General features: G+C 40.6%; 4 protein-coding genes, 1 long non-coding RNA gene and 1 pseudogene across 11 annotated transcripts; 4 read left to right on the plus strand and 2 right to left on the minus strand.

Annotated features, from left to right (window-relative positions):
* Positions 1–3,211: 3,211 nt before the first annotated feature.
* Positions 3,212–3,534, minus strand: LOC106833827 (prothymosin alpha-like; annotated as a pseudogene).
* Positions 3,535–10,549: 7,015 nt separating this feature from the next.
* SELE (selectin E) lies at positions 10,550–21,082 on the plus strand. Of its 2 annotated transcripts, none has more exons than XM_014845154.3 (14): positions 10,550–10,661; positions 11,003–11,086; positions 11,659–12,039; positions 12,607–12,714; positions 13,148–13,333; positions 14,132–14,317; positions 14,423–14,611; positions 15,561–15,749; positions 15,877–16,065; positions 16,276–16,452; positions 16,998–17,108; positions 17,845–17,866; positions 17,970–18,042; positions 18,956–21,082. In XM_014845154.3, the coding sequence occupies exons 2-13, from the start codon at positions 11,029–11,031 to the stop codon at positions 18,025–18,027; spliced, it is 1,854 nt and encodes a 617-aa protein (XP_014700640.1). In that variant the 5' UTR covers positions 10,550–10,661; positions 11,003–11,028; the 3' UTR covers positions 18,028–18,042; positions 18,956–21,082. The 2 variants fall into 2 exon arrangements, with proteins under 2 accessions (XP_014700640.1, XP_014700641.1); XM_014845155.3 differs by having other exon boundaries at positions 17,973–18,042.
* A 7,528-nt stretch (positions 21,083–28,610) lies between these two features.
* On the plus strand, positions 28,611–55,645 carry SELL (selectin L). 2 transcript variants are annotated; one of them, XM_014845151.3, is made up of 11 exons: positions 28,611–28,875; positions 29,713–29,794; positions 31,603–31,989; positions 32,997–33,104; positions 36,263–36,448; positions 37,906–38,091; positions 42,423–42,608; positions 43,781–43,966; positions 45,434–45,562; positions 49,568–49,586; positions 54,093–55,645. In XM_014845151.3, the coding sequence occupies exons 1-11, from the start codon at positions 28,873–28,875 to the stop codon at positions 54,109–54,111; spliced, it is 1,491 nt and encodes a 496-aa protein (XP_014700637.2). In that variant the 5' UTR covers positions 28,611–28,872; the 3' UTR covers positions 54,112–55,645. The 2 variants fall into 2 exon arrangements, with proteins under 2 accessions (XP_014700637.2, XP_070354108.1); XM_070498007.1 differs by having other exon boundaries at positions 28,716–28,875; positions 30,874–31,989.
* Positions 55,646–61,381: 5,736 nt separating this feature from the next.
* On the minus strand, positions 61,382–79,746 carry LOC139042095 (uncharacterized). Of its 3 annotated transcripts, XR_011498333.1 has the most exons (5): positions 79,247–79,746; positions 66,818–67,071; positions 65,046–65,181; positions 63,283–63,651; positions 61,382–62,777 (listed from the first exon to the last, which is right to left on the minus strand). It is a non-coding gene; the product is annotated as an uncharacterized lncRNA (long non-coding RNA). The 3 variants fall into 3 exon arrangements; XR_011498334.1 differs by lacking the exons at positions 65,046–65,181; positions 66,818–67,071 and having other exon boundaries at positions 79,247–79,473; XR_011498335.1 differs by lacking the exons at positions 65,046–65,181; positions 79,247–79,746.
* SELP (selectin P) lies at positions 78,138–124,664 on the plus strand. Of its 3 annotated transcripts, none has more exons than XM_014845147.3 (17): positions 78,138–78,423; positions 94,887–94,977; positions 96,925–97,311; positions 100,724–100,831; positions 101,295–101,480; positions 102,004–102,189; positions 102,773–102,958; positions 104,497–104,682; positions 106,966–107,148; positions 110,637–110,822; positions 116,461–116,646; positions 117,499–117,708; positions 118,731–118,916; positions 119,753–119,872; positions 122,227–122,257; positions 123,309–123,364; positions 123,951–124,664. In XM_014845147.3, the coding sequence occupies exons 1-16, from the start codon at positions 78,421–78,423 to the stop codon at positions 123,361–123,363; spliced, it is 2,490 nt and encodes an 829-aa protein (XP_014700633.3). In that variant the 5' UTR covers positions 78,138–78,420; the 3' UTR covers position 123,364; positions 123,951–124,664. The 3 variants fall into 3 exon arrangements, with proteins under 3 accessions (XP_014700633.3, XP_070354107.1, XP_014700634.3); XM_070498006.1 differs by having other exon boundaries at positions 78,260–78,423; positions 119,756–119,872; XM_014845148.3 differs by lacking the exon at positions 118,731–118,916 and having other exon boundaries at positions 78,260–78,423.
* A 1,799-nt stretch (positions 124,665–126,463) lies between these two features.
* On the plus strand, positions 126,464–206,794 carry F5 (coagulation factor V). Its single transcript, XM_014845145.3, has 25 exons — positions 126,464–126,780; positions 131,348–131,439; positions 138,307–138,429; positions 150,792–151,004; positions 154,043–154,186; positions 156,845–157,066; positions 158,354–158,519; positions 167,210–167,387; positions 168,876–168,975; positions 170,376–170,587; positions 171,693–171,843; positions 173,750–173,962; positions 175,405–178,336; positions 181,121–181,286; positions 188,278–188,514; positions 189,653–189,863; positions 192,403–192,582; positions 194,429–194,545; positions 195,413–195,484; positions 196,435–196,538; positions 196,997–197,152; positions 199,419–199,563; positions 201,561–201,712; positions 204,449–204,631; positions 206,347–206,794. Exons 1-25 carry the CDS (start codon positions 126,623–126,625, stop codon positions 206,491–206,493), a joined length of 6,774 nt encoding a protein of 2,257 aa, XP_014700631.3. The 5' UTR covers positions 126,464–126,622; the 3' UTR covers positions 206,494–206,794.
* Positions 206,795–207,561: the final 767 nt, after the last annotated feature.

Below are 207,561 nucleotides of genomic sequence, written 5' to 3' on the forward strand. Positions count from 1 at the left end.
AAATAGTTTGTCCTCGTATGATCTCTATTCTCCTTCCTCCCACATCCTATAATTTTTATAACTTTTTTTCCTTGTCAGGACTTTCTTTGATTCTGTTAAGTCTCCAAAAATAGCACAGGCTAGGAAAATGTCATATTTACCTTGGAATTTTTACGTTTCCAACATTTTGAGGGAAGCTGCTCATTTGTAGCCAGTCTGTCCTAAGACAGGAAGGTTCTGCTTCAGATTCCCAGAACACTCAAACAAACAAAAACAGTTCTAAAGATGATGAGCTATGAAAAATTCACACAATATCAGGTTGGACTTTGTAAAAGCAAAGTCAAATCTCTTCGTGGACCAGTTACTCAGCAAAACAAATCTCAAAACAAGTTTTTCCTACCTTGAATTTTTATGTGACAATGTGTCCAAGCCAGCACCAAAGGTTGTAAGGTAGATGGAAAAAATAATTGAAAAACCTCTTACATTTCTGCTTATGTGGGTAGGAGGCCGAGAGACCCTTTCTCTTGTACAAAATGTTTTCCTTATTTTTATCAAAGGACTATTTTGTTAGAGGAGAACCAACACTTATAGAAACACGTGTCTGTACAGCAGGCCCTTGGCTTGCAAAGACGATATTTGCAGCCCTGAGTATTGAATGGACACAACATTTGGTAATTTGTAATTTTGCTGAGACTGACTGGAATTTGAGAGGTCCACACAGCACACAGAAAGACAAGCATATATTGGTTAGAATGTTCCTTAGCTGGTGAGTGAATCATTTTCTCTAGGGTTCTGTAAATCTCGGTTATATACACATAGTTTATGGAGAAAAGGTAAATGCTGTGCATTTAAATTTAGATTGTTCCCAATATTTTGCTATTGAAAATTGTGCCATAATGAATAACTTTGTGCATATCTCTTTTTCGTACTGTTAGAAGTATATCAGAGAATGGTGTTGTAGAGGAAAAAGTATCTGTAATCAAGTAGATTGGGAAAATTTTGAGTTAGACCGATGTGGAACACATTTCCACCTTGAAGGACTTCTCAGAGCCTTTAACATGCTAACGTGCATTAAAAGTCTTCAGGAAGGGAACTATATCATGCAGTGTTTCCAAACTTATTCGGCTATGATCTTCTTTTCACATCTTGGAAAATAGTGTTTCATGGAACATATTTTGTAAACCATTGCTGTGGTGGCATTTATACAACTGGGGACTCTGAAAGGTCTTGGTACCCATTTCACGGAAAGATCAACTGTCTTATCTACTTTATCTTCCAGGATTCAATCCATCCTCTCCAGAGCCTCTAAAGGGCCTTGTTGCCCTGCCTTGGCAGCATTTCCCCTTTCTTTTCCTTCACTCAATCCAGGATCTGTTTCTCAAGGAATGGGCTTCACAACACTAGCCTGGAAATTTCCTATCTGCCCAGGCTGATAGTCTCTTTTTTAAGACTGAGGCATTGCTAACAATTATTTATTCCTGTTGTAAAGGCCAGGCAAATTCTGAGTGGCTGTCTGGCATAGCCAGCATTGGCTGATCATCTCTGAACAGCTAAGTCTAAAATTAGCATTTCTAATAGTATTTTACACCAAGTGCCCTATTCATATTATCTCATCAATTTTTACCTTTTTTAAAAATCACAGCATTATGATGTAGAAAGAATTCCCATTTTACGGATACCATAGTATTTCACAGATGATGAACCTGAAGTTCACATGGGTTTAATACGTTGTTCAAGTTTACACAGCCAGTTTGTGGTACTACCCAGAATTTCTTGTTTGTTTTGCTGATTTGCAGAACTACAATGACCAGGCTTTTCTTCTATTCCATGCTACTTTCCAGTAATTCAGTGAAGTGGAGACCTTAGTCAATTATCTATTAGACAAAGAGAACCCCCCCAAAGTATACTTTTTCTTCAATTTTCTGAATATTTCAAGGAGGGAAAGTGACTCATTTCCGACCGCTCCAGTTGATCACCTTATTTCTCCTGAGTGTTTTATGAGTGAGGATTATGTCCCGCTCATATCGGAGAAAGGGTTTCATTTCCCTGAGTCAGATAAGGCTCTCTTAATTAAGGGAAACATTCCACTTGTTAGAATCATAGATAAAGACGCTCCCATGTTGATTACCTTAGCCAGACTGACTGGAGGCATCTTTTTATGAGATCAAGCGACAAAATGAGCTTCTTATAAAGGTATTGTTCATCTCTTCCTCTCTTCCTATCTGCTGAAAGCAGAGATGAAACCTTGCTGGTTTCGTAAAACTGCCTTCTGTATTCCGGTAACATTCCCCAGAGAATGACCTGCGGGTTTTCAGCTCTGTTTTGTCGCCAAAATCAACACTGTCGAACAAGGAAAGGAACCCCTAACCATCAAAGGCCAAGGAAGCCAACACCCAGAGAGCAAGGAAATTCCGTTTTGAAAGTCAGCCCAAAATCTTCCTCCACAGTCCTCTTTCCGGACAATGCATGCATGCTCCTCGTTGTCAGATTTATCATTTCATTATCCTGGATGCTCTGCTCCGCGTAAACATCAACTTCTCAACCTATACATTGGCAAACAAGGTGAAAAGGATGTGGCTGACCACCCTCACTCCTATAGCACAGACGGCCATTGTCCATGGACAAGACACACACACAGGCAGTGCCAGCATGGCCACAAGCCGGCCCCATATCTTCAGCCTTCTTAACCACTTTCTACAAGGCAACTGTTTATAGTACACCTAAGTATAAATACACAAAAAAGTAAGTGGAATGCTCAGAATAAGATTTTTTGTGTTTTTTCCTTTTTTTACAAGTTTCTTTCCTCCTTCAAGATTATAATGAACATGATCCTACCACAAGGAAAGTCAGAGGTAGGACAGAAAACACTGTGAAGGTGGATTTGGTCATCTGAGATAATTAAAAATGGCTGACACTTAACAATATGTACAAAAATATGAAATGTAAATAAAAATTACAAATTTTCCTTTTTAAAGTAATTTTAGGAAAAAATGCAGGGCCATGGAAATTTTGGTTCTTTTTTCCTCCCCTGTTTCAAATTCACATTGTGGTTTTGGTTGGGTGGTGGAGAATGCATGTCATCTGTGGGTGGCGCTGCCCAAGGTGGGCTGGCTGCAGGACTGTCTACTCAGAGTTGACCACGTTTAGAGTCTGAGATGGGGAGTGGATGGTAACTAGATCACGGTGGCTTTTCTTTTCTTTTCTTTATTTTCTTTCTTTCTTTATTTTTTGTTTAACTTTTCCTTTTCTGCTCCTCACCAGTCTTTTGCTTCTTCGTGTCAGCAGCATCATCCTCACCATCTTCGGCTGTCCTTTTGCTACCCTAGCCTCCTTGTCTTCCTCTCTATCCTATTCCTCACCACTGCCTTATTCCTCCTCCTTTTCCCTGTCACTTGCTTCCCCTTCTTTGTCTACATCCTGCTCTCCATGTCCCTCACTGGTGTTCCCTCTAGCAGGTGTGTCTCCTCCATTCTCTGCCTCCTCCACAACTTCCTTCTTCTCCTTTAAGTCCATGGTGGTGATCTTAGAGCTGGTGTCCACAGCTGCATATGACATAGTGTGGCACACGAGTGATCCCAAGCAGTGGATTAAAAAGAATGCAACGGTTTTGTTATTTATAGCAGAGGCAGTATGGTAGCCAAGAACATCGACTTTGAAGCTAGATAGACCTAAGTGTGGGTCCTAGTTCTACCACTTACAGGCTATGAGATCTTAGGCAAGTTATTTAAACTCTCTAAGCCTCAGTGTCCTCATCTGTAATATAGGGATAGTAAAACCTATTTCTTAATGATGTTATGGTAATCAAATGACATGATATGTTCAAAGTTCTTTGTATTGCCTCTGGTGTGAAGTGGCCAATCAAGGGTAGCTGCTAGATTAATAATCATAATTATTATTCAAGTAAGTGAAGTCTCCATGTATGCGGTATCAGTTTAAAGAGTGAAGGAACAAGTGTGATATAAAAACTAAAGAAACTGGATTATTCAGGAAAGATGAGTGCCAAGGGGAACTGGGTGGGGAACTACAATGTCTGCTATACTTTGTATATTTAATTCCCACTTAGAAGTCCAGACTATCCCTGGATTCAGGGAATTAGTCCCACTTCTAAGCAGAGGAGGTATAATAAACACCAAGTCAGAAACCACATCACCACAGAATTGGCCTTAGCATACCAGCACTAATTTAGACTAGCTATTCACCTAGCACCTGGATTGACTCTCTTTGACTAACTCCCTACTGCCTACATGTTCTTCTCCCACCCACCAAGACCCCAACTCCTTGGTTTGCCAATCAAACACTAATCTATGTACTGCTGGGAAGGGATTTTGCAGATGGAATTCGGGTTGCTAATCAACTGACCTTAAGATAGGAAGATTATCCTGGATTATCTGGGTGAGCCCTATGTAATTGCATGAGACTTTAATAGTAGAAGAGGAAGTAGCAGTCAGGCAGAGAGATGAGGCAGAAGGGGAAGTTGGAAAGATTCAAAGAGAGGGACTCTACCTGCCCTTATTTGTTTGGAAGGTCAAGGGGGCCATCAGCCAGGGAATGCAGGAGGCCTCTAGCAGCTGAGAATGACTCCTGACCAGCAGCTGGCAAGAAAACAAGGACCTCAGTCCTACAACCACTAGGAACTTGATTCTGCCAACAATCTGAATGAATTTGGAAGTGAATTCTTTCCAGACTCTCCCAAGAAGAGCCCAACTGGCTGACATCTTGATTTTGGCAATGTGAAACCCAAAACAGAGAAACCAGTTGAGCCAACCTGTACTTCTGACCTACAGAAACTATGAAATAATAAATTTGGGTTGTTTTCAGCCATCAAATTTGTAGTAATTTGTTATGACAGCAATAGAAAATAAACATGCCTATCTTGTCCCAACACAGTATACAGATCATCCTTTTAAAACCTGAGTTGGGTCATGTCATTTCCAACCACAAGCACCTGCAAATCTTTGTGGAGGGCTTTCATTGGCCTCAGGAATCAATTTGGAAGTGCAAGGGAATTAACCACACCCTCCCAGGATCAGCCCTCAGCCAATGATTGACTGGAGTCGGTGGTGTCAACTTAAAAAGCAAATATGCCTATTTTATCTCAAAATGAGTTTATTTCAGAATAGCCAAAAGAATTACAATTCAAGATGTGCTATGGCAAACCATAGGCAAATCTAGAAAAGAAAGGAAGAGAGCTGCTTTTAGAGAGAAAAAGGGGAATAGGGAGGACTGTTCTAAATGGAAGTCCATTGGAGGAAAGTAACAGTTCACAGCAGAAACGGCTCCTCATTGGCTGGGCTGTTGCCAGGTGGGGAGAGAAATCTTCCTTCAGTAGTAAAGTAGTTTTAATTCTAGTCCAAGATGCAAGTGTCCATCTCTTCCTGTTTGGTATAATTGACCATGTGTGATGGGGAGTGAGAACTCCCCCTACAGGTTTTTCTGACTCCAATTTAGTTAAGGTTTGTTTTATTAATTTCCACAGTGGATATATCCCCCAGCACCATATATCCCCTTGCCCCATCCTTGGGGATTCACTGTGATGTCTCCCAGAGTTCTCTAGTGGGGCTGAGTCCTGGTTCCCACAGTGGTAACATGATTATTGGCATACTCTTTACTAGATTCCTTTCTTTCCTTGTCTCACTTCCTCTCTCCCCTACTGTTTCTTCCTGGGATCACCTCCCAGATAAACGACTTGCACACATGTGCTTGTCTCAAGGTCTGCTTCAGAAGGGACCCAACCTAAGACACTGAAGTTACAGAGCCCGGTAGGGGAACAGGAAGTCAAAGAGGTTGCTATAACATTTTCATGAAAAAACTAAGGTATATTTCAATCTGAGCAGACAGGAAGTCAACACAAAAAACATGGGCTTTAGAATAACTCAGACACAGATTTGAATTCCTGCTCGATCATTTATTAATTGAAAAAACAGGCAAGTTAACCTCTCTAGGTCTGTGTTTCATCCTCTGTAAAAGGAAATAATAATGTCTACCTTTCATTTTGTTAAATTTGTATGAAGAAATGTATGTAAAGTGCTTGGCACACAGTAGGCACGTTATATATGGAATCATCATTAATTATTAGCTAAAAACTTCCCAGCAAGGAAAAATAATGAACACTTGGATTTAAATTACTGTCTTTTCCTATATTTAACATGTCATAACATATTACAGCTGGTAGGGACTGTAGTCAAGTACCTTTGGTTCTTAGATGGGAAATCTGGAACTTAATTAAAGAGGCAAAGAAGCTTGCTCCAAGTCACAGGTCTAATTAATGTAAGACAGCAATCTCTCGTTGTTCAACAAGTGACCAGGCTAGAATTTTTCTGGTGTGAGGCACTGAAAGCAAAGCTAATAATAGCCCTTTAGGAAACTTCTGTCTTACAAAACAAGCAGCACAGTGGCCAAAGAAAACAAGCAGGGGGCTTTTCTAAAATCCAGGGGCATTTTCTCCTTCTGTTAACAACTGCCAGCTCAGTCAGGAACAGCTCTGTTCATTCCCAAGTCCACTTGAACTTCTTTCCTCCGCCTTGGGAAATCTCCGGAGTTGGCTCATTTTGGAGCTATTCCCATTAGTTAGTTCTTAGAGCCCAAAACAGAAAAACGGAAGGTTCAAGATAAGGTGTTGCCAAATAGGAAGCAAAGAAACTCATTAAAATTATAAATCTCAGAATCGTCTAGGAAGTTCAGAAAGGGGAATTAGAGGATCTTTTTGAATCAGAGGAGAAAAGAGATTAACTTAAAATACATAGTTATGTTACTTCTTTAGAACTTTCTCTTTGTTTGGTTAAAAACCACTTACTTTCTGTGTACGAGGAATTCAAAATGCAGACGCATCCTAGATATTCCTCAGATTTGCCCCACTGTTACAAATGACGTCTGTGGTCTTCCAGTAGAGAGGGTGTCAGGATTAGCTCCAATGATATTTTGGTCAAAATTCTACGTCTAGTTGAGCACCTGCAGTGGGTCCTCTTGATATTATCTCCCATATTAGGTGGCCCTGGACCAGCATATTTCAGAGTGTGGGGTGATTTGGGCATCTGTATTAGAATCACCTGAGCTACTCATTGAACGTGGAGCTTCCCGGGCCCACCCCAGACCTATTGAGTCAGAGTCTCTGAGTGTTGGACCTGAAGACACGTGTTTTAAATGATCTGCCCAGGTGAGTCTTCATATGACAGAAGTCTGAGAACCGCACTCTTCCCCCTGTGTGCGGGAGCACAAACCGAGAGAAAGCCCAAGGCTCCTACCTGATCTTCTAAGATGTCTACAAATCCCAAATTGAACGAACATGCCTTCCTGGGGAATGAATTTAGAGGGAACCAGACCAATTTTCCATCAAATATGCTTATGCTTTGATCAAATAAGAAATGCCATTCTATACGATGATGATACATTGGTATTAATTTTATTTCATGATTTGGGGTGTGAAGAAATAGCACATCTGTGTTCTGCAAATAGGACTGAATCTTTATTGGGATTTCTTCTCCCTACCTTAGACTCTGCAGAAGTACCTTAGATGTTAGCAGACTAGATTTTGGGGAAAAGGTACCAAGGCTTTAAAAAAATAAGTGCCCAGCACTGTGCCCACAGGTAAGGGAAACTAGAGCCTCAGCAAGGCCACTCCCCATGCTTGCAGCTCCCTTCAGCAGTGAGAAACCAAAGCTAAATTCATACCTTGACAGATGGTCTTGCCACATGTGGTTATAGCCGGTCCTACTTTCCATTAAACATTATAATCTCCTGTCTATAGCTTTTATCTGTCCCTAGCTTATTGACCGTGTACAGGATGGCCTTGGATAAAATTGTAACGTTTGTCTTGGGAAACCCAAAATCCTTTTTTCTGCCTCTCTCTCACTCCATCAGGGATGCCCCTTTGCCATAAAGGTGAGAATGAGTTGGCCTGGGCACAGAAACAAAAGTGCGTATAGCCCTTGATGTCCCATTAAAGTATGTAGAGGAGAGAGCAAGGACCTTCCAGGAAAGGCGATGATGAGGCCGGGAAGCGTGGCGCCTCAGAGATGAAATAGGCCCGGTGGAGCCTGGGGTGTGCCCATGTTTGCACCGGCTTCTTTCCTTTTCTCTTTGGCTGTCTCAAGATGGAGATTGTAAAAGGGTTCAAATGAAACCAGAGTTGAAAACTGAGCAGCCCCAAGTCAGCAGGCTACATCCTCAAAGCTTGGGAGATTCGGTGGAGTCTTGAGGCACCTCTAGCAGCCTGTTATTTGGGGAAATTAGGTTTATTTGGGGAGCGGGAAATAATATTCAACATCCCCTGCTATTCAACTCTCATTCAATTTCCTCTTCAAATCATTCCTCCATCTCCAACAAGTGGGTGCCCCTCGTCAGATCCTGACAGGAAAAAGCAGGTGAAGGGGCGACAGTCCAGCTGTCATCCCACTCCTGCCCCTCACTGTGCTGGGGTCTCTCTATGAGAGGCAAACTGGGTTTGTCTATGGCTTCTTCATCAATCTTGGAGCCTGAAGAAAGCCCCTCAGCTCCCAGTATCCTGGGACCTAATTTTCAACCTCAGGGGCAGGGACATAGAGAATATTCTGAGAGAATGCAGATTGGCTGTCAGGGTGAGTGGTTTGGAATATCACACCTCTGCTGCTAACAATAATAAATTACCTTTGCTTACAAATCTCTTCCGCTCTTTATTTCTCTTATTTGGGCTCCTGTTATCGGGTTCCCTCCCTGAAGTTCTGTCAATGTAAATTTAAAATAATCATTTTGCCCTCTAGCCGTAGAGAGAATTTGCTTTTGAATCAGGATCTCCTGGAAGTGTGGTGTAGGCCTTGACAGCTTTTCCCAGGTATAGCTCAGCCTGCCTTGCTTGTTTCTTTGTCCACTTGATCCCTGTATGCTGAGGACCCAGGGTCCATTCTCATTGCATCTTTTGTCTACTGCTCACTGCCTCCAGGGTCCCTTTCTGCTTTCATGTCTCGGAATCCAGGACACAGCCCTCCAGCGGAGAGCTGGGATGATCAAGTTGCTCTTGGGAAGAAAAGGGCAAGGACTGGAGACTTGGGCAGAATGGAAGACTTGGGTAGAACAGAGAGGCTCATGGTGGCCTTAACAAGAGAAACCATGGTGGCAGCTAAGGGAGTCAGCCCTGGAGATTGCCTGGGTTTCAATGCCTTAGCTCTGCACCTCTGATGAGTCAGGTAAAATCCTGGGTTCTTAATTTCCTCATCTGTAAAACGAGGATAATAAAAGTGCTCATTTCATAGGCTGTTATGAGGATTAGGTAATTAAATAGAAGAACATGCAAAATACCCAATGGATATTTAATGGGGCATCAAGGATTTTAACTGCTTTCTCTGGGTTAGGTCTTGACTGTTTTTGTGTATGTAGAAAGAGCCAGGGCTAACGAGTAGTAAGAAAACTAAGCCTGTTACCCACCCAACTATCCATTCTTGTCTGCCGAGACACAGTTTTAGATCTCCTATTTTAAAAAGCTGTAATTATGGAATATTGGCTTCACTTGATCTCTGAAACCCTACAGATTATGGAAATTAAAATGATGCCCATTTACTGTCTCTATTACTTAAATTAGACAAGGTACAGAGATGGGGAATGGATATACAATTACCCAAAAGAAATGTCAACATGAAGAGGAGGAATAAATAATATTTTTTATATATATATGTATATATATATATCCCCTTCAGTGGCATTTGGACACAGGATTCTTTAAACTGTGTTATTTTTACCATAAAAGTAATAGAAGCCTATTCCAAAAGTTGGAAAATGCTGAAAGTAATCTTGAAGGATATAAGAATTACCCCAAATCCTAACATCCAGAGATAGCCACTGTTAACATTTTGGTACAGTTTTTATTCTTTGCACATTCATATTTTAAAACTTTTGAACAAAATTTGGGTCAATTAAATATGAGTATATATAGCTTTCATCTTTATTTTTTCACTGAACAAATCATGAGTGTTTTCTAGACATAAACACCTAAGCCTGTTTCCCGTTTTTGTTATTTTTAAGAAACAGGGTATTATTTCAAACATTTAAGTGACAGACAGCATTGCGAGTAATTTTGCCATAACTATGCACAGAATCTGAGAATGAACCTTGTGATTCATTCCTCTGTGAGACAGTACTTACAACAGGTTGAATTGGTAGGGGAGAGAGAGAAAAAAAGTGAGCGGTAAGCCGTTATTGCCAGCTGTGGATGAGAAAATTGAGGAGAGTGGTCCATAGACGACAAAACTATTCTTAGTTCACTTACGTTTATGAAATTCTAATTCCTACCACAATTACAGGAGAGATATTGCTAATAAGCAATTGTTAAAAAACTTTTTAAAGACATATCTTTTATGTTATTAGAATTAAAAACCACACATTTGTGTCATATTAACAGAATTCATGTAAAATAAGGAGGCATGAACCAAGGAGAATTAGTTCTAAGGTTTAGAGTTTCTGAGATCATTGTAATTTTTAGCGTTACGGATAGTCCCAGGAATTTTTTGGATGCAGCTGGGGAATTCCTCTTTACTAGGGATGGACATATCCTCCAATTATTCACAGGAAGCGAGCCTGCCTATAAAAGGGCTCCAGCAGGAGCAGTGCTCCACAATTCTTGGCTGACTTCACATCAGCACTGCAAGAGAGGAACGAGACAGCAGCAGCGGTGACACACGAGGAATCCGACGCCGAAACAAGCTCTTCACAAAACAGTAAGTGCAAGAAATCTTTACTAGAGCAGCCTTGGCAATAAAACATAGACTATCAATATGAATAGATATGCAGAATATCTTCTGATAAAAGACCTGGGCAAGCTCTTATTGTACTCAGACTAGTTAAAACCTGGCTTTTCTCTTTGACCTAAGTGATGAAAATCTTAAATTTTGTATGTATTTATTCAAGTTACCTTCTTTGAAATGAACAAAGATTGTGGCCCCAGAATCCTTTACCTACAATCTTATGATGCTGCCATAAACCTCACTGTGAAGTGATGTGAGTAACTGGCTACTCAGGATTTCTTTCTATAATTAATTTTGTACTTTTCCTCCCCCAGAAAAGCATTTCAAGTCTAATCTTTTGATGAGAAGGACTCTTGAAGTCATGATTGCTTCACAGTTTCTCTCTGCTCTCACTCTTGGTAAGTCAACGTCATTAGTTACACTAGGGTTTCTTCTCCTCAGCACTATTGAAATTTTGGACCGGATAATTCTTCCTCGTGGGGCTTGCACATTGTAGGATGTGTAGCAGCATCCCTGGCCTCTCCCCGCAATGTGTTATGCCTGGGACTGGGGGCAATTTACTTTATCTTTGTGCGTCTCAGCTTCCTTATGTGTAAAGTGTTGTTCAGAAATAATCTATTTCCCAGAGGCATTGCGAGAATTCAGTATCATGGTTCATGTAAAGTGCTCAGATGATGCTCAATAAGGTGTAGTTATCCTGATAATTATTCTACTGTGAAGTGGGTATTCTGATAGGTTATGGTGGGTTAGTCTAGGTAAAGCACCAAGTGGAGGGTCAATCACAAAATAGATGCACAATAAATGGCAGTTCCCCCGTCTATACCCCTTCTTACTTTGGAAAAGGTGAAAAACATTTGAGTCATCCCAAAAGACACTGTATGCCAGAAATAAGACAGTAAAAACCCTAGTCAACAGAGTCAAACGACGGCAGGACTAAACTTTCTCTTTCCTTTCACGTTTTCCTCCTTAGTGCTTCTGATTAAGGAGAGCGGCGCCTGGTCTTACAGTGCCTCCACAACAAACATGACTTTTGACGAGGCCAGTGCTTATTGTCAGCAAAGGTACACGCATCTGGTTGCGATTCAAAACCAGGAAGAAATTAAATATCTCAACTCCATATTCAACCATTCACCAAGTTACTACTGGATTGGAATCAGAAAGGTCAACGATAAGTGGGTCTGGATAGGGACCCAGAAGCCTCTGACTGAAGAAGCCAAGAACTGGGCTCCAGGTGAACCGAACAATAAGCAAAATGAGGACTGTGTGGAGATCTACATCAAGAGATACAAGGATGCGGGCAAGTGGAATGATGAGAATTGCAATAAAAAGAAGCTTGCCTTGTGCTACACAGGTAGGGAGCAGGACGCCGTCAGGGGAGGTCGTTTCACTGGGTGGGCATCTTGACAATTTGTTGACAGTATGCAAAAATTGGTCTCTATTGTGATAATTTTATGTTTTAAAAGATATGATTTTAAAACATTCTGCTTGACTAATAGAGTATCTCTTTTTGCTTTTTTGTGCAAATGTAGGCAAGAATGCATTTATATGTATATATGCATACGTGCGTGCGTATAGGTCTATACATATATAAAGTGTGTACAGACACATACAATACTTATTTTAGTTACTTGTTTTTATTTATGGTAGAGGAGATATCTTCAGAGTTTGTGATAAAGCGAATTTTCTATTCTTGGTGCCAGCGACAGCTATACCCCTGACATCCGTACATTAACATCAAGGTTTAAAATAGTTGAGCCTAAAACTCATCTTTGGCATTGTGTAAAGCACTTCAGTTAAAATCTCTGGCACTCCGTATCTTTGGTGATGTGTTTGTTGCACCTTGTTGACCCTAAATTCAAAGGAACGGCATTATAAGCACAAGAACAATCCTCCTCCTCATGGATTGTATTTTCTGCAGCTGCCTGTACCCACACATCCTGCAGCGGCCACGGTGAATGTGTGGAGACCATCAACAACTACACTTGCCAGTGCCACCCTGGCTTTACTGGACTCAGGTGTGAGCAAGGTAAGTCTTGGTTTCGCCCACTCCTTCCCTTGAGATGCTGGCACCATCTTGTGTCCTAGCTGGCTTTGCAGTCAGGTCTTCATGTCTTCCCTTCCCTGGGGCATATGCTGTCATATGGTTGGTGGTTAAGAGCTGAGGCTATGAAGTCAGACCTTCCTGGGTTCAAATCCCAGATTTACCACTTATTAGTTATGGCACCTGGAGAAGGTAGTTAAACTCTCTAAGTCCCAGCTTTCTCATTGCAAAATGGGGATAATCGTAGTACCAACTTCACAGGCTTGTGGTTAGGATTATATGAACAAATACAGGTATAATGTTTTCATGGTGCTTGGCTCATAGGAAACATTCAGGAGACAGTAGTTATGGTTTTCAGTGTTCTTCTCTCCTACACAAGGTGAGAGAGGTGCAGAACTGATCTGATTTGCCTTTTCAGTTGTGACCTGTCAAGCACAGGAAGCTCCTGAGCACGGACGCCTTGTTTGCACCCACCCTTTGGGGAACTTCAGCTACAATTCTTCCTGCTCGGTCAGCTGTGAAGAGGGCTACCTCCCAAGCAGAACAGAGGCCATGCAGTGCACTTCCTCCGGAGAGTGGAGCGCTCCTCCTCCAGCCTGCCATGGTAAATCTCTCTCAGAACGCACAGAACGTTCTCTAACTCATCTCTCATTGTCTTAGTTTTTATCCAACTTATAACATTTCAAAACTCCGGAGAAAACTCTTTTTGTGGTTGTTTTTAATTAAACTTGTTCTCTCAGCCAATATATATATATAGCCAATGTGGTACCTGCTTGGTTTGAGGAAGTTTTTATGCTATGTTTGAAATGGGTATTTCTGAGGCTCTGGTAATTTTTAAGGGAATGTATAAAACAGTGGCACCACGCTCTAGAAATCTTAATGACTTTCTCATCTTCTTTCCCTGTTTAACTTCTCTCGTACAATGGACTAATTGAAGACCATGATAATCAAGCAGTCTCAATATCTCTTTTTCTCTCTCAGTCTTCTTTTAGGACAGGCATAAGAAACTCTTTCCTCCAGGTCCTCCTCCTGGGCTCAAATAAATGAACGTCCTGCATATGTCACTGTTTCTATCACTACTACTCATAAATCCTGAGCTAGAAGGGCTTTTTCTTCACTTTTGTCCTATGTAAAATAGATCAGAGACCTGATGAGAGAGATGATAAAATAGATGAGAGGTCACTCAGCATAGTCAAAGTAAAAATCAATCAGAGAAGATGAAAACATGAATATAAAAAGCATAAAAGCTTTATTGTAGGTGTGCGTGTCCCCACGAATTAACATAGGGCTTTGGCATCTGCCCTTTGAAGGCAGCTCCCTCACTCTGCTATAAACTCCAGTTCAACAGGAAGTGAACATATCATTCTTCTGTGAAATTCATGATGCTCTTTCAAATCCCCAGTGGTTGAGTGTGATGCTTTGACGAATCCTGCCAATGGAGTTATGCAATGTTCCCAAAGCCCTGGAAGCTTCCCATGGAACACAACCTGCACATTTGACTGTCAGGAAGGGTTTGAACTAACGGGACCCCAGCACCTCCAGTGTACCTCATCTGGGAATTGGGACAACGAGAAGCCGACGTGTAAAGGTAGAGCTGCTCCCTGTCAAGAGTTACTGTAAACATTTTTTTCTCAACCTCTACTTGAAATGGGCAAGCCAGACCTGCTAATGTAAATGGGCATATGTGTTACAGCTGTGACGTGTGGTGCCGTCGGCCATCCTCAGAACGGCTTTGTGAGCTGTAGCCACTCCTCTGCTGGAGAGTTCACCTTCAACTCATCTTGCAACTTCACCTGTGAGGAAGGCTTCGTGCTGCAGGGGCCAGCCCAGGTTGAATGCACTGCACAAGGGCAATGGACACAGCAGGTTCCGGTTTGTAAAGGTAAGCCTGGAAGTCTCTCCTTTACACCTTCCTTTTCTTAAAGAGCAGCAACCTTGAAACTTGGGCAGCTAAAATGCAACCAGATGCCTGCTTTAACTATAGCAATCACATTTGACGGGCAACATTTATCTTATATCTTTGAGACTCATATAGAGGAACCAATGCTTGTCCAGGGAAAGGATTGTATGTAGATGCTTTGCTGGTTTCTTAACTGTTGTGTGCTAAACTAACTTTATAGACATAGGCATGGAGCAGGCAGAAATCTTAATCTAAGGGTAAACCACATGAGAAAATTTTAAAAATAGTGTTTTGACGACACAATGATTCTAAAACTCTTGTCATACCTTTCTTCTGAAATTGCTCATAATTAGCAGCGATGAGAATGTTTCAAGTGTGGTGTCACATATAGAGAGATCCTAAGGCATACATAAGCACTAAAATTTAATTCACTTTAAAGCAAGAACAAGGATATTGAAAACAAGCAGTTTTCACCATCAGGTACCAGCATTCTCGTAGCTAAATACAGCACAGAACAATTTCCAGTGGCAAAGGCCACAAGACCAAAACCAAACTGCAAAGCAGACAAATTTTATGTGGCTGCCTTCTTCCCTTCCTTTCTTTTTGGCATCACCCATAAGCATCCAGGACCCATAAGTTGCTCTCTGACTACATAAAATCTTTCTCTTAACTCTAATTTTTTTCGCATCTCAGAACAGTGCTGAGGAACCACCAGTCCTGTTAAAAGCTGTCCTTTAATTAGTGCCATTGTCAATGGGGGGATTGGAATTCAAAGAAAGCGCAGCCATTTTCCCAGTTGTCCAGGGAGGGATGAAGAGTCTTGAGCTCTCTGAGCACTGCTTAGTCAAAAATGAACTGGATTCACTCCTCAAATGCCAAGTGCTCTCCAATTCCACCACAATATTTTCTGACTATCATTTTGGTGTCTCAGCTTTACAGTGCAAAGCCCTGTCCAGACCAGAGAGAGGCTACATGAGTTGTCGTCCTAGCACTTCTGGAAGTTTCCAAAGTGGGTCCAGCTGTGAATTCTCCTGTGAGCAAGGATTTGTGTTGAAGGGATCCAAAAAGCTCCGGTGTGGCCCCACAGGGGAGTGGGACAGTGAGAAGCCCACATGTGAAGGTACAGTTTTTGTTTCTATTTTCTTTTAAGATAAAAACTGTTGAAGTGATAGGGACATGGTTACCTGGAGTAACCCATTGCTGCCTGACACAAATACACTTCTAACGTGTTTGCTCATGTCTTCCAGCTGTGAGATGTGATGCTGTCCGTCAGCCCCAGGGTGGTTTGGTGAGGTGTACCCATTCTGCTGCGGGAGAGTTCACCTACAAGTCCTCCTGTGCCTTCAGCTGTGAGGAAGGCTTTGAATTACGTGGGTCAGCTCAATTGGAGTGCACATCGCAGGGACAATGGACACAGGAGGTCCCGTCCTGCCAAGGTAGGACGGAATTCAGACTTTAAGGAGTATAGATCAAGTACCTCATACCTTGCTGAACATAGATGGCCTCAGAGGGCTTGCTCCTAATTTCCTACATAGTGAAAACCAAGTAGTGCTTATAGGTTATGTGTATTGGTGGCTTTTCAGCCAGTTTTAGAAGTTTTCCAGTAGATTTTTCTTAACCTCTACCCATGTGCCTATCACTTGCAGTGGTACAATGTGCAAGCCTGGCAGTTCCCGGAAAGGTCAACATGAGCTGCAGTGGGGAGCCTGTGTTTGGTGCTGTGTGTACATTTGCATGTCCTGAAGGATGGATGCTCAATGGCTCTGCAGCTCTGACATGTGGTGCCACAGGACACTGGTCTGGGATGCTGCCTACCTGTGAAGGTGAAGCACTGATTGATGGTGGTTGCCTGGGGGACTAGAGAGAAGAGGGGGAATTATCTGGCTACAATAATGAACTATCCATTATGTCCAAACCAGAAAGGTCAGAAGGGTTACCCTGGTTAACAAACTAGTGAATATTTAATTTTATGAGAATAGAGAGAAAACAGAAGAGGTGACCTGTTGACGGCATGGGTAGAATTCTGACAACTGGGAAAAAGGAGAGCTAGAAGGAAAAGTAGAGGGAAAAGTAAAACGAGTGAGGGAAATTGAGAGAGAGAGCATGCAGTACTAACCAGGGCATAGTGTGGTCTGTGAAAGGGCTTGGCACGTTAGAGTTTGGTCTGGCAGTGGTGGGAGACAAGCTTGCAAAGGTGGTTTGGGGCAGATCTCAAAGGCCCTTAATACCATGCCTCTTCCTCACATATTGCACTAGACAGCTCTTCTGCTTCGTACATTGTAATCAATGTACAGAGAAAAGAGCAAATGGATAGAAAGACCTTAAGTTCAATTCCTTCTCATGACCGTCTTCTGCTCTGTTTCTTTAGCTACCGCCAAATCCAACATTCCCTTGACAGTTGGACTCTCTGCTGCTGGAACCTCCCTCTTGACATTAGCATCATTTCTCTTCTGGCTTCTGAAACGACTTCGGAGGAAAGGTGAGGGAGTTTACCAGTGTACCCCAAAAATGTTTTTGAAAAATCTTTTCTTCACATCGATGGGTCATCTTCTCTCTTGCGGATATTAAATAGTAATTAGAATCTAGTTACTAGACAAACACTAACAAACTGCAACATAATTAAGCAGAAGCCTTAGGGAAAGGGTTTACAGTAGAGCTCAAAGTGGAAAGAGTCTCAGGAAATATAAACATTTGTTGTGTTAATATTGTACAACTCCAGGGAATGCCATTCACATTGAATTCTAGGGTTCCCTTTGGAGTTGTTCAATGAGGCTGCCATGATTAGTGCTCCCAGGAAAATGGATAAAATGTATCCAAAAAACTTATTTGGAATACAGGCTTAAATTTGGGAGTATCTCATAGGGAAGATGCAAACACATCTAGCCACACTCATGGTTTGTTTGGCCTACAGAATATTTTAAAATTTTCGAATTGAGTTCTGACATTTACAAAATAGGAAATTTCACATAAAATCCAGATTTAGAACTTCTTGTGAAAAATCAGAAGACAAACCTGGCAAGCTGAGCCTATAGCTATTTGCTGGCATGGGAATCTGTGGTGCCCTTGCCTCCAAGCCCTGTCTGTGCTCCCATTATTTCTGGGGCCCTGAAGGCATTGAGTTTGCAACCACTAAGGGATAGAGTCATGTTGTCTCTGGATTTGATATGTCCTTAAAAGTCATTTAGTCCAAATTGATGGTTTTCTTTCTCTTGCAGCAAAGAAATTTGTTCCTGCCAGGTAAGTCGCATTCTTGTACAAAGCATGCCATTGCACATTCCACACAGTTTTCTCTTCATGTCGGAAAGCAGTGCTTGACTTAGTGCTCTCATGTGTTTCACAGCAGCTACCAAAGCCTTCAGTCTGATGGATCCTACCAAATGCCTTCTGAGTCAGCATAAGTCCCAAGGAATCAGGTAAGACTGCATCTGTGACAACTGCATCTGGTTTTGAGAGAAGATATCCTCTCTACATGCACAGTTGCTCCTGAACCCTCCAAACCTGCCCCTTTCTGGGGCCAGGGGAATCATTATCTTCACGGCATTTTATGGAAAGCTGTTTTCTTTCTTTGTAGAAGGAGAGGAAAAGAACAAAGCTCTGGGCTTTATTGAGCCATTTCATTTATGAAAGTTAATAATAATAATGACAGCTAACACACGGCACTTGCTATGCTCTGGAACTGTTCTAAGCTAGGAATTCTGTGAGCTAGGGACTATTACCGTTTTTCTTATTACACACATGAAGAAAATGAGGCACAGAGAAGTTAAGTAAGTTGCCTAAAATCTCAAAGATAGTAAGTGGTGTAGCCAGGATTCAAACCCAAGCAGTCTGGTTCTAGAATCTGCATTCTTAACCACTCTGCTCTGCTTTGCAAGAATTTGAAAGGGTCAAGTCGCCTCTGAATAGATTTATTTTTAATTAATAGGCTTTATTTTTGTGCAGTTTTAGATTTACAGAAAAAGTGAGCAGAGAACACAGAGTTCCAACAAACTCCCGCCCTTCAATTTCCTCTATTATTCACATCTTGCATTAGTATGGTATTTTGTTACGATTGATGAGCTAATATTGATACATTGTTATTAACTAAAGCTCACAGTTTACTTTAGGGTTCCCTCTTGGTTATGCATATTCCATGAGTTTTGACAAATGTGTAATGACATATGCACCACTACACAATTATGCAGAATACTTTCACTGCTCTAATAGGATTTTGATGCTCATATTTGGACTACCCAGTGAGAGTGTGTGTAGTGATCTGTGTTAGCAGGTGTATTTTGTTGCTCCAATTAGTAAGCAGATTCTGTCTCCTGATGGCGTGCATCCTTATAGTTGCAGGAACACAGTGCCTTCCGGGAACTAGAGCGATACCCTGAAGACAGCAGAGACGGGTCTCTGGCCCTTCTCACCTTCTGCACCCGCCACCCTCACAGCTGGGAAGGCGGCACCCATGAGGACTTCAACAGACCAAAATCCAGTGGGCAAGGCCAGCTTGCCACCAAAAAGACTCAGTTTTCTCTTTCATAGTCTCAGGATCTGGAAAGTGCTGGCCACTGGAGGGAAAGGATATTCTCTTCCAAGCAAAAGTGAAGAGACCAAGGCTCTGGAATCTCAGAATTCCTTTTCTAATTCTCCCTTGCTCACTGTGAAATCTCGGTGGAGAAACACAAGATGCTGTGGCATTGTTTCTTTCTTTTGTCCCTCACAGTGTTTCAACTGCTGATTACACTGTTGCTGTCATGGGGATGAATAATAACTGTCAAGAGTTTAGAGGAAACAAATTGGCCAAAGATATTCTATTACTGACTTGGAAAAAACACAATTTTTTCATACTTACAGGTGACTCATGAGAAAGGTTGTTAATGGTGCAAATCCTACTGAATACTCTGCGAGGATTGCTAAGCAGTCTTAATCACTTTTATCCCTGTGGGATTCAGTGCTTTTTAAAGTGTTCTTAGAGATTGTGTTCTTTTTACTTGCATTGAAAATAATATGAATTCTATAATTCTTAATTCAGTACAAGTGTGGTAAGGACTTTAAAATATGTAAATGTTAGGACTATGTTAGGGTAAAATTACTTATCCTAGATCTTTGTTTATTAACAAATTCTCAAGCTACATCTGTAGTAAATTTATTTCAAGAAAAGGCAAATACTGTCCCCTAGCAACGTACAATGTTAACCAGTGTAAAGTTCTAAATGTTTTATGGTCGATTTAAAAACATGAGTAGTATCAGGAAAGTAAAACCTGAATGGCACACACTTGCACACTGTCAGGGATTTTTTTCAGAAATAAGTGGTTTCCATGATGAAAAACTTCCATGAGGCCAAATGTTCTGATTTGATAAAAGCATAAGTGCAAACAAATGAGGGTACAATTTTGTGAATGTCTTTGTTGAAAAAAATGTAGATGTGCTTTGCCTTCCTACCAAGATTCTGTTAGGCGTGGTGTGTCAGTGTTTAATTCTTGTATATTACCTAAGATTTAAATCCATGATAGAAACTCACTGTGTAAAGGATTTTTCCAGAGGATTTTTAAAACGTGAAGCTGTCTAATAATTATTCCCTAATTACTTCATTCTGTTTGTTAGGGTGTTCTTGAAGAGAGGAATGCTCGTATGAGCAAGTATTCATATTTATTTATAAGGAAGTTTAAAATTCTTAGGAAATCTCTTGTTATCAGTTGGTCATTGGCAATGAGAAGTTCTTGATCAGGAATTGTCAAAGCTGCTTCAGCCTTGCAGGATGACGTGAGAATCAAATCTCTCCCACACTGCCATTAACTTAGCACGTGTTGAAAAAGCAAAGTTTCAGAGAAGTGCTGGCTACATATTGGCAAAGGCAAAGACAAAAATAAGCCGGGAGGTTTGATAGGGATCACAACAGCAGAGGTTTTTTTTTCTTCTTCTTCTAAGATTGGCGCCTGAGCTAACAAATGTTGCCAATTTTTTTTTCTCCCCAAATCCCCCCAGTATATAGTTGTATATTTTAGTTGTGGGTCCTCCTAGTTGTGGCATGTGGGACACCACCTCAACATGGCCTGATGAGTGGTGCCATGTCTGCGCTAGGGATCTGAACTGGCAACCCTGGGCCGCCGAAGTGGAGCGTGTGAACTTAACCACTCAGCCACGGGGCCCACCCCAGAATGGCAGAGGTTTATAAGGGGCAAAAGAAATCTGGGAAATGAAGGAGATAAAAAACAAACAACTATTGCGATCAGGCTCCATATGGAACGAATTCTTATTTTCTCTGAAATTGTATAAATGTTGTAAATATTTATATATACTGTATTGGAAATAGCTGTGTGAAATATAAATGTGCTATGTGTTTGGGTTTTATAAAATATTTTAAATTATGATTTAAAATATTTTGTAGTTTTTTAAGTATGTATTTATTTAAGCTTATGTCATACTATCGTATTTGACATGGCACTGTTTGATAAACAAACATGTTTATATTTAGCTCTGTGTGTGGGCTCTTTCATAAAATTCTATTTAGATGTAACTCACATACCATAAAATTTAGCCTTTTTAAGTGTACAATCCAATAGTTTTTCTTATATTCACAAGATCATGCAACCATCACCACTATCTAACTAACTCCAGCACATTTCTATCATCCCCAAAAAAGAAGCCCAGTACCCATTAGTAGTCACTCTCCAACATCCCTCCCCCAGCCCCTGGTAACCATTAATCTACTTATTGCATCTGTGGATTTTGCTATTCAGGACATTTCATATAAATAGAATCCCACAATACTTGCCCTTTTGTGTCTGGTTTCTCTCACTTAGCATAATGTTTTCAAGATTCATCCCGTTTGTAGCATGGATCACTACTTCGTTCTTATGGCTGAATAATACTCTATTGTATGGATATGCCACATTTTCTTCTTCCACTCATCAATTGATGGATATTCAGGTTGCTTCCACTTTTTGGCTGTTGTGAATAATGCTGCTATGAACGTTCATGTACAAGATTTTGAGTAGACTTATGGTTTCAGTTCTCTTGGGCGTACACCTAGAAGTGCAATTATTGGGTCATGTGAAAATGAAACTCCATGTTTCATGTTTTGAGGAACCGTCAACTGTTTTCCAAAAGGACTGCACCATTTTACAATCCAACAAGCAACACATGTGGATTCTAATTTCTCCACATTTTGTCCAATACTTGTCTATCCTTTTGATTATCACCATCCTAGTGGTGGGAAGTCTATACAGATAGGCTATTGCATCAATACTGTACAGTTAACTGAAAAAATGTTAATAATCTAAAAAAAAGTCATCAACATCAATGAAACAGAGTCCTTATCCTGGAGTCTTTGCCTCATGCCAGTCTCAATTCTAGGTTGCTCAAGTTAACCAACTCACTTTCGTTTACTCTTCAGACTCAGTTACTCTTCAGACTTGGAGCCGGATTAGTTTTTTCCCCTATCCAAAATATGTGTCTTCTCTCTTCTGGAGTAGTGTCAATCCACAAGGCCTGGTGTGAACCAAGCTAAAAACCACCTCAAGAATCTCATTGTTATCAAAGAATCAGAATATCTGAATTTCTAAGAAAACATGATTTAATGTTTAACCAAAAATTAAAAATTAAAAAATTTTGGTTACCCAGACTAAAAAGATTGTGGCTCTAACACTGTCATAGGCTGAAGTTAGTTTTACTTTGATTTTATACTTCATCTTAGCTCAAAGGTAATAATTAATAAAAAATTAAAGAAAAAAATGGAAAACAAAGATAGATTCTGTTAATTAGGGCTGTTTCCAGGTAGGACTGAAGTGGGCACACGCTTGAGACATCAGCTTGAAATGCAGAAAGAGTATGCACAGAGAGTTAGATTTCTCAGGTCTAAAAGGAGAGAATAAATGGAACAAATTAAATTTATTCAGAAGAAAGACAGATGCCAAGTCAAATGGACATTGGTAAGATGCCCAAGTCAATGGACACAGAAGTGAGAAGTGGAACCATTCTTGGTGTTAGTACCATAGGATTAGAAGAGAGCTTTTTACAGAAGAAAACAAAAATTTACCTAAACAGCAAGAGCTTCTGGTTCTGTTTCAGTTAGAAATAATAAGTATCAATTCCACCTCAAAATTTTGTCTACACTTTTCCAACATTCTAAGCCAAGACAAGTTAAAATATCTTTCTTTTCATATATGCATGTATATAGTCATTCTGCTGGTTTATAAAATCATTTTACTGCAAAGGGGTATGTAGTGGTAAGACAGTCCCCTGTCTTTGTCAAAAAAACAAAAACAAAAACAAAAAAAACCCAGAATAAAACCACAGTAGAGTTTTGGCTTTAAGAAGGAGGTTTTTTCTTCTCCCTGATCTGCCAATGGTATCAAATCCTATCAATAGTTCTTTTAATAACTCTCATCAGCTGTGTTCCATTCCCACTGACTAATGTCAGAACGGACCCCTATCATTGCCTCTCCATTACATGATAAAATCCCCATAAACTCATTAGTTTCCAGGTTCTTAGGATGCTATTGGGATATGCTGTGATGTGGTTCTAAGTCATTGGCGCAGCCCACAAGCCATACAAAACCTAATCCTTGCTACCTCTGCCAACCTCATTTGACACCATGCCCCTTCAGGCAGTGCACTCCAGCCCCTGTGGAGAGCTGTTGCTGCCCACTTTGGTGCCTTTGAATGTGCTGGCTTCTTTTGCCTAGAGTTGCCTCCGCCACATGTAGGAGCCTCCCACTCTTTGCCTGCTTGCCTTCTACTCATCTTTCAGGTTCTTTGCTAATGGGGACAATGGATCCATTAGACTAAGTCACTTCTTTAATGCTCCCACAGCCCATACTTTTCTCCCTTCCTTTAATTGTAATTAAATAATTATTTATATACTTGTTTAGTATTTGTCTTCCCTACTAGTCTCTAAGTTCCTTAGGCACAGGGACAAATTACCTTATTCATTGTTGTGTTGACACGTAGTAGACGCTCAGGAAATATTTATTGAATGAATAAATCAACAAATGAATGAACGAATGCAGATTTAGGCTCATCATAAGTAGCAGGACTGCTTTTCACAAATGGAATGAGTTGTCTCAGAAGGCAAAAGTTTAAAATCCAGTTAGGGAGACAAGATATGTTTGGGAACAGTGCAGAATATAGTGGAAACAAAGAAGGAGAAAGCTGGTGGTTAGAAATAAAGGAACAGTTATGGCCTGGAGGCTCAGTAAGGTAGGATCAACAAGCGTTGCAACAAGGTACTTGTGCAATAAACCTGCAGGAATAGGAGACTGTGACTAAAGAGTGGGATGCTTACCTGTGTGATTTTATCATTGAGACAGTTTTGGGTGACATCAAGGTTGAGGCTGTGTCTAGGTTAGAAGGTAGCTTAGTGGAGGAGAATGTTATTGGAGAACTGAGAATCCAGGCTGTGGGATGGGTTGTGCACCTGATGGTGGAGTCACATGGGATTACAGGAGGTGCTTAAAGGGAGAGGAAGACCAGGAGTGAGGTGCCAAAGTCATCAGCGCCTGAGGGGATGGTAGGTCACTGCAATGAAGACAGCGAGAAGATGGTATATCTCAGGGTCACGAGCTTCAAAGAAGTAGGGTTACTTTATATCTTCTTTTCAATTTCTCTACAAGAGGCTGGAAGAACAAAGGTCAGTAAGAGGAGCTCATCATAAAGGAGGCCACCACTCTGCCTTCCGACCCTGAGGTGTGTGGAGCGTAAGAGAATAAACACTGTCATCTTGAGCGATCTGCAGGGGAAGTGATGTTCTCAGGAGGCCAGGCTGCTGGTAAAGCAAGGAGGCAGAAGAAAGTTTTGGAGAGGAAACTGGAGCATATGAAGGGTTTGTTGATTGTGAAGCAGGAATTCCAGAGGATGGCAAGGAAGAGTTGGGAAAAAAGCAAGGTTGGGTAAGGAGACGGCAACTTGGGTGAACTGTCTAGGAGATGAAAGGTGATCAGAGGGGCTTATGCTCCAGGTGTAAGAAAAACAAGCAGTCACTGTGGATTTGGTCTTGATAGGGTCATGGAGGTGGATGGACATTTAGGTCTAACTCTGGCCTGGTTGTTGTGTGGGACTGTGCATTCCTTCCACTCACAATAAACTGCTGTTGGCAATTGCAGTGAATGCAGCCTTGCTTGGCAGGTGTGAACAAGTTAAACTTGTGGTCATGTGTGACGGGTTGTGGGCTGGGGAAGGGTTGGTCAGTGGTCCTTTTTATGGACTTAGGGCTGCTGCTGTCAATAACATTCAATGACCTTTCCCTCAACCATCTCATAGTGGGCAAATGGTCCTCCAGCATTGGTTCCAATCTCTCTGATTTTGTAATGGTTTTATAAAACTTGCCTATTAATCTAGTTCTACCCTTTGGAGACCACAGAATAGCCTAATGACCACTCTTCCCCTGACCACCCTTCAAGTGGCTGCTAACGTGTCCCTGTGTCCTTTTCTATCCCAAATCTTCTCTTTAGGCTGAATGTACATTAATCTTTATTTTTTTTTATTGAGGTGAAATTTACACAACACAAAAGCAACCATCTAAAAGTGTACAATTCAGTGGTATTTAGTGCACTCACAACGTTGCACAACCACCACCTCTATCTAGCTGAAAATATTTTCATCAGAAGAAAACCCTGTACTTACTAAGCAATTAGTTCCCATCCCCCCTCCCCACAGCACCTGGCGATCACCAGTTTGCTTTCTGTCTCTATCGATTTACCTTTTCTAGATATTTCATCTGAATGGAATCACAGAATATCTGACCTTTTGTGTCTGGCTTCTTTCTTTTAGCATAAGGTTCATCCATATTATAGCATGTAACAATCTTTCATTCCTTTTTATGGCTAAATCACATACCATAGTGTAGACGAATGTGCACTAAATTCACGCCAAATTTTTCACTGTATTCTCGAGAAAAATGTTTGCAACAAACACAAGAGCTATCTCTACGATTCAAAAGTATCCATATGAAAAATGCTTTGATAAAAGCCAAAAATCATAGCATTGATGGACTCAGTGAGAGGAATTAAGCAAAGGGCTAAGTTGATGTGGTCCAATTAGATTCCAGAAATCTAATTTGATATAAGAGCAGAATTTAAAATGTATAGAAAAGTGAATAGATTGCACGGACATTTGACAATGTTCACTAAATATCCTTCTCCCAGCCCCCCAAACCCATTTTGCATGGGACCTGAGGTCCCTGTCACTCCTTCTCTCTGACAAGCGCGGAAGTGCTGGTATACTGTGTGGAGATGATGCAACCCTGGGGCTGGAACACAATTTTGGCTGGGTTCCAGAACACTTCAACTGGCTTCCTGGAGAAAATCCTGGATTTGTCTATAGTTTAAAGAAAAACAGAAATGTCCAGCCAAGTGATAGAATAACAAAGATATCAGGTAAAATAGTAAGACTGAAAAAACGAAAAAGGGAAAACCTTCTCTTAAAAAAAAATGACATTTGTAGTTTATGAGCAAAGAGAGGTTTGATTATTCGTTGATCCATCCATTTGTTTAACTGACATTTACTGAACGCTGGACCTTCTGCTTCTGAAAATGTAGAGGATTAATATTCCGAAATCCCTACCACTGTAATATTTTGAAATGCTAGGTGAATTACAATAGCTTGCTGTAAATGAATAGCTGAGCTTACAGAAAAGAATGGCGCTCTCAGAGGACAAAGCTGACTAGGGAGCAGGGGCCTGCTCGTGGAAGACTGTCACTCAACATGAGGACTTTAGATTTTACTCTGAGTGGGGGTGAGAAGCCATTGGAGGGTTTTTAGCAGAGGAGTCACGTGGTCTGACTTGTGTCCTTTTGTGCTTGTTATCTTCTCTCCTCTTCCACCTTCACCTGCCTACCATCCCTTCTCACTCTTCCCTGCTCATCCCAGGAGGCTGACTCCTGCAGGCTGCACCACCCAGTCATTGGTGTGCTGGTTTCCCATCAGTTTGATTAATAAGGGGCCCCTAAAGGAAATCAGAGAGTTAGAAGAGAGAGGCTTCAGAGCGTTTCTTGCCCACTCTTTCCCTGCGTTAGTGCTATTTCTGGAAGCAGCTGCACCTCTCCTCTACCACAGTTCCTAATGGGTGACTTCTCCCCTAGAGTCACAGTTCACATTGGGTTCTCACTATCTCCTCCCCTTGAATCTTCAGTCCTGAGGATGCAACTGCTTCCTGCCATTGCCAGTCGCTGGATTCCTCCTTTTCTCTTGTTTGTTCTCTTAACTTTGTTGTTAATCTGTTGTAAGTGGCCCCTCCATTAAAGGCTCTGCAGTGAGTGAAGAATTCACCCATCTGGAGTAAATTCTGTTTCTAGCTGGGCCCCTGAATGACACACATTTTAACAGAATCACTTAAGTTGTTTTGTTGAAAATAGGCCTTAAGAGGAAAAAGGAAGAGACGTGGAGTCCAGACAGGAGGCCTTTGCAATCAAATAGGTGAGAGACAGTGGTAGTTTGGGTGCATAATAGAATGGAAGTGATAGGATGCTGAAAATACTTTGATGGTAAAGCCAACAAAATTTCCTGTTATATTGGATATGAGTTGTGAGAGGAAGAGAGGAGTCTTTGTCTTAAGTAACTTGAGGATGGAGTTATAATTTCCTGAAATGGGAAAGGCTATGGGAAGAGTTCTCCAGGTTTGGAGGAGAACTTCAGAAGTTCAATTTGGTACATGTAAAATTTGAGAGGCTTATTAAACAACTAGATGGAGATATCGGGTAGGCATTTGGCTGGGAAGAGGGCACATTCCCAGGGCAGGGGAATGGTCCTGGCTGAAAATATAAATTTGGGGGTCACCAGCATTTAGATGGTAATCAAAATTAAGAGACTGGATTGGGTCATCAAGTCAGTGAAGGCGGATAAGAAGAGAAAAGCAGTGAGCACTGAAGCACTCCACGGGTTTGGTGGTTGGAGAGATGAGAGAGAATCAACACGAGAAACGGAGAAGGAATAGTCAGGGAAGCAGAAGGAAAACCAGCAGCTGATTGGTCAAACAAGAGGAGGACAGAGGATTGGTTATTGACTTTAGCGAAGTGGAGGACTTTGGTGAGAGCAATCTCAGGGAATGGCTGTGGTTGAAAGCCTGATTAGACATGAGTCAAGAGAGAACTGAAGGAGAGGACTTAGAAATACAAGTCTAGACACTTCTTTGGGGTATAGTAGGAGCACTGGCACTTCATGGGTATCTTTGGCTCCAGGTTTGTTCCCACTTCAACATGTCTTCCAAGCTCCTTCCAGAAGACGTGCAGCTTAATAATCAAGAGCACTGGCTTCAGAACTGACTCGCCTAGGTTCAAAACCGTAAATGTGTTTCTTACTAGCTTTGTCACTAACACAACTTTCTTAATCTTTCCAAGACTTTTTAAAATGGGGATATTGATAGTACCTATTGGGGAGTAGTAGTATTTAATCTTTATAAAGATTAAATAAGGTAATAAATATGGAGTGTTGAACTCTATAGCTATTGTTGTTATTATAAACTTTTTAAAAATGCAAATCTGATTGTGTCAGTGACTTCCCCTTTCCACTGCCCTCCATGATACAGGTCCTAATTTCATAAGCAGTCTGTCTCCTTCACATTTCACACTCCAGAAAAATAAAGGTATTAGTAGTTCCCCCCAACCCCCTAGGGCAAAAAGCTAGAGCCCCTCTGCTCTCTCAGGGCTTTACTTTAGGAGGTGCCATTGACAAGGACCTCCACTAGAGGGGGAGCAAGGAAGGAGGGAGGGGAGGAACTGAAATAATCAAGTCTGTCCAGCTCTACGTAGGTTTAACAGACATTGTAAATTTGTCCGAAATACTGTTTTGATTGCCTGGTGTTTGCAATTATCAGGGGTCCTCTACCATAAATAGCCAACAGTCAGCCTAGTGTTTGTAAAAAAGAAAGGAGAGAGAGAAACAGAGAAGGAGAAAGAGAGGAAGAGGAGGAGGACAAAAGGATAGGAGAATGGAAGGAAGGATAGAAAGAGGAAAGGAGGTAAGGGGAGACGGAAGAGAGAATCAAGCAACAATACTCTTGGTCAGTGCTCTTTTCTCAGGGGAAGTGGCAGAAACCAGACTAGGAGAGGGGTGTGGAAAGAGGAGCTAGCAGAGGAGGGGTAAGGGGAGGGAGAAGGAAGGAGGAGGATGTGAGACTGGGTTAGAGAAATGAAAGAAGCAAGCCTTTGACACCCCGCTCAGTCTCCCTGCAGCGCAGCAGTCTAGGCTTGGACAAGGACCTGGAGAGCCCTGGGGCTGAGCTGAGAGGCTGAAGCTACCGAAGAACAAGAGAAGGACCTGGCAGAGCCATGGTGAGCTTTTCAGCCTAAAAGATTTCCAGATGCTCAGATAGAACCTCTTCTTGGGATTGCAGAGGCAGGTGGCAAAGGACAAGAAGCAACGCATTTTATTTTTGGTTTTAAAAAAGGCAAAAACTAAAAATGCGGAGTCTAAAAAAGTGTTCTTAGAATTTCTCCTCTCAGATGTGCTGTTTTCTTCTCCTTGACTTGCCTCAAGTGAGATTCTTGAAGAAGAATTGGTGCCTGTTGAAATTAGTGCTTTTGCAACGAAACACTTGGGGTTACATGAGAAGTGAGAACACTTCAGAAAATGTGATTTTAAGGTGTGCAGAAAATTTGCGGTCTTCTCATTTGATCAAAATATATTTCTTTTCAGTTGGAAAAAATGAACTGGTTTTCTTTACTGGTGTCTGTTTGGCTATCTAATTCTTTCAGGTATTGGAAGCATTGACCCATTATAATCAAGTGTGAGATCTTAATATTAGATCTGGACATCAACAGTTTACTAAGTACCAAAGAACACCTTAAAGTAATACGTACTAAATATCAAATAGTTTCATCTAACAGCTCAGCGGGAAATTAGGTACAAAAATTTACTGAAATTAGAGCAGTAATGATCAGCAACTTGAGGCTAAGAGATGAAAAAAGAAAAGAAGTATGCATCAATTTTGAGGGAAATTTAATGCTACTCTTTCACCTGTGTCTGAGAAATGTATTACCTTAGACAGGGTTAGTAAGCATATGTATTTTGTTTTGAACTTTAAGAAAGTTGTAGGTGCCTTCCCAAGGTGCTGTAAACTTGTGATTTAAGAGTATGAATCTAAGCATAACTTTATATTTTATTTTCAGATATTTCCCTGGAAATGTCAGAGAGCTCAGAGGGGCTTATGGAATGTCTTCAAGTTATGGGTCTGGACAGTGCTCTGTTGTGGTACGTTATGGTGTTTGTATATTGCTAAGCCTTTTTTACTTACGGTCGTTTTTCTTAAATATCCACTGGGCGTACACAGTTGCAGGGAAAATTATTAAGTAGACAGCTATTAATTTGACTCTTTCTGTGAACATCTGTTTTCTTCCTCTCACCATTAGCAGTTGCCCAGAAACCTCCTCAACTTGCCACACCCTTTGCTGGACAGTCCAAATCCTGACAATCCCACAGAGATCTTACTTATGAAGGAATAAGGTCAACCAAGAAACATCTAATAGGAACCTTACAATCTTTACCACATATTTAGCACTGCACTTTCTACTTTTATCAATAGTTTAGTGCACAACAATGCCATTGCTACAATTAAGGTGTGAGCTCTTTAAGGGCAGCCCCTTTATGTATTTCTTTTGATCCTTCTCCCATGGATGTGACAAGTTTTATGTCTGATTCTTGAAAATTCTCCGGCAATTATTTTGAACTTTCCCTTTTCCTAAGTAAGGTAATGTTTTCCAACTCCCTAGCTTGGATTTTCAGTTCTGGTCAAGCAAACATGCTTTCCTCTGCCCCTCACGCATTCTTTATACCATGTCTGCCTCGTGCCACCTGGAAACCCAGTGCTCTTTTTATTCAACAAGTGTTTTCTGAGCCTCTGCAATGTGCCAATCACTGAAGATACAGCAGTGAACTAAACAGTTTCTTCCCTCTCAGAACTTACATCCTAGTGGAACGCTCCTTTAACACTCTGTTCCAAATGTTTATTTTACAACATTCTTTACTCATTAATCATATCTGTTTCCCAGTTCTCTGTCCATTTCTGATATTTTTAATTTGATAAAAATTAATTATGTTTTCTTTGCATCTGTTATTCCTTGTTCAGAGCCCTTAGGAGACTGTGAAAATTAGATCTATGTTTTCTTTGGTATTTCTCCATGGTATTTGCCATACACAGGGAAAACTCAATAAATGTTGATGGCTGTGAAAATTTGCACCTTGTGGTGTAATATTGTTTCACACAGGTCATACCATTCTTAGAATGGCATATATTCTTATGGGGTCATTGTGTAATTATGTTTTTATTGCAGTTTCTCCGAAGCCCTCGTATTTGAAGCACTCATTTGATGATTAAACACCGTCCGTTGAGTATCTTTGTGTACAGACCACGACCCAAATCAATTTCATAATCCTACATTTCTTGGTTTTGTAAATTATTATTTTTTTTTTACTATGTAGCTAGATATATAAGGCTTGGGCTGTATAGTGAGGCTTTCCTGGAAGCAGCTCTTCCAAGGGGAAATGGTATCTTTTTGATATGAAAGAGATTACTCAAAAGGTATGTTGTTATTCCTGTCCTTATTTTACTTCTCACTTAGAAACATAAATGTTGGCCATTAGGAAATCATCCCAGGTTAAAAAAGTGGACAGTAAATTTTAGAGTTATATGATACTGTACTTAAACTAGTTTTAAATGATGGACAGCCACTAAGAAAAAGAAATACGAATTTCTAAAATATGTTGGTTAAAGTTCACTCGAAAGAATTTTGAGAAAAAATATTTTGTGAAAGTAAATCCGGACAGCCACAAAATTTGTCTAAAATAGAGCTATGAGCAAAAGTATTCTATAATATGGTGAAAAATTATTAGGACCAGAAGGTCTGGGTTCTACTTCCAATCTGCAAATGACTCATGCTGTGACCCCAAGCAGCTCACACTCATCTTCCTCATCTCTGAGGGCCAGGCCCAGCCTGGATTACTTCTAGGTTCTTATCAGCTGTTAACTGTAAGTCTGTATAATTCATGCTGATGTCTTTCAGATTTCTTCACACACCATGGAACCAATTGCTGGACTTACCATTATTCTGAAAAACCCATGAATTGGTCAGGAGCTAGAAAGTTCTGCCAAGAAAATTACACAGATTTAGTTGCCATACAAAACAAGGGGGAAATTGAGTACCTGAATGAGGTGCTTCCTTTCAATCGTAATTATTACTGGATAGGAATCCGGAAGGTAGGAACAACATGGACGTGGGTGGGAACCAACAAGCCTCTCACTGAAGAAGCAGAGAACTGGGGAGATGGGGAGCCCAACAACAAGAAGAGTAAAGAGGACTGCGTGGAGATCTACATCAAGAGGTTCAGAGACGCAGGGAAATGGAATGATGACGCCTGCCACAAAAAAAAGACAGCCCTCTGTTACACAGGTAGGGAGTGACCAGACTGCCACACTGCTCAGGGCCAAAGTGAAGACAATAACTGGATGAACCACATGGAAATGCTGGAGGAAAACAGCAGTTGCTAGCACATTCTAAAATATGTCCAATTCTCTGCATAAGCTTGAATCTTGTCACTTCTGAGCATTTTTAGTGTGTGTGGCTGGTCCTTACGTATGAAAACTATACCCCTAAATCAATTTCCATGTGGGAAGTAAGGAGGGAGAATTAGACAACTAGCATCCCTGATAATCACGCAGGGATGCGGAAGCAGAGTGATGGGCCCGGTCAAGGGCTTAGGCTCCATCACCTCAGTTTCCTCGTTGTACACTGGGAGCTTGATGCTACATGTTTCCTTCTTGTCCTCATCTTACGTAATTCCATATAATGAAACATTATGGTGTGTCATTATCTGTGGCAAATAAAAATTTCCATAAAGACTATTACAACAGTTCCAAAGTAGTCAACATTTTTCCAAGTCATTTTTTAACAGTGAAACATAGTTAATTTGATCTTTTGTAAGCTGGACTCTTTACTAATTTAGCAGGTTTGGACTTTTTAAATCTTTCTATAGTATTTTCTATAAAGGAAGAGATTGCCAAGAACACTGCAGAAATAACTGGGGTCTGGTCATCATTTAATGTACTTATTACATTAAAAACAAAGTAATTTCAAGAGTTTCAATGTATGTCACCAAATTTCCCCAAAATTTTACAGAGTATTAGCATTGGTGAATTCATTCTAAAAACAAATGTCTGTGGCTATATGGCCAAATGTCTACGTCTATATGGCCAAATGTCTATGGCTATATGGCCAGTATATTACACAAATAAAAATTTCAGCATATGATTTTTGTGCAAAAAATGCTGTGGGGTACAAATAAACCTTCCCTTTTTATTAAAATAATCTCGGCTAAAAATTTACCTGTGTCTAAAGAAATGACTATGAGTAATAAAAAGTAATTACATTAAAATAATTTATTTCTGACCCCCTTAAAGCTTCTTGTAAGCCTTGGTCATGCAGCGGCCATGGAGAATGTGTGGAAACCATCAATAATAACACCTGCACCTGTGATGTGGGGTACTATGGGCCGCAGTGTCAGTTCGGTAAGCCCCTTTCCTTTCCTTGTTTCTTCCTGTGTAAAGTTATAGGGGTTATTGTAGTTATGGAGGTTGGTTGGGACAAAATGATACTAGCCATTCTGAGAAATGAGAAGTTTTGATCAGAAGGCTATGCTTGCACAATGTTGTTACCTTTCCGTAAAGATTTCATAAGTCAGCATGAAGTTTCAGTTCACTTCTAGACATGTCTTATCGAGTGCCACAAAGAAGACAGCACTGTGATAAAAGCTGAAAGGATTACAATAATGAACCAGGCATGGTGGGTTCCCACTCTTAAGAAACTCATAAACTAGTGAACTTGCTGGATTCGTTAGAACTCTAAAGTCTGGAAAAACCTATACCATTTATTGTTAGGGAGTAAGTTATCCAGAAGGTAAACTTGCTTTTTATGTAATCCTCAAAGTCATGACAGGGCAAAGCCAAAAAGAAAAGTTCACATAATTTTATGCAGTATATGTCAGAGATATACAATAATAAATAGGACACATTTATTTGGGCTGAGTATTTCAGGGGATGCAAAGACAAATCCAGTATAGTTTTTTTCCCTTAAAAGATTTACAACAAACTAGTGGATATTATATATTCTCATAATTTAATGGATAGAAAGTAAAGTATGCTGGGGTGAGCTTGTGGCGACGGAAATTGCCTAATGAAGGAATCTGACCTTTATTTGACAATGGGAAGCCACATAGTAGCTAAACACTTGTATTTAGGGCATTTATCCTAGAAGCAGTGCATACGATGGAGAGCAAAAAGAGAAGATGGAGAGAATCATTAGGAGTCTATTGAAATCATTCAGAGTCATGGTGGTACGAACAGAAAGGAAAGAATACATAGATTCAAAGATAAGGAGTCTTTGATCCAGTCAACTCACTATTGAAAGAAACATCAAATCCTTTGATTGATATTGTCTGAGTTTCAAAACTATGTTTGCAGTATCTGATGCATAAAATAGAACATTTTAAGGAAAAAACCCACCAATGTTTGCAATGAATGGATAAAGAATTACAACCAAAATAAATTTAAATCTCAACCAGCTGGAATAGATCAAACTCATTTCACTCGATTACTGACCGTGACTCCTTCCCAATACTTTACCCTCACTCCATTCCTAAAGTTTATTTTCTAAATTCTGATATCCTTGGCATGCTCATTTCACTCCTTGTGAACATTTCACTCTTTTTGTCTTGGCTTCCATCTTAACACTCTTTCCTGCTATTCTTTTTCCTGTGATCAATTCTCCTCTGGTTTCCTCATAGGCACTTATCCAAGCCCAGAAACTATTGTCAGTTCTCACCTTCTATCTTCCGTTCATTGCTCTTTGGACTCTACACGGCCCCTCTGATCAAATGTACAAATTTTGTGGATTCATAAACCTATGTGAGCTTTGGACTGACAAATCTGCTTCCAACCCTGTACTCCAAATATGCCAAGCATATCCTTTGGGATGCCCAAAAGACTGTAAAATCAGTTGTCCCCAGCCCACTTTCCTCTTTTATTCCTTATTTCAGTATGTTGTACCACCACTTATATGGGTACTCTGGTATGAAATTCTCTCATCTCCCCTTGCATTTATGCAAAGTAACACACTACTCATGTTTGTAACTTACTATTTCCCCAATTTGTCTCCTACTTGTCAACATTGTCCTCATTATCTTCCTCCCAGATTATTGCCGTAGTTTCTTAGCTGAGCTTCATGACTTTAAATTAGCTCCCTGAAATATGTTATTCGTACCACAGGTCTGCTCATCAATTAAAAACTATTAAAAAAATCACATCCTTTATTTCTACCTATCATTTGTCCTATAGGATAAAACTGTCCAAGTCCTAGAGTAATGCTTGATATATAGTTGGCACTCATTAAATCAATGAAAAAAGATAAGAGCATTTTGTCTTAGCTCCTATCTTTCTCCCTAATCTCATCTCACATCATCCCCTGACTCTTCTTTCCTTCTAGTAACATAAAAATGCTTGGAGTTGTCCACTTACCGTCTGTGCTTTGTATCTCATTGGCTTGCTCATGGCATCCTCTCTCAGTTTGCACATGGCTATCACATCTGTTCATTTTTAAGACATAGTTCAGGGACTATTACTTTCAGGAGGCTTTCTTTAGACCCCAAGACAGCCTAAGTGTCCCTATTCTTTGTTTCAGTAGCTCCACATATTTTTTTCTTATTTATTCCACATTCTTTGAACTTGTCTACTTACTTGTCTGTATCTTCTGGTAGACTGACAGCAAGTTGAGATCAGTAGGTATCTTATTTATTATTGCATCTGTAAGATTGAGACCATGCTTGGAATATACTAGGTACTTGCTTGTGGGTATGAATTGAATTAGACAAAATAATTTACTGTAATTTGGACTTATATTCTATATGGAGAATCTGAAAATTCTTAAACTTCCTTGAGTCCATTCTTCAATGAATTCAAAGAGCAGGTAACAAGAATGACTCAAATTTGATAAGGAATAAGACATGAGAGGTGCAATACGTGCTCAAATGGCATGGCAAGGGCTGAAATGTGAAGATGGATTTCCAAGTTTCAGGTACATCTACTACACCACCAATTAGAGGAAGGAAATAGATACAGTTTTTGGAGATGGTTGCCAAATCATAAGAACTAAAGTTCTGGAACTGAGCCAGACAGTGTGAAGACAGAATTGAGGGCAATATGCTTCCCAAGCTTTTATCTTCTCTTCTGGTAAAGAAGACTAATTATGGACACCCACTCTTTCTCCAATCTCCTACTTCCAACACTTTAGTATGCTCAGCTGTTCTGATGTGACAGTTATTTCTAAACTGAGCAGGTCATTCCCACTTAACCTAGCCAGATGTAAAAATTCTCTCCCAAGATAACACTAAAGATAAGAAGAAGACTAGCTGATGTTTAATTAGGACTTCCTATGAGCCAGGCTATGTTCTAAGTCCTTGACTTGCATTAAATCATTCAATTCCCACACCAACTGTAGGAAGTCAATGCAATTATCATTTTTCCTCTTTTAGAGACGAAAGAACTGAAGCTGGAGGGGTTAAGTCACCTTGCTTAGAGGCTCTTGGTTATCAAGTGGCAGAGCTAAGACTCACCCCCAGTCAGCACGTCTTGCTAACACTAAGTACCCAGGGCTGTTTCTTTTCTTCTTGAAGTGATTCAGTGTGAGCCTTTGCAGGCCCCAGAGCTGGGTACCATGGCCTGTGTTCATCCTCTGGGAAACTTCAGCTTTAGCTCACAGTGTGTCTTCAACTGCTCTGAGGGAAGAGAGATCATCGGGATTGAAGAAACCACTTGTGGGCCATCTGGAAAATGGTCATCTCCAGAACCAACCTGTCAAGGTGAGTGACTGTCCCGACTGGAGGCTCTGTCACGGCAGTCCTCGGCTTGCAAACAGAAAATGCAGCAGAGTCTCGCTAAGAAGTCTGGATCTTCTTTTGGAGCCTAATTGAACCTAACTTAGATTATACCGTGATGCTTTTCAAAGGCGTTATTGTTACTAAAATAGGAAAAAACCCACAAACAAAAATAACAACCGAATACCTCTGAAGCCATTTTACAGTATACACATAATTTTCAGCACAACAGCCTGGTTATGCTGTGTTTCTTTTTCTCATTCCCGTGGCATAAATAATCAGGTTTGCTGACCTTCAGGTGCATTTTGGTTGTTCTCTCTTCTTGGTAACACCTATTTTATGTGGTGTTCTGCTTAACACCAACCAGTTTCCTTCTCGGGGCTACAGGTCTTTTTTGATTGTTTTATCTTGTTTATTCTTGAATCATTTTTTACTTTTCCTCTCTAAGAACTCTCAGACTAATAACAACTACTGTAAACACTAAAACACAATCTCTTGGTCTTTTTGTTTGTCTGAAATATGCTGGGTTTCTCTTTTAACTGTCAAGAAGGCTATCTCTATACGAGAGAAAACTTGTGGTGTCTGAACCTGTGAGGTTTTGGTTACGTGTTCTATATTTATGCTTCTGACTCGCTAGTTTAAGTGGTTTAATTCTCAAAAGAACTATCAAAAATCGTTTATTGAAATCACAGAAGTAAATTGACCAATCTGCTGAATTTTACAAAAGTTGAATGACTTGCCTCAGAAGATTGGGAAGTCTTTCAAAACTGCTTAGGCAGGGGCCCGCTCCACGGCCGAGTGGTTAAGTTCACGTGCTCCGCTGCGGCGGCCCAGGGTTCGGATCCTGGGCGCAGACATGGCACCGTTCGTCAGGCCACATTGAGGCAGCGTCCCACATCCCACAACTAGAAGGACCTGCAACTAAGATATACAACTGTGCACAGGGGGGGTGGGAGATAAAGCAGAAAAACAAAGATTGGCAACAGTTGTTAGCCCAGACGCCAATCTTTAAAAAAACAAAACAAAACAAAACAAAACTGCTTAGGCAGACTTTAGAACAGGTAAAGGTGGAAATTCTCTCCATTTACTGAGAATATTCCATAAGAGCTCTTGAGGCAAAGACCACGTGGCATGGCACTCCTGGCAGAGTTGGGGAGTTACCAGGGCTGGGGCAGCAGCCTGGAGCAGCCAACCCTTCCCTTGTCCCCTCCCTTCCACCCCAAGGACTCTCAGTGCTCTGCTGGCTTCACCCCTGACTCACTGCTCTCCACCATTCTCCAGGAAATAAAGTCTGCGAGCATTAGCCGAGGGAATTTTTGAAATTGGAAATATCTAGACTCATGTGGATGGTTCCACAGTTGAATCAGGCCACTTTGGCTAAAACCTGTTGGTGAAGGGAGGGTCTCTGCTCAGAAATACTGTTTTTTTTCTTTTTCTTGAAGTGATTCGGTGTGAGCCTCTAACAGCACCTGATTTGGGGACCATGGACTGCAGTCACCCCCTGGCTGACTTCAGCTTTACCTCCACATGCACCTTCAACTGCTCAGAAGGAACTGAGTTAATTGGAGAGAGGAAAACTATTTGTGGATCATCAGGAATCTGGTCCAGCACTAGTCCAAAGTGTCAAGGTGAGTAAGTTTTAAAGATAGAGCTGATGGACGAGCAGATGGTGGGGAAAGATTTGGCTAAATGTATGTGGCTTAAAACTATGTTTTTATACATTAATTTACTATAATGTCCTTGGTTATTCTTGCCTCTTCCTTCAATGACAGCTATTTCTTTTGTCCAGTCACTTCTCAACTCCTCCCTTTACATCTAAACTCACTCCTCCTGTAAGGTCTAGTCTCTTAACATCTAAACTCACTGTCTCTATTGACTTATTTCTCATCCTTTCTTTTGTTCCACTACGATCTCACTTCTCTGTTAGTGCATTAAAGTTTCTCTACAAAGGTCGCCAATGACCACCTGATTCCCAAAGTAGAGGAAACTGTCAATAAATACAACTGCAGGGGCCCGCCCACGTGGCTGAGTGGTTATGTTTGCATGCTCTACCTTGGTGGCCCAGGGTTTGACAGTTCAGATCCTGGGCGTGGACCTACATATTGCTCATCAAGCCATGCTGTGGCAGCATCCCACATAGAAGAACTAGAATGGCGTACAACTAGGATATACAACTATGCACTGGGGCTGTGGGTAAAAAAAAAAGAGGAAGATTGGCAACAGATATTAGCTCAAGGCCAATCAACTTCAAAAAGGAAAAAATAATAATTACATCTGCATCTGTGACGTGGGGTACTGTGGGCCTCTGTGTCAGTTTGGTGAGTCCCTTTTCTTTCCTTTTTTCTTCCTACACAAAGTTACAGGGCTTATTGTAGCTTATGGAGGTCAGCTGGGGCAAAATGATAACAGCCATTCTGAGAAATGAGAAGTTTTGATCAGAAGGCTACGCTTGCACAATGTTGTTACTTTTCCGTAAAGATTTCATAAGTCAGCATGAAGTTTCAATTCACTTCTAGACATGTCTTATCGAGTGCCACAAAGAAGACAGCACTGAGATAAAAGCTTTAAGGATTACAATAATGAACCAGGCATGGTGGGTTCCCACTCTTAAGAAACTCATAATCTAATGAGCTTGATGGATTCATTAGAATTCTAAAGTCTGGAAGAACTATACAGTTTATTGTTGGGGGGTGAATTACCAAGAAAGTAATCTTTCTTTTTATGTAATCCTCAAAGGGATTACAGGGCAAGGCCAAAAAGAAAAGTTCACATAATAATACACAGTATATGTCAGAGATATATAATAATAAATCCAACACATTTATTTGGGTTGGGTATTTCAGGGGAAACAAAGACAAATCTAGTATAGATTCTGCCCTTAAAGGATTTACAACTAACTAGTGGAAATTATATATTCTCATAATTTAGTTTGATGGAAAGCAAGGTATGCTGGGGTGAACTTGTGGAGACCGGAAATTGCTTAACAAAGCAATCTGACCTTTAATTGACAAGGGGAGGCCACGTGGTATCTTGACACTTGTATTTAGGGCAGTGCATAAGATGGATTGGAGAGCAAAGAGAGAAGATGGAGAGAATCATCGGGAGTCTATTGAAATCGTTCAGAGTCATGGTGGTATGAACAGAAAGGAAAGAATACATAGATTCAAAGACAAGGAGTCTTTGACCCAGTCAACTCACTGCTGAAAGAAATGTCAAATCCTTTGAGTAATATTGTTTGAGTTTCAGAACTCTGTTTGAAGTATCTCATGCATAAAATAGAACATTATAAGAAGAAAAAGAAAGCAACGTTGTAATGAATAGATGGAGAATTACAGCCAAAATAAATTTAAATGTTAACCAACTGGAATAGATCTAACTCATTTCACTTGATTCCTGACCATGATTCCTCCCCAATACTTAACCCTCGCTCCATTCCTAAATTGTATTTTATTTATTTATTTTTTGGTAGGGAAGATTATCCCTGAGCTAACGTCTGTGCCCATATTCCTAATTTTGTACGTGCAATGCCACCACTGCATGGCTTGATGAGTGGGGTAGGTCTGGGCTCGGATCCAAACCCACGAACTCCAGGCTGCCAGTGCTGAGAGCACTGAACTTAACCACTATACCACCGGTCTGGCCCTCTCATTCGTAAATTTTATTTTTAAATTCCTCTATCTTTGGCATGCTCACTTCACTCCTTTTGAACATTTTACTCTTTTTGTCTTGGCTTCCATCTTATCACTCTTTCCTGCTATTCTTTCTCCTGTGATCAATTCTCCTCTGGTTTCCTCATAGGCACTTATCCAAGCCCAGAAACTATTGTCAGTTCTCACCTTCTATCTTCCGTTCATTGCTCTTCGGACTCTACACGGCCCCTCTGATCAAATGTACAAATTTTTGTGGATTCATAAACCTATGTGAGCTTTGGACTGACAAATCTGCTTCCAATCCTGTACTCCAAATATGCCAAGCATATCCTTTGGGATGCCCAAAAGACTGTAAAATCAGTTGTCCCCAGCCCACTTTCCTTTTTTATTCCTTATTTCAGTATGTTGTAACACTACTCATATGGGTACTCTGGTATGAAATTCTCTCATCTCCCCCTGCATTTACGTAAAGTAACACACTACTCATGTTTGCAACTTACTATCTCCCCAATTTGTCTCCTACTTGTCAACTCTATTACCATTGCCCTTATTATCTTTCTCCCAGATTATTGCAGCAATTTCTTAGCTGAGCTCCATGACTTTAAATTAGCTCCCTTCAAATGTATTGTTCATACTACAGGCAGGCTGATCAATCAAAAACTATCAAGCAAACATCACACTCTTTTCTTTCTACCCATCATTTGCCCTAAAGGATGAAATTTAATCTCCTCAAGTCCTAGAGTAATGCTTGATATATAGTTGGCACTCATTAAATCAATGAAAAAAAATAAAAGCATTTTATCTTAGCTCCTTTCTCCCTAATCTCATCTCACATCATCCCCTGCCTCTTCTTTCCTTCTAGTAACATAAAAACGCTTGGAGTTTTTACCATCTGTGCTTTGTATCCCATTAACTTGCTCATGGCTCTCTCTCAGTTTGCACATGGTTATCACACCTGTTCATTTTTAAGACATAGTTCAGGGACTATTACTTTCAGGAGGCTTTCTTTGGACCCCAAGACAGGCTAAGTGTCCCTATTCTCTGTTCCAATAGCTCCACATAGTTCTTTATTTATTCCACATTCGTTGAAGTCATCTACTTACTTGCCTGTATCTTCTGGTAACTGACAGTAGTTTGAGATCAGTAAGTATCTTATCTATTATTGCATCTGTAAGATTGAGACTATGCCTGGAATATATTAGGCACTTGCTTGTCGGTGTGGATTAAATTAGACAAAATAATTTACTGTAATTTGGACTTATACTGTGTATGTAAATATGAAAATTCTTCTAGTCCCATCAGTCCATTCTACATTGAAATCCCATGATAAGATCACAACAATGGCTCAAATGTGGTAAGGAATAAGACTTGAGAGTTGCAATATTTGCTAAAATGGCATGGCTGGGCTTAAAATGTGAAGACTGATTTCCAAGAATTTTCTAGGTTTTTTGTTTGGTGAGGAAGATTCACCCTCAGCTAACATCTATTGCCAACCCTCCTCTCTTTTTGCTTGAGGAAGATCAGCACTGAGCTAATATTTGTGCTCATCTTCCTCTATTTTTTGTATGTGGGACGCCTCTAGAGCATGGCTGATGAGTGGAGTAGGCCCATGCCTGGGACCGCAACTCTGGAAGCCAGGCCGCCGCAGCAGAGCACGCAGAACGTTAAGCACTCAGCCATGGGGCATGCCTCTGATTTACAAGTTTTAATTTCATCTACTACATTAGCATTTAGAGCAGGGAAATAGATACAGTTTTTGGAGAGGGCTGCCAAAATCAAAAGAACTGAAATTCTGGAACTGAGCCAGACAGTGTGAAGACAGAATTGAGGCTAAGGTGTTTCCCGAAGGTTTTATCTTCTCTTCTGGTAAAGAAGACTAATTATGGACACCCACTCTTTCTCCAATCTCCTACTTCCAACACTTTAGTATGCTCAGCTGTTCTGATGTGACAGTTATTTCTAAACTGAGCAGGTCATTCCCACTTAACCTAGCCAGATGTAAAAATTCTCTCCCAAGATAACACTAAAGATAAGAAGAAGACTAGCTGATGTTTAATTAGGACTTCCTATGAGCCAGGCTATGTTCTAAGTCCTTGACTTGCATTAAATCATTCAATTCCCACACCAACTGTAGGAAGTCAATGCAATTATCATTTTTCCTCTTTTAGAGACGAAAGAACTGAAGCTGGAGGGGTTAAGTCACCTTGCTTAGAGGCTCTTGGTTATCAAGTGGCAGAGCTAAGACTCACCCCCAGTCAGCACGTCTTGCTAACACTAAGTACCCAGGGCTGTTTCTTTTCTTCTTGAAGTGATTCAGTGTGAGCCTTTGCAGGCCCCAGAGCTGGGTACCATGGCCTGTGTTCATCCTCTGGGAAACTTCAGCTTTAGCTCACAGTGTGTCTTCAACTGCTCTGAGGGAAGAGAGATCATCGGGATTGAAGAAACCACTTGTGGGCCATCTGGAAAATGGTCATCTCCAGAACCAACCTGTCAAGGTGAGTGACTGTCCCGACTGGAGGCTCTGTCACGGCAGTCCTCGGCTTGCAAACAGAAAATGCAGCAGAGTCTCGCTAAGAAGTCTGGATCTTCTTTTGGAGCCTAATTGAACCTAACTTAGATTATACCGTGATGCTTTTCAAAGGCGTTATTGTTACTAAAATAGGAAAAAACCCACAAACAAAAATAACAACCGAATACCTCTGAAGCCATTTTACAGTATACACATAATTTTCAGCACAACAGCCTGGTTATGCTGTGTTTCTTTTTCTCATTCCCGTGGCATAAATAATCAGGTTTGCTGACCTTCAGGTGCATTTTGGTTGTTCTCTCTTCTTGGTAACACCTATTTTATGTGGTGTTCTGCTTAACACCAACCAGTTTCCTTCTCGGGGCTACAGGTCTTTTTTGATTGTTTTATCTTGTTTATTCTTGAATCATTTTTTACTTTTCCTCTCTAAGAACTCTCAGACTAATAACAACTACTGTAAACACTAAAACACAATCTCTTGGTCTTTTTGTTCGTCTGAAATATGCTGGGTTTCTCTTTTAACTGTCAAGAAGGCTATCTCTATACGAGAGAAAACTTGTGGTGTCTGAACCTGTGAGGTTTTGGTTACGTGTTCTATATTTATGCTTCTGACTCACTAGTTTAAGTGGTTTAATTCTCAAAAGAACTATCAAAAATCGTTTATTGAAATCACAGAAGTAAATTGACCAATCGGCTGAATTTTACAAAAGTTGAATGACTTGCCTCAGAAAATTGGGATGTCTTTGAAAACTGCTTAGGTAGACTTCAGAACAGGTAAGGGTGGAAATTCTCTCCATTCACTGAGAATATTCCATAAGAGCTCTTGAGGCAAAGACCACGTGGCATGGCACTCCCGGCAGAGTTGGGGAGTTACCAGGGCTGGGGCAGCAGCCTGGAGCAGCCAACCCTTCCCTTGTCCCCTCCCTACCACCCCAAGGACTCTCAGTGCTCTGCTGGCTTCACCCTTGACTCACTGCTCTCCACCACTCTCCAGGAAATAAAGTCTGCGAGCATTAGCCGAGGGAATTTTTGAAATTGGAAATATCTAGACTCATGTGGACGGTTCCACAGTTGAGTCAGGCTGCTTTGGCTAAAAACCTGTTGGTGAAGGGAGGGTCTCTGCTTTTCTTTTTCTTGAAGTGATTCAGTGTGAGCCTCTAACAGCACCTGATTTGGGGACCATGGACTGCAGTCACCCCCTGGAAGACTTCAGCTTTACCTCCACGTGCACCTTCAACTGCTCAGAAGGAACTGAGTTAATTGGAGAGAGGAAAACCACTTGTGGATCATCAGGAATCTGGTCCAGCACTAGTCCAATGTGTCAAAGTGAGTAATTTTGCCCCAATTTACTGAAGATTTAAAGGTGGAGCTGATGGATGAGCAGATACTGGAGAAAGATATACTGAACTTTTAAATTTCATTTGGCTAAATGTATGTGGCTTAAAAATAAATTTGTACACATTAATTTACTATAAAATCCTTGGTTGTTTTTGCCTCTTCCTTCAGTGACAGCTAGTTCTTTTTTCAGGCAATTCTCAACTCCTCCTTGACATCTAAACTCACTCCCCCTTGACTCATTCCTCCCTTAACAGCTAGTCTCTTAATGTCTAAACTCACTGTGTTTACTGACTTATTTCTTATCTATTCTGTGTGTGAGATGGACCATGTCTTCCTCATCTCTTTATACCCTCCACCTGACACAGTGCCTGGCAGTAGGTGCTAAATAAAGGAACCTTAATTTAGCATGCAAAAGAATAGCTACCCACGTCTGCCAAGAGACCACCTGTACCAATGGCAAAAGACTTTAAATGGTTGGATCTGTAGATGGTTCAGAGAAGTTGGTGTTTGTGTGGCCCAGGAACAGGCAGCAGGGTAGAGGATCAGGGAGGAGGCACGGAGCCTTTAGGGGAGGGTTGTATATCAGGCTTATGGGACTTCCTTTCAAGGCTGGGCTAGTGTCCATTTCCTCATCCTCATGCCGCCAATAGGTGTCCTCTGTTTGGATCCTCTGGGAAGTTAAGCCTGCTTTCCAGTATATATTTGAGTGTGGGGATGGAAGGACTTGAAAGGGTTCAACAAAGCAATGTGAAGAATAAGGGTCACAGTCAGACCCTGTGCCAATACGCAAAAGAAAGTTTCTTCAGTTGGTGGTATCAGAAGATAGATTTTTTCACATCAGTATTTTTTCAATAAAAGTCTCCAAATGAACTTAGTTCACACTTACAAGAGGATGTATAGATGTATCCTTTTACTTATTTGTGAAGGAAGTAGAGGGAAATGATAGCACCACGTCATTTGAGAGACAGATTAGTGCAGGTCCTTGGCTTGTAAACAACAAGTGCACGTGTTTGTACAACTGCTTCAAAGTGAAAGCATTAATAGTTCCCTTTAATTGATAAGTTACCTGGTTCAGATCACTGGCTTCTATTTTTCCTGAAGTCATAATAGACTTTTTAGTATTTCAGAGTCCCGACTATTGAACGAGGCTATGGAGATAAATACAATGATGATCACGTCTTGCCAAGATTTTTAGGTACATCTCCCAGGAATTCCAAGAGTCACAAGTCTGGGGATTGCAAATCTATAGGCACTGGGCTGGAAAAGCTGGTCTAGTCTTTGCCTCTGCCGTAGACTCATCATGGGCCTTCCCATGCTGGTTCCTCATCTGTCAAATAGCATCAAACGGGCTATTACTGGGAAATGTAGGAGGAAAGAAGTCTAATATCATGAGATGGCACTAAGGAAATAATGCTTGTGGCCTCATGCTTTGTGCTGTGCTGACTTCTCTTTCAGAGTTGGACAGGAGTTTCACGGCGATCAAGGAAGGTGACTACAACCCCCTCTTCATCCCTGTGGCAGTCATGGTTACTGCATTATCTGGGTTGGCATTTATCATTTGGCTGGCAAGGAGATTAAAAAAAGGTATGTGAGTTCACCTTCATATGAAAATAATATAACTTTAAAGTGGAAAAACTATAGAAACCCACAGGAAATTAAATATGATAGATCCAGCTGAAGCAGGATACCAAGCTCTATGTTTTATAGACATCAGTCCCTGGAGATGTGTGAAGCAGCCCAGTACATACTTTCATTAAAACAATTTGGCTGATTTTTGCTTTTTATCTAATAAACCTCTAAAAAATGCCTACTGTCTTCAAGGTACCTTGCTAGGGTGACAACAGACAAATGAGATATTTTAATGGTTCTTTCTCTTATTTAACTCTGAAAGAAGGATGAGTAATCTCTGTCCTCTAAGAGCCTCCATGCCTTTGATTTCAGTGCTACAGTTCCACTAGGAAGTGAGTCTAACATCCGATAACATTTCCAAGGCACTGTTCTCAAATATCTGACTTCATCATGAGTCACATACTTGTCTGGCTCCTGACACGAGGGAGTTGCATTATCCCTAGGAGAAATCCCCACATTTTCTCCCTAATGTCTATGCACCAAGGTCAGAGCTCTAACTAAATGCACTCCATACTCATGCTTCCCTTCCACCCTGGACCGGAGAAGAAAAGGGAATAACGAGGACTGCCTTGAGAAGCTAATATCTGCTTCCTGGAATAGTAGATGGAACATCACTAGAAAAGAACAACAGCATCCCCAACGCCCAACCTCCCTTTTAAGTGTGTCCAACCTCTAAAGTGGGACCAACCTGCCCGTTACAGGTCCACAGTCTGTGGCAGGCCTTGGATGTGTGCTGCCACATTTGGCAAAACTCTTCTGGCAGAAACATTCCAGACTATGAAATTCATGGACATTAGGCAGCTTTTAAGACATCTCTGCTTCAAATTCAGGGGCCATCAACAACCTCAAAACAACTGCTAACCGACTGCTGTGTCTTGCCTTTCTATGGGGTCAGTTAATTGCCACTTTAATTTTACTTCCATCAAATTAATTAGTATTCTGGTCACTGAATACGGTAGGTAAAGGTTGCCCCCACTCCCACCATCCTCACCAAAAATTGCAGGAATATTATCTACCAACCCCTAATGCCCTTCCACAATGATCTGATCTTCCATCCCAAATTTAAGAATAAAGGAACTAGATTAGTTTCCTAACCAACCCAGAAAGACAATGGAGGTGCACACTGTCAATGTGCAAGAACTTCATTAACTGTAACCTGACAGCACTGAGCAGTTAAAATGTCTCTGCTCCTGCTATTAGAAATTCTGCTAAGATTGGGTCCCTTATAGTACTATACCATTTTATAGTACTATACTATATACTTGAGTGTTGCACTAAGGCAAAAGAAGAATGACGTGCTTCTCCTACCATCGATTATCCTTTCCATCAAATCCCAGTAGTCCTTTCCTCCTACCTTGGGTAAAGACGGCAAAGCTGAGAGGGTAGAGAATAGAGTGGGTAATTGCACACCGCCCTCTGGGATAAAGGGGGCTATGATTTAAATAAACTTTTAAGGACTTTGGGGCTGCGAGTCCCCTTACTAAGGAAGATATTTCCAAATTCTAAAATATTTTAATAAATGTTAGTAGAATCAAAAGAATAGAATTGAAGTCATGTTTATTTAGTTGGGGGCGGGGCTGGTTAGCTGGCTCAGGCTGTTTTATGGGCAGTGATGAGAAAAGCAGTGGGGTTGTTTTCAAATTTTTTAGCTTGGAGTCATTTCTGTACAAGATCTCAAGCCGATAACTTGAACATTGCATGCCCCTGCTGTGGGAATCAGTGTGGGGCAAACAGGAAACAGATAAGAGGCAGTTAGACGAGTTACAGTTATGCCAACAGAGAGAATAGACGCCCCAAAAGATCACTGAAGTTGTAGGAAAATCAGGGTATCTTTAAAGCAACATTTAAATGATCTTCATTTGTGAAACATCTTCTGATATTTCCAACTTTTAAGGGACTCTGTTTTCTAAAAATTTTAGCTGTTAGTTCTTTGAAACATGAAGACTATTTTTCCCGTAGAGGCAATGTTAGACATGATGGGTAGGTTCCCAGGCTAACCCCCCAGATCTTTCGTAACACAATGTAGCTGATGCATATACAAGAATAAAAGTCAAAACCCCTCAATCTGCATATATACAGTATTCACCAACTCTAAGAATTTTGTAGGCTTTGGGGTTCAGAAAGCTGAGAAAGGGCACAGGTGAATATTTAGATCCTAGAAGCCAATGCAAAGACCAGAATTTGACCACTATTCTTCTGTCCTCAGGTGGATCTTATGAATTTGCACTCGGCCTCTGCGTTAGTTGTCTTGATATCTAGATTTTAGCTCCTTTCTCCTGAGGAAGTCATAGGGCAGGCTCCAGAAACATACTCCCCTGTGCATGAGCTCATCCAGGAGCAATTTCCCCCAGCATCATCATTCTCTAATAAGTTATTATCATTGGCCCTGTCTGGTAAATGAGAAACTGAGGCAATGATGTTTTAGGACAAATCTCTAAAGTCCCGCATCAGCAGAGGCCCACCTAGAAATCAGACATCCATCTAAATATGCCCCCTAAAATCAACCACTGGTCTTAAGATTAATGGGGCTCTATTTTTTTCCTCGGTTGGAAGAATTTTCCACCTGAGCCAACTCACCTGGTTAGAACAGGGCATGAAAATGAACCCATGCCCCGTTAGTTCCCTTTTTTTTAAAAAAGAAACTCTCTCAGTAGGAACAGATTCTTGCTTGTGTATTGTTACCCATTTCATTGTTCCTAAAAGAAAAATATGTTTATATGAAGATAAAGGAATGAATCTGAAGTGAACTCAGATTTAATTCTCCCTGCTCAAGTGTTTTTGGTCCATGTCATCAGCAGGCTGAATTCTGGAAAAAATATTTAAAATAGTAATTTCTAACATTTTAAAGGTTTAAAACAGTAATTGAGCACTGTTTAAACTCCGGGCCCTGGACTAAATCTTTGATTACATTTTATTTTATCAATGCAAGGAGAAAGACATAATTATTATGCCTCTTTCAGAGATGAAGAAATTGTGGCTTAGAGAGGATAAGTAGCTCTTCAAAGACACAGTGCAGGTGGCAAAATATGACTTATGCCCGGATTGTATGATTCTAGAGCTCCACTGTATAGCCACTGAAATATATTGCTTCCCAGCGGTTTTTTACTCCTCAAAAAGCTTTTTTTGCTTTTATTTCCTCTGGAGCTCAACTCTACAGTTCATTCATTTATCTACCTATTTGTACTCTGCTTTTTTCAAAAGTAATGTAAGATAGTTTACAAAATGCATTCAACATAGCAAGTTAAAATTAATTTAAAAGTAGGTAAGAAAAGGTCAAAAGTTAGGGTATGACAATAAGTTGGAGCCAGGGGTGAAGTTGGGACAGAAAAATGTGTGTCACAAAGTCCTACCCACTTGATAGAAGAGGGTCTTAGATCTGGTTCTGTTTCCTTGTGGCCAGTTAAAGAAGGAAGCACGACCAGTCACGACGTTCACTGTGTTTGTAAGATAAAAACACATTGCTTACTCAGACAAAGCATGTAATTCCTACCACTAGACCTGAGTGAAATGTCTCCTGTGGTTTCTCACAGAGAAGGTGGTGTGAGATGTAGTGACACATATTCTTGCAGTATTAGCAGGTAAGTTTCTTAGGAGAGAATCTGCAAGTAGGAGGAGATGGCAGGTCGGGAAGGGATAAACACGTGAATGGGGGTATTGGGCCTGACTATCAGGCAATTCAGGTTAGACTTTTGTCTTTTGGAGGAGCACAGAGGATGGAGTGGAACTCTGAGAAGCATCTGCCTCAATGCGTCTGTTCTGTCTGAATATCCACCACTGTTTGAATTTGAATGTTAAGCCAGTACCTCAAATCCCTTTAGACACAGATGGGACCCACGTAACAAATGCATAATTCACTTCAAAAGACAATTTTGAGAGTTGGAATCTCCCTTCTCTCTTACTTTAAAATATTGAAATTGTCTAGTTTTGCTGATGTCATTTTTCTATTTCTTTTATTTTTAGGCAAGAAGTCTCAGAAAAGGTAAGTTTTATGAGTGAGGAGTTTCTACATCTGTTGATCTCTTCTCTACCTTTCTTAAGATACTTCCTGTTACAGCTAGACACATTAACTCCTTAGTAGTTATTTACATGGGCTCTCATCCAAATGAAGTTTCCAGTTAAAATGATTGATCTGCTAGCCTCCTTAAAAGCTGTGGGTTTTTTTAGTGCTAGTAGAGCTGAAGGAATGAATAAACAAGCAATGCCCTATTAAGAAAGGGCAGCTGTATAAAGGGTGACCTTTCTGATGGTCCCTGAATTTTCATTAAGGATTGGAAGCATTATGGTATATTTCCTCTTGTCCTGGATGAACACGAGAGCAATACAAAATACAGTATTCAGGAAACATTCAATTCAACAAGTCTTTATTGAGAAACTATTGAAGCTCAGGCCCTAAGAAGAAGGTATAATTCCAGAGCCCCGGCCCTCAATGCCCAGCCTGAGGGGCCGAATGACTACTCCTCTGGTAAGCATTGACTTTCAGAAATGTGGAAAATGTGGGGAGCAGGAATTCTATCTGCAGCTTCCCCTAAAAGGCAATTTTTCAGTTTGGTCTTGAACTTCATGTTTCACAATTGGAGAAACATATACTGAGAGGAGATGCAGACATGTGAAAATATGTGGCCCATTTGGCAGAAATGAAGATGGCAACACATTTCTCAGTTTCAGGGGTTTAGTGACTTGCTTTGAAATTTTAGGAAGGAGGGTGCAAGTAAAAAGAACTATGGAGATGAGACTTTGGTGACATACTAAGTACTGAGCTAGACAACTGAGCTCCTTTTAAAATGCTGGAAATGAAGCAGGATGGTCCATGAGGAGGCTGGTTTCTTGTTCAGACCACCGTCCTACAAACCACAAATTGTTATAGAGAAGTTCGCGGTGGTTCAGTAAGCTTTAGCTTAGAATGCAAAAGAGAAACTGGGGAGACATAAGGCAAGGAAGGCCAGATCATAAAGCAATTTATAAGCCATGTTAAAGAGTAGGAACTTCATCTTGAGGTCTTTGGGGTATCACCACGGGGGTTTAAGCAGGTGAATGTCACGTTGAAACATGCATCTTGAGGATCTCAACGTTTGATCTAGGAGGGTCACTCTATACCAAAGTATGCAAACATGCATGGGAAGTGGTTGAGCCTGGAGGCAAAGAATTGTTTTTGAGGAATTTGAAGTTATTAGGTGCCTGTCTAGAGAAATAGCAGTGAGGATGAGCTTATGAGACAAGAGGAGGCAGAATCAGCTGAATATGGTGATTGATTGGCTGAGAGAGAGAGAGAGAAGAATCAAAGAAGTTGCCGTGGTTCTGATCTGGGAACCAATGGATGGTTGCTCTCTGTATTATACTGTTTACTGAGAAGGGAACACGAAAGAATGAGAAGTTCTGGAGGTGAAGATCATGGGTTCAGTTTTGCACATATTAAGCCTTAGGTGCCTGTGGCTCATCCGTATTCCATTGGTTCTAGCTGTAGCACAGGGGCTATCTTGGGACAGAATGGATTTGGGGGTTCTCACGTTACAAGAGGTAACTGCTATCTCAGGAGCAGGCACCATCATCCAGGGAGAATGTGCAGTGTGAGAATGGAAGAGGATGTGGGAGAGAGAGTGGGGACTGGAGGAACATCAACATCGAACAAGTCAGCTAAGGAAGAGGAGAATGGGAAGAGGTTTTCCAGAGAGGCAGAAGGAAAATGAGGAAAGTTTGGGTGGTGAATACTAAAGAAAGAGGGAAATGGAAACTGTTTCAAATGCCTCCAGGAGAATCAGTAAGTTTCCACTGGATGTAACAAGGGTGTCAGTGGAGGGACTGTTTTCAGTGTTGAGGTCAGGGTAGAAGTCTGATAGCCAAGGGTGGAGGAATCAGTGGGGATGAGAAAGCAGAGGCAGAACTTGTAAGTCATCTCTTTTCAACAGCTTGGCCAGAAGGAGACAAGAGAGAGAGAGTGTGTGTGTGTGTGTGTGTGTGTGTGTGTGTGTGTTGGGGCGGGGGGGGGGGGGGGGGGGGAGGTGATAACTGGATGAGTACTGAGGGTCAGTGGATGTTCTTTTATTCTATTTTATAGTGGGGATGGGCTCCTAGATCCTTCTCTGGGCTGGCCCCCCTATCTCTGCGGGCAGGAAATCCACAAGATGTAAAGATTTCTTTCATGCTCACAACCACTGAGTGAAAGTCTTTTCTGGCACAATCTACACAAGAGTTGTTTTCTGGTCATAGGCACCACCTGTTTTTTAATTGCCACTAGATGGAAGCAGATCAGTTCAATTTTTTTAGAGGACCTTGGGGGGCAGGAAGAGATGCTGTCAGGAAGAGTATTAGCATTAAGTTAATTCCCAGGTAAAGCTAATTGCTGTATTAAGTTTAATGGTTCACTGATTTTTACAATGAATCAATCAATAGTTCTTTATTGAACACCTTTGTGTTGGACCAATGCTGAGCTTGACCAAGACACCAAGAGGAGTAAGTCCTTGACCCTGACCTCAAGGAGATTATTATCTAGTTGAGGACAGAACTATAGAAAAAAAATTCAGAAAAATACAAGGCAGAGAATGGTAATGGCAGAGGAATTCTGCATTAAAGAAAAGACTTCTTCAATACAGAAGCAGCTTGATGATCACAAAAAACTTTTATAAAGAAGGTAGAACCTAGTCGGTTTCTGAAGCATGGATAGGACTTAGGTATGTGGAGAGAAGCAGGGAAGACAGTCTAGAGGAGGGAAATGATAAAAGCAGTGGTATGGTACCCGGACTGTGAAAGCACCTACCGGGGCCAGTGAGTAAAGTGCCTGGAGCCATGGCTTCTTGAGGAGCTGTGAACAGAAGTTGTAGGTGAAGCCTGGCTCCATCAACATAGATCTTGAATACTTCACCAGATGTTCAGGAAGGACCTAGCAGAGAAGAATCATTTGCCCAGCTTCCTTGGCACACCTCTCATTTATTGACCAAGCTGACTTTAATTCACAGAGTCATAGAATTTTAGGTCTAGAAAGGATCTTAGTGGACATTTTTTTCAAACTGTCTTTATAATGGAGCCGATTCAATAACTTTCCCATAGGCCCTGAGCCAGTGACCGAGTTAGTTACAGTAATAGTAAACATTTATCAAACATTAACTCCATGCTGCGCCCTGTTCTGAGTGTTTTATCAGTCTTAAATCATTAATATGGCCTACCAGCCTGCGGGGGCGGGTACTATCAATATCCTCATTTTACAGGGAAAGGGACAAGGCGCAGACAAATAAAATAGGCAGCTTGAGGCCCCTGAATAAACTGCAAGGCTGAGATTTGTACCCATCTGGATCCAAAGATCATGCTCTTTAACCATTGTGCTTCCAGAACTTGGGACTCTGGATTCCCAGGTGGGAGTTTTAGTCTGGACACCTCCCCCCTCCAATAATGTGATTTCTATTTTCTATACTGAAACCATTGTGCGATGGCACTGAGGAAGGGTGGGGTGGACGAGGTAGGGTGTTTTTCTAGAACCAGCCAAAGGTAAAATGAACACTGTTACACTAAACACAGTGTATCAATTTATTTAAAGGCCCTGAGCTCTTTATTAGCTTTGGGTTGGTGAATGACTGACTCCTAGGGCATTTGTGGTTTCAATTCTTTCTGGGTTATTTTGACTCTTCTGCAAACTGGTTCTGTTTATCACCTCATTTGGTTTCTAGTGTCTAAATTCTGCCTGGGTAAAAGCTACACCCAAGATACACAGGAAGATACGATGCCAACCTCAGAGGAGGGTATACGCGAAATTTTGTTTTCAGAAACATTTTTATCTCAGTATTGGCCAGCACGTTTGCAGCTGCTGAGTTGTGGTTTACCCTGGCAGTTCATCATGAGAACCATCTCAGAATCTGGTTCTCCCTTCGAAAGGTGCTATTAAGACACCCATATTTGGTTCTCCCCCACCCTTTCCAAGAATGAGACAACTGTGTCACCCACAGAAATGTGGCATTTATTCTATGAAACTAAATTTGTTACCATCTCCTCAAATCATATCCCACCAGAATCAGTCGTTTAGAACTACCACCAGGCCTTTAATGATTTTCTCTGATTTCTCTTTCCATTTGAGCATGTCTTCTACTTTCCTGACTTTCCACCACTCAAAATCTATCTAAAACGTCCTTCATGCTCATTCAATCTGAGGACAGCCTGGATGACAGAAATTTCTCTCAGAGTGGGCCGACAGCATGAGCATCAGCAAGGAGCTCCTTGAGGTGCAGACTCTCAGGCCCACCCAGACCAGCTGATTCAGAGCCTGATTTTAATGCCATCTCTGGGTAGAAAGCCCTAAAAGTGTGAGAAGTGCTGCTTTAGGGCTCTCCGCTTGCTCCTTGGCCTTAGTGCATGCCTTGCAGCTTGTCTAACGGGTCTGAAAGATGTTTCCTTTAGGCCTCTTCTCACCTCTGGTGAATATTTACTTTTAGTACTAACATGTTAATTTTTGCAATTTTTTAAACTCCTTAGTTTAACTTATGTTCTCTTGTTTTTCATTCAGCATGGAAGACCCATATTAAATACCCACTGTGAAGGAAAACTTTGGGGATACTTCACTGGATCCTTCAAATCCCTCCATGACAAGTGTCACATGGTGTCTCCTGCATTGAAGATGAAGAACGTTTCTTTCAGTGCATGTGAAAATACTTCTATGTCACCAGCAGCTCCTTCTGCTCCCATCTTGCCCCTCATCCACCACCCGCCCCCCCCACCCCCCCCCCCCCCCACCGACCCGCAGTTGTGGTTTACATAGCTCAGTCTTCTGTTTTCCATGGAGAAACAAGACCGTGGGGAAAAGGATTACTATGGAGTATAAAAACATCCGACTTTGCTCTTTCTTGATTCTTGTTTCCAGTTTCATTTCAACGCTGTACCTGATGACTTTAAAGACAGTGAAACTTTGTGACATATGCAATTACAGGCTCAGTTTTGTTGCTGATCACATTTTACCTCCCAGCCCTCCAGTATTCTGTGGGGGTACATTCTGATAGAAAGTTCATAAACTTGATGTTATTCTTGCTGTCCAGTTCCAGCAAAGTAATGGGGTTCTGCTCCAAACAGGAAAAGTCCTATTTGCACTGTAGCCCCACCTTCTGTAAATGGAGGCCATCCGATTTAACCGCCTCCAGCCTCCCTACCTCCTTCAGGTATCTCCCCTTCTCAGTTGACTGACTTCTGCACATGGCATCTCATGAGCACCAAAGAGAGAGAGCCTGCATGGTGTTTTGGATTTGGGTTTTGCTGTCTCTTTTATTAGGCCTATCTAGATTTCTTGAATTCAATGTTTCTTTTATAACCACTCTATTGTTAATAAAGAAACAGCCTCACCAGAATGCCAGCCGCAGGCAATATCTCTCTGATGTTGTACAGAAGTGTTAAAACAGGGGGCCAGCCTGTGGCCGAGTGATTAAGCTCATGCACTCTGGCTTCAGCGGCCCAGGGTTTCACCGGTTGGGATCCTGGGTGCAGACGTGGCACCCCTCATCAGGCCATGCTGAGGCAGCGTCCCACATAGCAGAGCCAAAGGGACCCACAACCAAGCATGTACCGGGGGTGCTTTGGGGAGAAGAAGAAGAAGAAGAAGAAAATAAAGATTAGCAACAGATGTTAGCTCAGGTGCCAATCTTAAAAAAAAAAAAAAAAGTGTTAAAACAAGTAGAGGGAGAGTCCTTGGCTCATGCTGAAGTGCTCCTCCTTCCCCACCCCCAATCTTCTTATCCATCTACCCAGATTCTATCTATTCATTAAGATTCCTCTCAGGAAGGCCCCACCCTCACCACTTCTTTCATAACCAGTGCTCAACTAGTCCAACTCATGGCAATCTTCCCTTTCTGGTCTCCTACTGCAAAGTTAGTCTGTAACATGCAATTTTGTGCATAAATACAGTTTGGTTTTTTAAAATGTTACTTAGATTGCTTTCTTAAAAATTATCACATGTATGTTTTCTCCCCAATTTTACCCTCCTTAAAGGCAGAGATTGTGCCCCATCTCTGGAATATCTAGTTTATTACTTGACACTCAATAAATGTTTCTTCAAATAAATCAGAAAGAGCACACAGTGTACTGTTGATATTATTTGTAGCAAACCCTTTCTCCATGGCATGTGATGACCTGAACTCATCTAACGTCAAGGGCTGAATTCTTTTTTTTTTTTTATTGCAGTAACATTGGATTATAACATTATATAGAGGGCTGAATTCTTATAAGAGAACAGGGTCCTGTGTAGAAACTTTGGAAATACCTCCTTGCTCCATGGCCAATACAGCTTTCATACAAATTTGTACATGTTATGAGAATTATTTTTTGGTAATGACTACATTTTCCTTTCTCAAAGCCATCTCAGATTCTGCATTACAACAAGCGCTGTTGCAAAACATCCTCCATGTTGTGCACTATAAATCTAGGATGTGCCATTCACACTTATGTAGCTCAGGATACATACCTCAGAGTTGTGCAGTGTACAACCTGCACAGACTCACATGGCAGCCCTGAGAGCAAGGGTATTCAATTAAGACATCAGGATCAAAGAACTCAAGTGGAGGCTACTTCTTGGGAGTAAGATGTGTATAGATTTAAAAACACAGTCTATGTTTAAGTTCTAAGGGTGCTATGTGATCTTAGGAATTACGTCATGCTACATCCCTTAAATAAAGATTCATAAGATTCATAAAGAAAGAAATAAAGATTCATAAGGCAAATTTCACAAGACGTTGGCATTAACCTCCCTGAGACTTGGTTTCCTGTTTCCTCATATGTAACATAAGAATGAAATGTACCTTTTTTATCTCACAGAGTTATTGCAATGATTGAGTCAGGTATGAAATTGCTTTGTGAACTGAACCTTAAATGTAGATTTTTTTCCCCACCCAAATCTTGCTTTTCTGCTTTTTGGTGTAGGATTCTGGATCTTATGCAAGGGCTTGAGTAGATGCAGGTCTGAGGCCTTCTCCTGAGATCAGACACCAGAGGGTCCTTCATTTGTGTTCAGATAGCAACCCAGCACTGAGATTTTCACCACAGGAGGTCAGCTCACCACCTGCCCTCTTGCTGGGGCGAGATGGAAGGGCATAGGTTGGGGAGTCAGACCCACTCAGCTGGAATCCTACCTCTACCTCTGTGGTGGGACCCTGCAAGTCATCTGCCTCTCTGAATTTCAGACTTATTCGTGAAATGGGGATACCATTATCTTCTGCACACAGTTGTGTCCCGGATCAGATGAAATAACCCCTTTTTCCCATAACCCAGAGTACGAGCCTTCGTGAAATCGAAAGAGTCGAGGGACACAGAACTGTCCAGTCCTCTGGATTTGTTCATCAGAGGCCGGTGGGCCTGGGCTGTCTTATTTTAGTCTCCCGCAGAAATATATCATTAAATTAAGATTTTGTTACCTAAATTAATTTTATGACCTAAATCTGATAAGAAAAACCTGTCGCCAGAGTGTTACACACTTTCCCTGCGTGGCCTCAGTTCTCACCCCTTGGCCTCCCTAGGACTGTGCTCTGTTTTTGACACGCGTCTGAAACAGACCTTGCTCCATAACGACTTAAGGAGAAATACATGAGACAAGAAAGAGGCTTCACACTCAAACCATTCTGTGGAAAACCAATGGTTAGCCTTTCCCTGCCCGTGCTCCTCCCCCTCAAAGATTCTATTCTCTGCCCGCTGACGCATCTCTTCATTTCCCTTTTCTCCAAAGTTTTTCTAAAATTTACCTCTCTGGACTCCAGCAGTTTGGTTCTTCCTTCTGTTTACACGTCTCATTCAGGAAAGAAAAGCTGCCACTGCCAGAACAACCCATAACCCATGACAAGAGGCAGGGAAATTATTGGGAAAAATAATGAGATTTTCTCTTTCCCTTGGCCTCGGCAGGCTTGTCTGACCTAGCGGGCTCTGGGCATTTCATGCTCTACAGCCCTCCCTGTGTGACTCTGAAAGGTGTAATCGGAACTAAACTTTCCTCGGCATCTTGGTATGAACCGTGGTCCGAGGAACAGATCTAGTAGGAGTGTTTCCAATTCTAATAGTTGTAATAGCACTAGTAGCCATGATGGTGATAAAAGCAGGGTAACAATTTATTTTTAAGTTTATTATCTTCAATTTATTTTAGTTGGCATCCAGTGATCTTATTTGGCATCAAAATCCAAATTGGGAGAAACCTGTCTTTTCTTGATAAGCCTCTGAGGCAGAAGGCAAGAGCCTACAGACTCAGTGTTGGCAGGAACTTCTGCAGTAGTAACGTGTAACTAGGGTGCCCTGTGTATGAAAATTCAGGAAACTGAGTTTTCTTTCCTCCTGTGATGACATAAGAAGGAAAAAGAGGAAAGGATGGAGATAGAAAAGAACTGGAAGAGGTGCGGTTAGCAAGAACTCTGTGGAGGCTGCCTGCCCGCTGAGGACTGACATGAATGTTAGGTGGTGTGACTCCCTCGGCATCGCATAAACCTTCTGTAAACATTCTACTACAAACACAGGCCTGCGTTCAGGGCGCTTTGAAGGAGGAGTTTAAGGTGAAGGGGCTGCTTCCTTAGTTTGGGAAAATGACAGATATGAAGGAATAGCCACAAAAAGAAAAGTTGGAACAAAATATTTTGGTAGAAACAAATATTTAGAAGAAAATCAGTACCAAAGAGAGCAGGAAAATTAAGCTCTCTGGGAATTTTGAGAACTCAGGAAGTGTTTTGGGCTTCCACATTATCAGCATTTTTAATCCATTGTATCCGGATTTTAAAGGAGAGACCCTAGTTGACATCTGGGTTACATTCCTCACAGCCTTTAATCCTTGGCCACCAGTATTATTATTCCCATTTCAAATTTTAGGAAACTGAAGCCCAGAGATATTAAATAACTTGGGAAAGTCCCCATGGCTACTAAGTGTCTGTCTATTAGGTAAGGAAAGGTGGTATTAAAAAGAGCTGGTGTGTAATGCTGAAGAGAAAAGGGAATAAGAAATTACTCAAAATAGATTTGATTTCAAATACTAATGCTGGACTCCTTGGGCAGGCCAAAAGAATGTGGCCTTTCCGACTCACAACAAAAGCACCCTCGGTCCCAACCCGGAACAGACTGTGTCTCTTGATCTCAGCATCCTGAGAACCTCCCCCTCTCTTGGGAGGACAATAGATGTTCAACATGGCTATTGAGTGATAAATTACATGGGCACGTTTAGTATGAAGAGAGGCCTAAGGTTTTCAATTAACTAATTAAACATCTACTAAAAATTTACTATTGCAAGGAATGGTACCAGAGGCTGTGGACACCCAGAGGCGGAGTCCCGCCCTGAAGGACCCAGCATCTGGAGGTGGCGGTTGCAGAGAAAAGATATCTACTGGATATCTACAAGATATCTACTACAAGCCGAGGCAGCGCGCACTAACTGTGCTGAGGGTGCAAGTTCAGAGATGCTGGTTTCGGGGGAGGGAGGGGCCACTTGGCAAAGGGCAGCAGAATTTACAGATAAATATAGATCCTGAGTGAGGTCTAATTAGGAAGCAGAAGGTGGGTTAAGTAGCTAAGACGAAGGTATGGAGTCAGAAACGACAGATAGGTTTTACAGGCTTAGCAGAGAACCAGCAGTGAAAAAGGCATAGAATAGCTTTAAACTCCAGACTAAAGCTTGTGAAGTTTATTCCACAGTTTCTGGGAAAACCTGAGCAATAGACGGACAGGATCACTATGAAATTCTGGGAAGATGAACTCGTCTGAGGGTTGGGAGCGGAGAGAAGCGGAAGCAGGGAGAAGAGTCAGTAACTGTAATTATTCAGGCAGGATGATCAGGGTGGGGCCAGGAAGATTCCAAGGTGAAACTTTTTTGAGGCTTTGGTGGCTGACTAGTTGGGTCGGGGGACAGGGAGGGGGGCTGCAAGGGTGTGTAACAAAGCATTCAGAAAGGAAAAACATAAAACAAACATTCTGGTTAAATATGGTTTATGCAAATGTTCTTTTTTTTCACAGATCTTGTAGGAAAGTCCCTCCTTTGTTATATTTCCTCAGCATGAACATATCTCCTTTATCCTTGTTACAGGACTGAGTCAAGGATATGATCAAAATGGGTTTGGATTCACGAAACAAGTGATGGAGACTGAGAACGGGAAAAGTCCTAAAACTGAGGGCTCTTAAAGATCTGAATTTCAATCAGTTCTGACGCCCTAAATGAAAGCAGTTTGAATTTAGTTTTAGAAATGCAATTCTGACAGAGACCCTGTTGCAGACTGGCCAAGCCTATCTCAATGTGCTAGGAAGCCTCCGAAAATGCCTGCCCCTTAGGCTCACCTTTGACTGTGTTGTCAGTTTCATGTGTATTTAGAGTTGACAGGCAGAAGGCACGTTTGATGGTGCACACGACTTGCACAATTGTGCTAATTACCTCTGGAGCACTCTATGATTGTTCTAGAGAAATCAGTATCTCTTTAAAAAGCACACACCCACAGGAGTAGTTTCTGAACTTTTCTGTTATGAGGAACACTTGCTAAAGTTAAAAAAAAATTGCAGGACAGTAGTTATTTTTACTATCTACTAATTGAGAAAATACAGATCTATACAAGGATAATAATAATAATAAAAAAAGACCTTGCCCAGCGGGAGTTAATACCCAGAGATTAGAAACTACTGCTTGTTCGTACACTTGGCAATATCTTTAAACAGCCCAACTTCACAAATATCAGGCTTTTCATCTTCTTCAGGCTGCACCTGCAATCCTCATGCAAAAACACCTAAGCTTGATTTCATGGACATATAGACAACACTTGACTAAACAATTAGCTAATTCTACTACACAGGGAACATGCATAGAAATAGATCATATACAACGATACAAAGCAAGTGTCAAGAAATTTCAAAGAACTAGAATCATGCAGATCAAAGTCTCTTCTATTTGCTTTAACTTGATAATAAAAAGATAAACTTTTAAAAATCCCAGTATGCTTAATAACTTTAAAATATTTAAGAAACTCATAAGTCAAAAAAATCACAAAGAAAACTTTGAATTTTCATAATTGAATGATGTTAAAAACACTTCATATCAGCAATTGTGGAGTGCAGCAAAAGAAATGTCAGGGAAAATGTATCATTTTAATGCTTGTATTATTAGAAAAGCAAAGAAGGCTAAAAATTAGACACCTAACTTAAGAAATTAGAGAAAAAAATGATAGAATAAACCCTAAAAAAGTAAAAAGAGAGAAATAATAAATTTAAGAGCAGAAATTAATATATAGAAACAAAGAACAAGAGGATCAAAAAGTAGACAAACTGATGAAGGAAAAAAGAAAAATGGTATAAATATGCAAAATAAGGAGAATAAAAAGGATATATCTAAAGATATTGCAGATTTTTTTAAATTAAAAAAACCTTAAGAACAATTTAGTGGAAATATATTTGGTAATTGTCAAAATAAACAAATTTGCTGAAAAAAATTTACTTACAAATTTACTCCTGAAGAAATAGAAAGCCTAAATGGTCTCCCATAATCGTTAAAGAATTTGAATCTGGAGTTAAAACTCTTCCCACGAAGAAAACATCAGGCTTAGATAATTTTACAGGTAAGTTCTACCAATTTTCAAAAAAAAAAAAAAAAAACTGAGCATATTTTTCCAAATGTATTTAACATTTTCTAGACATATTAAATGAAGGACTAGTCCCCAATTATTCTATGAAGTTAAAATGTCCTTGATTCAAAAACCAAAGACTTGCAAAAAAGAAAAGCTATAGTCCAATCTCCCTCATGAATACATGTGAAAAAAATCTTAAACGTAGCATTAGCAAACCAAATATAGCAGAAAATAAAAAATAGAACCTCATGCTCAATTCAGGTTTATTCCTGAAATATAAGGGTAGAATTTACACCAGAAAATCTCTAATCATAATTCATCATATTAATAGATTATAGGAGAAAAACCATATAATCATCTCAATATTGCAAAAAAAAAAATCCTAATTTTTAAAAATGAAAAGAAAAACTTCTAGTAAGCCAGAAGAGGGAATTTCTTTAACCAAAAAAGGCCAGCTAGCAACACTGCAACAAACATTATCCTTAATGATGAATTATTAGAAGCTGTGTCTCTTCAATCAGGAGTCATTCAATGATGCTGACCAAATGTGGTAGCCATGAAAATCACCACTCAGACCTCTCATAGAGGGAGCAGAGTTGACTGACAGCCCCAGCGGCTACCCCTCTGGATCCACCAGCACTTTCATGCCAAGGCTGCACATCCCTCAGGCTGCTCCCAGCCAATGACCGACGACATTTGTGATATAGCACAAGTCCATCACACGGGTGTGGGTCTCCTCTGACAGATGGCTTTGCACCCAGGATTCCCCACCGGCCTGGCTGAAACTCCCCCTGGGCTGTGCTGCAGTCTGAAATGCTTCCGACCCTTTCCTCCTTTCCTCTTTCCTTCCCCCTTTTCCTTTTATAGATGTCTTGCTTGTACCCCATTCTGAAGGCTCTCCCTCCCTACCTCTGTTTTGTTCCCTTTATCCTCTACAGGTGTTTCTCCCCAAACAGCTCTTGAATGTCTACCCGTCTAGGCGCCTGTTTCCTGGAGAACCTGACCTGACACATTATCATTTCTATTCCCCATTGCACTGTGTGCTGGAGGTCTGGCCAGGGAGTCTCTGATCTTTGACTTAGGTTCTCCACACCCTAGAGTAGTTGCCTTTCCTTGAACTCACTCTGTGCTTTTCCATTTCCAGATCTCTACTTGAGCTGTTGCCTCCACTGTCCCCCATCTGCATTTATTTAAATCTATCCCATCCTACAAGACCAGCTCATGAAAGGAGATTTCTCCTAAATCGCCAAATGGGAGCAATCTCTTCATCTATTGAACTCACCAGCACTCTGCGGGATTATGGTACTGATCATCACACATATTTATGTGTGTGAGTCTTCGACCTGATGATTAACTCCTGAAATATGGGCCGTGGCCAGATAATTAACTCTTGAAAACTGCTTGTGCTGTGCTCAATAAACGTTAGAATTAAATCAAGATCAAAACCTAGTCCATCTATTTATGCCTTGTAAATGAGAATAAAAACACAAGAATACAAAACGTTTTTACTTCGTCCCCCAGGCTTCCTTACAGGGATACCGGGAATAAACAACAGCGTGGATCCAAAGCCTGCACAGAGTTCTGGTGAACTGCAAGATCACGTCAGCTTTCCGTTTTCAGAAAGGGCCCTGCGTAGTTCTTCCCTGAAAAAATAGTTCCAACATGTAATTATGTAAACTTGTTTTCAGAAAATTCTTCTTTACCTCTAGCCTAAATTCCTCTTGCTGCAACCTCAGTATATTTTCTCTTCTTTGGGGGCACTGGTACAGAGAGATGCGATCGGCTGGCTCTTCCACAAAGAGAAAGCCGACATTCCAGTTATGATTAACCCAAGATCACTTATTTTTGCCAACACTTGAGTGCTTTTAAAACTTTTAACAGAATCTGGTGGTAGTCCTGAACTATTACCACTGGTAAGGGTTAAGGTTTGCATTTCTCCCCTGTGTGGTGCTTCTAGGCTGAGCCACTTCCTCAGAGCAGGAGAGAGATGGGGTGGGCCATCTGGAAAAAGTCCCTGAGGTTATAGGCCCTCACATCCCCTTCCTGCCCTATTGAAATGCAATGCCTGGGCTTTGCCAACACCTCCCCGGCCGAGACCTAGCCAGCTCCCAAGTTGGCCCCTTTGCATGCCAATAAATGACTACTCACCAGACACTTTGAGACGATGCCCGTAAGGAAGCCCCGGGGAAACCTGCGGGCTGGGGTCCTGGTCCAGGCACCGGCAGCAACAATGGCAGATGCAAACAAACGGGACTAGGCAACAGGGTGTGCTGGTATAAGTGAAGATAAGTTTAGCTTTCAGCTTTGTAACGCTGACAAGGAACATGGCAAGAAACTCACTTTTCCTCAGAAGCAACTTGTTATTGCCAAATATCCTGTTCATCTGATTGGAGATGAGGTTCTGTTTGTATTCTTTAACTCCATCCTGACTGGATACCAGCTGAACTGAATCCATCCCAGGATGCAGGAGGGAGATGGGGTGTGGAATGGAGTGGGTAGTCCTTAGCTCTGGAGCATCTAGTAGATGTTAAATGAATGATAAATGAGCGTATAGCACAAACACTGATGCTAACTGGTTTATTCAGAGAGTTTACCCTTCTCTCTCTTTCACTGTATTTGTTGGGTTTTACAGAGTAGTGAACTTGGAATTTAAAAAGCTTAAGCTTAAACCCGGGTCTCCAGTTTATAGCTGTGTCTCCTTTTCCATAACTTTGAAATGAGAATATCACCTGCAGAAAGTCTGTGCAGGTAATATTAACCCTCAGTTGCTCTCATGGACCCCAAATGCATACAGTCCTGAGAGACTCTGATGAAGGGCTGCTTTCGTAATTTTCGTGGCCCGCAAAGTGTACTGCGGATACCCTCAGGGCTCTACATGGCAGTATTCCAGGGGACATCATTACTTTGCACCCAACATGAATGGTGTCCCATTGGGTTGTGCTCTGGTTACTATAGTAATATTTGCACCAAAAATAGCTATTATTTATTAATAAATTAACAGAATTTTCTCAAATCCATATAACAACATTGCAGGAAGGAATTATTTCCATTTTATAGATGGGAAATCAGAGGCTCAGAAAAGTTCGATAAATTGTCCCTCCCTCCCCCTAAAAAAGTCAATAGTTAAGGATGAGGAAATAAGGTTTTGAAACCTTCCTGTTTTTAAAATTTGGGCTTTTCCCACTATTCTGTCAATATCAAATACCTTACCAGTAAATGCACGTTCCTTCATCCGTTTGACAGATATTTATTGAATACCATTAATAATAGTAAACAACTATCGAAGACAAGCTATGTACCAGGCCGAGGGGTACAATGTGGAACAAGACCAACCTTGTCTCTGCATGCAGAGAGGCTGGTGGAAAGGAAGACATTAGGGAAATGAGGCAATAGCTAATACATTTGAGCTTAATATATGACATTGTTCTACACATTTTACACACCTTCGTTTAATCCTCTCACCAACCCTGTGAGGTAGATATTATTTCTCTCTCTATTTTACAGAAGAAGAAGCTGAGGAACAAGAGTGACTCACTCAGGATTACACAGCTGGTCAATGGCAGTTCTGGGGTTAAAAGCCAGGGAGTCTGGCTTCAGAGTTTGTGCACTCCACTAGCAATACTAACAATAGTCGTGTAAATTGTTATTTCATGCTGAGGCTAACTGAGCTCGTCTTTATTGCTAATTACTGTTTGAACTTTTCTGAAGTATAAAATACACAAGAGAAAGGGTACGTGTCTAGAATGCACAGCTTTCACAAACTGAACACATCCAGGTAATCAGCACTCAGATCAAGAAACAGGTCCTTACCACACCCCAGAAGCTTCCCTTATCACCTCTTCCAGGCGTTAACTGCCACCTCCCCTCAGGGTAACCTCTCTCTTGATTTCTAACAGCACAGAGTGGCTCACCTGTTTTTGAACTTTATCTACAGAATCTTTCAGTATGTCCTCTTTTTTTGTCTGGCTTCTCTTACTCAGCATGTCATCTATGAGCCTTGCCGTGTTATTGTATATAGATTGTTCACCATCGTTGCTTCCTAGCAACCTGTCGTATGTGTAAACATTTTTGATCAGATATTCAATTTCAACACATAAAGTTAAAACTAGTTTATGCACTGATAACGCTTTCTTTTTCCAATTTCCTAGCCCCCCAAAATGGAGTTCCCTCAATGTTCGTCAAGGAAACTTTTCACTATAGAAAGGAAGATGTTGGATTCCCGTTAATTCTGGTTTGTTTAGATTTTTCCACAATGGGAGGTGTTAACAGGGGAAGTATAATGCCGCCTGGGAAAAGCATCCACAATTTACCTTCTCGTCTGCCCGGTCAGTGTAACTGACTTCCTGTGTAATTCCCTAGGTGCTTGGAGACAGGAAGACGCTGCTATCTCACTGCCCTGCTGTGGTGCCCAAACCGAGGCTGGGGCCGGGCCAAATTGTGACGTAGTCTAAACTGGCCTCTGGTGCCTCCTATTCTCCTTCCCACCATCCCCGGTCTCCTGTTGCTCAATTAGGAGCCTGCGATATGGCCTATTCTTCATCGTAGATATGCACCACCTAGAAGTGATTGAACTCAGTGGTTTGTAATTCTTTCTCCACCACTTATCCGCCCAGTTGAGATCTTCAAGATGGTATAAATAAAGTGATTTTCCTAGACCATGCCGTGACCCTTTGTATGTAATCATGCTTTATATCTGAGATACTTGGAGATTAAGTATTCCCTAAGAAGAGGAATATGAGTTGACCAACCTAGTAAGACATAAGGAACCATAGTGAGAATATGAATGTTCTACAGGCAATGGAAAGCAGTTTGTAGTTCTACTTTAAAGAGTAGGGTCTGGTAGTTCCGTCAGCCTTCTTCTGGAAGAGTGAGGTCAGTCATGCTCATGGGCATTGGAGTAGTCAAAATCTGGTGCTTCTTTCTGTTCCTCCCTTGACCTGGCACTTTCCTGGTCACATTTGGGACACTCAGCTTACCTCTCTCTTCAAAATATTTGTCATCTCTTCCCCTTTCTCAGTTAGGTAGTTCTTTAAGAAACTTGCCTTTTACAAAGTAGATGCTCAACGATGATAATATTGTAACGTCTACCTCTCCCGGGAAGGTTGGCATTTTAACAGAGAATCCTGAGTGACTAAATCCAAGAATTAAATGTTATTAATCTTCCTTTTACCCTCATTTTATGAATGAAGCGTAGAGTTCTAGTAAATTTCTCAAGGCCATACAGCTGGTAAGTGGCAGAATGGTAATTCAGTTAGAGCCAAATCCGTCTGACTCAAGAGCCAAGTTCTCAGTTATCACAACACAGAGACTCTTTTGTGTGGTGCATTTACTTTTCTACAGTAACAATTCTGCTTTTTACCGCTTACAGTCATCATTTTCTTTGCTGTATCACATATTTTATCGAGATTGTTGTTTCTCATACCTGTCCCTCATGCCACATCCTCTTTCATCTCTCTGAGCATAGCAAAGAGCTAGTTGTGTAAAATAGTTTTCGGATTTTTCAGATTCATGAGGTAAAACACTTTCTGGAGAAAGACTTTCCTCAGCTCATGGTTTGGTTCCTCTTTATTATGAGGCTTTTTTTCCCCTTAGTATTTAGTCTTCATGATTTTGACTTTTTGATGCTCATTGTCATTCACAAATCTGAAAAGATGGTTTTAAGCCCCTGAGTTAAATTACTTACCGAAGCTGACAAGGACAAGGTAGCAGGCCATATGGAGTGGCAGCCTGGACTCTCGCCAGGTGGGCCGCCAGGGTTTCATTAGGTAGGACGAGGCATCGAGGTCTCCAGTCCCATTTCTGAGGTATGGATGTGCATAGGTGTTCCCTCCACAGCGCACCTGGTTACCAAGGTTAGGAACTCAGACGAGAAAGCCAGACAAAGTCTTACTCAGTTGTGGATGGGGTAGAGCCTTTTTGTCATTATTATTCTAGTTACTGAAAAAAAAAATAGTAATGGCATTGGAGACATGGAGGTTGCTGACATTTTCACTTATTCCACAGTCTTCCCAGAAATCCTGCAGCCTGAATCTTCAATTAAGGAATTTTTTGGAAACTGAGACAGCCCAGGGAAGAGAGCTTCTAGAGGAGAAGCATCCCTGAAATCACATCTCAGCTGCTGCAGACTTTGCCTCAACACAGAGCCCAGTGGTGCCGGCATCCATGAACACCCAGCATGCACTTCACTGCTGCTGCAGCTCTCGACTGGTGCAGATTTTTGTCCGTATAGACTTTGTGGGTGTTTCAGAAGCATTTGTGGCTCCGCAGAGGTACCCAGAGGAGCCTGTGCACACAGAGGTACACAGGCTGAGCTTTGTTCAAATGGGGCCTTGGAAACCTGCCTGGTGACATGGGAAGAACACAGGCTTTGAAGTCAGACTTTGCAGACTTGGATTTAAGAAGTGGCTCTCGTATTTACTATCTCTGTAGTCCTGGACAAGGCAACTAACTTATTTAAACTTCAGTTTTATCACTTGTAAAATGTCAGTCACACAGCCTATAATCAATGTGTCATACTAGTAGTAACTGATTTTGTCAGTTTCTCTCACAAGACTAAGGTCCCTAAGGGTTAGAACTTCAGGTCTTGCTCATTGCTCTACCCTATCACCCCTAGTGCGGTGGGTGTCTGGCTAGGACAGGGTGCTCAACAGACACTTATTGAGTTAATAAGAAGGTCTATTATAATCAAAAAAACCTACTGAGATTTTTATTAGAATTGCATTAAATCTACAGAAAATTTTAGGAGTATATACATTTTTATGATTCATAAATATATCTTTATGTTTTCTGCAATGTTTTCTATGAAGTTTCATACTTCTTTGCTGTAAAAGCATTGCACATCTTTTGTTAGATTTTTCCCCCAGTATCTGAAATTTTTATAATATTATAAAAGCCTTTTTATAAAAATATCACATTTTCTAATTTTTTGTGTAGATGCTTAGAATTGCAACTTAACTTTGTATATTTTTTCTTTATTGAGTCACATTTTTAAGTTTTTTATCAGTTCTAATAGTTTATCTGTAGATTCACTGAGGTTTTCTACTCTGACAATCATATTGTTTGCAAATAATTTTATTTCTTACTGTCCAATCTTTTTTTTGTTTTATTCCTTACTGCCTTGTCTAAGAAGACCCCTAGTAGAGTGTTGAACAGAAGTAGAAATAGCGAGCCCCTGTCTTGTTATTGATCTTAAAGGGAATGTTTACAGTATGTCACCATTAAGTATAATGCTTATTATGGATTTTCTTTCTAGACACCATTTACGATGTCATGGAAATTCCCTAACATTCTAATTTTTTTAAATGAATGGATGTTGAATTTATTTGAACTTTTTTTGTGTATTGAGATTACATTTTTTTCTTCTTTAATCTGTTAATATGGAGAATTATACAACTGATTTTCTAATGTCAAACCAAGTTTGAATTCCTGGGATAAATCCCAATTGGTCATGGTTCATTATGCAACTTTTTCACTGTTTATATAGGTCACACAGGGAAAATTAAACTCAGAGAAGTTGAGCCACTTGCCCAAGGCCACACAGCACAAGCACTTGAAAAAGCAGATTATTGAAACCATGAAGTTCAGACTAGAAAAAATGGATTCAGCCTAAAAAGTGTTTAGAGATTACCAGCAGACCACTTCATTCAGAAAGAAACTTCTGCCCCTTGGGTAACACACCTAGAACTAAACTCACCTTGCAACACTGCTCCCTGGGACCCCAAGGTTCCGTTTAGGTCATGCGGGGTCCCCACTGCCTCTGCAGTAAAGCCTCGGGGGGCTATTAAACTTCTGGGGAAGACAGTTCCCTCTCATCAAGAGCCAGCATCATGGAATTACCTGAGGATCGAAAAAGTCAGACCCGACTACTTCCGGCTAAATGACTTCATGAAGCTGCTGTTTTTCCATTTCTTTATTATATTATATCCTATTGTTCACTATCACAGTTGGAGTATAAATGTACTTCATTCAATGACCCAATTTGATAACCAAAATATTTGGACGCTGAGTGTTGTTGCAAAGTACAGACGGAGTTTTCTACTACTCAGGCTCATGTGTTTACCAGAATTCCCTTCTTTGAATTTCACGGGTTTTTAGCAATGTGGTCTCAGTGCACAGAGTAATAAACAACCTAACTTTCTAAAAAAAAATGCTGACTGACCAACCCTGCTGAAGGCAGGCGAGCAGAAGCCAAATGACTGCAGAGGCAGAAGCCACAAAACACAGGAGCAGTCCCCGTCCGGGTCTCAGACACCCAGCTTTTCACTGATTTTTCACCTCTGTTGAGCCTGCCACCTTTCATGCCTCACTGCTAGTCACCACACAAAGTCCTCAAGCTCGTGAAGTGGCCGGAGGTGATATCTAAGACATCTTTATGCAGCGTCCTCGTTTTCTGTGTTACCTCTCAAAACATTACACGTTGGGTAAGCTCCATAGTAGTTGACATCATAAAAATGAGAAAAATGAGATTTTTGTTATTGTTGTCTCCCCGTTTGGCCAAGTTTCTTAAAGTTGACAAAGCTGAGTGTTGGAGCAGGAGCTGGGGAATGGCACTCTCATACGCTATAGGTGAGAGTGCAAATTTATAGTTTGATCCGGAGGATAATGAAGGAATATCTGTCTGTATTTTAAGTGCACACACACTTTGGCCTAATAAATCCACTTCTAATAATTTTCCCAGAGAAATTATAGGACAAATATAGGCATAGATGAACATCCTACAATGTTTTATAGTGTTCTTTGTGATAGCAAGAAATTATGAATAGCAAGGTTGTCACCAATATGGGATATCTGAAGTAAGTTAAGAAGCGTTATACATGGAATACCTTACAGCCGTTATAAAGGCTGATGTCACCTGTATTTATTAATACGAAAAAATGTCCTTAATATATGGTTTAGTTTTAAAAACTAAAATACAAAAATAAAACTTGAATCTATTTTTGTTGAAAATTTATTTGTGAATACACGAATTAAAAAATCCTGAAAGCCTACCAGGTTAACAGGGGGCGCCTTTGGGTGGGGTGATACGATGGATGACTTTCACTTCTTCTTTTTGCCTTTCATTCTGTATGGTACGGATCTTTTAAAAGAGAATGTATTTCTCACATTTTCATTTTAGCAAAAGACTACTTTTTTGTGGAAATTTGTTTTTATTAATTACATTGACAGATGAGCTACACAATTTTAGTTTTACTATAATAACAAAGAGTGAAAAAACAAACACTTGCTACAGAAAGAGAAGAACAGTTCAACAGTGTAACGGTCTAAGTACAAACAAGTCACCTGAATTAAAATCTCAAATGACGCATTTTCCCGTTTCTTCATTGTTAAAAGGAAGGCGAATGCCCAAGAGGCTATTCTATTTGTTGCTAAGACAATTCCCTTTTATCAGGAGCCAGGATCACAGAATTATTTGAGGATTAAAAATTTGGACTTGATTTGATTACTTCCAGCTAAGCGACTTTATGCAGCTCCTACTTTTCCGATTCTTTATTTTATTATAACCTACTGTTTAACGCCACAGCTGGAGTTTATGCGTATTTCAATAAACCACTCATTTTGATAACCAAGATATTTATAAGAAAAGAAAGCAATTTTTAAGCATAAATGTCAATTTGGAAACATAGTTCAAAATGACCTGTCTACTTGTAGGACTCACTCAGGGGCCCTCAGACCAGTGGGAGGTGCGATTAAAGTTGTCCTTGTTCCATTCATGCCCGGGAATCTGCATTCTCTGTGTAAGACCCCACTTGGTCAGACTGCAAGTGAGCTCTTCTTAGTCCCAACTTCAGGCTGAGATACTGCACAGAAAGCCATTTCAAAAATTACCTCTCCAAATCTATCTGAAAAAAATCTAGTATTTCCTCAATTCTGTCATATTTTTGTTCAAATGACAAGTTATGTACTGGGTAAGCGTGTGGTGGGAGAGGACATGGGTTCATGCCTCTGAATGCAAGGAGCTATGGGCTAACAGGACGGTGGAGACGGTGCCAGCCCTGCTAGGGCTGTGGAGAAGCAGTGATTGTTATAGATAGAGAAAACAGCCCTGCTCTGAATGGATGGCTTACTGAGAGAGAAAATGTCTCAGATGCAGGGAATCTGATGTGACTTGAATTGATTTTTAGAGGGTATACCAAGATGCAGAGGATATAAACATGACTAAGACCTGTTCCTGCGTTGGAGAAACTGACAGTCCACTGAGTGAGGTAGGGGCCCAGGCCCAACCAGCAGAGACAATGGTTATGGGCACACAGGGTGCTTGGCGACCAGAGGGAAGGCCACAGCCTTGCTCTCCTAACAGGCCCTGTAACTGCCTACACACGCCTTTGCCCATGTGCCCGTCTCATGGAGGCCCACAAAATACAGTTCCTCTTTCACATAGCAGTCTTTCAAGTACTTGAAGAGCAACTCCCCCCGCCCCCCGCCACCACCCCAACCCTCAATCCTTGGCTAAGTTTTCCTTTCCGAATGAAGTAGATGATGTTTGCCTTTTCTGGCATTCATCCAGCCCCTGCTGGACTGTAAGCCAGGTTGTCCAAGAAAGATGATGGGCTCCTTTCTCGCATTCCAGCCCATCCACCCACTGTCCCTTGGCCTCCTCTCCCTTTCAAAGCCTCTCCTTTGGCCTTGATGTTATCTGTGGCCTCTGGGTTTTGACTCTCAGACATCCTTAAGGATTTGGGTTTGGACCCGCCCATCTGACTCTTTACTCCCAGGGCCTCCCTCATTCAGTTCCTATGGACTCAACTCTAAGCTTAAACTGGCTCAGCCCCCACCCTTTAATAGGATTCAGACCCTTCCCACCAGTACAAGGCAAGGGTCTCAAAGGAGGTCATACATTTTTGAGTCTGAGTTTAGGAACCTATATTAGGGGCAAATATTAAAGAAAAAGGAAAACTTTCTATATTTACCAGACTCATAAGAGATTCATTACTCTTAAAATAGTACTCTTTTATTTTTATTTTTTTTAAAGGTATGTGCAATGTATGTGTGTGTGTGTGTGTGTGTGTGTGTGTGTGTATGGGGAGGAAATGTAGGATGCATTTGTCCCCTGGAATTCCTCTCTGCTTAATCTTAATTGAAGTTGTTCAATTTCTAAAACCCAATAAATATTAGCATTCTAAGAAATAATTGCATTGGCTGTCTGAGAACATTCACAGCTGTATGGGAAGCCAATAGAGGCTGATCTCCCCTAGACCTGTGGTGTTGGAGCAGAAAGCACAAGATGTATGTCCCGCCCTGCATCCTTGGTGCTTGACTAGCTCGATGTCTCCGTGAATGCTGGTCACCGTCACTATCTGTACGAGCACGCACCATCTCCTCTGGTTAGTTCCCCTTTCTTTGCAGCTGGCCTATATCTTCAGCTACATTGAGAGCTCTTAGAGGCAGCTTTCAATGGAGACTCAGTAAACTGAGTTGCATATCTTTGTGAAGTCCCAAGTCCTAGAACATTGGCCTCCCTATAACAGACGCTGGCCTGAGAGGTCTTATTGCATCAATTGCTTAATTCTCAATTAAAAAAGAAGTTTAATTAACTAGAGAAGCACTTTTCTGAACCACAGGAGGTGTCTCTAAATGCTGAGTTAGTATTTTAAATTCTATATCTGGCTGTCTTGCCTCAAGAACACCGTAAGGGAAACAAACCTAGAGAACGTGTCAGGTTTTTATTGGTCTCAAATGATAGTAATAGTTTGGATCATCAAATGAGCTCTACTGGATAAAATATTTTAATGAAAAAAATGTTACGTATGTTTCTATAAGTTCTATATCTATTTGCAAATTGTCCCTAAAGAAATGAGTGGCTGCAGAGAGCAGCCACAATTGCCATTAGAAGTAACATCCCCTTGCACATATCAAAAGAAAATAAATTGTGTTCTGCCAATATTAGCAGCAGAACAAGTCAACTAGGAAGGTTGCAGGAAAATTTTATAGGAACTCTGAACTACATGATCTTAGTCTGGATGATGGATGAGGACTCAGAAATCAGCCTTTAATACTTCCCACTCAACCTTGTCTTTTTTCCTCTGAATTGGGCATTTTCATATTTGCCTCACATTTCAAGACAAAACATACATTCCCCAGCAAACTGACCAAAACTTCCCTTAGTGAACAAGGCAATTTTAACGCAAACAGACTCAATAAAAGAGCACCTGAGATGTGACAGCCACGTCCTGACATGGATATGAGAAGTAGGTTGAGTTAGTTTCCCTGTTGATTCGACTTTAATTACCAGAGCTTTTGAGCATAGAATACCCACCAGAAAACCAAGAGAACAGGGTCAGAAGGACCTCTTCTTCTCTTTCCAGAAAGGATTTTTTAATGAAAAAACCCAGATTTTAGTGCAACGTTGTTTCAGCTGGACTTGAATTTGAATCCCATTTTTTCCATAATCAGCTCTGTCATCTTAAGCAGGGCGTTTAACCCTCCAAGCCTCAATTTCCTTTTCAATAAAATGTATAATAAACTCTGAGTAGATGGATGAGCTGGGCAGATAGAGTCTACCTCATAAAGCTGCTGCAAGAATTAAATGAGACATAGCTGTTAAAATGCTTAGCACATGGTCTGGCCCAAGAGTAAGTGCTTAGTAACGGTAGCTCATAGACATCGTATCTCTGCTTCACTTCCTCATTGCCTTTGAAAAAGTCTACTCATGGTATTCATTTATAGACAGATCACCCATTTAACTGTGTTTATAGTGTTCCAGTGTAGGTCATAACCCTTCTGTGGTTATCACAGCCTTCTGATAATCAAGAGGCCCCAGACACAATATGCTTTTGGAAGGGTAAAAATACTTATAATGTGAAAAACCACTTCCTAATTCATCTGCTGAGTTTAGACTATTTTCTGTGTGTGCATGTCCAACCGCTGAGCTTGCACAAAAGAATCTGACTTATCCACTGAGCTGAAGGGTTATCTCCTCTCAGCACCCTTTCCGACCACCTCTCCACTGCCACCATCAGACTGAGTTAGCTGTCCTCTTGTGGGGCCCGCACAAGAATGTGTGTATATGCTCCTCCTCCATATTGTTCATAACTATCTGTTTCTCTGCCCATCTCTCCACTGATCTTTGAGCTTCTTCAGGACAGGGACTGTGTTTTATTCATCTCTGTGTCTGCAGAGCATAGCTTAGATCTTAGCACAGAGCAGGCCCTCACAAAAATGTGGAGGATGAATAAATGAACTCCTGGATGGGGCTAAGAGGGCATAAATATGGTGATGTGGAGCTTCTCCTGAGAATCCGATCTCTATTTAAGGTTGTTTGAGTGGATGGTTTTGTGAAAGTTCATGTTTGCTGCTTGAGATCTTTGCCAAGATGATTCATTTCTTTGCCTTTCCTTCCCTTTCAAAAACTGGAGAGCAAAGATAGAGAAAAGAAGTACTGAGCAGAATACCACAGACCATTTAAATAGAATTGCAGCAGAAGTGTTAGAAGTTCATGAACCTTGTGTAAGATATCTTCCTAAAGCTGCATGGGGAGAGCTGACATCTTTGTCCATGATAGTGTCAGCCATCAGGGGAGGGACAGACACTCGGGAGTTTTTTTCATTGTAACTAGAGCAGAAATATATTTTAAAATATCAGAAAGGTTTATGATATATTATCAAATAAAAAGCATTGTACTAAATGTACCTGAATGTACAAATTGATCCCAGTTCTATTGGTGACAGTATTATGGGTGGTTCTTTCACTTCTCCGTACTTACCTGAATTTTCTTTTATTTTTGCAATTAACATGTATTATAGTAATGATAAGAGAAAAAAAAGCTATATTTTCTCTTTTTTAAATTCTAACTTGTCAGCCTACAGCTTATTGTGTAGAAAGTTCCCTAATCTTCTCTGAGTAGAGGGACCGGCTGTGCAGGTGGGACTTCCCTGGGGAATTAACTGCCTCCTCTTTGACCCCATGACAGATGGTGTGCATGAAGATACATCCTCAACACGGCCTGTGAGACTTGGCGTGGCCTGGGTGCCCCCTACCTCTTCAGCCTCCTTTACCAGCCTCCAGCCACTGTGGAGGCTCCCACGCTACTCCGAGCCTTGACTGGCCTAGAATGGACTCCCTACCCAGTGTGGTCATGCTTATTCAATTTTTTTTTAATTGAAACATAGTTGACATACATACATATTAATTTCAGGTGTGCAACATAGTAATTCGACATTTATATACATTACAGAATGATCACCACAGCAAGTCTAGTAACAATCTGTCACCATGTGACATTATTACGTATTATTGACTATATTCTCCTTTCTGTATATTACATCCTCGTGACTCACGTATTTCATAAGTGAAAGTTTGTACTCCTTATTCAAATTAAGACCTCAGCTCTAAAGTCACTCTCTCTGGGGAGCCTTCATCAGGCCAAGTTCCATCAGACTCTCATTGCACCACATTTTTTTCCCCCTGCATTTATTTGTGTGATTTTTACTTAGTATCTCATGCCCCCCCACCACCCCAAAAGACAACAACCATGCGCTCCACAAGGGTTTTGTTCATCATTGACCCCTAGTGCTAGCGCACTGCCTGGAGCCTGGAGGGACTTAACCATTTCTTGTGTGTGTGACTGCACTGCTGTAATAAGATAGATAGAATCCAGAGAGGACGATGGGAGGGAGAACTTTCGTTGTGTCTACCCAGAGTCATCAATCTAATTAACGAATCAACAAGTTTTTGTTGAGTGTCTATTTGCCTTCTGCTAGATACTCAAGGAGAAGCAAGACTAATGTAAGAAAGTGACAAATTGAAACGTCAAGCAATAGGATATATTGGAGTACATGAGGAAGCCATTTGGTGTCAACCTAATTCGGCCTGACTTTGTTTTTTCCAAAAGGGCCTGACTGTGGCTGTTGAGCACGCATTGTATATCTGCTTTAAGCATTTCCTATGGCAAGAACAAATGCCCTTAAGATAAAGGTGCAACTCCCCCCCCCCACGTTGGCATTTCCTCAGGGATAAGCATCTTTCCTTAGGCTAGGAACTGATTGCTGCACTCACCTGTGACCACCCAGCTCACCTGTGACCACCCAGCTCGAGACAACAGACCTGCCACCCTGCTGTGTTCACCGAGACAGCAGAGCTACCTGCTGTGTCCATCAATCGCTGTGCCTGCAGAACAGTCTCGCGACTATTGTAAAAGGGACATTTCAATCATATGTGAAACACCCTGTTTGGGGGTATATAACCACTCTGTGCACCCCACTTCTTTGGTGTCCTTTCTTCCTTGGGGAAGAAAGTCCCCAGCCCATGGTCCTCAGATTTTAGCTCAGAATAAACTCACCCAAATTTTCATTTATAGATTGGTTATGGATTATTTTTGTCGACAAAAGGGTCCCTGCCCTCTGAGAATTTAGAGTATAATATGAAGAGATGAGAAAACGTATATGAGACAGATAAATAACACTACTAATTAAATTATACTGGAATTATATAATATTTTTGATGGCCACATAATTAGAAACAACACAAATGTTCTACATAGACTATATTCATGAGAGCAAGTGGTATTCAGCCTGAACAGCTTTGAAACAAAGTCAATTGATATTTTCCTCCCATTCCTATTCCTAGGACTCCTTTTCTCCTTCCCTCATACTCCCTAAAATTTAACATTATCCAGCTTAAAACACATTATTAACAAGCGCCTATAGTCTACATAGGACCTTCCCTCAGACCCATCTGAGAAATTAAAAAAAAAAAAAAATGAGGCAATGCCAAAAAGGGGCTGGAGAGTGAAATAAGATCAGAAGGCAGTGGAGGTAACTCTTATAAAAATAATAGCTAGCCTCTCAGCACACTTACAGGGTGCCAGCTATTGTTCTAAGCACTTCACATGTAAACCCGCTTAATGTCCTAACACTTCTATGCAGTGACAATTGGTGACTATCATCCTTACTTACTAATATGGCTGAGGGCACTAAGTCACAAGGAGGGTAGTCACTTGCCCAGGTCACACAGCCAGTAGGTGGTGGAGCCAGGCAGTCTGGCTCCAGGGCTGGGCTGAAACCGTGGCATCATGCTGCCTCCGAGCTCCCCATTCTTTCCTCTTTGTCAACATCTCTTGTTCCCTTCCTATTGTTCCCCTATGACCACCTCCTTCACCAGGCTTTCTATTTCTACTCTGTAATTAGCTGTTCCTCTTGCTCCTAAATGCCTAAGTGCAAATGCAGCCCCAAGCTCCTTAAATCATCTTTACCTTTAGACTTCCTTCCAGATCTTTCCAATTGATTAATTTTTAATCTATCCATGAGATGCCTACTTACAGGCTGTGACAATCATAGAGTGAACGAAGAATAGCACCCAGCACCACACAACGAGAATTCCAAGAGGATAAATTGGAGTTACGGTTTTCTTATGACACTACGTACTTGATTTACTGTCTGAAATCTGAAAAGTAACAACAGTAGCTTACATTTGTTGAGCGCCAGCTGTGCGCCAGATATGGTTCCAAGCACTCTCCACATACTAACTCCTTTGATCATACAACAACCCTGTAAGGTAGGTTCTGTTATTATCATTCTGTTTCACAGTTGAAAAAAACAGAGGCATAGAAAGTTCAAGTAACGTGCCTAATGGAAAGCCACACATGGAACCAAGATGGGTCTCAGGTAGCTTAATCAGAGCTCGAGTCAGTGCCACACAGCCTTTGACTCCCACACACTAAGCCTTCCATCTTTATGATATGAGAAACAGAAGTTCTTTTCTAATTATGACCCATGACTATTGTATATTTCATTTCAAAACTGTTTCCAACAATCACTCCCAATCGCCAGAAAACCCTCAGTGGCTTTTCCCTTTCCTACCTTATTATGTTTCATTACTATTTTTGCTCCTTTCCCTTAGAAGCCTGCTGGAATAGTAAATATTCACTGAGATTTTCCAATAACTGGAAAATTTACTATAGGATATTGTGATTAAGACAAAGTATGTTTTCTAAATACATGATGTTACATTGGGACTCACCTCATAATCAACGGAAACCTGACCCCTAGGGGTGTGGGGACTGTTCCTGCACTGCTCAGCCTGGACGTCCAGGAATGACTCATGCTTGCCCCTGCTCCAGCCATCTTCCATGGAAGTGGGTGACCCCTGTGCCCTCCGTGACTGGTGTTTCTAAGCTGCCAGCAGGGCTCCCGTCCTATCAACGTTCTAAGCTCGGGGGAAGGGCTGTGGTGAATTTCTGGAAAGCGAATAGGAAGTTGCTTTTCTAAACAGACTGACACTGAGGGGAGGCAGCAAAACTATAAGAAGTCTGTCTTGGACAGACGGCAGAAAGCCAACCGAGTTGCAAAGGAGATGGTAAGTTCATTTCTCTTTCTTATGGGAAGGGGATGAGCTGAAGTGATTTGGGGCTGAGATAGGCAGGCAAAGGTTCAGAAAGTGAGAAATAGCAGCAGCCATGGAGCTTTACGTTGACTAGCCCTTTGGAGTATACATTTCAAAACCTGCTGTCCACTTTGACCCTCCTCATATCCTTGTGAGTGGAGGTTGTAATTCCCATTTTACAGGTGAAGCTGCTGTGCCTTACAGAGGCTGGGTGCTTTACCGAAGGCCGCATTCAATGTTGTCTGCATCTGGACTCCTGTCCTCTGGCTCCACAGATGCTGTTTTTCCTATCAGGGCTTTTGGAGTAGATCTTGGTAAACCCTCCACACTCTTCTTCAGGACTGCTCTTCTCTCTGGGTTGAATGCAAGGCTGAGCAAATGCCCTGGGTCAAGCCTATGGTTGAATGGTTTCTCATCCCCAGCGCTGCTAACTCTGTCTCTGAGCCCTACAAGTCTGCTGAGACTGATGTGGAGCATCTACACGGTTCCCATTTCTGCCTTAAGTCTCAATCCTGTTAGTGACTCAGTTTCCTCATCTGTAAAATGGAGATAATAATAGTATTCTATTTTGTAGTGTCATTGTGAAGATTAAATAAGATTACACCAAAAGGTATTTAGATCTGAGGCTGGCACATAGTAACTGATTCATAAATGTTAGCTATTCTTGTTATGAGAAAGAGAAAATTCTTGGGCTTTAGTGGAGTTTGGGATCCGGGGAAGATCCAAGGAAAAAGGCATTCTTGAGCTCATTAACATTATCCTAGATAAGACATACATGGTTTTACCTCCAACTTACCAAGAGTATCTCACACAGTTCCAGGCTCCAAAATCCTGCAGTCTGTGGCTAGAGAAGAGCCAGACTGTCTCTGGTTTAGAGCCCCTTTCTGTGGGATTCCAGGAGAAAGTAGCACTTAAACTTGATTTATCCCACCTCTTTACTTTACTGTAGTCCACTTTTCAAACGCCATGAAAATGAGGTAAGGCCCAAATCACTTCAGCTCATCCACTATAATGAGGACATTCTGTGTTGGGGAGAAGAGAGCTAAGAGGACGATGAAGAGAAGAGGAAGGAGTCTGCGTCTGTCCTAAGTCTGAACCCCAATGACATAAGAATGTAGATGACTTTGTCTCCTGTTTTGCACATCATATTTCTTCTGAATTGCTCAACTTAAATGAATGAGCAGTTATTCTCCCTTCCTTCTATTCTCTTTGGGATCCTCCCTTATTTCAGAGGTCTGTCAACATATCGGATCATAGAGTTCTTTGAGATTCTGATGAAAGTTACAAGCTCTCTTCCTAGATGAAAACACAAACATCCACATAAACACCAAGCTTTGGGACAACTGCAGGGGTTCCCAGACCTCCACACGGGTCCCAGGTTAAGAACTCCACCCTATCACCTCCTATGCTTTATGCTTAGAAGCTCCTCAGTTGGCATCCTGAAATTAGACTGGAACTCTGCATTGAAGTGCTAAGAACTCCAGCCCTGAAATTGTTTTAAATATTCCAAAGACAAGATCTCCTCTTTTGCTCTTGAACACATTTAACCTTTGGGATTCAGGAATCTCAAACTCTGTATATAATTTGGCTTCAAGTTCAGAGAGTGGCTTCAATTAACCTCTAGGACCTGAGGGAAGAGGTTAAGGTTTATCTGGTGGGGTGTTTTCAATCAGATAGCTCTCAGACAAGGGCTCCAGGTTTGGGACTTAAAGTTAAATTATGCCAATATTCATCAGAGCTTTGGGGGCTAAGGAGCAGGTCTGGATTCGCTTCCACTTATACCTTTTAACCATCGTAGGTCTGTGGCTTCTAGTTCTTGCTCTTTCTTCCATTACCTGATTTTCAAAATGCAACTAAATGAATCCCACTCTCTTGGGCTGGCCACCAGCTCTTAGAATGTGCAGCTTCAGAATTCTGTAAATGGAAGCTTATTATTAATCAAGAACTCAAAAATCAAAATGACTTACCACAGAACAGATGGAACTGAAGAAAGACCCTGGACCTAACCCTAGAGAGTAGAAACATGGTGGTTTCATAAATGACATTCATTATATTGTCTTCTAGGTGTCTAACTTCTCTGTTTGAAAAGCAAAACAGAAATTTTATAAAGTTAAACACAAAACTAACCCTTGATATTTGTAGGAATATAGCTCTGCCATTGTCCAAAAGACTAAAAATTTTAGGTATGCTACTTTATTTTTAATGCTAATATTTCACTCAAAATAATGGCAATCAGTAGTCTGCTTTACATATATGCTTTGATTCTTAGAGTTGATGTCCTGGGCTCCTACTTGCCTTTAGTTCTAATTTGCTTTTTGGATTAGAGACCTCGTTTTTCACTGTGTTTCACTTTCTACTTTTAAGTTGGAGCTACTAATATTTGTGCTATGCCACCACACAGAAACGTAAGGGAAATTGTCAGTTGTAATGCATTGTAAAATCTGGACTTTGCCACCAACAAGTTGTGTGGTTCGCTTCCTCAACGACCCTCACATCAACCTCCCTCCTTTGCCTTCTCATTGACCCCAGCCCAAGCCAAGCTCTCCTTAATTCCCACTGGGACTATCACAGTAGCCTCCTGCAGCTCAGCCACCCTGCTTCTAATTCATCCAAAAAACATTCTTAGATGCACCTGTTCAGGATGATTCTCTGTTCGGAACCCTGGAAATTGGATCCCTTCTACCGACTGTCGTTTCAGACCCACAAGATCTGGCCCCAACCTATCTTTTCAATTAAGCTCTAGGACCTCCCAATTTCCAACATCAATCAGACCACATCACTACCTCTCTTAAAAATTCCTCTGCCCTACTCACTTAGAATAAAACCTCCTCCCCTTGTTTTCGCTTCCAAATCCCAGAGTGATCTGTCACCAGATCTTCATTTCATGCTCTTCTTCCCCTTGCTCATTCTATTCCAGCCACACTGATGTCTTCATGTTCTCTGAACTCTCCACACTTCACTTCCACCTTAAAGACTTTGCATTAGCCTTTTCTTCTCTCTTTAACGCTCTTCTTCCTGCTTCTCATGATATGGTTTCTTCTCGTCATTCTGCTCTTAACTTCAATGTCACCTCTTTGAGAGATCTGCCCTGACCTCTCTGTCTTATATAACCAACCAGTCATTCTATCACATGACCCCATTGAATTCTCTACCTAGCATATATCGTTATCTTATATTTTTCACATTTACTTGTTCAGTGCTCTTGTGCGTTTATTGGTGGTTGTTTCATTGTTTGTCTCCCTCAGTAGAACGTCCATTCCATCAGGACGGGAATTATGTCTGTTTTTACCATTTTAATGTCAATGCATGCCTAGAACAGTGCCTGACACATTGTAGGCAATTAATATATCAATGGTTATGGAAATAATAACGGGAAAGTACACAGGCAATATAGAGGGAGCACATAACGTGGTGTGGGGTGGAGGAGATTGGTGACAGGAAAGGTTTCTCTGAGGGGGAGATTTTTGGACTTATAGAACTAGGCACACAAGAAGGAAAGGGTGCCCTGGGCAGAAGAAGAACATGGGGAACATACAGTACATTAAGGAAACTATAAGATGTCTGTTATAAATGTAGAATTTTGTTTGTGTGGGGGTAATTGAGGGGTAATGGCAAGAGACGAGACCAGACAAATAGGAGGAAGCCACATCTTGAAGGGTCTTGCATGTAGCATCTTGAAGAGATTACATGTCTTGTTCAGGGAGTAGGAACAGCTGATGGACTTTAAGTAGTGAAGCAATATTATCAGGTTTTTGTGTTAGGAATATCGTTTGGACTGTATTAGAGGGAAAGAATTGAAGATGGGTAATCTTGAGGAAAAGAGACCAATTAGAAGATGATTGCCCTGGTCCAGGAAAGCAACAATGATATCTGAACTAGTGCTGTAGCAGTAAAGTGGAGATTTGGAGAACAACCAGGTATCTATCTTGTCAGAAGGTAAAGCCAACAGGATTTAGATGATGAGAGACTGATGTGAAGGGTTTGGTCAAGGGAGAGATCCTTGGTCTTCCCTCCCTGGTCCCACTTGATGGAAGACTTTGCAGGTGGGTTATAGGGTCTATAGGTTGTAGACCCACAGGTCAGTGATATTGTCTGTTAGTAAGAACATACATCCCTTATATGAGCCCCACTTGGTGCTAGAGGCTTTCAGAGAGTCACACCCACCCAGGAGGGTTAGATTGAAATTTGCTTTCTCCTCCCCCACTTCTAAGAGTTGCTGCTATTTGATGCCCTTTCAGGCTTTCCTGAGACAGACCACCTATGGTAACAGTCCTTGATTCCCTTACTTCTCCTCCACTTACCCCTATAGCCCACCTACATGGAGTTAAGAGAGTGAGTCCTGCTCAATTGTTCTCTCACGTGGGGTGTACAAGAGAGTGAGCCATCATGCCCCTTGTTTCTCTCACACTCAAACAGAATGATACAAAGTGCCAAGAGCATATTTTTTTGCACAGCCTTCTTGTGCTCTTCTACCTAATTGTAGTACACCTTTAAATTTGATACAGTTGCTGCTGCAACCATATGTACTTAGTTATAATTATCACATATTTTCCCAACATTTTCCTATTCAGCACACGTGCATCTTACTTTTTGTCACTTTCCTGCCATTGTTCAATAATTTATTCATTCATCCATAAAATATTTATTAAGCATTAAGCATCCGCTCTCTACTATGGCTGGGATTCAGACCTGATGAGTCAAAGCCCTTGCCCTTGAGAAGCCTCTGCCAGCAGCTCCCTCCAGACACGTGCTCAGATATTTGCTTTGCATTTGAATTGTGGACCTCATGCTCCGGAGGGAAGTCAGGGATGGAGATGCTGACTGGGGGCCATTGGATGATGACCATGAGAAGACCCCAGGAAAGTAGCAGAGTGGTAAGAGAATAGGGTCATGGGGCAGGAACCCAGGGGAATCTCTGGTTCTGCAAGTGAAGGCAGAGGGTTTAGGTAAATTCAGAGGAAGACTCAGAAAAATTGCTCAAAGTGTCAGCAAAGAATCAAGACAATAATCAAGGGAAACATTTTAAGCAAAAGGAAGTGGTCAGTAGTATTTATTACTAAAGAAAGGTCAAGGAAGATGAGTGGAATTCTTCACTGGGTTTGGCAATTAGAATGACAGTGCTAAAGTTGGCAAGAGCAGTTTTGTATGCTGGTGGGGTAAGGAGCTGGAGAGTAAAGGGGAAGCAAGAAGTTACAAAAGCTGAACTGTAAGGGAAGGAGAGAAACTGGGCACTGAGAGGAAGACAAGTAGTCCAGGGAAGGATATTTTTCGATTCTGCTTCTAAAGTTGCACAGCTGTGGTCTACAGCATAGGAGGGCAGAATCTCTTTCCGTGGTACCGTTCCTGCCAACTTTGTAAGCCACCTGGAACACTGGCAGCCATAGGACTCCCACTTGCATCTAGTACCTCTTTCTGTGCAAAGTGAGTTCAAGGGAAAAATGGTTACTTCCTTCCACTTTCTCTCTGCCCCCTCTTCATCCCTTAATCACTTTTAGTTCTTTGGAAAAATAAAGTTAAAGACAACCAACGTGTGCAGCAGCCTTAAAGAAGTTTTACACAGGCGCAGGATGTTCTTCTATTGACAAAGTCTCAGACCTTCCCAGCAACTTCCAGTTAGAAGGAGGCTGCCAGAGAACATTAAAGCTTAGCAGAGCGTGGGGCTCCTTCTCCTAGAGAGATATTTCCTCTTGTTTCAACGCTTCACTTGCTTAGTAACACAAGGATAGAATCCTTAGCTCTTCAGCATCCTACATCCAGCACCGTCCTGAAGACCACAATGTAGAGCAGGAGTAGATATGCGAAGGCCTGCCCACCCCGAAGAAGTCTCAGGAAAATTATTACTTGAAGGAAGATTTTTGTTTGTTTGTTTGGTTTTGGTTTTATTTATTTATTTGTTTGTTTTTTATTGAGGCAACATTTGGTTTATAACATTATATAAATTTCAGGTGTACATCATTATATTTCGATTTCTGTGTAGATTACATCGTGTTCACAAGCCAAGGATTAATTACTATCCATCCCCTTACACGTGAGCCTAGTCATCTCTTTTGCCCCCCTGCTCCCTTTATCCCGTCTGGTAACCACCAATCTAATCTCTGTATCTGTGTGTTTGTTGTTGTTGTTGTTGTCTTTATCTTTCACTTACAAGTGAGATAATACAGTATTTGACTTTCTCCCTCTGACTTATTTTGCTTAGGATAATACCCTCAAAGTCCATCAGTGTTGTCACAAATGTCAAGATTTCATCTTTTTTATGGCTGAATAGTATTCCATTGTGTAAATATACCACATCTTCTTTATCCATTTATCTGATGATGGGCACATACCTTGTTTCTAAGTCTTGGCTATTGTGAATAATGCTGCAGTGAACATAGGGGTGCATGTATCTTTATGCATTCGTGTTTTCATGATTTTGGGGTGCATACACAGCAGTAGAATAGCTGGATCATATGGGTAGTTCCATTCTTAGTTTTTTGAGGAGTCTCCATACTGTTTTCCATAGTGGCTGCACCTGTTTGCACTCCCACCAGCAGTGCATGAGAGTTCCCTTTCTCCACAGTCTCTCCAACACTTGTTATTTCTTGTCTTGTTAATTATAGCCATTCTGATGGGTGTGAAGTGGTACCTTATTGTAGTTTTGACTTGCATTTTCCTAATAATTAGTGATGTTGAACAGTTTTTCATGTGCCTGTTGGTCATTTGTATATCTTCTTCAGAAAAATGCCTGTTCAGATCTTTCGCCCATTTTTAATTGGGTTGTTAGTTTTTCTTGTTGTTGAGATGTATGAGTTCTTTTTGTATTTTGGATATTAACCCCATATCAGACATATGGTTGGCAAATATCTTCTCCCAATTGTTAGGTTGTCTTTTCATTTTGCTGATGGTTTCCTTTGCTGTGCAGAAGCTTTTTAGCTTCATGTAGTCCCATTTGTTTATTTTTTTTCTTTTGTTTCCCTTGCTTGGTCAGACATCGTATTTGAAAATATGCTGCTAAGACTGATGTCAAAGAGCATACTGCCTATGTTTTCTTCTAGAAGTTTTATGGCTTCAGGTCTTACATTCAAGCCTTTAATCCATTTTGAGCTAATTTTTGTGTATGGTATAAGATAATAGTCTACTTTCTACTTTCATTCTTTTGCATGTGACTGTCCAGTCTTCCCATTTAATGAAGAAACTTTCCCTTCTCCATGGTATATTCTTGGCTCCCTTGTTGAAAATAGCCATCCATATATGTGTGGGTTTGTTTCTGGGTTCTCAGTTCTGTTCCATTGATTTGTGTGTCTGGTTTTGTGGAGTACTATGCTGTTTTGATTACTGAAGCTTTGTAGAATACTTTGAAATCAGGGAGTATAATACCTCCAGCTTTGTTTTTTTTCCTCAGGATTGCTTTGGCTATTCGGGGTCCTTTGTTGTTCCATATAAAGTTTAGGATTTTTTTGTTCTATTTCTGTGAAAAATGTCATGGGAACTTTGATGGAGATTGCATTGAATCTGTAGATTGCTTTAGGGAATATGGACATTTTAACTATGCCAATTCTTCCAATCCAAGTGTACAGACTATCTTTCCATTTCTTTGTGACTTCTTCCATTTCTTTCACAATGTTTTATACTTTTCAGCATACAGGTCTCTCATCTCTCTTGTTGTTTATTCCTAGGTATTTTATTCTTTTGTTGCAATTGTAAATGGGACTGTATTCTTAATTTCTCTTTCTACTACTTTGTTGTTAGTGTATAGAAACACAACTGATTTTTGTATGTTGATTTTATATCCTGCAACTTTACCATATTCATTTATTATTTCTAAAAGTTTTTTGGTGGATTCTTTAGGGTTTTCTAAATATAAAATCATATCATCTGCAAAGAGTGACAGTTTCACTTCTTCTTTTCCAATTTGGAACCCTTTTATTTCTTTGTTTTGCCTGATTGCTCTGGCTAGGACTTCCAATACTATTTTAAATAAGAGTGGCAAAAGTGAGCATCTTTGTCTGGTTTCTGTTCTTAGAGGGATAGCTTTCAGTTTTTCTCCACTGAGAAGATATTAGCCATGGGTTTGTCATATATAGTCTTTATGATGTTATGTTTCCTTCTATATCCATTTTATTAAGCTTTTTTATCATAAATGGATGCTGTATCTTGTCAAATGCTGTCTCTGCATCTATTGAGATGATCATGTGATATTTATTCCTTGTTTTGTTAATGTGATGTATCACATTGATTGATTGTGGATGTTGAACCATCCCTGCAACACCTGGAATAAATCTCACTTGTTCATGGTGTATGGTCTCTTTAAAGTATTGCATTCGATTTGCTAGTATTTTGTTGAGGATTCTTACATCAAAGTTCATCAGGATGTTGGCCTGTAATTTTCTTTTTTTCTGTTTTCCTTTTCTGATTTTGGTATCATGGTAATATTGGCCTCTTAGAATGAGTTAGGAACCACCCTCTCCTCTTCAATTTTTTTGGAAGAGTTTGAGAAGGAAAGGTAATAAGTCTTATTTGAATCTTCAGTAGAATTCACCAGGGAAGCGATCTGGTCCTGGACTTTTATATTTTGGGAGGTTTTTGATTACTATTCAATCTCCTTACTGGTTATTGGTCTATTCAAATTCTCTATTTCTTCTTGATTTAGTTTTGGAAGGTTGTATGATTCTAATAATTTATCCAGTTCTTCTAGATTGCCCAATTTGTTGGCATAGTTTTTCATAGTATTCTCTTATAATATTTTGTATTTCTGAGGTTCCTGTCATAATTTCTCCTCTTTCATTTCTGATTTTATTTATTTGAGCCTTCTCTCTTTTTTCTTGGTGAGTCTAGCTAAGGGTTTGTGAATTTTGTTTATCTTTTCAGAGAACTAGCTCTTAGTTTCATTGATTTTTTCTTTTTTTTTTTTTAGTCTCTATTTCATTTATTTCTCCTCTGCTTTTTATAATTTCCTTCCTTCTACTGATTTTGGGCTTTGTTTGTTCTTCTTTTTCCAGTTCCTTTAGATGCACTGTTAGATTGTTTATTTGAGATTTTTCTTGTTTGTTGAGGTAGGCTTGTATTGTTATAAATGTCCCTCTTAGAACCACTTTGGCTGTATTCCATAAATTTTGGCATGTTGTATTTTCATTTGTCTCCACATATTTCTTTATTTTTCCTTTGATTTCTTCATTGACCCGATCGTTGTTCAGTAGCATGTTGTTTAAGCCCACATATTTGTGGCTTTTCCAATTTTCTTCCTGTAGTTGACTTCTAGTTTCTTACTGTTGTGGTCAGAAAAGATGCTTCATATTATTTCAGTCTTCTTAAATTTATTGAGACTTGTTTTGTGGACTAGTATGTGATCTATCCTGGAGAATGTTCCACGTGACTTCAAAAAGCATCTGTATTCTGTGGTTCTGGGATGGGATGTTCTGTATATATCTACTAAGTCCATCTGATCTAATGTGTCATTTAAAGCCAATGTTCCCTTTTTGGTCTTCTGTTCGGATGATCTATCCATTGGTGTAAGTGGAGTGATAAAGTCCCCTACTATTGTTGTGTTAACTGTCTATTTCTCCTTTTTTTGTCATTAGTAATTGCTTTACATATTGAGATGCTCCTATGTTAGGTGCATAGATATTTACAAGTGTTATATCCTTTTGTTGGATTGTTCATTTTATCATTATGTAATGCCCTTGTCTCTTGTTAGAATTTTTGTTTTAAAGTCTATTTTGTCTGATATAAGTATTACTATCCCAGCTTTCTTTTCATTGACATTTGCATGGAACATCTTTTTCTGTCCCTTCACTTTCAGTTTGTGAGGGTCTTTAGGACTGAAGTGTGTCTCTTGTATGAAGCATACATACGGGTCTTGTTTTTTTATCCAATCAGCCACCCTATGTCTTTTGATTGGAGCATTTAGTCCATTGAGATTTAAAGTAGCTATTGATAAGTATGTAGTTATTGCCATTTTATTACTTTTTTCTGGATGTTTTAGTAGTTCTTCTCTGTTCCTTTCTTCTCATGCTCTCTTCCTTTGTGCTTTGATGGCTTTCTTTAGTATTACGTTTGGGTTCCTTTCTCTTAATTTTTTGTGTATTTATTATAGGTTTCTGGTCTGTGATTACCATGAAGATCATATATAATAACTTATGTAAACAGCAATATAGATTAAGTTGATGGTCTCTTCAGTTTGACCTCTTTCTAAAAGCTCTATTCTTTTACTCCCCTCCTCCCATGTTTTATGTTTTTGACATCATATTTAACCTCTTTTTTGTGCATGTGTATCTGTTACCTTCTTATCATGGAAGTAAATAATTTTAGTACTTTTGTCTTTTGATCTTCATATTAGCTTCATAGATGGTTGATCTGCTACCTTTACTGTATATTTACCTTTACCAGGAATTTTATTGGGGGTTTTGGGGGTAATTTTCTTATTCCTATTTGTGGCCTTTTCTTTTCCACTTAAACAAAGCCCTTTAATGTTTCTTGTAAGGCTAGTTTATTGGTGATAAACTCTTTTAGTTTTTGCTTGTCTGGAAATCTCTTTATCTCTCCTTCCATTCTGAATGATAACTTTGCCAGGTAGAGTATTCTTGGCTGTAGGTTTTTTCCCTTTCTGCACTTTAAATATATCATGCCACTCTCTTCTAGCCTGTAAGGTTTCTGCTGAGAAATCTGCTCATAGCCTTATAGTGTTTCCTTTGTATGTAACTTGTTGCCTTTCTCTTGCAGCTTTTAGGATTCTCTCTTTATCTTTAATTCTTGACATTTTAATTTAAATGTGTCTTGGTGTGGGCTTCTTTGGGTTTATCTTGTTTGGTGCTGTCTGTGCTTTCTGTGTCTGGATGTCTGTTTCTTTCCTTAGGTTAAGAAAATTTATAGCTATTATTTCTTCAAATAGATTCTCTGCCCCTTTATCTCTCTCTTCTCCTTCTGGGACACCTATAATACAGATGCTAGTGTGCTTGATGTTGTCACAGGGCTCCCTTAGACTGTCCTCATTCTTTTTAATTCTTCTTTCTTTTATCTGTTCAGCATGGGTGATTTCCTCTAGTCTTTTGTCCAGCTTGCTGATCTGTTCTTCATCTACTCTGCTGTTAATTCCCTCTAATGATTTTTTCCTTTCCATTATTGTATTCTTCATTTATTTTTTGTATTTTCCAATTCTTTGTTGAAGTTCTCACTAAATTCATTCATTCTTCTCCCAAGACCAGTGAGCATCTGTATAACTATTAGTTTGAACTCTTTATTGGGTAGATTTCTCATCTCTGTTTCATTTTGTTCTGTTTCTGAGAACTTGTCCCATTCCCTTATTTGGAACATATTCCTTTGCCTCTTCATTTTGCCTCTTTCTCTGTGCTTATATCTATGTATTGGGTAAATCAGGTACATCTCCCAATCTTGTAGAGGTGGCCTTAAGAGGTGCCTTATGAGGCCCAGCAGTGTGCTTCCCTCTTGTCACCAGTTCCAAATGTTGCAGGAGTGACCCTTGTGTGGGCTATGTGTGTCCTTCTGTTGTGGCAGGGTTGCACTTGCTGCAGGTACATGAGGAGGCTAGGCTGTCCCCCTGGCTGCTGGTCGTAATGCTCAGCTGTGTGCAGCTGCCATGGTCCCTTCAGTCACTTTATTGGACATGGGGGGCCCCAGCACAGTTGGCTGCAAGGTCTAATAGTACATTCCTATTGCAGTTTTTTGTTAAGTAAGAAGGGCCCTGGCATGGCTGGTTGCTAGGCTAAGGGGCTCACAATTGCTCTAGGCCTTCTGGCCTGCAAGACTGTTGTCAGATTTCAGTAGTGCAGCTGGGTGGGGCCAACCCCAAGCATGGCACTACACAATTGTTTCAGGTGCTGGAAGGTGGGGCCTATTCCCTATGTGGCTGTTTGAGAAGCACATGTCTGCTGCAGCTGAGAAGACCCACCACCCACAGGTCCACACACACTGTCAGCACATGCCTCATGCATGCACCCTGACCCCCTGAAGTGGACCCATTTGCCCCCATGCAGAGGCCTCACACACTGTCATGTGTGCCCTACCCAGCAGAGGCAGACCCACTTGCCTGCTGCAGATGTCCCATCCACCCCACCTATGCTGGCCCACAAGTTGCCTGAGGGCTTGCTGTTGGGTGGGGCTAGTCCCTAGGGTGGGCTGCCTGCCCTGGCTGAGCTGGATTAAATCGGTGCCCTAGTGGGTGTGGCAGACCCCTGGACTAACAGGCCAGGGGAAGAACTCCAATGGCATCTGCCAGCATCTGTATCAGCATGCCTGTACAAGGTCACAATAATGGCCACTGCCAATGTGTCAGTCCCTGGGGAGGTGGTCCCAGCCTGGGGAGGTCTCACCTCTCGCTGAGATGCACCTAAAGCCTATCAAGTGAGTCTTTTTCACCAAAGGACTGTGTACTTTACTTTCTGGTGATTTTAGTTTGCTTTTCAGAACAGGTGGAATTGTGTGTGGGCCCTTTAAGAGCAGGCTTTTTCTTTCCCTTGTGTTCAATGGTGTTTCTGTGGGCATTCCCCATGGTTGTTAGTAGCTAGCAAAGCCACGTATTATGACTCTCATCTCGTACTGGGTCCAAAAGCTGCTTATAGAAGCAAAGGTCTCCTAGTCAGATCCCCTACTCCTCCAGGGAATGCTTCGCAACTTAAGATTGCTCCTGGCCATGAAGTACGGTGGCTAGAATGTGGCTTTTTCCTCTCCAGAAAGAAATTTCTGCCTCTTCCACCTCAGTCGGCACGGTTCCTTGTTGTGGGGGTTCTTTTTATCCAGTTTTCGGTTCTCTCTCAGGGGTAATTATTCCAAGGATAGATGTTCAGAGTTCTCCTACACTGCCATCTTCCCAGCAATCTCCTCGAGAGAAGATCTTTAAGCATTGTGCATCCATACCCACACACAAAACCCTTGTCAGTTGCCAGAGTCAAAGTGCTGCCTTAGAGTTAACAAAGAGATTTGAACTTTGGGTTCATTAAACGTGGATAGACTTAGTGGGTCCATGAACCTTCTGAAATTGTCTAAAAAATTGCAAGTGTGCATTTTTTAAAGAATCTTGACTATGGCCTTTATCAGACTTTCAAAGGAGTTCATAAGCCCTGTGAGCATAACAATCACTGTGTTAACCTAACACACCCTCAGGTGAGCAAGCTTGGTCAAGTCCTCTAAACTCATGGGGTCTCGGTAATGGCAAGTGGTGGTGGCCCCATCTTGAGCATTCATGGTCCAAAACACTTGCCACAGAATGCTGGAGGAATGCTGGATTGACTTGAATTAATCTTCACAGTCTCCTGCAGTTCTTAAGTAATCTATGAGAGGTGATTCTAGGTATTTGGTGATTTAAAAAAAATGGGAAACTATGGTCTGTTGGAGCAGGGATGCACAATGACTTGCATTTTCCTATCTTGGATATTGTGCCTCGAGCAGTATCACCTACCAGCCCTCTAAAACCTTAAATGTTTCAAACCAGCTCTCCCTCTCTCTCTCTCTCAGTTTTGTTTAAGCCAAACCATATTTAAAAGTTTAAACAAATAAACAAGTTAAAATATGAAACAGCTCTGTTGGTATAGTGGGTGGAGCTGGGCATGGTGATAAGGGATCTGGAGCCTGACCCGGTCACCCTCCCCACACACTTCCTGAGCCGGCTCCAAAGCCAGAGAAACCCCTAGAAATACTCCGTACAGGGAGAGAACCACTTCCTAAGGGCATAGGAAGAGCACCACTAGACTAAAATCACTGCATTCCTCCTCCGATCTACCTGAGAAGAAACCCAGCACAGGTTCAAAGACAAATATGGGGCTTCCCTTCATGAGGGCTACAACCCCATGCTCTTCAGTAGCAATGTTTTTGCTTTTGTACCTCCAAAACAATGCCAGAAAACTATGTAACCTCGTGCACCTTTCTAAGTGGAGAGCTAAAATTTTTCATCCTAAGTTTTAAAAGTAATAAAAGATGTGATTTCCAGTACATTGTAAAGATTGCCCTTTTACAATAAATACATTTTACATCATTTCTTAAAGTTTATCTAACGGAATTAAATACTGTAGTGATTTGAAAAAAAAATGCAAACAAGCTCCTAATAATAGGAGATTTTATATTATTCATTTTCTCTTCTTTAATCTCTATTTCTGTTCTACATCCTCTACAAAATTTTAACCTAATAGAGTACATTTTTAAGCTTAAAGTATTTTTCTTAATCACTATATCATGCTTCTTCACAAAAATAAAAATATACAAAATTTAAATCTAAGTCTCTACATGATAAAAAAATCTTTCCTTTTGATTGAGTTAGCATGACAATTACTTTTAGTACACAATTAAATAAAGCAGCATAAATACACTACAAATATTGATAAATAACTAACTTTTATATTTAAAATGCTATTGAAGATGCATCTCCAAATGAGAAGAGGGGCTTTTTCCTTATTTGTTCATGTAACCAACCATGAATATTAGTTATGGATACAACCAGAAAGTTTCAGCATCAATCCTATTCCTATATTTTGTTTTTCAGGATTCAAACATTGAGAAACCTTATTCACATGAATAAGTAAATGAAAATGGAAGTTTTATTATAGCAATCTCTCAATTCTTTGAACTCCTTCCAATTTATATGCCCAAAATTACATAGTGATTTATCATTAAAATCTAGTCGATGGTTTAGCATCTGACAACTTAATTGAGTTCAACCTCAAAGTTGATGAAAGCAGACTAATGAAAACCACTGTATTTGAAAAAGATTTGTCACGCTACCTTTTGAAGCATTCAAGTTCTCAATACCTACACCAATATTTCGGATTGTCTCTGTCTGGTATATCAATGTTATTTGATGTGCCAAACACCAAGGGCAAGGCCCCATTCTAATTAAGAGTCAGATTAATGAAAGGTGTGATTTCTTTTGTAAAGTGGGAGAAAGACATATTCTTAGGCAACTTGGTTTTAGGAAAGTGTACATGTGGGAGTTGGGAATCTGAACATAGATTTACTTATTCTCCTTGGTGGTGCATCCTTGAGAAGTCAGGCTCATCCTGATTTAAAGATTTCTGCTGTAGCACCTGGCATGGTACATTTTGAGTATTGCATAGAAAGGTGGTACTAATAATAGCTGGTGAGACAACACAATCCAGAAAGAACTCAGTGGGATCAAGTCCCCATTAAATGATTATCACCATGCTTCCTGCGCAAATAAGCAGCATAACATTATGATACTCTCAGTGTTTGATCATAGGCTCTGCAGAGGCCAATTGATTAGCTTCTTAGCTCATAAGAACACAAAATATGCCTATTTATCAAAGCCAATATTCAGAACCTCAGGCTGTATTCAATAGTGCATGTGCATGTCCACACACACCCCCACCACCACTCCACCACCACTACCACCAGTAGAGTTTGTTCTGTGGCAATTCAGAATTTCTATATGGGGGGGTGGTTTACGCAGCATTCTGGCTGGAAGAATGATAAAGCTTCGACTGCAAAGCAAGTGCACAGTTTTTGTGTTGGTGGTTATGCTTGGGTGGCTTTGGAAGGGTGCCGAGGCAGCAGCTAGGCTCTGTCCTGTCATGCACTCTATCATCTACAACAACAATGCAGCATGGATTTAGAAGCTTGGAGGTTTATGAAGGTAAAATAGTAGAGAGGAAAAAGCTCTTGCTTCAAAGCCAGGCTCTGCTGCTGTCATTTTAAAGATATTATTTTAGACTCTCCAACCTTCAGTACTTTTATGTGCAACATGAGGGAATTGGACAAGATGAGCATTTCCGGGACTTCCTTGTCTGAAAACATTTAAAAAATGTTAATAGATTTGATAAAATCCCAGCAGAAGGGAGCTCCTGAGAAATTATACTTGCTAGAGATCCAAGGGGAATAGGTTTGTTATATACATATTAATAAATATTAAATGCATATGTAGACACATATGTATATTAAACATTAAGTAGTATTGTAGATACACGCTGAAATGGTAAAGCAAGAAGACAAAACATAGACCAATAATACAGTATAGATGGCATAGCATAGCACAAGTAGTTGATGCTCTGTGCATCAAAGTATAGGTCAGACATTATCTGTATGCCTCAGGGAGTTTTCATGTGACTTCCTATTATTCTCAGTATGGCATACTAGTTCTTAAAGGCAGATTATTGCCTAATAATGATAGTATTTTTCTTACATGCATGTCTCAAAAGGTATCATAAAAGAAAAATATTAGTGGCACAAAGTGGTTACTCAATAAATATTTGTTGAATGAACGAGGAAATGAATTTTGTCTTCAGCCTTAGTATAGCATCCAAGTGGGGTAGGACTTGGAAGCAGGGCAGTGAGAAGCAAGAAGGGAGGAGAGGGCTTGTGCAGCCCTCCCCGCCCCCCCCCCCCCGACAATGGAAACAGGCAGGATTATAACTCAATATAATGATTATTAACTAGAATTTTTTGGCCACAATGATTGTACATGGATACTAAAATGAAGTTTTCTTTTCTTGTTTTAGGCCAGCTGCCTAAAAGCCATCTGGAGCTGGAGATTTCACAGAGTGGTCTTCAGAAGTGCACAACTTTTTTTCTTCTGTGCCCTGATCTACGGTAACCTTCGTACTAACACTTCACCTGGCCCTGAGTAATTAGGTAGAGTCCAGAGGCAAGTGGGAGAAGTTAAGGATGGTAGCCAGTTGTTGTGAGGCATGAGAAAACTGTCCAAGCCCAGATTCCTGGAAGAAAAATGCACCCAACACCATCATATTGGTAGAAAAGTCTTCAGGAAGAACTTAGATAAATCCAGGACAAGTTTATCCAACAGGCACAGGAGGCACAGGCCCGCGTGATTTTCAGGAACTCACAAAAATGTTTTAATTTCTTTAGAAATTATTTTCTTTTAACTCAAAGAAACTGTTTTAGTATATAATATTAATATATTCATCTTTATACCACTGCAACTGTAAAATATAGTTTTTAGTGTGTTATTATAAAGAAAGGGGCCTACCAAGGCAAAATTACCTCGAGTCCACAAAAGTCATAATGCAGCCCTGGCCATATCAGAATAAAGTCTTAAGGCAAAATATTGCAATAGAAGTGTCAGTGAGGGAGGGACTGACTTTCATGTGGGCAGCATGGTTGAATAGGAACAAGACTTTATAAACAGGAAAGGGAGCCATTTCCAGGCCTGATTGCTTGCAATGTAGACCTCTTCACACGGGCCTGGCCTCTTCTGGCCCAGGGGAGCTCCCACTGGCTAGAAGAACAATATCTGTCATCATAGTGCCCTTTATGCTGTTAAAGGGCACATTCTTCATCACAAACACTTGTAAAGAAGTGAGTAAGTATGAGGCCAGCCCAGTGGCACAGCAAGTTACTATTTTAAAAAATGGTTTCAAGGGGCTGGCCTGGTGGCACAGCGGTTAAGTTTGCACATTCTGCTTCGGCAGCCGGGGGTTCACCAGTTTAGATCCTGGGCGAGGACCTATGCCCTGCTTGTCAAGCCGTGCTGTGGCAGGCATCCCACGTATAAAGTAGAGGAAGATGCCCATGGATGTTAGCTCAGGGCCAGTCTTCCTCAGCAAAAAAGAGGAGGATTGGTGGCAGATGTTAGCTCAGGGCTAATCTTTCTCAAAAGAAAAAAAAAAAAGGGAGCAAGCAGAGATGAAGGAAGTAGAGTAATTTATCAAAGAGAAACAGCCAAGAGCAGTAGAATGAGTGTAAGATTGCGAACCAGGAGATCTGATTTCTAACCTGCCTCTGCCACAAACTCCTGTGTTTCACTCAAGTACTTATTTAAGACCTATTAAGCGCCGAGCTCTATGCTCGATGTTAAGGATCCAGCTAAAAAGAGACCAGCATCAGGATTCACAATGCAGCAGGTGTGGACCATGTCATATAAACAGACATCACAATACGAGGCCATGAGGGAGGCAGAGGCAGAGACAAGGTGCAGTGGGAGCCTGGAGGAAGAAACACTAAGCCTACCTAGGAAGGTCATGGAAAGTATGGGGAAGAAGTTTACCAGGCACAAGCCGGGGGAGGGCAGCCGGGACAGCAGGAAGAGCATGTGCAAACACACGGAAGTAGGAGTTCTGTTTTGCTAAGAAAGTAAATATGGCAGGTGATAAGGCTGGGTCAGCAAGGAGGCTCTAGATCACAAAGCATCTTATTTGCTATGTGAAATGGTAAAACCTGTAGATACAAGGCAGCCATCAAGACATTTTATGGCATTTAATTTGGACTTGGGCAAATTATCTAATATGCCTCCTTCATTGATAAAAGGAGAAGATTAGATGACCTCTAATGTCTCTTCCAGCTCTGGTATCTTATGATTAATACCAAGGATCCTCAGAAGAAGACATTTTCCTATTCTGACTTCATGTATATTTTAAGTGAAAGATGGAAACCACTCTTTCCTTAAAACAACTACGTTAGTCATGTTTTGGGTATTCATCTCCTAGTCAGAAACTCATCTGATTTCAAAGAAGTGTACTTATGCTCACTGCCTCCTTCTGGTTAGGGATGCTAACCCGGCACTCACTCTCCCTTACCCAGAACTAGTGAACCAGAGAGAAGTGGCAGCGTGGACTTACCATCACAGCAACAAAACATACTCATGGAACGATTCCCGGGAATTCTGCCAGAAGTACTACACAGATCTAGTGGCCATCCAGAATAAAAATGAAATTACTTACCTCAATGACGTCTTACCTCGCCATAGCTCTTACTACTGGATTGGGATTCGAAAGATCAATAATAAATGGACCTGGGTGGGAACCAAAAAGACCCTCACCAAGGAGGCCGAGAACTGGGCTGACCACGAGCCCAACAACAAGGGGAACAACCAGGACTGTGTGGAGATATACATCAAAAGCCCAAGAGCCCCCGGCAAGTGGAATGATGAGCCCTGCTGGAAAAGAAAGCGGGCTCTGTGCTACACAGGTAGGGTCTTCTCTACTCTGAGGTCTCTCTGTTTAAAAAATACCCTCCCTGGTTGGTTAACATAATCAGTGAGTCGATAACATTGAAGTCACAAAGTCAGGGACATGAAAACAAAGAGTGAACTGTTAATCAATCAGCATTTTTGAGCACCTTGAAGAATATAAAATCAGGATCAGAGAAAACTGGCCTTTTGAAACTAGAAAGAAATTTTAATATCAACCAGCCCACCCTTCTCATTTTATAACTGATAAAATAGATGCTCAGGAAGTTTTAGTCTCTTAAAATTATTGTCCAGGGCTTTTTGGCAGCACTATGCCCTAGTATAAGAGAGAGGATGGTTGAGCGGAGACTTAGCCCTGCCCCAAGGAGACACAGCTGTAACTAACACCTGTTGAACATCAATAGGCTTCGGGTATTGTTATTAGTTCACGTGCATTTAGTCCTCCTGAGAACCTCATCAATCAGATCTTCCTATTACTCTCATTTTGCTGATGAGGAAAAGGCTCAGAGCTGTTAAGGATCTGCCCAAGGTTCTAAGCTGTTTAATGATGGAGCCAGTTTCAAACTCATGTTGACTCTAGAGTTGGTGCTTTTTAGCCACCTATGCTGCCACGTTCTTTTCTCTACACTCTTATGAGACAGTTTCAGAACACGACCAAGGGTCACAAAAGCTTTACAGATTGCCTTCAACAATAACATATCTTCAGGTGTGTTGGACTTTGGTGGGGGTTGGTGGGTGAGGAGAGGGAAGAGGTAACTGAGGTGAGACCCTGGGAGTGTGTTTGATTCTCCTCTCCCAGTTCCAGAGGAAGCAGACATGCTTGGAAGTTGGGACTTCCTGTAGTCAAGTGCCTAATGCCAGAGCTGACTCCATCTTTCTGACATGGCTTCGCATCTAGAGGAGCCCCTCCTGCCCCGTGTAGCACAGGAACACTGTGTCTAGGGAGAGTATTGACTGCCCTGGGCAAGAGAGTCCTGAGTACTCTGAAGCTTCTTCTTTAATAAATCACCTTACAGATGTCACACTCTGTTGTATATGTTCTAAATCCTTTAGATTACAAACACACCCCCCCCACCAGAAGCCCTCAACAGTAAAGAACAAAATACACAGTACGGAGTATTTGCTCTTCTTTCTCCTTCTCCTCATCCAAGCTTCTGGGCTGAGGGAAAATATATCCATAAAGGCATTGTCATGTAATCAGATACCATTTTATAAACAATTTATTGTGAAATAAATAAATAAAATAACGACTTGTTCTTCCCAGACCAAGAGGGACATTAGCAGAATATTAGCTCATCCTACTGCTCTCCTGGCAGGCTGCCCATCCTTCCTGGGCACTGCATCCTAGAACTGTCCCTATCAGATCGTCTCGGCTGTCATGAGACGTTCCAACACGCCACTGCTTCCCCTCCCCACCCAACCTTCAACACACATTTCTGCAAGATGGTCTTCCCCAATAAAGCCTGCAAAACATTACAAGACAGAAACGAGATTGAGAATTGCTGGCGTGAATGATGCCACTCCTCTAACCTGCAACAATGGCAGCAGACATCACTAATTGGTACAATTTCGCCTGAATGCAGTTGGCTCCCATCTCCACTAACACAGCCATTCTCATTGATTTTGCCATCCAAGATGGAAAGGGTAGAGGGAATTATCGATTTTCTGTGGGAGATAGATGAGAAATAGATATGTATACTGCAACAAGAAATTAAGTTGGAATAATTCTCTACTTGTCAGGATTTGTTAGACCTCAGAACAGGCTATCAAAAGAATATTTATTCATTAAATCATCATTATGTTCTTTCCTGGAGATCCAAAGGAATAAAAAGTTACTAAACTGCCTGAAGCCCTGAAATGGAGTTGAATACAGAACATTAGCTGTTTTTCCATTTCTAGAGTTCTGAGATCCTGAGGAAGCTACAATCAGAACCAAATTTGTATGCTCCAAGAGCATAGAGCAGGCAGATGTTGATACTATAAGGTACCACTGGGGTCAAGTTTAGAGGGCAAGGTGAATAGGATGGAAGATGAGGACCAAACTTCTATCTACCAGCTACTGCTGCCTCCTGCAACTTCTCTTTCTTGGAACCCCTCCCACTGCCTCAGGGCAGCTTCACCAAACTCAGGGCTGCCATGGAACTTCCTCCTGTAGAACCTTTTGCATGGCTTACAGAATTATAGCATCTCACAGTTGAGGGGGGACATAGAGATCATTAGTACAACTCTCTGTGTGACATATGGATTTCCTTCTGTAATAGATGCCAAAGTGGACCAATGTGTGTCCAGGGCTTAGTACAGAGGAAGCACTGCCAGCAAACAATCTAGCCACTAACCTTGCCCTTAGCTGTGACCTCATCAATAAAAACATTGGGGCTGGCCCTGTAGTGTAGTAGCTAAGTTCACGCACCCCACTTCAGTAGCCCAGGGTTCGGGTGTTCAGGTCCCAGGCACAGACCTACACTCCATTCATCAGGCCATGCTGTGGCAGTGCCCCACATACAAAATAGAGGAAAATTGCCACAGATGTTAGCTCAGGGACAATCTTCCTCAAGCAAAAGTAAAATAAAATGAAAACATCAATACTCAGTGCTTTCAGTGTATTGATTTTAATATTAACCCTCCACAAAGTGCATAGTGGATATACCTTCAAAGAGTATCTTGCAAGAAAGAAACCTTGACCCTTTTCTGTTCCGTCACCAAAGTGGTGCAGCCTGAGTGAGGGTCATGCTCTGCACCCTTTTAGCCTGGCACGTTTAGACCTGTGAAACATCTCCTCACAAGGTTGTTTGTCCTTTACCACATGCATGTCTAAAGCATCTCATTTGCCTCCTCTGTTCCTTTACCGTATGGTATTGGGCATAGATTTGAAATGAATGAAAGGTGGAAGGGTTTTGGCCCTAATGTTGGGTAAGTTGGGCTCAGAGAAGTAACTTGCCTGAGGTCACAAACTAGTAGGCAGCAGAACCAGGATTCTGATCACTTCAGCGTGACCCCCCACATCTGGTTCTTAACCTCCATGCTGTAATACCATCATAGGGGCTTCTGTGATAATACAACTCTATAAATATCTTGGTTAAAAAGCCACAACCTATTTTGTACCACATAGAGTATTTTCTCTGTCTACACATCTACGGTGGCTCCATTTGTCCCTCTGTGTCGACACATAGCAATTCCTCCTTAGGAAACACTAAGTGCAGCCTGATATGGAAGCCATGCAACACTCCAGCAGGTTCCTACAATGCCCATCACGGGGAACAGGCTAGCTGTCCAGAGGACACTGTGGTTTTCTGTTGTCTAGTAGCTCAGTCTTACCCAAAAGTGGCTGAGTCTATGGCTTGGAACAAGAATCCAGCTTTTCTTTCCACCTCTGGGAGTGCCCATGATTCTGACCCTTCTGTACCCATGCAGCCTCCTGTCAGGACACATCATGTAGCAAGCAAGGAGAGTGCATCGAGACCATTGGGAACTACACCTGTTCTTGCTACCCCGGATTCTATGGACCAGAATGTGAATACGGTGAGGCCACTATTTTGTTGATATTATTGTGCTCATTGGTCTTGTGCTAGAGGTGATGCCAGGAAGCAAATCACGCACGGGACTCCCTGGTGAGCAAAGGCTAGTCCTGAGCCCTCTCTATCATCTGTCTCTCTGCCCCACTCAAATTTTCCTTAGACACACACTCTGAGTAAAACATTTTATTCTTAGAAAGAACATTTGCTCATAAAATCTGAAAAGGCAAAAGGGAAATGTAAAAGAAGCAAAACAAAGGCTAATTTTACTCATCTGAAATAAAAATCAGTGAAGGAAGAATTATTTCCCAAGATGGAGCCAATACAAAGGCACCAAGTAAAGATGCTCAGGTTGCATTAGGAGCCTAAAATGATGGGGTTAAGAGGATTATACAAATAGCTGCAGCTTTCAGCAAACCTGACATTGTCTCTAAGCCTGCAGTGAAAAAACCAGTCTTTTGTCCCTGCAGTCACGGAGTGTGGAGAATTTGACCTCCCTCAGCACGTGCTCATGAACTGCAGCCACCCTCTGGGAAACTTCTCTTTCAACTCAGAGTGCAGCTTCCGCTGTCCCGAAGGGTTCAAATTGAATGGACCCAGCAAGCTGGAATGTTTGGCTTCTGGAATGTGGACAAGTTACCCTCCGCAGTGTGTAGGTATGTAGACCCTATTCTTTCCATCCTCACTGATGACTAGAATTTTAGAGGGGAAAATGAGCTTTCTCTATTAAAAAACATCAGAAATAATAAGGGTCTACAGTAGCTGGGAAATTCTGGTTAATATATTAGCCCTCAACCAAAGTAACACTAATTTTGATTTTCATGATATTTTGTGTCTGTAGAGTGAGGTAGTCAGTTTAATTCTTGATTCTCAGGCAAAAGCATTACAGAGGGACCCCTCTCCCTTTGTTAATTGTGAAGTGAACAGAGCACAGTAATGAGGACTTAGGGGTTGGGTGTTATAAATTTGATCATTTTACCTTGCTTCTTCAAAAAGTACATGAAAACTAAGAGTGCTTGGATCTTTCTAAACAGCTACTGAAAGGACCATTTAACCCACCAAGTTCATCATCTTGCCAGTCACTTGGGGAAGGTATAGATAGCTGCTGTGGAATCCTAAGGCTTCCAAGCTACTGACATAATCCAAGGACTCATGCCACTGCTCTCTGGTTGTTTTCAGCTGTCCAGTGCCCACCCTTGAAGACTCCTGAGCGAGGAAACATGACCTGTGTGCATGCTGCAAAAGCATTCCAGCTCCCGTCCAGCTGCAGCTTCAGCTGTGAAGAGGGATTTGCATTAGTCGGGCCAGACGTGGTGCAGTGCACAGCCTCGGGGGTGTGGACAGCCTCAGCCCCAGTGTGTAAAGGTGAGTTTCAGGCAGCGGGTATGTATAATGTCCACTGCACCTAGTCCTTCCTGGGACTAGAGATGAAACTGGCCAGCTTCTCCATCAGAAGAATTGCCACCACTTAATTCTCCTTCTACCTACCCCTCAGCTAGATGGGTACATCTGGGATAGGAGAAGAGTGGCGGGCTCTAGAAAAACAGGAGGTTGATTTTACCACAAACTAAATTTAAAAATTCCCCCTTCCTCAAAACTCGGAGCCCTCAACCAGCTTCAGAATAACCTGATTGATCAGTTTCACACAAGCAGGGAAAGAGTGGCATGTACACCTGAAAGTAGACGCTAGAAAGCCTACCGGGACAGGTTTATAGAGCTAAAGGGAGTAGGGGACCTTAGAAAAACCTTGGAGGAGTCTGTGTTTTTAAGAGCTTTGGGTCACCCTGAAGACTATGCTCCCCGTCTGGACAAACATCACTAGGGTCTCCTGACCCTAGGTGCCTGGATGCCTAGCTCCATAGGCAGTTCCACCATTGCTCTCCAACTGTGGGCATGGCTTTTCTCCTTCCTCAGTACCTTTCTCTGTGTCCCTGGTTGTTCTTTCCAGCTGTGCAGTGTCAGCGCCTGGAAGCCCCCAGCCAAGGAACCATGGACTGTGTTCATCCCCTCGCTGCCTTTGCATATGGTTCCAGCTGCAAATTTGAGTGCGAAGCTGGTTATCGAGTGAGGGGCTGGGACACACTAAACTGTACTGGCCCTGGCCAGTGGACTGGACCCTTGCCAGCCTGTGAGGGTAAGATTTGCCTTTAGCAGCCCCCAGTCCACCCAGGAGAGAGTCCTGGTGGAAAGTCCATGCACAGTGGGAAGATCAAGGGCCGTTAATGTCAGGATGACCTCCTCAAGGCTTGACCTGGAGCAGGTGCTTCACCCTTCAGGAGGCGTGGTTTTCTCATCCATGAAATGAGCTGAGAATTAGAAGGTGCTTCTGTGAGCACCAAGTACATAAAAAGTATACAATTAAATAGCATGTTTAAATATGTAGCATTAGAGCTGGGCACTCAATCAACCTTAGTTTCTGCCTCTTTTTTTTCCCTTCCTGTCTCACTGCCATATACAAGCGGGGGACAATGTCCTATACTTCAGACAGTCAGAACAGTGGCTATTAGGATAAAGAGAGATTCCACATCGTAGCCTTTGGAGATGACCTTTGATGAAGAAGCAAAGGGACACTGCATTGAAAAAGAGTCCGTGATGCAATCCTAGGCATCATGTTACACAATACCACAAAACTGAATTCTGTGCAATTGCTTCATACCTTCGGCTTATAAAACAGAAAGGCAGAACAGGGTAGCAGGAAATTGAAGGTTGGACTAGTGAATTCCCAGGAGACCTAGATTACAAGCCAAGTTCTGCAACTGTCTAGCTATGAGACCTTGGGGAAGTTACTCAAAATCTCTGAACCTCACTGTTCTCATCTGGAAAGTAAGAGAGAAGCATTAGAGGATCTTTGGTTCTTAAATGCCCCAATTCTATAAAAACCAGAGGTCTAAGGCCAGGGTGTATGTTGGTCTTTGCACTCTGAAAAACTCCAGGAACAGCCTGGAGATGAAATGCTTTGCCAAGAAAGAGCCTGAGGAAACCAGTCTTTATCAGAACTGAGGTTGCTTGACGCTTAATTGTGCTCAGGAACTCACTTTGGGCTGCACTCACTTGGCAACTGAAGTCTGATTAGAATGACATCCTGTGTTCCACCAGCAGAGCCCACTTGGCATTACTTTACAAGCATACTAAATAGAGTGTCAACAGTAAGCTACACTATTCCAGCTTTTTCCTTAAATGTCCAGCCCGTACTGTATCTACTCTTTCCAGATCCAATTCTACAAACAATGGCAATAAATATTTCGAGAGGACCTTCGACATACCAAACTCTGCCTGACTCTGAGTACCACTAGGAATGACTGCCCCCCGCCTCCAGGGGACCGTGGTCTAAGGGGAAGAATTACAATAATGCGTGAACATACACTTAGCACAAGAACAGGGGCTGTGGGAGCACATTGGAGGAGTTCCTACCCTCGAGTTGGGGTGGGCAGAGAAAGCTTCTTAAGGAAAGTGAAGTCTAAGCTGAGACTTGAAGGGCAGATGAGTGAGCCAGGCAAAGAGGGGCATGGGAAGGGGTTCTAGGAAGTTTCACTTTTGAAAACTGGAGGATTAAGGGTTCTGAACATACTGACAATGTGGGTATGAAAGATGTAGTATCTCTCAACAGGCTCTTCTGAGAAAGAACTGAGCCCTTCCATTACCCAGTTTCAGATGATAACTTCTTCCATTTAGCCATTGCATGTGAGCCACTGGAGAGTCCTGTCCATGGAAGCATGGATTGCTCCCCATCCTTGATGGCATTTCAGTACAACACCACCTGTAGCTTCCATTGTGCTGAGGGTTTCGTGCTGAGAGGAGCTGATGTAGTTCAGTGTGCTGAATTGGGACAGTGGACAGCGCCAGCCCCGGTCTGTCAAGGTACCGTGATGTCATAAATTTCCTTCTGTGTCTCTCAGCTTATTAAAGCCTCAGCATCTACATTTAGCTCTGTCATTCATTTATTATTCAGATACTCACTAAGAACCTACTGTGTGCAGGGTCCTTTGTGCTGGGCACTAGGGATGAAATGGTGAGCAAAGCCAGTCTTAAGCACAACACATTTATCACAGCATACTGTAACTCAAGGTGAGGATTGCAATGATGGGCGTGTACGGGGTGGGATATATTGGTATGAAGGAGATGGGGGTTGGGAGGAAGAAATGATGCATCAGGAACAGCATGGGACAGTGGAAGAGTAATGGACAGGGCATCAACTCTAGTTCCGTCATTTCCTGGCAACAAGTTTTTGGTTTCTCTGAGGCTTGGTGTTTTCTGTAAAATCGGAGTACTGTTATCTGCCTTACCCCCCTGCCTCTCTAGAGGCTGTGAAATAATGTGTGTAAAAGCAAGCTTAAAACTGCTATGAGCTTACAAATGTAGATAAAAGAATAGTAATGACTTTACCTTATTAATCACATGTCTGTCATCTGATTTTATAAAATGATCCTCTTTCAGTAGCTCATGTTTTTAATATTTTGCTTTTATGGGAGAACTAAGACCTAGGGAGGGCTCTAGGATTATTTTTTTTATAAGGGATACCCCCACAGAAGTCATGTCCCAGAAGTGAAATATTGGTATTTCATGTTGCCGTTTACTGAGATCTCTGGGCAATTTATAGGCAATCCCCTGGATACAAAGAGAGATTTGTACATTCGTGTTGATAGCAGCATTATTCACAATAGTTAAAATGTGGAAGCAACTCAAGTGTCCATCAACAAATAAATGGATAAGCAAAATGTGGCATACACATACAATGGAATATTATTCAGCTTTAAATAGGAAGGAAATTCTGACATATGCTACAGCATGGATAAACCTCAAGGACATTATGCTAAGTGAAAGATGCCGGTCACAAAAAGACAAATACTGTATGATTCCACTTATATGAGGTACATAGAGTAGTCAGAGTCATAGAGATAGGAAGTAAAATGGTGGTTGCCAGGGGCAGAGGAGGAGGAATGAGTAGTTGCCATTTAACAGATATGGAGTTTCAGTCTGAGATGATGAAAAATGTTCTGGAGGTGGATGGTGGTGACGGTTGCACGACAATCTGAATGCACTTAATAACTTCCACCTGTACACTTAAAAATGGTTAAGTGGTAAATGGTAAATTTTATGTGATGTATATTTTACCACAATAAAAAAAAAGAAAAACAAAAAAAATGAGGCAGTGGAGGCACAGATGACCAAGCACCATGATGGCATGGCTTAGTGAGGATAATGGGATGTGCCGCGGATGCCTGAGAGACAGACACGAAGAGCCCCTTGACATGCATAAAAGGGAGGGATCCGAAGAGATCACTGGAGCCATTCTTGTCTCCTGGAGGTAAAGCTCTAAGCATCTAAAAGAGGCTTGGATGCTCTCTTTAGCATCCAGAGATGTGGTCTCAATAACTCCCTTGATAGGTCTTCCTAGCATTTTCCCCCCTGACAGGCAGGGTCTGCATCTGATGCGTAGCTTTGATGATATTACTACTGTCTATTACTGCTGCTGCTGCTACAACTAGTAATAACAGTGATAAGAACTTTAGCTCCATGAGGGGGTTACAATTACTGTTCCCATTTTAAAGATGAGAAAAGACTTACATGTCGAATGCATGTATTCTCTCTGTACACGTCCATCTATTTTAGATGATTGAGATCCTGGTGTATATATAATTTTTATTCTGCTTTTTCACTTAACATCATCCACTGAGACACCTCCCACATCTTTTCAAGATGAAATATATAATTTTTAGTGGCTTCTAATATTCCTTTCATGGATCCATCATGATTTATTTTCAGCCTCTGATTAGTGGCATTTATGTTTGTTTTCAATATTTTGCTCTTATAAATATTGTCTTGATAAAAAAAATCTCTGAATTGATTTTTTGTTATGCATCTCGACTGCATACTTAGCATAGATTCTTGGGTCCAAAAGTATATTTTAAAAATTATTGCTACATAGTGCCAAAATGCTTAACAACGGCTCAGCATAATCCTCATAAACTCCTTCATGTGCCCTTGTGATTAAATGACACTTTTCTCATCTTCCGGGTTAAACATGCCCAATTCAGAAATCCCTGTTCTGTGCACTGGAAAGGATAAAGGAGTTGAAATCAATGAGCATGCAAGCATTACTGTTCCCTCAATTCCTTACCTCCTCACCACCTCTCCCCTCAGCTTTGCAGTGCCAGGATCTAACTCCAAACAAGGCCCACGTGAACTGCTCCCACCCTTTTGGTGCCTTCAGGTACCGGTCAACCTGCAGCCTCACCTGTGACGAGGGCTTCCTCCTGGTGGGGGCGCGCGAGCTGCAGTGCTTGGATACTGGGCACTGGAGCGCCCCTCTTCCGGAATGCCGAGGTAAGAATTATTCTCTCCAGCGTTTTGGAAATAGTTGTAAGCTGTATTTTAAAAGGCTGCATTTTAGAGGTGGTAACTGTCTAGGGGCCAGAAACTTGAAATGGACTGGAAAATTAATAACCAGTTTTATTCATAACCCAGGGATCCCAAATGCAGATGCCTTTAGGGCCTAGTGACAGGATATTGGCCATAGAGATGGGGAATGGCCCCTGCCCACTCATCCCCAGGACATTTACCAGGACCTGGGTATCCTATCATCAACCAGGTGAACTGTTCTCACTTGGCTCAAAATAGTAGCTGGGAAGATGGCCAGAATGAAAGAAAGCTTCAGGATGGTTGTCGCAGGGCTAACCCGGCACTTTCCTCCTAGGAATCATGGAATATGTATAATGGTGGGATGGGGGGCAATCCATAGGTATATGAGTGGAGTAGGAGGGGCAGAATTTACAGGTGCCCGGCTGCAAACATCCTCCAAGATGTGTGTAAGATTGGAGAAATATCCTTAGGATAAAGTGAAGAGTGATGAGAAGAGGAAGAATGGATCTATAAACAGCAGGTTACAGGATTCTCAGAAAAAAGAGACATGCATAGTCAGCATGAGCATGTATGTCTGCATGGTACTTGATATAAAACAAAGCCCGTGGGCTCTGTCAATATTGTTTGAAATACAACTGGTTATAATCCCCATGTTTGGGAATTGAAGGACAGATGCATGCTTTTTATACTCCCTATTCCTTTTTCTACTCAATGTATCCAATTCTTTAGTTATATTTATGGCAAATACTGCTTTTAAAAAGCAGGATTTTTATTTATAAAAGCTCCCTAAAAATAAGAAAATAAACAACAACAAAAAATCCTCTTAAATACCCCCACCCTAAAATAAGCACTTAGCATTCTTCTGTGAAGTCTTCCAATATTTTTCCCCCATCCACTTTTCCCTCCATACAAATAGCATTTTTATGATGCATATACAATTTTTGTTTTTTGAGGAAGATTAGCCCTGAGCTAACATCTGCTGCCAATTCTCCTCTTTTTGCTGAGGAAGACTGGCCCTGAGCTAACCTCCATGCCCATCTTCCTCTACTTTATATGTGGGATGCTGCCACAGCATGGCTTGATGAGCAGTGCCTAGGTCCACATGTGGGATCCGACCCGGCAAACCCCGGGCCCTAAGCCGAACGTGTGAACTTAACTGCTGCACCACCAGGCCGGCCCCTGTGATGCATATATGATTTTAATAATAAAATTAAAGAAGTAAAATACTAGTTAATTCTGCAGTCTTTGCCTTTGCCTTTCACTTTTTACAAACTTTCAACCTCTGAGTGAAAGCAGGCAGAAGCGTGTTTTTAATGAAGAGGAAACCACTTGTTATTCAGGTCACACAAAAGCACACACACCCCTGTTAAATTATGTCAACAATAAATGAATGAATGAATGAACTCAGCAGAATTGGATGTCCTTCAGCCCCAGCCACCAGAGAGTATGGCAAGCTCCTGGAGCTGGGGTTGGGTACACTTTCTGAGCTGGGTCTGGAGAGACCAGGGTGACACTTGTGACCTTGCCCCCTCAGCAGTCCTCCTGGCTCACTGAAGCTGGGGAGATGACAAAGTGCACACAGCTTTGGGGAAGAGCTAGGAGTCCCTGAGGAAGGCATCACAGTGATCAGGACTCTTCTGGACGATCCTGGGCTGTGCAGGGCACGGATTACAGTTCGTTGCCGTGAACTGTCCTGCCCTTGGGTGTTTCACAGCAAGGAGGGTGACACTCACAAGGCTTCCTGTGACCTTCCAGTTCCCTTCTGCTTTTAGTTGTTTACTCTGACTGAACTTTCTCCTCTTGCTGCTGGGTGAGAATCAAGTGAAATACCCACACGTGGGCTGGGCAGGAAGGCACGAGGCGTGCAATCCACTAGCTGTTGTAATACTTCTGAAAAAGTGTTATCAGACGATTTCCCTTCTCACTGCTCCCCCACCCCTGTACGCCCACCTGGCTCTCTGAAGGCAAGGCACAAAAGAGCTGGGAATGGACGCCATGGCATCAAGACCCTCCCAACGTGTCCTTCCAGTTTATAGGCTTCTCCACTTGTCTCCTCTCCTCTCCCCCACCACACACACACACACACACACACACACACACACACACACACACACACTGAATTCAGAAGGAGTTTTCATGGGGCAGAAAATAATTAGGTCATTGGACAACTTTATCAGATTGGGAGGAAGGTAGCTAGAGAGGGGAAGGGATAAAAGGAAGTGAACAGTATAGAAAATGCTCTCGAAACCTCAAGCAGTTCAAGTCAGTGGCTGAAGAGTGGCCCCAGATTCAGCCATACTGCCGCGGTCTCTGGTCTAAAGCCGTACGCTGGTCAATCAGGCCAAACACCCTAAACCGTGCATTCTGTCAGACTTCAGTTTTTAATGCCAGCATGTTTATTCCAGGCTTTATTGTTTCATTAATTGGCAGAGGAACACTTTGACAGTTATTAACATCTGCATACAGAGTGTTTTCACTTTTGATCCTTGTAAAACTCCTGGGAGCTAAGTAATGCTGTTCTCCACATTTTAAAGGTGAACATATCAAAGTTCAGAGAAGTTAAATGACTTGCCAAAAGTCACAGAGCATGATATCCAACCCAAACAAGTCCCCTAGCCCCTCAAACTCTACATGTTTAAGATCTCAAAGAGGCATTCACTTTTTTTGTAAGTGAACAGCAGAGTCATTTGGGGCTGGCCACTGGAGGATGAGACTGGTAGGAAGAGAATTTGCAGATGGCTAATGACATTATGTGCCTACTTTGTGTCCATGACTTCTGAAATATATTTTTAGATGTAATTTTTATATATGATTTATTTAACTTATTATTTTGTACTATTTTTGAGGATCCCTGCAAGGCAAGGATTATTATTTTTCCCATTTCATAGATGCAGCAACTGAGGTTCAGAAAGCTTATCGTCCAGAGATACATTCCAATGAGTAACAGAGCCAGGATTTGGACCAGATTCTTTCCACCACTTGGTTGGGGAAAGGAAATTTTTGGAGGGAGAGAAAGTATTTTACTCCGTTTTTCTATTTCCAATCATTTGTCATTGTTTTCTGGCAAGGTCATCAGGTCTGTTTCTGAAGAAGGTGTCAAGGAAGCAGCCACTCCTATTCGTGTTCATGGGCAGCTGAAATGAGCTGCATCACGCTCTTCCCTAACAAAGCACCAGCTCCCTTTAAAACCACATCTATGGCCCTTTGTGGGGAGCGTTTCAGGACGCCAATCAACCGTGCGCTGCTTCTAGTTTACACGTCCATGACCTCTAACCCGTGATAGAGCACCATGAAATTCGATCTTTTCTAACCAAATGCTGCCCTTGGGGACCACGCTCCCCCGACACACACACACACACACGTATGCACACGCGCACACACACACATGCTGATTTCAGGTTGCTGTGTTCTAAAACAGTCTCTTCTCTCCCCCTCTGCCATGCCCCTGGCAGCCATTACCTGCACACCTCTGCCAAGCCCTCGGAATGGAACAATGACCTGTGTCCGACCTCTTGGAGATTCCAGTTATAAGTCCACATGCCAATTCACCTGTGATGAGGGATTCTCTTTATCTGGACCGGAAAGATTGGATTGCACTCCATCTGGACACTGGACAGGTTCCCCACCGATGTGTGAAGGTAGGATGCCCTGTCTGTCCTTTCTCTTGGCTTCTCAGGTAACACTACAGCATGAAGAATCGCCAGGGATTCACGTAAAGCTGTTCTTAAGCTAAAAGAAACATACTCTCCACAAAGCATGGTAATAGGGACCAAAAGCTTTTCTCTCTCTCTCTGTGAATATTCTTATAAAAGTAACTTTAGTTAAAATTTCACAGTTTTATAGAGTGTTTTTGTGTCACCATGGCATTCGATGTCCACCACAATGCTGAAATAATGAGGAAAGGCGGTATCTTCTCCTTCTTAGAGCAGGGGGACAGAGGCTCAGGGAGATGAAGTAACTCGTCGAAATTCACGCTGTTAGTAAGTGATGAAGCTCAGCAATGTCACTGGGACTTTTACTTCTTTATAAAGCATTTTTCTACTACACTCTTCATTCACTCATTTCTATATTGACCTTCATTGAGCACTACTAAGCCCCAGACCCTGAGCTTTTGTGATTTCATCACAGCCCCTCGAGGATCTCCCAGTCTAACTATTTGGGTCCTTCTCTCCTCCCTCCACATCTTTGTGGATTATGAGCTCCCTGAGGAGCTCCTTCATCTTTGTATCCCTTACAGCAACTAGACAGAGTAAAAGTGGGTGTGTGACAAATATCTGTTGAATTGAAGCTTATCATTTACTGGTTAAATTTACTCAAGCACAAGCCCTGTTGATGGCGAACTAGTGGATCCTGCAAGTAGGGGCCAGCTCTCACCTGTCTTTGATTCCCCAAAACATCCGGCTGACACAGTACCAGCATATAGTATGCTCTAAAATGGAAGTTTACCAGATTAATTAATTCATAGCGCATGTTTACTTTCAAAAGACACATTGATCAAATTTACTGCTTAGTGTACTCAGTAACAATGAGACCAGTAATAATAGCTAATATTGATTGCTTGTGTAATAAGTACCAGCTATTTCATAGGCATTATCACATTCAGTCCACACAGCAATCTTTAACATGATTATTATTATCCCTGTTTTAAAGATGGAGAAACAGAGGCTTGGAGAGGATAAATAGCTGGTAAAGGTTGAATAGCTAGGAAGTGTGGAGGTAGGATTCAAATCCAGGTCTAGCCTGATTATAGGGCTAATGTGTTTAACCACTACACCACACTGCCTCCCAGTGGCGGGTTTCTAAATCCCGAGTCAGCCAGCAGTCAATTCACGCTTTTCCACCGCCCAGCTTGCAGCTGTAACTGCTGAAATAAACTTCAGAAATGACAGTGCCTGGTGATCAGATGAGAGAATATGTTGACAGAAATCTGTTAGTTTATATGAAAAAAACTAAAATCTTATTTATTCCTTTTTGTGGAATGAGCACTGGATTAATAGCCAAAGACCTGTATTGCCCTTCCCCGAAGTCATGTGCCATCTAGAAGGTCATGTCACACCCTTGGGCTTCAGTTTTCTCGATTCCAAAAGAGGAGGAGTGGACAAGATCATCTTTGAGGTCTCTTCCCTGGTCAAGAATTTTCTAGGTTAAAGAACATAAAATGCTGCCATCTGCTGTCGGAAAGATACAGTACAAGCCACGCAAGGGATCTAGAACACTGATGGTGATAGCATTAGGGCTTGTGCTTCATCACTTATTTTCCACCCACTCATTCGTTCTTCCCATGACCTTTATCACGAGCTCTGTTTTCCCACAATGTGTTTTAAGGCTAAAGAATTAAAAAATCCCTAAGAATGGTCTTACTAAAGTTTTAAATCATGTGTGGAACCAACATCGTTGTTAAATCTGTAATCTCTGAAGCCCCTCTTTTCTTGCCAGCTCCCTTTCCTCCATGAGAGGAGGCGTTTACCCCCCCACCATGCGGGCCCAACCCCCCAGCATCTAGAACCAACCCCAACCACGGGGCAGCCCCTTTAGCGAACTGCGGGCCTCAGAATCGTCAACCTTGTCTGAGCCTCATCTTGAGCTCTGGGCTTTGTACCTGTGTTTCTACCTCATTCTCCAAATTTATTCCCTAGATTTAGGCAAATAGTTCCTCTTCTTTCCCATATGCCTGAGTCCATGAATTTTTAACTCTTCAGCAAGAGGGTTAAACCAGAACCCTGAGTTTTGTGTAGTGTTTGGCAGAGTCCGAAGCTCTATCAGAGGGGCGCGGGGCCACCACGTCGGCAGGGACCGGGTGGCAGATGGAGAGCTCAGTCTCCCGCTTCAGAGTGCAATGGGAGAGTTCATTTTTTGAGGTATTTCCTTTTTAGTTAGAGCACCAGGCCCTGGTCCTCTGGACTTGGGCTCTCCTTTCCCTGAACCTAAGCGGCACTGAATTGCTTGTATCTCGTTGCTGTGTCCCTCATGTCCCCATGCTGGGCTGCTATCCTGACGCAGGCTGCTGCTGTCTCAATCACGTTGTCATTGGCCCTCTGGAGACCAGGCTTGCTGCTGGACCCGAGTCCTAATGACCAGCCTCACCGTGGTGGGGTGGGGAGGGTCCTGGTTCTGTGTCTCTGTGCTGGCTCTGCTCTCCTGTCCTGTTCCTGCTCACAAGGCCTGAAACAGAGCAAGTTGGTGCCCTCTAAGCTCTGATCTGGCTCACGCCTCTATTTTTTTGTCTCCGCTCCTCCAACATTTCTCTGACTCCACGGGGGTTCCTAGTCTTTATGTTTAAAGTTTGAGTTGGGAACAACCAAGTCAGTTAAATTTATTTATACTGTTTCTAAAAAAATTCTTGACAGAACTATATCCAACTCAAGTAAAAATACATGATACAAAGAAACAGAGAAGAATTTACTAAATCTATTTGAAATAACATAAACCAGTATGTTGTAAGTTGATGATAGAGTGCCAGTGAACCTAATAATCCATGAATTCACATGTAATCATGACTTACTTCATGGATTACAAAAAAATCAGTGAAGACAGCACTGCCTTGGAAGTCCACGAAAACAGAGCATTAAGCCTGTGATAAAAGCAATGCTTATCTGTCTTCTGTCCTTCTTGCAATTACCCAGTCTTAGGTAAGGTTTTATGGTAGGCTCATGGATATGACTCCTTTTTAAAGGAGGCCACAGAGGCCGCTCTTTGGTAAAAATCTCTTCATCTACATCTGCACTAGGCCCCTCCACTCCAACAGCTTCCTTGGTAACTCCACAAATTTAATTCAGCCCATGTTTGCTGAGAGCCTACCACGTGCCAGATCGGGAGTAGGCCTCTGTGTGCCTCATCAAGGCTGCCCCTCAGACAGGAAGACATGCTTCCTTACAGGATTCAAAGGCAACTCCTTAAAGTTATTTAGAGGCCTTTGATTGGACAAGGTCAATTTTTACATATGATGGTTCAGAGGCTTCTGTGGATACAAAAGGCTCTATCTATAATCTTGACAGAGTAAGACTGACAAAATTGGGACCAAGGCCACATCTCCCAGGTGGACCTAATGCTGTAGTAATTCTCCTTGTATGTTAGGGGTCACTTGAATCCTTTTTTTTTTTTTTTTTTTTAAGATTAGCCCTGAGCTAACATCTGCCGCCAATCCTCCTCTTTTTTGCTGAGGAAGACTGACCCTCAGCTAACATCTGTGCCCATCTTCCTCTACTTTATACGTGGGATGCCTGCCACAGCATGGCTTGACAAGCAGGGCATAGGTCTGCACCCAGGATCTGAATCGGTGAACCCCAGGATGCCGAAGCAGAACGTGCAAACTTAACCGCTGCACCATCAGGCCAGCCCCTTGAATCCATTTTTTAAAATAGTAACTCCTCTTGTTTCTTTTCAGACCAGGTAAAAACACTTGTTAGAATGCATCCAAATTAAACTGTGCTCACTAACTTATTTGCTCACTTGACAAATATTTTTAGAACCCCTACTATGTGCCAGACCCTATTCCCTGAGATACAGTGCTGAAGAGCTGACAAGGTCCCTGCTCTCATGCAGTTGACATTATGCATTTTTGGGGGCTTAAATACAAAGTCCTGGGAGATATGAAAAAGTTATTCTAGTGAAAATGTTCACAGATTACATAATCTCTATGACTTATACCAATAGATATATTTAATAAATGTTTGATAAATGGAATTGATCTTCCAGACACGGATTTATTCATTACTCGAAAATTTGAGAGTACTAAACTAAAATTCAGTATGTTACTTTGGCTGTTTGAATGGATTCATGCAATAAGGATCCACAATCCTTTGGTGAATAGCCTGTCACTGAAAAAATGTGGGCCAGTGTGTAAAAGCCAATACATAACTCGTCCATGAGGCATTACGTAGGATTTCAAGAAGTTTTTTAAAAACGCAACATAGCTGAGCAAAATGAGCCTTACCTGACCAAGACATTACTTTCAGATGGCCTTGAATTTAGAGAAAGAATAGTCACTCAGTTTGTCAATAACCCAATATTTGTTGATTAATAATAGTTTTACGTCAGAAAATTTAATGGAGAGACAGACATGAAGCTAAGAGAAATATGTAAGTGCAATGATTTATAAGAACAATTTTTCAGGGAAATGGTTAGTGAATTAAAAATTCATTTACTCATCTACTTGACAAATGCTTGTTGAGTACCCCCTCTCGAGATCCTGCAGTGTGAACTGTGGGACACAAAGATTTATGGTTCTTGGGTCTTCAGAGCTTTCCATCTAGTAGAAGAGGAAAAATATGACATGTGATATGACAGCATGAGTTTAAACAAAAAGCTGATGCATTCAGAGAGGAAGGCTTCAGGCTCCAGTGATCAGCAGAGGCTTTGGAGAAGCTGTGTTCGGTTGGATCCTAGCGGATGGGTGGTATGTTAGTCAGTTAAAATAGAAATTCATGGGGGCTGGCCCCGTGGCAGAGTGGTTGGGCCTGTGCGCTCCGCTGCAGGTGGCCCAGTGTTTCGTTGGTTCGAATCCTGGGCACGGACATGGCACTGCTCATCAAGCCACACTGAGGCGGTGTCCCACATGTTACAACTAGAAGGACCCACAACCAAGAATATACAACTATGTACTGGGGGGCTTTGGGGAGAAAAAGGAAAAAATAAAATCTTTAAAAAAAAAATAGAAATTCATGGCCGTGGGAGCCAAGAACCAGGACAATCAGTTCAGGAAATGCCCAGGGACTAATCTGGCTTGACCAGGAGGTTTTGAGCTTTCCTGTGCTGTGGAACTGTGGTATAAAAAGGACAGCTTGGGGATCCAAATGGAGGAAATAGTTTAGGACAGAAGATGATTATTGCAGTTTTAGATGTGTTGAATTTGAGGATACAGCAGGATATCTAAGAGGAAGTAGTTTCCAGCAGGAGGAAGGGCAGAAGTGAAGTCCTGGACTGCACCCATATGGATAGGACAGTGAGAGCCAGGGGAGGCAATGAAGTCTCTGAAGAAGAAGGTGTAGAGAGAAGAGGATGAAATCGTGAGTTCTTGGGCATGACTGCTCTACTACTTGATTTCTTCATTTCTGTGACTTCTACCTATACTCCTCTCTGCAAGCCCACCATCCCTCCCCTACCCTCTGTAGTAAAGGACCTGCCATAGTTGTTGTGGAATGCCTGCTGCCTAGCAAAACACCTGACATAGTAGGTGCTCAATAAATATTTGTTGAATACGTGAATGAATTAATTTGATCCAGAACACAGCTTCTGAATAAACTTGAAGATTGTGAAATTCTTGATTTGATCCTCTAGCCATCAAGTGCCCAGAATTATTTGCCCCAGAGTGGGGAATCTTGGATTGTTCTGACACTCATGGAGAATTCAATGTTGGCTCCACCTGCCATTTCTCCTGTAACAAGGGCTTCAGGCTGGAAGGGCCCAACAATGTTGAATGCACAGCTTCTGGAAGATGGACAGCACTTCCACCAACCTGCGAAGGTAAAATAGTATACACTCACTGAGATAGCTCTTCTTCTAGAAATTTCTTCAACAAAAATAACAGACACTTATATAAGTTCCTACTAGGTGACAAGTACGCATTATACTATTATTATTGTGAAAGCTCTACTTCTTGTTAAGAAATGGGTTATTTCTTGAAGTCTAGGAAACACAGCCTTTGGATTAAAAAATTATAAGGACTGAAAGGATTTCTAAAAATATTTGTGAATAAAAGATATATTGATTCTTAAGCAGAAACTTTCTTTCATAATTTTGGATCCTTTTTCTCAAAGAGCTTTATTGAGTTTCTTGAATGGCCTCCATTGTCTCATTGCCAGGAGGAGTACAAGGAACAGAGGTGCAGAGATGTCAACCATCATCTTTCTGCCACATGGCAATTTGGTGACAAAGCCAGTGGCATCATTCATGCCTACATTTCATGCTGACCTTTGGCCAGAGGACAATCCTATCTCCCAATAAAGCAGCAATGGACAGGCAATTGGCCTATGCGTATTTCACTTTCTCCTGAATTTCTTATATTTCTGCACCAACTCCTCAAGGTTTTTTGTTTTGTTGATCCCGTTTGTTTTTTTCTTAATATCAGTAACATTGAGCCCCCAGTTTCTTCTTCTGGCCAGAAGAATCATCTCTCCAATGACCCTTTTAAATAATTTTTCTCATCTGGTTTTCCACACCTGAGATAAATAGTTTTCCTTAACTTCCTTAAGGAGCTATTGCTAGAGTTACCCTTAGTATGAAAGGAGCAGACGGCAGTTATGCCGTGCTAATCTTAATTCTGTTCTGCTCCTTTTAATTGGGAGCTCTCTAAATTGAAACATTTTCTCACGACAGGTGAGAAATCAGTTCCTACTCCAGAGGTGCGATGCCCAGCTCTCATCACTCCAGAGCAGGGAACAATGTCCTGTAGGCACCATCTGGGAACCTTTGGTTTGAATACCACTTGTTACTTTGGATGCAAAGCTGGATTCACGCTCACAGGAGACAGTGCTGTCAGATGCAGACCTTCAGGACAATGGACAGCAGTAGCTCCAGCGTGCAGAGGTAATGTGAAAAAGAACAAGTAGATCTGATAGTCTCTTCCAGCCAGCACTCAAGCCAGTCATTGGACCTACCTGTTGAAATCCCATCTAAACCCCACAACCACTTCAAGTGGCAACTTCTCCATGAAATTCACAGCAATCCCAACTAGACATAATGTGCGGCAGGCATATCACTTGTCCCCTGTCACAAGCTAATGCCTTGGCACTCAAAGACCTAAAGGAGGAAACATTTGTAAATGACCAAAATGTGTTAGAACAATAAATAAGCTAAACGTGAAACCACCTCTATGAATTGTGAAATACAAGTTGCAATTCTATTGATTACGTGACAGTTTAAACATTGATATTTTCATAATTGGAACCTAAATAAAAAGATAAGCCATGGCTGATACCTCTTGAAGAGCCATCTTCTTATACATAAAGCACTACGTCTCTTCCATCTCTATATTCCCCTTGAAGCATAGCACAGTGCTTTGTAAATGTCACTATTGCTCAATAATGCTTGAGTTATATGTAATCTCTTGAGCTTTAGTTTCCTATCCACAAAGTAGGGAGAATAACCTGAAGTCCTCTGAAAAATAGCTTAAAGAGGGTGGCAGTCTCTAACTTCTTTCCTACTTTCAGAGGCCAACTATGTTGAGCAGTTATTATGTATTTTAATAAACACATGCTGATGTGCCAGGTAATTGCCAATGGTGGTAATAACATTCAAAATGATATTTTTGAGAAGCAAGATTTTGTAAGTAGCATTTTTCTGGGTAAGATTGAGCAATCCATTAGCAGGTATTTATTGAATGCTGTTATGTGCCCATCCTAGTTCTTTTCTATCATTCTCTGAGTGCATATCTTAGTATGTGTGATGTGGGAAGAGCTAGTACGAGTGTCAGAAGTGGCTCGTCTCCTTTCTGATCTATTATACTCTACCTCATCTACTGGCAATGCTAACCAGGTTACAAATGAAACCAGAATTTCTTTTACCTTCATTCTCTATGCCTGTTTTTCCTGCATTCTTTTTTTCTGCAGCTGTCAAATGCTCTAAGCTGCACGCTATTGAGCCAGTAGTGATGAACTGCTCCAACCCCTGGGGAAATTTCAGCTATGAATCAACTTGCAGCTTCCATTGTCCAGATGGTCAGTTACTCAATGGCTCAGCAAGTACAGCATGCCAAGAGAGTGGCCAGTGGTCAGCTACCATGCCAACCTGCCAAGGTATATTTTTCACATGGATGAGGAAGTCACTTTGATACGGAAAATAATAAAACCAGAGTTTCTTCTCTGTAGATTACTAGCAGTGGTCTCACTTTCCATCACTGGGTTTCCCCTGCATTTAGTAGATGTTTCACAATGAATCAAGCAGTCTCCTTGCCTTGTATAGAGCAGCGGGAATTAAACTCAGCGACTCTGTGTAGACTCACCACTCCTTTTTCAGAGCTCAGATTTGTGAAATGAATCCTTTCAATTCTTTATGAACTGCACGTAATACACATCGAAGTTTCAAAATACTTCAAACTGGAGATTCTTTCACTTGGATTCCGAATTTGTTATCTCAGAAGACCTTTGTTTACATTCACCTCCAAAAATACCATAAGTCTTCCTTAAGTTCCATCTGTTTGTAAGGTTTATTTCATCCCCCTCCCATTTTTATTTTTTTCTCTAGCAGCTTGTCATAACTACTTTTTGATACATAACTGAATCTTTGATTGCCCCCCCAAGAAAATTACCCACAGTTTATATTATTTACCCAAACTTCCATTTCTCGTGTTTACCATTTAATTGTTTAATTCCTTTTATTGGGCCCTTACCCTGACTCCTTGGAAATTGCATTTGATATTTAAGCATTGGAATAAAAACTCAGGCCCTGCTTCCCAGTCTGCTGCAGTGGTTTTATGGATTCCAGATCTCGCACGCCGTGTTGTGAGCACCACCAGGACCTTTTATGATCCTACTTGATCGCACATCTTAGAGCTCTTGGCCCCTTCTGGGAGAATGAGGGTCTTCTGTACAATACACTTCTCATGTCTTGCATATGTGTGTTTGTTTTGCAGCAGGGCCGCTGACAATCCAGGAAGCCCTGACTTACATGGGTGGAGCAGTGGCTTCTGCAATAGGTTTGGTGATGGGTGGGACACTCCTGGTTCTGCTAAGAAAGCGTTTGAAACAAAAAGGTAAATAGGAAAGAGCGTTCTCTTTATTTTCTTCTTTCATGTGATTTGAGATGGGGCAGTGAAACCACAGTTTCCATGCTTGAGAACATTTGCGTTAAAAGAAAACAAGGCCAAGATAAGTGATCTTGATAACTGACAGCCCGTCGGAATTACCTTTATAAAAATACAGATCCTCACATAGGGAGATCTGGAGATGGGCCTGGAAATCTAAATTTTTCGAAAGCCTCTCCCCAAAATTCCGATGAGGCCAGTTTGCACACTGGCATTTGGGGGCCTCTGGTCTAGGTAACCTTAGTGTCACCAAAACCAATTGGAAAAATGTCTTGCTTCCCTCCTTCACTCATTCTTTCTTGCAACAGTCATTTACTGATGAACGGGTGTTAGGTAGGACCCAGCATGATGGTCCCCGATATTAAAGAATGTATAATCCAGTGGGCGAGATAGATAGGTGAAGTCAGTGCTAATAGTGAAGTGTAGTAAGTGTTTTAGGACAAAAATACAACCCAAGTGTTACTGGGACAAAAAATAGAGGTGCCCCAACCAGACTGACAGGTCAGAAAAGTCTCTTTTAAGCTTGGAAGAATAAGAGGGATTTTTCTAAGGCAAAAAAATAGAAATAGAGTTCCAGCAGAAAGAATGGCCTGTGAAGAGACCTGAAAGGGTGAAACAGCTGGGAAAGTGCTATGCTGAGCATCTTAGTGCATCTAAACCAAGAAAGGCTTGTGAAGGAAATGAAAAACGAAGCTAGAGGTGTAAGGAGCTGCTGCTTTGTTAATGACTTGGTATGATAAGCTAAGAGATACACACGTTCCTATGAAAACTTGTGGCACTAATGCAGGATTTAAGCAGGGAAATGACCAAAAAGGAAGACCCTCTATGAGGGAAACTGTATTTATCAAACCGTTCATCCAAAAAGAACTCTGGTCTAGGAATAAAAGAAGGGAACCATCCTTTAAGGGTTAAAACATCCTCTTTCTATCTGCCCCAGACACTTAGCCTGTCTATAAGTTTGGAAAACTTTTTTTATAAGCTAATGGAGTTCTGCTTCATCATTCCTCAGGGAAAGTAACTGGGGGCATCAGAGGGGTCAGGAATGTTCAAATCCAGGTAACTGAATGTGACTATGTTAAAAGTCCCTAACAGAGTGCTCATGGAACTCAGGAGTTTCAACACCTATTCTTGACGGCTCAGGGGCAGACCTTGCTCCCTACTGTTAGGCTTTCTCGATTCACAAAGCCACCATTGCATTGAGGCTGTTTTTCTAAAGTGTCTTCATATACTCTCCTGTGAGTGGATGACTAGGACAATAGACAAAGAGTAGCACTCTGCCTAAAGACCAGAACTACAACCAGTCCCTCCACGCAATATTTGTGCTCACTTAGCCAAATCCAGAAGGCAGAGGCAAGGGCTCCTAAGGCCTGGATCCTCATCTCCAGAATTATGTAAGAATCACTATTCCTGCATTTTCTTTAGTTTTGAGACCTATCTAGGACACCCTTTGAACCATGGAGAGAGACCAGCAGCCATTAATCCTCCAATATCTTTAATAATAAATAAATTCACTTGCTGGGTATGGGGAGTTTTCCCTTGACCTGTCCTGATATGATTTCAAACTTCCTAGGATTTGATGACGAAATAACAGGAAAATTCTGCATACTATGTCTCCCTCTCCCGCAGAATCAAAATGCACGTTCATTATCACCTTGAAAGTTCAGTAATGCCCTCTAATAAATATACTTGTTCATTGCCATTTGACCTAATGTTTTCTAAACTTATTTAGCCATAAGATGTTTTTCCCCTTTTATCTACCTATGGGATAGGTATGTTTTAAAGTTTCCACTATCAGAGTCCATTGTTTGGATTAAGACTGGAGGCCCCTGATTGCATGTTACCAGGAGGGAAGACATCCACTGTTATGTTGCTATGGATTTGTTTGTGCTATCAGCTTGCCCAGCTAATGGCTGGGAGAGTGTGACACACAATGCCATGATAGGGGCCTCAAGTGCCAAAGAAATGGGTTTTGAGAACCGATGATCTCAACAACAACAACAACCAAAAATAGTCAAGAGGCTGAAGTCAGGGACCAGACATGAGGGGAAGTTTTTACTGAAAGAGAAGAGGAGGAAGGTGAGAGGACTCTGGAGTTAAGTATTGTCAACTGTTTATTTTAGCCTAAAACAGGTCCTCCGTCTCAGGGGCAGACTGTTCCCAATACACCCCTTATAATGAGCCATCTGAAAAATGAGTCACCGACTTTCCCCAATAATTGCTGTCACAGAAATGATGACCTTTATCCTTCATCTCATTTTTTTTTTCTTTTAAACCAATCATTTGTGTCTTCTTGCTTATTTCAGATGATGGGAAAAGTCCCTTGACTGCTCAAAGGTAAGATGGAAATGTTTTATGATTGAATACATTTTTCTAGTTTGACTTTTTAATTTACAACAATATGTCACAATGATTACACACAACACCCCCTTTTTGCAACAAATCTTTTGCAATGCCCCCTTTACTATTGTGAGGTAAAATATATAGACAATATATCCTAACTGCACATGTTTTTAAAAAATCAATGAATGCCTTAATTATAACATAAGGGAGAAATAAAAGAGAAAGTGATTTCCAACAGAAATGACATGCTAAGCCTGGGATGCAACATCAGCAGAGCTGGCAGAGGCTTCACCTTTGGAGGGAATCTGAAGGCAATGGCCATAAAGGCCTACGGCTAGAATATGGCATTAGCGACTCAAACGGCATCAGAGGTGGTGCCAACACCAACATGGTTTTTCATAATAAATGACTCTGGTGAAGAGTTGTAAAATTGGTTCTAATCTTCCCTCAATTCATATGGCAATTGCATTTTTAAAGATGCAAACAAATATTTAATATTTATATCTAAGCAGTTAAGTGCCAAGCTCAGAGATTTTTCACCTGCATGAATATTGAGTAGATATTCTAGAGTTGTGTGGGGTGTAGGACAATCCCTTGGTGTCCATGCCTCTCAGGATGTCCAGCACCCCTGGCTCCTACCCACTCAATGCGGTTAGAACTCTTGATCATTACGAAAAATTTTAAAAGCCTCTAGGGGGCAGTACTACCATTTTCTGAAAACTATTGCCAGATGACCAAATATCAAGGCTGGGAACTCTGTAAGGATTTCCTCTCATCAGGAAGAAGCTGCAGCCCCTGAGCGGGCGGAGCGGGTATTCAGTACCTAAAGTAGTAACAATAACAACATGGTGTAAAATGCACTGCAAATTACCCAGAGCTGTTAAGTGGGATCTCATCACTTTGGCATTTATTTTTCTCTTCCTTTTAAAGCAGAATTCCAGGGGTGGGATGTGGTAATCCATGGTCTCTGGAGAATACTCTGTGCTGGACTGTGGTCAAGAATTAAGCATCATGTGACAGATCATCCTTGTGTTTCTTTTTTTAGCGACCTAGGAACATATGGAGTTTTCACAAATGCTGCATTTGACCCAAGCTCTTAAAGTAAGTTACCTATGAAGATATTTTTGAAAGAAATACAACAGTAAAAGAAAGAGGAAGAATATAAACCTTCACTTGTCTTTATACAATTATAGGTTAAATTTTAAGCATGTATTAAATTTTCAGGCCATGAAGGGAATCGTGTTGGCAGTAAGGGACAGGTATGGCAGTGGAGTGACAATAGAATGTGAGTTCATATAAGGATGTCCATTTCCTCTAGGATAGAAATGTTCTAGTAAGACATAACTTATTTCAGGTTGTATGACATTCCCATCAATGGCTGCTAGGTGGTATTGACACTGTAGCCTGGCTTGATAACTGGAAGTCATGGCTGCTGGAAAAATTTTACAGTCTTTTATGGAGCCAATCTCTTATGTGATCTGCTGGGAAAACAAAAATAATCTGACACCTCCTCTCTCCCAAAAAGCTCAGTGAATAGTTGAGTTTCCTAAGAAGAATAGTGTAGATGGCAGAACATCTGGATTCTAGAAAGAGATTATGTTGAGCCTCAGGAGATAGATATGATGGGAGCTTTCTTTTTTTCTTTAAGGAAAAAATAATTATTTTAATTTTTTTGTCTCGTTTTCAGAAACTGTCCTTTGAGTGGTCACCTCAATCAACTTCCACAGGATTCTATTTTTGAGTACCAGCTTTCCTACTAGACTTGATTTTAACTGCAGTGTAATTGCTGCAGTTTTCTGTAAATACTTGTGAATAAAAGACATGGAATTTCCTTTCGATTAGCTCTGAACCAGAGCAGAAGGATTGTACCACAAGCCCAAACTCTCCACCCACCATCCTTTCCTGTTCCACCTCTCCTCTTCCTCCAACATAAGGCTCAGACGCCAGGACTGGATGTTTCTGCAGTGGTCTGTGGACTTTGCCCTGGCTGTCACTGGAAATACCAATTAGCCAGAGACTGGAGCGTCTGACTCACCAGAAGACCAGACTGGGGGGGAATAAAATGCCTCTACTTTGTTGGAAGGCAGGCAGTGTCTTTGACTTGAAGGAATTCCCGCAAGGACTTCTGGGGTCTTCGGTGGTTGCTGCTTATGAAGCTTGTTAGGCCTCTGCTACAAGCCTTCCAGAGAAGCCTCTGGATGGTACCAGAGGCTGCAGACGATCAGGAATCAAGACACGAAGGCACACATCACCGCAGACCTTCCCTCTACCAGTCACTCTCTCCCTAAGGACTCAAAGACCAATATTCAAATGTGTAATTTGTGTAATTAAAAGGATTCTCCCCAAATGCCATGTTCTTCTATTTGATATTTTGTTTAATAAAGTCTTTGTTTGCCATCAATGTAATGCACAATTATGGTTGTCCCAATTACAGCTTGACCCTTCAGTCAGCAAATTTATATCATCCTACCCCCCACAAAGAGAAAATCAGAGAAGCAGAAAAACTCCTCATCACCTGAATGTTCTACAGGGAAGCACAGAGGTGTTGTGCATGTTCTTTTAATCACGTATTAATAAATAGGTCGTTGAAAGTTATAAGCGGTTATCTGGAACTGATGCAAAAAATAAAGTTGTCTTGTCTCCATGAAATGAGAGGCAATGAACACATCATGCAGACTGAATGACACGTAAGTTAACAGCAAAATGAAATGGCAAAACAGTCTAACTAAAGGTTACAAGAATTTTGGTAGTAACCCTGGGATTTAGGGACACAGTGCTTTGAAAAAGTTTCTCTGATACACTGCCATAGCATCTCTGACTGCTTATTTTCTGCCAGTCCCTAGGCTTGGTATTATAGGACAATGGTTATCAGCCCTGTCTTCTGAGTCAGAATCTGCATTTTGTAAAAAGTTCCCCTAGAAATTCTGATGGTTTACCAGCTTTGGGAACCACTGATATTGTAGATACAGAAGTGTAAGGCATTATTCCTGCTCTTGAATGGTTTATAATCTAGTTGGGGAGACAATAGACACCCACACAAAGTGATAGAAGGTAATCAAGATGAGCATATTTTTTTAGTGTTATAGGAGTTCATAAAATGGAAAAGTCAATTTGAGCCCAGAATCAAGGAAAACCTGGAACCCTGGTCGGACTTTAAAGAGTGAATAGCAAAGAGAAAGAGAATAAGCATTCTAAGTTGATAGAATAATATCAACAAAGGAGCAAAGACAGAAAATTGTGAATTTATTCCCACGAATTACAAGACAGAAGCTTGTAGGCATGCAGTTTCAGGGAACCCAGGACAAGTCATCATGATGCTTCAAACAAGATAATTCTCAGATTCTCTATCAACAGCAAAATAAGATCTTAAGGAGTGTGAAACAGCCAGATCCTCTGAGAAATACAAGGGGCCCTGGAGGCAGGAAAAATGCAGTCATTGTAATAAACATGTGCTATGTGCTTTCCACCTGCTAGGAATTACACACTTGAGAGTATCCTTTCATTCTCCCAACAACCCTATCAAGGAAAACTATTATTGTCATCCCTATTTTGCAGATGTCAAAACTGAGCTCCAGAGAGGTTGAGTAATTTATCCAAGATAATACAGCTAGTAGGTGGGATTGGAATCTGGTGTACTGATCCTTTCAGCCAAGCTCTTCAAGCCCTCTGCTCTGCTGCTGCCTTAGCTGACCACAGGCCCTTATCAAGACAGAGCCGTGCAGAGGTAGAAGTCAGTAAAGTGGTCCAGGCCAGCCGCCTGGTTCATGTGCTCATCCCCTTGCTTCTTCACCACCTGAAAATACAATACTTCTGTGCCCAATAACAGGGCATAGTACCCTTTCCTGAGATTGGAAGCAGAGTGAGCTGGGAGGGTACTGGGTCCCACTGCACTGGGAATTGCAGAGGGTCTAGCAAGTGTGAACTTCGCTGCAGGCAGGTTTTACGGTGGGTGGTGAGCAGCTACCTGCGTTCCAAGGGCAGAAATGCAGGAAAACACGCCCTTGGCTCCTGAATCCCTGGGCATTGTCCCGCCTGCTAGAGCCTCTGATCTCTGCCCTTTCTTCGCCTGTAATAAAACAGTCACTTATCTGGCTGCTCTCCCTAATACCTCTGGTCACTTGGGGCTGTGACCTAGCCAACCCCTGCCTGGAAAGGCCCCAGGAGGTGGGGACAGCCCGAGGCTGCTGCTGCCACTGCAGCGACTGGGGGAGCCGAAGGGAAGGAGGACGCTGCCACGCGCAGCCTCCGGGGCTCTGCAGCAGGGACAGCAGACTCGCCGGCGGCGCGAGCACAACGTGTGGCTGAGGCGGCTGCCCGGGTCCTGGGGTGGCGGCGGCGGGCAGGAGCAAGAGCGGAACCATGTTCCCAGGCTGCGCGCGCCTCTGGGTCCTGGTGGTTCTGGGCACCAGCTCTGCAGGCTGGGGGAGCCCAGGGGCCGAAGCAGCGCGGCTAAGGCAGTTCTACGTGGCTGCTCAGGGCATCAGCTGGAACTACCACCCAGAGCCCACAGGCCCGAGGTGAGGCAGGTGTGGCGTCCGGGTGGGCTTCTCTAGGGAGGATAATCTGTTTCCTTTAGGGGGTGTTCCCTTTGCAATTCCATGGTGTTTTTGTTTTTTACTTAAGGTAAGTAAACATAATTAATAGGAGAGTATAATGACTGAAATAAACTTGGTGGATGCTAATTTTACCTCCAATAATACAGATTATCATTCTGAGGATATAGACAATATTCAGTTTGATTGGCTAGATGAGGCTTTCAATAGTTTGTTGTTAATACAATTTTGTTAGCATGATTGATTGTCGGTTTAAAAATTGATTAGTTCAAAAGCACTACTCACTAACCCCCTTATTAGCCCTTCCTGCAAACTCCTGTTTCGGATTTTTCCAGTATTTTTGTGGAACTTCTAGTTATGTATTATTTATTTCATTCTCTACATAGTTTCATCTTCTAAAACTAAAAATATCCCCTTATACTTTATTATAAGCAGATTGTTTAATAACAATTGCCGTAATTTTGTTGTTTTCATATAAATGACTTTAAAACATCATCAGTCCAAAAAAATGCAACATTTTTGTTCTTTCACCTTTTTCCTGCTCCATGTGACTCTTCATTTTTCTCCCATTCTGAATCATTCCCGGGGCTATGGTCTACTCTGTCTATTTTGGTAGGGTCACTATTAAAAGGCATATGCAACTAAGAAGAGGTTTAAATAATAAAACTTTATCTTTGAGTTGCAAACTATTTTTCCTAATTGAAAGGTTGAAAAATAAGACTTCCCAGAAATTAAACAAATCATAGAATCTACTCAGTATTTCCAGTTAGTTATAATTTTATTTGTTTTAATGGTAAACTTCTTAGTGTGACTCAATTTTATTTAATTTTTTACTTAACATCACAGTTTAAATGATTGTGAAAGATGTGTTCCTCTTTTACAATTACAAAACCAAAGTGGTCAGCCAAGAAATAATATAATATTTTAAGAGTCTTTTGGTCTTGTAATCATAAGAAATCCCTCTTTTTAAAAATAATCATTTTAAATATTGCATTTCAAGGTGATCATCTAGGTCACACTCATACCCTTATAGAACTGCCATTAACTAAAAGCTCAAAGAAAACAGCAGTCTTTCCAATATTAATCTTTCCTACTCAAGGGTAGAACACTAACTTGGTTGCTGTTTTTCCTGTGGCACGTTTTGCTTGTGTTGGGAGTTTGTTTTTCCTTCTGTAGTTAATGCTGAAAATAATAAGCAGAATACTGGAGGTAGAACCACGTGGGGCAAAAGCCTGATTCCCATGGTGAGTCCATAGGGAGCCACGATTGGTCATCCCATCCTCTCATTCTGGCTGAGTTTCCAGGATTCTGGGAAGACTCATTCCTCTGGTATCAATTATTGAGTCAAAACTGTAAAATGATAATCCAGACCAACTGTCAATATTTTTGAACCTCAAATCATATCATTTCTCTCTAGTCCTTTCATATGAAAAGCCTAATGTGTATCTGGCTGTTTAAACTAAGAACTTGTTCTAAATTGAACCACACCTAGAGCTAAATGACACTCACTATAAGGAAATCAACATTACAAGTCCATCCTTGGCCAAAGTGTACTTTAGCACAAAGAAGAGATCTTTCCACTTATTTCATCAATATTAGCAGGACATGCCTTTTAGAGGTAAAATATATCTATTGTTCTTGCTCCAGGTCTGAGGTGAATGCTTTTGAAAATTTCCCTAAGGAAACTTACTCAATCACTTATATGTATGTAGTAACAGATATCGAAAAAAGTGCATATATATTTTCCCACCAGGGTTCTAGTTTTATGTGATTTTTATTATGAATAAGTCATCTTTAAACAGTCCTCATAAATGGAAAATTCATCACGTATATTGTTTGAATTCATGGTATCTTTAACTTTCTCTTCTGACAGCTTGTTGCCCAATAACCAATCAATTGTTCAATTCAAAATAGAGATGCTCAGTATGTGCAAACAGTATACACTAGCGAAAGATGTCAGGTAACACACCTCTCTTGAAATTATTCCACATAACAGATTGACTTTTCTTAGTAAATATTTTATACCATCATCCATATTCCGTCTATATTTAAAAATCTGGGGTGAACCGTTAGATTGGTAAAAACATCCAAAACCAAGAGCGACAAATGTCGGAGAGGTTGTGGAGAAAAAGGAACCCTCGTACACTGTTGGTGGGAAGGCAAACTGGTACAGCCACTATGGAAAACAGTATGGAGATTTCTCAAAAAGTTAAAAATAGAAATACCCTATGACCCAGCCATCCCATTACTGGGTATCTATCCTAAGAACCTGAAATCAGAAATCCCAAGAGTCCCTTGCACCCCTATGTTCATTGCAGCATTATTTACAATAGCCAAGACGTGGAACCAACCTACATGCGCAGAAACTGATGATTGGATAAAGAAGATATGGTATATATACACAATGGAATACTACTCAGCCATAAAAAAAGACAAAATTGGCCCATTCGCAGCAACGTGGATGGACCTCGAGGGTATTATGTTAAGCGAAATAAGCCAGTCAGAGAAAGACGAACTCTATATGACTCCACTCATAGGTGCAAGTTAGTATATTGACAAGGAGATCTGATCGGTGGTTACCAGGGAAAAGGGGGGGTGGGGGGAGGGCACAAAGGGGGAAGTGGTGTACCCACAACATGACTAACAAAAATGTACAACTGAAATCTCACAAGGTTGTAATCTATCATAACATTAATAAAAAAAATAATCTGGGGTGAAGAAAGGGGGTTACTTTTCAATTATACTGAAAAAAATAAATAAAAATGGACTTTCACATTAGGGACAAAAACTAGCATATAGGATTCTTGGCCTCTAACAACTCTAAGTCATTTAATTCCTTTTCAACTTCCATGTTTTATCCTCCTACTTTCCCCACACCCTAAGCACCAGTTCCTCTACCAAGTGGTTGTGTACTTTCTACTTGAATGCTTCCAGTGACTGAGAACTCAATACCTTCAATAGCTAGCCATTCCAAAAATTACTTCCTCCTGTCTCATTTAATTCTGCCCATAAATAGTAACAGAGTTCTTGTGGCCCACATTTTAAAAATTACGAGGGTTACTACAGTGTCAGATTTTTCCACTTTCTGGGAAAACCTGATGGCTCAAACCCAACTCTTACTACAGTTATAAAATATTACTAGCTAACAGGCATTGAATGTTTACAGTGTGCCAGCTCTAAGCCCCTTCAGGTTTCAACATTTAGTACTCGTTACAATTCTCTGAGGGAGATTCAGCTGTCATTCCCGTCTCACAATTGAGAAAACTGAGGCACAAATGGGTTAAGTAAACTTTTCAGAGCTACTGTGTGTAGTTAATAAGGGGCAGACACAGAATTCAGACTCAGACCCTCGGAATCCACACCCAGTTCTCTCTGCCACCGTGCAATACGGAAATCACAGCAAATGTGGCTCGACTGCCACTCCGTTATGCCCTGATTGTGGTTGGGCCGCTCTCTCTGGATTAGGACACGTAACAAGCCAATCCGGTCAACTGGTTTAGAATCTGTAAGAAATTTTCTCCAGTTCTCTTCTCTTTACCTCTATCTTTGAGTGTAAGATGAAGATAGGAACTATGTGCCCATCTTTAGAGACAGAAGAAAAAGGCAGGAAATTATCCCAGTATTTATTCTCCCTGCCTCCCTCCCTCTGAATTCTTTACTATGAAAACAGTAGTTTCACCTTCATGAGTCTTGGCTCTGACGTTTATCAACTGTTGCTCCTCAGACAAGTTACTTAAACTTTCCGAGACACAGTTTTTCAGTTATTCGTTTGTTTCCAATACGAATCCCAGGGCTTTTTACTCTATTAGCCATCCCTAATTTTTCAACTAGAAATAGGGTCCACCAAATCAACAGTTCTTTACAATGTTCCCCAGTAGCGTAAAACTGTATTTCTTTGATGAGTTGAAAAACAGCTCACATATTTATTCATAAAGGACTTGGTCATATCTTTATCATTTAAAATCTAAGCCTAAAATTTGGGATCACACTACAATCTTGGGTTCTTTTTTATGAAATTGATTCTGAGTCATAGGATTAAGGCAGCCAAAATTTGTGAAAGAATGGTTATCACAATAGAATATTCTCTTTTTTTGTGAGGAAGATTGGCCCTGAGCTAACACCTGTTGTCAATCTTCCTCTTTTTGCTTGAGGAAGATTGTCACCGAGCTAACACCTGTGCCAATCTTCCTCTATTTTATGTGCAATGCTGCCACAGTGTGGCTTAATGAGCGGTGCTAGGTCTGTGCCCAGGATCCAAACCCATGAACCCGAGGCCACCAAAGCAGAGTGTGCGAACTTAACCGCTACAGCACGGGGCCGACCCCACAATAGAATATTCTTGAAGAGACCAATAGTTATTTTATTAACTTCACCTAATGTCTATATTTATAAAACCTACAGTTTCTGAAATGCAATTAAAAATACTGTTATTCCTACTACAACTCTGAGCACATGAGAGAGCTATCCTTGTTTTGCAATGTGAGAAGTGGACGCCACATATGTCTAATTAGTTTTGGTGTTTTATTTCCAGTTTGAATCCTTTTGCAACTTCCTTTAAGAAAATTGTCTATAGAGAGTATGAAGCATATTTTAAGAAAGAAAAGCCACGATCTAGAACTTCAGGTAAGCCTAAAATATGTTTATTAATTTTAAAGATAACTGTCTATAAATATTTGACATTCATATGTATCTAAAATATCCATTTAGTGATATTTTATAGAAATGCATGTTTTTGTTGTTTTTAACCAGTACAGGCTAAATAATTTGTAAGGCCCCTTTTTCATATTATTGAGCTTTTCAAAACAGTGGCACCAAAGCATTAAGCCAAGTAGGGGACCCTGCTGAGCACTGGGCCCTGTGCAATTGCCCCGGTCATGTACCCATGATGCCAGCTGTTTTTAACCTTGATCAAAGAGCTCAAAAAAACTTTTAAGTGTTTGAATTTTTATTCATTCATCTAACAAACTATGATTGAGCACCTGCTATGGGCTGGGCATTGAACTAGGCACTGTGGATGCCACGGTGGACAAGACAGGCTCATACCCCATCTCCCTGAAGCTTATGGTCTAGTTTAATGAGTGCAGATGAGCCTTAGCACATGATCTTCTGCTTCCGACTGCCTCCCTAGACTCATTCAAAGGAACTATATATGGCTGATTCTTTTGCTGCTATCTTTCTTATCTCTTCTCCTGTTTTATTTTGTGTGATGTACACAATAGCCATCATTTTTAAAGAAAATCTCTTTTCTTCCTCATCTCTTCTTTAGTCCAGGAAAGTAGGTTGGATGGACTTCTGAGATCTTAAATGCCAGACCATATTTCACAAGAAGGATAGAGGCCATTAAGAGAGAATTTCCTTTAATTGGGTCCGCTGGTCAATAATTCACTCATCCTTCCCCCAGACCGGGTGTAGACCCGTCGTCTTTCTTGGACTCGTCCTTCTGCCTGTTATTCATCAGTTCTCCTCCCTCCTTTGATCTCGCTTTAGCTTTAACCTTCCCTTGACTACAGCCTTTCCTTCAGTCAAAAATCAACATAAAACAAAACAAAACTATGTTCAGGTTAACCCCCTTCTAAATAAAAATCTCCCCTTGACTCTGTCTGCCTTTCCCTTTTTTCTCTTTTCCGTCACTGCCAATTTCCTATATGAGTAGTCCATTTCATTCTTACTATATTGTTTCCTCTCCATACAGTCCCTCCCTAATCCACTCTAATGTGAGTCCACCAAAATCACTCTCAGAAAAGGGTACCCAGGACCTCTAGGCTGCCAGAGCCCATGGTTTCTTTCCAGTTCTTTCCCCACTTGATATTATAGACATCTAATGCTCCCCCTTCTTGAAACTCTGTCTTTAGCTGGTTCCCTTGCATCACTTCCCCTGGTGAATGGAAGTGAAATGAAAGTAAATGGAAGATGAGGACATGGAAGCAGGAGGAACTTAGAGATAACTCTTTCCTGAAACTTGGCTCCAAATGGGAGGAGAGACAGGGTAGTCCTGGAAGAGATGAGAGGTTTAAGGATGTTTTGAAGTTTTATAAAAAAGGAATACACTGACTTAAAAATATCTAAGTGCTCAAGAGAAGAATCCAATAGAAAAGGAGAGGATGAAGACATCTGAGAGAGAATAACTGATGGAGCCAGACTTAGAAAAAACAGGAAGTGATGGGAGTCAAAGCTTGGCATGGATCAGCCTGTTAGAAGAGATAGTACCTTCACTGAGGGTCGGGCAGTCAGGTTACTAATAAAACTAAGTTTGTAGTTGTAGGCAGGAAGTTAAAGGATCTCCTGTCCTCTGTCACAGTGTCTAGTCATTTTCATAACTCCAGCTCCAAGCTTAGTGTATACTATGATACTTAGGAACTATTTAATTAAATTAAATTGTAGGTGGGTCAAGGGAAAATGACCTGGGAAACATATTTATTAGGCTTAGGAAAAGAGGAATTGGGCAGGTAATTAGAGCCCTGCCTTTTGCAAACTGAATTAACTGAATTTGAACATCTGTGCTGTGTAAGCCATTGTGCTGAGCACCATAAGTGATGGAAAGGACCAGTGCTAGGCTGGAGACTGTCTTTTAAGCAATAAGGAGGCATTGCTAATCTTTGAAGAGGAGAGTACTAAGATCTAAATCCTTTGAGATAATTAACTTTTGGAGTGGTTTCCTGATTCAGCCTCATTAATTAAAACTAAGGTTGATAGTGGATTTATGTTTAAGCCCTATGCACTTAAAACATCACCTTTCTGTTAACCCCAGTGTATCTCATAACATGTCTGTTTTATGTGAACTCTGAGGCACGTTAGCATCCATTTTGATGAAGCCTCTTCCTAAAATCCCAAAGTTGCTTAACTGTGATATCTGGAGGCCCAGGGTGGTATCTTATTCATCTTTGTACCCCCCTATAGTAGTTGATACAAGGAGGCAAACCTGGTGTAAAGGAGAAGCCTCTGATTTTGAATGAGATCTGGATTTGAGCACTGCCCTTGACTTTGTGACCCTCTCCATTGCTGGGTTAGTTCTGTGTCATTTGTACCTTTCCTCTACTTCCTGCTCCATCCATCTGGTGGGTATGATTCTAGCTGAGCCCTGAACAAGTCATGTGCCCCGCTTCTGCAGCATGAGCCCAGAGGCTGGGCTGCAGGACTGGAGGTCTGAAGACAACTGTCCATTGAGGTCTGTGGACATGTGGACAGGCAGAGGGGCCGGGCTCATTTTCAGGAAGCCTGTCTTGCACTTTAAAATGGCTGGTTTTGAGTCCCTGCATCTCTTCAAGGAAGATTATGAAATGTTTGTCCCTGAAGGGGTTTTAAACTAGCTGCCACAATGGGCTTCTTTGTGATCTGTAATGCCTTATTCACCTGCGAGCAGGGATTGGATTAACTGCCTCCTGCAGTCCTTTTCAACTCCCAAACTGCATGAAATTGGGTACTTGCTGTGCTGCTACCTTCCTGGGACCGCAAGATAGGCCACTCCTTCCCCCAGTTCGGCTTTGGGCACTGAGGAGAGGGTGGGAAAGGTCAAGGCCATCTGGCTGCTGGAGGAACTAAACAGCAGCTCCAACAACATTCAACCGTGCCTTTGTCTACATGCATGAAGGTATTTGGTTTGCATTTATGGAACCATCCTTTTGTTTTGCTTTAATTCTGGAGAAGTAAAAAGGGAGGCTAAAGAAACACTCCAAACCATTCATTGCAGTAAGAGATCTTATTAGGTTAAATAACTTAGACTTATTCTGGGCATCTGGCATTTGCAGCCATGTGATGCCAACAAACAAATCAACCAAGCAAGGCAACCATGGCAACAAAGTACAGTGCACAACATGACAGCACAGTCAGGTCCATGTTGGGCTCATGGGCATCCCAGGCAGGTGGGAGCAGCCAGTTGGGGCTTCTGTCCGGGAGCTGGGACCTCAGGCAGCAGCGAAAAGAAAGGGGTCAGCCAGTGGAGTCAGATGTGGTCAGGAGTCAAAAATGGTGTAGACATTGGGACTATTCCAGGAAAGTGGGGGGTCTGAACATGCCCTGCAGGAGGTGGTAGTGAAAGCTTTGGTTCAGGACTCCATAGACCTGAGTTCTAGTCCCAGCAATGCCACCCAATCACTGACTGATCTTGGGCAAGCCACCCTCCCCACTCCACTTCCCAGGCTTTGTAACCATCTCTAAAATGAGGAGTGAACTCTGTGACTTCCATGGTCCTGTGCAGAGCTAACATAAAAACAAACAAACAAAAACCTGGAGGCACAGATCAGTATCAGCTCTAGGCCTGGGAGTTCAGTGAAAGAAATAGGACAACAGCGGATGGAAAGATAGGAGTTGGGGAAGATAGGATCTCTGTCTCAGCGATCTGTTTCCCATTGCTCATAGGAAAATAGTTTCCTATCGCTGCTGCAACAAATTGCCACAGACTTAGCAGCTTAAAACAACACAAATTTATTACCTTATAGCTCTTGAAGACAGAAGTCCAAAATGAATTTCTCTGGGTTAAAATCAAGTTGTTGACAGAGCTCTGTTCCTCCTGGAAGCTCTAGGGGAGAATCATTTTCTTACCTTTTCAGTTACGAGAAGCCACCTGCATTCATGGCCTCATGGCCCCTTCCTCCATCTTCAATGCCAGCAGGGTAGCATCTTCCAATAGCTAACTCAGATTCTCCTGCATCCCTGTAATAAGGACCCTTGTGATTACATTGGGCCCACCTGGATAATCCAGGAAACTCAATCTCCTTAACTTAATCACACCCGCAGAGTCCCTTTTGCCATATAAGGTAGCATATTCACAGATCCCGAGAATTGGGGACATAGACACCTTGGGTGTCTACCACACCCATCAAACAAAACCCTCCCACTGTGTCCTCCATTTCAGAGAATGGTACTCTCATCCACCCAGCCTCCCCACCAGACCCTCACCTGCCATCCATGGCAACTTGACCTCCCTCACCCTCCACCTCATATCCAATCCATCAAGTCCTGACAATTTGATCTCTTAAATAACACCCTAATATGTTCTCTCCGCAACATCTCCACTGCCACGACCTTAAACTAAGTCACCAACATCTCTCTCCTGGAGCCTTCTATCTGTTCTCTCAGCAGCCACTCTGGTTTCTCCCCATATCATCTTCCACAAACGCAGCCAGAGATTTAAAAACCAAAATCTGGTCCATGTTGCACCACTGCTAAAATTCTTTAATGGTTTCTAGATACTCTTAGGTTAAAGGCAAACTCTAAGAGGTCTACGAGGCCCTGCATGACTGGGCCTCTGATCATGCCTTCAGTTTCACTTCCCTGTGGCCATCTGTCAGATCTCTGAATAGGCCAAGTTTTCTGGCACCCCAGGACCTTTGCACATGCTATTTCCACTCCCTGGAATGCCCTTGCCCATCCCTTTGCCTCTTTGCCTTTGGACGTCAGTTAAAGCAACCCTTCCTCAGGGAAGCATTTCCCAACCCTGATCCCCTCCCTGCCTCCAAGATTAGACTAATCAAATGCTCTTCACTTACAACAGTTTGTAATTAAATATTTGTGGGAGCATTTGTTAAAATCTGGTTTTCCTACTATTTTATAGGCAGGGACTGCATCTATTATACTCATTATTGCAATTTTGATATGTAGGATAATGTGGGCACACAATATTTGGTGAATTAATGAATGAATATGAGGTGGGGGTGCAATACAAAGAGGTGGTTAAAAGCGCAGTATCTAGAGTCAGATAGATTTAAGTTTAAATCATGGCTCTGCCTCTAATTAGCTGTAAAATATTGGGCAAGACATTTAAACTCTCTGAGGCTCAGTTTCCTCATCTGTAAAATGAGGCTCTTAATGTCTAGCTTAACGATTAGTTGGGAGGATTAACGTAAGGACTTACAGTGGTCGGATCTACTCAGGGGGACAATGAGTGGAGGTCCTATTTTAATTATCATTGCCGCTGCAAACGAATGCTGGTTGAACTCTGTGACTGCTGTAGCTTCCTTCTCCTGCTCCTGTGGTTCCTAATGGGCAGAAGCCAACCCCACAAGAGTTTACGGATGGCTTGGAAGTGAGAGCAGTCAATTCCTTTCACTTGTCTGAGAAAGAGCTATTGGTGACAGGTTCTCAAGCTTTAAAGGACATCAGAATCACTCAGGAGCACATATTAAAAATGTAGATTCCCACCTCCACCTCCAGAGACTTGGAAGTGTTGGGGTTGAGACGGTACTTGGAAATCTGCCTTCTAGTTGGAACCCGGGTGATTCTGATGCAGAGAATCCAAGGGCTACACTTTGTGAAATTCTAGTATACGATTCTTCGAAACCCTCACTCAGATAGCAACTCTTTCCCTAGCTGCCCAGACGGAACTGCTCCTTCACCCTCTCTGCCCATGTAGCACTTTGCCCATGTCTCGGCAGCAGCTCCTACAGTATGTCTATCTCCACATTAGCTTGTGAGCTCCTTGAGGACAGGCACGGTGTCTTATCTAGCCATATGGCCCCAGGACCTCGCATAGGGCCTGTAGTAAGTGAAACCTTGCTCTTGATTTCTGCATCCCTAAACTGCTGTCCTTGCTGTGTTCCCCACTGAAGTAACTGAGAACATTATTTACCCAGATCAAAAACCTCGGGGTCATCCTTGACTTCTCTCTCTCAAGTGCCACATCCAAGCTGTCAGTAAATCCTGCTGGCTCTACCTTCAAAATGTCCAGAATCCAACTTCTCCTCACCACTTCACTCCTACACACACTGGCCCAATATACTGTTGTCTCATGTCTATACCACCTGGTCCCCTGCTTCCACTCTCGTCTCTATACAGACCATTCTCTACACAGCAGCTGGGATGAAATTTTTCATTTTTTTTTTAAGGGTGAACTTGTGAAACATATCAGACCATGTCTCTGTTGCACAGAGCTCCAGCGATTTCCCATTTCACTCAGTAGAAAATCCAAAGTCCTTACCGTGGCCCATAGAGCCTGACGTGACCTGCCCCTCACCCTCATCTGTCTCACTCTGCCCACACTGTTTTCCTTACCATTCTTTGGATCCATCAGGCTCACTCCTGCCTCAGGGCCTCTGAACTTGCCTCAGGGCCAGAGAACGGTGCGATTTGCTTCCTTGCTTCATTTAGGTCTCTGAGGTGTCCCACCCAGAGAGATCTAACCAGCCAGTCACCCCCCCTCATATCACCCTGTGTAACTGAAAATGAACATCTTTCTTTTCTTGACCAAAGACAGCAGTCTCTAAGGAATGACAGTGGGTCAGAATGGCATGGACATGGTCAGAACTATTTCTCCTACTCTCTTGACTTGCTTTGGGCCCAAGCCAAGTGTTTCTACCTTCCTGTCCTTATCTGACTGTGCATAATGTAGAGTTGATGAGCTGGCAAAGCCTTCCAGATTGAAGACCAGCAGGTCGACCTCAGGACCAGGAGGAACGACGGCAGTCTCTTGTGTGGTTTTCTGTGTGTTTTTCTTGCTTAGCAGCTCTGTCTTTGGTAATGCTGAACACAGACATATTTTAAATCCTTGTTCCACAGGACTTCTTGGGCCTACTTTATATGCTGAAGTTGGAGACATCATGAAAGTTCACTTTAAGAATAAGGCAGACAAGCCCTTAAGCATCCATCCTCAAGGAATTAAGTACAGTAAATTCTCAGAAGGTAAGAGGAAATTACTATCCCTCTGACAAGGGAAAATGTACAACTCTTTAACACCAGTGTCAAACGTTTAAAACCATACTGTTAACCACATGTCAGAGAACTCTCCCTTCCTGCAACTGATGATTATAAAAATTATTGCCTTTGTAAGTTTTAGAGAGGAAAATGTAAAAGCTCTGGAGGCATCTAGGCCTCAGTCTTTCACTGTGTTCTTGTTCCTTAACAGTTGAATGAACGAGTAACCTAATCTTTCTGAATTCCAATTTGTTTATATGTAAAATGAGAACAATAATACATAGATTGTAAGATGGCAGGGGTCAGCAAATTTTTCTGTGAAGGGCCGGATCGTAAATATTTTTGACTTTTTGGACCATGGCATCTCTGTTCAACAGCTCAACTCTACCTTTTAGCACAAAAGCAGCCATAGACAATATGTAAATGAATGAGCATGTCTGTGTCTCAATAAAACTTTATTTACAAAAACAGGCACTAGCTGGATTTGGCCCACAAGCCATAGTTTGACATAGTGACGTAGGACTAGCCTGACATAGGGCTAGCCTGGCACATAGATAAGATTGAATAAGTGGTATTTTGTGGTGGTGGTGGTAGTAGAAGTAGTATTAAAATGTTGGACACAGTGAAGAACATAAGCTTTGAAGACAGACTTAGGTTCAAATTCCAGCAGGATCATTTCTGGTTTTATGACCTTAGCATTTCTGAGCCTCAGTTTTCTCATCTATAAAATGGCAATGGTTGTACCGACTCTGTAAGATTGCTTTGAGGATTAAATGAGATCATTTAGGGAGTGTGCTAAACGTGGGTCCTGGAACCTGGTAAGCCCTCAATAAATGATGACAACAGTGATGATGATAATGATGACAATGATGGTGAAGATCATGAAGATGGTGGTGATAAAACTGACCACATCAGCCACAGGATAGTAAGTACCTGCTGTTGATATTGTTTTGGTTATTTCCATTATGCTGATGTTCAGCCCGCAATAAGCAGAGTAGAGTTCTGTTAGGAACTTATATAGGAAAATTGTGTCCATATTGTAATAGATGTTGGTATAACAACATTTTAAAATAACTTTAGAACTTTCATGATTCCAAATCTTCTTTCTTCCATGTGTTCCAGCCATCATAGCTTTGAAGAGAGGAATCGCATAGGAGAGTGGTTTACAGTGCAGATTCTGGAACTAGACTTCCTGGTACAAATCCTGGCTCAGACACTAACTAGCTGTGTGACTTTTGGAAAGTTACTTAATCTCTGTGCCTCATCTTTCTTATCTATAAAATAAGAATAATAATCATACCTACCTCATATAGTTTGTTGTCATGAAATCTTAGAGCAATGTCTAGCATATAATAAGCACTTGATAAATTAGAGATGATGGTGAAGGCGATTCTTCAATCAAAACGTGTTCAAATTATAGTGTTATATGTCAACTATATCTCAATCAAATTTTTTTAAAATGTGTTCAAGTCATTCAATATTTATCTGGCAATTTATAGATTAGAAAGTGACTTCTACATTTATTATTTCATGTGTAAATTGCTGTGAAACTCATTCCAGTTAAGGTATAAGTGAGTAATAGGTCAATGAACTGCCCTCCCCAGGAGTATTTGCATTAGCACTTAATCTTTGGCTTGAGGAAAAACAATGAAGCATTAACTGTGAAATTTCAGGCATCTTAAAGAGCCAATTTGGCAAGACTCTGGGTGAGGTGGCACACACAGGACTCTTTCCTCTGTTTCTAAAATCATATAGTGACATAGTGACCAACCACTTAACCTGCTTCTGAGGCTTCCAGACAACTGCATCAGAATTCAGCAGCGTCATGCAGGAGTGGGGAGCCCTCTGAATGTCACAGGCAGATTCCATTTCAAATGTGGGAGGTGGTAAGTGTTGTGGACTTTATCCTTCAGTTGGGCTGTTTGCACAGGGAATGAACCTTGCAACATTATCCCCCTTCCTTCACTGTTTATTTGTCCCTACACTCCCCCACAGCCAGCAGCCTTTTATGAGCAATTGTTTAAAATGCTCCCACTACTTCCATTAGTCACCTGATTATTGCCCCTGGTCCCATGAATCTGAGAAAGGTAAATATGGATTGGTCATGAAAGTCAAATTTTATCTTGGAAATAAGATTCAAATCTATTAAGTAGATAAAGAGTGTCCTTCACGGTAAAAGACAAGCCTTCTGTTCATTTACTGTGCCCTCTGTGTCAAAATAAAACCTTTCCTTCTCCACGTCTGACACTCACCCTAGCTCATAGCCTCCCTCTTTCGTTAGTGGTATTTTTTCAGGAGTGGAGATAAACTAACGTCATGTCATGCTGAGTCAGCTACGTGAGAATCCACTTTCCTTTATCTCAGAGAGATGGATGGTGAGAGGTTGAGACAATACAATAAGCTTGAGAGAGGACTCAATCCTCGCTTGTGTGGCTGCTTGATCTAACTAGTGAATGATCCAACCCAGACAGCAGTCCTTATCTGGGAATTAATCCTTGAGCCCCACCAAGGATTTGGAGACCTACTCTCATCAGCTAGAAGGAAAAGATAGCTATGGGAAGAATGCTGGCTTTAGAGCCAGAATGACCTGGGTTTGAACCCTAAGTAAACTCGGGCAATTTTCTTTACCACTAACCCTCGCTTTTATAGCTATAAAATGGGGATAGTAATTCCTCCCATCTAAGGTTATCGCAAGGATTAGTCATAACACATGTGAACTGCCTGGCATATAGTTGGCACTCAATAATGATAACTATTGTTGCTTTGGTTATTTCACAGCTATTTATAGTGCAGGTATTAAGTTTTATTTCCAGAAGCTTAGATTGAATGAAGGCCTTGGCCCTGGATGGTGCTGATCATTTTATTTCTACTCGAATGAAATGAAACTCTCCTGTAGGATTTAAATACCAAAATGAACGAAAATTGTGTGGAAAAGCTCAGTTATCTACAGACATAAGGAATGAGTCATTTTGAATAATTACATTTTCCAGTGTGAGGTTTACTTAAGTGTCTAAAATATTTTCTTTTAATCACTTTGGATATAAATCTTTCTAAATGTTATACTTCCCCAGACTCTTTTAAAACAGAGGATGAGAAGTAAAATGCTAATCCCTTTCTAAATCATTACTTCCAATCTACTGTGAGATTTGACAGATACCCACAAATGTTAGAATTGTGTGCAGTCTAAGGGTAAATGACTGTAAATGAAGGCCTATGTTAGCATCTATGGTATTGCCTAAGGTAAAGACCCCGAGCTTCCATTCATGGATTTTGTAACATCTCTTTTGGTTGCCCAAGAGCCTTGTTGTTTTTAAAATTCTTAACTATGCTATACTTAGGAGATAGTTGGAAATCTGAGTTCTGGCCAGGAAAGATGTTATTGTCCTCACTGTGGAAGTCTCATGCTGGCCTTTCATCCATAACTTGGCAGCATCTGACATAAATGCCAAGTTATAGCTCAGTGTTTCCAAACTACTTCCAGTTGCACCCCCTTCCCAGGTGTGCCTGAGAGACACCTCAGTTATGTATAGGACAAGGGTGAGTAAGGCTTCGACAGGAAGGACAAATCGTGATTTGTAAAAACCCTCACAAGAACATTTCCTTTATAAATGTATTTAATAGCAATATGTTTTTAACCAGGAATAAAATATCTGCAACTGTATCTAGTCATTTTAAAACTTTCTATCACTAAGAGTTTCACTTTGAGGCTAAATTTCAGAAGTCCTGTAGCTGGCGTGCGCTCAACTTTTGGTTGTAATACTGCATCTTTCAGTAGATTTTGCTGTTCAGTCAGATCTTGAAACTGTTTGGGTCAATTACCTTTTTTTTTTTTTGAGGAAGATTAGGCTGAGTTTACTACTGCCAATTCTCCTCTTTTTGCTGAGGAAGACTGGCCCTGAGCTAACATCCGTGCCCATCTTCCTCTATTTTATATGTGGGATGCCTACCACAACATGGCTTTTGCCAAGCGGTGCCATGTCCGCACCTGGGATCCAAACTGGCGAAGCCTGGGCTGCCGAAGCGGAACATGCGACCTTAACCGCTGCGCCACCGGGCCAGACCTGGTCAATTACCTTTAAAAGTTTGTTTCAGAGTAAATCTCTATCTTATTCTTTTATTTGATTTATATTCTCACATTTTAAGTGTGTGAGTTGCATTATGAATACTATACCAAAAAATTAATAATATTACCAGCTGTTGGCTGGTAAGCCAACTCTCTGAATAAAAAATAAAAAAATAAAATTTCCACCAAAGATTGTTCTTTGTATCTAAGTGTCACCAAATTCTTTCTATGAAAACTTAGTCTTCTAGGTTTTTCCAAAACATTCCATGCTTGACATAATGTAGGTGATTACATTTTTCACATTTTATCTGAATATTTTGGCCTTATATAGACACTTCTTTAAGTATATGATAAATACCTGAAACAAACTGTAATGGCTAATATAATAATTCTCACAAATCTAAAAAATGTGAACTCCCCTTCGAAAGAGACTGACATGCCCTGTGCAATGGAGCCAGGCTCTTTATAAAACATCAGCATTCTAATTTGCCCGTTGCCTCAAGTATAACTTCTAAAAGAATGTTCTGAACCTTTGAAGGTACACTGAAGCATTCTCTAAGTTTATTAAATGGAGAGGAAAAGGGCTCTTCAAAAACAAAAGAAACAAAGGAGGGTTTCATGAACAAGCACCCTAATGGGTGACCGAAGCAGCTCTTTATGTAACTTCACTGCCCCAAAGCTTGTACGCACCATTCTACATTTGAAAAATAAACACTGAGAGCCTTTTGGCAAATAACTGGTACCTCATGACAAGAGTAAACAAATTACAAAGCTGACTATGGACTGAGCAGGAAGTGAACAGAAGGGAGTGAATATAAAATAAAGCGCTACCCTTGTGGAAAGAATATTCTAGCAAGAAGTTCAACAAGGACTTTTTGTGCTTTAGCACAATAGTCTTTCCTGTTCATTTCTCCTCTTTTCAGTTAAGAATTTTAACTTTTTATTTTGATTACAAAGTCAAAATCTGATTCACCAAAATTGCATTTCATAAATGCTTCCTCTAAATAGTTGTTTATATTTCACACCTCGTGTTATGTAGGTTACAAAACCCAAGGGACAACATGCCTATTTTATTCTAGACTATAGGTAAAATAAAATACTTTGAAGTGAAAAGAATAAAAGCATTGATAAAATTATCCCCAAACTATCTCATTAATAATCCTCACTCAGTCTAATTAGAGTATCTATTCCCATGTACAAATCTATATTGTTCACTATTTGTTTCGAGATGCCCATAATTCACGTTTCAGTAGCATAGTAAACTTAATTAAAATCATTCATTCAATTATTTGAAATTTATCTTATATTTAACTAACAAATGAGTATGAAACGCTCAGTAATTTACTTTGGTTAACTAGATGGATATTTAAAAACTACCATGTGTTCAAATAAACCTGGATTTGAAACCCTGAACATTTAAAAATAAGTTTGATATCATCAGAAAATCAGTCACACTGCTATGTCTAGCAAGTGTTCCAGCCTCTTAGGTGATTCTCAGATATTTATATTGGTGGGTTCTCATTCCAGATGAACAATGTGCTGTAACGGTGGCTTCTCCACTGAAATGGCCTTAGAAGAAATTCAGAGGTGAAATCCATCACAACCAGGGCAGCAGCATGTATTCCACTGTTAACCAGGCTGTGAGCCCCTCAAGGTCTCAGGATGCCTTCTTTACATGTGTGCCCTGGCAGCCAGCACAGAGCCTGGAACGTAGATGATGGTGATGATGACGATGATGACAACTGAACTAAACTGAGGGACCCAGAACTGGATTAGAAAGTAGAGAATATGCATTATTTTCCCCTTGCTCTGAAATTTATTAATTTTGCTGGTAATTGTGAGCAGCTACCTAATCTTATTACGAGTTTTTACCACCTTTAGAATAAATACATCACCACCTTCAATCCTTCTCATATGTGTTAAGAGAACTCAAGAACACTTAAGATACATCTTACTAGGAGTAAGACATAACAGAAAGAGGCCATATCAATTGTAAAATGGCTTGGAAAGGAAATAACCAAATTACTAAAGTATATTACCACAGGCTGCCATAGCATTGGTTAGGAGCCAGACATTCTACATATATTTTCCCTAACCCATCAAAAATGATAATATTATCACTGGAAAAATGATTATATTATCTTAAGTTATGAATGAGAAAATTGAGGCTAAAAGGAAAGTTAAGAAACTTTCCTGAATTCACAGTTAGCAAGTAGTACAAACAAGAAATTTCAATTCTGGCCCCCAAACTCATGTACTTTCTCCTCCAATCTGGCAGAAGAATATATCATTAATCACATAATCTCACAAATATTTAATTATAAATTGTGATTAATGCTGTAATATATATGAATATAATGCTGTTACATATTGTGATATATATATATCATATCTGATATATGTATATATATCACAATTAGAGATTAGAGAATAAGTAAGCTGACATTTATGCTGATATCTGAAGGATGAGCACATATTTATCCAAAAAAAAAGAGGAAGAATTTCAAACAGTATCTCTTACCCTATAAAGAATATCATGCTTTGCCCTTTTGAGAGCTTGTGAAGGCAATGGAAAGAGTGTCTCTTCTACTGTAGGAATCACCTGTGATATTTTAACAGTTGGAACAGAAGCATCACATCCAGAAACATCACAGGACCATAGGATCATAGTTAGAAAACTTCATGAGGCTACGAAGCATGAGGCATTGAATAAGCGCCAGCATGCTTGATTCAAGGTAGCTCTAGTCATCAACTTGCCATGTAACTTCCAGTTAATAGACAAGGTCTGACCTGAGAGGGCAACTCTCCTTATCAGTCCTGTTTGTGCTTTGCTACCAAAGCTATTTTGTAACTTTCCAGAGGTAATCCTTTCTACTTATTTGCAGAGACTCTTCCTCATAAACTCTTTTTTTCTTTTTGATTTAGAATGGAATAATATTATTTCTCACAGGAAGTTATTTAAGATTTTAACATTTCTCAGCTCCTGATCATTTTAACACTCAAATCCTTTTTATCAACAGAGTGCAAGTTCAGCCTGTAGTAAATATTGTTTTCAGTGTCAAACTATCTTTTGGGTACAAGAAAAGATGCAACAGAGTTCAGTGTTAAGCTTTTCACTAGCACAAGGGTCACAGAGTCAGATGTCTACAGCAGCCAGAAGGGTCACAGTGAAAAAATGAATCCAATAGGGACAGTGATCAGAGAACTAGTGTCCTATCTGAATGGGGCAGCCAGGACTCAGGTCCAGCCAAATTTTATGCAGGAATTTGGTCCAGCATCACCAGATCTCCAGGTTTTATTTATTTACTTACTTGTTTATTTATTTATTTATTTATTTATTATTTTTTGACTGAGGAAGATCCGCCCTGAGCTAACATCTATTGCCAAGCTTCCTCTTTTTTTAGCTTGAGGAAGATTAGCCCTGAGCTAACATCCATGCCAAGCTTCCTCTATGTTGTATGTGGGTCACCGCTACAGCATGGCTGACAAGTCGTGTAGGTCCACGCCCGGGATCTGTACCTGCAAACCCGGGCCTCCGAAGCTGAGTGAGTGGAACTTTAACCACTATGGCACAGAGCTGGCCTCTATTTATTTTTTTAAGAGAAACCATCAATCCAGATTCTTATATAATATTTCCATATTGTTAATGTTGGAATTTAATTTGTTTTAATACCATACAATCTTAATCCTAACAAACACACCCATAAACTAAGACTTGATAACCTTGGTTCTGGCCCCAGGACCTTAAATCTTAAGAGTTCAATAACCTTCTCCATGTCAGGTACTGTGAAAGGCACCAGAGATACTAAGACAAATACAATCTACTACCTGCCTTTGAGTTGCTCTCATTCTATTGACAGAAATGTGCACAATGCAAATTATTATCTGGTAGGAGAAAATGAAATTTATCATATAACCTCACACATATTTAATTATAAATTGTGATGAGTGCTATAAAAGAAAAAAAAGTAACACAATCAAGATCAGGGAAGGAGTTAGTTTACATTTTAGTTGGCATCTGAAGGATAAGCACACATTTACGCAAAGGAAGAAAGAGAAGGAGAATATTCTAGGCAGAGAGAATAAATAGTATCTGCAAAGCCCCTGAGGTGGGATGGAACGGTGCATGCCTGGGGAACTAAAAAGGGCCCAAGTGACAGATACATAGTAGACAAGGGAAAAAGTCACACATGATGAGAATGAGGAGAGACACAGGAGTAGATCATACATGGATTTGTGGGCCCTGTTAAGGATTTTGTGAAATAAGAAGCCATTGTCAGGATTTTAAGCAGGAATATGGCTAAGTAAGATCTGGGGTTTTAAGGGATCATTCTGTCTAACAGGGTAGGAAATGGATTGGGAGGGTACTCTTGTGCTGGAATCCCAGTGACCAGTTAAGAGGCTAATTCTGGAGTCTAGACTTGTCCTAGAATGATGGCAGTAGAGATACAGAGAAGAGTGAAAACTTGGGGTATATTTCAGAGGTAGTAGGTTGCTGTTGAAGTTCAAAATGTGCACAGCATAAAAGTATGGAGGGAGATGACACTAGATAGGTAGACTAGGCAAACTCATGAATGACTTCAGCTGCCATGGTAACAAACTTAGACTTTACTGTGGGTAAGACAAGTCTCTTGAAGGTTTTATGGAATGAGTTGACACAGTTAGACTTGTATTGAGCTAATTAGTAACCTGATTCAGTCTCCTGTCTTCAGTCAAGACTTTATGGTCCAGCCATAACTAGTCTTCTTTTCCCTATGCCACCAGCTTAATCACCAACAATAAATTGGAGGCTTCTGACGGTATTAAAGCCCATCTTTGTTTCCTTTTGGGAAGGCAAATGAAATCATTATATTATTTCAAGGTTATTTGTATGCTCTCCCCAAAATATAAAGATGATGCTCTGTCCTAGGGAGAATATGTCAGTAAATCTAGATATTCCTACTCAACTCTTCTATCTTACAGCTTCCATGCTCAGAAGCTCATGTGGTACAGTCATGCATGTTGCTGCAGGGCCTAAATGCCCCATTGCTGATGGATGCATGAGGCTTGTTTCCCACTCCCATCTGGAGAGCCCAGACATACCTGATACTACGCATCAGTGTTTGTGAGTGGAATAGACTTTCCTGATAATGTATAATTAGACAAGGGAAGCTAACATTGCTGCAACATAAAATATTTCATATAGAAATTTAGCATCTCAGACTTTGGCTTCTGGACATGAGGGACCAGGTTTACTCTTTTGCTTAGCAACTAGATAGGCAGAAAAAATATATGAAACAACAGTTTTTAGACGTTGAACAACAGACACTGCAAGAGAGCAATCCTTGAGTGAAGAGTAACAAACAAGGTGGGCTCTATGAATACATAAGCTCACTGCTTGCAGAGTTTCCAGGGTACCACACAATGAGGGTAAACCAAAACAGAGCCCAGGAGTCTCTATGAATTGAGGAAATAGAGTTTAGACTTTGGGTAGGCCAAAGTAGCTGGAATTTGTAATTCGTGGGGCAGAGTCCTGGAGAGGATGGTACAGCCACAGGGAAAGAGCTCTTGAGAATCTATAGAGGGGTCCTGTCAAGTCTTCAACTAAGTACTGATTTGCACTTGCATGTGAGGAAAGTACTGAGGGTAAGGAAAATACCACCAGACAGAAAGAGACAGAACAATCCCTAGAAACACAAAGCTGGGAATAGTTTATGTTCCCACCATCAATGGGGCGGCGGGGGGTGGCAATCTATCCACTCAGTATTCTATACCAAACAAAAATATCCTTTTAAAGTGAAGACAAAATAAAGACTGCTTTAGACATACAAAGAAGAAATAATTTCTCACTAGCAGACTAGAAAAAATATACAGGAAGTCCTTCAGGCAGAAGAACAAATTGTATCAGAGGGATATTTGGATCCATGAGAAGGAGTGAAAAGTTCCAGAAATGGGTAAATATAGAGAAAATTTTTCCTCATTTTTAATGTCTTGAAAAGATAATTGATTATCTAAACTTAAAGCAAAAATAATAACAATATATTGTGGAACCTCTCCCCTTCCTGAGCTCACTTGCTCCATCATTAGCCACATATTCCTTTTGTTGAAAGCCCCATTCAACCCTCTGCACTTCTTTTAATCTTCAGCATCTCAGTTCCCTCTCTTCAATAAGGAAGAACAATTTCTACATCCTCCTCTTCCTCTCCCACCAGGAGGAAAAATCGAGTATACATAATTTATCAAGTATACATAATTTGTAAATAACAGTTTATTATTCTACATATTATATATGTAGAAGTGAAATCTATGACAAAGGCTGGGAGGGGAGAAATGGAAACACACTATTGCAAGTTTCTTATAAATGAAATGATATAATATTATTTGCAGGTAGACTGCGATAAGTTAAAGTTGTGTATTGTAAACTGAAGACTGCCATTAATAATAATAATATTGGCTTACAAAGCAAAGCTAGTAAGCCAATAGTGGAGATAAAAAGGAATCATAAAAAGAAACTCAATTAATTCAAAAGAAAGCAGGAAAGAAGAAAAAAAGACCAGATGGACAAACAGAAAACACAGCAGGATGGTAGATTTAAACCCAGTCACAACAATCATTATATGAGAAGCGAATGGGAAGAACACTACGACTAAGAGACAGATTGTAAGATTGTCCAAAAAGCAACATCCAACTTTATGCTGAACTCAAGAAATCCACTTTCAAGAAGAAGATAAAAGTAGAGGATGGAAAGAGATATACTAGCTAACACTAATCAAACATAATGGAGTGTATAATATAGTATTCCATTTATATGACATTACAGGAAAGCAAAATATAATGACAGAAAGCAGATCAGTAGTTGCCTGGGCCCAGAGGGTACGGGAAGGTATTGACCAGAAATGGCCCAAGGAAGCTTTTGGAGTGATGGAACTGTTCTGCAGCTTGATTGCAATGGTAGCTATAGAAATGTACATATTTGTCAAAACTCAGCAACTATTATACTTAAAATTGGTAGATTTTATTGTATGCAATTTATACCTCAATAAAGGTGATGAAAGGAATAGAGGGACAGAGAGAAAGGGAGGGAGGGCAGAAGGGAGAAAAGGAACGAGGGAGGGAGGAATAAAGAGAAGAAGAGGAAGAGGGAAAGAGAAAGAAGGAAAGAAATGAACCATTTCTGTTTTCAAAAAGTACAGTCACTTCAGTAAGAATAGTTTCCAGTGGCCCTTTACCCCACCATGTAAAACATTTTAGCCCTTTTTTCTGATCCTTACTGTCTGCCCACATTTACACTCTGATGGTCTCACCTCTGACCTCAAGGAATTTATTAAACTGTTGTGCTAAAGACAACTGCATCCCAAAGAGAAATTCTGGCATCACCTGATAGTGAAACTTTCACCTAATTAAACGAGGAATGCCTCAGACAGAGGAAACTGCCCTTTGCACTTAGCTGTCTATGACACTGACCTCTCTCCTTCCTGACCTCACTTGCTCCATCACTAGCCACATCTTCCTTTTATTGTTGAAAGCTCCATCCAACCCTCTGCACTTTTAATCTTCAGCATCTCACTTCTCTCTCTTCAATAAGAAAGAACAATTTCTACATCCTCTTCCTCTCCCACCAGGAGGGGAAATTGAGTATACGTAAAAGTGTTAATGGTGGGTCTTTTGGTACACAAAGGACCAAAGTAAGACATCTGAACTTCAAAGGGTAGACACGTTTCATACTCACAAGGACAGCTAGACTGCATATGGAGCCAGACTCTAAGACGCTGAGGAAAGACAGGATAATCAGATGGTGGAGACGTGATAAAGCAATAAAACAGGGCTGAGGGTATCAGCAGTTGGAAAGAAGATATGAAATACAGAGCAAAACAAAACAATATATAAACAGCTCTGAGTGTACTTACATCCCATGCTAACGGGCGGTTAAGTATGTGTGGCTTGTGAACTACCGTAGAGAAAATATAACCCATTCTCTTATTCTGAGATGATTTTCTGATGAAAGGTGAATCAGTTCTCTGATCATTTTTAAATAATAATTATTTAGATACCATGGGAAATTAACTTGCTAAACCTTAATTAGTGTACTAGTAACATTTCTTGTTCACTTCAGATTTCAATGGACTCAAAGCCTTTATAATAACATAGACATAGAAATGGATATATGTGAATCTTTCCAAATAATGAAGGTTCCCTATAGAAAAGCATTTATATCTCTATGGATATCTTATGTTCCCCAGATTTAAGAGTGATGAAAAAGCAGCCCTCAAAAACTGTCCAGATGTTTTCACAGCTTTTACTTCTCCAGGTGCTTCTTACTCTGACCACACATTCCCTGCAGAGAAGATGGATGATGCTGTAGCTCCAGGCCAAGAATATACCTATGAGTGGCATATCGCTGAGGACAGTGGGCCCACCCATGATGACCCTCCATGCATCACACACATCTATTACTCCTATGAAAATCTGACACAGGACTTCAACTCTGGGCTGATAGGACCTCTGCTTATTTGTAAGAAAGGTAAAAAAAAAAAAAATCAACAACAACAAAGATGTTGGAGTGGTAAGGACTTCTATAATGGAATGGGGCTTGGGAGAATCTTGGTACCTCTTTGCAAATCAAGCAGAGGGAGAAGGATGCACAAACCAGTAGTTGTTTGACATTGATATTTGAGGGTTTGGAATCCTCCTCTGTTTCTTTCAATCCCTCCTCTTCTCAGTCCTGGGAGCCTCTCCCAAGTAAATCCTGTCTGATAGTATGTTCTGATGCCATGCCCGTATGATCCGTAACATTTTCCTCAAGGCCAAGTCTTCTTGGAAGTGTACAGCAGCCTATATTCTGCTGAGAGTACTTGGAAAGAACTTTGATGAGCATATCTGAGGTATGGGTTGGTACTTTGGTCTACAAACACGCAAAATTCCTGCTTCAGGTAGTAGGTTTCAAACACACTTAACTGACTTTAGAAGAAATTTCATTGGCCGAGTTTCTTTTTTTTTCTCTTCCCCAGAGGAAACCTAGGGTCCTACTTTCCTTTATTCATGTAAAACAGTAGTATATATAGCTCTACACCTTGTCTTTTTCCCTTAAAAACAATAAATATTGGAAGTTGTCCCTTGATACTACATACAGTGCCATTTTTTGTAACAGCTACGTGATATTTCATTTTTTGGATGTTCTATGATTATTTAACCAGGCCACTATTTATGGGCATCTAACTCTTTTGTTATCAAACGTTGTTACACAAAACCAAGCTGTGACACAACCGTGTTGTATGGGAATAGCCTTGTGCATGTGGCCCTGTGCAAGAAAGTGCATTTGTAATTTTGATAATGTGGCAAATTGCCCTTCAGGAAAAATTGTATGAACATGCTTATTCCCCCGTATCCTCTCCAGTGTGTTTTCTCAGACTTTTCCATCTTGGGTGATCTGATGGGTAAAAATGTAAGTGAGGTTGAGCATCTTTTCATATGTTGAAGAGCCATTTCTATCTCCCTTTCAGAGCTATTATTTTGCCCAGTTTTCTACTGTGTTGTTGACCCTTTTATTGATTTGTAGGAGGTCTTTATATATTAAGGAAACTAGCCTTTGTATGTGATAGGAATTGCAACTATTTTTTATTAGTTTCCTATTTTTCTTTTGACTTTCTCTATTCCTTGAATGATCTTTTAAAAACGTAATTTGGATCACATCACTCCTCTGCCTGACACCAGACTCCAGTGGTCTTTGGATAAAGACCAAAATCCTCACCATGGCCCACATAACTCTGCTGACTTCTAGAGTTTATCTTCTCCAGTTCTCCCCACTTTTCAATTTTTAAAATTATAAAATGTCTGATATATATAAAGAACGTATATATGTAAATTACACAGCAAAATAATAATATAAACACCCATGAGCCCGTCTCCCAAATAAGAACTAGAACATTCCCAATGCTCCTGTAGCATGTCACTGTGCAACTTCCTTGATCCCACTGCCTTCCTCTCCTACTCCAAACCCAACCAGTCTCTCAAATTTTGTGTTTACCATTCCTTTGCCATTTTCAAAAATGGTTTCCTCTGGGATGTCTCTGCCCCTAGAGAATTCGTTGTTCAGTTTTGCAGTGTGTGGTCCACAGCTCATGCTTTTCTCTCTGATACTGTTTCCAAAACTGGGCTGTGTTGGCCCGGGGCCTTTGGTTCATCTCTCGTCACAGATGTATGATGTTCTCATCCTTACTTGTCCATTCTCCTGTTGATGGCCGTTTAGCTTTCTCAGTGCTACAGGGAACACTCTTGTATGCGTTTGCTCATACATGAGTGCAGGTGTTTCTTTCGGGCACAGGACTTGGGGACCATGGGATCATGTTCACCTTTATAAGATGGTGCCTCAGCTGTTTTCAGAGCAGTTCTCCCAGCCTGGCCACCAGCCATGTGGCCTGGGGTCCAGAATGTGGATGCTGGGCTCAGGCTGATTCCTGGCCGTGCTGAGGGTGAGCTTGGGTGACCGCACAACCACTCCCTGCCTTGGCCTCCCTGCTTGTGAAGTTGGGTGTTGATGGTGCCAACCTGCAGGGCAATAAGGTTCAATGGAGTCAAAATCTGTGGAAGATGCTTGGTTTTTGCCCATCTAGCTGTGTAAAACATGGCCTCTGTGGTCTTAACATGCATTTCTCTGGTTGCCTGGGAGGCTGAGCATGTTTTCCTGTTATGAACAGGATTCATGTTTCTTCTTCTGTGAAAAGTCGGTTCCTATTGTTGCCTATTTTTCTTTCGGCTGTATGTCTTTTTTTATTTTAATTTTAATTTATTTCACACATAACATAACATTTACCATCTTAGGCTGAGTTTCTTAACGGCAAGCTTAGATTTCCATTTTACCCCAAAAGAATTCAACCCATCTTTCATTAGAACAAACAACCACAATGAACTAAGCTGTGGGAAATAATGTGATGACCATCTGTCTATACATACACACACACCATACCTACATACATTCCTAATTCATTTATTCACTACACAAATAAATGTTTTCATTGCCTGGTATATAAAAGATACTGTGACGGTACTGAAAAAAAATTAAAACTTATAAAAAGCTCTTTTTTCATTTTACTATCAGCTGCATTTTTTCCTCATATGAGAGTGGATTGATCTTGACCCTCTCGATCAATTATCTAGTGCCCCATTACATGTATAAGCAAGATGACTGTATTAAAGTTGGAGTGTGTGCTTTTACCAACCAGCTATGGTAGCTCAGTATATGCCTGTTGACACTGGAAGAAATGAATACTTTTACTGAAGTCTTGACAGTCACCAAATGTTTTTTCTTTGTGCCAGATCAAATTTACCTTTAAAGCCCCACTCCTGTAGGCTATGAGGTGTGAGAAAACACTTTATTTGGCACCAGGATTTTAATAAGTAATCATTGTTGCTTGATAAAGATGCTATTTTTTAAAACAAGAACTTTTTAAAGTCGATATTATTATGATTGGTTGCTTGCCTTAAACTCTTTACTATCTAGGAACAGCTAATGAGAGTCTTCCATCTGGGATTCTATTGAAAACCATGTCTTTTTTTTCACAGGCACCCTAACTGATGATGGGATTCAGAAGCTGTTTGACAAGCAACACGTGCTGATGTTTGCTGTGTTTGATGAGAGCAAGAGCTGGAGCCAGTCATCGTCCCTAATGTACACAGTAAATGGCTATGTGAATGGGACGATGCCAGGTAACATGTAGGCTGCATGCTATCCAACAACAGTAGAATCATTAGTACCTTTGGTTCCTTTGTTTTCCTCAAGGCACTAGTAAGTTGACCATACTCACTATTTTGCAACTCCTAATCAGAAAGGTAATGTAATCTAGATAAGTGGTTCTCGAGATTTTATCATCTTTTGTTGTTGTTGTTAAACCAGCAAGTACAACAGGCAAACTGGGGGCTACCTAAGAGAAGGCGTGTGCAGCCTTATTAGATGTAGTGCTCTGGGCAGGTTTCACCTTGGCCTGCCTCTCCAGGGAGACCTCCAGGATATAAGCTCAGTACTCTTCAGTGAGTTCTGTGGTCCCTGCTGCATGGTGACTATGCCTTCTTCCACAGAGGAAGCCCTATGGGACAGAAGTTCAAGGTCAATCCCTAGCAGGAAGGGTCAGCAGGAAGCATGCAATGAAGACACTTACAGTGAAGATGAACAAGAGATTAGGAGAGATACCTCACTACTAGCATTTCCAAAGGTGATGGAGGAGTCATATTCAATGGCGTGTGGGATGTTTTCTCTTTCCATTTGCATGTAGACTTTTGTGAAAAAGCAAAGTCATGGCAACTGTTAAGAGAAAAAAAAAACCAACTTACTCCCACCTAGACCATTTGTACTTCTTTCTGATGGAAGTGACTTAGAATCAAAGATCCTGAGGAAAAAAATGGAAAAATTAAAATATCACTTTATTAAATAAACCATACTTCAAAACACAAAGCTTCTCAGAGGCCATTCTCTATATCTGAAAATCACAAATGGCTTCACTTACTAAAAACAAAACTTGTCAGGAGTTGAGGTCTGGACATTGCCTTTAAATTTTATTCTATTTCATTTAACTCCACCTTCCTTTACCACGTGGGTTATTACAAACAGATGCAGCTGACTCTGGGTTTTGATTCAGAGTTCCAAAATTTACTTAACTGATGTCTACCTTGGGAGCTCTGAGTTCAAACCTTGCTCACTTCTCTACCTTAGAGTGGTCCTGAGCATTAATCATCTCAATATGCTTACTTACAAAAATGGATTAACCATCTATCCTGGTGCAGAGGGTGTTTAAGAATGTTTTTACATGTAAAATGGCATGTCCAGAACTATGGGCCTTAGAGGAGAGCGGTCAAAAGAGAAATTGTGTCTGTGTCCTGGCAGAGTGAATCATCTGTGTAAAGAGATATAAGCCCCCAAAAGCAAACCATACGCACAAAAATAAAATTAATAATTTAATCAGGGCATAGAGTTTATGAATTTATAGTTGAAAAAGACAGGGTAGTTGGGGTTAAGAGGGGCAGGGTAGGAAATGTCATCAGCAGAGACTGAGAGAAGTTAATGCTTGTAAAACTGCCCTGTGCAGCAGTATAAATTGAATAAAGAGGATAAATGCTATGAGCATTCCTTTGGGGCGATAAATGCTTCCAAAGCCTTTTAGCTTCTTGTTTTCAGGTTCTATCTCCTTGTTCTCACCTGAGATACCAGGAATCCCTGTCTTGTTACAATAGTCTCCTAAAAGAGATAAACCCCTCAGCTGCTCTGTAGGTAAGGGATGGATGCTCAGCCCTGTGATCTACTGACTATGAATCTGAAATTTAAAACTCAAGCCAAGGATAGAAGCCAGGCTTGGAATCTCCTACAGAACAAATTGGCATTTTCCCAGTCACTATGGGAGCAAAGAAGGAGCAAAATTCAGCTTTTGTACTCAGTTCTTATTACTCCATCCATGAAATGCTCCTAGTGGCCCAGCATAATGAGGACTTGTCCATTGCATTTTAAAGAGAGCCTGTAACTCATAAAGTAATTCATTGCCTCATCATTAAAATAATCAACAAGTGGGTAAAGAAGCAATATAAAATCCTTAAATCATCTTCACAGGGTCTTCCCCTCAGGCAGAGCTTTGACGTCTATGCAGCTGAGAGGATTAGGCCCTTGAGCTCAGCCCTATTGGAGGCTCTGGCAACTCCCTCCAGCTAAGCCCAGATTGGTTCTAGAGTGACCTACTGCCTAGGCTTGCCCAGGACTTTCCCAGTTCTATCATTAAAAGTCCTGCATCCCGGGAAACCCCTCAGTCTTAGCAAACCAGAATGGTTGGTCACGTACTTGGTTCCCTCCTTTACCTAATCTCTTAGCAATCCCTGTGTTTTTGAAGTAACATCCCCCATCTCTGGGCTCTATTCTTTTTTTGCAGGGAAAGATTCACCCTGAGCTAACATCTGTTGCCAGTCTTCCTCTTTCTTTTCCCCTCCCCAAAGCCCCAGTACATGGTTGTATATCCTAGTTGTGAGTCATTCTAGTTCTTCTTTGTGAGCCACCACCACAGCATGGTAACTGACAGATGGGTGGTGTGGTTCTACAACCAGAAAGTGAACCCACCACTGAAGTGGTGGGCACTGAACTTTAACCACTAGGCCATCAGGGCTGGCTCAATCTTGGCTCTATTCTTACCTCTCTGGTACCACTTACTGCAATGAGCTATGACTGATTGTTTGCCCGTCACTCAGGAACCATAATTGGAGTGTCTATACTCCCAGAACCTTGCACAATGCCTGATGCATAGCAGGTACTCAATATGTATCTGGTGAGTGAATTTTTTATCACAGAGTGCTGACTGCTTGTTTTGGGCCCCATCTCTCCCTCTCTTTCAGATATAACAGTTTGTGCCAATGACCACATCAGCTGGCATCTGATTGGAATGAGCTCTGGGCCAGAACTGTTCTCCATTCATTTCAGTGGGCAAGTCCTGGAACAGAACCGTCATAAGATCTCAGCCATCAGCCTCGTCAGTGCCACAGCCACTACTGCAAACATGACTATAAGCCCAGAGGGAAAGTGGATCGTATCTTCTCTCATCCCAAAACATTTTCAAGGCAAGAAACTCTTCCAACAGCCTTGCTTATGAATGTAGGATCCTTTCTCCCCAGGCACTAACTCCCTCCTTCTCCTTTGTCCTTTCAAGCCACCCACACTCCAGAATACATGCCTTGGTCCCTGAGAACAGAATTTAGATATTCTGCTCTTAGACTTATAACCCATTAGTTGGGGATGGAGGAAGTGGAGGAATTGACAAAGATTTTAAAAAGTGAAGCAAAAGCTGAAGAGATCTCTACTTCCTCCAAAGAAGAAAGGAGGAAGGAAACAAAAATGCGTACATATTCTTTCTGAGGTATTTAATATGTAGCTAAAGGAAAAGACCCAGATGCTAGAATAAGACAAACATCTGCAAATTTATAGAAGCATCAAGTTACAGAAAGTGTAAAAGTTGTAATTATCTTTTATAACAAGATGAGCACAAAGCCTGGCACAAAGAGGAACCCAATGGATGTGTGTTGAATGGATCAAACATAATGTTTAAACAGATGAGGAGTGGGCTTTAAAGAACATCAGTTAATTCTGGTGGGAAACAAAAATTGGCCCAGGTTGCTATGTGGTATCAAGTAAATAAAATAGCTAATTGTTCTAATATACATTGTTGCTTTAAAACTGTTGGGAGGAAGGTTTGTGTAAACAGAGAGTAAATTGTAAGCAAATGATATCGCTACAGGAAATCATTTGTTACCCAAATAATGTGTATAAAAGCAAGATAGGTAGGAAGAGACGCTTCAGGGGATCATTTCGTTTTCTTTTTGCCCTGAGCGGTCAAAATTATACTTGAAATGATGAAACTGTCACAATATCCCTGGGAGACAGAGTCCCAAATAGTGATGAAATAACAACAACAATAACATTACTGAGGTTAAACTTTTTGTGTATTAACTTATTTAATTTTTAACAACAATTTCATACAGTATGTACTAATATTATCTTCATTTTACTAATAAAGGAACAGATGACAGGCAAAATGAGACATCAATAAGACCTAAGTCATGAAGTTTTAAGGATCTGGAAATTACAAAGAATTTTCTTTCTCTAGAAGAAACAAAAGCTATCTTTTCAAATTTTTTCCCAAATCCATCCTTTCTTTGCCTTGCTTTTTATTCTTGCCCCTTTCCCTATTGTATGGAAAAAGCTCCAAACCAAAATGTCCAAAAGTTGCCTGAGCATTACTTTCGCTGCTATTATTTAAACCTTCTACAAATTTATTTAAAAGGTACGCATTTTGATCAGCCTTAATTTCTTCTCTCAAATTCTGTCACTGTCTTTATGTCCTCACTCAGCTGGGATGAAGGCTTACTTAGACATTAAAAACTGCGCAAAGAAAACCCGGAATCCTAAGAAACTAACTCTTGACCAGAGGCGGCATATTAAGAGGTGGGAATACTTCATTGCTGCAGAGGAAGTCATTTGGGATTATGCACCTGTAATACCAGCGAACATGGACAAGTAAGTTTTGGAGATTCTTATGACTGTGCAAAGATTCAAGATATATTCCATAGTATCCTAGATGTGTGGGGTGAAATGTCATGAGATGACAGCTCTCAAGGGAGTAAATGTATTGGATTCTATTCAGGTCTTGATATTCAAATCAGTATAGAGTTACCCCAAACTCACCAAGGGAATTCAGCATAATTATAATAACAGTAGTAGTAGCAGCAACAGCAGCAGTAGTCATAGCAGCTACCACTTGTTGAATGCTTGCTATTCCAAACACTATGTTAAACCCTTTATAAAACCTCCACTGTAACTCTACAAGTTAGAAACAGCTCTTATTTATTTTGTAGATTAGGAAATTGCTCAGAGAGATTGAGAAATCTGGAAATTCAAATAGCTCTTAAACACTTTTAAAAATACTCAAGCTCACTCACCATAAGAAAATGCAAATTAAACTTCTATAAATACTATTTTTCACCTATCAGACCTACAAGTCCAGGTAACATAATCTGTTGGCAAGGTTGTGGGAAACAAACACTATCATATATTGCTGGTGGAAGAGTAAATTGGAAAAGCTACTCAAGAGGATAATTTGGCAATATGTATCAAAATTATAAACGCATATACCCTTTGACCCAACAATCTCACCCTGGGAATTTATTATATAGATATACTTGTTCACAGGTGAAATGATGTATGTACAGGATTTTCAATGCTGCACTGTTAGTACCATCAAAAAATTGGAAACAAGACCTGGTGGGAGCCCTCCCAAGGGCCAGAAGGGAGCCACACCCATCTACATACCTGGGAAAAATGTCCATTGATAGGAAAGTAGTTTAATAAGTATGGTACATTGATACAATGAAATACTATACATCTGTTTAAAAAAGGATGCAAACACTCTAAGTACTAGTATAAAAAGTTCTCCAATATATATCGTCAAATTAAAAAGTCAAGGGAGCAAGATAGCAGAATAGGAGGTGCCCCATTCATGTCCCCCCACAGCAACAGTAATTTGACAGCCATCTACAAAAAAAAGTGCTTTTGTGAGAGCTTTGGAATCTAGGCAGGAACTTACAAAATCCTGGTGGAAGCTGCTCTGAGGGCTGTTTTGAGATGGCAAGTCCATGCTCAGGTGGTAAGTTTGCTGACTGTTGCCCTAGCTACAAATCTGGACACACGTTCATCCACTTCGGGACTTGGCCTTGGTCCTGCCATGAGCACCATTTGACAAGGGACCCAGGAGGAATCTCACCTGTCCATGATGCTGGAGGCTAGCCTGCAGAACTCAGTCTGACTATGGATCTTGAAGCAGCCCCAAAGCCAGCTCCAGCCTCTCCCAGCCATGGTCTAGGAGTAGTCCTGCCTGCTCAAGGACTCACTGGGAGTCACACCAATCCATGCTCTGGAGGCTGGCCTGCAGACCTTGGTCCCAGTGTAGATCTTAAAGCAGCCCTGTAACCCAGGTCCAGCCCTCCCAACTGCAGTCTAGGAGCAGTCCTGCCCACCCAGGGACCCACCCAGTGACCTGGTGGGAGCCCTTCCAAGGTCCAGATGATAGCCACACCCATGCACACACCTAGTAAAAGTCCCGCCATTTGTGAACTCCAACTGCAGACCTTGAAGTGAACCATTATCCCAGTGTACCAGCTTTACTGATGAAGGTCCTGGAGGCAGTCCCATCTTCCCAGGGACCAGAGAGAATCCATGCCAACCTGAGCCCCTGGGAAAAGGCCTTCCAACCACAGACACTGCTGCAGGCCCAGTAGCAGCCACATGACCTGGTTCCAACCTCATTCACTTGGGATCCCAGAGGCAAACCCATCAGCCCAGAGACCTGACAGGAGAAGGTCTTTACCTACCAAAATCAGTCTTTAAAGACTGGAAGAGGGTGTTTGCTCCTTCACATGCATAGACATCAACACAAGGCTATACGAATCACAAAGAATCAGGCAAATATGACACCACATAAGGAAACTAATAAATCTCTAGTAACTGATGTGAAATAAGGAGGTCTACAAATTGTCTGGCAAGGAATTCAAAATAATCATCTTAAAGAAGCTCAATGAAGTGCAAGAGAACATAGATGGGCAACTAAACAAAATCAGGAAAACAATGCATGAACATAATGAGAAGTTTAATAAAGAAATAAAAACTGTAAAAAAATAATCAAACAGAAATCCTGGAGCTGAAGAATACAATGACAGAAGTGAAAAATTCAATAGAGAACTTTAGTAACAGACTCAATCATGCAGAAAAAAGACTTAGCAAACTCAAAGACAGATAATTTGAAATTATCCAGTTACAGGAACAAAAAGAAAAAGAATGAAAAAGAGTGAAGAAAGTTCACAGGACCTATGGGATACCATCAAAAGGACTAATCTATGCATCATGAGAGTCCCAGAAGGATAAGAAAGACAGAAAGGGGCAGAAAGCTTATTTAACGATAATGGCTGAAAACTTCCTAAATCTTGGGAGGTATATGGATATACAGATTCATGAAGCTCAAACGACTCCAAGCAAGATCTACCCAAAGAAGATTACCCTGAGACATGTTATAATCAAATTGTCAAAAGTCATAGACAAAGAATTCTGCAAGCAACAAGAGATAAGCAATTGCCATATACAAGGGAACCCCCATAAGGCTATCAGCAGATTTCTCAGCAGAAACCTTTTGGGCTAGGAGAGTGTGGGATGATATATTCAAGGTGCTGAAGAAAAAAAACCCTGCCAGCCAAGAATGCTATACTTAGCAAAGCTGTCCTTCAGAAATGGAGAGATAGAGACATTCCAGACAAAGAAAAGCTGAGGGAGTTTGACATCACTAGACCTGCCTTACAAGAAATGCTAAAGGGAGTTCTTCAAGGTGAAATGAAAGGATTCTAAGTAACAACATGAAAGTATAAAATTCTCCAGTAAAGGTAAATATACAGTCAAATTCAGAATATTTTAATACTATAATGGTGGGGCACAAATCACTTTTCACTCTAGTGTAAAAGTTAAATGCTAAAGTATTAAAATCACTAAAGCTACAACACTTTGTTAAGGAATACACAATATAAGAAAGATGTAAAGTTTGACTTCAATAACATAAAATGTGGGGAGGTATAATAGTGTACAGTTTTTTACATGATTGAATTTAAGTTGTTATAAGCTTAAAATAAACTGTTAGAACTACAAGATTTTTTTTGTAAGCCTCATGGTAAACACAAAGCAAAAACCTCTACTTCAAGTAGATATGCAAAACTGAAAGAGAAAGGAATAAAAGCATGCCATGCAAAAAAAAATCAACAAATCACAAAGGAAAACAGCAAGAGAGGAAGAGAGGAACAAAAGAATTACCAAAAAGTCAGAAAACAATTAATAAAATGGCACTAGTAAGTCCTCATCTATCAGTAATTGCTCTAAATGTAAGTGGACTAAGTTCTCCAATCAAAAGACACAAGGTGGCTGAATGGATTTTAAAAAAACGAGTTCCAATAATATGCTACCTACAAGAGATTCACTTTAGCTCTAAGGACACACATAGGTTAAGAGTGAAGGGATAAAATGATAGTCCATGCAAATAGTAACCAAAGGAGAGCAGGGCTGTACTTATATAAGACAAAATAGACTTTAAGTCAAACTGTCATAAGAAACATGGTCACTATGTAACAATAAAGGAGTCAGTTCATCAAGAGGTTATAACAATTGTAAATACATATGCACCCAACATTGAACCATTTAAATATATGAAGCAAATATTAACAGAACCTAAGGGAGAAATACACAGCAATACAGTAATAGTGGGGGACCTTAATACCTCACTTTAAACAATGGATAGATCATCCAGACTTAAAATCAATTAGGAAACAGTGGAATTGAATAACACTATAGACCAAGTGGACCTAAGAGACATATAAAAAACATTCCATCTAACAGCAGCATTTCCAAGTGCACATGGAACATTCTCTAGGATACATCATATGTTAGGTCACTGAGAAGACTGAAATCATACCAAGTATCTTTTCTGACTACAATGGAATGAAACTAGAAATCAATAACAGAAGGAAAATTGGAATATCCACAAATATGTGGAAATTACACAACAGTCTCCTGAACAACCAATGGGTCAAAAAAAGAAATCAAATGGGAAATCAAAAAATATATTGAGACAAATGAAAATGGAAACACAACATACCAAATCTTATGGGATACAGCAAAACTTATGGGATGCAGCAGAACAGTTGTAAGATGCCTACATTTAAAAAATAATAAAGATCTCAAATAAAAAACCCAATTTTATACCACAAGGAACTAGAAAATAAGAGCAAAAGCCCAAAGTTAGCAGAGGAAGGTAACAAAGATTAGGGAAGAAATAAATAACTAGAAAGACAATAGAAAAGATCAACATAACTAAGATTTGGTTTTTGAAAAGATAAACAAAGTTGACAGACTTTTAGCTAGAATAACCAAGGACTAAAATAAATAAAATTATAATTTTGAACAATTATATACCAACAAGTTGGATAACCTAGAAGAAATGAATAAATTCCTAGAAATATACACCCTGCCAAGACTGAATCATGAAGAAATAGAAAGTCTGAACAGACCAAAAACAAGTAAGAAGACCGAATCAGTAATCAAAAACTTCCAGACAAAGAGAAGCCTAGGACCAGATGCTTCTTGGGTGAATTATACCAAACATTTAAAGAAGAATTAACACTAATCCTCAAACTCTTCCAAAATATTAAAGAGGAAGGAACACTTCCAAACTTATTGTACATGGCTGGCATTACCCTCATACTGAAAACAGATGAGGACACTACAAGAAAAGAAAATTATAGGCCAATATTCCCGATGAACATAGATGCAAAAATCCCCCATAAAATATTAGCAAAGCAAATCCAAGAGCACATTGAAATGATCATATGACATGACCAAGTGAGATTTATTCCTAGAATGCATGGATGGTTCACCATTCACAAATAAATAAATGTAATACATCACATTAAAAGAATGAAGAATAAAGATCATATGATCATCTCAGTAGAAGTACAAAAAGCATTTGACAGAATTCAACACCCTTTAATGATAAAAACTCTCAACAAGTTAGGTGTAGAAGGAATGTGCCTCAACATAATAAAGGCCATTTATGACAAACCCAAAGCTAACATATACTCAAGGGTGAAAAGCTGAAAGCTTTTCCTCTAAGGTCAGGAACAAGACAAGGGTGCTTACTTGCACCACTTTTATTCAGCATAGTACTAGAAAGCCTAGCCAAAGCAATCAAGCAAGAAAAAGAAATAAAAGGCATCCAAATCAGAAAGAAAGAAGTAAAATTGTCTCTATTTGCAGATAATGTAATTTTATATATAGAAAACCATTAAGACTCCATTAAAAACCTATTAGAACTAATAAAGAATTCAGTAAGTTCCAGGATACAAAGTCAGCATACAAAAATCAGTTGCATTTAAGTACACTAACAATGAACTATCCAGAACAGAAGTTGAGAAGACAAACACTTTTACAATAGAATGAAAGAAGAATAAAATACTTAGGAATAAATTTAATGCTGGAGGTGAAAGATCTATACACTGAAAACTATAATACACTAACAAGAGAAATTGAAGAATCCACAGTCAAATAGAAAGATGTCCCATGTTCATGGATTGGAAGAATTCATTTTGTTAAAGTATCCATACTACCCAAAGCAGTCCACAGATTCAATGAAATCCCTATCAAAATTCCAATGGCATTTTTCACAGAAATAGAAAAAACAATCCTGAAATTCATATGGAACCGCAAAACACCCTGAATTGTCAAAGCAATCTTGAGCGAGAAGAACAAGGCTGGAAGCATCATACTTCCTAATTTCAAACTATATTACAAAGCTATAGTAATCAAGTTATAATGATGGCATAAAAACAGATACTTAGACCAATGGAACAGAATCAATTGCCCAGAAATAAACTCATGCATATATGGTAAACTAACAAAGTGACTTTGACAAGGACACTAAGAATACACAATGGGGAAAAGATAGTCTCTTCAATAAATGATGTTGGTAAAACTGGATATCCACATGCAAAAGAATGAAATTGGGCCCTTAGCTTACAGTATACACAAAAATGAACTCAAAATGAACTAAAGACTTATATGTAAAACCTTAATCCATAAAACTCCTAGGAGAAAAACATAAGAAAAAAGCTCTCTGACACTGGTCTTTGCAATGATTCTTTTGGATATGACACCAAAAGCACCAGCAACAAAAGCAAAAATAAACAAATGAGACTACGTCAAACTAAAAGGCTTCTGCACTGCAAAAGAAATAGTTAACAAAATGAAAAGGCAATCTATGGAATGGGAGAAAATATTTGCAAGCCATATATCTGATGATGTATTAATATCCAAAATATATAAGGAACTTATATAAATCAATGGCAAAAAAAAAAACCCACGAAACAACCTGATTTAAAAATGGGCAAATGACTTAAATTGACATTTTTCCAAAGAAGACATACAAATGACAAATATGTGTATAAAAAAGTGTTCAACATCACTAATCATCAGTGAAATGCAAATCATATCCATGGTGAGATACCACCTCATACCTGTGAGGATGGCTATTATGAAAAAGAAAAGAGAGATCAAGTGTTAGTGAGGGTGTGGAGAAAATGGAATTATTGTACACTGTTGGTGAGAATGTAAATTGGCACAGCTACTATAGAAAACAATATGGAAGTTCCTCAAAACATTAAAAATAGAATTACCATATGATCCAGCAACCCCACTTCTGGGCATATATCCAAAGGAAATGGAATCAGTATCTCAAAGAGATATCTACACTCCCATGTTCATTGCAGTGTTATTCATGATAGCCAAGATATGGAAACAACCTGAATGTCTGTGGATGGATGAATGTATAAAGAAATAATGGAATATTATTCAGCCTTTAAAAAGAAGGAAATCCTGCCGTTTGCAATAACATAGATGAATCTGCAGACATTATGCTAAATGAAATATTCCACACAGAATGACAAATACTGCATGATCTCACTTATATGTGTAATCTAAAAAAGTCAAACTCACAGAAGCACAGAGTATAATGGTGGTTGCCAGGGCCTGGGGGCGTGGGGGGGTGGGGGTGAGGGGAATGGGGAGATGTTGATCAAAGTGTACAAACCTTCGGTTATAAGATGAGTAAGTTCTGGAGACCTAATATACAGCGTGGTGGTTATAGTCAGTAATACTGTATGTATACCTGAAATTTGTTAAGATAGTAGATCTTAAGTGTTCTCTGCACAAAAAAGAACTAGTAACTAGGTGAGGTGATGGAAGTTTTAATTAGCTTGATTGTGGTAATCACATATATACGTATATAAATCATCATGTTGTACACCTTAAATATATACCATTTTTATTTGTCAATTATACTTTAAAAATGCAGAAAATGCAAAAAAAAAGTCAGAGTGTAGCACAGAGTATATTAATGGCTGCCTTTTGTTAAAGGCAGTGAGAGGATAAGAATATTTATATTTGCCAGTCATATTTGCATAAAGATGTTCTGGAATTATAGGAAATTAATGCAAGTGAATATTTAGAAAATGCAGGAAGGGTTAGGGGGATGGCATTAAGGGGTATAGCATGTGAGTGAGAGTTTTTACTGTAATCAAAATCATTTAAATGTATTCAAGAAACTCAGCTGAGAAAAAGATCATAAAAGGAACTTGCTCAAGATTATGTAATAATAACTGACAGAAATGAGATAGGAATCCAGGACTCTCTGGCAACAATTTTTTTTCGAGGAAGATTAGCCCTGAGCTAACTACTGCCAGCCTCCACTTTTTTGCTGAGGAAGCCTGACCCTGAGTTAACATCCGTGCCCATCTTCCTCTACTTTGTATGTGGGACACCTACCACAGCATGGCTTGCCAAGGGGTGCCATGTCTGCACCCGGGATCCGAACTGGCGAACCCCGGTCCGCCGAGAAGTGGAACTTGTGAACTTAACTGCTGCACCACTGGGCTGGCCCCACAATTAGTGCTTCTTATTGTACAAAATAAATGCATAAAACGGATAAACTCTATCATGGAGCTTCTACTTTTGCAAACTAAGGCAATAAAGACGACCAAGGGGAAAAGTGGTTCATGTTGCTGCTCCCAAATCATGTATTGCAGTAGCTACGGAGGATGGGCGAAGGTGGTTGCTTTTCAGTTGGCACTGGGATTGGATGGATGGTAGAAGGGATAGCCCAACAGTACAGAACTATGTTTAGTAAAGATAGTAAAAGCTTTCTGAAGTGGGAAAGTGCTTTTAGAAATTGAGAAATACCTAGAAAGCCAATAAGGGTACCATAAATTAAATGATACGGAAGACTTAAGAAAAGTTCATAATGTATGCTATCCTTCCATCCAGGTAGATGTCTTCCAAGATATATTTGAGGTCTACTCTAGCAACCAGAGGGACAGGCAAATCTAAGTGGCTGCTTCTAACCTTGACTATGACTTTATCAATGGTGGAGGAAACAGATCAGAGATTTCCAGTTTTCCAGCTAGGGAGAAGATATCAGGACTTTGCAAACCACATTAAGAATTTTTTAAGAAAGCCACCATTTTAGCTAATCCAAGAGCAGAATTTCTAAGCACAATGATTTCCCCATCCTACTGGGGTCTCTACTTGAGAAAATGGTTTAATTTTTTTTTATTTCATTTCACTTTAAGAAAATACAGATCTCTGCATTTGGATAATTTCTCAAACCGAATTGGGAAACACTACAAGAAGGTTGTCTACAAACAGTACCAAGATGAGTCCTTCACCAAATATCTGGAGAATTCCCATAGCAAAGAAGACGGGATCTTGGGCCCTGTTATCAGAGCCCAGGTCAGGGACACACTCAAAGTAAGTAACAGAAATATAGAACCATGGAAGAAATAGTGAAAGGCAGATTATAAGTACTGGTTACTTGCTTATTTTAAGAAGAAAAATAAGTCCGTATAGTTTTTAATTCAAATGCAGCTTTTAGTTTTTAGTCAGTATTTGCACTTATGTATAGCCTACTTGATAATACAAAGGATCTGAAACAGTTTATCAGATTATAAAGGAATAAAACAAAGAGTCGATGTAATTGGGGTGGAGGATAATATGGGACAAAGAAAGTAAAGCCAAAGATAAGTATAATGAAACACATACCATATGCTCCTATAAGGTTGTCTGCAAATTTTGTCTTAAGTTTTCTAGTAACCAAAGTAAGAGGGGAAACACGTCAGAGCAAGCTTCACAGTAATCATAAAAGAAGCACAGTTTCTGCTGCTACTGAGACCTAAGAGGACTTTCTCCCATGGATCCTTAAAAAGAGGATGCTGTGTAATGCAGTGGATGGAATCCTTAATAAAATCCCTCAACTGGTACAATAAATTTAAAAGTTGCATAGCTTTTAAAAATAATGTTTCTCATTATAGTTGAGAAGATAATAGTAAATGCAACTGAGTCAAAACAATTCTTCAATGTGATCTAGGTATGTGCTCTGAGGACTGGTCTCTGATGAAGATACATTTAGAAACGTATCAAGAGTGCTGAGTCTTCAGACAGTTTTCCTTAAATGTTAGGCTCACATCATCAAGCTTTTGATAAGAACTGGGCAGCAGAGAACTGAAGGTTGCAATCTTTGGCAAAATTCTAGAATGCAGATAATCTACAAATTAGGGATGATTTAGATGCTTTGGCAATCACCCATGTAGAAGATAAGATTAAGGTTCTCTTTTGAAGATTAAGGAACCTAACTAAGACTCCTGCGTGAATAATGCTCCTCCGGTCACCTCTTCATGGGGGTGAACTCAGAGAATACCTACAGACAAGGCCAATTCTGTTCACTTAAAAATAACAAAAGGACAGAAAGCAGCCTTTCTCTGTTCCTCTTTCCCTTTCCCTATTTCTGATCCCTTTTAGGTGCTCTTAGCAAGTGTAAATTACCTCATTGGAAATTTACGATCTGGCTATTTGTTATGCCTCTCAAGAAGATGGCTTCAAGGACAGTGGTTCTAGGAGATCTGGCAGTCTAGATCATGATCTAGAAAGAAGGAGCAGATTCAAAGGTAGATGTGGTTCAAGCTGAAAAGAGAGGGGAAGAGAGATGGGGACCAGCGTGGAAAAGGTGATATACTGTAAAGAAAATGTCACTTCTAAGGTCAAACTACTCTTTCCATTTTCTACCTTACTGAGTGAGTGAAACTCAAATGCTTCTGTCTGGTAATGGGGACAGATAAACAGAACTAGTTTGCATACACACACACATACCATCCAACAAGTGAATATGCAAAGCTAGCATCCTATGTTAATTCTCATAATCGACCTTAAATCCTGAAGTAATGAATTTGAGTTACTTTGTAGATCGTGTTCAAAAATATGGCCAGCCGCACCTACAGCATTTACCCTCATGGAGTGACCTTCTCTCCTTATGAAGATGAAGTCAACTCTTCCTTGACCTCAGGTTTGAACCTTTCACTTCTATGGAATGAAACTATTGGCCTCTGAGAGGCTGCTATATTTTTCTACTGTCCTCCTTGCCCAGCAGTATAACTTGTACGGTAGGTAGTATACATGTAGGGGTATCCTAAAAGTCACAACCAAACCCTGCTCATTTCAGGGATTTTGTTTACCCTAGTGGTTACAAAATATGGTGTCCTCTGTTAGTGCCATAGCGGCCTCTAGTGGAGCAACATCTAATGGCTACATGCTGTCAAGGATTCTATCAAGTGGAGCTTAATATAAAAATAATATTCCTGACATTTCCCTTAGCATAATACCCTCAAGTTCCATCCGTGTTGTCACAAATGGCACAATTTCGTCTTTTTTTATGCCTGAGTAGTATTCCATTGTGTGTATATACCACATCTTCTTTATCCATGCATCCAGTCAAAAAATGGGCAGAGGATATAAACAGACATTTTTCCAAAGAGGATATACAGATGGCCAATGGGCACACGAAAAAATGTTCGACATCACTAATTATTAGGGAAATTCAAATCAAAACTACAATTGAGATATCACCTCACACTCATCAGAATGGCTATTATTAAAAAGATGAAAAATAACCAGTGTTGGAGAGGATGTGGAGAAAAAGGAACCCTCATACACTGCGGGTGGGATTGTAAATTGGTGCAGCCACTATGGAAAACAGTATGGAGATTTCTCAAAAAGTTAAAAATAGAACTATCATATGATCCAGCTATTCCACGTCTGAGTATTTATCCAAAGAAAAGGAAAACACTAATTTGAAAAGACATATGCACCCCTACATTCATTGCAGCATTATTCACAATAGCCAAGACTTGGAAGCAAACTAAGTGCCCATCAATGGATGAATGGGTAAAGAAGATGTGGTATATATATACAATGGAATACTATTCAGCCATAGAAAAAGATGAAATCGTGCCATTTGCTACAGCATAGATGGACCTTCAGGGTGTTATGCTAAGTGAAATAAGTCAGATGGAGAAAAACAATTACCATAAGGCTTCACTTATATGTGGAAGATAAACAAACAAGCAAACACATAGATACAGAGAATAGATTGGTGATTATCAGAGGTGAAGGGGGCAAGGAGAGGATGAAAGAGGTAAAGGGCACATGTGTATGGTGGCACAGAGAAACTAGACTTTGGTGGTGAACATGACATAGTCTATACAGAAGTCAAAATATAATGATGTACACCCGAAATGTATATAATGTTATGAGCCAGTGTGGCCTCAATAAAGTAAATTTAAAAAAAGAATATTCCTTTCCCAATATTAATTGGTTCTAATGAGAGTTCAGCTGTTTATTTATTTACTTATTTTCATTAAATAATTTCGAAAATGAGAACAATTTTTTGACTACATTTTCTTTCAGGCAATAACACCATGATCAGAGCAGTGAAACCAGGGGAAACCTATACTTATAAGTGGAACATCCTAGAGTCTGATGAACCCACAGAAAATGATGCCCAGTGCTTAACAAGACCATACTACAGTAATGTGGACATCACGAGGGACATTGCCTCTGGGCTGATAGGACTACTTCTAATTTGTAAGAGCAGATCCCTGGATAAGCGAGGCATACAGGTATTTTGTCATTGAAGCAACTTTTCAGAAGTTCCAGGAGTTTCTTCTGGCTGGAACAGATTGGGTCTTCTTGCTAAATAATGAGGCTTTTCCTTCTAGAGAATGGAAAAGATTAAGTAGTCCTCTTTAGCACGAATGTGAGGATGTTTATTCCTTTGGTTAGCTTTTTGTTTTGCCTCTTTTCACCTAGACTCTCACTGCAGAAAGTTAGTCTACTGTGTGATACTGTATTTTGTTCTAGTCTCAAATTCCAGGTCTGTTGGTATTGGCTATGTGATGAGCAAGTCACTTAGCCTCTCTTAATTTCTTCCTGTTATCAAATAGGTAATCCCCCTCCTAAAAATTTTATAGGGTTGTTTTGGGGCTCAGTGAGATACTACCTGGTAAAAGTGTAAAGCTCTGTACCAATCCTTGCTATTTTAAGAGCACCACACTAGGGAGAGAGAAGAGAGATCCACTCAGAGACAAATCTTCTAGTAAAGTTGGACCTAGACGATGGTCCATCTCTAGTGAGTTACCCAGAAGAATGAGAACAAACATATGGATCTTCTGACTTTATCTTCATTGAAGAATAATAGTCTCATATTATTAACATAAAATTCCCAGACAATTAGGCTAAGCTATAATCAAAGAAATCTCATCCTAATGCATGCAAAATACATAAATACCTAGAAAAATCAGAGATGGGCACTTGGAAGACCTTAATTTATTGAGCTGGGAAAAGAAAGATGTAGGGGGAGGTATAAAGCTTTCCTATTGCAACCTCCTGTTTTATCCTTTGCAACTATTTGGACCACATCCAGTCAGTCATTTAGGTTGAAAGGTGTTCAGTTACAGAGATAAACAGGATTATAGTTGCCTTGATGAAATGGGATTTTTCTACTAAGATATTTTAGTTTCTGAATTTTCTGATCTGCTCTGTTTGCTTTGGCACATTATCTTTGGCCCTAACAAGGGCTGTGTACACAATAGGCTCTCATAAATGCCTGCATTTGTGGCTTCAGTGGCCCCAAGGGCTGTGCCCCGTTGGTTTCTGAGAAGATATCAGGGTTGTAGGTAATCGGCTGGAACACTAATCACTGAACACAGCACTTTTACCCTCCAGAGGACAGCAGACATTGAGCAGCAGGCTGTGTTTGCTGTGTTTGATGAGAACAAGAGCTGGTACATTGAGGACAACATCAACAAGTTTTGTGAAAATCCTGATAAGGTGAAACGTGATGACCCTAAGTTTTATGAATCAAACATCATGAGCAGTAAGTTGGAGTACTGTTTCTGTCCATCAGTTTTTCACTCCTGTGGTTGAAGTACGACTATGCCTAGAGGCAAAGACATGGATTAGAATCCACTCACCTCTTATCTTCACTTCCAGTCCAGGGATTTGGTGATGAAATTACTGGGTGATATTATAGCAATCTTTTTGAGATCAAAAGCTTGTTATCCTTAGAAGTCTTGTTGGTCTCTTGCTCCAAATGTGTGTGGATGTGTGCGTGCATGTGCACATTCTCTGGGCAGAGAAAAACAGGGGGAGGGGCAGGGGTGGCGAAGGAAGAGGCTACAGGCCTTGGTCAGTGGTATCTAGGTGCAAGGGGAGTACTCTTCATGGCCAGGGCAGAAACAAGGAAAGTAATCCAAAGCTGGATTATCCAATCAAACTAAGGCAAAATGCATATGAAGAGCTAAGAGTCTTGAAAGTCAGTCCATGAAGAGGTTTGAAGTGAGTAGTAAGAAGTTCAGAACAGAAGAAATTCCCTGAGCCAAGGTTCAGGCATTTGCTGCAGTTTTGAAGTTTGGGTGTCCAAAGCCACTGCTGTGGGAAGTCTGAGAGAAATTTCACTGAGCCAGCTAGGAGCAAACTTCTCCACAATGGTCAGGATCCCCGCTGCTGCTCCTCAGAGTTGAGAGTCACTATGATCACCTCCTCTGATAGGTAATCAGAGGTATGAGGATGATTTCTCCATGGTCTATTCATATAGCTGCAGATGACTGACAACTGGCAACTATCAGAACTGGCAAGTGCCATGAGAATAATTCCAAGCAGGGAGTTATTCTCAGCTTTCTTTGCATAATTTTATTTTGGCAGTGAATCTGTGCTGTCCATTAGAAATTATGTATGAGCCACAAATGTAATTTAAAATTTTCTAGTATCCATGTGAAAAATGAAAGAGAAGTAGGTGAAATTAATTTTAATAATGTGTTTTATTTAATATAATATATCCTAAATATCATTTCAACATATAATCAATGTAAAACATTAATAAGATTTACTTTATTTCTTACTAAATCTTTGAAATCTGGTGTGTAATGTACATTTACAGCACTCTCAATCCAGATTACCCACATTTCAAGTGCTCGATAGTCACTTGTAGCAAGTGGCTACTGTATTGTACAGTGCAGCTATAGATCATTTAGAAAAGGGTCCTGAGGGACATACAGACTAAAAACGTATTTATCAGTTATTCAGTAAATGTGTAAGTGCTCACCACTTCCAGCCCAGGCATTATACTGGGGTTAGGGCTATAGTGGTAACCCAGGCCAACATGGATCCCATCCTCAGAAATCATACCTGTGATTTCATTACCATGCTTAGTACATAAGTAAAGATACTGCCTAAAGCTGTGTCCCTTTGAAAGATAATGAAAATATATGAACTCGATACTTGAATGAAAACTATAGATTACATAAATGCTAAGAGGGAGCAATAAAAATTGCAAAATATGTTAAATATGCTTCATTTTTAGGGACATCACTTCTTATTCAATAACTAATGCGTCAAGAAGATGAGTTCCTTATATTATCGCTTTTCCTCCAGGTAGAATTATTTTAGATAATATTCAAAGTTGATCTTCAGAATATCTTTAAAAGCAAAACGTGGAGCACAATATATTTTATATACACTTGACGAATGAATAAATCAACGTGAATGAAGGGCCTTGTCTTTATTCTGACATTTCTCCCTTGGCTAACTTAGGAAAATAAGCTCTCATTTGGGAAGTCTGAGTTTGATCCTCTAGTCACATGTCAGACCTGGTAAAGCTTATCTCAGATAATCACAGCTTTGACGCAACCAAATTAACATCGGGACATTTACCTTAAGTCTAATTAGACACATGGCCTTTTGTTGGCTTAAGCCTGGTGTTGTAATAGATTTTACTTTCTCAGCTATCAATGGCTATGTGCCTGAGAGCATATCCACACTAGGATTCTGCTTTGATGACACTGTCCAGTGGCACTTCTGCAGTGTGGGAACCCAGGATGACATTTTGACCATTCACTTCACTGGGCACTCGTTCACCTACGGAAAGAGGCATGAGGACACCTTGACACTCTTCCCCATGCGTGGTGAATCTGTAACCGTCACAATGGATAATGTTGGTAAGAGCCGGGGTCACTCAGGGGAATCTCTGGTCTATAAAGGTCCACTGCAGCTTTCCACACTACGAGACCTCCTGGGTTTATCTTTCTGATCCCTTGCAGGATTTCCTTTCAATACTTTTCATGATTTCTTTTTGGGAAATTAATGACTTAAATAGACCCAGTCCTTTAATGTGAGTTCCATTTATTCTTCTCTGGGCTAAGTGAGAAGTAAAGCACATAACAGCAGAAAGATAAGGCATAACTTTGATGTAGGAAGCATGAGCATTCAGCCACAAAAGAGCATTTCTTTGATCAAAATGTCCCTTTCAGTTTTTTTTTTAAAGATTTTTTTTTTCCTTTTTCTCCCCAAAGCCCCCCAGTACATAGTTGTGCATTCTTCGTTGTGGGTCCTTCTAGTTGTGCCATGTGGGACGCTGCCTCAGTGTGGTTTGATGAGCAGTGCCATGTCCGCGCCCAGGATTCGAACCAACGAAACACTGGGCCGTCTGCAGCGGAGCGCGCGGACTTAACCACTCGGCCACGGGGCCAGCCCCGTCCCTTTCAGTTTTTTAAGACAGCCATCCCACCCAAGGGTTGGTCATCATCAGATACAGTGCCTTAGAGGCTGGCCTCAGAGACGGCACATGTCATGGAAACCAGGCAGGCTTTGGAGTTCATCACATCTGGGCTCAGATCCTGCTCTGCCACTCATTATTTGCGTAACTTTGGACAACTTACTCCACCTCACTGAACCTCAGTTTACTCATCTGAAAAGCAGAATAACAACCACTTACAGAGTTGCTTTGATCATAAATTGCAGTATGGGTCAAGTTCCTTGTGCTCAGTTGACACTCCACAAGTGGTGACTACTGGAGACTTCCCAGGAAATCGTCAGTGTACCAGAAAACCATACCATTTCAAAGAGATTCAAAACTTCCCTGGGCCCACCTGAATTATTTATTACTTGGAAATATCTAAATGTCCCTTATTTGTGGGGGTAAACCTCATAATCTTCTCCCTAACTCCAATTCTCAAACAAGATGTGCAGCTAACAAGATGTTTATGATATTTAAAGTCAATTTGATTCATCCCTTTTTGAACACATTCTAAAATAGTTACTCTCAAACTCTCTGTGCTTAAAGTTTTTTTCTCCCTAATCTCCACTGACCGATCCTTTGGGTCTGTATTCTGTTAAATGAGATAAGTGCACTGATCGCATGCTTGGAGGTCACAGCAAGGTCAGATTGCTTAAAAGTTCCCTGAACACTTTACCCTCTGTTTCTCTCCTGTATCACTGTGGAACAGTAATCAGCAGTTCACAGATCAGCAGTGGTTCACAGACCACACTTGAGTATCCCTGGCTAAAGTTCCTTGGAAATGATCTGCCACAATGGATCCTGGAGTTTTTATATCTTTTTCTGGACTTAGAGCATTGTGTTCTCTTTGTGTCTCTTCTGCAGGAACTTGGATGTTAACTACCATGAATTCCAATCCAAGAAGCAAAAACCTAAGGCTGAGATTTAGGGATGTTAAGTGTATCCTGGATGATGGTGAAGGCTCATATGAGTTTATATTTCAACCTCCAGAATCTACAGCCATCACTCCAAGGAAAATGCATGATTCTTCAGAAAACAGCAATGAAGAGTTTGATGCTGACTATGACTACCAGAGCAGACTGGCTTCATTATTTGGAATTAGGTCATTCAGAAATTCATCATTGAATCAGGAGGAAGATGAGTTCAATCTTACTGCCCTAGCTCTGGAGAACAACTCGGAATTCATTCCTCCAAGTACTGATACAGCTGGTGGTTCAAATTCTTCTTCCCCAAGTAACATTAGCAGGCTCATTGCCAATAACTTTGCAGACCATCAGAAAAATATTTCTCACCCAGAAGCCACCACAGCTGGTACCCTCCTGGGACACATTGGCTTAGATAAGAACTTAGTTCTCAACACTTCCACAGCAGAGAATTCCAGCTCTTATTCTGAAGACCCTATAGAGGATCCTCTACAGTCAGATGTCACAGGGATAAGCCTACTCCCACTTGATGCAGAAGGATTCAGAAGTCAAGAACATGATAAACATAAGGGATTCAGGGCAGGAAGAGACCAAGTAGTAAAGCACAGGTTCTCCCAGATGGAATTTCCAGCACATAAAACTGGGAGACATTTAAGCCAAGGCAACACTTCTCCTTCCAGAATGGGGCCCAGGAAGGACCTTCCCAGTGATCTATTACTTTTAAAACAAAAGAATCCGTCTAAGATTTTGAATGGGAAATGGCATTTGGTTTCTGAGAAAGGTAGTTATGAAATAATCCAAGATGCTGATAAAGACCTGGCTGTTAATAAGCTGCTGAACAGCCCCCAGAATGCCTTAGGAACTTGGGGAGAAAGCATCCCTCTTACAAACAAGCAGGGTGACCACCCAAAGTTTTCTGGAATTAGACATAAATCTCCACAAGTAAGACAGGATGGAGGAAACAGGGGATTGAAGAAAAGCCCTTTTTTAATTAAAACACGAAAGAAGAAAAAGGAAGAGAAGCTTGCACACCATGTTCCTCAGTCTCCAAGGAGCTTTCACCCTCTAAGAGGAGAGGCTAACACCACATTTTCAGACAGGAGACTTGATCATCCATTGTTAGTCCATAAGTCCAGTGAAACATCTCTTCCCACAGACCTCAATCAGACATTCTCCTCTATGAATCTTAGCCTGATAGCCTTACTTCTTGACCATAATCAGAATCCTTCAAATGACACCAGTCAGACAAGCTCCCCTCCAGATCTTTATCAGACAGTGCCCCAAGAGGAACACTATCAAATGTTTTCAATTCAAGACTCTGATCAGATGCACTCCACTACAGACCCCAGTCACAGGTCTTCTCCAGAGCCTGGCCAGATGCTCAACTATGACCTAAGAAACAAGTCCTTTCCTATGGACATTGGACAAATATTCCCTTCCTTGGAACTTGAAGTCTGGCAGACAACCATCTCTCCAGATCTCAGTGAACCATCCCTCTCTTCAGAACTTAGTCAGACAAGCCTTTCCCCAGACCTTGGTCAGATGGCCCTTTCCCCAGAACTCAGCCAGGAGACCCTTTCTCCAGACCTTGGTCAGATGCCCCTTTCCCCAGAACTCAGCCAGGAGACCCTTTCTCCAGACCTTGGTCAGATGCCTCTTTCCCCAGAACTCAGCCAGGAGACCCTTTCTCCAGACCCTGGTCAGATGCCCCTTTCTCCAGAACTCAGCCAGGAGACCCTTTCTCCAGACCCTGGTCAGATGCCCCTTTCTCCAGAACTCAGCCAGGAGACCCTTTCTCCAGACCCTGGTCAGATGCCCCTTTCTCCAGAACTCAGCCAGGAGACCCTTTCTCCAGACCCTGGTCAGATGCCCCTTTCTCCAGAACTCAGCCAGGAGACCCTTTCTCCAGACCCTGGTCAGATGCCCCTTTCTCCAGAACTCAGCCAGGAGACCCTTTCTCCAGACCCTGGTCAGATGCCCCTTTCTCCAGAACTCAGCCAGGAGACCCTTTCTCCAGACCCTGGTCAGATGCCCCTTTCTCCAGAACTCAGCCAGGAGACCCTTTCTCCAGACCCTGGTCAGATGCCCCTTTCTCCAGAACTCAGCCAGGAGACCCTTTCTCCAGACCCTGGTCAGATGCCCCTTTCTCCAGAACTCAGCCAGGAGACCCTTTCTCCAGACCCTGGTCAGATGCCCCTTTCTCCAGAACTCAGCCAGGAGACCCTTTCTCCAGACCTCAGCCAGATGCCCCTTTCTCCAGACCTCAGCCAGGAGACCCTTTCTCCAGACCCTGGTCAGATGCCCCTTTCTCCAGAACTCAGCCAGATGACCCGTTCCCCAGACCTCCATCAGATGCCCCTTTCTTCAGACCTCAGCCAGGCAACTCTCTCTCCAGATATCAGTCAAACAACCCTTCCTCCTGATCTCAGGCAGATATCACCTCCTCCAGATCTTGATCAGACATCCTCCACTTCTGAATCCAGTCAGTTATTGCCTCTTCCAGAATTTGATCAGATTTTCCCTTATCCAGACCTCGGTCAGATGCCGTCTGTTCCACCATCTTCTACATTAAATAACACTTTTATGCCAAGGGAATTTAATGCACCAGTTGTAGTAGGCCTCAGTGGAGATGATGGAGATTACATTGAGATCATTCCAAGGCAGAAGGAAGAGAGCAGTGAGGAAGATTATGTTGAAGTTAATTACGTGGCCTATAATGACCCTTACCAAACTGATATTAGGACAGACATCAACTCCTTCAGAAATCCTGACAATATTGCAGCATGGTACCTCCGCAGCAACAATGGAAACAGAAAATATTATTACATTGCTGCTGAAGAACTATCCTGGGATTATGCAAAATTTGCACAAAGGTTTGGCCAGCGTTCTCCTTTTATATTCTCATTTTCCCACTACTGCTACAAAAAATAATTACAACAGTCCAAGGAGTTAATTCTGGGTAAATCATACTAGGTATAGTTTAGTTCCTCTATTGCAACTTGGCCTGTACCATTTCCCTTTGTCAATTCCAAGATCGTCTTCTCTACTTTAGGTGACATCTGGACAATATAAGAACCATTACTATAAGAAGTCTATGATTTTCTATAGTTAAATAAGCTCCCTTCCCTCTCTTCTCTCACCACACATGTTCCTACCCAGTCTTCTTGCTCCAATGCAGAGCCCAACCAATTGCTAATCAATATGATTTCACTTAAGTTGGCTTCAAATCCAAATTCGTGATGTAGAAATCTCCTTTTGCATTTGCTTGTTTACCAAAACGTTTTTAAATTGTTTACTGTTCAATGTAGAATATATAACATCTTGGTGAGGTTTAATTCAAATCCCATGAGATTCTAGTAGCAGAGACCAAGGATATAAACTAGCTTAGAAACAAAATAAGTTTATGCCCTCAATTGAGGCAGTCATTAGATAATGATTTATTTCAACTTAAACTTGAGTTTTAACTCAGTTTATAGAAGCTACTAGTGCTCATTCTCTCCTAGGCATTGAGCTAAGTGCTGAGACTATAAAAGAGACTATAAATAAGTCCCTTATGGAACTTATGTCTAGTTGGACAGGTAGATATGAATCAAATACTGACATAAATAAGTGTAAAATATAACCATGATAAAGACCAAGAAGGAAAGGTAGACATATAGTGATATGAGAATTGGGAAATCTGACTCTGAAGAAGTGGCATCTGAACTGAGATCCAAAGATGAATAGGAGTGACTTAGGCAGGAGGTGGAGAGGGGAGAGCATTCTTGACAGAGAGAACAGCATGATCAAGGCCCTGCAGAAGGAGGAAGCCCTGAAGCTGATGGCCTGGAGCTCAGGAAGAGGGCGGGTGATCAGAAAGTATTTGGCAGCTCTGCAGAGACCAGATGCCACTAGGCTTTGTAGTCCATGGGAAGAATTCTGAGAAACCCCTCAAAAGCTTCTAGTTTACTGGAATACGTCAGTTGCTTTCCTGGGCCTTGTTACTTTCATTCTTTAAATGAAAGAGTTATGCCAAATGGCCCCCCAAAATCCTCTTCATCTATAACATTTTAGGGTTTCAGCCACTCTTCAAGCATAGAGTTGAAGGAGTTGATGTAATTTTGTAAGTGGCCTGACTTACAACAGAGAGCTTCTAAGGGATCCATATACATTTTTTAAAGATAATATTCAATTCAATTTTGTTTAAGGATGGAAAGCCATATTAGGCTGGACTCTGTATTCTGTGATGACAATATGGAGAAAGAAGAAAGAGAGGGACAAGGAGCAAGGCTTAGTCAACTACAAATTCTCAGGGACATAGCATGGTGACCATGCTTAACTGTCTAAATATAGTCTATGGCTTTTAGAAAAGCTAACTGTTACACTAATAAATTAAAAAACAAAGTGTAATTAGAGTAAGCAAACACAATGCATAATGTAACTTATAGAAATTATTTCATTAATCTGATGCCTGACATTTCCATATTAGAACTTTGTTAGTTTAAAACACTTTCTCCCATGACTTCCTGTTTAAATGTAGTACCCGTTACTATCCGAGAATAACTAGTTTATCTGGGGATTGCTAAGCAAGGCCCTGAGGGTATAAGATTTAGGGCCTTTCCAGAGTGAAAAGGGATAAACCACCTCCTTCGAAATCTTGTATCCCATTCCAGATATGCAGCACACTTTTATGGCAGCTAAATTTGTTTTCCTCATCCTATGTGTTCTGTGAGACTGTATGCTATGCTTAGAGTCTGGAAGGATAAAGTTAGTAGCATGGAAAGACTAGAAAGAGGCAGGATGGGATTCTATGTTGATGGCTCATGGTGTATAACAAATATTATGAGATTAATGGATGAGCTTTTGTCCTGTTTCCGTAGGCTTGGGAAATTTAAGAGTCAGTAAGAAAATTTGATGTGCTCTGGCCCCAGACTGAGCTAGTGAACTACATGAATAATGGGATTTAGCAAAAGCAAATGTGAGAAGAGTGGCTACTTTCAGAGTATGAAACACCCATCCATCCAGTGGCCTTCACAGGTGTGGCCTTCTAAGTCAGCTGACCATTCTCACCTGACAGCCCCAAGTCCTGACACTGCCCCATTGCATGGCTTTGTCTGCTTTTGATATTAAAATCTGCCACATTAGTATATGATTATATTTGTTTACTCATTAGTGAATTAAGCCAATATTTCTTGAGTGCCTAGTATGTGCCAGGTAACTTGCAAGGCACTGGAAATAAAATTATGAGCAAACTAGTCCCTGACGTCATGGGCTTTCATTCTGGTGGCAGAGTCAGATACTAATAGATAATCTCACAAATGAATGATATATAGTTTACTATATATGCCACAGAAATACTATAAGAATGCTATAGGAATTTACTATATATACTATGGTAATACTACAGGAATATAAAGGGATGATATAGAAAGATTTGATCTAGTCTAAAGGATCATAGGAGAACTTACCTAAGAAATGGTATGTGAGCTGGGAGCTGGGAGCTGAAGGATATGGCGTATGTTTTTAGACATTTATATTTTCATTCATTTGCTCATCAAATATTTATTAAATATCTTTTCTATGCTAGATACTATATTCAGAAACAGAGATAATTTCCTAAGTTCTTTGAATGATCTTTAATTTATTCTTTTAAACAAATACTATTATTATAATTTCAGTGAAATGGATGATGATGATGTTCCAGAGGACACTATATACAAGAAAGTAGTTTTTCGAAAGTACCTTGATAGCACTTTTAGCAAACGTGATCCTCAAGGAGAGTATGAAGAGCATCTTGGCATTCTTGGTCCTGTTATTAGAGCTGAAGTGGATGATGTTATCCAGGTAAGTCATCTTTTGAGTATTGCTAAGATCATCAGAGGAATTTCCACAAGCCCTGGAGGGTTGTAAAGGTGAAGGTGGCAAGAGAGCTATAGGTGATTGATCTTCCAAAATTAACAAATAATTACATTTCTTTTCAAAGACTGCTTGCCAAGTAATTTGAAAATCTTCAAAAGAATGATCTCATAATTTTATTTCTCCCTCTGTTGGGCTCCTGTTCATTCTATAAGGGCCAATTCCATTTCCCGTGAGAAACTTTCTTTAATTCCCCCAATCTCTCCTTAACATTCAACCAAATTGCTCCTCCCAGGCATTCCCATCTAACCCAATTCACACTTTGTTTACATACTTTCTGTCTCCAGATTTTTATTTTTTACTTTGCATTGTTTTTTAAAAAATTATTTTTATTGTGGTCTAAACAATTTATAACGTGAAATTTCAGTTGTACATTAATATTTGTCAAACACCAAATAAATGTGCCCCTGCACCCCTCGTGTCCTCCTTCCCCCTTCCATTCCCCCTGGTAACCACTAAATTGTTCTCTTTGTCCATAAGTTTGTTTATATTCCACATATAAGTGAAATCATATGGTGTTTGTCTTTCTCTGTCTGGCTTATTTCACTTAACACGATGCCCTCAAGGTCCATCCACGCGGCTGCGAATGGGATGATTATGTCTTTCTTTATGGCTGAGCCATATATATATATACCACATCTTCTTTATCCCAATCATCAGTCAATGGGCACTTGGGTTGCTTCCACATCTTGGTCTATTGTGAATAATGCTGCAATGAACATAAGGGTGCATAAATCTCTTTGTATTGTTGATTTCAAGTTCTTTGGATAAATACTCGGTAGTGGCATAGCTGGGTCATGTGGTAATTCTATTTTTAATTTTTTGAGAAATCTCCATACTGTTTTCCAAGTGGCTGCACCAGTTTGCATTCCCACCAGCAGTGGATGAGGGTTCCCTTTTCTCCACAACCTCTCTAATATTTATTATTTTTTGTCTTGGTGATTATAGCCATTCTAACAGGTGTAAGATGATATCTAAGCGTAGTTTTGATTTGCATCTCCCTGATGATTAGTGATATTGAGCATCTTTTCATGTGCCTAATTGGCCATCTGTATATCTTCTTTGGAAAAATGTCTGTTCTTCTGCCCGCTTTTTGATTGGGTTGGGTTTTTTTTGTAGTTCAGTTGTGTGAGCTCTTTATATATTAGGGAGATTAACCCCTTATCGGCTATATGATTTGCAAATATTTTCTCCCAGTTGGTAGGTTGTTTTTTCATTTTGATCTTGGTTTCCTTTGCCTTCCAGAAGCTTTTTAGTCTGATGAACTCCCACTTGTTTATTTTTTCTTTTGTTTCCCTTGTCTGAGTGGACATCGTTATTTGTAAAGACCCTTTTAAGGTTGATGTCAAAGAATGCACTGCCTATATTTTCTTCCAGAAGTTTTATGGTTTCAGGTCTTACCTTCAAGTCTTTGATCCATTTTGAGTCTATTTTTATGTATGTAGAAAGATAATGATCTGCTTTCATTCTTTTACATGTGGCTGTCCCGTTTTCACAGCACCATTTAGAGGCTTTCCTTTCTCCACTGTATGTTCTTGGCTCCTTTGTCGAAAATTAGCTGTATGTATATGTGTGGTTTTGTTTCTGGGCTTTCAATTCTGTTCCATTGATCTGTGTGCCTGTTTTTGTACCAGTACCATGCTGTTTTGATTACTATAGCTTTGTAATATGTTTTCAAGTCAGGGACTGTGATGCCACCAGTTTTTTTCCTGTTTCTCAGGATTGCTTTGGCTATTCAGGGTCTTTTGTTGCCCCATATGAATTTTAAGGTTCTTTGTTCTATTTCTGTGAAGAATGTCATCGGGATTCTGATTGGGATTAGATTGAAGCTGTAGATTCCTTTAACATTTTAACTATGTTTATTCTTCCAATCCATGTACATGGAATATCTTTCCATTTCTTTATGTCACTATCGATTTCTTTCAGTAATGTCTTATAGTTTTCCTTGTATAGGTCTTTCACCTCCTTGGTTCAACTTACTCCTAGATATTTTATTCTTTTTGTTGCGATTGTAAATCGGGTTGTATCCTTGAGTTCTTGTTCTGTTAGTTTGTTATCAGAGTATAGAAGTGCCACTGATTTTTGTACATTGATTTGTATCCCACAACTTTGCTGTAGTTTTTGATTATTTCTAATAGTTTTCCAGTGGATTATTTAGGGTTTTCTATATATAAAATCATGTCATCTGCAAAGAGCAAGAGTTTCACTTCTTCAGTACCTATTTGGATTCCTTTTATTTCTTTTTCCTGCCTAATTTCTCTGGCCAAAACCTCTAGTACTATGTTGAATAAGAGTGGTGAGAGTGGGCACCCTTGTCTTGTTCCTGTTCTCAGCAGGATGCCTTTCAGTTTTTCCCCATTAAATATGATGTTGACAGTAGGTTTGTCATATATGGCCTTTATTATGTTGAGGTATTTTCCTTCTACACCCATTTTATTGAGAATTTTTATCGTGAATGGTTGTTGGATCTTGTCAAATGCTTTCTCTGCATCTATGGAGATGATCATGTGGTTTTTGTTCCTCCTTTTGTTAAAATGGCATATTATATTGACTGATTTGCAGATGTTGAACCATCCCATGTCCCTGGTATGAATCCCACTTGATCATGGTATATGATCTTTTTAATGTATTGCTGTATTCTGTTTGCCAAAATTTTATTGAGGATTTTTGCATCTATGTTCGTCAGCAATATTGGCCTGTAATTTTCCTTCTTTGTGTTGTCCTTGTCTGGTTTGGGGATCAGAGTGATGCTGGCCTCATAAAATGTGTTAGGAATATTTCCATCGTCCTCAATTTTTTGGAATAGTTTGAGAATAATAGGTAATAAATTGTCTTTGAATGTTTGGTAGAATTCTCCCGAGAAGCCATCTGGTACTGGACTTTTATTTTGGGAGAGGTTTCTGATTACTGTTTAAATCTCTTTACTTATGATTGGTCTATTCAGATACTATATTTCTTTTTGATTCAGTTTTGGGAGGTTGTAAGAGTCTAAAAATTTATCTGTTTCTTCTAGATTGTCCAGTTTGTTGGTGTGTAGTTTTTCATAATATTCTCTTGTAATCTTTTGTATTTCTGTGGTATCTGTTGTAATTTCTCCTCTTTCATTTCTAATTTAATTTACTTGAGTCTTCTCTCTTTTTTTCTTAGTGAGTCTGGCTACGGGTTTGTCAATTTTGTTTATCCTCTCAAAGAACTAGCTCCTTCTTTCATTGATCCTTTCTATACTCTTTTTTGTTTCAATTTCACTTATTTATGCTCTAATTTTTATTATTTCCCACCTGCTGGGTTTGGGCTTTGTTTGCTCTTCTTTTTCTCATTCTGTTAGGTGTAGTTTAAGATTGTTTGAGTTTTTTCTTGTTTGTTAATGTGGGCCTGTATTGCTATAAATTTCTCTTTTAGGACTGCTTTTGCTGCATCCCATAAGAGTTGGTATGGTGTGTTTTTGTTCTCGTTTGTCTCCAAATATACTTTTTATTTCTCTCTTTATTTCTTCAATGACCCACTGGTTGTTCAGTAGCATATTGTTTAGTCTCCACATTTTTGTTCCTTTTTCAGTTTTTTGCTTGTAGTTGATTTCTAGTTTCATGGCATTATGGTCAGAAAAGATAGTAGATATGATTTTAATCTTCTTAAATTTATTGAGGTTAGCCTTGTTTACCAATTTATGGTCTATCCTTGAGAATGTTCCATGTGCATTTGAGAAGAATGTATATTCTGCTGTTTTTGGATGGAGTGTTCTATATCTATCTAACTATCTATCTATTAAGTTCATCTGGTCTAGTTTTTTATTTAAATACACTATCTCCTTGTTGACTTTTTGCCTGGATGGTCTATCCACTGATGTAAGTGGGGTGTTGAGGTTCCCTACTATTACCGTGTTGTCGTTGATATCTCCTTTTAGGTTTGTTAATAGTTGCTTTATGTACTTTGGTGCTCCTTTGTTGGGTGCATACATGTTTATAAGTGTTGTCTTCTTAGTGGAGAGTCCTTTTTTTCATTATACACTGTCCCTCTATGTCTCTCTTTACCAGTTTTATCTTGAAGTCTACTTTGTGTGATATAAGTATGGCAACATTTGCTTTCTTTTGTTTGACATTAGCTTGGAGTATTGTCTTCCATCCCTTTACTCTGAGCCTATGTTTGTCTCTAGAGCTGAAATGTGTTTCCTGGAGGCAGCATATTGTTGGGTCTTGTTCTTTAATCCATCCTGCCACTCTCTGCCTTTTGATTGGGAAATTCGATCCATTTACATTTAGAGTGATTATTGATATATGAGGGCTTAATACTGCCATCTTATCACACGTTTCCTAGTTCTTCTGCATTTCCTTTGTTTCTCATCCCATGTATTTCGGACTACCAATTTGATTAGGTAGTTTTCTCTGTTGGTTTTCTTCATTTTCTACTTGTTTATCATAAATGTCTCTGTTCTAATTATTTGTTTAGTGGTTACCCTTAGGTTCATATACAAAATCTTGTAACTGAGATAGTCCATTGTCCGATAGCCTCTTATTTCCTTAGACTATACTGATTCCATCCCTGTCCTCTTTCCCTTCTAAGCTATTTTTGTCATATCTTTTTCCATCTTATATTGTCAGTTTGTGGTTAAAATTATGAGATCATTTTTGTTTTGGTGTTTTCTTTTTATTTATCCTTGATGTTAAAGTTAAGTGTTTACTAATCTAATCTGATAGAGAGCTGCCATTTTCTGATTATTTCCTACCTATTCATCTCCTTGCTCAGGACTTTGTAGCCCCTTTCCTATTTTTTTTTTCAGGTATGAGGGCCTTCTTGAGGATTTCTTGTGTGTGTGTGTGTAGTGGGAGGGGGTCTTGTGGCAATCAACTCCCTCAGCTTTTGTTTATCTGGGAAAGTTTTTATTTCTCCGTCATATCTGAAGGAGATTTTCACTGGATAGAGTATTCTTGGCTGAAAGTTTTTGTCTTTCAGGATTTTGAATATACCATTCCACTCTCTCCTAGCCTGTAAGTTTTCTGCTGAGAAATCTGCTGAAAGCCTGATTGGGATTCCTTTGTAAGTTATTTTTTTCTACCTTGCTGCCCTTAGTATATTTTCTTTGTCCTTCACTTTTGCAAGTTTCACTACTTTTTTTACATTGACTTGGAGTGGCTCTTTTTACATTGACAAAGTTAGGAGATCTGGAGGCCTCTTTCACATGGATTTCCAGCTCCCTCCCAAGGTTTGGGAAGTTCTCAGCTATTATTTCTTTGAAAAGCTTTCTGCTCCATTCTTCTCTTCCCCGTCTTGAATATCTATAATCCTTATGTTGCATTTCCTGATTGAGTCAGATATTCCTTTGAGAGATTCTTCATTTCTTTTTAGTCTTAGTTCTCTCTTCTCCTCTCTCTGAAGGATTTCTGTAGTACTATCCTCTAACTGGCTGATTTTGTCCACTGTATTGTCAGCTCTGTTGTTTAGGGAATCCAGAATTTTCTTTATTTCATCCATTGTGGTTTTCATCTCCAACAATTCTAATTGGTTCTTCTTTATGGTTTCAACTTCCTTTGTGACAAAGCTCCTGAAGTTGTTAATTTGTCTTTCTGTGTTTTCTTGTAACTCATTGAGTTTTTTTTATGATGGTTGTTTTGAATTCTTTGTCATTTAGGTTATGGATTTCTGTGCCTTCAGGGTTGGTTTCTGGGTACTTGTCATTTTCCTTCTGGTCTGGAGGTTTAATATACCTACTCATACTGCTTTATGGAGTGGATTTTTGCTTCCTCATGGTGCTCTTATCTGGTCGCAGCTGCCATGTACCACCACTGGGTGGGGATCAGGCACTGTGTTTCTGGGCCTGGCACAAGCAGGGGCTCCCCAGCTCCAGCCACTGACTGCTTTTTCTCTGAGTGACTGATCAATGGCAGATCTGGAGCACTGGGCAGGGGGAGGGGTACTTTCCTTTCCCAGTGGTTCCTCCAGCCCCTGCTTGTCTCTCTGGATGCAACTCTGGGCGATTGCAGGACTGTGCACTTTCCCTTTCCCTGCTGCCACTGCCAAGCTCATCACACCATGCTCCAGATGATTCTGGGGCTGGAGTACTGGGCGGGGATAGGGCACCTCTCCTCACCTGTGCACTTTCCTGGCTGCTGCCACCAAGCTCTCTGGGCCATGGTCCAGGCGATCCTGGGGCTGGAGTGCTGGGTGGGAATGGGGCACCTCCCTCACCTGCACACTTTCCCTGCCACCACTACCATGTTCACCACACCGTGCTCTGGATGATTCTGGGGCTGGAGTCCCAGGCAGGGGCAGGGTGCCCTTTTCACCTGCACACTTCCTGCCACTGCGGCCTGTCTCTCTCCGTGGAGCTCCTGTGGATCAGCTTTCACTTCCTCTGGAGGATCCAGCCCCACTACCACCTTCAGGCGTATGGCTGCGTGGGTCTCTCAAACGTCTTTTGTGATGTGTACATGTCCTCTGTTGGTGTATGAATGTCCTTTTGGTTGTATCTTAAAGGGGAGAGCCCAAGGGAAGGGCTTACTCCACCATGATGCTGATACCACTCCATTCTGTCTCCAGATTTTTAACTTGAATTCACATGTGCGGGTCTCTCTTTATCAGTAGGTTGAAAGCTTATTGTGAGCTTGGTTCAGGAACCAGGCTTCCTTCATCTGCAAATGTGCAGCACCTCTCATTATCATTTCATTGGTAGAAAATGTCAATACTTTTGCTTTGGCTCTAAAAAGAAACATGATTTGGTGTTTCTGGGGTAAGCTACTTAGGTCCTGTTTCACAGGATGGCTGTAAAAATTAGATGAAATAATATACATGTTACTTTGCAATTGTAAGCATTCAATATATCTTAGGTCTAATTTGATAACCATTCATTTTGGCATGTAATGCTGACATTTTTTGGTTTGGATTTTCATTAAGCTTAAGTATATTTGTGGATCATTCTTTTTTCTAGGTTCGTTTTAAAAATTTAGCATCCAGACCATATTCTCTTCATGCCCATGGGCTTTCCTATGAAAAATCATCAGAGGGAAAGACTTATGACGATGACTCTCCTGAATGGTTTAAGGAAGATAATGCTATTCAACCAAACAGCAGTTATACATATGTGTGGCATGCCACTGAGCGATCAGGGCCAGAAAGTCCTGGCTCTGCCTGTCGCGCTTGGGCCTACTACTCAGCAGTGAACCCGGTAGGTACATCCATCAAAAGTTTTTGTCATTCCCCTAACCTTATAACCTGAGTCTACAAAATGGCAAGGTCAAGATTATTTCTTGTTAAATGTCTGTCTTGCTTTCCATGAGGAATGTGTAAAGATCGTGGTCAAGAATCTACAGCTACCATGACTAGGGACTCTGGTGCAGATCTTCAGGTGACTGTGAGAGAGAAACTTTTCTTCAGTGTAGAGCAGTGAAAATTATTTAAATGGTCAGCCCCAGTTAGAGTGACTGCCTTTATAGAGGAAGATGTTTATTTGCAATTTCCTTGAACAAGTATTAGCTTTCTTCTGCTCTTTTTATATGAAAAAACTGCAAAGTCGTGACTCCTTCATTTTGGGCGTAGTAGAGAGAGCACAGCCTTAGATTTCAATTCTTATCCTATAATTTACTGCATGGCCCTAGGAAAGTTACTTGACCTGTCTCAGCCTTGGTTTCCAAAGTTAAAAATGAGACAACAGGAGCCGGCTCAGTGGCACAGAGATTAAGTTCTCATGTTCCGCTTCAGCGGCCCAGGGTTTACCAGTTTGGATCCCAGGTGCAGACATGGCACCATTTGTCAAGCCGTGCTGTGACAGGTGTCCCACATATAAAGTAGAGGAAGATGTGCACAGATGGTAGTTCAGGGCCAGCCTCCCTCAGCAAAAAGAAGAGGATTGGTGGCAGATGTTAGCTGAGGGCTAATCTACCTCAAAAAAAAATAAAATAAATGAGACAACAGTACATAGCCGTAGCAGGCACTTGGTAATATTTGCTCAATAAATGAATTTATTTTTACCATATAGGAGTGTTGTCAAAATTAAGTAAGATACTATAGGAAAAATATTAAATATAATAGTAGATGCTCAATAAATAGTATTTATTATAGTATCAATATTATTCTCATCATCCTCATTACTACCATGCTGAGATAAAGGATTAATCAGAGGAAGGGTATATGAATACCATAGAATTAGATGATAAATATCCAGGCTTATTAAACTATTCATTTATAATCTTCAATTTCAAATCCCCTAAGAAGATTTCCTCTTCTATGTGATCAGTGATTGTCAGAAAAGCAAAGACAATACCGAGAAGAGAGAATATGTGCAGTTTGCTCTTACTGTCTTCCAGGAAAAAGATATCCATTCGGGCTTGATAGGTCCCCTTCTGATCTGCCAAAAAGGAACACTTCATAAGGAGAGCAACATTCCTGTGGACATGAGAGAATTTGTCTTACTTTTTATGGTCTTTGATGAAAAGAAGAGCTGGTACTATGAAAAGAAGCCCAAAAGGTCTCGGAGTCTCACATCCTCAGGAGCAAAAAACTCCCATGAGTTTCATGGTATATTCCTCTGACTTTGCTCTAATCTCCGAACTAAATCACACTGGGTGACAGTGAACCCTGCCTTTAGGTCTTCACAAGATTAGACTCAAGATGTTTCTGAGGAACCAGGAGCTACAACTAAAACTATGTCCTTAAGTGTCTCAGAGGGCTGATGTAGCTTGGCAGGTGACACTGCAGGCAACAGAGAGCAGAGAAGGCCTGAAAGACAGCACATGGAGGCTGCTGCAAAACAAACCCTGACAAGCTAACCAACAAAAAAGCCAGGGGGCCGCAGTCAGTAACATAAATTGGAAAGGAAGTCACATTATTCTGCAATTTAAACAGTTAGTAAACCTGTTTCTTGATCTCTAAGGGAACACGTATTTATATAAAAGCGATCACCCATGTGTACTTTCTGAAATAAGAATGTTTGTAACAGTTCTGGCACTCAGCAGTTCACAGGTGGCCTCTGAAGCACACGAGAACAAAGTAAGATAGGAAACAGGGTAGGTAGGTAATGGGAGAAGAGTGGCAGGAGAGCACTTGGGTGGAAAAGTGGGAAAAGCATACCTACTCTGAAATCCATTCAGGGATTTTGTCTGTAAATTGTTAACTGAATTACAGTTTTAGAGAAAGGCAGAATTTAGGGTTTGGTGAACAACATAGAGAATGACTTAGGGATTAGGGAAAAAAATGAAGACTAATAAGCTCTGTTTTCAGAGTTTGATGAATGGAGGTGAATTATGATCAGGAAGGACCTGTGCTTTGGGTAATGGGTCAGTCATTCAGTGTAATAGGAAAGGAGAAAGTTGCTCTTGCTTAAGGAATAAAAAAAAAACATTATATACAACATCCAATTCACTGCCACGTCCCCGCCCAGCCACTCATCAAGGCTAAGTAGGTCTGTTCTCCCTCCTGCAGCCCATTTACACACTCAGGCTACCCTTTTTTACTTTATTTTCCTCTTTAAACTTCTATTCTTGTGGAACACAATCTGATCTCACCTATAAAAACACTTCTGGATAGAAGAAGGCAAACGATATGATTTATGATCTGCTCTAAAACCCCACCATCTGGATTCTGCTTATCACACAAGGTTAAGAAGATGCTATCAAGCAGTCTAGAATAGAGTTAACTGAGAGCTGACCAATAGACTCCAAGCAGAGCTTTCTCTTCTCTTCTCCCACCATCTCTAGGCCTTTCCACTCACGGAGCTTGGTCTCAGGAGTGGGAAGCATACCTTTCTGACAACCTCTCCATCTAGAGGGAAAGCACAGGCTGCCGAATCAAATAGACCTGTCTCTTGGCTATCCCCTTTACCTGCTGAGCACCCTTGATACACTGCTTCCTGATTCCTCAAAGAGTAAAATGCATCCAGTACGGTTTTAGTTTTAAATGTATTGTAGTCTAAGTGTCTATAATTTGGTAATCCCCATGGCATAATATTTATCAGGGTATTTGATAAGCAGACCACCTGAGTCCCCAGCCTCTAGCTCAGTGCCTGGCTTCTTCAGTCTGTGCTCAGTAAATGTGCTGAACTAGTGAATAAATGAATGAATCCCATCACTCAGCTCAATGTATCAAATGTTTACTGAGCACCCGCTATGTTGGGAGTCTTCACTTCCATATCCTGATGTAACGGTTTAGCAATTCTGATTTAATAATCACTTGAGACCTTTTCATTCTTAGGAGATCTATTTCTTACACGGAAACTAGGATGAGGGGGTTAAGGGCTGGTGTTATGAGTGTATAGATAGGTACTCCCATACCTGATAGAATTTTAAGGGTACCAAAATGAACCCAACTCCTCTCCCTCCAAAAATTCACTTGCCTGGTTCCCTCACTTCAGTCTCAGTTAAATGCATGGTGGCACAAAGGTTTATCCTTAAAATTTTGTATTATTTTTTTAAGGTGATCAAATCTATCAGGTGCTTTAAAAGACACACATGTATTTCACTGAGGGGAGAGTGGATCAAGCCTGAGAACTGTAGACATTTAAGCTGGGAAGGGGGCAGAGGAGCTATAGTGCAAATGAGAGACTAAACATGAATCTCTGTGGTAGCTGGTGACACCAAAGAGAAAGTCCAACTTCCTAATTTTGCTTGGAACTCTGTATGAATCAAGGAAGCCATAGGGTGACATGTTCATATCCCCTTACTTACTCTCTTTCCTCTAACCACTGGAGATCACTTATCTGGCTCATATTAGTCTTTGTCTTTTTCTAGAAAAGGAAAATTCATACTATAAATGTAAAAGATAAATGGGTAAAGCACAGAGCAGAAGAGTTAAGTCTAGGGGAAGAGTGATAAACTGCTTGGAAAGGGAGTTCACCCGCACTTCTGCTATAGGCTTGTGTGAGAAGGAGCTGGTGGTTCTCTTTGATATTACGCTTCTCACTATAGTATGACATATGGTGGGCCCTTACTATGCCTGGTGGGCCTGGGCATGCAGAGTAATAAGGAAGATAGGTGGTGAGTGGGATGCCTCATATTTCCTTACCAGCTTCTCTCCTGGTGTACACAGATTTTTAATTGATTGCAACTCTCTGTTCTTTCAGCCATTAATGGGATGATCTACAACTTGCCTGGCCTGAAAATGTACGAGCAAGAGCGGGTGAGGTTGCACCTGCTGAACATGGGCGGCTCCCGAGACATTCATGTCGTTCACTTTCATGGCCAGACCTTGCTGGAAAATGGCACTCAACAGCACCAGTTAGGAGTCTGGCCCCTTCTGCCTGGTAAAGATCTGGGCAATGAAAAGAGGTTCCTGTTGAAAAATGGCAAGAGAAGGCAATCTTAGCATCTGTAACTCTCCTTCATTCTCTCCTTGTGCATTTACTTCCTAAGGGGTGAAGCATGGATTCTGGCTTAGATCCTGGGCAAAGCCTATTCCAAAACTGCACATAGAGCACAAAAAAGTCAGCTAATGCATACACTGTTTGCAGCACCACACAGGCTCAATGCGTGGCCTAACTTGGTTCTACAGAGATGCCACGTCTAACGCAGGTTCTTCCAAGCCATTGTGTGTCACAGGCCAAGCCTTAAGCAGATTATAAAATGAATCCCACAGGGCTGAGACAGCTAAAGCTTTCTGTTGGGAGGGAAGTCAGAAAATTACCAGGGTTTTGTGATTCTTGAGTTCTTGAATTCTACTCCTCCCTGATACTTTGGGCAAGTGACTATAGGAAACTTAATCTTAAACTGACTCATGGGACTGTTTAGGGAAAAAAAAAATTTTAGTGATTGTAAAAGCTAAAGAATAATAAAAGTATTTAGAGCTTTTCTTGTACAAAATAATGATAAGGTTTAAAAAACTACAGTCATCAAAAAGGGTTTTTACGTACCAATGAGTTGCTTGTAGGTGTATCCAGGTGTGTTGTAGGTGTGTGAGTAGGGATGTCAGTGCTAGATGCCATTGATTCTCCAACTGTAATGGGCATAAGAAAAACCTAGGAAGCCAGTGAAAATGTAGTTGCTAAGGCAGAGATTTTGCTCTCAGAGACTTTGATCTGGTAGATCTAGGGCAGGGGCCCAGGAGCCTGCATTTTTACCAAGCAGCCTAGCTTCCACAAACGCCACCTGAGAAGCTAGTGAAGGCAGTCCCTTGACAAGACTTTGGATGGGGAAGTTGCTTTGGCGCAGAAATCCAAATGGGCCTGTTTTGGTTAAGGGTAGGGGAAAAGAGGGTTCTTGTTCATTTTAAACACGCCAGTGACTCACTAAGCTATAAAAACCCACTCCACTAAAATCAGGGACAGAAGGGATTAGGTCTAACTCACTCACTTTTCACCAAGTGTTACCAGATCAGTCATCCTTGCCATGAGTCTGCGAGAAGCACTGAGAAACTGGGATCTGTTGGCCCATCCAAATCTTCAAACCTAAATATCCGCATTGGAGAGTAGAAGGCTGGAGACCTTTTTTAGTGTGTTTGAGGAGGATGACCATCAGCTATTAATTTTTACTCACAATCTGAGAAATGGTCACAAGTTATAGTCAGCAGAATTTAAGTATTAACTGGCAGTGGGTAACATTAAATACCAGAATGGATAACCAGAGGTTTCAGAAATCTCACTCTTTCAGTGATTCTCTGAAACAATTTATGTACATCCCTACCCAAACATGTAAACGTCGTAGAAAATTCGAAACATGGGAGGAGGATGTTTTATTTTAATTTTCTTATATCAAAAAGAAAAACTAGTGAAATAAAGAAAGGAAATATTTACAATATTTTTGAGGCCCAGTGATGGATCATTCAAGGTTGCTTTGATACTTAGGACTGTAAAACTGTATTATTTATAGGTTAACTTGCAACATTATATTTAAATAAATGAAAGTTCCTTTCTAGTGAGGAGTGTTGGAGATTTTTTTAAGTCCTGGGGCAATTTATTTTTAGTAATGTGTGTGTGGTTTTCTTTTGTTTTGTTTTGATCTGTTTGTTACACCTCTAGCCCTGCCTCAATAAAAATGGATAGCTCTTAGGTTCTATTCTAAAGCCTCTTATTTCAGAATTCTTTGATAGCTGTCAACCAATATTAACTTGTTAATCTTTGGGTGTGTAATGTTACCCTTCACTCTCTACTTTAGGTTCATTTAAAACTCTTGAAATGAAGGCATCAAAAGCTGGCTGGTGGCTCCTATGCACAGAGGTTGGAGAAAACCAGAGAACAGGGATGCAAACTCCATTTCTCATCATAGACAAAGGTATCATCCAAGAGCCACATGATATTTTTAGCAGGAGAGTGCCTGCTACTAGAATACTACCAACTTTTAGACTAGAAATATTCAATTCTGAGAACTCTGACATGACCAAGGCATAGTCTGTAGCACTAATTGCTTTCATTCTGACCCATGGTCTGATTATACTGCAAACATCAATCATCTAAGAAACTTAAACCAAATGGTTCAACCCACAGGCATTCCTCTCAATTGGGGAACCAAAACAAAGCATCCTCTTTCATGATTTGTGATCCATGAGAAAATGCATGTAATAAATTCTCCAGACTCCTGGAGTAGAGGAGAGAAAAGATACTAGGAATTCAACAATGACTGAGAAAGTCATTGAACTTGGCATTTCAGTATTCTAGAAATACAGTTTCCATCTGTTCATCCATCCATCCATCCATCCAGCATTTATCAAGCATTTGTTGAGTACCAAGCACTGTGTCAACATCCAGATACCTCCATGGCTGGTATTCCCTTTTGTGATCAGGACATAAATAACCCTATAACTTTCAGGCCAACTTGAGAACATAGTGTTATGTGGGACAGTACTTAATGTTGTAAAATGTCTTATTTTAAGATACAAGCAGATGGGAATCAGTTTAAAAACTAATTGCATTTCAGAATTTCAGTTGTTTTCCTTTAGGGTGGCACTATTTCTATTAAAGCACCATTCTTGCTAGCGCATTTACCATTTTATGATCAGACATATTTAAGTCAGTTCCACACAAGGTAGGTGAAAATATCTAATTACTGACCCACCAGAGGTATAATCTCTAGCCATGGAGCTTTTACTTTCTTATATGTATTTTTTAAGCAAAAATTATTCATTGTTCTGGTTTTTTTTAGAATGTAAGATGCCAATGGGATTAAGCACTGGTATCATAGCTGATTCTCAGATCAAGGCTTCTGACTATATGAGTAAGTAGTAGCATTATAGGCTGTGAAAGGTAACCTCCTACTATTGTACAGTATATAGCCTGCAAAACCATACATCACTATGCTGCCTGTTGAATCTGTGGGTCATTGATCTTCTTTAGATTTTTCTCTATTGCAATACAGTAAGCAACCGCATTTGGGGCTCATCTGGTAGAGGAAGAAGTATGGCAGGAACTAAAAGCCTGTTGGCACCCCCTTATCACTGCCACCCCTTCTCGTGTATGATGTTCCCAAAGAGTCTCTCCCAGGGAAGACCAAGGGCTAGGGATGCTTGGTTTCTCTACATAGGCAGTCCACCCTCTCAGCAGAGATTGGGCAAGGAATGAATAGCTTATTTTTATGACCATGAGTCCCTTTCCAAAACTCTCCCCATTCAGCCCCATTCTAAGTTTGATCACACATGTAATAGTCCAGCCAGATTCACAAAGTCTTATTGGCCGGGTATTATAGTCCCCATTAATAGGGCCCTTTGCTGTGCCAAACATTCATTTATTCAAGAAACTTTGTTGATCGCCCACTATGTGTCAGGAAATCCTCCTAAATTTCCTCATTCTGCCTCAAAGCCCTTCCCAAGATCTAGATGTCAATTGCAAGTGATCTTGAGGCTCCCATAAATCCCTCCCATGTCTTCCTGTTGGGCTGGCACACTCAGCAGCAACCACAGCAAAATACCCAAGAAAAAGATAAACATGACTGGTATGCAAGAAGGGGTGGGGGTGGTGGTTAGCTCACCAAGCACAGAACTGAAGCTGAGTTGCATTGTCGTGGACTGATTTAGTAGCTGAGACCTCTGTCAACCGCCTGGTCTCCTAACTGCAACAGAAGGTCCTCCAGGGATCTTGTTTTCCTCTGGGACTAAACTCCCTTGTGAAACTATTTATTGTATGTTTTTTAAAAATTCAGAATAAATTTTTTCCTTCCTTTGAATTTAGGTTATTGGGAGCCCAAATTAGCAAGATTAAACAATGGCGGATCATATAATGCTTGGATCACAGAAAAACTTTCAAGGGAATCTGACTCTAAACCTTGGATCCAGGTATGCCTTATTAACCTGATATTTACTGCTATTGTAATAATAAAAATGACAATGATGTAATAATTTCTTCTCGTTATTATTCTTGCAATGTTGTTAGGGAAATAGCAATTACTATTTTAATAATAAAATGCTAATCCTAGGAACTATTCTAAGCACATACTCAAAATGACCCCTATGAGGTTAGTTCTAGTAATATCCCACTTTATAGATGAGAAAACTAAAGCACAGAGGGATTAACTAACTTCCCAAAGTCACACACAGCTAGCTAGTGATTGAGCTTGGATTCATGTCCAGGTACTCTGTGCTCAAATATGGATTGCATCTAGCCATTTTATTAGTTTGTTAAGATCTTAGGTGTTGGCTCTTCAGTTCTAAAGAAAGCTGGTTGTACAATGAATTAAGGCAGTGTATAGCTTGTTGACAAGGACAGTTCTGTTTATGGCTTTGCTATATTGCAGGTGGACATGCAAAGGGAAGTCCTATTAACAGGGATCCAGACCCAAGGAGCCAAACACTACCTGAAGTCTTACTACACCACCGAGTTCTATGTGGCCTACAGCTCTGACCAGACAAACTGGCAGATCTTCAAAGGAAACAGCGCAAAGAATGTGATGGTCTGTGTGCATGTTTCTTTCTGAGTCTCAAGAATCAGCCTAAAGTTACCATGACCATGTCCATGACAATATCTTTTTTAAAAATACCTTTTAAAAGTATTCAAAGGGTGTTAGAAATATGAATGGCTTTCTTAGGGTCTTATGGAGGAAGGTGGTAATATGATAGCTCTATATATTACAAATTAAAGCGATAAGCCTGACTTCTGAAATTTGAAAACTCCACAAAACTTGAAAAAAGTCACTTTATCATCAAAATAAATGCCTAGACTTCTCAGATTGGCAGATGGTGCACAGCGGAGTAGAATACTTAGTCTTGTGCCTTAAGGAGCTCAAGCTAAAAATCGGCCACTAAGAGTTTTTATTTTACTAACTTTTACATTTTATTTTGTTCTTTATTCCACTGTACCTGAAGGGAATAGTAATGTTAATGCCAATAACGTTCTGAGGCAATGTGATTTCAGGCTTCCTTTGCTGCCATGCCTGAGGAGTGACATTCCTCTGCTGGATCTTCCAGGGGTTCAGCCAGGCTTATTCCCAAGGACCCAACTGTACCAGCCACAACTGTTCCCCTTCTCCCCTCTCCCATTTTCCAAAGAAAGCTATCTGAATGCAAGGGGTCAGTCTGCCATTATCATACTGATAACCTTGAATCTGTTTCATTTTTTCTGTAAGTAGTTTGTTATTTTGCTATTTTCTATATTATCATTTAGCTATTGCTAGTAACAAATTATTTGCCCTAGACCTTAGAACAGATCACAAAATCTTAAATTATGGTTCTTACTAATCAGTATTGGAGGGGGAATTCAGATGACAATTAGAGTCCATAGTTTAAAGATTCTTGCATCTATATTCATGAGGGATGCTGGTGTGTCTTTTTTTTCTTGTACTGTCTTTTTCTGGTTTCGATATTAGAGTAATACTAGCTTCAAAAATTGGGAAGCATGCTTTTCTATTTCCTGGAAGAGACTGTCTAGAATTGACATTAATTCTTTAAACATTTGGCAGAAATCACCAGTGAAACCATGTGGACTAGGAGATTTCTTTTCTTGGAATTTTAAAATTACAAATTCAATTTCCTCAATAGTTACAGGCTATTCAAATTATCTATTTCATATTGGGTGAGTTGGGACAATCTGTGTTTTTCAGTAAATCGATCCTTTTCCTCCAAGTTGTTAAATTTATGTGCATAGGATTGTTTGTAGTATTCTTTTATTATCCTTTTGATGTCTGCAGGGTCTGTAGTGATATTGCCTATTTCATTTCTGATATTGGTAATTTGCATCTCTTCTCTTCTTGCTTTGACAGTCTTGCTAGAGATTTGCCAGTTTTTTTGATCTTTTTAAAGAACTGGTTCTTTGTTTCATTGCTTTTATCTATTGCTTTTCTGTTTTCAATCTTGCTGATTCTGTTCTTATCTTCTGTTTTAGCTGGCTCTTTTGACACTATTCTGGCAGGGAAAGGGGATGGGGCACAGCCTTGTTACTGCCACGTGGAGGTTGAAGTCCAGGTTTCCCACTCAGCTTCTTCCATTGACACCTAAGAGGGGACTGCTCCTTTTTGCAGCTGGATGGGGATGGGATGGTCTCCACGGACACTGAAGGAGTAGAAGCCTTATTAGGGGCTGGAGGGGATGAAAGTCTTGGGACCCTGTTGGGCCTTCTCTGACACAACCCCAGTGATGGTGTTGGGGTGACTTGTTAGAGTCTCAAGAGCATGGAAAACTAGGCTCCCCACGTAACCTTTGCTGCTGTGGGTGCAGAAGGGGCCACAGTATTTTCTATGGTGTTTGGCTTGAAGTAGAACAATTATTGTCTAGAAGTTTTCTGTCTTGCTAGGCTGCACTTTCCTGGTCTTGAGGCTAGAGAAATCAGGCTTTTGCTGGGGCTTCTTTTGTCTGTACCCATTGGTGTATCCTGGTGGCTGGCTTCTTCACGTCCAAGTCTGTGATATATGAGGTAAAAAGAAAACCCAGGAACCCACCACCATGTTGCTCCTTGGGCCCCAAGAACCTTAGGAAGCCTGCCTCCTTCTCTCCACCTTTCAGAGTCTTCTTATGCTTTTGGATGTACTTAGCAAGAGGAATAGGGCAAAGTACATCTATTCCATCTTCCTGAAGTGCAAGTAGCCCCAATTATTTTTTAAGACCAAATTGATTTGGTTCAGACCATGTGAAAACTTATTATAATATTAAATTAGATCAAAATTTTAGCATAAAATCACTTTATAAAGAATTGTTATATAACTAAGCTTTCCTCTTTTCCTCTAGTATTTTGATGGCAATTCAGATGCCTCTACAATAAAAGAGAATCAGTTTGACCCACCTATTGTGGCTAGATATATAAGGATCTCTCCAACTAGATGCAATAACAAACCTGCCCTTCGATTGGAGCTGCAAGGTTGTGAGGTTAACGGTAAGGAACAAATAGACACTATTTCCTCGCTGCAGCTCAGAGAATCAGGATTTGGGAGGTATGGGAGAATGGGTGGAATCTTTAGTTCTCTTCAATGACTTAGGCTCCTAGAAAAATCTTTGTGAAAAGGAGTTCCACTCAGGTAAACTCTCGCTGTGACCTAGACTGAGACTGGTTCTACCAGCCAGAGAACAGGCACCATCTCTCTGAACAGAGCCTGGATGATATGGACACTGCCCTGATCCTCCAAGGAAGAGCCCCAGTTCAGAATGACCTCCATCAGCCCTTTTCAATAAGAACTGAGAGTCAAACTAAATATGACTTTCCAAAGTCCTCCAGGTCACTCAGACTTTAATGTAATGAAAGTAGATAGCAACATTATTGGCATATATGTGTTGTTCAATGAATGTTTTTGAAATATAAATCTGCTTCCCAACTTCCTGAAACCTTGATTGTACTGTATATTCTGTTTCACACCCTCTGTAGATACGCAAGTCTTTTCTGTGTAAGCTGCTATTTTTCAGGGGATGTAATGTGACTTGTGGTATAAATAAATCCAGGTAACCACAAATGGCCATCATAAAATTCTACCATATATAACAAGGATGTTTAAGAGTCTTATCAACTATTCTCCTTCTCTGACTCTTAAAGCAGTACTTTCCAAAATTTTTCTCTCAAAACACATATATAGAAGATAACACCTGTCTAGCAGTCTAGGGTAAAAGAATGAAGCAATTGAATCCAGCGTGTGTCTCTTCCAGGCCCCACCTGTCTGCTCAAGGACTGAGGTGGGAGAGGGAACAATACATAGGCACACCTGAAAGTTGTTGTGGCACACCTGTTGGGGAGCCTTCTCTCAGGGTGGAGGGAAGAAGTCATGCTTCACAGTGGAGAAAGTAGCTGAACTTTGGAATCAGTTTCTTATCAAAGTAAATAATGGGAAAGTATACTCCTGATATTCATGACAGATATGGATATGGGCACTTTGCCAATGCCAGATAGCAGTGGTATTTAATATCTCCCATATAAAATGCAAATTTTGTACAGGCGGGAGCACTCCTTGAAACAGCTCCAAAAATCATTGTTTTTTACTTTCCTATGATGTAAATGGCAGTTAATTCAGATCATAGAGGCAAGGTACCCTAAAATGTGATATTCTACTCTGTTAATCTATTTAAAACAGCTATTTTCTATACAAGAAGCATTCCTTTTTTTAAATCGCCTCACTTTCTTGATATTTGTATAATTAAAATTAGCAGTAGGCTTTCTTCTTTTTAAGGTTGTTTTTTTTTTCATGGATAAAGTAAGGTAACACTTCAAGAAAATGTTTGCATGATTTCCTAGCAAGAACAAAGTGTCACAGAGATGATGGGCAGCCAGTTGGGCTCACTCACTAGCTGTGTTTCTTACACTCACAGATCAGCCTTGATGCCTATGACATTCAAATTCATGCCTTGACAAAATTCTAAAGGGTGCATAATATGGATCACCCTCAAAGGGTTGAAAATAAATATTAAATGTGACTACCAAGGGTCCACTGTATCTTCGTCTTTGTAGTTTTTGTTAGAAGAAGAAATAGAGTATGTTTTTATATACCTATATAGTTTAGGAGTTATTATCTATCTCAAAGCAAAAACAGAAGTTTCCATGACACTCAAGGAGAGAAATGGGTTAGATATTTAGAACACGGTATTCTGTGTCAGACTGCCTGGGCTCAAATTTAGTTGCTGATTCTTCTAGTCATGTTATTTTAGGCCAGTTACTTTTTCTTGCTGTCTTTTGTTTCCTTGTTTGTAAAATGGAGATAATTAGGAACATTTGATAATACATGTAAAGCCTGAAAAAGAGGTTGGCACTTGGTTGATAACTGTTCATGTTGTGATAGCTGTTTTTGTTGTTACTTAGTAGTAATTATTTCCTGTCTCCTCTGCAGTACAAACCGTCACGTGGGGAATATCGGTGGTGCTTAATTAATCACATTACTTTTCTCTTGACAGGATGCTCCACGCCGCTGGGTATGGAAAGTGGAAAGATAGGAAACAAGCAAATCACAGCTTCGTCATTTAAAAAATCTTGGTGGGGTGATTACTGGGAACCCTTCTATGCCCGCCTTAATGCCCAGGGCCGTGTGAATGCCTGGCAAGCCAAGGTGAAACATCCCCTACTGTGAATGGAGTTCCCTCAGCCTTCTAGTAGAAAACAAAGGTCCTTACTACAGGGGATACGGGGGCTTGGGAAGCAAGAGTATCACCTCCTGTTTCTGCAGATTAAGATCCTAGGTCTGAGAACCTAGGATGTCTATTGACTTGATAGCTTTAGCTCTAACTTTGGCTCAGAGAGAAGTTATTTATCATCTCTGTGGTTCTTGGTCTAGCCTTGATTTAGACCAGGGGTGGGCAAACGTTTTTCTGCAAGGGCCAGATCATAAATATTTTAGGCTTTGGGCCATACATTCTCTGTCAGAACTACTTAACTCAGCTATTGTAGCAGGAAAGCAGCCATAAACAACAGGGAAATGAATGAGCATGGCTATGTTCCAATAAAACTTTATTTACAAAAACAGGCAGTGAGACAAATTTGGCCCTTGGTCTGTAGTTTGCTGACTCCTGATTGAGACAACTTCTATTAGTGATAAATGATTTAGATTTGCAACATCTTGTCTTCTTCTCCCCTCACCTTCCAGAATTTAGTAACATTTTTCATTTTCTTAAGGCCATTTAAATTTTTTTGTTCTCATTTGTTGAGAACTGTGTGACATTCCCTTAGACAACCGGAGGCATGGTAAAATTCTGCAAAACCAGGGTTAAAAATCAGTGATCTAAGTTTAATAAACATCTTCCAGAGAGTTATATTGCCCCTGATATTAGCCCACTGAGTAATTCAGGTAACTTATTTTAGAATAACTGTTAATTATTGACTCATTTTTCTTTCTTCAACTGACTTGAGAAGTCAGAATGGCATCAGATGTGAGAATGATCCTGTCAACCAACTTAACCCAAGTTCCCTATTTTCTATCCTCCCAACTTCCTCCCTTAACATGCGTACATTCCAATTCCCTGGAATCTCTAGAATTCCATGTCCTGTTCTTAAATTATGCCACCAGAAAGGAAAAGGGAAGTATGGTGCTAGTGGAGTAAATAGAAGAGCTTGGACCCGATACAGATAGTCTTGGGAAGCAATGTTGGTGCCTCATTTCTGGCCCATCATAGAATCACAGAACATTGGAATGGCAAGGGATTTTACAAAGTATCTGGTGCATACTTTTCCCTTGAAGTCTAAACACAAAGGAGCTTAAATAATTTTAGGTGAGTCTGGTGGCAGAATTGGGAATCCCATTCTCCTGATAAACAGGTCAGTGTTACTTTCATCATTTGAAACAACCCAAACACCTCATTTTGCAATTTTGCAGAGGGGGAGACTGAGTTAAAATAATAAAAGTAATAATTTTATATTACATTATATTTATATAATATAAATAAAATAAGAAAAGGTTAAAGAGAGAAGATGTCATCTAACTCTTTCCCAAATGACCCTTTAGACTTGTTCATGGAATAACTTTGTCACCCTACCCTCTGTTTTACAGCCTTTAAAAACAATTTGCTCTGTATATAATTTGCTCTTAGTCCTTGTGATATAATAAAGGCTCCAAAGATTAAATGCTAATTTTAAGTTTTAATGCTATCATTTTAAATCTGGAATTTTAGGTCAAAACTATTTGTTTCACTTAAAATTCTATAAGTATGAAATGGCTTTATAGGGTCTCTTTGGAGAGGCTGAAAGTCTAAGCCAGTATGCTGGCCTTCATGCAGACTGAGGGTCTCTACCTCTTTTATGCCTACAAAACTCCTCTAGTTATCTATATTCTGTATCACTAGTACAACCTTGATTTGAAGACACACTAAGATACCACCAGATATCACTAGAGGATGTTACTCAATTAACAAAAAGTCTCCTAACGCAATCATTTTAATTTGATTAATTGCTTTAAAAATACATATAGCACGTGACTATATGCATATATATACATTTGTGTATACATATATACACATACAGACATACACGAGTGATGTGGAGGAAATATATCAATATTCATTATTTCACACAGAATTGACTGTGGGGCATGATAAATCTCCCAAAGGTGAAAATTTATCTCAGATTACTCCAAAACTCAATTAGTCCTTCTGATCCTCTTTCTCCAAGTGCATATCACCAAACATGTGATTAGGCGTTTTGTTAGGCCAGAGACAGGATAATCACTATGCCGTATCAAGCCCTAGGTATAGCTTTATTCAGTCTCTCAAGTATTATATTTATTTGAAATATCGGAAAAGAAGAAATTGGACTATTTCTCCTATTTGACATTAGCAATGGAAAGGGAAGTAGGACTTTTCTAAAATAAGTTAAATAAAGATAGGATACTATCAAATTCTGTCCCAGATAACCTGTCAGAAATGTCATCATAGTATTTAACAAACTTGTTTAAGAGAATAATATTTCCAGATAATTTAGAAATTTAATGTTTTTTCTTAAGTAAAATTCATTCATTTATTCATTCAGCAATATTTGTTGAACACCAACTGTGTGCAAGCATTGTGGCAAGTACCTGGAAACAAAACTAAGCCAGTCCCTGCCCTCAAAGAATAAGGGATACAAAAAAGTAAACAACTAATTCTTGTATGATGTGTGAAATACTCCAGTAGAAGTTTATATATGTGCTGTGACAACAAACCAGAAGGGACAGGGAAGGCTTCCAGGAGACAGGGAATCCTAAGGGATGAGACGGAAAAGAAATCCTTGTGAGCTCTGTGCATTTTTGTGTATGTTGGTCTAAAAAAGCAAAGGTTTTAATATCTGTCTTATCCATGTGTTCTTATCATTTTCACAGGCAAACAACAACCAACAGTGGTTACAAATTGATCTGCTCAAAATCAAGAAGATAACTGCAATTGTAACACAGGGTTGCAAGTCTTTGTCCTCTGAAATGTATGTAAAGAGCTACACCATTCACTACAGTGACCAGGGAGAGGAATGGAAACCTTACAGGCAGAAAGCCTCGATGGTGGACAAGGTACGGGATGGTATCTTGGCAAAAAGAATGCAATTTGAAAACTGTGCTATGATGAGAATAGTACCCTGCATTTGCAAATAGCTCTTTGCATTTGACAAATATGCACTGGCATGTACCATCTCTTTTAAGTCTTCTAAATCTTGGCTCTGCAGGTCCCTGGTCTTGGGAGGGACTATGCATGTTATCTTTCTGCTTTGACTGAGCCTCCTGTGAAATAGTGAGAACAAAACACCAGTGGATGGTGTGAGGCTTAATTAGTCCTGATTCAGAAAGATGGTGAAGGGGTTTTCTCAGTCTGCTTGGGTTGCTGTATTGAATGGCCATAGAGTGAGTGACTTAAACAACAAACATTTCTCAAAGTTCTGGAGATCATGGTGCCAGCATAGTAGAGTTCTTGGTGAGGACCTGGTTCCTGGTTTTGCCCTCATATGGCCTTCCACTCAGAGAGAGAGATGCCATATCTCCTCCTCTTTTTATAAGTGTATACCCTCATGAGGCCCTCATGAGGCCTTACCCTCATGACCTAATTTAATCCTAATTACCTTCCAAAGCCCCATCTCCTAATACCATCTCATTGGGGGTTAGGGTTTCACCATATGAATTTTGGGAGCACAGAAACATGCAGTCCATAACAAGGGTCTAGAAAACCTTCCACTACATTAGCGTTGCCTTGGATATACTTGTTATTCATGATGATCAAATACCCATGGCCATAAAACTTTCAGTGTTATATTGTTATTAAGCAGAAAACAATTGTTATCCTTACTGATGAGGAGAATAATTTCCTGCAAGTTGAACTACTCCATTACACTCCTAAATTCCCAGTTATATGGCTTTAAAATGCTACCAGAGGCAACACTAAGTAGATGAGCCTAATATTCCAGGAATGGGAATAGGAATGAAACCAGTAGGAAGAGCAACACAGGAGAAGGGGATGGACATTTACTGAAGGCTCACTGTGGGCTCAGCACTTATCTCAAATGAATTTGAACCTCCCTTTCTTTTTAAACCCCTGGGTTGGTTGTGTGTTTCTTTGGTTTGGCTTGTTATATTTCTTGCTGTTCCAGATGACCTCATAGCATGGTAAGGATTATTGTCATAAACAAATAGTGATTTAGCTTCTGCTGTGCATAAATCTTGGGGATTTGCTGAGGATGAAAAAAAAGGCGTAAAACGTAGTTTAGTTGAGGACATAGGGCATGTGCCAAAAAGGATAAATAAAAGTGCATGGTTGCATTTTATTTTAAATGTTAGTAATAGTTAACCACTTATTGGTGTCTACTATCTGGCATTTACTAAGCACTTGTCATATGTTTACAGACATTTTTTAATCTTTACAACAACTTCCGTGAGGTAAAATTTTATTATCCCTATTTTGCCAATGAGGAAATGGGGAATCAGAGAATATGAGTAACTTGCTCAAAGTCACACAACTACAAAGGGGCAAAGGGCAGAGATGGCTTTGCAGCTGCTCCACAGCACCATGTCAGATTGCTTTATTATTCCCTAATTCAACTCAGATAACTGGTGAGGTGAAATCTCTAAAGAGATCTGTCTGGAGTGTGATTTCATAATTGATCTAAGATCAACTTTGTAATAATGTTGTATGTGTTCCTTGATGCCCTCGGTTTGAACTAAAAGGATAAAAAAATTATCTGTAAGATTTTTATACCCATTATACCATCATTAAAGATTTTCTCATATTTTGCTTTCAGATTTTTGAAGGAAATACTAATATCAAAGGACATGTGAAGAACTTTTTCAACCCACCAATCATTTCCAGGTTTATCCGAATCATTCCAAAAACATGGAATCAAAGTATTGCACTTCGCCTGGAACTCTTTGGCTGTGATACTTACTAGAATTGAATATTCAAAAAGATAGAGGGACTCTTAAAGATATCAAACCAATTAGAGTAGGCAAGGTATTTTATAGCTATTTTAAATATTAATAATTTTCCACTATTTCCCTTTTTTCTGTTAGAGAATAAAATTTTATATATGAAACTTTTATGATGTAACTTTGCTACTATTAAGTGGGATGATGATTATTATTTCTGCATTAATTTGAATATAAATGGGAAAATATCAAGAACCAACAAGAAAATAGCTTATCTTTCACAATGATTAAAAGTGCTATATAAAGTAATATTTATGTAGTTAACATGCTTCATTATAGTTCTTTTAAGTGCTATGCACATTAATAAGAGATATTACTTTCTTAAACTATTTATAGACCTGGATAGCTTTTACGTCTACATTTTCTTTGAAAGAGATATAATTTAAGAGTAAAGGAAACAAGCAAGATTTTTAAATGGTTTGTTTTTTTTGACACTGGAGAAGAAAACAATCTTACCATATGAAAGGACAAGTGCTTAGAATACCCTGTCTTACCTACATGACAATTGTTTTTCTGACCCTCCATGAGTAAAGATACAATTAGCACATTTTCAGTAGTCCTGTTGGACTTGTGAATCTGGCCTGGTCTGCCTTGGAACTGATTGCACATATTGATGTTCAATATTAGTGTCATTAGCCATGGAACAGAACCAGAATAACTATGGCAGAACTCAATGTATAACCCTGGCTTCATTCTAGCTGTTTCAAAACATAGATTCACCTAAGGGAAAGCTAATACATATAAAACAGAGCACTGGAACGCTTGGCCCAAATGCAGCTGTTCCTGCTAGAACAGGCCCCTAGCCAAACTGGCAAGCAGTTAAAGTTCTCTTTCAGTGCCCTTCTCTCTGTGGCCCCAACCTCCTCTTCTCCCTTCCTCAGCAACTTCCCCTTTCAGCACTCAGTTCCCTGGGAACTTGGCATCCAATGATCCTATAGACATTGTGAGACTAGGTAGCCTTCTGGCATTGTTTAAGTCACAAGGAATAAACAGTCACCGGTGAGGCACTCTATTTTTCTGGAACAAACCAC

This window comes from Equus asinus, chromosome 25 (assembly GCF_041296235.1).
Source record: "Equus asinus isolate D_3611 breed Donkey chromosome 25, EquAss-T2T_v2, whole genome shotgun sequence".
NCBI lineage: Eukaryota > Metazoa > Chordata > Mammalia > Perissodactyla > Equidae > Equus > Equus asinus.

Bases quoted from the DNA above. Each gene is read 5' to 3' on its own strand.
- SELE (XM_014845154.3), top strand. From the start codon at position 11,029: ATGAGAAGGACTCTTGAAGTCATGATTGCTTCACAGTTTCTCTCTGCT. The intron at 14,612-15,560 runs GTAAGCCTGGAA...TTGGTGTCTCAG, and splicing joins GCAGGTTCCGGTTTGTAAAG to CTTTACAGTGCAAAGCCCTG. The intron at 16,066-16,275 runs GTAGGACGGAAT...TATCACTTGCAG, and splicing joins GGAGGTCCCGTCCTGCCAAG to TGGTACAATGTGCAAGCCTG.
- SELL (XM_014845151.3), top strand. The intron at 36,449-37,905 runs GTGAGTGACTGT...TTTTTCTTGAAG, and splicing joins TCCAGAACCAACCTGTCAAG to TGATTCGGTGTGAGCCTCTA. The intron at 38,092-42,422 runs GTGAGTAAGTTT...TTCTTCTTGAAG, and splicing joins CACTAGTCCAAAGTGTCAAG to TGATTCAGTGTGAGCCTTTG.
- SELP (XM_014845147.3), top strand. The intron at 118,917-119,752 runs GTATATTTTTCA...TTTGTTTTGCAG, and splicing joins TACCATGCCAACCTGCCAAG to CAGGGCCGCTGACAATCCAG. The intron at 122,258-123,308 runs GTAAGATGGAAA...TTCTTTTTTTAG, and splicing joins AGTCCCTTGACTGCTCAAAG to CGACCTAGGAACATATGGAG.
- F5 (XM_014845145.3), top strand. From the start codon at position 126,623: ATGTTCCCAGGCTGCGCGCGCCTCTGGGTCCTGGTGGTTCTGGGCACC. The intron at 157,067-158,353 runs GCAAGAAACTCT...GTCCTCACTCAG, and splicing joins CATCCCAAAACATTTTCAAG to CTGGGATGAAGGCTTACTTA. The intron at 197,153-199,418 runs GTCTGTGTGCAT...CTTTTCCTCTAG, and splicing joins ACAGCGCAAAGAATGTGATG to TATTTTGATGGCAATTCAGA.